The sequence below is a fragment of the Anser cygnoides genome, chromosome 2 (genome assembly GCF_040182565.1).
Source record: "Anser cygnoides isolate HZ-2024a breed goose chromosome 2, Taihu_goose_T2T_genome, whole genome shotgun sequence".
Classification (NCBI taxonomy): domain Eukaryota; kingdom Metazoa; phylum Chordata; class Aves; order Anseriformes; family Anatidae; genus Anser; species Anser cygnoides.
In genome coordinates this window covers 151,789,325-152,067,390 of record NC_089874.1, presented here as the reverse complement: position 1 = coordinate 152,067,390, position 278,066 = coordinate 151,789,325, and the positions used below count along the sequence as shown (strand labels likewise).

The window sequence follows — 278,066 nt, the reverse complement described above, 5'->3', positions numbered from 1 at the left end:
ACGATGTCCCCCACCAAACTGTGCTGTTCTAGCTCTATGTGGTCTTGGTCCACCCATTCTGCTTAGCGAGTTTTCTATGTCATGTTTGTTGAGTACAGGGAACTGCACTTCCATCTGGGACACTCAGAACTGCTGCAGAAAAATGCCATGAAGAATATTCCAACTTAATATATACATAGTGCTATAATAATAAAGAATAACAATAAAAGCCACCTTTTGTTCCTTCCTCCGATGACTAGGCACCAGCATCTTACTTGCTTCCATTGCATCTTCCCTCCCCTGACAGCGTTTAAGCCCTTTTGAACAGCAGCCCATGGAAGGGGATGGGTGGGCGGGTGGATTGTCTACTGAAATGGGTAAGTCGTTTATTGTGTAATAAATAATTCAGCACAGATCATAACATCTAGCTACACTTTTATTTTGAATCTGTCTTTAAAACTACACATCCTATATTTTATTAGTTCAATCAGCTGAAAAGAACGATACACAAGAGTAACGAGATCAAAGGCTGTGTATTATTTCCCTGTGTAAGGCTGTAATAGAGGCACAAAGAAAAACAATTTTTCCTCTTCAGTCTATCATATCATCTTATACCAAGGAGAATAAATGAAGGCTCCTCCCTGCTGCCGAGTAGAAACTTCACCAGGAAACTGATGAGCTGAGGATAAGGAAGAGCTGGCACATGGATTCCCTGTTGTAGGGAAGTGCTCTTGGTTTCAATCACGTTCCAGGGTCTGCTGTCAATCACCAGCAGGAGCTGGGATCCTGAATCCACCCCTGTTTTGGGCCAGTTAGTGCAGCTGAGTCAGATAAAGCTTGGACAGTCATGGGAACATAGATGTTATAATTGTTTCCTTGAGGAGCTCCTGTGACTCGGTTTTTATTATCTGTATTGTGTTGGTTAGGGTTGGAGTCAAGAAAACACTTGACCCTGAGCTTAAATTCACTTCTCTTCAGAAAGGCATTTTAGGGCTTTGTGCACTTAAGCATTTTCCTGGAGCATCGTGGTTTTCTGAGGTAATTTCTGTAGATAGCCCACTGGCATTACTGGAGAAAGATCCTGTTGGCTTTTGGAGGCTTGGATTCAGTTTTCTCTTCAGTAACATCAAGAGAGCTGAAAATAAAAGTCAGGGATCCTCTAACAGGCCTCACTGCGAGTGGGCAGCCCTGGAAGGCCCGAGGTGAGTTAGGCCACCTCTGTTGTTTTTGCTGCAGAGACTGAGGCCTTTTGAATGTTTCAGGGGACCGATACCAAAGAATCGATGGCAATTCAGGCAGTTGTGGAGGAGGTAAAAGCTTCTTTCTCTCTGCTCTCTGGCTAGGAAGGTGAGGGCAGAGGAATGATGACTTCGTGGAGGCCTGGAGGAAGAGGAGTGCTGCTGTGGTAGAGAGCCCAGCCAGGCAGCGTCGTTCCAGCACTGGATGGGAACACAGTGGGGAGGGAGAGGCTCTGCAAGACCAGGGCAATGCAGACCTGAAGTACCGCTGCTTCATCGAGAGCTTTAGTACTATCAGTAGAGCTTCACACCAGCTCCGGGTGTCACTTCTGCAGTCCTGGAACCTACCTAAGGGGTGGCAGTGCCAGCCATCAGCCTGTTTGCATCCACCCCTACAGCCATTTCTCAGAAACCACCTTTACAGGGGGTCCACAGAAGTCCTGCCCTACCTAGGAACCCAGCTTTTAAACACCCCTCGATGTACCACCCTGTCCTTTCTCTACAGCATCAAGTTGTGGGGTGAGTTACAGTCTGGCTGCCTGCGTGTCGCTGCTCCCGCCGAGAAACCCAGCGAGCAACACGCAGCCAGGACCAGCCATGGCAACAGGAGATGTACAGTGACCTACTTTTAACGCAGCTTATGTAGCCTTCCTTGCTGCTTTATGCTTGAATGGCAGTATTTGCAACAAAAGGTCAATTTATGGCAGCCTTTTATTGCAAGGCTCTTTCGCTATAGTCCAAAGTTATAGTGACAAAATGCTCCTCCAAGTACAATGAGGACTGTGAAAACCAGCCCCACTTTTTTATGTAATGCTTTACAGTTTATCTGTTTCAAACAGCCTTTGGTGCGAAGCTAATTTTTTTGTTGTTTGCTTGCTTATGAAAAGAGCTTTATTACTTGCATGAAGAGCAATAGATGAATGTCTGGATATGAATAGAAAGGCTTGGCCACGGGTGATTTAAGTACAACTGTAAAAAAATATTTCTGAAGCTCAGCACATGGAGGGAGAAGAGTCTGAACCACAGCAGTCCAGAAAAGTGAAAAGCGCACAGCAAAAATGAAACGGGAACCTGGTCCCTGCTACGGGAAGGCACCAAGTAAATCCGATGTGACCCGAGCACGCAGGGTCATAAACAAGCTGAGGCAAATGCGGGAGGAAGGACAGTGTGACAATAGCTAGCCCAGAGGGCTGAGACACACGGTTGAGTTCCTACATGTCAGCTGCACTGCAATCGCTGGCTGATTCATGCGCTTAGCCCACGGCAGCCGGGAGGTAAAACACATTACGCTCAGCCTCGGTGGAAGAGGGTTAGATGAATGTGCTTTCCTAGCTGTTGGCAAAGGGGAAGGAGCGCGTACGTGAACAGTTACCACAGCTCAGCTAACGTGCTGGTATCCCCCTCTTGTTGGAGCTTTCCCATTAGGAAACAACCCCGGCCCCTTTGTAACGAGGTCTAGCTGCTTACAAACAGGAGCCGTGCTGTGTTTAGGGGAACCTTTTCTTGCTGCCAGCCCAGGGAGAGCACACGGTGCAGCAGCACCTCAGGTGGCGTGCGGTTCCTCCGTAGGTTTGGTAGCTCCTTCACAGGTCTGAACCTCTGGCAGCTCCCTGCCACCGACAAACATTGCTCATGGGAAGATGTCCCGAGCCAGCACGGAGCCTCGATGAGCCGAAAGGATGGCTTGCCGTAAATCCTGGGCGATGGCAACCTGTGTCAAGCTGTCCTAGCAGCGTGCCAAGAACCGAGCCCCAGGATGGGCAGAGCCGTGTTTTTGTCCCTGCTCAGCTGTCTGCTAGATAGCAAGAGCAGCCTTGCCAAGGTTGTTCTACAGCTTCTACCGCTGCCAGTAATCTGGGTGATCTCCTATCTCTCCTTATTTCACTGTTTATAGCCATGACAGCCGAGCCCTAGACAATGTGTAATGGGTGAGTTATGCTAGAAGCTGTTGAGCCAATGCTGATTCTGGAGCAAGGGGATCGCTAGCCGAGTGCTAGAGCTCAAAGCAGCACGGGTAGGAATTAGCAGGGGCAAGTGATTTGAGAAATCTTGTCCCAGCTTCAGGTTACTCATTCGTTGCACTGTCTGCTGTTTGGGACTGATGGAGGATTTTGCCTGGAGGCTGTTGAGTGTTACTGATTATGAGGCAGCCACAATTTCAAGTGAAAGGCTTGTTAGTCATGTTTCCTTCTATCTCATGTATCATTGTGGCTAACAAACATCTCGCAGCTGTCTCCCAGGACGCTGGGAAGTTACATGCTCTCCAGTTTGAGCCTTCTGCCTCTCTGTGTGCTCCCTGTGCTTTCTCTGGGTTTGCTTTGGTTAGCGCTCTGGCTGAAATGACTCTCCGACAGCAGTTGGAAAAGATACTAAGAAATCATATTTTTCTTAGCTGGATTGACTTCTGGGCTTTGGCAGGACCAAGGAACTCTTCAGCCAGAATTGAAGCTGCTAATGTAATCAGTTACTCCACAAAGAACACCATTTTTTGCATGCAAACATATTTTCACAGTCCTTTCTGAGCCTTAATTACTGGGTGGTTCTAAAGATAAAGGTGATTAAAAAAATATCATCCGTCATAAACTGGCATCGCTGTTTGCATCAAGAAAGCAGGTCCACGTTTCTGTAACGTGAAATCTTAACTCAGGCCATCACTGTAGAACTGGCTAAGCTGATGTTTTGTTTTTAAATAAACATGGAGATAGTTTATTTTAAGAACCTGATCTGAAGCTGGGCTGAACATCTCACGAGTCCTTTCCTGGAAAGTGCTCAGTATATTTCAGAATCAGACCGGCTGAAAGAACGATGGGCTATGAAAACGGTGCCTGGATGTACGATTTTTCTCAGCTGCAGTCATTACCACATCCTGACTTAGGGTGCAATGTTTGCAGTCATCTTATCAAACAGCACTTGCTGCTATCAGGCTATCAGTGACACCAAGGCACGAGCGTTGAAACAGAGAGAGAAGTAAAGGGAAGGGAAAATCTCCGAGTGGTCAGCAGGGAAGACAAGCGATGCAGCCCCCCCCGCTGGGTGTCCTCTCCAGTGTGGCAGGCTCCTCCCGTTATCACTTTCCATAATAACTGCACGGTTTTCATTAGGAACTGCTCAAATTCCCCATGGAGAGCCCGTGCTTTATGCCAGCCTGCAGTGCTGTTGGGAGCACGCTGTGATCACAGCGGGTGTTTCATGCTGGCTGGCTGCTAAGCTGGGCGTATGTGTGGTTTTGGGCCCCCTAACAGAAAGCTACGCCCAAGGGGAAAGGAAGGGGGGAGGCATGCGTCTCACCCCAGTGGGGTTCGCTTCCCACGAGGAGCCACCGTAACGACAGCATCGGGGTTTGCAGGTTCAAGACCATGAGGGCAGCAGCATGAGAACAGCAGGGGAAAATTACTGCCCCAGCAGCTCTGGAAAACGCTCCTGCGGCAGCCTGGGAGAAAGGACGCGAAGCTGCAGGTGAAAGGCGGGCTACAGGACTGCAGCTAGAAGGTCCTCAGCCCTACGTGGGCTAAAGCATCTGTGGCACCGTGCCACGATGAGGACAGCCCATGGCCCAGAATGGGGCCCACAGCACTGAGGGTGCTGAGCAGGGCAGTCTGAAATGTGGAAAAGAAATCTGTCTTTGAAATCCCACCTTTCTCCTGGGCTTAGGTACCTACGGAAAGCCCAAATTAGGTGTGAGCCTGTACCCTGGGACGTTTTGGCTATGCCTTGGCTGCAGAGTACTGCTGATCACTTTATGGGCCTCCATACAGCCAAGCCAAGACCGGGCTGGGAAGAGGCAGAACACCCAGCCTGTGCACCCATGTCTCCATCCCATGGAAACCAGAGAGTGGGAGAGAGTGGAAGGCTGCTGCGCACCTCGGCGTCCCTTGGGCAGACAGTCAGGAAGTGGCGAGAGTGATCGCCCAGCCTGGGGATTTGCAGAGCACTCCCACACCTAACTGTAATCCTCCCCCAGGGGAGAGATTGCCAGCTCACTTCTTTTTTTTCTTTCTGAACACGACTGGAACAGATAATTCCTTCTATTTGTATAAAAGCCTATTAGTTCCAGCACCCAGAAGTCACAAGACCTGCGTTTCACACCCTCAACCCGATGCTTTCAAAGCCACTGCTTCCTTTTCCCCGTGAGCACCTTCACGGGTTGGCTGGGGTTCAGTGAGAGGAGGAAATGGTCCCCACTCACCTTGTCCCCAGTTGTAGCCGGGTTATGGTGTGAGCAGTGTAGGCTCTGCCTGTGCAAGAGAAGGCAAGCAAAAGAGGTCCTGCCTCTGTGGCACAATGTTTGGGCTCTTCTGGGGTGGGGAATGAGGAGTGCTGGTTGGTGCTTGCTCCGGGGACTTCTCTCGTCCTGCTTCACGGCATGAGATGTATAAACAGCACTAGGAGTCAGGAGCAGAGCTCTGGGCTTGCTCCTCCTGGGGGCAGTGCCAGCGGCTACTCGCTGGTGAGAGACTTCTTCAGTGGTCTTTCCTTGTACGCAGAAGGGTCTGGCTTCAGCAGAAAGGGTAGGGAAGGGTCCGCCTTGTCACCACCCCGTACTTAGGGTGCTCCCAAGGTTGGCAGCTGCAGACTTTCTGTTCAACTCTTCCCTCTCGATTTGTAACCTTTTGTAGACAAAGCCCAGGTTTTTGAGATGTGTCTATACACCGGCAAGAATAACACTGCCAAGCACCTTGCTATTATCTGGTTACTCTCATTAATTACTCAATTAAAACCGGTCATGATATGTTAATGACAAACCTTATCCTGATTTCTGAGGAGAACCGAAAATAAGGTTAGTTTTCGTAGCTCTGGTCTCATTAAAGCTTCATGCCATTCTCATTATAATGTGATTTTTGTGACTTAATCCATTATTTACCAAAGGGGAAATCTGAAGTGGACAGAATATATTTACAATGTGAAAAGGCTACTTGGATACTAATCTCTGAACCGATGTTTTCTCCCAAGGAATTGCTTTAGAGTCTGTCTCATAGCTACTTTTAAAATAATACTGTTCAGAATAGATGTCTAAGGGATGAGTAACTGGTTTGGGCTTTGCAAATGCAGACGTTAGATCACAGTGCCCCTCTGCCTCCTGGGGACGACAGCTTCCCTCTCACTTCCAAGCCACCAGATAATGTGCGCTGAGCAAAGCCAGCTTAGGTCAGAGAGCTGTTCGCATACACTGCTAATTGGCGAGCTCCTCAATTAGTGTTATAAGGGCTCTGACACCGGGTAATGTCTCAGCCCTGCGCCCCACTTGTGATCCAGCGGAGCTCTTCCTTTTATTATGTTTCATTTTAAACAGCAGTGTTTTCTCCCAGAAAGTTCTAACATTCATGAATCCAAGGCTTATTTTTCTGTCTCGTTCAGAACACGGGATCTTGACGAACACTGCTCTTCCTGATCTCCGTCGGTGGGTTTGGCTGTGACTCAGCGTGAGCCATGCAGAAGAGTCAGCGCGGCTCCCCGCGCTGTCTGGCCATTCGCAGAACTCCCTCACCACCGAGACGTCTTCGTGGTTTGAGACGTCTGACGGGACTGCCATCAAAAATGGAAAAATGGGGAAATTCCCATTCTGTTTTGACATCAGACGTCGGTTTAAAATGCCAAAGCATGGAGAACAAAAACCCCACAGAGGACAAAACCCCACAAAGATACAGGAACTGCTGTGCAGCTGTTGTCAAGGTAAATGCACACAACATGGAGCTGCGAAGCAGGGCGTTTGTAAGCTGACACTACGATTACACATACCTCAATTTTTCCTTCCAGAGGCAGGCTCAGAGGCTTTCAGTGAACATGCTTCTTCATAGCCATCGTATTCTTCTGCTACTTGGCATCTACAGTTAGATCTGTGGATGTTTGATATGCCCCGTGATGAATAGGCAGAGTTAAACATTCTCATTTTTGCAAAGAAAAAAAATAGTCCCTTGTTCTCTTGGAAGGTCACACATTTTCCAGTATCTCCACGCCTGAAAATCCAACCTGAGGCCTTTTGGGTCTGGTGTTTAGTGCCGCTGAAATTTGCAGCTCTGAATGGTGTTATGGAGCTGTAGCTATTCAGGGTTTGGGGAAGAGCAGATGCCTGGAGTTGAAACGTGGAGATTGAAGCACCCCTCTGAAACAGGAGAGAGCAGACTAAGTCATATCTGGTCTTTGCCTTTAAACCTGGCCATTCATGATGCCTTCCTTTCACTCAGTACCAGCATGGCTGGAGATTTTGCCATCTGCTCTCTTTCCTCCAAGGACAAGTCAACTTCATTTTAGGTCCCTTGCAAAAATTAACATCATAAAGAAAGCACTTTGCTGTACTGGTTTGCAGTCCATTATGAGGCCAAATGACCTACAACTCCATTTCCTTAACCAAATTTTCCATTGCCTTGGCAGTGATGTGTTTATAGCCTCTAAAAGGTATCCGAACCAAGAAATACATCAACTGTAGCTGTGGTGCCAGAAAGCCACCTCCGTGTGCTGAAACGCTGCTCTTTCTGGAGTCAGTATTGTAGGCTTTTTGGTGTGGGAATACTTGTAGCTGCACCTTGCTAAATCTCCAGTCCTTGCCTGTACATCAGGTTCATGCTGATTTAGCTTTCCGAAAGGGTGAATGTTGCAAGCCTCTGTGCCCTGGCCAGCTCCAGCAGGAGCGTTGATATTCCGCCCACCCAGCTTGCTCTCTGTCACTGCAGTAGAAGTTGCTCTTTGCAGGCTCTGCGAACGTGTTCCCTTTAGGACGAAAACATCCTCTGCGATCCGTGTGTCTCCTTACTCCGCAGCATTCGCTATCCACAGAGGCTGTTATTCCAGAGAAAGGTTCCTCCCTCCTCCAAGCAGCCCCGGGAGAAGATACATGTGCCGCGTATCCTAAAACTGCTTCTCTGGAGGAAGAAGAAGGACTTCTGTCCATCCATCAAGATCCTCCTCATGGAGTACCACCAGGAGCACTCCCTGCTTATGTGCTGAACGCCTGCATATCCTAGCCTGGCCCACACGCCTGCCAAAGGAAAGTTTTAGAGTCTAGCAGTATCTGGGACGGGATGTAGACCGGCAAGGTTATAATTGCACCCACATGGTTGAGGATGCCATGAAATGAAACACGGCAGCTACGAGACAGAAGAAAGCAAATGCTGATGTGTAGACTGCCCTTCATCACCTCCTTCCTCACCCAGAATATGATAGCAAGGTGATTTTGGGGAGTTTAGGTCTACTCACAGACAGAAGTTCTCCAGCAGCAGAAAACAGAGGTGGCTGCAAATACAGACTGAAGTAGGGGTAGATGAGGAACAATAGGGTGGCACAGTTATGGTCAGGCTGCGCGCTGGTATCAGGTGCAAGAAAAGGCAATTAAAAGTTAAAAGAAATGAAGCTAGATTTTTGTGTAGGGCCCGATCTGATGCCACTTTGATATTAAAGAAGGGGGAAAAAAAGTGATTTGTGGATTCAAACCAGGCTCCTTTTCCTTTAGACAACAATTTTCTCTGCACTGTGATGACTCACAGGCTGCAAACAAAGAGGAAAAGGAGAAGAAATAATCACCAGGGAAGGGTAGCACACAAACAAACAAAAAAACCCCGGAAGTGCTGCCGCTCCACAGGGCTGAAAGAATGAGTGTATATCCTGTGATGCACTTGGCTCTTTGACAGTGGTTTTCCTCCTGTGTTTCTGTTTCAGTAAAATTAGAGGTGTAAGGTTGGAGCTCGGGGGATATGAGTTCAGCTTCTGATTCTGCAAGGCTTCCTGTGAGGCATGGGACAACTTCTCTAATCTCTCTGGGTCTCACCTGTAAAGCAGTAATAACATTCTTTGTCTATTTAAATTACTAGTTCTTCCGATGGGTTTCTACTGGGCCCCAATGCATCATTAGACTCTCTAGCTGCCACTGCGCTATGAATAATAGTGTTTATTAATCATAATAAACACGTCAGCGCTGTCAGAGTGTGCACAGAGCAAGCAGAACAGTGTCTGACAAGCACATCCTGCCATGTAAAACAGATAGCACAAAACCCGGGGATGGCCCAACTCTTCCTGTAGGCAAAACTGGAGAAAAAGAGAAAAGGGAAGTTTTATCCTAAAAAACGGCACAGTAATATCTTGGGTGGTGTGTCCCTCTCTAACGTGCCAAGGTAGCTCCTGACGTTTACAGGCTGCAGTAGTGAGGGGGTCTCAGTAGTGTGAGTCCAGTCCAAGATAGATATAATAGCAATAGTGAAGCCTAACTTTAACGTAGAAACTGAAATTAGCTAAATTTACCAGTTAAGTCTTCCCCAAGTTGCTCTCCTCCATCACCCAGGTCACCATTTTGGTGAGGAGGTGACGAAGGGCAGAATGTAGGCCATTCAGTCTGAGGGTCTCAGTCACCAGTCCCTTCCCCTGTGCACTGGGAAGGGCTGGACCAGGTCCCGTTCATGGACCACCATACTGAGAGAAAGGTGGGAAGGCAGCCCACCTAGAGGAACGTCCTACTTTGAACCCTCATCGAGCTGGTCTTATGGCAAGGCACAACTCAAAGCCAGAGTGGTGTGCAAAATGGAGGTCACTCCAAAAGCCGCCTGTGGTATGATGCACGCTCGTCCGCATAAATTCATCACTGCGGCGCGGAGCAGGGAGGTCATTTCCAGATTTTGGACTGCTTATACTAATAGGAGACCAGGAGAAATCCTTTGAAGCTACTGGAGCTACCTGAGACTTCAACTGATGTAAATCAGGTCAGAACCTGCTTCTAGGTCCTCTGTTTGGATCTCATTGCTTGATCTATGCTGGAGATACCTGTCGAAGGGTTAATCATCCTCGTGTCCTGAAGAGACCTCACAGCACTTCCATTAATCAGAATTACCTGCTGGGAGGAATGGGACGGTGACCTATGGGGCTGAATTTGGAAAGAAATAACAGGGATATCCTGCATACTGAGAAAGGAGCTAATCAAACCAAAATCTTTTAGATACAGATGGTTTGCTGTGGAATCAGGAAACAGTTTCCCTCCTTGCTTGATTGCCTGCTGGTAATTGTAGCTGGCTGATTTACCCTTCTCCAGAGCATGGCTTGTCCTTCGCTTTGCTGTTACCCTGCAGTTTCAGCTCCATAGCCAGGAAGCTGCTGAGCCCTCACTGTCAGCTGCAGCGTGGCACCCGGTCCTGAGCAGGGCCAACGCCAGCCTCTGACCTTCTGTGACATCTCCTCGACTCCACGGCCCATGCCAGGAGTCATTGACCTGAAGTGGGGAAATTGCACTGATGCTCAGTTTTGTGTTAAAATCATACCATCATTTTTTAAGAATACTGGAAAGAGTTGGGCACTAAAAACCCCCTGAATAGACCCGATTCTCCCGTGTTCTTTCACAAATCCTAGCTTCAGAGATGTCCCGGTATGTGAACTCAGTCAACACGTCATGTGTGAACGGCTTTATAATTTTCTCATTGTGGCACTGCCAATACCTTTGTGCATTTCAATCACTCCCTGTTTGTTTCAAAACAAAACAAGCACTATTTGCAAAGTGTGTCTGCTGAAAGCAACTCTCTGAACTGTTCGCGTTGTGTGCATCACCTGTGCCAGGAAAATCTGCGCCATATCCACGTAAAAACCGCTTGTGCACCCTGCCTCCACAAATCGTCCATACTCAGCCCGTGGCCCAGCTCCTTCGTTGTGTCGGAGGATGGCGGAGATGCATTAACCGCCGTGTTCCCGTCGCTGCTGACAGACAACAGCAGCCACGATGAAAAAGAAGTGCAATTACCTAACACATGCCCTTTCGGTGAACAGACGCTGACATTTCAAGCCGTGGCCGAGCGGTGCCAGGCTCTCCGCGCACCTTCCTCATCTCCGGGCATGAGCACATCTGTCGGGGAAACGCTGCTCATCGCAGGCAGGGGAGCAGCGAGGTGGAAGAACAAAGACGTGCCCTAAGCCACCATTTCAGTTCCGTGGTGGAGACTGTAACTAATGTCAGGGGATTGCCAGCCCCTTGTTCCAGCCGTGAGGCAAATCCTGTTTTTGCAGTGACTCCGGTAGCAAGGCCGAGACCAAGCGACTGCAGCTTCCACTTCATCTTTACCAGCTCTGTGGCACTACAGCATGTCAGGGATCCCAGAGTGCGAACAGATTTTAATTTTAACCATTTTTTAAGCTGTGGATATTAAATAATAACCCTGTCCCTGCTATCACATGGCACACCTGACTGTTCTGCACCTTTTGCATTGCCTTTGATGTGGTAGCTGTGTCCCCCATGTCAGTACATCATCTGATACATTTTTTTGAGTTGCTGTAACACCAATACTAAAGAGTAAAAACGTCAGCTTCTGTTTTTATCAAGATGTAGAGCACAAATGGTTACCCTGCACTGCCTCGGGGAGACGTGGCCCTGCACAGGAACAAAGCCGTGGTGCCAGCCAAGCCACATCTGATGCTGAGATGTCACCCTTGATGTGCAGGTTTGGAGACGGTATCTCTGAAACCCAAATGCCAAAATGGTGGCACTTGCTCAAAAATCTGCCTCTGTTTTTTGCTAAATGTATGGAATACATTTATATGTACTTCTTGAAAATGTTTAGCAGTCCAAGTCCTTTACAATGGGGTTTAAAGCAGAAAACCAGGGTAGGGAGGGAAAAATTTAGGAAAAGAGGGGGAAAAAAACCACCCTGCCGACTGCACTGGCAGTTGTGTGTTGTTGTGGTATCGCCATAGAAGAGCCCTCTCCCTAAAACAGCCGTTTTGGGGATTAGTGTTGGAACAATGTCATCTGCTCGTGAGCCTCTCCAAGCTCGCGTGGCTGCCGTTTGGCTCCCACTCCCCCACAGTGAGGGCCTCCAAGAGCCACGCGGGTGGAGCGGGAGCATTAGCGCTGGCGCCTCCTTACAGACCACCTTCCCAGGGACAATTAATGCCCGACAGCACACGTGGCCTGCCTTTTACAACATGCACCCTCTTCTTTTCAGTTCTTCACCACGGCATGTAAGAAAAATATATCAAACATCCCTGCTATCCTTCTAAATATTGTAGAGGGAGGGTCTGTTCCTAAAGGCCTTCCAGAGCCCAGCTTCCCACCCAAACGAATAATAACCATGGCGCTGGGGTTGGCTCCCCTCCTCTTGGGCAGCAGAATGGAAGGAATAAATAAAATCTATTTTGGATAATCTGGCTGATTATAAGGAGCATTTCCCATTTCCTTGTTTTTTTGTTTGTTTGTTTGATTGATTGATTGTTTGTTTGTCTGGTTGGTTGGTTGGTTTGTTGTTTTGTTTGCTTGGTTTTGCTTCTGGGAGTCTTCTGTAGGTTTTGGCCCGGACTAAATAACAATTTTACTCCCAGCAGGAGGAATCAAAGGATCTTCCTTATGATGATGCTCTTGTGCAGTTGTCAATGGGAAGTTATGTGTTTTCATAAATCGCAGGCATATAAGGAGCGTGTGTGGTGTGCAGAGCTCCCACATATCCACATGAGAGTGGGTCAGTGCTAACCAAGACATTTGAAAGCAGAATTATTTGTATTATCTATTTTGCTTTGCTCTAATACTGAACATAAGTGGAGAAGAGAAGAGAAAAAGACACAAGTAAAAGAGAATGACAAGAATAATGAAACAAATATATGTTCCAGGAACAGAGAAATTATTTTGACACCAGCTTTCACATTTTTTTATTATCACCCCTTTGGGCAAAGTCATCCAAAAGGACAAACAGAAAATCATACCACAGACTAAGATACAGAACCTGCCTCTCTTAGCAGACTGGATGTGACAGATAAAATAAGACCTGAGGATCCAAGCGTGGTAGGAAATACAAAAGTTGCTTTAAAATGTTGCAGATTTACTAAGTGGGGAGATTGGTGAACCTGGTATTATTAAGGGGGTTGTTGCCTGACCCTACATTTTTCCTAATATTAATACAGGCAGATCAAACAGTCACATCCTGAATGTGGTAAGGACTGGCCAGGGACTGCTCCAGGACACACCAGAGCTCTTCCTGATGGGACCTGCTTTGCCATCTGGAGCATGCCCATGGATGCTGGAGAGCCCCCCCGCAGCCTGTGCAGAGGGGGCTCTCATGCTGGGAAAAGCCTCATGTGCTGCTTTGCCCCTCTCTCAGCCTTTCCTTAATAAGGTCCTATGTTAAGCTTGCCATGGAGAAGAAGCACATTCCCATTTCCTTCCACTCCTCTGTTTTTTAGTCACCCTTTCTGTTTTCCAGGATTTTATATATATATATATATATATATATATATATATATAATTTTTTTTTCTAAGTGTATCACTGTCACAGAAGATGTTTTACTTAACCTTGAAGTTGTAGTATATGAACACACATACAATTAAGAACCTTGGACCACTGAACTAACATTCCTCTGTCCTGTGGGGCTCCTTCCTATTCCCTTGAGACATGCTTTCTAACTGCTTTTAAAGATACAACCTTGGCCTATATGAACAAATGTTGATCTTATGTGTTATTGTGGAAGGAAGAAAATTTCAAGGACTTAAAGGCTCCATCACCTACAACATTTGAGAAAAATGTGCTCCAGGGGCTGTTGTGCTAGCTTGTGACTTGGAAGAGATGCTTCCACATCCTGTTCAGACTTCCCTCGTGACCTTCAGTGAGTTATTTAGGACCTGATCCTCCAGGCTCTTCAAACCTTCAAAGTCTGCAGCAAGGGATGGGTCTAACTTGCAGAAATAACAGCTGGCTGTGCAGCCTAGAATTTGGCAGGGTTTGGTTAATCCTGCTGAGAATAAGTAAGGTGAATTATGTAAGTAATAAGTAAGTAATAACTAAGCTGAAGATAGTTATGGTTATTTTAAACCAGAGATTTCCCTTGTATCTCTACAACCTCCTCCCCACATCCCAGCCTCCAACCGCCGAACAGGGCCGAGAGCATTTCGCCACCTTGCAGGAGCACCAAGGGGACATGTGCTCTGAAAAGGGGGGAGACCGTGAGGTGATTCATACAACTCAGCTCCAACCCAGCAGGGACACAATCCCTTCACATTTCGAAGGAAGGTATTGCAAAACCACAGATGGAGTTGGCATTTGTTTGGCATGAACAGTACTGGAGACCCGGCTCAGACACTGGGACATCGTTGTCAACACGGTGAAATCGTTGGAGTGGTCTCGGGCATGATAAGGGCCCAAAGTTAAGGAACGCTGTCTTAAACAAAGGCTCAGGAGCTGGCCTGGACCAGGCAACACTGTGTGTAGGAAGTTTGCAAACCTGGTTTGGAGGCTAAGAGAGTCTGAAAGCGGAGGCACAGCCAGACTACGCCAGCTGGCCTGGGGACCAGAGGACAGGCACTGGCAGGAGTTCACCAGCACAGGTGGAGCCCGAGGAGTCGCCAACAGGCCTGAGCCATCGGCCACTTGGCACCTGCAGCTGCTGTTCGTCAGCCACTCGGCCCTCTTCTGGGCCGTCCTTTTTTTATGCCCTAAAGAGCAGCTGGCACCTCCGCAGAGCCAGCAGGCCTCTGCTCCAGAGAGTCTGCGTCCAGGTGTAAAGGGGGTGGATCTGGGCCAAAGAGGGAGGATGAGACAAAGGAGGATAGCACAAGCTCCTTAACACTCTACATGTAAGCACATTTCAGGTGACGAAACAGCGGCGAGGCGTGTGCTCTGGACAAAGGCATGTAAATACAGCCCAGGATATACAACGGGGATGTATTTTTGAAGAATCCCAGTGACTCTATCTGCCAAGCCCATTACAAAGAGACTGTGTCCTGCACAGTCAGACTGAAGGAGGGGCAGAATAAGAGGGTTGGGTTTGAGCCCTGAGAAGTCCAACCAGCTCAAGCTCTTCACACGAGTAGTAGACAAACTTTGCGAAACCTGGCAAGGTTTAGACTTGCACTTCATGTCTACAGAGACATTTCTGGTCTCAGCCCTAAGACACACCTCATGATGCCCTGAAGAACTGTAATTCTAGCTCCTTACTTCCTCCCTTTACCCTCCTCACTATCCGAAATCACCATGCCCCCATTTCATCGCTATGTTTCTCCTGCACCCAGAAGGTACCTAAGACTGCAAGATGCGTTTAAACTCCCAGAGCTGAGGCCTAATATTTTAACTTGGTTTAAAACACACTAAAATAAAACAAAACAAAACAAAAAAACTATTTTTTTGGCCTTATTTTCTAGGGAGAATTACACTGAGGTGAGGGGAGCACATCTATACAATATAGGAGCCCTCAGCTCAGGTGCTGCCCAAGCATGGACAACGCTTCAAAATGAGACCTCTGGCCAGCAGGTAGGTGGTTGCTCGGGGAAAACAAGATGGACTGTGAGACATTTCTCAAGGACTACATAAAGGTTCAGTGAAAAAGGATGATTCATGGCAAGAAGAAACTTTACAGAGGAAATCAACCTTTCCACAAAAAGACGCTTGCTGGGAGAATGTTGGCTTGAAGTTTAAAAGAAAATACCCCGTGAAAAGTTGTTACGAATCTAGTGTTTGAAATATCTGGTCTTGCTGCTGTTCCGCCAGCTGTCAGGCTGTATCAGGTGAAGGCAGAGGGCTTTGCTTGGTTAAGTCAATGTGATCGTCCTTGTAATGCTGGCCTGACTCTACAGAAAGAAACTGCGAACAGGAGCACATCACAGCCGAGCTTTTGTGACAACCAGCAAAATGACACTTTTAGCTGAAGGACGGCAGGGAAACAGGAAAAAAAAAAATCTAATTTTGGGCATAAAAAAGCCATGGCAAGCTCATGTGGCTGCATTCTCAGCTTGATTCCTGTTCAGTTGTTGTCTTTTTTACTGAATCCTGACTTCTCCATGTGGAGACACAATCCAATAGAGATATTCTGTGTTTTGTTTTGTAAACTGAAGTGCATTTCCATGGGTAATGCACGAACTGTCCGACTTAGCCCTGATCTTTAAAAATTAACTACAGGTTTGCTGTTTTTCACCAGGACCAGAGGCAAACAACAAAACATAATTTGCACAAAATGTCTTCAGCTCTTCACTGTGGAGCAGGGCTAGGATGGAGCTCCTGAGCCCCACAGTTGGATGTTCACATTACATTAATACTGAAGAGAAATTAAGATATGGGAAAAAAATAAAAAATCATCATCATCATCATCATCTCTCTGCATCAGTGTATAACAGCATCATAATAATTTTATAGAGGAATGATAATGCTTAATGCTTCAGAATAAAGGGAGGAACTCAGGGTCTCCATTGAATGTCACCTTTGAGCACTGTGGTGCTGTATTTTTGATATAATTCGAATTTGTGAAGGTCTAATTCGCTCATGCTTCAGTCTCTGAAGTGAGGAGGTACATCACTGGGGTCACAGACAGAATAAGAGCAAGTCAGTGAATTTAAAAGAAAAATCACGTTAGTAGATCTGAACACGGTGTCAGCCTCAGCACCTCAAGGACAGCTCTCGCTGCTGCACAGGGCACTTGCACTCGGGCTGATTTGTACACAGCTGACAGAGGATTAGTGAATTCATAGCTGCAAACTGCTTCAAGATTTCTACGTGAGAGAAAAGCAGGTGTCAAACATTATTATTTACACTAAGTAATTGTGTAAAGAAAATCCCAGAATCACTTCATTGTTCTACATTTGCAAATGTATTCCCTTAATGATCCCTTTTCAGACCTTCAGAGCTATAAATAGGTCTGTAAGTTTAAGAGCTGGAAATAAGCCACCAGAACTGCGGCTGACTGTGGTGAGGAGGGGTTATTAATTTGGGGCTGGGGGAAGGGACTGGATTAAATCACAGTGGGGCAGGGAGGGCTGAAGCCAGGCAGCGAGTGGTTGGAAGGAGACGGCGGGCTGGCATCCACTGGGTATGTTGGTCAAAGCATGGAGGGTAGTGGGAAGAAAAGCGTCACAAAATCAGTAAGACCAATATGATGTCTGCCAATTTTTAAGCCCAGCTCAGGTTTTTCAAAATAAGCAGAGATAACTATAAAAGGGCTGTGCCTAGCTAGACAAAAATAGTTATAGGTTAAGTACACAGAGGAAAAGCACAAGCAAACAGACTTATGCTGTAGGAATTTCTTTATTCAAGTGGCAAGGGCCGGTGTTTCTTGAAGCAGATGTTGCACTGCCAGTTGTTGTCTTTACTATAAAAGGCCAGCAGTCAAGCTGCAGTGGCCCATGAGAAGTGAGTAGGTCTTACAGAAATCAGTAAGTCCATAGTAAAACCCACAGCACCTGCTGGAAGAGAGGCAGGTCACAGTTCTGGTTGTCTTCGTTCCTTTGGCTGCCATCAGCAGGCTCCGAGGGGTCAGGGACTGGTGCTGAGGTGAAATGGGACTGCTGGGCTAGGATCTCTTCTGCCCTGAAATCTGAAAATCTGAAAAGGCTCTACTTGCCTCGTGGGCTGTACAGACTCTAGGCACCAAACTCAGGACTTCATCTGCTTGAAGCAAGACATTATCTGGAAGTAATATAGAGGAGGCTTCAGGCTTTAGACCCCTTTACCCTATCTGACAGAACCTTTGGTGCTTTTCGAGGCCACAGGTCTGGTGCTACCCACTGAGAATCTAGCACAGACAAACCAGTCTTTGTCTGCTTACAGAGGAATGTTTATTTTCACCGTATAACTCACGGAACAAAGAACTGAGCACCTGTATCACTAAGGACATTCTTTACAAAAGTTTGCTAGCAAAAATAATTTTAAACATATGTAGTATCTAGGGTGGTCGCATTTTTCTGGACAAGAACTGTCCAAAAGGGACTTTAAAGCCATCCTCCTCCAGGATTGCTCACAAGAGTAGAATATTGAGGCCTACAAAATGGCCCAGACTCTGCATCCAGCCTGATGCCTGCTGAAGACATCAAAGTAGCTCTAGTGACTTCTGCACAACACTCTCTAGATTTATTATCCACCCCCTCTGTCTGTCTTTAACCAGCATTTCTAATGAAATCTCCTCTTCACAGCAGCCACCTGCCAGGATTCCCTGTCCATTTTGTCTGGACTCTTTCTTTAGGGGGATGACAGCCTACCAACACGAGTTTTTTTGCGTGTGCTAAGTGAGATGCAGGGACCCTGGCAGGCAGGTGGAGACTGTGGGGATTCGATGACGGCAGAGCTGTTGACTTGTACATGCTCAAGTGAGGTTTTTTCCTTTTTTTTTTTTTGTTTTTGTTTTTTTCTTTTTTTTTTTCAAATGCCATTTTTACAGACAGAACAAGAGAAGTGAAAGAGGTTTTTTTTTTCCATCTTCCTTTTTCTCTTCCTTTTTTAACAATGATCAGTTAATAAGACACTGCCCATGCTCTTAAGTTATTTTAATCTCAGTAGGTCAGAGTTGCTTTTTTAGTCTTTAAATACAGAGAACAGAGAAGTTACCTGCCCTTAAAGGCTCACGCGGTGAGCCCATGGTGGAAGTGGGAATGTCTCTGAGCATCTCTTCTTGGGCAGCCTGTCTTTTCCTGGTCCCACTTTTGTCCCAAGTGCAGTCTGAGATAGGGCTTGGGGGTGACAAAGAGTGCAGATATGGAAAACCTCACATTGTCACACCAAGTGTATAAAAGTAGACGGTATTGGGAAGACAACAGTCCCATCTTCTGCCAGGGACTTCCCAAAGCTTTGTACCCCTATTGCCAGAGTGATCTGCAGAGGGACAAAGACAGGAGCCAGACAAGTGGTGAGACGGGGACGAGGCAGGCAGTGCTTCGCTGGGGAAGGATCATGAGTACAAATCCAGCCCTGGTGCCTGGCTGCTGAGCTGATGGTGCTACATGGGCATACATGATAGACTGCCAGCGGAGGCAGATGTTGCACGAGGCGCGGCTGCCATTTCATCACGCTGACGCCAGGATGAACGTGGTTGCACGCATACGCTGACTTGCTCCTGCTCGGAGTCGCAGTGGGCGGCAGGTTTGTATCTGAAAACCATTTCTCACTGCTGAGTCACCCCTCGGTGCTGATGCACTCCCAGATCCCAGGCAGCTGTGAGGCAGGTGAAAGAAACGGCTCAGGAAGTGTTTCTGAATGTTAGAGTGAAAGTGAAGAAATCAGGCTGAATTCTCCCAGGAACAGGAAAAGAGGGAATGAGGATGAAGGTAAAGGCATTGGACTTCACAGATCTGGGTGGCTCATTCTTTAGATCTAATTTTTGAATCTTCTGTGCCTAGTCTTATTAGCTGAGAAGTTAGACCATCAGCTTCACATGCTCAGATGTTCAAGTACCTAGGAAAAACAGACCTGTGATGTCCAAATCATTCTGCACTTACATGGAAAGTCTGTTGTCAATAACCCTGAAGTTACACTTACCAAACAGAAAACGCTTGCGCTTTTTCAAACACCACAACGGCATTTTAGATTCAGGGCTTGGCTGCTGTTGGAAAGAGCATAGAGAGTGAAATTTAGTATAGAAGCTATTGGGTAATACATTCCTTAATGGCATTTTTAGAACATTCACATTGGCAATAAAATATAGAAAGAGTGAGAACACAGGACAGCCTTCACTGAAAATGGAAGAGAAAAAAAAAATCACAAGAGCTTTTCACTGATGTGGGCTGTGGCATCGCTCTATCTGCTGCTCAGAGCAGCCATTGTTTCCAAAATACACACAGCACAAATCCAGCAGAGCAAAACTTGAATAGCTAGTCATGGTCCCCTGGATTTAAATAGCTTGCCAACTCCCTATGGAAAGGGACACCAAAAAATAACTAAATCTGCATCACTGGAATATTCCAGTTGTCCCTCAAATCAACAAACTCTGCAGAAACGTTTGATTTTCAGTTGTTTCTCACTGAAACGATGAAGGTTTGGTCCCAGTGCCCAGAGATATGTGAAACTGTAGATCCAGCTCTCAGCATGATGAAGGTGGTATTTATTTGTCTTTACCCCTTGAGAGAGGGATGTGATTTATCACAAAAGAATGGCGAATTTCACAGGATGGTATCAGGCTCCATACGGTTTTGTTGTAAAGGTCAGCGTCAAGCAGGCAATGTTTTGCATGGTCCTGGGAATGTTTTAGGACGTATTTGAATATTATGCAAAGGTGAAATTCAGGCTCCACTGAAGTTAATTCCAAAATTCCTGTTGACTTCACTGGAGGCAAGTTTTTTCCCAAAGAATCCCTACATACATGCTTGTTCCCTGGAGCTTTGCTTTAACAGCAATGTTTTCCACAAGGGACTAGAAATAGAGAGAAAAAGAAAGGGAAATAAAGGTGTGTAGGAGAGAGAAGAATCAAAGCCTCCCTCACCCATCCCTTTCATGGGAGAAGCTCCTGATTATACCCTCAGGCTTCCACATCTGTGCTCTCTTCCCTATGCTCTCACAGCTCTCATCCCTTCAGTGCAAAGGAGTCCACAAGCAGCCCATTGCCTCAGCCTGGTTATTCTCCACCACTGGCACTTCTTACCCAGCGAGGTCAGCCAAGTGCCTCGACAGCATCCTGACTTCTTGCTTATATTTAGATTTAGTCTTAAAATGTGGACAAGATTGTCACATGGCTGATCCATTGCCTTGTGCCCAGAAGTGAGGTGAAGATGAAGGCTTGTTTTTGTGAGCAAGTTCTGCTTAAGGTCGTGCTTATAAATGTACTCCAGTGGGGCTTTACTTGAGGCAACCTACTGGACTGGGTTTACATGGCAAGGTTTGGTAGCTGGGGGCTGCAGGGGTGGCTTCTGTGAGCAGAGCCCAGAGGCTGCCGCATGTTAGATAAGAGCCAGTTTCAGCTGGTTCCAAAGGGACCTGCTGCTGGCCAGAGCCGAGCCAATAAGCGATGTTTGTGCCTCTGGGAGAGCAGATTTAAGAAGGGGACAAAAAACCCTGCTGTGGAACAGCAGAAAAAAACCTGCTGTGAAACAGCAGCTGGGAGAGAGAGGAGTGAGAACCATCCCTGCAGCCCCCAAGGTGAGTGCAGCAGGAGGGCAGGAGGTGCTCCAGGCACGCAGCAGCAGTTCCCCTGCGGCCTGTGGAGAGGCCCCTGGTGGAGCAGGCTGTCCCCCTGCAGCCCACGGGTCCCACACGGAGCAGATCTCCACGCTGCAGCCCGTGGAGGAGCCCCCGGTGGAGCAGGTGGATGTGGCCTGGAGGAGGCTGCGGCCCATGGAGAGCCCCCGCAGGAGCAGGCCCCGGGCCGGAGCTGCAGCCCGTGGAGAGGAGCCCACGCAGGAGCAGGGGGTCTGGGGGGAGCTGCCGCCCGTGGGGGACCCGTGCTGGAGCAGTTTGCTCCTGGGGGATGGACCCCGTGGGACGGAGCCGTGTGGGAGCAGTTGTTGAAGACCTGCTGCCTGTGGGCAGCCCCCGCAGGCTCAGTTCGGGCAGGACGGCATCCCGTGGGAGGGACCCACATGGAGCAGGGGCAGAGAGGGACCGTGAGGGAGCGGCGGAGACAAAGCCTCAGGGACTGACCACAGCCCCCATTCCCCGGGACGGATCTCTGAAGGCCACCTGGTCCAACCCCTGCTCAAGCAGGGACACCCAGAGCAGGGTGCCCAGGTCCTTGTCCAGGCAGCTTTTGAAAATCTGGAAGCAGGGAGACTCCACAGCCTCACTGGGCAACCTGTGCCAGCACTCCATCACCCGCACAGTAAAGGCTGCATTTTTCTCTTTCCCAAGACATTTTTGGTCATAAGCCATCATTAGGTAGCCTTGTTATCTACAGAATTAGCCAAGTGTGTCTCATTTGTCTTCAATGACAATCTACAGCCAGGCTGTCCACAGTGAAACCGTATGTGAAAGAAAAGCAATTTTCTTACATCAGTGAAAGATATTTGCTATTTCACTTAAATGTGAGTTGCAGTGCTTTGTGAGACTGTTGTGCCTGGAATTTCAGATGTTTTGTCAAGAAATCACTGCTTGGAGAAAAGCTGTTTCAGGGGGGAGGGAGAGCTGCATTCGTGAGACCTGCAAGGAGAGCCCCAGCTCGCAGCAAGCTGCAGCAGGTTGAGCAGTGCTGCCTGCCACAGCGACAAGATCCCATCAGTCAGCTGCTGGTGGCATCCTGCTTCTGGGACAGGCTGGAGCAATTGGGTTGTAATCCGATTGAATTTTGGCCCGAACACAGCCTGGGAGACTCACTGCTGAACCATTTCTCTTCGACAGCTGGCAGCAGCGCACGGATGGGGGGAATGCCTGCTGAGCTCTCAGGGCAGAGGTAGACGCAGGCTTTCACAGAGCTTGCCAGCGTGAGAGACACCTGCTCCTGCCTCCCAGCTCCCACCTGCAGATAAAAGCCTCAGCGTCTCTCGAGATGGAAATTTTCCTATCACTTGTGAAATGCAGGAGCCCTCAATTTCTGCCTGTGGAAAAAAAAACGTCCCTCTTTCTTCTTTTCTTCTCTACTTCAACCGTTGCAAAAAATAATTTGATAGCAGTCTGCTTTATTTGCAAGGATTAAGTTTTGCTGAGAGGGTCTTGCTTCAGATCAATGCATGGAAAATACACTAAATCAATCCAATCAATGCAGTGCCACCTCTATAAAATCTTCATTACCAGCCTCCAGGTACAATATGCTGTTATCACAATAGCCAATACTTCTCCCAGCAATAGAAGTGGGAGACTTGCTACTAGCTTCAATAGAGAGTGCGGCGAATCCTGAAGAAATAAGATAGCAACCTGGCAAACAAGGCTCTGCCATTACATAGACTGCAATGGTATAAATAACCACCTGTGTCTTCAAAAATTAATGCTCCAGAAGCTCTGTTTTATTGGGATACCAGTGAGACAAGCTGACATAGTGTTTCAAAGAGCTTATGCAGCAGCAGCCATGCATGTAATGTGCCCGCTGCGTATGGTCCGTGTGGGAGCAGGAGCACCAGCTTTCATCCGACAGACAGCGTGGCACAGATGCACTGCAAACCACCAGTCCTCCCTGGCACACTCGGCTTCTTGTCTGTGATGGAGGGATGGGACCAAGAAGGAAAGCAAGCCCACTGCGTGATCACAGTGGGAAAGAAACAACAAAATCTGGAAGCGTATTTCCTATTTTTTTGGTACCACTATCTCAGGCTGCATTGGCAATCAATGCATGATTAATGCAAGAACCCTTGTAAAATTACTTCATCCAGCTGCATTTAAGTCAATTCATAAATAGAAATGGGGGAATGGAACATATTTGTCGCACTAGCCCTGATAAATATTTTAGATGCACTGCTTGCCATCTTTGCATTTACTTTATTACTTGGAAAGCTCAGTACCTTTAAGAGCAAAGTTGCTGAAATCGACTGAAAGTTGAACTCTTGGCAGGTGACAGACAAACCATCTCATCGCCTTCTCTTATTACTTTATTTTTATTTCCACCGTTGCCTCTGCAGTACTCTGGGCAATAGAAAATAAAAGATCTACATTTTACAGTGAGCTACTCTAATTCATTAATTTAAATATAAAAGCTTAAATAAAGTAAACACTCCCTCAAAAACATCCCAGATATCGTCTGTGCTGTCAAATTATAAGCATCTGCTTGAAACACCCTCCAGCTTCCAGCCCCTAAGCTCTGACAGCATCACGCTGGCCTCCTGGGCAGCCCAGGAGATGGGCTTTGCAATGGGCACTGAAAGGTGGCGAGAGCAATTGCGTCCTCAGCTACAGGAGCCCTTGGTGGGAACGACAGAAACAAAAGATCCCACTTGCTTGTGCTGGAGCAAGTTCCAGCTCGGTTCGCTTCTGCTCACCTGAAATGCAGCCTCTTGGCATGGGAGGAGAAGCCTTCCCTCAGGGTATGGGGGCACCAAGCTTGTGGGACTTTGTGTCCTCTGTCAGCTGGCAATCTTACCAGAAGTTGGGCACTGGCTTCCAAGGCTGCCAGTCTTCTGCTGATCAAATCCAACCCTGTCCCTAAGCACAGAAGTGCTCTGGATTCTTTGGAGGGCTGGAATCCACCTTGTACACCCTTCATCCTCTGGGAGCTCTTCTCACAGCTTCACACATACATCTTCCCCGTAACTCACTCCTGAATAGGCAACTCCTATTCAGAGGTTGCCCTGGGGTTGAGGATTTGGCCCTGGCAAGACCGTGGATGTACAAGAAAGATCCCTTTTAGCCAGAGCTGAGTGGGGTTGGAAGAAGAAATGGCAGAGGCATGAGACGAGAACGGGGCTGACATCTCCCCAGACCATCCCATGTCACAGTCACTCCGTCAGCAGCAGCACAGCGGAGAACACTGCTATTTCATTACCTCGAGAAGAAAAGCATCAGCCAAAGAGCACAGGACAGGGCTGTCAGATCTCATCTCCTTCTTGCTTCCCCCTTCCTTAAGAAAATATGTCATCTGAATTCAGGGAATCCCACACTTTTCTCAAGACGCAGGCCTTTACCTTATTTTTCTTCGCTTCTAGGAAATCATTAGGCTCACTCAGCCTCGCTCGGCACCAAGCTGAAACCAAAGCTTCAGGGACGCCTCCAGCCCTGGTGCACCTCGTAGGGGCCCTCCCGGGCTGGGGTCACCTTCAGGCCTTGCTCAGGGACAAGGCTCGCACAAGGCCACAAGATTGTTTTCCTTATAGTTTTCCTTCAGTTTAGCTCTCATGTTTCAAAGAGAAAAGTACTGACACGGGCAGGCAAACTACAGACCCCTGTGGGACTGTCTTCTCCCACCCCAACTGGGGCAAACGAAGGAGAAAGAGAGATGTACGGTGATTTGTGGTGGCTGGATCTGGGCATCCTGGGCAGGCCGGTCGGCTTCAGCTGCGTCAGACAGGGGAGGAGTGGGTTGGAAAAGAGAAATCCCTTTTCTACAGTTACTCCTCTGTTTACCCACAGCTTGTAAATAGCCTTGTAATGAAGATAGGGACGGACTTCAGGGCCTTCGAACATTTTAGCCCAAATGATTCCACTCCCAGCCATGCGACCACACCGTGGAGGAGCAGAGGACGGAGCAGTGCCCGAGCGGAGCGCAGTGTGGGGAGCTTATCCAGCACAGGCAGCATGGCACCACGTTAAGCAGAGCGCTAGCAAGACTCTTTTTTATTTGTATTTTTTCATCACACTGAGGGGTGTTGTGTTTCCTGAAGGACTAACTCTGCCACAGGCAGCAGCAAAGTAGGGAGAGGTTTGCTTTTTGGGGTGCTCTTGGTGTGGCCCCCTTAGCCCCCCGCAGCAAGACACCAAGGATAAATGTTCCTCTTGGCTGGAAATCCCAGATGTACCTTTATGGAGAGTAATTTTTTAGAGGAAAAATTAGATTTGCCGGTCTAATTTGATGCTAGTGGAATTTTAGAGGCAATTAAGTATTTGTTTTGTTTTGTTTTGTTTTTAATTTGTATATAGTACATATCAGAGGCTACACAGACACGTTTCCTTTCCTGTGGCTTCTGCTGGGGATCGGGGCTTCCCCCTGCCCCATGCCTCCCCTTCCAGCTCATGCCCTTCCCTGCGTGGCGGGGACGTCGGGAGGTGCCCACCTCTCTTCTCCTGAGGACAGCACGTGTGTGGAAAGTGGTGGGACTTCTGCGATGAAGCAGCGTAATGAGAAAGCAGGGAAGGGGAGCAGGAAAGATCACTGGAGGAAAATGTTATTCAGATTAATGATAATTTGCCCCTCTCTTCTTTTTTTTTTTCTAATTTCCGAGGCAGGATATAGGGCAGAGCAGAGACCAGGGGCGATGGAGCCCCGTCAGCAGCCAGCGCCGCAGCAGAGCTGACAGTATCTAGGTCAGCGTGCAGCAGTTCCTCGCAGATGACGGACATCTGCGGAGCTGAAGGCCAGCATCGGCGGTGGATCCAAGAGCTCCTTTTGCAACTAAAGGGTGTAAAATCCATACACGCCCCCTGTCCAGCCAGCATCGGTGGGATGGGGTCCTGAATCTCAGCCACCGGGAGCTGAACTAAGGCCCGTCACTGATCCCTGTTCCACGGAGCGCAGGCTGAGAAATCAGCATTGCCATGGGATTCAGGTACAAAAGGTCAGAGGATGGGGATGTCATCCAGGGCGGCCCTAAAAACACATTTTTTAGAGGATCTGTCCTCTGAAAAATGACATTTTGCTTTCTCTCTTGCACAGGTGAACAATGTCAAATGTTAACCCAACTAATTTTCGTATTTTAAATGTGTGAAGTTTGGTTTGTTTCACTCAGGGCAAGCTCACGCACTCAAACATTCACCTGCTTTTTCCAAATACCCTAGTCAGCCTAATGAAAGGTATTCAACAATCCTACTGTCCTCAAAGCAACACAGCTTTGGAGACCAGCACACTGCCCACCGGGCGTGCACGGACCGTTTATCATGGTGGTGATCATGAACCTCCTCCCTCCTGCTGCTGTGCCTCAGCCCACTGGGACCGGAGCACGAAAGGATCAGCGCTTTCCCCGTATATCATCCCTGAGCATCTCTCTGTAAGAGTGGCACCTGTCTCTCAAGATTTGTGCTAAGCCCTGGATCTTCCCTAGAGTTCGATTCACCCAGCCGTGGCTTTCAAAGTCAATAAGAGCCCACGAGACCATCCTGTCTGGTAGCACAGGCCATCAGATTTCACACGGGCTCGCACTAACTCGTCTTTTGTTACAGCACGTCCTTCAAAAAGAAGACAGTCCACTCTGGATTTGACAGCCACAGAAGATGGAAGATCTGTTATTTCCCAGTACTGACAGATGTTCAGGAAGTCATTCATGAGGTTTATTCTTGCTTATTGAAAGCACCAGAGGAACCTTCCTGATGATCTTGACGCGTGGCAGAAGAATACATCTAATTTTTTGCTCGGGACCTAAACTGTTAAACCATGATGCCAGCCAGCTAACCAACCTGCCTTGCCAGTAAAAATGTACAGCAGATGAAGTGTCCTTGTAACTCAGGATTTTTGAGTAGGAATACCATGAAAAGGAGAGGGCCAAAAGCAATGTTCATGGTTCTAGAACAGCAAAGGTTGCTTTTGCATATGCTAGGAAAAGAGTGCTGTTATTAAGTATTTAGGCACAGGAACTGTCGTTTGTATTTGGGATGATAGCTACCGCATTATAGGTGTTAATCTAAAAATATTCACACTGTCTCACACGGGATTCTTTGTCTGAACTAGCCAGCCTAACAGAGATCACCTCTTTGTTTCTGTCGTAGCAGAACTTACCAGAACAGCATTTTTTACTACGAACATTTCTGCCTAACCCCTGCATGTTCTGATGCTGGGTAACTTCCTCTTCCTGCTGGCATTATGGGGCCGAGAACAAAAAGATCCGGAGTATAAGACACTTGGTTTAGCGAGCGCACGGTCTTGTGCTCTTTATGCACGGGCACATATAGAGGTGTGGGAGCTGACCAGACACTAGGACCTCACAGAGATCACAGAACCTTCTAGATTGGCAAAGACCTTCAAGATCATCACGTCCAACCGTCAACGTGACCTGCTGAGTCCCATCACTAGCCCATGTCCCTTGGTGCCACATCCACATTAAATACCTCCAGCTCTCAGCTCTGTCCGTGCCTCTTTCCCTTGGCCCACAGAAACGACCCCATGTCGCTGCTGCACTGTTAAGTACAGAGATGGGTGCACAAAGTCTGAGTGATGCGAACAGAGGCATTTTTGAAGAGTATATAGTGCATATTTAATGAAATAAACCCTTATCAGTGGCCCTGGTTAGAAGAAGACATGGCTTATGCATCAAAAAATACTCTTGCCGTTCTCAGCTCTGGTGTAGGAATATACTCGCTCAGGGCTGGCAGAAAGCAAGGTGGCAGGAAGGACCTCCTCGATCTCTGAGTGTTTTGTACCCCACCAAGACTGCACACGCACGTCTGCCTGCTGAGAAGACAAAAAAGGCAATTTTGTGGCCCAGACAAGGTTTACTCAGTGTCTGGTGGAGTGGGGAACATTGCACTCCACGTGGTAAAACTGGTACAAAATGTTTCTAATCAAAGACTTGGAAAGAAAATGAAGGGGAGAGAGAACGAAACCGTCATTACCAGTATTTCGACTGTTGAATCTGGACTATTCGTAGTAACACACCAAGTGTATCTCTCCTCTTGCAGTAACGCGTGACAGCTGACTACTTAACAATTAGGTTTTCCTTCTCCACCTCCTAAATTAAGGTCATAACCTTTTCTATTTACTTTTGGGATGTGGTAAATTAGAGCTTTGGCTTCATTACAAAAATTAATTAAAATAGTCACACAATGGTACCATTCATTGCTGCTCTCGTCCCTCCCCACAGTATGTCCTCATGTCAGCTCTCTTTGGTTTCAGTCCCGAATTCCAGTACGTGCTAGTCTGCCTGTATTATTTGGATAAGTAGGCTAGATTTTTCTTGTTGTCCATCGTCTTTGCTTCATTGGAAGAGCTCCACTTGTTTCTGATTCTTCTGTTTCCTATTCTGAAGAAACCATACACTAGCAGCTCTCAGCCTGATCTTATCTACCCCAAATGCCCATGGAGGCTGCAGCAGAGCTTGGACCCCCACGGAAACCTCCACCTCACGATTTGTCTTTACTGACATCCCCGGTGCCTGGCTCTGTAAAAGAGGATTAGTGTTTAAGTTGTTTGCATCAGAATTTCAAAAACTAAACAGAGCTAAAAAAAAAAAAAAAAAAAAGTCAGGCTATTCCACACTTTTGTGGGGCTGGAAGTCTGCCCACTGAAATACGTTTTATTTTTTTTTCAGAAGCATTTCTTTGTGAATGTAATGCTTGTTTTCAAAGCTGGATTTATGGACTGACAAAATAACATTCTCTTTTATAGGAGAAAGTGTTGCATAATGTTTCATATGACCGCGTCCCGAGGTGGTTCAGCACACTGGTTTCCGCGTGTACCGATAAACACGGATCTCAGAGCTTTCAGGAATAATGACCCACTAAAATGTGTTGCTTGTTGGGAAGTACAGAACTCAAATTATTTTTACATCCCACCTAAAGGCTAAAGCAAAGGGAGAGATGTCTCACAAAGGCTTGGACAAATGCACATGCAGGATACACCATGCAGCAGGCAACTTTGGTACTGCTGTGCAGTGGAAGTCAAATTGCTTTAAAGAAGGGCACATGAACTGTCTGCAAAAGTGACACCTATTGTAGGCTTGATTTCTTCATGCTCTTAAGCATGTACATAACTGCAACTATATATTTTTTTATTTTTTATTTTTTTTAATTTACTGCTTGTCTGCACAGGTGCACTGTGGAAATGTTATCCAAATTAATTTCAGGTGTGACCTTAAGATGACTCTGTTAAAGTGTGAAAGTGAGGCCACTTTTTATAGAGGACTGTGTCTGCACCAGAATCTGGCGGAAAGTAGTCAAGCCCATTTGAAAGAAAGTTCAGGACAACCCTTCTGTGCAGCATGTGGACAAGTCCTTACTTTACAGAGTTGAGGGAAGAGGACTGCTCGGGTACTTAAACGTTGGCTGTAGATGGGAAACAAGAAGGTATCTACAGGGGAATAAGCATGGGAATGGTTGTACAGGCTGCCCTTTCTCTGTGGCTACGTGAATCTTTCTTTGCAGGCTTAGTTTTCAGGCAAACGGAGTCGCTGCGTGACTTGTCACAGGGCTGCCTGAGCTCCGGTGACATGGGACAGCCCAGGAATGTGGCCACGGCTGAGTGGGGAGCACAGGAATGTGCAGTCAGTGCCACTGGCAACTGGCGCAGGACAACAGTGCTTGCACACCCTTGGCCACAGGAATCCCAGCCAGCTGTTCCTGAAGATTCATCATATCACAGATTCACGGAACAGCTGAGGCTGGCAGGGCCCTTTGGAGGCCATCTTGTCCCACCTCAGCTCAAGCAGGGACACCCAGAGCTGGTGCCCAGGGCCACGTCCAGGCGGCTTCTGAAGATCTCCAAAGATGCAGACCCCACAGCCTTGTGCTGGGGGCAACCTGTGCCAGTGCTCCATCACCCGCAGAGCACAGAAGTGCTTCTTCTTCTGTTCCACTTTATTGCCTCTTGTCCTGCAAGAGGTTTAAGAGAGATGACAGGACCTTTGCTTGGAAGGAGGTGGCAGGCCTAAGCACCTTTCCTGAATCCATCAGCCTGAGGTGGCAAACGTTAGCAAGAACATTTCAGCTTCCCAGTAGTAAAAAATAAAAATAACCCCTACCGGTCTGTAATGTCCATGAGAGCATGCGTGCCCCAGTTCTCATCTTTTGTGCCTTGTGAACAGAGATAGCTGTGGGATGGGCTTTTTTTTTCCTACTTGTTGGGGAGGAGGGAAGTGGAAGATTGATTTAATCCTTTAAAAATAAGCATCTCGTCCTCAATGTGCTCTGAATGACCGACATCCTGTGTTGTACTTCGAAAATGCATGGGCTTTTTTTCTGTGAAAAGCTTACAGCCAAAAATGAGACTGCACTGATATTTTGCTGCAGAGTTGTTGCCTGTAGGTAGGCTTTAGATGGAGCTGTTCTGTGGAAATCAATCTGGGTAAAGCAATAGCAGCTGCTATTTTGCCAGCAAGCAGAAACAATTGCAGAGGTACTCATACTACAGCAGCGCTACTTGGTAATTTAAAAACAATTTGGAACGTAAAAATAACCTGAATAAAGTTAGAGAAACAAAATGTTGTTATTTCTCATGTTCTGAGACCAAAGACTGTAAAAACCTGTTTCTGAAATAAAAGTGAGTTCTCCCTCGCCAGGTCCCCAACCACATGTAGGACCAGTGAAAAATTAACCTTCTTTGGAGATAATACAGATTTTTCAGTAGTGATGATGAGGTCTATTATTTAACGTTTGTAATGCCAGCAGGACAGCATGTTCCCATGGACTCCATTGGGTTTCTTCTGTTTCTTCCTCAGTTCCTTTTCTCATCTCTCTGGCTGTGTTGCCTGCCATCTTCCTCTTCCATCCAATTTAGGCACTGGGAAGTGATCTCACCTGCTTGTATGAATACAGCATGGTGGGACTTGGTGAGCACCTCAAGGACTGAAGGAAATTACACCAGGATCTCAGCCCCTTGGAAGCTCGTGGGCTCATTTTCCTGAATCAATAAAAAGGAAAACACCGTCATCCTTCCAAATAGAAATCATTATCAGAAAGCCTCCGACAGGGACAGAATACTTGTTCCATACAAAAAATATACATTTGTTTTCCAAGTTTATTAATGTATTTTAGGAAGGCTTGAGGATGAGGGATTCTGTGGAAAAATAATGGAGTATTATACTATTAATTTGCATCAATTTCTTATAGAGATAATTCAATTAAATAGTTCAGCCTTTAGCAACCTTTTTTTTTTTAATCATATCTCTTTTTGAACTGTCAGCCACTTGAAGGAACAGCCCTTGATTCTTTCTTGATTGTATGCTAAATGAGGCAATTTTTCCTTGGGGAATAACATTAGCTAAATTAGGAACGCTGTAATTTAAAGGTGATTAAGTACCTTTTGTGATTGTTGTTCTATGACTTCAATCTGATAACACTTAAGTGCATGTGTAATCTAGTTTTCTACAGGGCTGCTCACATTTAAGCATAAGCGTGCTTAAATCTTTACAAGATCAGGGCCTAAATGAGCACCATGGTTAAACGTTCTATGGCACATTGATGGGGTATCTGTTTGTCCTGACTGCAATGAAATTTCACACTTGTGCTTGGTGCAAAAACACTCAAAATGTTTAAAAATAAATAAATAAATTGGACTTTCATTTACAGATAGAGAAAGCAAGGCACAGGAAGGTGACTGGAGATGTTCTGCTCAGAAGGCAAGTCAACTGGGAGCTGGCTGAGGACTCCTCACCTTCTGGACTTGTGCCCTGCTTCTTTCCAGCTGGACCTCGTGTCTGGGCGCTTGGTGCAGAAGGAGCAGCAGGAACCGCCAGGCAAAGTGACCGAGCCATTGCTCAACCTACCCACTTATCTCTGGAGAAATACTTTCATTGCTAACCACCAGTCTTCTTGCGGTTTCAGGGGAAGAGGCTTCTTGTCAGCAGAGCACAGAATGTCCTGAAGGACGTCAGAGCATGAGGAACTCTTGTTCTGCTGACAAATTTTAGGGTTGACATCTGCAGGGGGTGGCCAAATAAGATGCACTCAGCCATCCCACTGGCAAGAAGTGGTGTTGGTTTTTGCCCATGCAACTGGAAACTGAATATTGTACAGTGTCATTACTTCAAAATAAAATGTTTCCCTGTAACAATGGCTCCCGAACACAGAAACAGCCTTTGACCATAATGAAGTTTTGCAAATAATGCTTGCAGGAAGTGATTTGCTATAAATCAATCAAGCAGATCCCAGAAATAACATGACAGATGGTAACCCGACAGTACTGCAACATCACTGCACTACTTACTTGCACTCTAAACAACCATTTGGGCTCAGGTCTCTCAAGAAAACTGCTGCCTCTCACTCTACAGCTGGCTGAAGCCGAATCGCCATCCCGTAGAAAATTCTATCATCAAAAGTCACTTAAAGGAAGAATAAAATCAAGAGTCTGAAATTTCCTTCAGTGCAAAAGGAAAAAAGAAGTTTCAGTCATCAAGAGCTTATTTTTTTTAATTTTAAATTGTGTGCTTTTGCTTTATTTTTCAGCTGTTATGCTACAAACAATGTAAAATATGAAATTAACACAATTGTTAAGTGATATGAACTGTGAAAAAATAAGAGAATAATAACCTTTGAAATAAAAAATGCTCAAATGGAGAAGTATAATTTTTCTATTTCTGATGCTCCAGTTTGATTTTTTTTGTCCTACAAATGTACAGTTTGTCAAAACCCCGATGTTTCCATTTTTCATGATCTAGTGCTTTCTGACAGACCACTCCACCTGCACACCAGGCAAGGTATCTCCAGGCTATGGGTATGTGACGGGGCACGTGTGAGTTGTAGCAGTTCAGCAAGGTGCTCATCATACCCAGTGCTTTCAAACTTGCAAGGTAAAAACCATTCTCTTATTTTGCGTGCCCAATGCTCTTGTTACAATTTATTGAGGTTTGAAATGCTTGCTTCATTTGTCTATTGCATACCTGCTTGCTGCTTCATCACTGAATGAAGATTTGTTGCCTAGTATGGAGCAGACAGCACTGATTTATTAACTAAAGCACAAATGCACTCCTTGAAAAACAACCTCTTCTTTGCAGAAGGTTTTTTTCCTCCATCCCGTCCCACACGCACCTTGCATTCTGCAACCTGCCAGCCTTTTACCCTGGAAATCCTTGCTCCCATGAAGGTTAGATGAGGTACTATTTGTGTTTCCTTGTCTGAACAAAGGAAAGCGGTTTGAAGTTCGCCTGCTGCCTTCTGTGTGTCCCTCTGTCCCAGGGCCCTGGGCAGCCATCCGTTGCTCTGTGTGAGACGAGCGGCAGCATTGCTACCACCGCTGCGGCCATTTCGTGTGGCCAGCTTCTAGAGAGGGCCTGGTACAGAGCCAGGGCATGAACAGCCCCGTCGGAGCTGCAGGGGTGCCTCCCACCCGTGTGAAGTGGAAAGAGAAGAGGGAAAATGGCTCTGCAGGCATGGCACCTGTCCGGCGTTTTTCATCGCTGCTAAATTAACACAGGGACTGTAATCCATCCTGTGCTTGTGCCTAAGCCCTGTCTGAAATGTGAAGCAAAACGTGATGGTGCGCAGCTCTAACTCTTCTCAGGCTGGAATTAAATAGATGATAAATAATAATAACAGAGAACAAGAGATAAATAACCTTAATATCATTTTAATTGTAATACTCAGATTTCAAAATTTCCACCTCAGTTACTGGCTGCACATGTACCTGCATGTGCCTGTATAGATGGAGACAGAAAAAAAAAAAAAAAACACCTCACTTTACGATATATTTTATATTTTCCTGCCTCTCCACCTGGCTCTCATTAAACGCTGTGGTAACACAGCCTGCCCTTCCGCTGGGGTCAGCAGCAAGGGGGGCCGTAGGCCTCAGCTCCCTGAAACCGGTGGGCACGCACTTAATTTTGGTGCCATGAAGAGTCTCACAGCCCTCGGTGTGTTTGTGGTACACCTCTGATGTTATCAGATTTAGCACACACATTTTATTTATTTTTTTCACGAGGTTTGCGTGACCTCAACTTCTCAACAAGGGGCAACGGCCACAAAATGGAGCACAGGAAGCTCCGCACCAACATGCGAAAGAACTTCTTCACGGTGAGGGTGACGGAGCACTGGGACAGGCTGCCCAGGGAGGTTGTGGGGTCTCCTTCTCTGGAGATATTCAAGGCCCGTCTGGACGCCTACCTGGGCAGCCTGCTCTAGGGAACCTGCTCTGGCAGGGGGGTTGGACCCGATGATCTCTCGAGGTCCCTTCCAGCCCCCTCGATTCTGTGATTCTGCGATTCTGTGATTCCATATGTGTGTGTGTATGAATGGAGAATTTTAACCTCCATGTTTTGCAAAGTTGAGGATTCGACACAGAGAATTTGAAAAGTAAAATTATTTTTAAAAGGCTATGTTTCATGCAGTCTGCACTAACACTCCTAAACAGCGTTGTGTTTGTGGGGCAGGATGAGCAAACAACAGGCCTGTGCTCAAAGCTGCTGGTGCTTGCACTAGGCCAGGGCTGTATTTCCAGCTGCTTGTATTTCTGCTGACCCATTCCACCTGCCATTTTCTAAACAGGTGGGCAGCGCTTTCAACATTTTTTCCCCCCAAACACCCCAAGTTTGGAAAAACTACAACAGATAGCAGAGGGAAAACCCTTCCCTCCTCTGAGCCAGAGCTTGGCGGCGGCGGGACGCGAACCCGCGACCTTCCGAGCCCGGGGGAGGCGCGGGGCCGAGCGGGCGGGGCGGGGACGGGCTGGGAGAGGACGAGGAGGAGGAGAAAGAAAAAAAAAAAAAAAAAAGGAGGAGGAGAAAAAAAAGGAGGAGGAGGAGGGAGCGGTGGGCTTGCTCCCGTAGCAGCCAGGCAGCGGCTCTGCTGCAGCCTGCTCCCTTCGTGCTGCCAGATCCCTCGCCCCGCGCCGTCTCCTCTCCCATTTTTTTCCCCCTCTCTCTCCAAATCTAATTTTTTTTTTCTCTCCCCCCTTTTTTTTTTTCTCTGCGTTTTTTCCTCCGGCCGGCGATGGATGGCGGCGCTGCCCGGCTGCGGGAGCTCGGCGCCGCCTGGGCTGGCGGCCCCCGGGTGCTGCTCGGCGGGGCTGGGAGCTGCGCTTAGGAGAGGGGCACCGCCGCTTCGGGGGGGTTTCGCCCTTTTTCCCCCTGTTTTAAATGCTTAGAGGCGTGGGCATTTAGCGCTTGAGTTTTTTTTTTTAATTTATTTCCCCCCTCTCGCCGCCCGCAGCTGCCCCCTGTATCTAGTGGGTGAGGTGGGAGAAGGGGGAGGCTCGCTGCTTTCCGCAGCCTGCTGGGGGGGGTCGCAGCGCTTCGTGCCTCCTCCCGTGTGCGCTCGGGCGAGGAAAATGGAGGCTGTGATCGAGAAGGAATGTAGCGCGCTCGGAGGGCTCTTCCAGACCATCATCAGCGACATGAAGGTGAGCGGCGGCGGGGAGGGCCGGGGGGCAGGTGCTGGGGACCCCCCCCACAGCCCGGGCACGGCGCCCAGGGAAGCTCACGGCAGCGGGGGGGGGGGGACCTGCATCGCACCCCCTGCTCTGGGGGCTTGGGGGGGGCTTTCGCAGGCCCCCCCCCCCCTCCTTGCTGGGGCGTGCAAGCTGTTAGCTTGCACCTTGGGCAGGTTTTTTCCAAGCCCATGAGATCGAAAAAACGACAATATGTATATTTTTCCCCCCATTTTTTCCTCCTCCGCCTTTTATTTTTCATTATCTTTGGGGGTGGCGGGCAGCGATGCGGAGGAGCCGCGCGGTGCCGTGGGGTGGGGTCGGGTCGGGTTTGGGGGACGCGAGGTAAAAACATCCCCGGCCCTGGGGGAGATGCTCAGAAGTTGACGTGCTCCCGGGTTAAAAATCAGCGACGGGGCGTTATTTTGGCACGGCGTGTGCTCACCGAGGGGGTACTTGGCGCTTCGTGTGCGTGCACGCCAAGGTCTCGAGTTCCCAGGTGCCTCCTCACCGCCGCCAGCCACCAGAAAGCTCTGCGCAGACCCACGCGAGCGGCTCCGAAAACACCCTTGGCATCTCCGCAGGGTTCGCTTCGGCCGAGCGGACGCCTCCCGCCCTTGGCTCGTGGGGACAAATAGCCCAAAAGCTCTCCTGCGTCGTGCCGCCCGTGCCCTCCCCGGAGCCCCGCGGCTCGCAGCGCCGGAGTACTGCAGAATACTGCAGTGTTCCCCCGGACAAGGGCAGCTTGTCTTCCTCCGGGCCCGCCCGCGAAGGACGCGGTGGCCTGGAGATGTGGAGGGCGATGGGGCGAGCGTGGCGGTTTGGGGGCAGCGGGGACCGCGTGCCTCCAACCCGGGTATTGGGGTGGGAGCAAGGGATCTGCCGCCAAGGAGCCGGGAGGGCTGCGGGAGAAGCGATGCTGGAAGGAGGACGGGAGCTGCTCCCACAGGGAGCCTGGGCGCAGGTGGACGGCTCCTGGCGTGGTTTCGGGGAGGAGATGCCGTTTGCCCGAGAAGTTATTTTTTTTGGCGGGGGGTTTCGCGCACGATTCCCTCCGAGCAGATCGTGGGAGGTGCTCGATGAGAAGCGTGGCTCGCCGAGAGCAGGCGGGTTGCGGGGAGGAGGGGGCGTGCGTGCGGGGATCTGTCAAGACAATGCTGCAGTCCTCGCGGCCGCGCTCCTCATGCTGTCAGCCCCCTTCTATTTTGAAGAACAATTCCACCTTAAAATAAACCAACAGCACCCGCCCAGGACAGGATACGATCCTAAACCCCAGGATCGTTTGCAGGGAACACGCAGGAGCTTTCCGTTCCCCACAAAGTGCAGTTTGGGGATCCAGCTCGAGGGTGTTCGTTCCTGGCTTCTTTCCACAAGTGTTACGTTTGGTTTCCCTTGCTCTTAAGCACATAGACCCTTGCTGTGTTGATTTATTTATATATTTTCTTACACACTGGTGCTTGCATGGGAATGCTGCTCCTCAGAAACATGTTGACATGAGCGTATGGAGATGGGCACAGGTGTGAATTTTTTATTTTAATCCTCCATAGCAGTGGAACCTGTTTTGTGAACCGGAGATTACTGCGGGGGGGAGGTTTGGGAAAAATCACACCGGATCCTTAGCAGCGTGGTGGATGTTACGGTTAAAAAAAATGTGCTTGTTATTTAACATGAGTGGAACAAATAATTTCTTACCTGGGCTTCAATTTAGTGCAGCTGATGAGACGCACGAGGGTTCTTTGTGATTTGTGCACAAAGGATTGTGACGATTTCTCGGGGGGGAAAAAAAAAAGTAGGTAATTTTGACAGCTAACCAGAACCTTTCAGCTAATCATACCTTCGGTAGTAGAGTGAAAATTAGCAATTGAAGTGCTGCTTCACGTAGTCAGGTCTGTGTGGGCAGGCTTCTGGCAGGATCTTTGAGACTTCGTGTGGGGGTCTGCCCACACACCCCCGTGCACTATCTGTGCCTGGCTCTCGTTGCAGGCGGAGATCAAGGCCCCAAACGCCCCGCAGTGCTGAGGGATCTGCTGCAGCATTCGCCTTTTTTAACTAAATAACTTGCAGGTTCTTTTTTATCATATTGCTCTGCCTTCAGCTTAGCTGTGAAGGCAGTAGGGTTAATCGCCGATACCCTGAAATTGCTCTGAAGTTTTGCCAGTGGCTGCAGATAGGTGCTGCAGCCAAGGTGATGAGGATACGGCCCATACAGACAGATTTTAGTCTTTGTGCGCTAATAGCGGACGAGCTCAGGTGTACCCGTGGTTAACTTTGAGCTCTCCTTGATGTCAACAAGGTTACAGAAACAGGAATCGCAATCCTGAGCGATGGGATTGCTTCTTTCTGGTTGCCTCAGTGCTGTGTTAACTTTGAAACTTAATGAGGGCGATATATGCAAACGTAACCGGTGTGTCACAGGTTTTGATAGCAGGATTATCTCTTGGTGGCTGAGGATGAGCCACCGTTGATGGCTTCTCCAGAAGCCCTGAATTTTTCTTCATCTTCTGCCAAAAATAGTTCGGTGATTAATACTCAACCAAAAAAGCTCCGAAATAAAAAACAGTGTAAAGCTGTGTGATTTAGAGAAACGAGGTTACCGAGTTAAACGTAAGTGGGATTTTTCCAATCCGTTCTTACACAGCATTTTAATGCACACATGCAACTCCAGTGACCTGATAAGGGAAGTCCGTATTTCATATTTTCCACGCAAAATGAGAGTCATGTTTGTTGAGTAGTGTGTAGGTGTACATGGTAACAGAGTTGGTTGTGGAAAGTCCACGTTGGGTTGTGCTTGGCCACCATGCTCTAGAACTGGGTTTTGATGCTCGGGGGTTTCAAGATCTGATTAAAGAACCGTGAAGCCTGAAAAGCCCAGCCCATCCTTCAGGTTTTGTCCATTGCCGCAGCCCTGATGCTTCCTATGATGGCACCGTTGAGCATGTGGCGCTTAGAATTTGTTATATTCTTATGCATAATCTCTTCCAAAGTGATAAAAGTTTATAAAAGAAAAAAAAATAAAGCGTGTGTGTCCCGTTGGAGGAGTACTTGTGTGTGCCGTATTCAAACGCCGTGCGGTTTCTCTTTGAACGCGGCGTACTTTCTGTGGCTCCCCGCGGGAAGGGAGCATTTGATCTGACCGGTTTGTAACTCGTTTCTGGCAGTCGAGAAATGAGGTGCCATAATACGCTGCTGATTTCAATATTTCTCGCGCTGCGAAGCAAAGCTCGGCAGATGATTTTTGGGAGGGCCTGTTGCGTGCGGGTTTCAAAAGATTTGATCTGCACATGAGAAGACAACTTCTCTTTAATGCCGCTGTTCCCTGTGAGTCCTAATTCTGTGTTCCTTTTAATCGCTCTCTGCTTGCTTGATGGAAAAAGGAGGACAAGAAAACCCATCTGAAAACACTGAAATTAAACCTGTGTAGCTCATCCCTTGCTTCACGTTGCTTGTTTTCGTTTGTTCTGTATTTGTCTCTTTTGCCAGCGCGTGTTTAGGTGAGGCAGGGGCTTGCTGTATGTGCGCAGCGCCCATCACCGTGGGGTAGGTGTAGGGGGAATGTGGGTAAAGAGCAGCTGGACCAACGCTGGTTGTCCGTGACTTCAGTTGTAGCGAGTGAGAGAATTTACAACGTTTTTATGGGTCCTGTGAGGCTTACCATTTGGTTTCAGTCATCTTCCCCACGTGCGGTGGATGTGCAGGTACGAGGGGGACTTTGACCTCTCGGTGAACAAAATCAGAAGGTTCCCAGAGGATGAGTGACATTTTAGAAGAAAAAAAAAAAAAAACACACATTTTTTTTCCAGGTGTGTGTGCCTCATTTGTGATCTCTTAACTGAAATCTCAATAAAATCAACATTTTGCTTTCGGTGGTAACTTCTGCTTTAATCCTATAAAGGAGGCGAATGCTTCCCTCCCTTGCTGCTGGTGGGGCTCCCTGGGATGAGAAGGCAGCGTGCCTTCGCCTTCAGCCGTGCACGGCTCCCAGCCTTGCTTTCCATCCGAGGAGAAAGGAGTGAGCATATGGGCATGAGAAATATTTATGTTTTTGCAGCCTCTTATCTCCCGTTAGGATGTGAGTGGTGAGAAGCAGCCTTTTAATCTCGCTTTTTTTTTGCGGAAGATGGAGCCGGGGGTGGTCACAGCAAGGATTAGGAGCCATTTGTTAAGTAAGGCACGATTTGCTTGTGAGGGATGGCCTTGTGCTAGTCACACCAGTAATACGAAGTGAGTCAAAATAAATAAATAAACGCTTCCTGGAGCAGATAGAAACGTCGAGGCTGTTCCTACGGCAAGTACAGCTGCAGGCCCTCAGTGTCCACGTTAATCCAAGGGACAGCCTGTGTGTAAAGGGGAATCCGGGCAGATCTGCTTTCCCCTGACGTGTAGCGATACGACAGCTCTTCTGCAGCTGTGCTTTATTTGAAGCCCGGGATCTCTGTGGAGATGAGGAATGTTCAGTTCAATGACTTTAAGGTCTAATTTCAGTCCAGCTGTTGAGGATGGTAACTCTTGTAAGGAGAAAAAGCTGAACGTACGACGTGCAGGTGGAGGCTGGGAGAGGAATGGACACTCCTGTCCTCCCTCTGCCGCGCGTGCTGGGTGGCACTGGCACGTACCGATCTATTCCAAACCCAGAAAATCGATGTTTATCCCCTTCCCCAAAAAGCGTGAAATGAGTTCCGTTCCACTCTACGCAGATTCTGCTTTTCTTCTGCATTTTCTTGTCCTTGAAGGTTGGTGCAAACCTTTAAGTATGCTTGCGCTTAGCCAGTCGCCCTGATTTCTCTCCCCGCTGCCTCCCAACAACCTGCTTGCCCAAACATTCGGTTTGCTTACGCTGGAATTCCTCGCCTTTCCGAAGCAGCTGCAGCATCTTTCTGTAAACATCTCTCCGGGGGAGGCAGCGGCGGCTGAATGCTGGTGCGGGAGAGCGCTCCTGCAAGCCCGCTTAGATCCTGGGGTCCGTGCAACGCAGCATAGCTGGGAACATACTTGCAAAGCATTTATTATTTTTAGGGACACATTCTTGATCCAGGCACGCCTGTATGAGCGCTAACAATTCACACGACCGCCGAGCATTTGCTATGTAAATGCGTCCGAGGCTGGCTCGTTCTGGGGCATACCGAGGGCGAGGATTTTTATTTAGTGCCTTTTAAAAGGACTGCTTTTGGATCTGGTGGCATGCTAAGGGCTGCATAATAGGGCTCGCCGTGTTGGAAGCGTGGAAGGAGTTGTGCAGCGCTGCATGAAACACAGTCAGCTGAACAAATGTTGGAGGACAAGAAGTCTGTGCAATGTCAGACTGAGTGCTGGTTAATGCCTAACCGAGGGTGATCGTCAGGAGACTTTGCTGCTTCTTTCCTCAGTTCTGAGTGTGCGGGATACATATTTTTTCCAAGATAAAGAAGTTGCTGCAGTTGATGGAGTATTCTTGTGTACCTGTAAGTAGGCTGACGGGCAGAATGCTGTTTTCAGCCTGTGAAAAACGCGTTTTGGGTTCATGGTCTGCCCAGAGACGGCGTGGCCTTAAAGCGCAGAAAGCACTTGATGGCAGAGAGCAGGATAGGAACAGCGGCTGCAGAGGTGTTTTGCTCTGCTTCAGAGGGCGCGAAGATGAGTGCAGAGGGGTTCGAGTTAGTGCCACAAAGAGGCTGCTATAGAAATGCGTTTGCCTCTTCAAGTGTTTGTTTTCCAGCTCAAAACGATGCCTGCCTTGGTGCTGCCCCATTGACTGGTATCTCTGCTGACCTTTACGGATGTTAATTGACTTCTTCCTGCTGGGCTGTGCGATAGCCTGAACGCCGAGGTGTTTGGAAGGGCTGGAGACAAAATGTCTGGTAGCCTCGTGGGTAAGACCGTAGCAGCTTTCATCTTCAAAGTGCTGGGGAAGCGTGTGACTTAGCTCCCAAGAATGGCTCCCATTTTACAGAAAGGCAAGTTACGGCTGCAGGTTCAGTCACTTCTACTCCTTTCCCCTAGGACAAGAAGGGATTGAGTACATGTGGATCACGGAGTTAATGAGGGGATGGTTTTTAAGCTGCCAGTGTAATACGTGTTGCTATATACACCCACACCCCACACAGCTTTCTTGTTGCTGCTTAAGACTTGTTGCTCTTCCCCTTGTGATAACCCAATGTTTTTTGGCGGCAGAGATGAGGTCTGCAAATGAACGATCAGCTAGCAACACAAGTGTGTTCAACTCCTCTTTTGTAACTGAAATTAGGGGGGATCTCTGTTTCTGATTGGAGCACCTTAAACACAGGGTGGTAGATCACGAAGAATTTGGCTGTCCGGCAAGGCTGTGCACGAGCTCTGTATTTTTCGCTCTTCCAGTCAACGAACGTAAGTGTTGTGTGGGTCACTTTAATTCTAGGATGCTGCCTGGTGTACGCACAGCAGTTAATAAATCACCTTGGATGTATTTAAAAGTACACCTGCAAGAGTGAACTTGCGAATGCTGATTTCGTCGGCGCGCACAATGCTATCGATAACCACGTAGCTGGAGAAATTTGGTTCATGGTATAAAAAGGTTCAGATTCTTTTGTTCCCATTTTTGTCTTCCACATAAACTGCTACCACACTTCTCACGCAAGGATAAGATTTTTTACCATATGCATTAGATGTGTGCTTTGTAGTTTCATGGAAGCCGTTTGCGTAGTGGCTTAAAACTTTGCGATAAGGTGCTTCTCATCAAAATCGTCTGTGATCAAACCGAAGTAACTTGGAGCTTGGAAGGGATTGTTTCTTTTCTCATGAGGGAAACGAAGAGCAAGGAGCTGGGGACGAGCATAGTGGCACTTCATGAACTTTAGCCCTACCTTGGCAGTAAAATACTAAAAACTGCTACCTGGCAGCCGCCTCTTCCCTGGTGTGGTACTTCTGTGGTCAATTCAGATGCGCGGTAGTATCTTGTTGCCAAAGTACTGGTGTTTCTTGGGTCCTGGAGATTGTTTTGAATGCCCGTGCGATGGAGATTGTGCAAAGATCAAGCGATGAACGCTCAAACGAGGGTGTCTCCTGCTTCTGCGGATGCCTTGGGAAGAAGTGATGAAACCTCAGTGGTGGTGGTGTTACCAGCACAGGGCTGTTGGCTCTGCTTCGAGACTGTCCTGTATAGGCATTAACTTGAATGAGTGCCTCTTGATATTTTAATTATCCTAGTTTTGATCCAGCTGAAATATTGTGGGTTTAGAAAATAGCTGCCGAGTATGCACAGTGGCCACTTAATGAGTCGGCAGATGAAAGGCGGTATTGATGAGTCTCCGAGGAGAAATCTGCTATTCAGGCTTGCAAACTTGTTTAGACCTGCAGGGAAGAACATGGAACTAAATGCTTCCTCTGGAAGACTGCTTAATGTCCTGCTTTTCTAATGCAACATGGGATAAAAGGTTCCCCAGAAGCTGTGGCTAAGTTGTTTTGTGTTTTTTTTTTTTTTTTTTCCCCCTCTTGTGAATAACTTCCTGTGTTTATAGAGAGGGAGAGACTGTATGCTTATGCATGATATATTTTCTCACAGCACGAGTATAACTTTTTTTGTTTGCTAATTACCCAGTCTAGCTTGGATTTAAACCATGATGTGTTTGAGTTGGAGTTGGGTTTCTTTGTCTGAAGTACTGTGAAACCGGGCTGCAGGTGGCATGGGTTTGACGTGGTCCTTATTGACGTGGCAAGGAGGCACACGATGCGTGTTGTAAGCCGGGATGCCGTGCAGCAATCCAGGCGAATGAATTTGCATGGGTCCTGGCTGTGCTACAAGCTGAAGTCACAACCATGAAGCAACTGGTGTCCACCACTGGAACCATTTAAATACGGGCTAGTGGGGTGCAGGCTTTGTTGTAATACAAATTAAAGATTTTAGAGCTCTAACAGCAGAATCATACCTGATTTGTGTTCCCTCCCCTTTTAAATGGGTAAATGGTTAGTGAGTTCTACTGAATACCTGCGTTCTCACTAAGAGGTGCTCAGGGAACTGGTCGTTCTTTAGGGTTCTTCAAATGGTTTTGAATCAGAAATCCAGAAAATCAGAAATCAGAAATCGCTGATGGTTCTGGGCTTTTTCCCAGTGGGGTGAATATCCTCTCCTGCGGTTTCCTGATTGGATTCATCTTGATTTTATCAAAATACTGTGCCATTGCCCATATCCTAGAGTAGCTTGTTCTCTGTGTCCCAATTCCCTGTTCAGACTGAAAAACAAACAGTCTTGAAAACTTGAGTGGTTCCGTGATGTGTAGAAGAAATATCTAGTAGGCTGGTTTTTTAATAGCATAAGAGATTTCTTCAGTAGTGTTTTGTTGCATAATTTGCAATGTTGTGATAATGTATATATCACCTTGTGAAAGCAAAGCTTGGCATGTGTATTTATACTGTGCACGCTGAGGGAAACTCATTTCCAGCCCCCCGCCTGTTCCCTAAACAAGTAGCAGAAATAATGGAAATGGGTATATAGATACAAGACTTTGATTTTAATTACCCCTGCTTTTAGTTCCTGGAGGGTAGTTGCAGGTTAAATGACATCTTAATCTGATCTTTGACATGCTTTTACTTTCACTTGCATTCTCTATAATCTCTCAAACCCTGTGTTTGTATCTGTATCCTCTTCCAGTCGGTAATTTGCATGTTCGGTTCTTTTGAAGGCTGTGAAGTTAACGTCTTAACGCTGTTGCTGACTTTTCATTCCTTTTCCAGCAAGTCAAGAGTCAAGAGCCCCATTTGCTGCTAGAGCTAAGCCTGAAGTTCCCCTGTGCGTGGCAGGGAGGAAACGCTCAGAAAGAGAGAAGAGACTTGGCAATCACGCAGCCCCTTTCCTTGACTTGTGGGAGCAATTTAGTTTTCATTGTGTGAAATCAGTACCGGGGCGTTGTTGGCTCAGTTCTACTTTCGAATTTGAGGTATATCTGAAATGAGGTAAATGAAACCAAAGTAATCATGGAAGAGGTGGTGTATACACCTCTGCATCTTCATCCGTATCTTCATAAAGAGTGAGATCTCTCCCACTAATAAAATTAATGATTCAATCTGTTGGAAGACTGATGCTATTCTGGGGAATGGATGGAAAAAGATGCAGCTTAGAAAGCTTCATGAGAGAGGTTCTTGATTTGCTTATTTTTCGACCTAAAAAGAGGAAAAGCCTACAAGCAGATGTATTTTTTTTTTTGCCCTCCGGATGGGGAACAGTCATTAGGAACTTCATGTAAGGTGATGTTCAGTCTCATCTCACCTGTGTCTTGCAAGAGCTTTTGTGGCGTAGGCAGTGTTATCCATGGGACAGGTTTGACGAAATGTGTGGGTTGTGCAAAGAAATGCATTAGTGTTGGGTAGTGCTTTGTAACTCTTGCAGTTGTGACTGGCCAAGCGCCCTTTTCCCCAGTTGACTACTGATTCTTTCGGAAGAGAGGAAGAGCTTCCAGTGCCAGATGCTAGCTGGGTGGGGAAATTGATTGTCAGCCACTGCATCTTCCCACATGCTGAGACATCTGTGGCCGGAACCCCTTTTTTTTCAGGCTGTCAATTGTTTTCCTGTCCCCTTCCCCTCCACTTCTTCCTGTTTTTTTCTGTTGAAGGCCCCCTGGAAAAATGATAGCCTCTACGTGCAGACCATACTTACTTATGCAGGCCATTTTTGTGTGTGTGTGTATAACATCTGTGACTTTGTGTGGTGTCTAGCACAATAGTGCCTTTTCACTCCTTGTACGTAGTGTAGTGCATACCACAGAAATGAAACATCCATGATAATCGTTCAGATTCTGAAATCTGATAAAACTACATATATTATATATATATTTAAGCTTTGTTGTTAAGCACCATTTACTTTGAAGATTGGGAGGACATGTGAAGTAGCAAAGTTACAATTTTGTTCCAGAGGTAGATGTGTGGCATTTGGATGTGTTACTAGGGTGTGAAGCTGGGTAGCAGTGCTGTGTATTTGGGACCCAGCTTCTCAGCTGGTCTTAGCTGAATGATTACACTGAGGTGGAGAAGTCCAGCTCCTGTAGCTAGCTAGAGTCGTGCTTTTTTTTTCCTTCCTATTGAAGTCTGCTGATAGTCATTCAGTGCCTTTCTGGAAGGCACACAGCTCTTGCTTTGATAACCTGTGAGATAAAACCAGGGCACTGCCCGCCAGGTCCCTTTCTCTCATACCTCTTTAGCTGGAACAGCTAAAATTAGATTCATAATTTGCTTTACTGTAGAGTAGCTCTCTGTCTTTTTCCCTGTGCCCTGAAAGTTTAGATGGGTTGTTGCTGTGAACAAGATACCGAACTGTTTCTGCTGCCTTTGTAGTCTGCACCGCAGCAAGAGCTGATAACATGGCTGAAAAGCCTTTCTGATAAATAAAAGCTGTTAAAAGAACACAGTCAAGGTTTTTTAAAAGATGAGGTGCGTCTTGTCTCCGGGATTCAGGGTGCACGGAAATAAATTATTAAAGGAAGTAAGTGTCTTTTCACTTAATGGGAAAAAAGCAGAAGAATTGTAACTCCTTAGTAGAAGGAGTGACAGAACAGTTTTTAACTGTCAAGACTGCTGGTACTCAAGTTGTAATCTTAAATACAACAATCTGGGTTCCTATTCTTGCCATTAGATGTAATCGATAGCAATTTCAGTAAAATTGGATCCTTTGCTGAAAGTCTATTCTTGATTTATTGAGAAATCTCTAAGCTTCTCTTTTGGATTCCTTCTCCTGCAGGATTTCTGCCCTGAAAGGAAGGGGGAAACTCCAAAGTGGCCTGCTAGTGACAGGATCATAAAATAATTTGGGTTGGAAGGGGCCTTTAAAGATAGATCATCTCTGCCCTTCCCTGGTGTGGTGTGTTGACCTTGGCCAGCTGCTGGATGTTCACCCACTCCTCCTCTTCTTCCACAGGACAGGATGCAACAGTAAGATGAAAATGCTCATGGGTTGAGTCTAAGAAAGAAATTGCCTACCAACTACCGTCATGGGCAAAACATACTCAACTTGGACGGTGACCTTTATCACCAACTAAAAAAGATTTAAATGGCGAGAAAGAAGAAAAATTAAAACACCTTCCACCCACCTACCCCAACAGCCCTTTCAGGAACACCTTGACCCCGCGGGGGCTCCCCACGGCCGCAGCTCCCTCAGGAAATGTCCCCCTGCTGCGGCGTGGGCCCTCCCCGGGCTGCAGGGTGGAGATCTGCTCCAGCGGGGGCTCTGCAGGGCTGCCGGGGAATCCCTGCTGCCTGTGGGCCTGGAGCCCCTCCTGCCCTCCTCCTCCTGGGGCCTGGGCCCTCTGCTGCTTCTCCCTCGGCCTGGGCCTCCTCCTCGGCCTGTGCCCGCTCTGCCCTTTCGGAAATCTGTTTTCCCCGATGTGCTGCCAGCTTGGTGCTGGGCTCAGCTCTGCCCTGTCATGGGGATGTTGAAGCCACCACAGAGGCCCTGCAGCCCCTGGCCAGCACCTGGGTACAGACACCCAGGGTTTTCCAGCACTTTCCTGCTGGTTTCTCTGTTCCAGGCATGATGCTCATGTCCATGGTCTGGCTTTTGGGTGAAATTTCAGTGAATGAAGGTGGTGCCAGCTCTCCTTCCCAGCCCAGTGGCAGGCAGGGAATGAGCAGCAAGCTAGCACACATGCATGGCCGAGGACCTGTCCCCAGGAGCCACAGCCACGTCTGCCCAGCCTTTAGTGGGTCTGTGTGTTCTTGTCCGGCACTTGCAGGTGCTTTCCTACTTCAGCCTGGTGCCTCTCAATACTAATTATGGTATTTGTCCCTGAGGGAAAGCTATTCAGTGTCCTAATTGTGGACTGGTGAAAGAGGTGACAGGCATGAGACACCATTTTGTTTTTCAGCCTGTAGGCAGAAAGGCGATGCCCTGTCTGTTTTCGGTGTAAATCAGCTGGAGCGTGGCTGGGCACTGGCATCAGGTGACTAATGGCTTGTAAACCAGCTCATTAAGCTGTAGGGTGTGATAATGGCATGTTTTGGCTTACCAGCGACAGCCTCAGTCGGTAGCTGAAGGTAGGGTGTGTGGTGGGACTGGGGGGCTTTCATGCCTTGGGAACAAGTGTTTTGTAGGAGAAATGTTGGATCTGAAGAAGAAATAATAATTAGGCACAAATGTACTCTGGGGGAAATAACCCCCAGATTAAGCCATTAACGATCTTCAAGGAGACCATTTAAACAAACCCGGATTGTAACAGATTCCTATTTTACTCTGTGAGGAGCTAAAGAGAGGATTTGTGACCCAGATGCCGCAGCTCTTCTGCGGGTTTCTCTGAGTGGGACTGAGAGGTGAAGGCAGCCCGCTGCTTGTACAGATAATGCAGAGACCTGACAGACTCTGACGTTTAGAGGGGTGAAAATTGATTTCCTTTAGTGGCTGTTTGAAATTGGAAATTGCAGAAGGAGCTATGGGAAATGCAGCATTTGAAAATACTTTATTATTACTCTTCCAAAAATGGCTTTACATTACAAAAGGATGTCTTAGACAAAGACAGTGAATTCTTCCTACTGTTCCTTTGTGTTTAAATTAAGTCAGTACTACAAGTTGAATTAAGTTTTATGGCTGTTCTGGTGTGTGGTTTCCACCACCGCTATATTTCTCCTGTTGACCACTTTGATGAAAGGAACAACAGTTATTCCAAATGTTAACTTGAAATGAGGACGTGAGAGAGGGGCTGCCTTGCTCGCGGTGGCATGTGAAGAGATCATGGAGAAGGAGCTGCTCCTGGGGTGCTGGGAACCTGCAGTGTTTTTCCCAGAAATAGGTTAACTCTTGTGCTACCTTCTTGGTTTGTCCCCCAAGCATTGCTCAGTGACCTCCTTGCTTCCCTGGTGCTGCAGGTGAGGTAAAACCCCTGTTAATAGGATCTGTGAAGTGGCAGGTGTCAAGCACGTCTGCTTCAGGTGTAGGGATTGAGGGGGTTTGGTTTCAGCAAGGATACGATGGCAGAAGTGCTTTTTGGAAAAGCTGACAGGGACAGCAGGATTTGTGTGCAAGGCTTGAGTTGTGTGTTACTGCGAGGGAGATGAACGTGCTGACTCACCTTCAAAAGAGAAAGGCAAACAGCAATTTCTGCTGGAACACAGATTAAATGAACTACTCATACTTTTTTTTTCTGTTCAAAATGACGTCAGGTGTTTTTGGACTAGTACAGGAGTGCCCAGGCGAAAAGATTACAGTGATGGAAATGTATATATATACATACATATTTAATCAAACCAATTTAGGAAACAATATATGGGGGTGGGTTGTTACAGCTTATATAAGTAGGCTTGGCTTAAAGAAAAAAAAACAGTTTTAAAGACAAAAATAAGTAGTCATGGAAATGCTTGGTAACTAGTTTGAGTTTGCTTGCTTTGTGGCCAGCCTGGTGAAGAAAACAACAACAAATGTATTCTTTTTGAGTTATGTTTTGAAGGCACCGTCTGCTTTGGTGTCCTCCATTTGTCGACATGCATTTTGCTCAAGAATCCAGTAAAGCCTTAGGCCTTGCTGTTAATTGTCGGGGCTTTCAAGGCTCCTGGCATACGCATGCATAACGCATGTACAGCATGCGGGCAAACTCTGAAATGCGGCTGCTGTGGGGAGAGATGCAGTTCAGGGTAGGGGATTTCAGTAAGACTAATAGGTTTAAGGAAATGGCTTTTTTTCTCCCTTATCCCTTCAAATAATCAGTGGGTTTCTTTCATTTTTAAATGTGACAATTTTTTCATGACAAAAAGCATTTTATATTCTAGGCCTTGCCACCCTGATAACGGGTCTCTTCTTTCGCCTTCTCCCTTTCCCGTTGGCTCCATGGTGTGTAGGTATAATGAGGTTTTATGACCACCTGGCTTACATTGCTCAAAGAGAACGAAGAAAGAAACAATGAACAATGCGACTTGTACTAAAGACTGTTCAGTAGTGGTTAGTACCCCAGTCAGCGGCCTTGTGTCAGGGTCTGTCTGCAGGTCCCTCTGCAGAGCTCAGCTGTGCAGTGACTGCGTGGGTGATACACACAACATCTGTGCAAAGACATTTTTGAAATATGATTAGTAGAGAAGATGAATTTGTGACCAACAGACCAAGGCCAGAGTGGAAAGGGAGCCTTTGGTTTTAACCCCAAGTCTAATTCAAGTCCCGCTGTGGTGCGTGAATGTCTGGGAGCTGCCTTGCCAGGGTGTACCAAGGAGCTTGAACCAGGTTGTCAGCTTTTGGGGAAGGGGTTGCCTTTGCCCCAAACAAGACAATACCGATGGTAGAGTGAGCAAAGGATTTTATTTTACTTAAAAAAACAGACTGGCTTAGCAGGGTGGATCGACTTTGCTACAAGCAACTGCACTTGCTTGCAACCTCTTCCAGTCAGAGCTGTGGTAATGTTAGCCTTGAGGAGCTGCCTTATCTGGGTTTTATTGTGTCGTTGCTCTGGTAACAGCAAGTCTTAAACCTTTATTAAAGGAAGCATGGATATTTTATTTTACTCTCTAGACTCCAATCAAAGGGAAATGTTGAGGTTTCTTTCTACCACCATTTTTGCTGTTAGCAGAAAATTTGCACTTGTTCTGCAGAGAGCAAGTTAACCTTGTTTTGGTCTAAAAAGGATGATATTTTACCATAAAAACTTACTTTAAAACAAACAGAAGCTTTGGGAAAACAGACATGAGAACTCATAAGAACACTTGGTGTTTATACTCTAAATGAATATGTGAACTCCTAACACAATTTCTGAAAGTGGGGGAGAAGTTCCCAGGAAACTGTGAATTTAATTCAAGAGGAATTAAACCTTCTTAAAAACTTTGCATATGCTCAGTGCCACGCTACTTTACCAGCGTCTGTTCAGAAATGAACTCCAAGGTCATTCGGGACCATTTCAGAAGGAAGTTATGCAGCTGTTGGGAAAGTTTTCATCTTAGACTACTCTGCCTTTTCTGTGACTGATTGCTGTATTACCATGAGACGATTTGAGGTGGTCTCTTGGGCAGCTCAGACCTTTGTTAAAAAAAAATAAAAGCCCTTATAATAAGAGAATGGGAACATGGCAATTGCATGAAGAATCCATATGTAGAAAAGAACAACTAGAATTCTGCCCTTGGTTTTGGGAGATTCTCTTTATGTGTTACTGCAGCATCCTAGCACCCCACTTCTAATAGGTTTTTGCTGTATCCCTCTGAAGTAAGGAGTTTCTTAGTTCTTTGGTTGAAATCCCTTTTCCTCTCCAGTGTTTTTGCTTGGGGAATCAGTAAAGCCTCCTCAGAAGACCTGTTTCATTTGGATTCAGAACCAGTTCAAGTCCCATATGTTGGGAATGGTGTTTAATAATGAGAGTCACCTTACTGGGAAAATATATTTTGGTGTTACTGAATTAGGATTTAATAAAGTCTTAGTTACGGCTTTACTTCTAATTTCATTTGAACATTAAAACTGCAGTATCAAAACCAGAATGCTCAAAATATTCATTATTGTGTCTTTTTTTTCTTGCAGGGAAGTTACCCGGTGTGGGAAGATTTTATAAATAAAGCTGGGAAATTGCAGTCTCAGCTTCGGTAAGTCTTGTGTTGCACAGTCAAGATCGCCTACAAGTGCTTGTGTGTGCATACGTTAAAATTAAATGCAGCTTCTGCCAGGATAATTTTCTAAGCATGTTCTAGTAAAATTGTGCATCTTTCATAGTCAACGCCCATGTATGTAATTGTCACACACTACTGCTGTTCTGATGTATTTCAGGTAAATACATACCTATCACCAATGGTACATAACAAACGTCAAACAAGATAAATTTCATAGCTTCTGATGGAAAATTAGATAATGTATTGTTTAGTGAACACGGAGATTTAGAATTAGACATACGTTGTCATTGTTATAAGCGTAGAATACAGCTGGTTTATATTAGAAGAAGGCCCAACAAGTTAGAGACTTCGGTAGTCTTAACAGCGCTTTCTTCTGCTTTAAAAACCAAGGGAATTCCTGTGCTGAACTGTTCATCAGTGGTTATTAAAACTTACTTTATTGGGGTATACTTTGCAAATGTCATTCTGGATTACCTTCAGCAGATTTCTCTTAATAAGTACCATATGTACTGCACTCAGACCAATTCTGTTATCTCCAGAACTCATTCACTTGTAAAGTCTGTTTCTGTTCATATGAATCCAAACTCCATTTCTTCCCAAACCACAATCTCCTCTGTGCTCCCCAGAGCATCAGCGTTTTCTCACAGCAGCTGTGGTAATAGATACGGTTATTGGCAGTGTATTTTGTGGTTCTGCATTGTGTTGTGAACCGTTTCTGAAGAAGCTGGTGTTTAGGCTCATCTAAATGGCTGGAATACACTGTTCTGCCATGCCATGTCTAAAATAAAACCCTTGCATGTGGTTTTTCCTTTTCCAGCAATCACATTGCAGTAAGGGAGAGTGGAAGAAGAGAAACAGAGAATGTTCCTAGCCGTTTGTACTCTTTAAATACAAGCCTTCAGAGAAGGCAGGAGAAATAGTTAGATTTCAATCCTGTGGCATTGCATTCAATGTAGTGCGTCCCTAGCTAAAGGAACATGCGAGCAGGCAGCTACAGGAACGTGCAAGCAGGCAGCTTGAGCCTGCTTTGAGGATTTGCTGTTCATTTCTAGCAGATGCGAGCCTTTTTCCTCTCGTTCATTTCTGTGCGCTCAGATAAAGGAGAGCAGATGTCATCTGAGCTGGAGCTAGGTCTTCATGGATCTGGTTACTGGAGAAATGGAACTTTGTTATTAGCAGTATAATTAATAATTAACAATATAGTACACGGATAACAGAATGACCTGCAAGTTTGGAAGGCTAAGGACACAAACACTGCTAAGGAAAATCCCAGAAAAGATTACCTTGTTCCAGGGCTAAATATTACTAGCTAGCTGGAAACCTGTCAGGTATTTCTGCCTTCCGTTTTATCTCCTGGGCATGTGAAGAGTCCTTATGCATTTGTTTAACGGCCTCTTATTTGGGATCAAATCTTTTGTGCTGTCAACAGGCCGTTTACCATGCTGCCAGTTATGTCCTTTTGTATTTTGAGCGTATCTGGAGTGAGACTTGCATAAAATCTTAAAATCTGCCCCAGTTATGGAGTTCTTTTTGGCTGAGGATCAGCTTTCTTGCAGGTCTCCTGTGTTGTGTGGTGTTCTTGTTGTTTTTGTGAGTAGCAAGGAGTTGTCGAAGTGAAGTGGACAGTCCTCCTTCAGGATTTTGGTTGGAGAGGCTGACTCTTAGAGTGAGGAGAAGAAATCAGAGTTATTGCTACAAAAGGTGGGCAGAAATAGCACCATGAGGTAGCTGGGGTAAGGGCACAGTCCTACTTTGCCTGTAGAGCGCTGGCCCAGTTTCATTTAAATTAGGTCGACCAGACTATAACCCATCAGAAACCTGGTCCTGACCTGAGGTGCCTGGTGCTCTAAAAACTTATGTAGAACAAACACACCTGGAAAACTGGAACTCACGTTTGCCATCGCCATCCACTTGAACAGGCAGGTGGTCTGTGTGTGCTTTCCAAATTGAGAGGGAGTTGGGGTTAGCTGAGAGGTCCCATCCCTCTCAGGAAGGGACTTGCACCCTGTCTGCTCTTCCAGGAGCGCTGGGTCAGGAAAAAAAACATCTTTTTGAAGGGGAGAAACCTCTACCCTGCCACTATCCCGTTTACCCAAGAACTCCAAAACAGGTTTCTAAGAGGTTGCTATTTTCTGTTTCAAGGGATGCTCGTGCTCCTCAAATGAGAAATTCAGGGAAGCATTTGGCCAGGATCCTAGATAAAAAGAAGGTCCTGCGTGCTCATTCTCAAAATATACATGTTCCCTGGAAATAACAGTGGTTGTAATTTGTACACTAATGGGTGCAGTATAATGTGTGTTAGATTTGTTTTTCATGTTTGACTGCTTAATATTAGTTCATCAGAGGAAATCAGCTAGAAGGGGGATGGCTGTGCTCTTTTGAAACAGCACCTGTCCTGTGCAATTCACAGCTCAGAATTAGCCTGGCTGCCTCCAAGTCCATAGTGCTAACACAAAGCAAGGAAGAGATTAAGCAAGGAAGGAGGGAAAAGGCTAAAATCACATATATAAAAGAGGATATTTTTTTTGTGGCCTCTACAAGTTCTCAGTGGTATTCTTTATAAGCCTAAATGTTTTTGGCAATAATTAAATAGGCAGCAATGAGACACTGCTAACGTTTTGTTATCTGTATGCATTTCAGGACTACAGTAGTAGCAGCTGCTGCCTTCTTGGATGCCTTTCAGAAAGTGGCTGACATGGCTACTAATACACGTGGTAAGCAGATGTGTCAATATTGAGCTTAACAGAATGCTGTGTGGTTTATACCATTTGTCGTAATAAAAAAAAAAAAGTCTAACTTGTTACATTGACAAGCAGATCTGTGAGACATCTGTTAGATGGACTTGCACTTTGAAAAAGCGACACGTGAAAAAGGAAGTCATCTTTTCTTTACCCAAAAAAATGCTGGAAACCTGTAATTTAAATGTGTCATCAATCATGTGAACACTTCTAATTACCATTTGAATTATACGTTGATGAATAATATTTTAGAAAGCAAGATTTACTGAAATCTGTATTCACTGACGCTTCTGTACCTTAAGTAAATGTAAAAGCTGTGAGGCTTGGTATTCAGCTGCCTTAAATAAGTGTAAGGTTTCAGACGATAGAGCTGATACCAGCTCATGCTGTGGCCTTTGGGGTCTGTGGACACTAATGACGGTAGCTTGTACTTGTATTTTTAAGGAAAGTCTTCGTTTGTCCTTATTCTTTACGTCCGACACTACTGGCCCTCATTAATTTTCCTGGACTGTGGGCTTCCCTGGGTAACACTGAAAGCTTGTTGGTTAGTAGGGAGGTCCAAAATAGTGCAGCCGGCAATCTTTCCAGGCTGCTGAGCTGGAAGGAAACAAAAGGCTGCTTCTCTGTGATGTTGGACGCCCAGTGACCAAGGCATCGCGTGCAGATGTCCATGCAGGGGAAGGGCATTCCCCATGGTTGCTGTGTCCCCTGGCTCCGTCACTGAAGAACGGTTCTGAAGCGAATATATTGCTGCTGAGTGAGTGGCTTTTGTTTACCTCTAACCTTAGAAGCTCTGTGATTTATTTTTTTTTTAAGTCCTAATACGTCCTTGGCGTTTGACCTGGATTGCAATAAAGCAGTATTGCTAATGTGAGGAGTGTGTGTGTTCGTCAGCAGCGTGCGAGCTCAGCCAAACTTCCGTTTCCCTCTGCCATCTCTGGCTAAGAGGAGCAGTAGCAGCTGCTGGAGCATGGATCAAACCACAGAATGACAACAGGGAACAATGTTTTTTTTTTTTTTTTCCTTTTTAAAGCTAATATTTATGTTCTGATAGGAAGCTCCTTGGTTGTGTGCATGCCTTCTGTAAGTTATGCACAACCTACTCATGTAAAACAGTCAACGCTTCAGAAAGTGGAATAAACTAAGGATGAGACCCAAGGCAGAACTTAAGCTGGATTTATGAAGTGTCTTCCTTTGAGCATGATCTCTTCTATTTCTTCTCCCTCCCGCGAAGGGAAAACAAAGTAAACCCTACCAAAATCCTTGAAACTTGTGTTGTCTTCTGGCTGTGCTGGCAGGCTTATAGCATTCCCATTCAGATACCAGGATGACTGAAGCTCCCCTGCTCTCCAACAAAAATGGCTTGTGTGGGTATTGAAGGGTATTTTGCACTTTCTGCTGTGTTACTTGGACTGTATCCAGCAAACATCATGTCTTGTCTCTTATCTCTTAGAACACATCCTTCACAAAAGGAGCTCTGTAAATCCATGCCTGCCAACTTTGTATAGCTCCTCTGTTCTGTCTTTCTGCCTTTCCTGACTGGAAGGATAGAAGGGAATTTTGTTTTTATTTTTAGAAAGTGATGTTCTGGGCAAGGAATCAAAATTCCAAGCCAGTGGTGGTTCTGATCTGCCTCCCAAACCAACTTCCACACGTGCCCATTTAGGAATTTACACATAAGTACTCTATTGCCTTGGAGCATCTCTGGAGTTACGTGTTGGTCCTTTAGAAAATAAGAATCCCTCTAGCTTGCTGTGGATGGGGATAAAATCCTGGTCTCGTTGAAGATGATGGTAAAATTCTGTACGGCTTACTGGGGCAAAATGTCCTTAAATTGTATTTTGCAGTTAGTATAAACAACTGTCTTCAGAAAACAAAACCAACCAGGCTGTTTTTCTTATCTCATGTGGGGATTTTAATGGGCTCCCAGTTTTCCTTTCAAGGAATTTTCTAATGTGGAACAATTTTTGGTTAAATTTTGCCTGTTACTTACCCAATTTGTAAAACAATATATTTGATTGTTTAATCAGAAGCCTGGCAATGCTTCACGCTCTTTAGAGGGTCCTTAGCGAACAGGTTACCCCAAGTCAGCAAAGCTGATCTTCAGGCTTTGAATTCCTGTGCATAGGTGCATCCTCTTCTTAAATCCATACACAAACGTTAAAGATAAGCTATGAGGTCAGGGGATATACAAGGCTCGGGTGGCGCTTCCCGTGACGAAGGTACCGAGGGTTGGTGCGTTTTGTATCTGAAGGATGAGCCAAATGCTTCTGTGGAGAACACGGAAAAATGTTGAAGTAGGTGTCCATTCCGAGGGACAGTGTTAGTGCCGTATGGGATGATGGGAGTGTAGTAAAGCTGCGTCCTGCATTCTTGTTGTAATTGCTTATCGTTTTACAGAAAGTGGTCTGCCGTTTTCAGACACACCGATGTAGCTGATGGAAGCACTCCACCAGTCAGCAGAAGCGCTCTCTGGCTACTCCTTAATCTATTTGCATCAGCATTAGCTTTGAAAGAAGAAAAAGTGTTTGTTTGGATATACGTTTCTACACAAACACAAGAAGAGATTTGCAGATACCAAGTATTCAAGTATGAGAGCTTATTTCCATCAGCCTCATTCCTTACTCCAGCTGATACCTTTCTCTGCCCCCGTGTATTACTGCTGTTCCCCAGTGCTGACTTTTCCATTTTAGTCCGTCTTTCTGTGTGGTTTACTTCCTTCTAATTCTGTGATGGAGCTCAAACACAGGGCATAATTGGAGCTCTGCCTACGGTAAAGCCTGCGCTTGGATGAGCCAACCGTACTTTGCTGTATTTTCCTCACGTTGTTGCTTTTGAGGTAGGAAAACTTCTGAATGTGAATTAGGTGGTGTTTTGTGCTGATCCCGCGAGCAGATGTGTTTCCTGGCTGGTTCCTTTCTGCGCTGTGCGCTGCTGCTTCCTTCTCTTTTGCCATCAGTCCATTCAGATATGTGCTAACCTGGACTTTAGTCTTTTTAGTCTTTAGTCAGCTCACTGTTTTTCATGTCAACCTGAAAAAGTAAATAAAACACGGTAAAGTAGTTCTGATGAAAAGCTTTTTCTTCCTCTGGACTGGGCTGATACATTCTCCTTTCTTCAAAAGAACAAGTATCTAAGCACATCAACTTATGATACATACTTATAAATATATATTAAAACAATGTTTGAAAGAAAAATTGCTTCATTTCTGGTACAAGATTTTTTTAAAAAGTATGTCACCTTTCTCTAATAATGCAGGCTACGTAGCAGTGTGTATTATTGTCTGCTGGTACCAAGGATTTTTAAAAATGAAATTACTTTAAATGTATTTCAACTTTTGAGTTCTAATAAGATATAGATATCTATTTAGCGCTTATTTTTCAGACTATGTCTGTTTGACAAGCAGCCTGGCAGAACTTGTTAGTGTGTAGTGGGGTCTGGTATTATTTCTCACTTGGGTTATTAAATTGAAGACTGTCAGAGAAAGATTTTAGTGTAGTTTATGAAAATTTGAAATATTTAAAGCCTGGACTTTGAAACTCACAAAAAATAAATACATACTTTGGTCTACCTTTAAACCCCAGTCAAGTTTGCTTTCGAGGAGGTATTCAGTTGTTGACACAACCTAAATATTTATTTTTTTTGTTTGCCACATGGGTTAGGCCTTTCAATAACTGACATTTCAAATGTTTTTATCTGCACCCATTCTGACTGAAGCATGAAAGATTTAAATCGGATTTCATTTAATAGCTGTTTACCTGATACATTACATATTAGAAATTGGTTCTTTTGGGAAAGCAAGGACTGCGCGTCCCAAATATCACATATAAACATGTTGTAAGTTGGTTATGAACAGTATGTAAAAGGATGCGTGTAAATTTATGTATGCTGGTATTTTTCTGCTTCTGCTCCATTCAAATGTGACTTGTAGATAAGCACTAGAATTGAAGAACTTGAAGAAGTAGGTGAAAAGAGTAACTATTGAAGAACTTGGAAAAGTAGGTGAGAAGAGTAACTATCCTCCTTGTGTTATGAGAGAGATTAATGTGAAGACATGCACACTTCTGTATCTACTTAATACACTGTCAGTGGCTTCCGTGGAAAAAAAAAAAACAACCGCCTTGCCTATCTGCATCTTCACAGGTGTAAATTAAAATTTATGGAAAGATGATCTAAAAGCTTTGATTTACCCTGAAGCTTAAAATTGATCTTCAAAGGGAGATTGTTAATGAGGCAGCTGATATCCACTCTTGTGGGCTTCCTGTTTTTCATTCATACTGGAGGGTTTTACATATACATAGGTGTGTTTGTGATATTAGCAGATTAGTTAAACCATTTTAAGATGCGTTTCAGCATATCACACAGCTTTCTGTGGCCCGTTGGATTCCACGCATTATAATGCTGTTTGAAGTTGCCCCATTTCAACTTGGCAAGTGCAACTAAAGGTATGTTTTTCCTGCCTTTGGTAATTTGGACATCTGTCGTGCTGGTTGGTGCTATTTATGTTTTCCATCTCTCACTTTACAGATGTCTGAGAGGACTTTAAGGCAATACAGAGCCAGTGGGAAGAGTTGCAGGAAATTCCAGATGAGATGCCTGGTGGGCAGAGAGGGTTTGAGTTTGGCGAGGGAAGAGCTATGGATGGCCAGCCAGCTGCGAAGGGACACGGAGCAGACCTGGAAGTGGAACTGTGCCTGAGCCTACATGGCACGTGGCGCTAACAGGGTAACAAAACCAGCACAGCCATTTTCCTGTTTTCCTTTTGAGGAACAGGATATATTAGTCTGGATGAAGTGCTGCGCTAAAGTGTCTCCTTTTTTTTCAGGCCCCATTAAACTTTATCAGCACTCAGAAATGTAAATACGGTTTTTACTCATAAAATTAAATCTGATTAATATCTGTGAGTGTTTGCCTCAGGTAGCTCTTGTGCTGAAGTGATCAGTAACTGCCTTCCACATTTAAGAAAACTGCTTAAAATAGGACCTTGGGTTCAGATTTGTGTTCTTGGGCAGACTCTGCACGTGTGTTGCCCCAGGTATTGTGCGAGCACACCTTCGGGCAGTCCTTGCTCTGGGTGTTTCATTGTCATCTTAGCCAGGATAAATGGCATTTATTGAAGTGTTTTTTCAAGGTGACAAGCTGCACAAATGCTGCAATGCTGGAATTAGCATCAGTATCTCCCAAATACGTGTGCTCAGGCCTTCTGAACTGCAGACCAGGAACAGTGTGACCCCAGGGATGAATTGTTAGTGCCATGGCAAAATGTTACAGACGGTACTGAAAAGGTGGCTTGCTTGCTTATTTATTTATTTTTCTGAAAAAAAAAAAAAATCAAGAAAAAGGGAGTCTAGGGAGGGGAAAGGTGCTTACCACCATCTATAGCTGTGGACGTAAAATGTGTATAGCATTTTGCAAAAATCTTCATACACTCTTGAATGTAAACTGGGGAACTGTGATGGTCTCTGCATAAATTCAGGGTGGAAAAAAAGCTGGACACCAGGGAAGGGGTTCTCACTGTTCAGTTCTTTTTGTTTTTCTTGACTCCTCTTTAACTTCAGATGCTCATGCTCAAAATAACGAAACCTTTGTTTCAGCTTCCTGTCAGTTAGGATAAGACTTTGTAATAAGCACTTACTCCTCCCGTGGAGTCTTTGAAGTAGAATAATACAGTCCAGGCTTTTTCTTGCAGATTTTCAAATATAAAATAATCAGGAAGAAAATTATCTAAATGAACCATTCAGTCTTCCATTATACTTTCATGAAGATGATGCATAACACAGGACCAATTCACAATCACCGCCAGATGATTTTGAAGCTGGATGCACACTTACACATCTGTTGCATTTTGAGAAATGAGACTTGTAAATGCTTATTTTGAGTGCTAAAACTGTAAAACATACACACACATATATATGTATGTATATATGTAACGGTGCAATTTTGTTGTTTCCTGTTTGTCTCTTGACAAGTAGCAAATGTCAGTCTATGGCTATCAAAAAATGTTCCACCCTGAGAAGTCTGCTGCTGACGTGAGCCCGTTTGGCTGGAGCAGTCAAAATGGGATGAACATCTTAAACACAAGAACAGTAGTTTGGTTGCTTTGCTTATTAATGAATTGATTTTTTTTTTTTAGAGGTTTAAAAGGGCTGTGGTGTAGGTAAAACATTACCATTGCTTTTTCTTTGGGTGAGAGTGTGCACTGCAGTGTAAAAGAGCTTTATTTATCTTTTTGGCTTTTTTTTTCCCACCCTTAAGATCAAGACAAAATCTAGCTCAGGGTTGCTGACAACATTTGTGCTGGTTTGATTCTCCTACCTAAGGAGAAATCTCCAGGGTGATGGATGAAAATAATCACTATAACTTCTGTAGTCTGGTACCCGTTGGCGCTGTGCATGGTATGATGTATAAGTAGAGTCTGTGTTTGCCCTACAACCCAATATTTTTTGAGCTTAAGGTGCTTTGCTAAGACACTAAAGTGTTAGGAAATGGCTAAAGCTGCCATGTAATTGAGGGTGCTGACAGCAGACAGAAAATTTGAATGCAAGAGGGAGGCTTCTGTGAAGGAGAAAAATAAAAGGTTTGGTGGGGGGAGGAGAGGTGCAAATAAACTTCTTTCCTTATTGCGGCTTCTCAGTACTTAAAGGGGGCTTATAAAAAAGACGGAGGGCAACTTTTTGAGTCAGAAATCTCTGTGAGCGTGGGGGAAGGAGGGTAAGTACAGAGTTCATTTTCCATACGCTCAGTGTAAGAGTTCTTCCTCTCCCCTTTCTTAAGCGGCTTTTGATAGGAGAGAAATCGGGCCCTGTTTTTCTGCAGTCTTGGGGTGGGTGGATGGATGGATGGATTGCTGCTCTCAAGGGCTGTCTCTCCCTCCATGACGGCGTGGCATCGTCAGGTAGAACTCCTACACCTCAGTAACTAAACGCTGGCTTTGTGACTGCAAAGAGCTTTCTCGTTCTTAGAAGTGAACTTTTAGTGTCGTAAGCATCCAGTTTGGGAAACAACGAGGATAGATCACAGAAAGAAACTGCTTTGGATAATTTATTAGTGTGCGAGAGGTAAAGATGCAAAAGCATCTTTTTGATAATGGGATGTGGAATTGAAAATGAAGGTTTTGATTGAGGTTTTGGTTGGTGGTTGGTTTTCCCAGCGTAGCACATGTTCCTGTGGTGGGAGATCCTCTTTCAAGCTAATTCAGTCAGCCTTTTGTTGTGATAAATTGCTAGTTGGCAGATAACAACGATTTTGTAGTAACCACAACAAGAGAGTTATTACAGCTTTCTATTTAATCTGTCACTAGTTGGATAGCAAAAGTAGCCGAAGATACATTTTCATGACCTTCTATTTAATACCTTATTTGTATTTATCTGCAGTAAGACAGAAAGGTGTGTGATGTGGTAAGAGAATTAAAAAAAATCAGTTCAGACTAAGCTAAGGTTCCTGTAAAGGGACCTGAGGGTTCCTTCTTGCCTTATGGAACTTGCCCATAACATCGAGTGGAGGCAGCAGAGCAGTTGCTGGGCTGCTTCTGCCTCATCCTTGTGCCTTACAGGTGTCTCAAAATGCAGGCTCAACAGTTGTCCTCTTGTTGGTCAACTTGGATGCAACTTCCAGGAAGAGATGATACGTTGGTGAAGGGTCGGGTTGGTGCTGTCAGCTGGCTTCATGCAAGATCACCAGACCTCTAGGGAAGCAGGTGTTGACCTGACCAGAGTTCAGGCAGTTACTTTGACCTCATCGCACCCTGGTCCGCAGGTCTCTTGAACCGCTCGCAGCGTTTCTTCACATCAGCAAGGCAGTTTGGGTGACGGTTGAAATGTGTGCTTTGACCTGGGATGCCTTCTCTGACTCCCTAAGTCTATTCCTACCCTTGCGGGACAGAAATTATGGTTGTGTTTAATGACAGAAGAGGTATGCAAAAAAAAAAAAAAGTGAAATTACAAGCTCCAGCAGCCTAATGTTGAATGGAGAGTCCAGAACAATGGAGCCCTGTGTAATCGTTAACAAAAGCACCAGTGGCATTTGCATTGTCTGACGGGTCTTTTTGCTCTCCCCAATGCCATCTGCCTCACAGAAGGATGCTCTTCCGCACGCTTTCAGAAGTGTCAGGACAGAAGATGGTGCATGTTTGCCCTGCGTGTGTCCGTCCATCCATGCTGCTGTTCCCACTAGCAGGTGATTTACTCGGTGATATGATTCATCTCGTGTTTGCATACCTGCTGCTTCCAGGGAAGCTTTACATGTTCGTGGTAATGCTGAGGTCTTGCTTAAAAATAGACCGGCTTCCTTCATTTTCTTGTCCTTCTGTTTGCTCCATGATTTGTCGGGTGTTGCCAGCACAAACGTTTGTCCCTGTTGCTGTGCAAGCTGTTCGCTCCTTCCCTCCTCCCCTACATGTTAGTTTTCTTCAGCGAAGCAGTGCCCTGGTCGCCTCTTCCCTGGCTGGGGTAGCAAAACGTGCACTGCCCAGGCTTGTGGGCTCACTTGGAGAGGTGGGGAAGAGTCCCGCTGGTTCTTGAATTTCACTGGAAAATCAGCATCTGCCCAGGACAAGAAGTGCATTGTTCTGCGCGTCCTCCTCTTCTACTCCCACACTTGACGAAGTCCAACCTGTAGAACTGCTTCTGAAAAGTTAAAATCATATAATTACCTTGCTGTTTCACTTCAGGGCTTAGAGCCCTCTTGTTGCCTTTGTGCTTTTTATAGTGGTTTTTCCTGCAAATTCGTGTGACCTGCCCTCCGCTCAGGCTGGTTTTTGGACAGGGTGGAGAAGGAAAGGAAGATAGGCAGTTTGTGACGGCTCTTGGGCTGTGACCTGACAGCATTTCCTGTGAAATGCTGGGACTTTTGTGTGTAAGCGTATATTTATACATGCTTAAATCCGCTGCTTTGGAGTTTGGGGTTTTATTGTTTTTACTAGGGCTCCTCGCATGTAAAAAGGAGTGTTTTCTCGTCTAATGAAGCCGTTGAAAAAAATGCTGCAGCCTTTGCGGCCGCCATCCGAAGGCAGGCTTTGTGGAAACCACTTCAAAACTAATAGCAGTGGCAATTGTGTGTGTGGGAGGGGAGGAGGGCGCCTCGGTCTGCGGCGTGGTGGTGTCACGGGGTAGAATAGGTCTGGCTTTGTACAATCAACCCCTGCAATTGTTGTGAAATCCTCCTCTCCTGCAGCATTTATTACTATGTAAAATTGAAATCGGCATGATTTCCTGCTGCGAGCGCCTGTGCCGAGGGATGGGTTACTATAGTAACTAATATCGAGGAGCTGGCTGAGGCTTCACTCCGGAGCTGCGTCTGAGCGTATTTCACAGTTCGATGCAATCCTGTGCGAGGATCTGATTGAGGACAAACAAGAAGGCAGAGGTGGCGGCTGCCGTCGCTGCAGTAGCAGCGTGTGCACCTTGAAATGGGTGTTGAGGTCCAAATGAGGTCCAAAAATATGCATTTTCCAAAATGTTGGAAGTGAGTTGTTGTTATTTTGTCTCCATTCACCAGCTTTCCCTCAGGAGACACCGAAGAACACGCCGATCAGCGTGTGTTGCTGTCCTGGCGTCACTTCAGCCCACCTCGGAGCAAAACATAAGTCTAGGGACTGGGTATGTTTCCTCCCAAGAGTAATAGCCCTTGGGGTGGCTGCTGTTCTGGTTTGAAGTGGAGCTGGTGCCTGTTCTGCTGAGCATGATAAATAGCATTGTTAATGAGGTTTCGTCTGGACAACCAGCTTCTGCTCTCACTTAGGCCCAGGCAAGCCTACTAAATGTGTTTGTTTTGCAAGGTTAAGCAGGGAAGGGGAAGTGGGGAGGGCTGGAGCTTTGTTGTAGGTTGTAGGCTTTCAGTGTGCCGGGCAATCTGGAAAGCCTCGTTTGCACAGTTTGCAAGCAGTCCGCAAAGGCGAAGTGGGATCAGGTGTATGACAATGAAATTTAATCTTCCATTAAGGGTCACTTTCAAAGTGAAACTCATTGGATGTGATGGAGGCGGAGAGGAAACGCAGAATAGCAGTGTCTGTCAAGAAGTCCTCTCAGTATAAAAACTGGACCTAGCCAGGTGGCGATGTTATTGCTGTCTTTCCTCTGTAGTTCCCTACAATTGTGTTGGGGCCAACTCGAACTGCCAAGTAAGTGTATTAGCATTGATGAAATAGCCTGAAGTGTGAAGATGTCTTTGCGAATGACTGAAAGTTTTGTACGGCTGCGATAGAAAAGGAGATGTGTATGAGCATAAAGACCCGTCCCTCTTCGCTCCCAAACCCTCTCCTCCAAAGAGCCAAGAATCCTCAAGGAGAGGGTGAACCTACATGTCTTGTGCACCTGTAGGCACCGACGTGTCCACACGCACGTCTGCACACACCTGGTTGAGGGATGACTGCCATTTGCTTGGGGTGGCCAAGCAAGAGGAGAGCCTTGACCTGGCCGCCCCAAGAACTGCCACTTAGATGTTTGGCATTTGGGGAAGCTGGAGGGAGGTGAGGAATGAGACTCTGGAGAAGAAGAAATGGGTGGAGGACAAAGAGGAGCTGGGTATATTGTGCTGGGAATATTTAGGTGAGATCAGGTACATATTCATTAAGAAAAGAGGTTTTATATTTCCAAAAAAAAAAAGCCTGTTCAAAGAGGTCATCTTTTATATTCACTGTTCTAAATTTTATTGTAAGCAAGACCATAGCAAAAAGTGCTACAGTGATTTAAAAAAAGAATAAATGTTACGGCATTATGCCAGTTGCATCAGGAGATTAAAATAACGATGTGTTTGAATAACTTGAATTTGGACCACGCTGAGATATGGCCGGATTAACAAATAGAGAAGTATTGGAAATGGTTATTCGAGAACATAATGGCAGATGTTGCTGAGAAGTAGTGTTCATCTGTGTACTTCTGTGGAAGTAAAAAAGCAAAACAAACAAATCCAGCAAAACAAAACAACCCTCCTCCTCTTGCAGGCAGGTACTAAGCAGAGTCCTGCAATGAGTCTTAGAATAAGATTTTGTTATACTTGCACAGTACAGTGATGCAAGTCTGGAACAATGAGCTTCTATAAATAAATTAAACCCAAAGTACATTTGCTAAGTACCGAAAGTGCACATTGTGATGGATTATCCATGTTCTTAATGCTTGTTCATTTTCTACTAGTTTGCAAACTTACTGAGTCCAACAGAGCACGTTTCCCTTTGATGCTGTTGTGAATGTGTGTTCATTTTAAATCTAGGTTATCTTGCAGCGAGAGTAGCAGCTCAGTGTGAGCGTTAGTCACTTTGGTTCAAAGGTAAAGAGTTCACATGTTGTTCTTCTCTAGCTACTGTACAGGCAGGAGCCGTGGTTATGGATGTAGTCAGGGGAATGTTCGAGCTATTAAGCTGAAATGTAGCTTGCTGCTGGGGAACTGAATGCTGTCATTGAACATGCACCGTGTTACAAAGCCCTTTCCAGACCGTGTGGTTCAAACGCACCTTATGCATTCAGGATGGATAATAAATTTAGACTAACAGATTTTAATCTTTCATTGTGAGCTTGAGGCTGGCCTTAGTAGGGAGTTACAACCTCCGTGTTTCTCAAGCTGCATTTTAAGGAGGGTTTTAACCATTCTCTCTGAAGTGGCTGTCTGTTTTCAGACTTTGTTCTTCGCAGTGTATATTCTTTGTCGGCAACCTTACTGATTTAATATGGCTCCCAAAATTAGGGGTGGGAGAAAAAGCTTGGTGTACGTTACCCAACTAGAGTGCATATGTAGTGAAGAAAGTAATTGAGATACTACTGTGAGGGTAACCATACACACAGTGTAAATGAGCCTGGAGTTCAGATGTGTTGTAAAACAAATGTATTTGCTAGAATAAAGCTTTCTTGTTAAGGCTTTGTATTAGGGTTGATAGGCACCCACAGAGAGGAGAAAAAAGCTAATGCTTTCAAAAATGGAAGCAACCACTCGTCTGCCTGTCATTTATATTGCTAAGGGTTTTTAGGACCAGAGTGGCAGGAAGTCTATCCTGTGCTCAGTAACAGTGTCAGTTAATGAAGGTTAAAGCATGGTAAGGTTAAAAAGCATTTCTATCCAGTATGCTTTCCAAAGCTCTGTGTCTCCAATTCCCTATTTTCAATGTTTAATCTATTGAAAATGGTCAGCATTTTGACCTCTCCAGATCTAAGCTTTTGAGGTCATGATTGTCATAGATAAAGTGACCTTTGTTTTTCAGTTAATGTTTGACTGCTGTTTACTTCAAATTAGTCCCAGTTTGGTTCTAAGTTATTTCCAGGAGTGATTTCTGTCAAAAAAGGAAGGTGGACTCAAAACTAATGCCCTCCAGGTCTGCAGAGAAACCAAACGATGTATGAATAGCTTTCTTATCTCTCCTCTCTCTCATTTTCTGAGAAAAGATCTCTTAGATGAAATGCATTCGGCATGTAAAAAGCTTCTTATGACCAATGGGAGTAAACATGAAACATTAATGATGCAGCTTGAAGTTGCATGGAAACAAACTGGGGCAAGTCAGTTCATTTTACCTTTGATTCATTGCTTCCAGCAGTTACAAAGAGAAAAGGTTGAATGGACTCAAGGCAAGTATGAGTCTCTTCCTTTAGCTGTTGCTTGTAATGATGTATTTTGCCCCCAAACAGCAGTTTCTGTAAGTAGGTGCACAGAATTTATAAATTCCAAGTATAACTCTTTTAAAGGAAACAATGTGATAATAACAATTTATATAATTGGAATGATTTATAGTTAAAGAGTTTTATTTAAAGGAAGAATAAAGTAAAGACTTCCAAGAATAGTTGTGCATTTTATAGGTTTGAACAACCCCTGGGATGGAGGTGTGAAGTGGCAGTCTGACCACAAGACTTGGATCTCAGACGCTTCTGGGTACATTTGTTCTGCTGACCTGCTTGTAGCACTGAAAATTTCTTCTGGTCTTGATATCTCTGAAGTTTGTGCAAGTTACTTAACCATAGAACGACAGAATAGGTTGAAAGGGACTTCTAACCATCATCTAGCCCACCCCTTCTGCCCTGGGCAGGGACACCTCCCACCAGCCCAGGTTGCCCAAAGCCCCATCCAGCCTGGCCTTGAGCACCTCCAGGGATGGGGCATCCACAGCTTCTCTGGGCAGCCTGTGCCAGGGCCTCACCACCCTCAGAGTGAGGAATTTCTTTCAAATACCTAATTTAAACCTACCCTCTTTTAGTTTAAGACAGTTTATCCCTTGTCCCATCACTACATGCCCTTCTAAAGAGTCCCTCCCCATCCCTCCTGTAGGCCCCCTTTAGGTACTGGCAGGCCGCTGTAAGGTCTGCCTGGAGCCTTCTCTTCTCCAGGCTGAACAACCCCAACTCCCTCAGCCTGTCTTCGTAGGAGAGGTGCTCCAGCCCCTTGATCATCTTCGTGGCCCTCCTCTGGACCCCTTCTAACAGGTCCACGTCCTTCTTGTGCTGGAGGCCCCAGAGCTGAATGCAGGGCTCCAGGTGGGGTCTGATGAGAGCAGAGCAGAGGAGAACCCCTTCCCTTGCCCTGCTGGCCACGCTGCTTTTGATGCAGCCCAGGGCACGGTCAGCTTTCTGGCCTGCAAGCGCACTTTGCTGGCTCACGTTGAGCTTCTTGTCAACCAACACCCCCAGGTCCTTTCCCACATCATCTGTTGGAGACCAAGCATGAGGTGCCACATAGCTCCTGCAGAGTGACTAAATTAAAAATGCTGGGTCTGGAATTCCTGCCATCTAATTTTCTTCAGTAATGCTGTTTAGGATCCCCTATTTGCTGATTTGCGTGCCCGCAACTCCTTAAACTTAGTTACTGGGGCTAAACAGGTGGGTTTCTGCTCACAGTATCTTGGGGGCACACAGTGCCATCAAATAGATTTTTACGTCCACTTTTTTTTCTTTCTCTTTTTTCCTTTTTCATAGGAAATATGGGGTAATTGTTGTTTTCCAGTGTTTTGTTAGTCTGCCGAGAGATCCCTGTCTGGTTCAGTGTGTTCTGCTTTGTAGAGGGCAGTACTTGTTTTTATTGGCAAGAGGCTTACCTGTGGTTTTTTGCTTTCAAATTCTGTGGGTTTCCGTGCGTTTTCCTTTCTTTCTGTGGCACTACACGTCTCCTGCAGCATTTTCAGCGTATTTGCATCGAGTTTGATGACTCAGCCATGTAACTGGAAGAATAGCCTGGTTTTGAGAAGAGGACTGGTAACAACAAGTGATGAACAAGGTGCAGTATTCTTGATTGACTGGATGGAGTTAGGCCTAGCTACAGTTGTATTACTTTCTTTCTTGGTCCCTAAAAACCCCAGGTGCTCTTCTTGTAACTCATACAGCCCTCTCAGTAGTGGTATAGGAGGGATTAAGGCAGACAAACTTGTTTCTGCCAGGTAAAGAAGGTGTCAGACTAGACAATCCTGAAAGCCTTGTTTTTAAAGCACCACTTCCCTGTCCACGTTGGTTCAGGTTTTAATTATGCGATATTAAGATTTCTTAAATGCAGCGTATTTAGACAAAGACCTTTCCAGGCAGCAATAAATGCTTCACTTGTAGTCATTTACCTCCTGTTTTGTTTTCTGGTTAACTTGTTTTAGATTTCAATCCTGTAGCTAGAGCTGCCACCCTTGTAAAGATATTCAAAGAAGCTCTACAGGAAATTTGCTTTGCGGGGAGAGTTGTCAGAGCCATCTCACTATTTTAAGCTATGACGTAAGGCATTTTAATATTCTTATAAGGCTTTTTTTAGCCCAAATTATGCTGGAGGAAGAGTAGGAGTAGAATTGCTTTGGCAGAAACGTGAGGAACTGCATCTCTAGGTTGGATGGATATGTTATCAATATAACTTATCAGTTAATTAAATCTGCTTGGGAAGGTTTCTGGGGGAGTGCTAAACAGTGATGGCCTGGTATGACTTAAATATCTGCAAGTCAGCTTAGCTGGACAGGTAGATCTTGGACAAAATGGTTTTTAAGTTTTCAAGTTCTTAAACTTAAGAAGTAGCCTCGTGGGATGTCACTGTTAACAGCCATCTAGTGCAAATTTAGATATTTTTTTTTTTGATAATATTAGAGTGAAATATGATTAGAGAGAAGTTATTCACCCCAGTTACCAGTGTAAGGGGCAAAGATAAGTCCTGCCCAGAGAAGGGAGCACGGTGCTTTGATAAATAAGGGTAACTGAATGAATGGTGGCAGGCAGGTGACTGCCAGTTCTGGGTTTGCATATGGAAAGCATCGGGCCAGGAAGTGCTCTGAGCTTTTTGTCTCCCTCCCTTTCAGCTGCTTTGCAAACTGAATGCCTCTGTGTCCTGCAGGCAGAGAGCAGCCCTTGTGGCTGCACCCCTCTTCCCTGGTCGCCTGCTTCCCCTCATTTTCTGTCTCCAGTATGTACGGCTGCAGCCCTGGGCTGCTGACCACAAAGTAAAACTTGGCTTGGATTTGAGTTTCATTTTGCACTGGCCGGTCTCAGTCTGTGGGAGAAACTGTACGAGGGTTTCAAAGCATCCAAGTGATTCATAGCTCATTTTCTTTTTAAGGAGCAGCAGGACCATTAGATCATCTAACCTGATTATCTGCAGAGGATGGGTCAGTGCTTACCTTACAGCCCGTGCTGGACACAGCGATGGTTGCAGCCCTACAGCAGAGAGAAGTGTGGAAACAGGCAGGCTCTGTGGAGCTGCAGATGGGCTGGAAAATGCCTTGGCTGCCTCTTTTTGCATTAAAAAATCATGTAAAAATATTTTAACCAAACTAGCACCCACAAGAAGACTTGCTTGGGTTGCCTTCCTTGAGTTGGGTCTTGGAGGAAACAGAGACATCGGGTTTGGTGGCGTCTATCTGTGGATTTTGTGTAAATTTTACAGACACGAGGGGAATGGATCCGGATCCTCTTGGCACATCCCAGAGCAGGCAGGAATGCGCACCTCCTGTAACGTGCGAGTTTCACGGTGCTTGTGGGAGCAGCTGTGCCAAGCCATGGCCTGGAATGAAACGCCACGGCCAGGAATAACTAACGTGGTGTTGAGGGAGCTGCTGGCTCTTTTTCCGCTGTGGGTTGGCTGCAGGAGTCCAAGGAAAAACCCAGTGAAGAGCTCTGTTGTCCTCGCGGGACTCGTAACGCCCCGTTTAGCACAGATTTCACGCGGCTCACGCTGGTGTTAGTAACCGTCAGGTTCTCCTCGGAGTTGTCAGCACTGCACGCTGTTTGTTCTTCTCGCTCGGCTGGGTTGAGACTTCAAAATAACCCCACACGCTGCCACAGCAGCGATCTTGAGCAACCTGCCTGAAGATGACCTCTTCCTACGGCACAAGCAGAGCTGCTTCGGTGGTAGTAAAAGGCTTATGCCTTGATTTACCGTGGGCTGATCTCGTGAACGCAATAGCTGGTGGTGGTGGGTCGTTTAATACCAGCGCGTTTTTACAGCTTTTGTCTGCGTTGTGATGAGAGGAGACAAAAAGCACAGCTGCAGCAGGGGTCATGGAAGTTGCAGGTGTGAGGTTGGCTGCCGGATGCCAAGTTGCCATCTGTGTTGATGCTCTGTGGTTTTTATTTATTTATTTATTTTTTATTTTGCAGTCCACTTGCCTAGAAATGAGAGCAAGATATAAAATAAGTGAGCAACCGAAGATAGCTTTCATCCAGTTTCTGCAGCTTCACTGTTTAACCAGAAGCGTGTGAAAGCGTTTGTATGAGCTGAGATGGCATCAGGCTTAAGAGGCTTGGACGGAGGTGGTGGTGTCCTGGCCGCTGTGTTCAACATTTCAGGCTCTTTTTCCTAGGTCTTAAACAAGTTCGTCTTCTGCAGTCTAGGAGGTGTGGAGAAATGGAAGAAAGAAGTTGCAGGTGTTATCTGCACAAGCCTGTACGAAGAAAAGAAAAGCAGCCACATTGTTTTTGCCTATCTGTGTTTTTAATACTAAATTTCGTGCCTGTGTTCTGACATTTTAAAGCTAACTAAATAGGGTCAGTAACCTTAAGCATTTAAAGGAGAAAAAAAAAAAAGTGTGGTGCTTGCTATAATTAAGTCAGTGATGTCCTGAATGTATTTTAAATTCCTAGCTCTAGAAAGCTGTTTAATATTTCTGCCTGGCATGCAGCGAGTGCCCTTGTTTACAGCATGCCTGGGAGCTGCGTGGATTCCCCAGCACTGCGTGCGGAGTGGTTTATAACACTCGTCGACATGTGCTGCTCTGACTGGAGGGGAGTGCTTGGAGCCGTGCGTCGGGTTGCCCAAATCGTAGCTTCCAGGAATGGTCGTGAGGACGGGCAGAAGGGGCTCTGGAGCGTGGGCGGCTGCAGCACGCCCTGGCCGAAGGGAAGCCCTTCGCTGGTGGCTGCGGTGATCCCGGCCTCTCCGAAATGTGGAGCTCGAAGCAGCTATTTGCTTCCTGAAATAACACGGGGAGGGAGTTGGAGCATGCTGTCTTTCCTCTCTTTTCCTCCTTATTTGCACTACAAGGAGGAGCTAGGCGCTGAGGGAACCGGTTCTCTTTTAGAGAGAGAGCCGTTTGCATAGGGCAAGTTACACTCGCTGCTGTCTGCTTTGAAACGTTTCCTTGTGGAAGCTGAGGCCGTAAGCAGCTGTGAGACCAGAAATATAGCATAATGCGTTCCGGACTGTGTTTATCGTTCTCATCTCGAGAGAAAATGTACTGATTACATCCAGCAGTTTTTTAATTGGAGAGGAATGAGATGCTGGTCTCTTTTCAGTTTGGAAAAGAAAATGTTTTAAAAAAAAAAAAAGAGAGTAATAATACTTAGCTGAAATTTCCATTTGCAGCTATACAATCTGGAGAAAAGCAATGAGCGCTTGACAATGTCAGCTGGGTGACATGGAGTTGATCAGCGTGTCTTTTCGTAACCGTGAATTTCATGTATCTATGGGATAGACTCAGTTTGGGCAAGTTTTTATTGATTCAAATTTAATTCTATCAACTACTGCTAGATGAGAAAAAGATTTCTCTTTTTATGAAGGGCGAGAGAGTTTCTGCTTAAGGAAAACCAGAAGAATAAAAAGATCATTTGGCAACAGATGTCCAGCAGCTTGTAACCAGCAATTGAGATTTGCACTCCAGACCTCTTCAATTGGACGTGTCCACTATGTCTGGAGAAAACAGCCTGAGGCCTTGCAGCTTTTCCAGTGTTTCTGTGCAGCTGCCAGACTGGTAGGGAACATTTTTATTAGGACTCTCGAAGCAATATCTTAGGGCTACTTTATTCTGCGGCACGTTTAATAATTTGGGGTAGTTATTCACTTCAGAGCCTGTCTTTCTGTGGTGAGCGCTGTATTTTTGGTGTTCAAGCAGCAACAACAAGTGCTCTGTCTCTGCGTTATCTCTGATTCCTGTGACCTATGCAGCGGGCTGTGGCCTTTGTGTGTGTGACAGCGTACGTGCGCGGAGGGTCACAGAGCTGCAGGTGGTGTGACCCACCTTCACCTGCTGCACAGGGACTAGAAACGAGTCCGAGGCTCCACTCAAAAGGTTTTTTGTAGCTCCTGCATGGATGGAAATAACTGCTGTGGTGCTGTGATGGATCTGCCAGGTTAATTACTGTGATAAGCGGGGGAAAAAAACTGGACCAGGACAATACGTGAAATGTGGAGGAGTGCAGTGTACCCCTTAGCCAGCTGGACCATCGTCTTTCTCCACGAGCAAGGTCTGAGGAGCCCAGTAGAAAGTACGGTCATCTTCAGAATATCTTCCTCCTGCAGAAATCACTTTTCTGCCATGCTGGCCTTCATTGGCAGCAAGTAGCAGGCATCCCAGAGGTCAGAGGTGCTTCTCTTACCTGCTGGTTGTTTGAAGAAGGGGTCGCACGCATCTACAGAGGCTTGTCTCAGGACTGAGGTTCATTGTTGTATTTTAAATGGGATGCACTGCAGACAGAATTAGTGCTAAATCCGTGCTTTGAGCGTTGTCAAAGCACCGACCTTGCCTTTTGTTGGCCAGCCAGAGGGACGGAGCGTAGCAGGAAGGTTGGAGGAGCTGGGTGCCATGTGCAGTCACCAGCACACATCCCGAGTAGCATCCCGTGGCGCAGTGATCCTGCGGGAGGAACGTCAGCCTCGGCAAACAGCGCTGGAAGAGGTGTGGTCTTCGGAGGTGAAAGATCTGGAAACACTTTTTAGATACCATTTAGAAACAAATTTAAGAGTTGCCTGCTGCAGTAGGCAGTCTGAGAGGGTAAGGTCATTTGGGAGTATCCTACTTCTTGTGAGAAGGTATGTGCAGGGAAGTTTGGGCTCTTGCTTCACAAACACCTTGCTTTGCCTATAAAATAAACATGTAAAGAGGTGCAGGGCTGTGCTTCATTCTTGCGTTATTCTCCAATCCTTTGTAAATATTCATATAAAGATGACTTTAAAGTGTTTTCTTGAATGAGCTCAAATGCTAAGTGTTATGAAAACAAGGTTAGGCTGAACTCTGTTCATAGCTGGATGAGGAGCTTGGAAGCTGAGTGATAACGCAGTCACAGGTCAGTAATCTGAAGGTTAATAGGTAAAAGTATTTGTAATGAACTTTCTGATTGGAAGACCCTTAAGGCGGTGCCTGCATGCTCAGCCCTATGTCGCTTTGCCTGCCCTGAGACAAGGATACCATCGTGAAAGATCTTTTTTTCATAGTACTATATGAGTAACAGCTTGTGAACACGTAGATCTTGTAATTCTTGAGCCAGTTATTTCTGTGGAGCGACTGAAATTGCAGGGTTTTAGTGCAGGAGCATGATTTCTGATTTTTTTTTTCCATGATTTATCTGTGAATCTTAGTTGCTTTTTAAAAGCAACAGTCTTTTATTCTGAGCAAGGTAATGCAAAGCACAGCTCTTGCAGTTTTGTGGTAGGTCTTGCTGGTACAGACATCTACAATAGCTGAGACGCGTTTCATTCAAATTTAAAAATAAAAAGGGGGAAACAAACAAAAAATGGTCCTGTTTATAAACCACCAGAGCAGGTTTATGGGATGGGCACTCTTGACTGAGGCTGCTTGTTCACTGCAAGAGCTTGGGTTGCGTGTTTAGCTTTTAATTCCTATGAATGGGGTTTTTCTTAGCTAACCTCATTTGAGTGCAAGTGGGAGACTGGGGGAGGAAAGAGAAATGGGAGGGAGTGTTCACATTTGTGGAGTCCACTTCTTTTTAAACTAAATGTTACGTGCTAATCGTGCCCCATAATACACACGGCGTTAATGTATAAGACACGTTTTTCTAGCTGCTGGAATTAAAACAGAGGTGACCTTCTGAGATGAGTAACAAGTCGCAGTCCTAAATGTAGCACGTTGTAATTAAGGAACCTCCCCTGCTAATTTGCTCCACCGGTAGTGCATTTAGAATATAGCCCTCCAATTTTGGCAATTCTGCTTGTAAATACGTGGTGCTGGCAGTTCTGTAGAGGACTCAGTGAATCAGGATGGCTTCTGGGGCAGCATCCTGGTGTTCAGGGACATCCCAATGCAAATTCCAGAATTCCTCACGCATTTTCATCTTCATGCTTGCATGTTTTATGTTCTCCAGCTGGTGCCAAATGTAACTTTTGTGTGCGCAAGGGGTGTAGAAGTGTGGTAGGTAAAAGAAAAATCGTAGGAAAGGGAAATGTGTTGGTTGGTTTGTAAAGTATTTTCCTATAAACATTATTGGCAGAAAGTGTTGCAAATTTAATGCAACATAAAAAGGAATTTTACTACACCCCCCTTCTTGGCACACTTGAAAGTTGTGTTATGGCTCAGCAAGTCGATTTTATGGACCTGCAAGTATCTGCACTCTTACAAAAGTTATTTGATTTTGGTTTAAATTTTTATCTTCTCTGCCTCCTGAAGGTAGGAAGCGTTGCTTAAAAGTGACAGCACTTGATTTAAAAATAATAAAATGGAAAAATATATATAAAACTGTTATCTTGTGCATGATATCTTAACATGCAGGCCAAAACAAGGGCTTGCTTCTAATTTAGACAGCATTTGTTTCTGCAGTTCAGAGCAGCTCAGAACAAGGACAAAATAAATGTTTTTCCAGCTATAGATTTTTGTTGTGGTTGGCTTCAGAATCTCTTCACACTCGAGGGTCAGACAAAATGTAAGTATTTCCAGAAGTAAATATTCTGCCCTGATGATAAGGCAGCAAAGCCTGTCAGTTCAATAGTTGCATTGCTGAAACTTTGGGTGCAAAAGTGATTTTTTTTTTTTATTTATTTCTTCTCATAGTCTTCCAACTCTATGAATTGATACAGCACATCTGTGCTACTTGAGAACAAACAAGGATGAAGTCAGTCCCCTAAATAGCTTGTAGGATGGAAATGCTGAAGACAGCCTTCTTTTCATCTCCTGTGGGTCCTCTTGTACGGGACTTTGGAATCTTGGCTTTGATTCTTCATGCGGAGTGCTCACAATATCCACATCTGGGCTATGAATGTAGCAGAGAACAGATCTGCTTTAGATCTTCGTGTCTAATAATAACTTTAAAAAACAAATGCTGCTAGCAGAAGAATGTTTGTGTGGTCTCTAATACAGACCAAGTTAAGACAAAAAGGAGAATCCTGTAGTGTCTAAATAGCCTTAAACTGGCACCAGATGCCAGATTTTTTTTTTAAGCAATTTTATCTCACTTGGCAAAGAATAACTTTATTTACCCCTTCCTATAAGACTTCCCTGGCACTGTTAAAAGTCCTACCTCCTCCTTTCTGATATCTGCATATTTTCCCAAATAATTTGCATCATATTCAGCGCGATCTCCCTTTGAAAAGGGGCATTTTGCAGAGCTTTATTTTTTCCATTGTTGCCTTTTTGTAGTAACATGTTGGATCCTTTTCTCTAGCATACATTTTAAATCATATTTTCTTGGTAGTGGAATGCTATCTATTTAAATAGCAGTGCTCGGTGTTTCTTAATAACTGGTAAAAGATGAATCTGTATTTAAATATCAATTAGAGTATACCTTTGTCTTGTAAAAATATCTGTAGTCCCCTAAATATCAGCACTTCAGGCACAGGAAAACCTCGTAACCTAAAATTTCGTGCAGTCAGAGGAAGAGAAGAATGATGGTCGAACACTTATTTTTAAATGTCATGGGGTTGTGCTTAATTGTGAAAGAGTAGCTAAAAATGAGAGGAGGAAGAGACACGGGCAGTATTTCCTTATTCTCCTAAGAGGAAGGAAGCAGCAGCATACAGCTGACCTGGGGACGCGTGCCAAGGGATGACATGAGCGTCTTGCATCCAAAATGAATGTACCTGCGGCCTTTACGGTGCCTGAGGGGTAGGGGAAGGCAGGGAGGAGGGCTTTAGGTCTTTCAGTGCCTGAAAAATATAGGAAGCAAGTTTCAAATAAATTTCCTGATGAAATGTGAATGAATTCAAGGTGGCAGCAATCTCATTGCAGGTGTCACCATGGAACATAAACTTCCTCCCCAGTACCTGAAAGAAGAAGAAAATTCAGGTTGGGGTTGGCATGTTTTACATTATTATCTTGATTTAATTAGAAGAGAGGAGACCTGGGAGTAGGCAGTGACTTAGTGTCTGAAGCGTTTGACTTCAGGCAGTCCCATCTGTACTGAAAATGGGCAAGTTCAACAACAAGGTCATGACTTCACATTCACTGCAGTTCATGTGGCTTCAAAAGCAGGTCTGTCTCAACTGGATTTTATGAGTTTTTAAAAAATGACCAAACTGGAGTAAAAGGTTTAAAAATCAAGAACAAAACTGCCCTTTCCTGGACGAAGCACCGTCACCAGAGGATGTGGAGCGCTGCACCCCAGTGATGGCCCTAATAAGTGACCCCTTGGGGGCAGCGCCTTGGCACCACACCCGTGTTTGCTGGTGCCGTTTTTAGAGATAAATGACAGCCCACGAAGAAGCCTTGATGTCAAATCTGACATCCTGTTTCTTCAGTTCTGGTGGAAATGCTGTAATTTAGTCTTTGTGGAAACAAAATGTACATCTGTAACTCTGTAATCAAGAGCGCAAAGTTGTTTTGACTTCCCCATCCCTGCGTTCACCCAACAGTAGATGCTGCAAACAATCAACATCTTCAACAGGGAGACGAAAAGGGAAGTCAAGAAGTTCATAAAACCTCGTGTGGGTGTGGAAGAAACGGGCTAACAGAGATTTGACTTTAATGGTAGCAGATTTCGTAAAGAATTAAGTGGGTTGTTTATTTTGCCTTACCCATTTAATTACAGGAGTGCATTGCAGTTCATATTTGCAGTGAAGTAACCTGTAACAGACATGTTTAGCTTACATTTTTCCAGAGACAAGTCCCTGCATAAATGTGTATTTGCTATATTTGTATACCCACATAGGTATAACAGGTGTCTGCTTTTAGCTTCAGCCACCAGTCGGACAACCAAGAATGGGTTTCTGAAGTCTCCGACACCTTTCACAGAATCACAGAATTGTAGGGGCTGGAAGGGACCTCCAGAGATCATCGAGTCCAACCCCCCTGCCAGAGCAGGTTCCCCAGAGCAGGCTGCCCAGGTAGGCGTCCAGACAGGCCTTGAATATCTCCAGAGAAGGAGACCCCACAACCTCCCTGGGCAGCCTGTCCCAGTGCTCCGTCACCCTCACCGTGAAGAAGTTCTTTCACATGTTGGTGCGGAACTTCCTGTGCTCTATTTTGTGGCCATTACCCCTTGTCCTGTTCCCACAAACCACTGAAAAGAGGTTGGGCAAATCCCTCTGTCTCCCACACTTCAGGTGTTTATACACATTGATGAGATCCCCTCTCAGTCTTCTCTTTTCAAGGCTGAACAAACCCAGGTCTCTTTGTTGTCAGACTGTATGCCAAAGAAACCAAATTGGGGGGCTTATTTTGGAGGCTTCCTAGGAGTGTAAAAGGAATATTCAGTCCTTTCACTTTGTTGTAAATTCAAGTTAATTTCTTAGTTCCTGTAGAACTGGGCCGCCTTTCCTTCTTCCACCATTTTTTTTCCCTCCAGTATTTTTCAGGATCTCAAACCCTTGATATATCAGGAGGATAAAAGGAAACTTTGGGGTTTGGGTAACTGATTTTTAAGTTGCTGCTCTTTATATAAACTTCCTCGCAACTAAAACAAAGCTGAGGTACCGCAGTAGCACAGCATCAAACAGGAGAGGGGGGATTATGGCGTGGATCAGCTTTCGCCGTCGTTATCCATTTTCACGCGTTGCTAACAGAAATGTTTTGACTTCTCTGCCAAGACGCAGATCAGTTTATGTTGCTCCAGCTGTCAGATTGAATTTTCCTTTTAAAATATTGCATCGTGAGGTTCTGGTCCATGGTCAGGAAAATTTTCTTCCAAAGTCTTCTGAGTCTTTCCCACAGAAACAAAATGGGAATGGAGCAGATACTGCATCAAGCAGCATCTGAATACATAATTAGTCACCCACGCCCCAAATAGAAAGCCCCTTGCAAGCTTACATTTTCTCATTAAAGTCTTAAGCCAAGCATGTGTCTAATAGCGGCATTAATTCTGGAATTTGGAACTGGTGTTGTGCTACCATAAAAAGGTACACTTGATAACCATTAATATAACTTGTAACTCTTCCAGTAATAGTGCACCAAGGAAAAAAAAAAAGACATTTTTCAGTTAACTAGTGAGAGGGGAAAGAAATATTTTCAGAAACTGATGCATTGGAAGAGGGGAAGGGGGTGCTAAATAGAGGGGGTCTCCTGTTTTACGGTTTAATTATTGAATATCCCTGTAGAAGTGTTTAATTCTGAGAGGGCATTTTATTTTCTTGCGACTCTTTTTCGAGAGGAAAATGAACTCCCAGGAGGGAAGCTGTTGAGAAATGGTTTAACAATGGAAAACACAGAGTGCATTAATCTGCATGGTGGTGCTTAAATGGCACGAAACGTGCTCTGGAAGATGTCCTGCAGCTATAGGTAACCTGCATTTAGTAGCAGAAAGCTGCATCCTGTTGATGCTGACCAACTGTAAGGAAATAGTGCTGGCTTCTAGGTAGGATAGGATTAAAATAGGCTGTGTGGCCTCCGTGAAAGCATCGCCCTTGACTTGCTTAACTTCATGAAGAGCCCGGAGAAAATCCTTGCCTATCTGCAAGAAGCTCAGCCTCGATTTCCCCCAAATGCATGTGTGTGCAATCAGAGGGCTGATAGCAGCCGTCCTCAGTCACACGTGTAACCTCCCGCGAGGCTGCTGGAGAGTTAAGCGGCTCCCAGCTCCTTTAAATACAGCACCACAGTGACGAGTAATAATTTAAAATATAAACCTATATTTTGGTTTAAATAAATTTAAGCTAACTTAAATGTAAATACTAAATTTCTGATATTTATACTAAAGCTCTGATATCTGGCCATCTTGTTGAATTCCTACAGACTAGCAGGGTTTGATTTATAAGGGTTAATTTATCTCAGTATTCTTTGTCGTGTTGTCTGGCTTACATTTAGAAGGTGGCTCTCTGCTCCTGAAGGGACAGTGAGCATGCCTGGTCTGTGCACTTAGAGCACTGAATTCCACTACCTTTGATTTACTTTCCAAAAAGTAAGAAGTTATGCTTAATTAAGAACGTGGCTTTGGGAAAAATAAATACCTGTAGAGTGCACGGTTAGAGAGGAACAGATTTGGCACCATTGGCTTTATTTAAAATGGGGGTTTGGTAAAATAATTCACGCTGGACACCTGCAGCTTCACTGCGACAGGGGAAAAAGGCATATGAGCCCGAATAGTTCTCATCTGATCAGTTTCTTGCGGATGTGTTTACACCCAAAATGGAGAAAGCACCCGAATAAGTAGCCCTGGTGTTTATTCCAGAACTGCGTGTTCTGTTTGGCTTGCTAACGCAGCACGTCGTGCAAAATACTAGCGGCGAGGGAGGGAGTGCACGTGTAAGTCAGGGATTTCTACAAAGCTCTCCTTGTTCTTTCCCAGCCAACACGCGTGCTGCGGGAGGACCCCACCTTATGCTGTAGCACGCGTGACTTTGTCTGTACATTTACAGCACCCAGACGTTAATTTGGGGACTGACAGTTTTGCACGGGTGTTGTTATGAACGATTCTCCCGGCCAGATTTAGCGAGTGAAAACATCTCCCCGCACCAACTTGAAGTGCTCCCTTGGGGCACCTGAGGAACACGAGCTCGATTGCCTTCTCCCTGGGGGTTCGCCATCCTGGCTCCTGCGCTCTGCTGCAGCGTCCCTGTGGCTTGTCAGCGGGGAGGATGCTCTGAGCAAAGCGGCGTTTGTTCGCTACGGCGGCGGCGTTGGGGTAACAGGAAAAATGGTCGCCCAAATCTGCCCGCTGCGCTTGTCGTTTTCTGTGGGAAGATGGGAACAGCAAGAGGGAGCTGCCTTAGTGGGGTGGAAATCTACGGTGTGGCTTCACCTGCTCATCCCTAGCCCTGCTTCGGCGTGACCCTTCCTGGGGCCGGGCTTCTCGGTGGCGGTGGGGATGCTGCTGGCTCGGTGAAGGGTGTAGCGAAGTCAGCATCTGCAGAGGCTCTGAAACGTGCTGTAAATTCTCTGTGTAAACATTTTGCTCTTGTTTTTGTTCTAGTCCTGGTTCTGTTGCCAAGTACTATTATCATCATCAGTCAAAGGAAACGAGGGGCCCAGGCTTCTACCAGAAATAGCATCCCTTGTCGATGTGCGATGGTTGGTTTTGTCGGTGCTCCTCACCGCTCCGGTTGTGTTTCTTGCTTTCCGATGGATGGGAGGCTGCATTTTTTTTGTGTTTGTGTTGGATCTAGTTTTGGGGAAAAGTAAGAGTTCGTTCCTGCTCTGTGCTCCAGAAAGCTGCTACTTGGTTATATGATCAGGGCTCGTATCAGAGGAGGGCATTCATGGGATTGCTGTCGATGGGGAAAGAGATACACTGGTCATTTAAATAATTGATCCGTGTCTTTCAGCGACTTATTTTCAGGCGTGTGGTGTGTCTGCATTAAGTCTCGCGTGGCTGCTGCGTGATGAGAGGGATGCATTCCTGGCGTTAGGTGCAGGAAGCAAATTTTGGAGACGGTAAGTGACCATCCCCAGATGTGCTGTGCCACGGCAGCAGCTCTGCCTGCCCTGCCCCGGCCCCGTGGCAAAGGGGAAGGTGGAGGAGGGCGGCTGCGTCGTCGACTGCTTTGGGAAACAGCCACAAACAAGCTTTTCTTTCAACAGGGCTGGAGGGATGTGAGGAGGATTAAAGTTTACCATTTAAAAAAAAACACACAACATTCTGCCCCCGTAAGGCTCTGTGCACTGCTCTATTTGTGTACCCGGTGGGTCGGTCTGTCTGACCCCAGTCTGAGAGGATTCCCCCAAAGTGCCTCCTTGTTTTTCTTCATGGTTGACGGCGAGGGCAGGCCGGGGCTGTGCTTTGTGCTTTGCTGCGAGGCTGCTAAGGTTTGTGGTCACCCTCGACTCCTCTCGAGGAGCCTGTTTCCAGAAGAGAGCTGCTTCCTTTGTGTGCCTCAGCTGTGAAATTAATGCTTCCACGGACACGTTAGTGTTGTGGACGGTGGTGGCAGGCAGGGGAAGGTCACAGCCAGCCTCCCGAGGGAGGGGGGTGCTGGTCAAAAACCCTAAATTCAGTTGCAGTGGGGTGTGTAGGTCTTGGCTGTGCTACGCGAGTGTGAGCTGGCACAGCCCGGTGCTCCGGGGCTCAGCACCTTTCACAGCCCCGCAGAGAGAGGTGGAGAAAGCATCACTTGTGTTCGAAGCCGACCGTCACCGAGCGCAGGAACCTGCTTCCATTTGTCAGCCTGAAACGGGACTGCCGAGCGCGGTGTTGCGTCGGTGCGTGCACAAGAGAAACGTGATGGAGTGACAGCTTTCAGCACCACGTGAACGCTTCGGTACGCCTTCTGATGGGCTTCCGCTGCCATCTGAGCTTTTCCTTGCCTTTGCCTTCCAAACAAAATCCTGGAAAGAACAAAGATACGAACCTTGAGGATGCTGCTGCCTTTTCCCAGCTCCCCAAAGCAGCAATGCTGCAGGCAGAGAGGTGGGTGCTGCCCTGGGGCCAGGTGCCTCCATGGGGAGAAGTTTCGGGTGGTGACAAAATTTAACCCTATGGATCCCATCGAGCATATGGCCAAACAGCTGTTGTCTAGTTGTGGCTTGCAGCAGCTGCCCCCAGCCCTCCCACAGCACCAGCTGCTGAGAGAGATGGGGAAAAAATGGGATTTTCACTGAACGCCCCTTTTCCCCCGCACCGCCTGCCCACAGGACACTGGCCGACCAGGAGGCTTTGTTGCAGGTTATTAAAAGAGCGCTGAAGTCTTGTGTGCCTGGGAAATGCACAGGCATTTCTGCAGAGCTGTTTTAAAGCTGAGGGACGAATGCAGCTGTTTTTCCTATTTAACCAACTTTTCTCCCAGTGGTGAAAGGATTTCATTTGCAGGGGAACATTCGCATTAGCGGAGGAGTTAGTTTTCATGCTGTGTTTCGTATCCATTTATCATCTTCCTATCTTAGATGTTTTGCACGCCCTTTCATTCCTGAAACCTTGTCTGGGATAGAAACTTACCATTTTTTTTCCTGTACTTCCTTTTAGCCCCCATCCATCCTAAATGTCGCGTTTTATTTCAACCAGATGGGAATTAAATCGCCGAATCCACCAGGGTGCCGTTTCCAGTGGCTCTGGGTATCGCCTACCCCGGTACTGAGGCTTCAGGGCTTGGTTTCCATATCTGCAGGGAGCGTCTTCCCAAAGTAAGGACGGAGCCAGTACTTGCCTTCTGCCAAACTGGTGAGAGGAAGCCTGGGTTTGGGTCAGTCACGGGAGCGTGACCCACCGTGGCAGGGCTTTGGTGCGGTGGCGCTTGGCACCAGGAGAGACTGAATTGTGCCACTGCTGCTCGGGATCTGTGAGCCTCCTCCTGACGCTCTGATTTGGTCATGGGACAAAAAACCAGCAGTAGAGCTGCTCCGGAGTTTTTCTTCCCTGCTATTTTAAACTAACCCAAATGAAAGAGTTTTGATCTTGCTGGATACACTGATTCCTTTGAGCTGGAAGAGCAGAGCTACGGCTCGACGTGAGCAGAGACTCGTGCTCTCAGCAGGGCCGTGGTCCTGTGACTGGTGCAAGTTCGGGATATTTTTAGTGCTCTTCCTTGGGTTGCTCGCGCCTGGTCCTCTCCGCGCTCGGTCGGCGCTGTGAAGGTCACACAAAGATATTAGGCAGTTGTAAAGAGTGCCGAGAGGGCCAGCTGGCCGGGATGGCACTCGACCAGCAGTGCTCCTGCTTTTGAGATAGAGGGGTCGGGGAAGGGCTGAGAAGCACTGGCATGCTGCTTTCAAGATATCAAACCCGGTTTTCTTCACACCTCCAAGCTAGGAATAGGTACGTGCCAGGAAACAAATCCAGACATGAGAAAGGCTAGAAAAGCAACAAGGCGGTCAGTTTGACTGAAAAGGATTAGGAAGCGATGCTTAATCTGCAACCCAATAGCCGGGATCTCTGATCTCACATAGTTCCCCTTCAGCAGGGGATGGCAGCGGCCAGGGAGAAGACGGGCTGTCGCTGAACACGGCAGCGAAGTGAAATGGCAGGAGGCTACGCCGGCTGCGCTCGTAGCTGGACTCCCCCGTAAGCAGGTTCCCCCAAGCATTTGTTTTTCTGCTTCTTAGCTTTCATCTGGCATTGTGGTTGTTGAAATAGCTCTTGTTGGAGGGGGAAAAGAATCCGTCCCGAGGACCGCTGCTGGCCTTACACAACGGTGCCGGTTAGGTGGCTCTGGGAGCTGAATTGTGTGATAACATCACGTGAAAAGCCCCTGAAAACTCACAGGGAGGACTGGGATCGAAGGGAAAGCATTCAGCTGAAGCCACCCAAGCCCGAGTGTCTTCCAGTGGCAGCTTTTGGGAAAAGTGGCGAGAAAAGTTGGGAAAAAAATAAATCAAACAACAGGCAGCCAAAATGGCCGTTTATTTTTGTTAGCTTTGCGTAACTGGGATGAAGAGAGATGCTCTTGGGAGCAAATAAGAACACAAACAACAAATTTATTTTTCTCTGCGTTTATTAGATACTGAATGAAATGTGCTGGGCTGCGTTCAGAGTAAATATTTATGAGAACCACGGGTGAATTGTCCCAATTTACCTTGCAAAGCAGAGCTGTCCTTGTTCCATCGTATCGCCTAGGGCTGCCTGATGCCAGCAGGCGTGCTTCAGAAGCTGGCCTCGGCACCAGCTATTCCCTCTATTTCCCCTCGTTCGTCCTTCGCTCTGTTTACCCGCATTCTTCGGAGGGTCGAGGGATGCTTTTCATTTTTGGGAACTTCTGGCCGTGCCGCCGAGTCTGTGGTTTCCTGAGCAATGTCTCCGGCAGCCAGAGCCCGCGGTGGTTGCGCAGAGTTTCTGAGCAGCTGCTCAGGGCAGAGCCGAGCTGACAGCACACGAGCCTTAAATCTCTTTCCATTGCATTAGCGGCGTTTCCCCCAGAGGCAGGACAGCTATCTGTCTAAGGGAATGACACATTTTCCAGCGCTGTCAGTCCTTAAATAACAAATAAGGAAATTAATAGAGAGCAGGTGAACGTTTCTTCAGAAGAAGGTTTAATGTAACTGGGCTGGTTGATGCATTGCCTCTGGCACAACCGCCTTTTCATAAAAATCTGACATCGTTTGTTCAGTTACCTCTCAGAATTATTTGCCGCTTTTCAGGTTTGTTAATTATAAATGGTGTTACACTCGGTCTGATACGGGCTGGAATTACAACGCTCAGATTGCCTGCCTGGGAAGAAAGCACCTTTCACTAGTAAACAGTGCAGCCTCCATCAATGTGCCAGTCTGTTGGCTGATGAATAGCTGAAGGAAAGACTTATTAGGATTGCTCTAGCTTCAGCTTCCAGTACAAATAGGTCTTTTTGAGGAGCGTGGCGCTTCCACAGGAGCCTTTCATCGACATACTTCAATAGGCTTTCTGCTCTGTAGTCACTACCTTAATCCAGCGATGCAGGCGTGAAACCACACTGCAGACTGGGAAGCTGCAGCGAGTGCTGAGTGGAGATCGATTTAGCTAAGCTGCTTTTGCTTGGCCCGGTGTGGAGTTTAAACCCACAACATTTGTGTGAAGCACCGTTTCTCCCAGTAAGGCTTTTCATCCCGAAAGCAAAAAGTCAGCAACGAGAGCCCAACACCTTTCCCCTGATGTAATGCACGTTTTGGAACAGCAGTGCGAAGGAGCTCTTAATACAGTGTGTTGCTAAAATGCCGTCAGCTGGATGGAAAAAGAGGATTAGAAAATTTGTGTCCAATAAATTGATCTCTGGGCAGAAGTAAGGGCTCTCAGTAAGGTGTCCTGTGAGATAACTGCTGGCTGCAGCTGAGGGTGAATGCAGATAAACCCTCTCTGCCGTAGCTTGCTGCAGGATAGATGGCTTATGAGGGCACAGAGGCAGCAGGGTGAGATGTAGGTTTGCAGGAGCTCATGCAGTTATCTTTTCTGAGAGAGTTTTTCAAAGCAGGCTTGAACATCCAGCAGGGAATTGCGACGTTTGCATCCTTTCCCCTCTGCTTGTTAAACCCCAAGACACAACCTCTGAAGAGCTCAGAGGAAAACCTCAAGGGAGAAGCCTTGATTATTTGAGATGCCCCTGTTGGAAAGGCTCAAGTGTGTTGAGTGGGTAGCTGTACCTCATGGAGAGCCTTTCGGCCTGCTGCTCTCTTTCCCCAAGAGTGCAAAGCCTATGTAAATACTTCAGGGTGAAATGGAGTCCTGTGCGTCCCGTGCAGCCCGACGTCCTTCCAGTGCTGTGCCTGCCCTCCGCCTTCAGTCTGCTTTCTCCAGGCTGTTGGTGGGGTGATGCCCTATTGCATGCCCGGTTTTAGAAAGTAAGTACCAGATACTTTTCCCTGTCTTGAAGTAGGTCAACCGTTAACCTAATTGATTAACTTGGTAGCCAGTCAATTAAATCGATTTGCTCGTGTAAGGGTGACATATTTACCCACTGTGTCGGTGGAAAACTCTGTGTAGTTTTGTGCAGAGAAATTGCAAAAAGCTTTGCTGGGCAGAACGGCCAGGGGAAAACCCGAAGTGATCAAGACCTAAAATACGGATGGCGTTGCAGAAAGCAGATGAACACTGAGCTATTTTTAAAACAAATGTACAGACAATTTGGCCTGAAATGTCAGGTTACTTGCTAAATAGGTGTCCTCATTGGAAGATGACAAGTCTAAGGTGTAACGAGGGAGTATTTTGGTGGAAAATAAACCTTGAAATGCCACTCAGTTTGTGAAAGGAATCGCTTTGAGAGGTCAGTTTCTTTGGGGAGTTAAGCAGCCGTGTGCTTTCGTACTGGAAGCCTGAAGTAGCTGTAACAGCTTCTTCATGGCCTTGAAGAGCGCGCAGAGTATTAGAGACCATCATTCAAAACCTGCCATGAATTATCCATGGAAAAGTGCCCTCAGATAGGAGCCCCTTGGTGGCTGGTTAGTGTAATTAATAGAAATATCTTGCCGCAGCTGTACGGTTTGGTTTAGCAACTCCTCAATTTGAGAATAGTCTTGGGACCGCCTGGGTTTCAATTATCTCCCCGGTGCTCGGGGTAGGGTTTTAACTCAACGTTAATCATGTTCCTCGAGGGAAACGCAGGCAACGAGCAACGGTTAGGGTCGTGCAGGCAGCATAACTCACCCCAAACGGCTGAACCCAGCGTAAATCCACCTTTATGGAGTTAAGTGCTGTGCTATTTGCTTGCTGTTTCAGACGGGACTTTCGAAGGCCTTTGGGGGATTCCAGAAATACAGACCATTACCGGGCTTATACTCGCAACGTTTACTTCGAAAAGTAGACGATATCTAGACTTCTTAAATTGTAGTGCCCTTTTAGCATCGAAGTTGGCTGCAGTCATGGTAGGCAGGCAAACTTTTGCTGTAAAAATGAGGGAATGAAGCAAGGCCTGGCGTTCAGCGTGGTGCTCTCTGTTCGGGCCTGGTCAGATGCAGCGTTGAGGAGCTGCCAGGTAACAGAGCCCTTGGGAACCACCTAAGGCACTGCTTTCCAGAACTGTATTGCTTTTGGAGAAAGACCAGGTAGGAGATGGGAGGGAATTTGAGGACAGAGCAACCAGAGCCCTTTCAACGAGCAGAAGCAGCAGTTTCAGGCAGACCCGTAGTCGTAGATCAATAACGGGCTTCACCTTGTGCGCTGCAGCATTCCCATCCCGACACCGCTCATTTGGTGGCTGGGCTGACGCTGCCCTGTCGCAGAGGGGAGCTTAGGAGGGTGAAAAAGGGGGTCCTGGCAGTTTGGAGTTAATACGAAGGACGCGTGGGCTTTTTTTCTGTCAACGCTTGTAACTTCCAAGCCTCCTCCCAGTTTTCTTGCACAATTTCACGACTGCAAATATTTCAGCTCTGGCTCCTGCAGCCACTTTTTGCTGTCTGGAAGATGTGCTGAGTGGTTTTGTGGCTGATTTTGCTTCAGGAAGTAGCATTTCGCATGGCCCTTCATGCTGAGGAGCTCCTCAGGGCTCAAAACATAGGGGATACGGGTAAGGCTCAGCTCTTATATGTTCCATATGTGAACAGCAAAGTGTACACCCGTCTGGGAGACATCCCTACACTGAAAATGCCTTTGCTCCCAGAACCTGCAGGAATACAGGCGGATATCGATATCTTTTAATAGATGGAGCAAAACAGCTTAATGCTGGCTTTATGGCCTTTTTTTCAGAGGGGAGATTGAGTTGGTCTTACCATGACCAGGCTTTCATGGGAAGCTTCCATTCGCAAAGCTGTTTCCCACCGTACTTTATCAGCTGGAGCCAGATCTTATTAAAACCCAAACAGAGTAGCCAGCTCTGACTATTAGCTTAATGGTTTAATACCAGCTTCTCTGTAAAGTAGAAGCAGCAGGTTATTTAAAACATGTAGGTCAGATTGGCCTGGTGTTTTCCAGTGAGATCACATAAGGACGGGATTAGCAAAACTCTCAAACACAGCAGGTACACCTGGCGTGGGGCATTTTTTTGGTTCCCCTTTGCTTTCGGAGGTCCAACTGCAAAGTATACAGTAAGCAGACTTTTAGTATTTACTTCCAAACGTGATATTAGCAGCACAGTGCTTCTGCTCCCTCTGAATTAGCAGTGGTATTTTTAATGTTAATATTCCATTGCAAGTCATTTGGCCACAAGTTTAAAATGAAAATGTTTTCGTGGAGAAATCCCATCTTCCTTTTTTTTTCTTTTTTTTTTGCAAGAGGGTTGCAGTATAAACAAAATGGCAAATGAATGTTAAAAAGCCAGCCCATCCCCAATTTTTTGTTTATCAAAGCTAGTAGCTGCAGAAAGTGAACAGTTTAAATACCCTGGGTTTTTAATTCATTATTTCTTCAAGAGTAGACAGTTTGAGGTGCTGGGTTGTTTTTGTTGTTCTAAGGACAGTTCACTCTGCAATACATCTCCTGCATTATGGAGAAAGTAGGCTTTGTTATGATTATAAGTGGATGTTTATGTACAGTTAGGGCTCTTTGCTGTAAAACCCAAAAAGCATCCTTAAATATTTAGGACAGCCTGCTTCCTGAGACAGCGAAAGCCTTAGCTGCGTTCCGTAGGAAGTGAGGGAAATGGCAATATTTACGTACAGAGAGGAGGCAGATGCCCATCCGCAGGAACCTCAGTGGTGCAGGAGGGTCCCATTAACAATCTATTGTAAACTTTGGTGTTCAAAGGGCAACAATAAACCTACCACTCAGCGCTGAAACTCAGAGTTTTTCTACAAATCTCTCTCCTTGCTTAGTTGCTGTTAATTGGGTTGGTAATTGGCGTGACAGCTTTTTGGGGGAGCAGGCAGGCCACTGCCTTCTGGAAGCAGCCTGGTGCGTTCGTGCCATTTAACTGGCTGCGTTCGGTGTTACGGTTCACAAAGAAAGGGTGGGGAAATGCAGATTTTTTGGTGGTTCTGTAGGGATGGTGACAGGTAACGGTGAATTTTATCAGTCCAAGCAAGTGACAGTTGTTACAGTCTGTGTAAGCAGGTTCGAAATGCATAATGCATTTAAAAACATAATTCTTCGGATTCACAGCAATAAAGGCTTTTCGGCGAGAGAGCGGTGATGGAAAACTGCAGCACCCTCGGAGGAAGGAAACAGATGGCAGGAAGAGCTTCCAGATACTTGACAGGCTGCAACAGACTTAAGGCAGGCAGTAACAAATGGGCACAAGGGATGGGGTTTTGCTCTAGCTCTCGTGGTTCAGTCTTGACAAAATGCCTGATGTGCTGTGCGTTGGTACCAAAGTTTCATGCCCTCTGTCCTTCGGTGGTCTTTATGGAGCCGCTTGTGGCCAGCAGAGTGCCCTGAAGAGGAGTGAAGGGTTGCTTACTATGAAAAAAGGGTTGCTTACTATGAAAAAACTATGAAGTTCCTACATCTGACTAATAGCAGGACTTGGTGTTGAGTAACAGCAAGCGAGAACTGAAAGTGAGTTTAATTCTTAGGTCCAGGTTATTCAAGGATGCGTGCCAAAAATGGCTGCACGAGGCTGGTTTAAAAAGAAGTAATGGTAATTAAAAATATGCATTTCTGCATGCCTATGAACAAATCATCGAGAGCAAGGGGATGAGTGCTGGGATTTCCTACCTCGGGCGCCTTGCTGGGACAGAAGCGGGCAGCGGTTGGTATTTTACACTGCTCAGACCGCTGCAAGCACTGGCGAGCGGCCTGTGCACAGTCAGCTCCCTTCTGCAAACACAGTGCCAAATTTCACATTATTGACTCTAACAGATAACAGACTAATGTACGCCGAGGAAATCTCATAGCTTCTGATAGGAGCAGCTACCTAGCTGAATTTCCGCGCAGCTGTTGGAACCTAAACAACTAAACAGAGCACCCCTTTGGGTGCTGTTCCTTCCCAGGGTCTGCCTGGAGCTGTGAGAGGTGCAGGAGGGCAGCTGGGCTGAAAGGCAAGGCTGAAACAAACCCTCAGGGCTTGACAAGAGCGCACAGCTCCGTAGTTATTTAGGTACTTGATCTCCCATTTCTTTAAGCCTCTGATACCCACAAAGGTTTCCTCTTAGGAGTTCACAAGATGTTTTATGGGGTGGTTTAGCCTTTATTTGCTGGGTGCTTTTCTTTTCCTCCGCTAAACCATCTCGTGGCCTGTCAGACCTTCCGTGTGAGTTCTCTCCCTACCACGAGGCAGAGCGTGGTGTTGCTGGAAGTCAGCTTTAGAAGGAGCTGCTTTATTCCCAGGCTGTTTGGAGCGTGGGCAGGGAGCTTTGCAAGCTGCCTACGTGACCGAGGGCAGCTAAGTAAGCAGGTACTTACCGTGAGCAAGCAGTTGAAGGAATGCGGACTGGGATAAATGACTTCGGGGTAATCTGTAGAACAGGAAAAGCAATCAAGTTGTAAAGTATCTGCCTGGGCTCAGGGGTCTGTGTGTTCCTGAGGTCCTGTTGTTTTCACCTATCTGTGTGTCTTTTGACTAATAACGGTGCTGTGCTGCCTGAAGTGGGTAGTTTCACATCCAGTACTTCACCGTTTGCAAGCAAAACTTGACAACTTGGGGCATTCAGGCTGAGGTGAAGCCAGTGTATGTATAAATGAGATGCTCTTCTTTGATTTCTGGAAGTTAATTACAGGAAATAAAATACAGCCAGAAGAGGTTTAAAGAAGCCGGAGTCCATTGTGTTCTGACTGTCCATGGGGAGCGTCTTTGAGACAACCTGGTCCTGGGTCACGCTTGGGCCTACGCTTGGGCCTACTTGGGCGCTACGGGTGGCGACGTGAATGTGGCAGCCCGACGAGCCTGAAGAAAGCCCTGAGAAACTGCTCCTCTTCTGCAAGGCCTCAATTTAAGGAGGAGGTTAGACGGCCGTGTCCTCGCTTGACTTGCTGATGTAATATTAGACTGGACGGTAGGAAGAACCCGATGGAGCAACCTTGATTACAGCCGTGATCTGCCGCGGAGATAAGCGGCCTCTGATGGAACAGGTCACGAGATAAGATTTGGTTATTTGTAACGCGCCTTGTTGCTTGCTGCGTCTTTTCCAGTGGCCTGATTTTCTGTTAGTCTGAAGTGGCTGCATCCAGAAACAAAATAACTTCACAAAACCGTGCTGGATTCAGGACCCTCTCGAAGCAGCTTTGTCACAGGGTGGGTTACTTGGGCCAGAGCTCGCTGTTCACATGCAGAGCTTTTGCATTTTGGCAGGGAGATGTGATGACAGTGCTCCGAGCCGGAGCTGCGTTCCTTATGCATGTTTTAATTTGAACTGCTCAGGTTAGGTAACTCAAAGGGCCCTGCGCAGGAGCGGGCTCCGTTCTGTCTGCTCTGCCTGCATAGGCAAATGGAGCCGCTTTTTAAGTGCGTGGCAGCAGTTCACATGAAGCCGAGGATGAGGGAATGTGTTTTGTTTGGAGGAGACACTGGCCCTTCTATTAATTTCTCGACAGCTCAAGTTTTGCTCCAGCGTCCATCCAAACAAGGGAAAAAGTAACCTGTCAGTGTGAAGCAGAGCGAGCGTATTGCAAGCTGCTATCTTGCGCACAGGCTTTTGCAAGAAGGAAAAGAAGTAGGGGTGCCATTAAATTTTCCTTCGTGGGCAACGAAGATCGCAAATAACATATTTAGTCACACCAGGATTACAGTTAATCCTATAGGTCACATCAAAGCGAGCCTCTCTCATTGAAGTTGCGCTCTCCAGCGCTTGCCTCGAAGGCTTGTCCACGCGCGGAGCCTGTAATCTGCCTGCGTGGTGGTTGCTGCGGAGAGCTGCCCCCAGGAGCTGCCAGTCTGCCCTGCGTGAAGCCATTAAACCCCCACCAGGAAAGATCTGGCGAGCACCTACCTGGTGGGTCACGGGAAAACAGGGAATAAAGGGACTGCGGCTCTTGGTCGTCCTCCCTGCCTTGCCTGGCGCTTCCCTGTACACCTGGAGGGGCAGAGATTTCGTTTTTCAGAGGTGGAGAACTGCTGCTTTGTGGTCCAGGCACAAAAACTGTTGCCGTTTATGCCAAAATGGAATTCCTGCCCGGTTTTGTTTTGTCTCCTTCGGTGTTTGTATTGGCTTGGCGTTTTCATATTTTGTATCTAATGTCGGTATTTGTTTCTGGGAAGAAACTTTTCCTTGCACTTTAATTTGTACAATTTGTTTGTTTAAACTTGTTGGCAACTTTAAAACTCGGCAGTCTGTTCCATATGCCGGTATCAGCGCTGCTATTAGTGAGACATACTTGAAAAAGTCAAACAGAGCGATCAGGCAGGGAGTGTTTTCTGTGAAATAGTTGGGAGTATTTTCATTTGCAATAATATTTGGGAATGGTTTTGATCTATTTGGTGGATAATTCTTAAAAAAACGTAGCTATTTTGGCTTGTACTGAGTCAAGGTTGTACAGTATTGAACCCAGGGAAAGCTTTTTTATTTGCAGCATGGTTTATAACCAAGATAACAGCATCAGTATGATAGGCGACGACTGAAAATTACCTGTTGGGCACAGCAAAAGCTGTGAAGAAAGATGGGTTCATACTGTGGATGACAGGAGGACTGGTTAGTTTATTAGAGGAGAAAAATCATGATGGGGTGTGTTGTGGATTCAGGAGATGAGCAACGACATCTGGCTTGGGGACGATCTCAGACTGGAGCTGTAACGGCACGGTGGTGTCTGTGAGGGTCAGAATAGTGCAAGCCTGGTGGAGGCGGCGAAGGAGTGCAAAAATGGGAGGGATGCGATGATTTTAGCGGCATTGGTAAAGCAGGGGAAGCAACACAAAGTGTGAACGAAGCAAGAGCACGCTTATCAAAAAAAGAAGATACTAGCGTTACCAAATAGCTGAGTTATGGATGGGAAAAGCCTCATCTCTGCTGTTTTTCAGAAGGAACCCACGAGACCTGAGCCCATGCTGAAAGTAGCAGTGTGGAGAAGGGGTTAAGCAGAGAGCAGGCCCCCACGGTCAGGCTCTCGGACCGTGTCTGCTGCCTTCGGGAAACGGGGCTAGAGCAGGCTCCGAGCCTGCCTTTTTTTGGCAGGGTTTCACCTAAAGTAATGCCTGAACATCATCAACAAAGGGAAGTGGTCCAAGATGTTTAAGACGGAACAGGTCTGTAAAGAAGAGCTCGTCTGAGTCATCCGTGTCAAGTTGCTTACTTTGTTCGTGCTTGGTAATACTGAAAAAAAAAAAACCAGTTTCCCGGATTGAGGATGCTGCGCTCCTGCTGATCACAAAGTTATTTCGGGGGGAGCTCCTTCCCCCAGGAGGAAGCTCTGAGCGGAGTGCACAGGGCTGAAAGACTGGGGATTGAGCCCTGTAAATGCCCTGTAAAAAAACGGAGTGGGAGAGACGAGGGGAAAGGTGGGAAAAGGCCAAACCACAAGAAACAAAGGAGCAGGCAATTAAAGGAGAGACATGGCAGGCTGCGCTGAAGGCAGCTCGCTGGCCAGAGAAGAAGGGATTGCATTGCTGAACGCTGTCCGGAGAAGATAGTTATTTCTGGCTCTGAGTTATGGCTCAGATTCATGTAATATTTAAAGAATAGATCTGTATTTTTCATGATGAGCAGCCTGAAAGCAAAGGCTGGAAATTTGCCATCTGTGGAGAAACTCCTTTGCTGTAGATACATGCTGTGAAAGCGAGTGGGGCTGAAGCGAAGTCCATTAGCAAATTCCTTTATTGACGGGAGTGCGAGGTGAATGCTCTGGACCAGACGCAATACCCAGTGAAATGTAAAAAAAAAAAAAAGTGCTTAACTGTTGAATTCCTTTTCAAAAATGTAATGAGCAGCATACGCTGGTTTCTCAGTGCCAAAGTCAGCTTTCAAATTACAAAAGGTGTTAGGGAAAGGCAGCGCAGCGTCTGCTCCAAAATCTAGGGTTAAGATACGAGACAAAGTTCATAGGATTGGCCAACCGTTGTAATGAGTTGGGATGTGCTAGGCAGTTGCCTAGTTGGCCTTTCTGTGGGTATGTCATTGTGCAGTCCCCCGTTTATCCGGGCTTGCTCCGTGACTCCGGGAGCAATCCCTGGTGCAGCTCGTCTGTCCAGCTGTAGCCCTGCTACATGCATTAACTTCTGCATCTGCTCAGGGAGCGTGCGGATTTTAAGAGGCTTTTGGAAAATAGTCCGCGTCCCTGTTACCTTATCTGATGTCTTACACACTTCAGGCTGAGAATTTCACGTAGAAATTTGTGTTTTCAGAGGCTTTTGGGAAATAGTCCGTGTCTCTGTTATCTCATCTGATGTCTTACACGCTTCAGACTGAGACTTTCACATAGAAATTCCTGGAACGAGATCTCCCTTGTGTGACTGGAAAGCTTTTGTGCCCCAAACTTCTGGGTGAGGCAGCTCAAATCTCAGAGGACTCTGAAAGGTGAGTGACGGGCAGCGGTACTGCTCTGGTTGTCCAGCCCAGCTTGCTTCTGCAAAATAGAAGCAAGTGAGAGAATTTGTAAAGCAAACTCTGAAATGTTCGCTTACGCTGTTGTGTGGGAAGAATACACGTTTCTAACTAGCTATTTGCCCAGGGAGGTGGTGGAGTCACCGTCCCTGGGGGTGTTCAAGGAAAGGTTGGACGTGGTGCTTGGGGACATGGTTCAGTGGGTGACATTGGTGGTAGGGGGGTGGTTGGACCAGAGGATCTTGAAGGTCTTTTCCAGCCTTAATGATTCTGTGATCCTATGAAAGGGACAGTGGTGGTGGCTGCACTGGGACTGCGCTATACAACGAAGACGATCACGTACCACGGCATCTCCATTCGGCAGAAGCAGCGGCAAAATGGCCTGCCTGCTGAACGAGGGAGGCTGCCGGCTTCTCCTGCAGGCGGCCCGCAGGCAGACGGCAGCTGGGTCAGGCCCTTGTGCAGCGGGGCTGAGAGCAGGCCCCGTGTCCCGCTGCGGCGGTGCGGGAGCGTGCGGGCAAGCTGAAGGGCTGCTCCTCGGGGCTGCAGCCGCTGCTCTGCGTGGGACCCCGTTACGGCTCGGGGTACTTTTGGCCCAGCTGCTGCGAATTTAGCAAGCACGGTCGGTTTTAGGCTTGGTTTTCATCTGACACGTAGGCAATGATTTAATTCTCCTTTTCTGGCATTTGTGTGTGCAGGAGGCAGTTTGCAGCCCGCCTTCACTGCTTCAAAATAAAAACCTGCGTGTTTTGAACTGCAGGGCGGGTGCCACCTGGGTCGCAGGTCGCTGAACTGTGACGGTTGCACGTCTTGAATGTTACCCCACGAAACGGCCCCTGAGGACTGGTCAGGGTGGCTGAGCATGCAGTAGGTTTGCAGTTAGAAAATCTGAGTGTAGCAGGTTTTTTAAAATGGTGGGGGTAGAATAACACCAAGTATTTATAGATGCAGTGGTACCTGCAAGGTGGATTCTGATTGATTTAAGGGCTGGAAGTGCCCCTAAGTCATTTATCCTTGAAGATCCCTTACTGCAAGGCATTACAAGTTACCCAGGAGAGCGTAGCACAGAGGGTGTGGAGCCTTCCGTTGGACGCTTCTGACTTTTTAGCCTTGCAAGTGCAAAGGCGATCGCTCATTTGAAGGCTCCACACAGCAGGTGAGTTTTTGTATGCTCTTAAACCTGTTTCCCCATGCCAGCTGTTGACTGTGAAGGTAACAGCGGAGCAATTTGCTCGTCTGTGGCCGGGCTGCACTGCCCGGAGGAGGCAGAGGGGAGCCCGCTCCCAGGTCTGTCCTCTGCCATTCCCCGCTGTAGCAGCAGAGCTGAGGGTCCTGCCCACAGCTGTGTTGTGTTTTGGTTTTTTTGTGGGCACACTTGTTAACTTCCTTACCCAGCCAGCTATCCGAAAGGAGGAGCTAATTAAAGAAAATAAATGGGATAGGTAGGGAGCGGGGGAAACCCTCGGTTTCTTTGTGGCACGAGAATCGACATTTTTCAGGTTGTTTGGGCCTTGTCAGAAAATGTTTTGTTCAGCCTTTGTTTTCTATTGAATCCTGTGTGCTTGGTTAGCTTCTTTTCAAATTAAAAAAAAAAAAATCAACCAAAAAGCCCCCTCCATACATGGATTGAAAGCTTTATCTGTTTATCTCCTCATTAAAAAGACTGTCTATGAAATGTGCTGACAGGGCTTTTACTCTCTTGCTTTCTATTCTCGCCACATTTTCCACTGAAAGCCTCCCCTCTTCTATTTCTGTCCCGCAGTAAATGGGACTTTCTGGTGGTAGAGGCTCCGGGCTTTGTTTCTGCCTCCCCGTGGACCGAGTCCGTGGCCCTGGGTAGGAAACCTCGAACGCGCAATTCGCAGCACCTGGGAGCTGGTTCGGCTGTAGGGCTAAGTAACCTGAAGGTGTGTTTGTACTGGTGTAGCTGAAATCGTACCGACACAAGCTGTAAAAATGGCCAGTGTTGTCCCAGCAGTGATACCGCGGGGTCTGGACCAGTGACCTCCAGCCTTTGCTGGTCCCCACAGTTGGCATCACTGCTCAGCTGTAGCTGCAGCCTTGCTCGAGCAGTTTGGGTGAGCTTGATGGTTTGTGAACTGCCACAAAAAAGATTAATATATATATATGTGTGTCTGTAATCAAAGCCTGAGCGTCTGGTTTTGCTTCTGTTTCTCTTCGGTTCGATCTAATAACTCCCTTATCTGCAAATAAAAACGCTGCGAGTCTCACTCGTGTGCAGCTGCGTGCCTCATTCTTCACCTTGACAAGAGAAACAAAAAGAAGAAAAAATGTTCACCGTAATAAACAGAAATGCAGAATCAGCGTGGGAGAGGCAGCAGTGCTCCCGTGCCAAGTCCCACAAAAGACGCAGCAGGCTGAGAGCGTGGATGCGGACGGGCAGAACAAGCTCTTGGTCTGGGTTTTTGCGCCGCTTTCCCCTGCTCAGCTCTTGCACAAAACACCCGTGCGGCAGCGTGAACTTGGCGACGCCCGCTATGGGGAGCAGACAGCTGCAGGCTCAATTAATTACCCTTTCCGATCTTTTTTTTTTTTTTCATTTTCTTTCTTTTCCGGAAGGTTGGAGTGACTTCCACATCCTCACGGGTGAGCGGCGTTTACGGCTTGTTGACTTGGATCGAAGCGGAGCGCGGGGTCGGGTCCCACCGTCAGTGGTTTCTGCACGTGGCAGCCTCACTCGGTGTCTCTCTGGTGGGCGAGCTGAGCTGCTGGCTGCTTCCCTGGAGCTTCCCCAGCAGCTCTGTCCCCCCATGCAGATGAAATTTGGGGTGCAGCTCCTGTGCTTGTCCTCGGGGAGAAGCGGTGGGAGCCTGCTGGTTCCTCTCAGCTCCTTGCTTTGGAAACCACTGCTCTCGAGAACGCCTTCGTCCGCACCTGTAAATCTGGATGTGGTTTTTGTAGTCAAGAGGGTTGGGTTTGTTTATTTGTTGTTAAATACGATTAAAGACCAGGCTGTGCTAGGCTGATTGACTAATCACTTTATTTCTCAGCTAATAGGTCAGATTTCGTGAGGAGCACCATTTCCCCTTCCCCAGCAGCAGAGCAGCGCGCTGCCAGGTGCGTGCCTGCTTTGCGGTCCCCTTTCTGAAGCTTCTGGCATGGCACGGAGGTGACCGCGGGATATTCTAATGAAGCCGGAGTTATTAAAAAAAAAAAAATCTATTAGATTTCAGGGATGTTTGGGCTTCACGCTTCAATAGTGCTAATTAGATATGTGACCCATTTTCATTCTGCTTCAGCTCCTGGGGATGGTGGAGCCTCATTACAAATACAAGGAGAGAGAATGCCCCTGTTCCCTACTCTAAATAGCTTCTTCAAAACATGCCCAGAGGGCTTTAGGGGGTTTTTGTGTGGACACTGATTATGTTTTCTTTTTCTTTAAACCGGGGAAGTGGTATGGGGGTGGTATTTCCCTCTCCAGAAATAAATAATTGAACGCTTTTTTTCTTTAATTTGGAAAACCTAATGGCAAATTAGGACCCTTTTGAATTTTAAGTTTGCCTTGTTTTTATTGACAGGGGAATAAGCTTGAATGCTTTCAAAGCCTAAAAAAAATGCTTTTAATATCACAGTAGCATCCCATTAATTGGTATTTTTAGCTAGCAGAGTCCTCGCAACCCATCTCCTCGTGAAATGAGCTGCGCATTCAGCTGGAGGCAGGCAAAAGGTAGCAACCAGGAGAGGCACTTGGTGAGAAATAGACTGCCAAAACGCAGATAGTGACACAAAGCTGAGCCCGGAGGGGCCCCAGAACCCATCCCAGCAGCAGTTTTCGGAAAGCTCCCAACTCCTGAGCTCTTTTCGCCAGGACTCCGTCGTTTCCCGAGAGCAAACAGCCGAGCGACAGCAAATTCCACCCGCGCTTCGGGGCGAACCCTGGCCGAGACCTGTGAATGAGCGTAAGCGTAGCAAAAATAATATAAATATAAATGAATAGAAGGTAACGGAGCGTTGCCAGGCAACTGTCAAAGGCACCTCGGTTCCTGCATCTCCGGAGTTTGCTGAAATGACCTCTTACATTTCGAGCATCTTGCCTGCCCGTGTACGAAATGGTTGCTCCGAACTTCGCGGGTGCGCCTCGTGGGCAGCAGTTCGGCTGGCAAGTGCTGTCGTGTTCGGCGGTACAGCACTGAGTCTGTAAAAAAAAAAATGAATAAAAAAAGCAAGGAGTGAGGGTAAAGACTACCTGGGTCCCACTCTGAGCAGCACAGCAGGCACTCAGGGCTGAATAAGTCAATGTCTGTGGTTTAGCTGTGTCAGTAGGATTAATGTGAAAGCAGGCAGAAAGGGGAACTTGCTGTCGCCGTCGTTTTTAGTGACTGCAGTAAATGGCAAGGTAAGGGGGGGTTTACCTCTGAATTTACTGCTCTGAGGACTGCTTTATAAACCTCTGCCTCGGAGCCTTGCTTTAAAATGAAGTCTCTACTAAAGCAGGCTGTGGCAGAGGAGTTTGGGGCAGGTCAGTGCGACCAGAGGATGGTTTTCTGGGCTCTCGCTGCGCTGCTCTGGCAGGTCCTTGGGTGCCGAGGAGCCCGGGGCTGCGCTCTCTGCAGCTCCTGCCTTCGTGTCGACGCAGTTAACCTTTCCCGTTGGCTGAGTGGGAGGGAAATAACCTTTTCAAAAGCTGTGTTTTATCAGGGTAAACACAACTTGTACATTGTAAACACGGGCAACATGACTGGATTTTAGGTAGGTTGCTTTATTGCTTGCATGGCTTTCCTATTCAGAGCACGTCAGGTGCTGCAGTGCGTCCCCACCACGAGGGAGCTGCGGTCTGAAAATCCACAGCGTGCAACAGGATGGAAAGGACTCCGGGTAGGAATTACTCGAGCTGGAATCCTTCAGTTATTTGAGCTGCCGTTTGGCTTAATTCGCTGTAAATATGCAGGACTGCACGCAGCGAGTAACGGTTTACACATTTATATAAGCCTTTGAAGATCAGAAACAAACTCGGCTGCATTTTGAAATAGGTTCAGCTGCGTGATGCCTGACTGCGAAGTATTCTTCAGAAGATTCCGGTGACATTTCTCATGGATGTTTGCTTTAGTCACGGATTATTCTGCAGATTTTTGACGAAAAATCCATTTGTGTGTTTTTCCCTCATCTTTACCGCTTGTTTTTCTTAATCCCGCTATTTTCATTGTTCTCTCACATATCTTAGTCTCAGATCTTCGAGCTGTTTTGGCTTACCGCGGAGTTTAAAAAGGGGAAAAAAGTAATTGAAAGTTAATTTTGAAGATTTCCCCTGCACAGAAGTGTTGAGTAAGCCTTAGCTACGGCCAGAGAAGAGCCTTCGGCCGCAGCCAGCAGCGTCCTGTGAGTGAGCTGATGTTGCGGGTACACGGTACGTACGTACCACTCTCTGCATCTGTTGGTACACCAACTGGTCCTTGTGAGGAGTGAAAAACTGCCTTGCCACTGGTGGTGTCACCGAAATTTTTAGGCACATATACACAGATGCAGTTACTCCCTGAGAATACACCTCGGGTTATCGCAGTGCAGCGGAAGGCGGCTTTCCCACTTGCTCGGAAAGGAATGCGGCTCCCAGCGGGCCCTAAATGCCGCTCTGTTTTTTTGCATTCCACTGAAGATAGCGACTGGGACTTTCTCTTGAGAAGAAAAACAGAAAACACCTGTCGCTGCGGCCGCAGGCTGAACGGCAGCTGGTGCCTGAGCAGCGTGCGTACGTCCGAGGGCTCCGGCATGCCTGCCTGCAGAGTGCTCAGGCTTGTAAAGTCCCGCTCTGGAATGGCTTTAAAATAAAGTTTGTCTTGAACAGTGACTGGTAGTTTTTGACATAACTAAATGGATTAGATACAAGGTGGGGGTGTTATCTAGGAAATTTCATAGAATCATAGGATCATAGAGTATCCTGAAGTGGAAGGGACCCATAAGGGTCGTCGGGTCCAACCGCTGGCTCCACACAGGTCTACCCAAAAATTCACATCATAAAGACCATTTCAAAGAAGCTGATGGTCAGATCCTGGAGATGTTATTCTTTGAGTCAGCTCACCAACTAAACATGTTTAAAGGTGTGGGTATAATTCACTGAGCCTCTCTTCTTTGGTGGGGCTGAGCTGTAAGGGCTTTAAGGAAAGGATTCGTACAAAATGGCAGGTATATGTGCAGGATTTGGCTCTAAATAAGATTATAGAAAGTCCAGGTATGTTACTGAACTCAGGCATAGACAAGCGCTAAAAGAGGTTAATTTGTATGTTTAGTGTTAAAATAATATTTCTGTCTAGATGAAACGAACCGTTTTCAAATCTTCTGGATTAGTCCAGACAGAGTAAACATCTTTAAAAAGCACATTCTCCTGAGAGCACTTTATTCTGCAGCCAGGCACACGAGGAGCTGGGTGCAGGGTTTGAAGCATCTTATCCAGATTTTGCTGCTCCGCTGGTTGAAAAAGAGCTGAGGGACCACGGTAAACACCTGAAGAAGCTGTTGGGGTGTATTAGCGAACGGTTGGTGTTGAAGGCTCGGTGTTGTTACAGAAGAACAATTGAAACACGGTGATCTGTACAAGATGCTTTGTTTCGCTGGCTGACTGGGTGCATTCTCTGGAGTGGGGATCATGATGTGCCAGTAATTGCAGTTAAATGAACATGGCTGGCTCTCAGGCAAATGAAACCTAATTTGTCACAGCTGTCAGAATGATCATGTCATGTTTGTTGCCTTCAGCAGCAGTTTTAGGTTGCAAAGCCTGTTATGTTCCCATCTTTTTCTTGTTAAATATTGTGCAGCATGTTTTCTGACCCTATTATTCACATTTTTTTTTTTAATTTTTAAAGGCAAACGCACCAATTCTGTCTCTTCTATCAGCTGGGGTTGAACTTCTGTGAACCTTAGTCATGCGGGCTGGAGTTGGTTAATTTGGTGCGCTTGGAGGACTTGAACCTAGCAGCAATTCGAGGGCTTGCAGGAGCAGTAGAGAGATTTGCTAGCAGATTCATCTGGTCAGGGGTTTGGAAATCATGCTTCAAATTAGCTTATAAAGAGCAGCCCTCCCAGGCTGAATCGAACGTGTAGTTACACTTTACAGCATCAGCTGCAGACAAAAGAAGCACAGCGGCTCTGAATTTTGCGTTTGTGCCAGCAGGAAATACAGCAGAATAATGCCAGTCTCCATTATTAGTACCTAAAAAACCAAACCACAGTGAGGTGTACGCCTCTTGAAATCCCCCTTAGTCATAATTTCAGTATTTATTTACTTTCCTTTGTAGATTAACAGATTGGGTCTAAATTGAATAGAGCTAGTCCTGTTCTGTAAAACAAACAAATGCTAATTTTTGGATGTCAAGCCTGAGGGAGCAGAGAGATTTCCTGCTCTGTTCTTCTTCTAAAAAAGGAAACACAGCTCAAAAAAAAAATAATCCCTGGATCCCTGAAACACCCGTAAGGCTGTCTGACTTCTCCAGCCCTCCGGGGCTCTGAATGGAGAGGTGGAGGGTCTGTGTCTGTTGTGCATCGCAGTGCAAGGCTGGAAAATGTCAGTGGTCTTCATGGAGGAGGAGGAAGAGTTCTGAGCTTTCAACACAGGTCTCTGGGAAGCGTCTTCTCCAGCTGCATCTCCTCCTTGCTCCATCACCTGCGAGCAAAACCCTCCTGCCCAGGCCTCCTGGTGCTGAGGTCAGGGTGTGCAGGTATCGACACTCATCACCGGCTCATCCCGGCGGTGCCTGCCCTGATGGGACATCTCTGGGGCCGTCCTTTCCCTTCTCCACCCTCGCTCATGCCCTTTGTGTCTCCCCAGTAATTTTCTGCTGAAAAAAACTTTCTGCCTGACCTCCGCTGGCCCCTTACCTCTGGTCCAGCACGGGACCCGTGGTCCCACGGGACTTTGCCTGCATTGCTGGGAGACCTTCGACCGGCTCTGGTGCTGCCTGTGCCCAGTTGTGTATGTGTCGCACTTGGAAATGTAGGGCTGGGATGTACTGGGGGAATTAAAAATGATGGAAGATGGAGCAGAGCTCTCTAAAACTACCTGAAAGGAGGCTGCAGCGAGGAAGGTGTTGGTCTCTTTGTTCAGGTTGCAGGTGATAGGATGTGAGGGAACAGTCTCAGTTTGCAGCAGGGGAGGTTTAGGTTGGACATTAGCAAGAATTTCTTTATGGAGAGGGTTGTCTAGCGTTGGAACGTGCTGCCCCGGGAAGTGGTGGAGTCCCCATCCCTGGAGGTGTTTAAGAGACGTGTTTGTGGCACTAAGGGACATGGCCTAGTGGCGGGACTCAGTGGGTCAGGTTGATGGTTGGAAGTCGTGATCCTGAAGGTCTCTTCCAACCTAGGTGATTCTGTTCTCTGTTTCTATACAACTGATCCCACCGAGCTGCCTTGTTAATGAAGTTCTTGGTGCGTATAGCTGCCAGAACATAAGGCAGAAGATGAACAGATTCTTCAAGGGGTTTGTTTCAATATATTTGATCTCCAGTTCCTCTTGTGTGATACGGACTGTCGTGCAAGCACCCCTTTCTTTCAAAGAAACTGCGACCCCTGATGCTCAGTGCTTTTAAAAAGAAGTTTTAATCTTCCATAATAGCTACATGACAGTTTAATAGTTGATAAAAGAAAAACAAAAAGTTACACATCTGCTTTTGTAGATTGTGGGGACATGACATTACAGATAAACATTATGAGCTTTAGCTTAATGATTTATTGAAGCTCATTTCTTCATTTTATTGCGGCTTTCAGTCTTTTACTATGCAGCTGTCTGGTTTCCCCAGAGAATGGAAGACTAGCTCAGAGATATAAATCTCTGTTAATGATTTTAAATAGCTATCTATCTATATATAATAGGAATCTTTTCTTTTTTTTTTTTTTTTCTTTTTTTGCCCTGGGCATTCAATCATGGGATTAGGAGAGGGTAATCAATAATCCTGGATGCACAGCACAGCCTCTCGCAGCGGTTAGTGCTCATAGTCTTGGGCTGTGCGGAGCTATTGCCAAGCCCCCTCAGCACCTTACAGCCTCTTGCTCTCTGCCCTGTCTTGCTGGTCAGCATCTGGAGGCTTCCAGCTGAAAAGGTCTCTTCAAGAGCCTTTGCATGCTGGAGGGGATGACTTTTTTTCCCTTAACACCCGTGTGAGCCAGTTGCCTTGGGCATCTTCTACCTCAGTGGCAGAGAAAAGTGAAGGCACAGCCGTGCCGCAGCTGGATGGGAGCACTGCTGTCCTTTGTCCTTTGGAAACAAATGTTGAATGGGGTTGGTGTGCCAAGGAGGACCTGTTGTGAAGTAAGAGAGCAGAGGCAAACGTACCCGGGACCATGCGGTGAATGTGACAGATCTCTGGGCGTTAGCCAGGATGCTCCTCACCTGCTGTAGTTTGTCTGAACCAGCTGTGGAAGGACCCTTTTCATCATGGAAAGAACCTAGAGACTTCAAAATAATGTTTCCTCCTCGTTTTTTCCCTAGTGAGACCAGATGTGTTCCCATGGCTGAGATCCAGGACCAGGAAATACAAGGTGTATTTGGATGGGAAGGGCAGTTGCGGCTTTGGTATCTGTCTTTTGCTTTGCACACGTTAAAACCTGGTCTGTGTAGCCATTGATCTATCAGGAAATCGGTGATTTAGGAGATGAACTGTGTCTGCAGGGTCCTTAGCTATACTTTGCAGCCCAGGCCTGGCCAATTGCTTGCTGACCCCATGTGCTCACCAGCTCAGAGACACTGTGGGACTTCTCCCTCTTTTTCCACCAGTGTAGCCAATTTTTGGATGAACACACCTGAACTGAGGAGGGCTGGAAGTAACACTTCATAGATGAACCCTGCACGGTACGTTTTAGCACTGAGCGAACTGTTGTCATCTGCTCGAAGGCAGGTGTGGATAGCAAATGGGGCACGGTTATGATTCATGGTGCTGTTGGTGCGACACCTAATAAATCTTCTTCCATCCACCTTGTACTTAGTTCACGTACTTGCTCTGGCTGCAGGGATTTATTCTTAGCTCTGCCTTTTTTTTTGGAATTGCTGAGCCTCCATTCAACGGGAGTGGTAGGGAGATGCTCCCAAGTTGGAGTTTTACTTCTTTTGGTATCTTGCACGACTCTTTTTGAACCACTGTGAGCTTCCTGGATTAATGCACGTTTGCTGTTTTCAGAAAGTCAGTAAATACTCATGACAAGAAGGCCATGTCTACCTTTAGGCATCTGTCCATAGCTTCCTACTTAGCCCTTCACAGGGATCTGCGTGTGTTTTGTTCTACAGTCAGGTCTAAGGAAGATGAGTACTTGAACTGTCTAGTTATATTAGGTAAATGAAGCTTTTTACTAGTTTTTACACTCTTCAGTATGCAGTTATTGTGTGTACTTTGGGACTTGAATTCACACACTTAACTCCTCGAATAGGAACGTATTCGAAATAGTTAGAGTATGTATTGATATGGACGCTACCAGTACTGCTTTCTGTCAACTGCCTGAAAGGAAGGTGTGGGGAGCTGGGGGTCGGCCTCTTCTCACAGGTAACTAGTGATAGGACCAGAGGGAATGGCCTCATGTTGTGCCAGGGGAGGTTCAGGTTGGAAATGAGGAGACATTTCTTCTCAGAAAGAGCAGTCAGGCACTGGGACGGGTTGCCCAGGGAGGTGGTGGAGTCACCGTCCCTGGGGGTGTTCAAGGAAAGGTTGGACGTGGTGCTTAGGGACATGGTTTAGTGGGTGGCATTGGTGGGGGGGGGTGGTTGGACCAGATGATCTTGGAGGTCTCTTCCAACCTTAATGATTCTGTGATTCTATGATTGTAACCTAAATGCCAATAATACGCTCTTACTGACCTGAAAAAAGAAGATGAAGAAAAAGATGAAGAAAAAGAAGTTCCTGGGGGAGGAGAGAAGCACAAATAAACCAGCCCTGCAGAACCTCATTTGACAAAGTCCCTATCCTTTTTGCACATGAGAGGGACATACTAGTTTTGGTGCCGTGGATCTGGAGGACCCAGAAGGAGCTGCAGTACCTGATGGTTCCTGGCCTTGCCTTGACATGAGTTTTGTTTGTAAGCAAGTCCGCTTAAACAAAATCCATGTCTCCATCAAATGATTTCTGCATTTTGGAGGATGGAGTGACATTGTTTCGGTGCTGACACAATCCTCCTGAGATGGAAACAGTGATGCTGAGCTGGAATTACCCACGTTGGCTTCTTCGTGAAGGAGTTTAGAGTGCGGTGGGGTTGAACCCAGCTGGTAGGACGGGATCTCTTCCATCTGCTCTGCTATGGGATGCAGCTCAGCTGCACGGTGATGAGCCCGATCAGGCTGGTGGCGCGTTCCTTGAGGTAGGCACTTGCTGATTCATGAGCAGAAAGGCGGGAGTGGGGAAATACTCGGCCTGCCAACACATCGTGCACTCGTGCAGCAACTGTGGCAACCCAGCAGTGCTGCCTGTCAGGGGTGCCCACTACCTGTCTTTTTGTATTTAAAAAAAGGGAGAAAAGCCCTGCAACGAGAAGGAGGATGTCTTGCAAAGCTGATTAAGGCTGCTCAGGCTGGTCTGGGGGAGTTGCTGGGTTTTCAGAGCTTTTTCTTTGTTTCATCCTTCCCTGCCTCTCTCCCCACGAGCTGCCCAGGAATTTGGACATCCCCCCGGCCCCTGACCTTATGTCGACACAGACCAAATTATTCTTCTCTGTTGCTCCTCCGTCTCCGTGCTAATTACTGCTCTGCAAATCTACCCTCTGGTCTGATTTCTAAATTCATCCAGGAGGCTGAGCAGCTCGGAGGATCTGCTGTAAACACGACTTATCCGGCAGGCAGTAAAGCCGCTCCCGAGCTCTCCGAGGAGAATTAAGCCTTCGTGAAAGAGGCTGTCTGTTGGGCAGCTGGTTTTATCAGTCTGCCTTGCAGATTAAAACATGCCCCGATGTCTTTTCTATCAAATCAGGAAGAAAAAGAAATGTTCTCGTTACCAGGTCCCTGGGTGCGTGTTAGTAGAGAACTAATTGACCAAGCATCAGTCAGTCACGCTCCTGGAAGGGCAGGACCCGCGTGCAGCGCTCACAGGAGCACGACCCGTGCCTTTTCTCCTGATGACAGTGGGTTTTAGCCTCCTGCCTACCAGGGGCAGGAGCTTGCTGCCGCGTTCAGAGCTGTGGCTGCCATGCCGGGAATGTGTCCGTGTCCCGTGAAGCGGGGTGCGCTGTGGGGCCTGCATTGCTTTAAAAAAGGAAAGGTTCGCAGCCCTGCTATCCCAGCTGCTAAACACATGCTTTAGCCTGACATTCCCCCTAAACCTCTACTTGAGGCAGCTGTGGGGTTTCCGTCTGGGCAGAAGTCCCCGGTTCAGGTTTGAAGGTGTTAATTTAACCGGCTGGCCCCAAATCGGTCGGTGTCTGTTGGGAAGTCTCGTGGGTAGGCCGTGCGCTTCCCGGCTCCACGGGTCACACGCGTTTGGGCGTCGGGGTGGCTTCTTGTGACTCGCCAGGCTCCTCTGGTGGGAGTGCTGAGGGGTTTGAGCACTGAAAGTGATTTTGGAAGAGTTAGAGCAGAAGGAAACCGAGGTGCTTACAGGCTGGGCCTTCGCTGTTATTGTGTGTACCGAAGTACAAGATTACAATGGCAGATAAAAGGCTCAGCTTAAGGCTTTCGTACAAAGAAATATGAGATTTTAGACTAAAGTGGAAGCCACATAGATTGTATCTTTCTTGCTTTCTAGTCCTGAGGTTGATACATAACTTCACTCGTTACCTGCTTTTAATTTTTGCCAGCTTATCTTCTTGCTACGTAAGATGAATTTCTTTCGTCTTGATTCACTTTATATTGCAATGCCAAGAGCATCCACAGCTTTGTTTTTTTTTAACCCCTATAAAACTAAACATCTTCTATTCTTACAGATGTCTTTGACATAAACCTTACTGCAGCAGTTGTTCCAGTACTGAAGCCTTTTTGCTCTACAGCATTGCCAAGCTCACATTAGGATTTCCCCGTGTCCCAGCAATGTTAGGTGCAGTAACCCCACTTCAGCACTCACATGAATAGCAACGCAACACCTAATGAAAATGCAGGTTTTACTGGGCTGAATGTGTTTGTGCTTATGAAGCCATGTGCATATGTGCTGGAGCTTACAATACCAACATTTTCCTTGAAAAACTCTGACTGATTCGTTGATAAGACTCTTGGTTAGTCTAATCCTGGATTAAAAAAACATCTCTTACTAAACATGGCCTTAAAAACACAACCAGGATAGTTATCAGATAAAAGTGACCCCTTCCATAATGCAGAATAGTTGGTTTAAGAAGTGGAAGGATATTTAATACAAGGTTTTGATCCACCTATCTGCTATAGAACAAAAATTTCTCATTGCTTTCTGTGAAATCTTGTCCTTTTTTTTTTTCTTTTCTTAATTGTTACGAGTATACAACCTGGATGGATGGATCCGGGCAGTGGAGGTTGAGCTTAGGATCTCTAGGATGTAAAGCCATGAGCAGATGGTGTCTGGGCTAAAACACTTATCAGTTAGCTCGAAGCCAGTAACAGATTCCTAAGCCTTAGAAAATGGGCAGTAGAGTGTGACCAGAGGGAAGTTTAAAGCTAAAATGTACAAAAATAAATTTGTAAGCTTAATCTGCATGCTCAGAGGCATGGGCTGAGAACAGGAGGTACTGTGGTGCATGGTTTGAGTCTCGGTAAGCATTTCTGGTGTTGGGTTGGAGCAAAGAACAGCGTTTGCCCTTCCTGTTGATTTATCTTCGTGTTTGGTAACCCTCTGTGCTGGGAGCAGAAATCGGGGGCTGCTTCCTCTGAACTCGGGTGCAGCTCGAGTGCCCGGTGCCTGCGCTTGAGTGTGGAGAACTCACGTGCCGAAGGAAAGTGAAAGAATTTTAGCGGTCCAGAGGTCATCAGCGTGTATGTATGCTCTGGGAGTTTGCTGTTGCCATTGCTGACTCAGCTATGGGGAGGAGGAAAGTATGCTTTTCCTTTTCAAGAATTGCTTATCAAGCTGTTGGGGGGAAGAAGGAATTACTCTGGAGGTGGGGGAAGAGCCCTGAGTCTCAAAAAAGCGGGTCACACTTGCAGATAATTTCCTGAATAACTTCTAAAACCTGTGTGTGGTGGAATGATGGTGAGGTTGTGCATTGCTTACTACACAGGCAGCTTTAATCAGCTGTTCCAACTCCATCCTGGCACTGTAAAGCCAGCGGAGGGGTGGTTGGGCAGAAGATGAAGGTAGGCAGCTGTTCACGCACCGCCACACTGAATCTGTTCCTGAAGATGTGAGACAAAGCTTTAAGAGTGTATCCAGCAGCTGCAATAGAAATGGAAGAACGCTGTGGCTGTTGTAGCTGGAGGGTAGCTGGAGAAAGTGAAATACAGGATCATAAAATGGACTGGGTTGGAAGGGACCTTAAAGACCACCCAGTTCCGACCCCCTGCCGCGGGCATGGACACCTCCCACCAGACCAGGCTGCCCAAAGCCCCATCCAGCCTGGCCTTGAGCACCTCCAGGGACGGGGCACCCACAGCTTCTCTGGGCAGACACCCACAACTTCTCAGGGTAGGTGTGCGTCTTGAGGTCAGGGGCTCAGCTCACTGAAAATACGCAAGTTGCATCCAGGCAAAAGCTCTGGATCTTCTCCCAGAGCTCTTGTTCACGGTGCCTCTTCTGGAAACACCAGCCCCATTCCTTGGAGGATCTGGGATTTGCCATGAGACCTCTCCTTCGATCCGGTGCTGACCTGGACTGACCCTGCTTAGCTTGCGAGGCAAAACAAAATTGCAGCTAGGGGACTATGGGCCTAGTAAGCAGATCCTGAACAAAACTGAAGGCTGTTAAAGTGTCTAATTGAATTATTGCACTACAGGGGCATAGTGACTCATAGTGAAGCTAATCACCTGCTGCTTTATCTTGACTGCAAAGAATAGATTGCTAGTTAAACATTTAAAGGTCACCGTCATAGAAATTGTAATAGTGTTGCCTTTTTTTCCTTCCCTCTGGGTGTTATGTCTGAAGGTAGTAGGGGAAATTGGGCAAGATGCTCTTTGAACATCCATATTCTGAAGGTGAGGCACAGCACACACATCCTTCAAACTCACGCTGTGCAGCTTGATGCATTCATTTATGAGAGAGACCGTGCTGGAAAATGTTACCTTGGCTTTGCACAAACGTCCTCGAAAACACCAACAGTTTGACGTTGGCCTTCTGCAGAGAATCAAATCTGAATCACAGGTGTTTGGGGAGTTCCAGGAGTGAAACTGGAGCTCAAGTCCAGTTTGTCCCAGTCCTTATCGTTCACTGGGCCAAGAGCATCTTCTGGGAAACAGGGTTCTGCTCTTGGGAAGTGAGAAGAGAGCAGACTGTTGGGTTTTTTTTCTAGAGTTAACTTGTCCATGAAGTTAAGCAGGGAAACCGTGTCACTTGGACGGGACCGTCCTTCCTGCCCCTGCGGTCACGGAGGCGATTGGCAAGAAGGTTTCATAGAGAGACGACTTGGCTCTTTGCCCGGCGGGTCCTCCCGTGCTCCCTGCTGTAGAAGGGCTGTCCAGGCTGACAGAGACGATGCTCTTTGCTTATCGAATGCTGGACTCTGCTTTAAATAGCTCTTCTTGATGATTCACACCGTTTATATCCCGTGAGATTCACCGCTCTGAGTCACTGGGACAGGTGGGGTCTGTCTTGGTGGCTCTCCGGGAGGAGGCTTCTGGTGGTTGCGGAGGAGAACTTGAAGGTAAAACAGCAGAAAACAATGCTGAAGCATCCAAACCTCCAGCTCGCTTAAACTTGCTATCAGCAGTAAATTATCACTCCGATTTAAATATAGATTTTGCAGGAAGTTTGTAATATTTTCCACATATGGATGTTTTATGGCAGGAAACGTATCCTGCTGTAAATGAGGTGGCCTATTTTAGAGACCGGCTTGAAGACTGCGTGTGTGACTTAAGCCTTCCAAAAGCTTTTCCTTTTGGAAGTGTTGGCTGCATTAAACTGATAGAACTGCTGGCGTGTTTCGAGCTTGACCATTTCCTTACCCTTGGAAGGGGTCGGTGATGATGACATGAGGGAGCACAGCGCAGGAACAGAGCGTTTCCTTACAGCTGCTGATCTCCTACCTTGCTGGCCAACAGGCACATAAATCTGAGCAGAGCTTTCTTCGGAGGAGAGGTGCAGGTTAGAGGCAGCTGTTTTGTGATTACAGGGGGAGAGCTGTGGTCTGGCATCCTGTGGGCTGCTGGGAGCTGCCCCGTGTTGATTTCCCTCCTTATATCCATCTTTGTGGTGGGGTGTTCTCATGTCTGGTGGTTCTTTGTGTTACTAGGATGGATCCTTGGATGCTTCAGGGACTTTTTCCAAGGCAACAGAACTGCCTCCGGGAGATGTGGATGCCACGTAGTGACAGAAGGAGACAAAACCCGTAAAGGAATAGGGTACGACAGCATCCTGCTGCAGATCCAGAGACCCACGGTTGTTTGCCTGGGTCTGCACTGTCACACCTGCTGCAAACACACCACGTCGCCTGGTCCCGAGAGCCGAAGGAAGCTGCCTGTGATCCTGGGCACGTCACCCACTTGCGCACTGCTGCCCGCAGAAAGCAGGCACCTCACCCAGGAGGGCCAGGTGGCTTGCCTGGATTTCCGATTGACCTTTTACTTTAAATTTAATTACTTTAAAACAGGCAAATCACACAGCACTTTAATTTTTGGCCTCTGCCTGGTTGGGAGAGCATCGGTGCAGGGCAGGGCGGCGAGGAAGGTAGGTGCTCACCTGTCAGCAGGACTCCCTGGAGGCTGCTGCCTGCAGGGACAGGCTGGAGGAAGGTAGTGCCCTATGGAAAAACAGCTTCTGCAAAAAAAGATCCCTTCACCTTTCTGCAAGCTCATGCCTTTTTCATACTAACTTTTTCTCCCCTTTGCGAAAGGCAGTCGAACTTCAAAGGAAGCCGTGCCGCACTGCCTGCTGCGTGCACATTAAGTTGAAAGCAGAAATCTTCTCACGTTTGGTTCTCAGTAGGAAAAACGTCCCTGGGGATCCTCGCTCTCCTCCTGCCCGTCGTAGCTGCTGACTTTACTTGCAGGAGCTGCCTGCAGTTAGGGGAAGGGGGGAGACGCTGGATAGGTAGTTGCTGATGCTGATTTGTACCTATTTTGTGGCTTCAGTCACCTTCTTAAGCGCTGTAAAATAGGTTTCATTTTGTTTTCCTAGCAGGTAACTTGCCATGCCTCTGCAGCTCAGTATGTTTCTTCATTATTTCATACCTACATTTTCCCCCGGCTCCCCTACATTGTAGCAGATCTGGCACAAAGCGTTGTTAGCAGGTACACGGGCACTGCTTGAGCATGGCTCCGTTTACATTAACGCTGCACAATTCGTCAGTCTCTGAAGGATTTTTAGCGCTTCCCATCTCCGCTGCTGCAGGATTTTGCCACATCTGGATAGTAAAATATTGCACGGCATAGAATATATCCCACGTGTATCGCTGTTTTATCGTGTGCTGCCAACCGAGGTGCCTTGTTCTTGCTTTATTGTAGTCTGTCCTGCGAGCCGTGCCTTTCACAGCCTTTTGATTCTTTTGGAAGCGGCCAGATTAACAAGACTAAATACTTTCTTTGGGCAGTTTTTTTTTTCTTTCTTTTTCCCTTCTTAACTCTAGAAATACTGCTTACATCAAGACCCAATTACACCGCCCTTCCTCTCGTACCAAAACCCAGATCTTTGTGGGCTATCTTTTTAATTGACTCATTTATTCTCCCTACTTTAAACAAACTGTTAACAAAATCTAGGCTAGAGCCTGTTTGCGAGCGGCTGTATCTGAAACGGGTTGCAGCTGGACAGATTAAACGCGGCAATTATTTTTTCGCTGAAGGCATGCCCTTGAGTTCGCTCGGGATGAGTGACAGCGCTGGTGCCTCCGAAGACAAATTCCGAGATAATCGGCGCCCGCGCGAGTGCTGCATTGCAGTTCTGGGGAGCTTACGTCACGGGCAGGCGCTCCGGCAGCTGAAATGCTCCTCGGGAGCCTGGGGAAAGCGTGGCTTTAGCACCGTGGAGCGACACATCTCATCACCTGCGGTTTCTGGGCCTCTTAACCCCGTGTCTCGTGCCCTTTGCCCAGTGCAGGCTTCATCGGCTGCTCGCAGTTTGTCTCAGGGCTGCGTGGAAAGCTGAAAGCGGCGACGTCGTTACAGGGTTTTGGTTTGGAGGGTTTTTGAATCCTCCTTTTTGTGTCTGTGTATATCTGGACTTGCACGTACCGTGCTGTGACTGGGGCTTTTCCGCCCTTCGAGCCTGCCAGCTTTAGTTAGCAGCTGGCCTCGCCTTACTCTTCCGTGGGTGGAGGAGGCGCGACCGGCCCCGGTGTCGGCACGGTGTGTGCCTGGCTCTGTTGGCAAGCAGTTCGCATCCATTTTTCCACAGATCAACTGGCTTGGCAACCTGCAGATGTTGAAAGCGTTGGGTACTGATGCTTGAAATAGAAATGGGCTCCGAAGAGGGTGTGGGGCGGGAGGAAATAAATCAGAGGCTGCTGTTGCATTGGAGGTCTGTTAAGACTGATGATACGTCACGCTCACCGGAGCATAACTTCAGAAGCTGACCATATTAAAAATGAGCACATTAAATAAAAAAAGACGGAAAATCTTGCTTGTATCATGTTATTAAGGCTCATTTTCACCTCTGACCTGCTGCGGTACCAAAGTTAGTTACTAGGCCAAGTGTTCCACTGGTGGCTGGTACAGAGCGAGTCTCTGGGATACAGGTTGTGCCTGGCCTGGAAATGATGTGAAAAACACGTGTGCATTTTTCTTTTCAAGTGCAATTTTGAATTTGCAGAGGTTTTGGCCTACACTGACTCTAGGATGGCCAGGAAAAGGACAGGCTCTGAGGAGCAAGAGCACGATCTCATCGTTCAACCCCTCCTCAAGAGCCGCCTGCACTTCACTCAGGGGCAAAATGATGTGAGGAACTTTCCCTCTTTCAAGGAGCTCCCCTTAAACAAAACCCATAAATTCTCGCTGCAGGCTTTAAATACAGGTATGTGGAGAGGTGTTGAAGAATTTAAGTGCAGGTGACCTGCTGGTGGGTGCATAGCGAGGACCTGCTTTGCTCTGTATTGCATCTGATGGCAGGGAGCGGCTGTACGGCCGTAGCTGGAGGCTCCACGCCATCGCCTTGAAAAACACGGCTCGGGAAGCTCTGCCTTAACGCATCGCCACCTGCCAGGGTAAGGCAGGCAGCTCAGTAACTGCCTCTCTCATTTCAGAGCCTTTCTCTTTTCTCTAGACCGTATTTTCCCCTTTTTCTCTAGACCGTATTTCTCGCTGCCTTCCAAGATTTCTGCCTTTCAGCCTGGGCCAGGGCTGAGCACGGTGGTGAGCAGCAGATGGATCTGAGTCAAGCTTATGCTTGGGGATTTGGGACCAGAGCCCAGGTCTCAAAGCTTCCAAACCCTGGGCACTCTCACAGCAGTTAGCGAAGGAAAATCTCGTAATCTCTCTAGCTTGAATTTTTCACAAGGCCTGTTTATTACAGTGGGCTCTAGAGAACACATGGCGAGCTGACTTTCTGTTGGGTGTTGCAAGGCTTTTCTCCCCCAGCGTGTCCAGCAAAGTGTCACAGACGTGGGATGTCTCAAACTAACCACGGGCAGATTTGTGTGTGTGTGTTTGCAATTTGTGAGCAAACCGTCCCTCGTGTTGACCATCGTCAGGAGAAGAGGTGGGTGAAGCGATGGAGGGAAGAGAAACCTTTTGTGTAACACCACCACTGAAATGTGGGAACGAAATGTGGGAATATAGGTTACACGGTGCTAAATCAAGGTGGTCTCCGGGGGCAGTAGTTAATAAATTCTGAGTAGGAGGTGACCCTTTCTGAGCACCTTCCTCTAAACTTTAATTTATATGCTCGTCCTGCGCATTACGGTGCTTAAAGCCCAGGTCAGAAATCCTCCATCCAGCTTTGGCAGTTCCTTTTGTCTCTAATAGACAAATTAATAGCAATAGATCACGGCCAACCGTGTGCTGTAGGTGAGGGTCGATGAGGTCTGCTTGGAAGAACAAGGGAGCATCCGAGCGTGCGAGGAGCTGTGAGGTTTAGATGGATTTCCTGCATTACCAGAAATGTCAAATGACCAGCTGCGTGGTTCTGTGCTCTCAGGCTCAAATCAGCTTAACCTTAAAGCACCGTGAATTCATTTTTTGAGAAACTGTGAGAAATACGGAGAAAGTAAGTGTGCATAGGTGCATTTGAAAACGTTCATGCTTGAGCTGGCTGCTTTTTGCAAGTGACCTTTAATTGGGTTTGTGCCATTTTGAAAATACCATCATGTCATTTTTTCCAAATTGGGGTGTGACAGTGCTGGTTTATGTGCTGAAGGTGCATGTTTGAATTCCTTTGGCATCAAAACTTTTACTTTGATGAGACAAATAAACGCTTTCCACGTGAACTTACGGTGTTACGTGGATCAGGCAGTGTCAGGGGAGTGCAGCCTCCCATCAGGCGCTTGGAAAAATGTGGTTTTGAACTGCTGCAACAGTGAACTCTGGACTTTAGGTAAGGAAAACAGTTTTGACAGTGGCACCAGGCAGCAACTGTAAGAGGAGCCCAGGTATCTCGTCCCATAGTGGTGCTCAGGGACAGACTGGACGAGCTCCCCAGGAACCTCCTCGAAGCTGGCCCCATCTTGAGCAGACCACGCGGCCTCCCGAGCTCCTTCCCAGCCTGAGCTGGTTTATGTTTCTGTGTTGGTTTTTTGTTTTCTTTTTGTTTTTAAGAGGTGCTTCAGGAAAGGACAGCTAACCAAACACTTTGCACCAGTATTTGAAAGGGAGCAGCTCGGACCCACGGGCTTTTCTCCGGCGGAATCCCCTCCTGCTCCTCTCCTAGCGGCTGCGGCATGGGGGGAGGCACAAAAGGTGCTTTGTGCTGCAGCGAGGCAAAGGCTAAAGAGATTGACAAGCAGCGCTGCAAAGCAACTTTTGTGGGCGCAGGACAGCTTCTGCTCCCCTTTCAAGGCTTAAATTTCAGGATTTGCAAAGGCTTGTTCTTAATTTGTCTTTGTTTTCCTTCTGTCTCTTGATTTCTAGTCTCTTCCCTTGTCTCAAACCTAGATTTCCTGAAGCTCCTTGCAGTTGTTCTTACCGAGGGAGGTTGGGTGATATTTTAAACCGTGCCCTCCTTGCACATGTGTTACAGACCTGGTGCGCATTGCATGTGCGTGCATTGTAGCAGGAACGTACGGCAAAATTATGTGCATCTGCTGTCCCAGCAGTCAGAGACCAGTTCACCGTAGTCCAGCGGGGCCTCTTCAGAAGAAGAAATCCAGTTGCTCTGTCCTTACAGAAAGAGATAAGCACGTGCCTGGCGTTTGCATGCCAGTCAGCAGTGCTGAGTGTCTTGCTGCACGCCCGAATGCCATGCTTGTGGTGCTGAACAACTTTGCAGCTTCATTTGATCTTTTCTACGAGATGCGCTTGTTTCTTTTAGTGAATCAAAGAACTCTCGGAGCTTTTCTCCTGCTGTACTCTCCGTGGTTTAAGCAGGCACGCTCCAGGTTCAGCGTGACAGCTCGGATTGTTTGGAAGGATTTGTGGGATAAGCAGGAGTTTGCCTGCAGAGCACAGGAATCTGTGCATGTGAAGCAGCCAAAGATCCAGGGAGCATGGTGCTGTGTTTGTTAGCTGTCTGACCTGAGCTGCGTGCAGCCTGGTTGGTATGTGGAGCTTGCATCACTGCAAGTAAAGGAGAAAATGTCAATACCTCTTCTAAACCCAAAAATTTAGACTTTGCTCTGTCTTTCTGAGTGTGCATTTATCGAGTGCGTGGCCAAAATTGCAGAGTTCTGGCCTCTCTGTTTGGAGATGACCGTCCTCATTTCACTTTCTGTAACAGGTGGAGTATTTCCACCCCCCCTTTTGTTCTTCTTTTAAAGCAAGTTCAGTGTTGTGTATCAAATTCCTTCATACTGTGGGCTTAAGCAGCCAGCTGGTGTCAGATCCGTGCGGTGATACTCTCCCTTGTTTTTGTGAAAACTCATTATATCAGCGTAAGGTTGATGAAGCTGAAGTTGGAAATAAGCAGGATGCTGCCAAAAAATAAAAGGGCATATCAGCGAGGACAAAACTAACTGTTTGGGAATTGACATGATGAACAGCACAACAACTGTCTTTAGATACAGCACTGGGCAAAACGAGGTTGGGGGGAATCTGGGTGATTGCAAACACCAGGGCCTTGGACTCGTGTCCTTTCATCATCCGCTATTCAGTGAAAGTGATGGGCAGGTTCTCCGTGTTTCTGCTGATTTGTCTCCTCAGTTTTTGAAGGGTGAGTCTGGAAAGACTGTGTAGTCTCCAGTCTTCCACCAGGCTGTGTCGAAATGAGTTTGGATAAATGCATTCGTGAATAAATCATGGGGGATGAAGTTGAGTCAGGAATATTTCAGTCCATATAGGAGACAATTTTTAAATGGCCTTTGGAACACACAGGGCAGCCACCTGGAGAAAGCACCAGAAGGTTTTGCTGCCTTTTGAAGCCCCCTTACATACCAGTTAATGTAGATATGGCTAGCACTGGGCGAGGGCAGGAGCCTGCCCCGTCAGGAGGGCATCCATCCCTGACGGGGACGGTAAGGCACTGTGCTTGCTTCCATGTGCCCTGGGCCTTCTGACAGGTTGGTGTCACCGTATCTCTGCATCTCTAGGTGAGACTTTACAGCCTTTCTCTAAATCTTCTTGAACTGATAATTTCTTAAGGAAGCGTTACACGATTTTGGCCTCCCTGCGTCCTTCCGTGATCCTCCCCTCCGTTCACCAAGTCGTGCTCTGCTGGAAGAAGTGACAGCAGTGTAAAAATAGCACTGCCTTGTTCTGCAGATCTGCTTGCTGTGGGGTTTCAGTTAGATCTGCTGACTTGGATTTAAAAATACTTTTTTTTTCTTCTGCTTTTTGCACCTGCTTGTCCCGGTCGCGCTTCATTTTGTGTTTTGGAGGCAGCAGCCATTTGGCCGTAGCTGAAATAAATCCTGGCTGGGCTGCCGTCGGCAGCACAGGTGGTTGGGAGACCTGAGCGAAGGAGCTTTTGACTTCTGGAGCCAGAGGTGTTTGCCGGGCTGACAGCTCAACTCAAAGGGAAGAAAGACGTCGGCTCCTCGTGGTCTCGGTGGAGGCTGCAGGTTCAGCAGCACAGCGCGCGTGATGTGAGCGCGCGGTGGAATTGCGCTTGGTGTTCCAGCCCATTTGCTGTAAGTGTATTATCCCTTCCCCTCATTGAATGTTGCTGCAGTCTAATCAGATTACATTGCAGTTCATAGCTTCGCCCAGACGAAATAAAGAGCTGTACTTCAGAAAAACACAGGGATTTTGAATTACTGCCTTCTTCACACGTCGCGCTGACATTAAATGTTCATTTAGAGTCGGATTCATGAAGGTACTGAGATCAATGGGTCTGGCTGTCTAAAAGGTTTGAACTGAGCCTTCATCTTCTGGCCATCTGGAGCACACAGTGAGCATCTTCTGGGTGCAGCGAGCCGAGCATCCCTGCCTCTTTTCCTCAGACCCAGCCCAGCCTGTGCCTCGGGTCCGGCTGCTGCCAGCAAGATGAGAACGAAACGGCACACGGGCTTGGCCTCGTGTTCTTCAGCAGCTTCAGGAATCCCCTTTTCATTATAAAGAGGCCTTTTTATTAGCACACACGGTTTTTTGGAGAGAGTTTGAGGTTGATGACTCACGTTGCCTGCCTCCCTGAAGCCGTTAGTGGGTGTAGCGTTTGGCATAACGCAGTTGGGTCTGCTCAGGGTAAGGCTGTCAGATGTACGTAGCTGTTCACAGGGTGACTTCAGAAATGAGATTGGCTGTACGTTAGAAAAGTAACGGGGAAAAGGTATGGACAATAATATCGGCCACAGCTTTGTTGGGAATACAGATGTTGACTAGACCCTCTAGTTTTCAATGTGGAAATTATTTGTATTCCAAAAAATAAATGTAAATAATAGTCCTTGGAAAACACAAGTGTGGTATTTGCTCTTCTAAGCAAATCTGTTTCTAATGATGCTGTATTTTTGTGGCATTAAAACCTGGCAGTGGAACTTTGCATTCAGAAAAACTAGCAACAAGCACCTGCAAGGAGAGAGGGATTTCCTGAAAGAAATCTCCAGATTTAGTAACAGAGGAGCCCTTCTGCATGGACCGTTCCTGCTCTCCAGTACGATGTCACAGTTCAGTGATGCATCTTGTATCTTGGAAGTTGGTGAATTGGTGACAGGCTCACTAATTTCTCCAAATTCAGATCGCTACATCCTGCAATAACTTGATGTAAAGCTCCCCAAAGCATTTCCAGCCTCTTGCATGTGTGGTAAGCCCTTTTTAAAAGCGGAGGGCAACACGTGAGCTTCTCTGCGTGCCTTGAAGGCTGACTGAACCCAAATTGCCCAAAGATGATAGCAGGGCTGGTCTGTGACCGTATTTAATGTGCCCGGGGGGCTGAGAAGAGCCTGTGCAGTGAACTCTGTGTGCACGGGTGCAGTGCTGGCCCTGCTTGTGTAATGGCAGCCCTCGCGTTAACTCCCATGGGGCTGGGCTTTGCCCTGTGTGCCCTGCTGGGAGAACAGCTGGGGCAGGCAGAAATGCTGCTGAGCAGAGGAATGAGCTAGACCAGAAGAAGCCATAAGAGCTTTTGTGCACATCCTTTAGTGTACTGACGGGAACGTGGTCAGGGGCTGTTCTCAGGACTTCCTAAAACTGGTGGTTGCCAGGGCAGGCTGTGTGCTAGGGATATTCCTTTTGCCTTCTGTGCTGCCTCAAGCTGCTTCTTCCTCCGTTAAAATCAATGCAAATGCAATTTCAGATCCTGCTAGTCTCACCTGTGAACAAATGCTAGTGTCTCTTCAAAAGAGAAAAACTACCTCATAGATTTTCTTCTCAGGATCATCTGGTCTACGTGGACTCCTAGCTAACGTGACAAGTTCATATCAGGCTTCTATAAATAGGTTTTCCAAGTGGCATACCCAAAAGAGCACTCTGCAGAAGCCTGCAAAACACTGCAAGCAGTCTTTTCCTTGCAGTGACAATGACAGAGCTGCGGTACATGACAATGGTCTGCCACAGCTTTTCACTTTTATTAAATTCAGTTACTCCTAAAAAAAAAATCGAGGTGACTTTGACCTTGACTCTACATTTGTAGATCCAGTCTTCTCTGAAATATGTCTGAATTGAAGCTTTTTTTTGAAATACTTCAGGAAATGATTTTTTTTTTAAGCTGGTTTTGAGCAGCAACCTTCAAGACTTTGCCAAGTGCTGCTCAGAAAGGCTTTTAGTTGTAGGAATAAAGGTGTCCTGTTTTCTTTTCCTGCATGGCAGATGCTGAACAGCATCACTCTGTTGTCTGCAGTTCTTGGTCCGTTTTTCCAACTTAAAAGCCTTACCTGGAAGCCACTGGCTCACTGAAACATGAAGTGCTACCGTAGCTCCCATTTTAGGTTTCTGTCCCGGTGACGCTGCTTACAACCCCTGTGCTGATCACTTTTAGGCAAAAGCCCTCCTTTTTTTCCCTGTCTGCTGTGACACCCTGGCACCGATCCCGTCATCCTTGGGTTTCATCGAGGCATCTGCATAAACAGTTGTGCAAGATCAAGGTCCATGCCCTCTGTAATCAGTGATGGAAACTGCTTGCTCTTCTAACAGCGTGAGTTTGTATAAGGGTTGAGTAATGACCATTAGCCTGAATGTCCTACTGTTAGTCTTCCTGTCATAGCCTCTGTGCTTGGAGGTGTATTTAATAATCTCGCCTCTGTTCAGCTCCTGCTTTAATCTTAATGGAAGCCTCTTCCGATAACTTTGAAATGGCAAAAGTATTACACCCGTTTTTCATCATCCTCTCCTTTTTGGAGGAGAGGGAAATGGCTGGCACATTTGGACTGTGCCCTGGAAGATAAAGATGAGCTGGTTAATAAGTTGGAGCCTTAAAGGCGCTTCCTGAAAGGCAGTCATCTTGTGAGCCTGCTGGGGTTGCTCAACAGTGAAGCAAGAGGAGGAAGATAAGAGGTCGATTGTAGGGAGTTGTTTGGCGTACACAGAGGCTGTGCAGTCGTACAGCTGCACATTTCATCAAATAGTCATTTCCTTGGTCTATGATCATTATTAAGTACAAACATAATGATTCTAATAAAACAATTGAGTCTCTTCGCTACAGTCTCTCCCTGTTGTCTCTCTGCAACGTTGAATGACAAGCACGCGTCAAAGAAAATCATTTATGCCTTTATAGTGGCCTCATTGTAGTGCCATGGTCCACAGGCTTTCGTTTAATTATCTTACATGAAGACGGTTTTTGGTCTTTCACAGGCTTAGGCAGGAGTAGGAAAAACAGGGAAAGTGAGAGCAAAAGCATGTTTGCCTTGCAGAGCTGCCTTTTACTTATGAGAAACGTCTGATGTTATCACCCACTTTCTGATCAAATTTGGCAGGAGCGTTTTGTTAAGTCACTTTCTCTGAGTGGGAAACCTGATGAATACGGCTCTGGTCTCCAGTTTCAAAGTATTACTTTACACCGTTCCCAAGCATTGTTTGCCTTAATGGATGAGTTATTGTAGATGTCAGAGAAGCAGATAATTCATAGCCTCATTTTATAAACGGAGAGCCCAAAGCACAGTAATTTAACTTGAATAGCTGCAGGGCAGTGAATAGAGCCCAGGTCACCCACCCATAATACTTCTGATTTGATGAAAAGTCTGCTAATCTGGCCTCTGTGTTTATCTTCAGGAAATTGTAACTACTGGAAAACGTCATGAATTTTTGCCAGGGACCTGCCTGTAAGCAGCGTGGAGACGGGCTGTACTTTTAGCCCACTCCTGATGCAGTGCTGTTCCAGGTGCTCTGTTGGCCACCGGGTCTGTGTTGATAGCACGAGTTATCTCTGCTTGGCTTGCTGCCTATTTCATGGCTCTATCCTTGAGTAAGTGGGCAATTGGTTGCTGCTGGACCCATTTTCTAAGATAAGCCATTAAGGAGTTTGGAGGCTGAGGCAGGTTTCTTACAGCTCTGGCAATAAACATCGTACTGGATTTTGAGAACTCTTTTGTCTTGTGCTTGAATACCAAGCTGCACATCCAATATCAGGATTCGTGCACACATTAATGCTGCTTGTAAGGTCAGTCGCTGTTTGTAGAGTGTGCGGGTTGGCAACCCTTTCATTCTGCAAGCTAACCACCACTGTAAATGCCGAGTGATAATTTATAGAAAGCATATGTTACTCGCGCTCACCAGGGCTGGCTGGCTGGAACTGGGTAAAAGCAAGTCCAAACCACCCTCCCTCATTATGTTTGGACATTTTCAAACTGCTGCAGTGGTACAAAATGGTTTCCTTCTGCCAATTATGTAGCCAGCTGATCCTGGCCCTCCGAAAACGGGAGCATTGGTGCCGTGTGGGTTGAGATAAACCCTGTGCGCTGCACGTGATCCTGCACGGGCAGCTGAACGCTTCGGAAATGGGCCCGGCACTCGTATATCATGGTGTGGCGAGAGGCCTGCAGTTCCCATTTTTTGCCTTCTCAGGAAGCATTTTAATTCTTTGCAGATAACAGGGTTGGGAACGGTGAGGTAAAGCTCTGTTTAACTGCGGTGCCGTCGGCGTGCTTCAGTACGTTGAAGCGGAGCGGTGTGTTTCAAGCGAGGGAGGTGGGCCTGCACTGCACTTCCTTCAGTCTAGGGCCTGATTTTTAACAGGGGACTGCTTGAAGCCCCCCAGAACGCAATGGTTAGTTATATCTGAGGAGGTGAGACTTTGAAAGGCTGCTGCTGCTGTTTGAGCATTCAGAAACCCTGCCAGAGGTGATCCGAAGGCTCTGGGCTGTCACAACTGTGGAGGTGCACAGGGACACCTGGACATGGTTCCTGCCTCTGCGGATCCAAAGAGCGCCTACATTGAAAAGCCCCTTGCCGAGGTTTCCATCTCCTACACTTAAATAGACTCCGGGAACATTGAACATCAGCTTTCAAATGGGAATTGGAAGCACACAGCGGCTCGATGCAGCCCCACTCCCTGGTGCTGCGGCTTTCAGGGCGCCTGCCCCCGCCGCGGCTGGCTTCACGGCGTGCCCATTAGCTGCCTGTCGCCGTGTGAGATGGCAGCAGGCTGCGAATGAGACGGCCCCGAGGAATAAAAACAAAGCTCGCTACTGTCTGCGTCGAACAGCATCGCAATTGTTGTGGCGAGAGCCTGCGTGAAAACTAAACGGTCCCATAGCAGGAGGAGCACAGAGGGTGGCTGGGAAGCCTCTACAGGGGACGTGCCTTCTCTGCGAGCCTTATTCTGAAAATTTGCGGGACTGCAGAAATCTCGTTTCCAGGATGGCCAAACACGGTTTGTTTTTTTCATAGAACCACTGAATTATTTAGGTTGGAAGGGACCTTAAAGCCCGGCTGGTTCCAACCCCCTGCCCTGGGCAGGGACACCTCCCACCAGCCCAGGCTGCCCAAAGCCCCATCCAGCCTGGCCTTGAGCACCTCCAGGGATGGGGCACCCACAGCTTCTCTGGGCAGCCTGTGCCAGGGCCTCACCACCCTCTGAGCGAAGAATTTCTTCCATATACCTAATCTAAATCTACCCTCTTCAAGTTTAAAACCATTCCCCCTTGTTCTGTCCCTCTCCGCCCGTGTTTTTTGTTCGTTAGCACACTTGATTGTAACCAATAGTGATTTTTGCAGAGGAACAGCAATCCTTTGTTTTCATAGCCATTTCTAGCAATCGTGTTCCCCAGGGCTGCTTTGGGGCAAGTTGAGCTCATAACGTAGGTGCCGTTCAGGAGGGATTTATGCTGTGCACGGCACGCCGAGCAGCACCCCCAGCAGCAAATGCTTGGTGAGAGCTGGTGCCTTGTGAGTTCAGATCACCTCGCTTATCCTCTTCAGTGCTGCCTGATTCCCTGTAAGCCTCCTCATGGGATGTTGAAAGCAGGTGGTGTTAAAACAGAGCCTTGCCACCCCCATCCCACTCCCCGTGCCCACTTCTGAGTGCTCAGTGACCCAGCTGGGTGCCGGCCCTGCCCTCCCGAACTTCCCAACAGCACAGCTCCTTCCCCCTCCCATGCCAGTTCCTAAATCCATTTTCTGCACCACCTTGTTTCCAAAACATAGGGACATTGAAGCTTTTCAAAGCTCTTCTTACCATTTTCCTTCGTTTTGTTAGAGTCGTTTTTATTCATGGAGTAAAATTCCCATCTTAAATTTCCATGCTCTTGTAAACGCTTATGGATAATATGAAGTTTTAAAAGCTGGGAAGAACCAATAACCCCCCTCTTCCCAATCAGAGGACTTTTTTCCCTTGAATAACCTTTTTCTTCCAGGCTCTGGTTGTTTTGTTGTTTCGTTAACAAGCAAATATAGAGACCTCATTCTGCAGAGCTGGATTGCTGACCTTGCCCGTCCATCTGTACTACTTGTTGAGTGGATATATTTATACGTTGGTTACTGGTGGTTCAGTTAAAATTCTGTTACTTTGCAGTTTCATATTAATAGTAACTGACCCTTGTTTCCTAGTGCCTAAAACACATGGTGCCTTATTTCCTATTTATTGTTCTAAAATGACTCTTCCTTGTTTCATACATCGTGCGTAGGAAAGCCGTGTTAAATAACCGTTGTCACTCTTTAAAATTGAAGGGTTTCAGCAAGTTTTTCAGCATGACTTTTGCTTGAACTTGATTGACCATTGCTCTACCGATGGCTCTGGAAGTTTCTGGTTCATTCTGCTCCATCTCTGCTGTCGTTCTGCCTAGTTAGCCTCCAAGCCACTTTTATTTCCCAGTGTCTCCAGAAGAAAGCCTGTCTTTCAGGACAGAGAGATGCTTTTCATTGGAGACATTAGCCTGTTCCTCCTGTTGCTTTCTCTCCATTTTTCCTCTCCCCATCTTCTGTGCTGCCTTTTGGGTTACCACAGTCCATGGCAGCTTGTGCTTTCAGGTGCAGCATCACTGGAAGAGACGGGTGTGGAGCCAGGCTGGGTCCTGATGCTTTCCTCAGCCTCCCGTACGCAGCGAGGCTGCAGCTCTTCCGTGTTCCCAAATAAGATTTCAAAAGCTCCTTATGAAAACACGAGTAACAGGGCAAGTGACAAAAGATTTTCTGTTTATCTTTTAGGACAATGGAAAATACCAAATAGCCACAATTTGTTCCAGTCAGTGTCTTTGTTCCAGAGCCATTTTGGGGGCACAAGATTTAATTCTGTAGGAATGCAGGAAAACGGTGACTTCTGCTTTCACACTTAAAAAAATAAATAAAATGATTAAAGTTATCAAGTTTCTCCACTAGAAAAAATATTTTTTACTTGTGCAGTACCAAGTTTAGCAAAAAAAAAAAAAAAAAGGCAAAACCTTAAGAAAGATATTTTCCTGTATGTTACAGCCTAGGGTTATTTTAGTAATCAAACGAGCCTTCAGAGTAGATGATGATACCTTAACTGTTCCAGAGAATATTACAATTTGGAAAAACTTTGTACAAATGTTCATGTTTGTACCCTGAGAGTAATAGATTTGGTTTGCAAATGGGAACTAAGCAATTATCAAAACTAATGCTAACCAAACCAAAATAACACTGAAATTTAATATGCTGATCAAAGTTGGCAGTGCTGAGGGAAATGGAGGGATGTGAGCTTTTAAAGGGGAAAATTATTGAGGAGGAAGACTCGATAAAAATAATTCTTGCTGTCATGCAGTTGTCAGAAACTGAGATGAGTGAGGGCACAGAGCAAATAGTGCCATCTTCTGGCAGTTTAATGAAAAATGTGTGTGATCTGGGATTGCAGGTGTGTGCGACACACTGGTGATGTGCATCCATGACAGACGAGGGAATACGCAGGATTGGTTACGTATTCTTTTGAGGCATTGGGTATAAAGGATCTAGATATGAGAAAATTGGATCAAATCACCTAGGTTTGTTTTCCAAAATGTGGAATATTGCTGACAACGCACTTGCTGCAGATGCCCACCTTGTTGCCAGCTTTGCTTCCCCTTGTCCTTTGACATCTCAAGCCCTTTGCGTTAAACCCTTCTGCCAAGGAGTAGGGCCTGATGGTACGAAAGGCTTCTGGGAAGAACTGCTTTAGTCGTGCTTAATTGTTCAGTTCTGGTCTCTGGATGAACAAGAATTAATCTCTTCCCAAGGTGGTAAATACCCGTGAGGTCTGAGCCCAGCTGATTTTATGGTTATCACAAATCTGTTTTTCAGTTGCTCTGGAAGACTCGGCACGTGCTTTCTGGCTGGCATGCCTGCATCTCCTTGGGGTCTCACCTTTCTCGTGTTTTGTTTTTCAGGGGGCACCAGAGAAATCGGGTCTGCTCTGACCAGGATGTGCATGAGGCACAGGAGTATAGAGTCCAAACTCCGACAGTTCTCAAGGTGAGTGGCTCTGTACCTGGCCCAGAGCTCGAGATTTGACTTTCCTTCGCTATCCTTTTTAGTGAGGAAAGCGTAAAGCTGTTCTCCAGCATGGGCTTTCCAGCTCATCTCTGACCCCATCGTTGAGAACAGCAGGTATTTTCTCCCCCAGCGCACTAGGTGTTGTGAAAGCCGGGAAAGGCAGGATGTCACTGCATGTTCTGGGAATTGGGCTTGTCACCTCAAGTCACTTTAAATGCTGCCAATTCCCACTTGCTCTGGGTGCCGAGCAGCCAGCTAGTGATGTGACTGACCTGTCTTTGTTTCAGGACTTCAAGCTTGGTCACTAAGTTTTAAAGCAGCAGCAAATGTGCTGCTTCCTCAGCTTACCCGAGAGGTCTCGCTGCCAAACTTTCAGCAAACAAATATGGAAGAGGCAAATTCCATCATCCCCTTTTTGCAGTTAAAGTTAGATGGTAGAGGTAATGGGAGAGGATTAACCCACGTGTAAGCTGGGCTATACATAAACAACCTACTTCTGTAGTAAGTAGCAGTTTGCACGTGTGCCTTTTTTAACCAAAGACTGAAGGATATATTTGACCTGGAGTGAACCAAAATTGATGCTTCACCATTTCCCTGGTGACTTGTGATGGCTTCTTCCCTTTTAAAATAAAGGTTTTTATGAAATTGACTGAAGAGAGAATTTCTGTCTCCAATTACCCGAGAGTTAGCTGCTTAAATAATCTGATCCCAATGCGATTAACTAGGGGAGCATTCCCAGTGCTGTGTCACCAGCTCCGCTGGTGAGAGGCGAGGCGCACTGGTGGGCAGGATGTTGTTTCCTTGTACAGCTGCTCCGTCTTCTTGTGCGTACCCGTGTGCTATTTAATTTTACAATCTTTGTGGCTGCGTGGAACTTTTTGGTCTCTGGGGTATCCGTTTGGACTGCTTTTTGTGTGACAGATGAGTAGGATCTAACTCTTTACATTGGCCCTGTTTCAGGTCATTCCTCTGGTTTGCGCACTGTTCCTCACTGTCCTGATCTTCTGCACAGTAATTCTGGTTTTCTTGTGTGTGGATTATTTTTATTTTGATCCAGTCCTTTCTTTTGCTTTCTCCAGCTTAAACGTTTTTATGTTCTGGTATTTACACTGTGACACTGGTAGCTGTCGCAGCAAAAAGTAAAAATACTCCAGTATTGACCTTGGCTCTCTATATAAGAACAGGGGCATCTGCAGGATTTGATTGCTCTTTGTGTTTTTTCAACAAAATTAGTGCTTTAATTGACTGTCTGATAAACCCACTTCAAGAACAGATGGAAGAGTGGAAGAAAGTGGCCAATCAACTGGATAAAGACCATGCAAAAGGTAGTTACAGAGGAAGAATTCTTTAATAGGAATAAGATTGTAATACTGTTTTTTCTTCCTCTTTTTGTGTTTGTTCTGGGAAACTGAATGATGTGCTTGAATATGTATAGCAACTTTTCTCTTCTAAAACACTCCCTCCCGAAGTGCCTAACAAATTTTAACCCTCGCATATACACTTTGAAGCTTTAGCTTGCGGGACCACAAAGGATGGGTTGTTTTTTTGGATTGGAAAGCAGTCCCTAGCTTTAACTCCGTTAGCCCACTCTAGCTGTGCATTCTCCAGTAGTGCTGAGGATTGGGGACGCCACATTGACAGAGCAAATCTGCAAAGCCCCAGGGTGTCGTTGAAAGCTAACTATAAGCTCATGTAATGTCTCAGGCATAGCGTCCTCCAGAGAATTCGTAGCCCTGTAAAACATTCGGCACCATGACTTTTTCTCTGCTGCTATCCAGAAATACGCACCTGGGGAATGGGAAAGCTGTGATGTTGGACGTGAGGTGCGCAGAGGCGATCGCACCAGAATTTTACCTGGGGGAAGAAGCGGGAGGCTGTGGAACCTCGCACAGCAGGAGCACGTTGGCAGATGCCTTCGGCTTTGCAAAACTTTTTCCAGGGGTTGACTTCCTTCTAGCACAGGTGCTGAAAACAGCAGGCTTAAAAATGGAGGGGTTTTGCTACACCTTAAAGAAGCAGCATCACCATGATTTATTATGGGAAGGGGAGAACTGGTGGGAAAAGGAGCATGCTTGGTCCCTGAAGGATTTGCTTCTTGCCCCACTGCTGCTGTGGTCAAATAGAAGCAGCCAAATCAGTAGCTCTTAAAGAAATCTCGAGCTTATGCTCCAGAGAGCATTAAGGAGTTAGTGAGTAGAAGGGAAGGATCACCTAGGATCCTGCAGGCAGGGGTGAGTCACCAAAGTGATATTTAGGATAAATAAAAGATATTTAGGGTTTAGGGGGTAGACCTGGGTGTTGGCGATGCAGTTGGCCCCTTTACAGTTCCTGTGCCTGCTTTTGTTTTTCCATCTATAGAAGAGTAGTAGCATTGGCCTCCTTTGTTAAAGTGTATGTGTATATGTACATGCGTACATACCTTTTATCTTTTTTTTTTTTTTAAGTATCAGTTTTCCCATCTGGTACCTTTACCTTTGGTGTACCTGGACTAGAGGTGGAATATTTTGTTCTGGGATTCTGATTCTCCCGGGGTTTGCAGCTCAGCTGAAAATGGGGACAGCTGCAGTGTGCTCCACTTCATGAGAAGGAGCTGGCAATGTGACCCTTCCTCATGCAAAGTTTCAGCACCCTCTCCCTCTGCCTGGCTCTCATGCTGGGTAGAGATCATGGGATATTCTCTGCCTTGCCATTTCGGGATACTTGTTTTTGAACGCAGATGTTTTGAGAAACCTGTCATCTCTGTTTTCCATTCCTGAGAGCGGTGGAGTGTCTGAAATGAAAAGCACTCTAATTTTGTACTGTGCTCTCAGTTGTTATTTCTGTAAAGGCTTTGTTTATTTGGGAAAGATTTGCTATGTGAATGTGCTCACACCCTAAAATGTTATATTAAGCTACGCGTATAGGCACTGCAAAATGCGAGTTCTGAGCCGCTTTGATTAATGGTAGCTATCCCCTTAAAATTTGTAGTCTAATATCTCTAAACATAGCCTTTTTCTGTGAAAAGCATCTGTTTTAACATCAAGTGTGCTGATACAGAGACTGTGTGTTTTTTTAGAATACAAAAAAGCCCGCCAAGAGATAAAAAAGAAATCGTCTGACACACTGAAGCTACAGAAGAAAGCAAAGAAAGGTAACTTGCTCCATACTTGTACTTTTAAAGCCTTCTCTGGTGTGCTCATTGACAAAGACTGAATAGCTGTAGGATTTTCTGTTGTAATAATTTGGTCCCTGTAATGTATTCCTGGTATATACTTGAACACCAGGGTACAATTACTACATGTCATTTAAATCATATTCTGGAGCTGATGTCTAATGTCCTTATACAAAAGCCTTAAAAGTGTTTGTACAAAGTCAATCAGGTTTTAAAATAGAGCGTTTACTGCTAACTTACTCCTGTTAAGAGCACTGACATTGTAACACGACTTGTGCGGATACCTGCAAAATCTTCGGGAATCTTTTGGAATAATATAAAAAAAGCCATTATGTAAATGTTCTGGAACTATTAACGTTTCTCACTGTTCTCCCTTTCCACCACCTTTTCTTTTTTTTTTTTTTTTCCTAGCTGCCTATAGTCTCCCAAACCTTACATTATTCCTCTGAGCGTGAGAAGGTGGTATGGGCTGTTGTCAGGGGGAGGGCGCTTGGCAACCACAGAAAACTAAAAGATGAGTAAGAGAAGAAAGGGAGTTCTCCACAAAGGCAATCTGTCTTTCTCAGCAGCTGAATCTCATGCTCCCACCGCTCTCCCACCACCATCTTGTCATGGGAGCTTCATCACCATGTCAGTGGAAACACACATCACATTGGTACCTGCAGCATTGCTGTCGTTGGGGGTTTTACTTAGCAAAGTGCAAACCCCACCAGGCTTCGTAGAAATGGTACGGAGCTTGTGCAGAAGCAGACTTTCTTGTTCCCCTTCCTGGCACCGGGCTCTTCCCAGCTGGGTGGGAAGCGTGCTTTGAACAGCTCTCAGCCTGCAGGTTGCAACTCGTGCTTACCCTCCCGCCTGAAAACTGTGAGCCCAGAGACGAGCAAAGCCAATGCTGGGGCGGGGAGCTTCTTGAGCTTTTTAAACTTTGTGAGTTTAGGTCTGTTCATGGATTTTCCAGAATAGATGAGCTGTCTCTAACTGTCCTTCCTAATAGGTGAGTCAATAATTATGCTAGCAGAGAGCCACATGGCTGGCAAAATACCCTTGAATTTTAGCTGGCTTGTTAGAGGGATGAGGGAGGGAGGGGAGAGATGGAAGCCAGGAAGCAAGAGCATACCTCAGTAGGCTCTCTGTGTGTCCGTGTGTTCATGGAGAAGCTTAATGTTTTAAATCAGAATGGTCATCTTTAGGGGGATGTGATAAGATTGTATTTTGGGGTGATGTGTAAACTTGTTTCTCGTTTTGTGTGATGAATTGTCTGATGTCAGACCAACAGCTTTAAAAAGTCTGCAATATTCCCTCTGTTTCTTTCCCTTTCTTCACCCCTTCCTGGTTTTATCACTTGTTGCCCCCATGTGATATGAGCAACCCTTCAACACATGGCAGGTGAGCCCTGAGGAAAGTTAGCCCGGGATCTGGGAAGAAGGAACCAGTTTTTGAACCTGTCTCTGTGAGAGACAGTAAGGACCAGTTCAGATCAGTATGTACCAGGACAGACCAGTAAGGATCAGTTCAGACCAGTACGGACGAACCAGTACAGCCCAGTAAGGACCAGAACCTAGCTCGATCCCCTTTTTAGCCTACTTCTGAGTAGAGTAAGTCTGTCTGCACTCTTGGAGGAGGAAACAGCATTTTCTGGGTTCCTGTCTTCCTCCCGAAATGTGTGCCATGTCTAGGGAAGAGGAGGTCAGCTCACAAGTGCCTTGTCCTCCTTCAGGATTAAACATTTTTGAGCAGGGAGTGAAACAGCCCTCATTTTGCTATCACTTTTATAGCAGCTCTGCTATGATTGAAGTATCTTTTTTCTTTTTTTAATGTCATTCTCTTGCTTAATTTCGCTATGCGATGAGATGCTTTTGGCGTTGTCAGTGAACCTGCCGTATTTCTGTGCCGTGTCCCTTGGAGTCACTGTCCCACGTGTGGTGTTTGGGTCCGGAGCACAAAGTGAGGCAGGGTTAGAGCTGGTCGCAGAGGGAAGCGGACGGAGAAGGTGGAAGCAACGAAGGCTCCCAAGTGGCCTCTGCAAGAACAAGGAGGAGCAGCGGTAGTCCTGGGGAGCTGAGGGTTGTACATGCCTGTTCTCACGGCCCCTGGGAGGAGAGAAGCAGCGAGGTGTAAAGGTTCGGGTGGGTGTGAGAACAAACACCCAAACCTGCCAGCCCCATGGGCGCCTGACACGGCTGGGCAGGAGGAAGAAGTTCTCCCAGCCTCCTGACAGGCTAATCTACAGCAGCTAAATTTTAAAAAAATAATAATTAAGTACCTTTTCCCCTCTTCGCCTTTTTGGTCCGTACCTTGAAGGAGTGCAGTATTGGTCTGAGTGCGGTGTCAGGTGTTGTTCTGCAGACCTCCGTGTGTCCCCCCTTGGCAGATCCGTTCAGCGTGCTGCGTTGTGGAGTCTGTTGTTCCTATTGACACCCAGGCAAAAACATAATCCAGAGGGGGTTTATTTATAGAATGATAAAGCTGTGGAAGTGAATTCATTCTAGGTCACAATTGAGGTTTCAGCTATGGGCAGGAAAGCTCTCAGGCTGAGGACACGACTGCAACTGCTTCCCTGCAGCTCAGACTCGCTTTTTTTTGTTCTGGCCTTCCCCAGGCAGGACCTGTCCCTTTCATTTTTTTGTAAAGTTACTGACTCACCTATGGGAACTCGAAAATAACAAATTAACTCCCTTCCTAGCACTTGTAAGAGTATTTTTGAATTAACCTCATGATCATCCGTGGGCAAGTGAGAAGTTTGCCGAATTCTGAATTTGCTTAAACACCGTGCATGCTGCTAAAAATGTCCTTCCAGCTTTCTCTGCTCTGACTGGGTGGGAAAGCGGTTCCCTTCTGCTCCGGGCAGCTTCAGATCTAGGAACTGAAATATAACCCCACACTTTTCCCATTCACATCCTGGCAGCAGCGTCCTCTCCCTGCCACACCAGGCTGTGGAGCCTGCCTCTCGTAGCTGACTGCTGCATGTTGTAGCAGCTCCGTGCTCCTCGCCTGCATCTCGAGGAGGTTTGGGAGAGAGGACGTGGCTTGTCCTGCGGGTTGGGCACCCCACCTTGGCTCTGGGGGGCTGAATGCCTTTGGGTTTGCCTGCTCTCTGCCTTGTGCATGTTCTGGTTCCATGCGACCAACTGGGAAGTTCAGGCCTGGTGTTTAAGATCATTTATTAGAAATTACGTTTGCAGAGTCGGTGTGTTCATTGCAATAAAGGTGTTTCCAGAGCTTGCAGCGAGGGGGGAAACACCAAGCTTCCCAAACAAAACAAAAAAAGGCGTGGGGGTCGTTTGGGGAAGTTTTGGTAAAACGACAAACCTGCGTGTAAATGAAGGGCTTGCATTTTGAAAGACCTCACAGGATTGATTTTCATTCTTTTTCTTGTCTTTGACTATAAGGAAAAATAAAAGCAGGTGCAGTCTAAACAGCCTCCTGGTGCAGCTCCCAGGTCCGCGCAGTGCCTGGGGGTGTCCTGGTGGCTGCATCCTTTCCTTTACACCCTGCTTCCCAGGGGGATGAGGCCGCAGGGCATGTTCCCCACCCAGCGTTGAAACTTAGCTCTTGTCCAAGCAAAGGGGGTCCACACAGCGTGTGGAACAGCAGGCGATTCTTAAATTGCCCTTTGTTTTCAGACAAACATTGGACAGCAGAAGTCAGCCCAGCTAACCTGAGTCAGCAGAACAATTATGTATATACGTGCAATAACTTCCACGTTTAGGTTTCTGCTGAGTCGAGGCCTCCTGAGTGGATCCATGGCTGCTGGAAGCCGCGGAGGCTGTATTGAGTTCAGAGCAGAGAGAGCAGCCGTGGCTCTGCATGTAACTAATTCGGGAGGTTAACAAAATGCACGATTTCTAGTTCCTTTTTCCTTATAAAAAAGTGTCCAGCTCAAATGATTAACTTAAAATATAACGGAATGCACGTGTGAAATCTGGAGTGCACGTGGGCTTTATTCTCTGTGTTTCTTTCACCTCGGACACTGATGATTACCTGGACAGGTTTCACTTCTGCCCCTGACTTCTCCGGTAGGTTTCGTTTTCAGGTTCTTCACGTGGCACTGGCCCACAAGCTTTGAGGAAAATGTTTAAATCCAAGAGGATTTGTGAAAAGGAGTTACGTGAAACGTTCTCAATAAAATACCAAGGTTAATATGGCATGTGTTAATGTAAAAACGGAGTTTTGTTTCTGAGTGATTTGTAGCAGTTTCGGCAGAGTGCCACCACCAGTCAGTACACTGTTAACCTCTTGCCCCATCAATGCTGAGTATCCAAACCACCAACCTGTACTTTTGAGTTATTTACCGGTTTTCAAAAGTACTCTTACCAGACTTTTAATGAGGTTGAGGGAGTAGATGATTATTAACTTAATGTAATACGGTCAAAAGTGCTTTCTCTTCTCCTTCCTCCCCATTAGCAAAGATGACATGTTGGCGGTTTTTACAGTCTTTGCAGCAGTTTTTGGGTAACACTCTGGTCTTTGAAACTGTAATACTGTTACCTGTTCTCGAGGATGATTGCACAAACCTCGTGACTCTTAACTAAAAACCATGAAGCTCTTCAGTGTAATTATAACTCAGGGACACCTCGGTTCTTAAAGCAAATGCTGACTTTCCCATTCGAGTACTTTGCACTCTTCTACACTTGGGCGTGCTCTGTCTGGGGGGGGAGGACCCCAGGCCAGCCCCTGTCCCCACCACGAGATGTCCTTATTTCTCCCAGCAAATCAACTGGGGCACGGTGACCGCAGTGAGCACCAGGAGAATGGCCAGGACTTGCTGTGGGGTCAGTATGACACTGCTCAGAAAGAGAGAAGCTAATCAGCAAATCATCCTTATCTGTTGTGGGGAAAAAAAAACACAACCCTGTGTGGATGAGGCTGTAGTGCCTGAGGGTTTTTTCTGTTTGTTCCCCCTCCTCTCCTCCATCTTATAATGCAAGCTCCACTTTATAAAAATTCAATGAAGACATGTTGGATATGTTGCAGAACCGTGACCAGAGATCTTTCTTTGACTATTTATTTTCATTCCTTGAGTTTTGAATGCCACATGACAGTTCCCCTCTTTTTGACAGCAAGCCAGGTTTATTGCAAAACTATATATATATATATATATATATAGTTTTTTAATTAAAATCATATCACGGTTAATCTTTTTGATGTTCTTCCACATTGCATCAGCAATTAGTTTTCCATTTAATGACCAATCTATTAATGTAATTGCTGCAGAGAACATCAAAAAGCGCTGTGGTTACGAATACAGCACCCGCCCGGAGTTTTGCAAGGTGCTGAGTTCCCTGTCCCGTGTGAGGGTTTGTGCCCTGTTCCACTCCATCGGCTCGACCAGCATCTGACACTTGTCCGTGTTGTGCCCTTTTGCTGAAACACCGGTTACCCTGTTCTCGCCTAAGAATCTGCAAGCTACACCAGGATCCTAAACTGATTTAAATCTCTTAAAATAAGACTGTGTGATAAATAACCGGGAGTTTAATTTACAACAGCTCATCCAGAAGCAAAGCTAATGCCTTTCTCTTTATCAGCAACGGAAGAGGTCAAAATAGCCTAGCTGAAACTGCTCACTCTCTTGTCTTGGAGCTGATGATAATGTCTGAACTCTAGGAGTGCTGGAATACCAGTTTGACTTTTTTTATTTTCCTTTCTGTGTCAATTTTGTGTCCTGCAATTTCTCATCATGCGCACCTGCCTGACAGCTGAGGCTCTGGGTAAGTCTGTGCCATGCTGTAACCCTGGTGGCTGGTTTATTGTAGCCCTTGCTGTGGCCTCTTTATGGTGTCTGGTCTCCACTAACTGCCTAGACTTTAATTTCTAATGAAACTAAAATATTGCCTAATCTTAATGACCAAACCTTCTTATGATTGGTGTCTTCTTTTGGCATTTAATTGGAACGCTGTAAAAGAAGAAAATCAGCACTGTAGATAAACCTCTGGTTTATTTTAGAAAGGGATTAACATGGACTGATAAATCATACCATAGTCGTGAGAGAAGTTAAATGGAAGAGACACGTCATCAAGGTGATGCTCAACTAATTGAATATCTTATTGTTAATATGACTTTTAAAGTCTAGAGCTTCAAGTCCTTACTGTTGTTTTTTTTCGTAAGCCTGTGATCCAAATCCCCTTTTATTCTGAAAATCGCATGCACCTTTCTTAACTGATAGATAAGAAATCACATAAAAATCCATGCTGGGGAAGGGGCGGAATCAGCATCCCAGTTGTTTCCTCTCCTGCTGCCTGATCATGTCTCGAATCCGTTTGAACTGGAGCCTTGTTTCAGCTGTTGCCTTGCAAATGTAAAGTGGTTGCCTTGAGATCCTCTTGCGAATGCAACGTGGGGTTTCTGGGTTTGGGAGATAAAATCACACCTCCACTTGCAGGCGTAGCGGTGTGGCTGTTTAGGAGAAGCCTGGATTGATTAGCTCAGGGCTCCTAACCGAGGTGCCTCTGCTGGGCTTCTGGAGCCTGGCACTGGCACCTGCTGCTTGCACCCTTCTTTGAAACCACACGTTGTGTTTTTCCTGGTTTGTAATGCAGCCTGCAAGTTTCCTTTGGTGACTTGGAGCTTTTCTTTTAAGGGACAGCTTAGAACTTGTGGACGTTAGGAGCTCATTGGGAACTCCAGCAACCTCCGGAAAGACTCAGGTTTGGTTGCTGAAGGGCTCTGGAGCTCACCGCAGCAGTGAGGTTTTCCACCTCTCTGTAACAGTTGCAGAATCCTAGATCTGTGTGAGTTTACGTGTGGCCTTTACAGTGCAGGGCTTGCAGGGGTTGTTCATCCTGGCAGGTGAAGCAGGTGGGCGCTTAGGATTTGGGAACGAATGACTGGGAGCCTGTTCTGGCAGAGGTGCACTCAGGGTTTTATGACAGCGTAAATTCTGTCACTCTTCAAAGCGACCATATTGGATATTCAAGTTCTGTGCAGACACCTGGAAGATGTTTGAGGGAGCAGTCTTTAAGTGAGAATGTGGAAAATGATAATTTCATCAATATTTGCTGCACTGCCTACTTCATCAATAGCAGCATTAACTTTAACACTCAGATTTGCACTGAGAGCATTTAGAAATGACTGTTCTCCTTTGCTGCTACTGACAGCTTTGCTAGTTTAAGTTGTCTTATAAAATATAGGCATGAAATTGAGTTGAAAATTAGATTTGCCTGTTTTTCTTCTCCCAAACATGTGTTACTAAAGTTCTTTTCAGACAAGGGTTATTCAAGAAGCTACATGAGGCTTTTAGCAGTGGTTCTCACAGACCACTAAAACTGAACTTTGAAAGCGCGTTGGCCCTTTACAGCTCTTGCACATCGTGTTAATGATGTGAAGCATCTGTCCTGAAGGTAACGTATTCAGACTGCCCTTGGGGTAGTGAATTTGTGTTAATAACGATGAGAAGCCGTTCAGCTCTGCAGTTCGGTAGCTGTTAATTGCTCGTGTCAAGCAGCAGGTCCCTGTGCTATCAGAGCATGGTGCTTTCCTTCCTGGCAGGGTGGGAGTCAGTCCACAACTTCTGGTCCTGCATTTCTGGTCCCCTCTGCAACACCAGAGCTCCAGTTCGAGAGGGTGGATCTGAATTTCTCCTCCCTTTTCAGGCTGTTGGCTCGTGCTTCCATGTGCAGCTGGGTGTGCTCTGCTGAGCAGTCCTGCCGTCACGCTCATTTCTAGCTGACTCCAGATCAGAGACCCGTGACTACATTTGACACTTCTGACCATTTCTAATGCTGTTTGCTTTTGGTGGGTCGTTCAAACCTGTTTCCAGCTGGTGCCTTCTTTCAGGTGCACCTTTCCAGCTGTGAATGATGAGCCTGTTCTGGAGCTGTTTTCTGGCATTATGCTAATTGTATTGGTTTGGAAATGGTTCCAAATGGGTAACCTAAAGCCCAGAGAACGTGGGCGGGAGAGAATAATGGATTGATGATGTTCATATGAAAGTGTGCTTCATGTCCACAGGCAAAAATAGTGCCATAGGTTGTCAGGGATACCGTAGTCATGACCTTCCTTCCCCTAATGCAAAGGGGGAAAAACTGCATTGCTCTCCAGCGGTCCGTGATCCCTTCTGGGATAGATCCAGACTAATGGAGACCCAAGGTAGGTGAGGAGCAGAGGGCTGCTGGCCCTCACATCCTTGGTGTCCTCCAGGTGTAGCAGGGCTGCCGAGGGGCTATGATCTAGGCTGCTTAGCAAAGAAAACTGGTTCAATTGGGCAGAGATCTCGTCCTTCAAATTCCCAAGCTGCCTGAGTGCTGTGGGAGGCAACTCATGATTGAGAGAGTAGAAAGAGTTATGCCTGATTTCAAAAGGCTTGCTAGATTGATGTCTGCATTAGGGAGCTTTCAAAGGATGTTAATAAAGCTTTCCTGCATCTAAAAAATGAGTTGCAAGGATACCTGAGGAAAGAACTATGTTCATGCCATGTAAACATCTGACTTCAGAGCCTCATCCAAATGATTCACCAAGCTTGTTTCCTGCTCTGAATTATACCCCAGACAGCTCGTGTTTTCACTGACTACGCAGGTGCCTAAGAGCCCTAGCATGAAAACAGGTCCCTGAAAGTAGCTGGGAGGAGATGGTACGTCTGCTGCCTTCCAGACTCACGTAAAGAAATACACCAGATACTTCGCAGTGTGATCATTAGCTTGATCGTTATCCTAATAACTGTGCTGAGTTCAGTGGGTTGCGCAGGCATAAATGAGGTTTATTTTTGTCCCATGTTTTGGGTGCTCTGTTGCTCTGGTCCAAGACGTGGTGCTCTGTGGGGTCCAAATAAATCACCAGAATTCACTATCATTGAACCTATTTTTTATGAGTGGAGTCCGGTTGCTTTCTCAGTGTCTTCTCACCAGTGCAGGTGAATGCATTTAAGGAGGATTTACTGCGTTGAGTGCTGGTGGAACAGCTCGATGCTTACAGCACTTCTCCAGAGCTGACCTGATGAGTGTGTCGGGTTAGCGAGCAACCAATACATCTTGCGTTTGATCCATCCACTCTAATGAACCATTATCTAGGTATAAACAAAGTGAGCTTATTTCACCTGTCATCATTTTTCGGGCATCTCTCAAAATAAGGTTCTGAGCAGTAATGCAAGTCTCAGTTTCATAAGGAACATGAAAGAACAACTCCAGAGAAGTATACGGTTTAATCACTGCATCTGATTGCAAAAAAAGAACATGAGAAAGGGCCTGAAATGTACACAACAGTCTTCAGACAGAAGGGCCCGGCTTGTTTCTGAAGGATGATGGATGAGAAGGCACAGGACCTTTGGAGACGTGTTCAGTTCTTCTCTGAATTGTTTCTGGCAGACGCTAATTTTGAGAGAGGAAGTAGGTAACTGCAGCTTCAGAGCCTTTTATTGTTAGTGACTTACTTCCAAAGAGGTTTTATGACCCCACTGCACCAGTCGGTCTGATCTAGAGGACCAGACGGGTGTTCATGCTGGCAGCCCAGTACCCGAGCGGCTGTGCCGGTGTTACACCGCATGTGGCTCTTCGAGGGTGCATCGCAGAGCTCTGTGCATGGGTATCTGCAGGTCCGTCTGGGCGATGGCTAGCTCTGTACAGAGGAGATTTGGATGTATCCAGTCCGTAATGCCTCTAAGCCAGCATAGTTCTTGTTGTTTCCATTCCTGCTCCCTTTCCTGCTGCTCTGCCCTCTGGTATTTGCGTCGGGGAGCTGACAACTTCACCTCACTCTAGAGTCTGAAGAAATACATATGATGATAAGGCAAGGGTGTTCCTCTGTAAGCCTGACCTTGAGTCATTTGCACTCCATACTAAACACACGAAGAGACTTTTTTTCTTCCCCGTGCTCATAGTTTTAAATCCTCCGTGCACAGAGGTGGTTGTCCATTAGAACTGATTTTGGGTAGCTGCAACTCACCCACCATTTTTAAATGCTATCTTCCTGGTATTTAGTGACAGCAGAATGGAAATGCACGTGGCATACTTAATGTGCTTGTGTTGTTTCTGGGAGATTTGAGACAAACTTACCCAACAGAGGTTCTTTACAATATTTAGGGGTGAAAGCTGCATTAAAAGATCTTACAAGTACAGCAGTATTGGCTCAGTAATACCATGGCTGAGCAGCAGATCTTCGTTACTAGAGGAATGACTTTTTCCATGATGCAGAGCAAGTAGTTGGTGCAGAGTAAGGCGCCTCACTGTCACAGACAGTTTTGGTGTCGTGAGTTGACCATAATAAACACAGTGAAGCTTTTTGATTGCAGAACATCAGATATTTTCTTCCATAGACAAATACAGATGGTACCAGACATTAACGCCTGTTTGAGATGTTGGTAGGTTTTTGCGTTTTGACTTTGGAGTGAAGAAAGGTGTTCTGTCAGTTGCTTGTGTAAAGTGCTTGAATCCGGTGGTCCAGTGGTCAGCAACACATCCCTAATGTCATCTCATATAGAAGATTCATTCACTCATTTAGTGACTCTGCAGAGTTGTCATTAGGACCTTGCTAAGCACAAAAGTAGGAAGGAAGAGGGACGTATCTTGGGTTGGTAATTTATACCCCCCCCTAGTAAGCTGTTGATTTTTCAAGGATGATCTGAGGGGTGTTTTCAGCTAACGCTTCGAGAAAGTCCTTACGTGAAATGCTGTCTTTGGCTTGTTGAATCCTTTGTATTCAGCTGGACTTCCATTCTATGCCAAAGGGAAAAAGATGCTCTGAAATGATTAATTCAATTGGGGAAAAATGCCTGCAACTCTGAATGAAGGGAAAATGCTGGTTGAGACTTGAATTGCAAAAGCACAATCTGGCAGCAGTGCTGACTGAAAATACGGTATTCCTCTGTGTAGATCCACGGTTATGACAAAACGTACTCTTGTTTGTTTCCTGCATACAGGACGGGGTGACATTCAGCCCCAGTTGGATAGCGCTTTACAAGATGTCAATGATAAGTACCTGCTGCTTGAAGAAACCGAGAAGCAAGCTGTCAGAAAAGCTCTGATCGAGGAGCGCGGGCGATTCTGTACTTTCATCTCGATGCTGCGGCCTGTAATAGTAAGAGCTCTCCATTTCAAGTCGGTGCTGTGCACAGATCGTAGAGGTGGCCAATAGCCCCTGCAAAGATTAGCTCGTTTTATCTTTGGAATGAATTTTTAGAGCCATAGAGACTAGCCGAAGTTCAACCTGCAGCTCTGCCTAGGAAGTGGTGAGAATTGGGCATTTTTTGTAGTCATTTATTAGAGTAATTCAGCATCTGAAGGCACTGGATACTTTAAAGAGGACTAATGGGGAAACAGTGGGCTTGATTTCCTCCTGCATATGGACTTAAGATATTGCTAATGCACATTTTTTTCCACTGCTTTTTTTTTCTTATCATCACATTTTAATATAAACCTTCCTTACTCCTACTCCAGCGCTAGGACTGATAAATTTTTCAAGACCTCCCCTGTGCATATAATGACATTATCTGACAGATTGCAGCCTGCTTTCATGCAGTTTGCTGGCAGCTCTTTTCCTCCTACATGACAGCTTTTTCAGTTCATTGAAAAGGTTTAAGTATATTTTCCTAATCTCAGGGCGTTTGAAGCCCAGCGATGAGTTGCTTGTGGCTTTCTGCAAGCGTGAGGCATTTCTGAAGGGCCTTCAGTGAGCTGGGAAAACGTTCCCAATGCTTGTTTACAAAGAGCATCAGTGTCAACAGAAAACCGTTTTTAGAGAAGTAGGAAAGTGATGCCAGAACAGGTGGAGGTGAATTGCAGAGTGAGGACCTGATCAAAACTGCCATGCTAGCAAAGGGATTACTGTGGTAATTTGTGGTGCTGGAATTGTCTGAATTAGCTGTTGATGTAGCCTGAGCCAGAGTGAATCACGGATGTATTAACGATCTATTCCTGTACAGTGCCTTTATCTCAAAGTCTCCAAAAGGTAGAAAAAGGTATGAGTTTAGCTCCTGCTTAGGTTTGAGTTAAAATCCTTAAGATACATTAGTGAGTATACATGGAAGAATTAAAATTATTCCAAGTGCCACAAGAATGGCAGTCTTTTTCTGGACAAAAAGAAGGCTCAGATTTATGTCATTGATGAGGAAGGGGATTTCTGGGCCTCAAAACTCACAGCAATCTTAAAAGTGTCGCAAAACTCTAAATGAGTATTTCCAAGCCTCTTTCATAAGTAGTGGTTGCTTAACAGACAAACAAAAAGCAGCTCTGTTGGGCATTGCTACGGTCATCAGGAAAAAGAAAAAGGTCATATATTGTGTTATGGATCTGATTTTTAAAACCAAGGCTGTGATTAGCCCTTTTCTTTTGTCTTTTCAGGAAGAAGAAATATCAATGCTGGGAGAAATAACCCATTTACAAACCATATCAGATGACCTGAAAAGTCTCACCATGGATCCACACAAATTGCCATCTTCAAGTGAACAGGTTAGCCTGGAAAATGTTTTGTTTTTTTTTAGCTTGTAACTTTTTTGTGTGTTGTGAGAAATATTGATGACTAGCATTTAGTGGCTTAATGTTACATTCTGTAGATGCTTCACTTCAGCAAGGTGTCATTTTAAACGTCAGAAATTAAAAAAAAAAACAGATTTTGAAGTACCAGGCAAGTGCTCCTAAGCTATTTGGTGAGACCAGTGTGAAGTGGTAACTGCAACACTTTGAAGTATATAAGTGAAAATGCCCAGCTTCTGTTGAGAGTATTTGAATGGGTGTCACCTCATCACCCTACGCTTAAACATCCCTGTCTGTATGTGGTTACAAGATTGCTGGGATTTGGTATCTTGATGGAGTCTAACATTTGAACACTTTTCCGTGCTATCCTTAAAATGCATAGGAAAATGTGTATCATCAAATGACTCCAGAAAGGACCTTTGACTTCAGCTGTTCCGTGTGAACTCAGTTTTCTTGTTATACCTTATAACCCTTATCGTTGACATAGAAGTATAAAGGAGGGAAGCTCTGCTGTGGGTAAATATTGGACCTTCAATATTTTTCTGTTGTGAGTTTTTAAATACTATAGCTACTGTAGTTTTTAAGAGAAAAAAAAACACACAACAACAACCTACAGTATGGATAAAATAAACCTCCAGTTTACTTTTTAAAGATTTTTCCATTCAAATATGAGCATTCCTTCTGTGATATCAGTCCTAGTGTTAAAGTATGGTAGTTTCAGGAAACTCGGAGATGGAGCTGCTTCTCCTCTTGTAATACGCACAGCCAATTGGTATTGAAAGTTTGCAGTGGAGACAAATGTTGTATGACAAGCAGATGGTTTCTGCTAACAGGAGAAAAAAAATTCCGTGTCCCTGATGCTATCGATTGTCTTTCATCAGGTAATTTTAGATTTGAAAGGTTCTGATTACAGCTGGTCTTATCAGACTCCTCCATCCTCTCCCAGTACCACCATGTCCAGAAAATCTAGTGTTTGCAGGTAAGTAGACTGGTAATGTTTAATTTTAACCTGTATGTGGGCAAAGGGAGTTCAGACTGTGATATGGATTTGTTTACATATTTAAATCTTAAATAACAACTCTTAAGGAACTCAATCCCCCATGGTCTTTATCCATGTGAGTGTGTGACTGGGAATACTAAAAAGGATGGGCATGACTGAACAACTTTTGAACTCAAGACAACTTGACGATGCTTTTGATTTAGTTCTCTTGAATCCATTTCAGATCAAAGAGCAGACTGTACTGATCTAAGCTCTGAGATTGTTCGTTCATAATTTCCTTTTCTGTTTTTCATATGATGACTTTCTAGATTATTCTAAGTAGCTGTTACTAATCAGTAAGTTAAACTGTTTGAAAAGGAAAAATCATCCTTGGCAATTACCCTATAAGTCTGGTAGATGGGAATGCTTTTTTGATACGAGTTTTTCTGACTGTTTAATGCTGTCTAATGCTGTCCTAAAATATGTTGAAACACTGGATTCTGTCTATGCTTTCTCTGTAAAAACTGTTTTCTCTCATAAAACAGTTTATTAGCATGTTGCCCCTGTACCTGGTGTCTACATTTACTCTTTCCTTTTACTGAAAAGGAAAATAACCTACTGTGTATTCTGCTCTAACACCTTCATAGTTGCTCTCAAATGATTTTTTAGTTTGCTTTATGAATAATGTACTACAGGTTCCCTGTGTATGAGCAAAGTTACCTCTAGCATGTCAGAGCAAGCAAACATGATGTTTTGTATCTACTTGCCTCTGCATGCAGATATATATAAAAAAAACAACTTCAGTACTTTTATATATATATGTGAAAATGTGCATATGTAGAGCAATGGGCACAGGCTTAAAGATGCAATATCCTGAAGCTGTAAAAGAAAATGGCTAAAAAAAATCGATCATCTGGTCCTGATCAACCTAATTTCATGTGGTAAAACCCGTATGGGCACCGTTGTGTATGGGTAAAAAAAGGCAGAGCTCCTCTTCCTCTGCTGCAAGCTGGCTTGTCCATCTTGTGTGTACATGAGATTTGTGAAGAAGAGGTGCTGTCCTAGGCCACGTACCTTTCAGAGCCATCCTGTTAGCTAGTCAGAGGACTCCTGCCAGTGAAAGTAGGAACCTGCCTTCAGACAGATGCATCCTACTAGTCCTGCTTAGCCACCTCAGCAGCAAATTTTAACAGCTCCCACATTGTGGCTGGCATGTCATTGCTCCATCGATACTGGACATCAATAATCGATCTCTTTGGTTGAAATATTTTTTTAATGCATATTAATTTGAAATTTTAATTTCCTGGTGGTCTTTCTTACTAACTAAAGCTACATAACCAGAGGTGGGACTTCACTAATATGTATCACCACATTTTTTTTTTTTTCCTGGTAGAAAGTGTTCATGTGAGCAAAACCTGTCCTAGGCACTTTGAAGCATGGGGTTTTGGTAGAGCTTTCAGAAATCTCACACGCTGGCCTGCTGATTGAACCACACTGCACGTCAAGATGCAGACTTTTAGATGAACCATGATGCCTTCAGACCTTCTGCTAGAGGTCCTGTTGAAAATTTGGTCCTTGGTGCAGTAGGAGAGAGCTGTCAGCAAACATTTTTTGCACGTGTTTTGTAAAGGCTAGAGAGGGCACGTAACAAATCCCTTCGTCCATAACCTAACGTGAACTGCGAGTGGTTAGAGAATATGATCATTTGAGTGAAATTCAAGGTAAAATGCCATTTTCTCTCTGGTCACAAGGGATACTGCAGCTGCTTACAGTTCTTTACTGATATATATGTGCATATATATATATATATATTTAAATTTATTTTGTCAACATTTTTTCTTTTCCGGTTTATGCTGCCTGTTGCTAGAGACATGTGGAATGTTAATTGTACTGTATATGGGTCTCTCCCCACCCTGCCCTTGTGTCTTTTCCTCTCCCCTTTCCTTTCTTTGTTCCTTTTGTCTCTCACAGCAGTCTGAACAGCGTTAACAGTAGTGATTCCCGGTCCAGTGGCTCGCACTCGCACTCACCTAGTTCACACTATCGCTATCGCAGCTCCAATCTGCCTCAGCAGGCACCCATGAGGCTGTCCAGTGTGTCCTCCCATGATTCTGGATTCATGTCCCAGGATGCTTTCCAGTCCAAATCGCCATCCCCTATGCCACCAGAAGCACCTAACCAGGTACGTGCAAGCATGAGAACAAAAACCTGAGCGTGAGCTGGACTCTCTAACTTGGCTCACCTTTCACAAAAGCCTGTGGTGTGATTTTGGGGTACCTTGGAGTCAGATTTAGTGCTGAGGGTAAGGTTTATCTCGCTGCACTTCATCCATCTAAAAGTTGGGCCTCTGGTTGGAGTGATCTGTGCTGCTTTTGCAGTTAGCACTGAAGAGAGGGATTAGTTGCTCTCAGGGACTTTGATTTTTGCTCTGGCCCTGGAGGGAACCTAGATGCCTAACTTTCAGATGGGTACAGAGGAGAAAAGAGTAAGAAATCCCACCCTGCTAGAAGGAGTGACTATTCACTTTACCCACTGCAGTTACCAGTTAATATACTACAGCGATTGCAAGTTGATAATATCAGATGGCTGTTTATTGTTTAATGGACAAAAATCACTGCCAGAACGGCCTTCTGACAGCCTTGGTATTGATACTGGTGGCTTTCATAACAGGGATACTGGGGTCCCACCAGATGGACCCCTACAAAAGGCCAGGAATGCTCAGAATGCCATTAACAACATCATATGAGATTGGTTTTGCCATTTTTGATGACATCCCTTTCTGTGGATAGGCTTGCTCTTCTTGACTTCCAGTTGAGCACCTTGCAGAAATAAGGTTTCTGCATCAAAACAAGAGGTGTTTTTAATTCTTTATGGAACTCTTAAGAAATATGAGCAGATTTTCCTTTAGTGTAATAAACGTAGTTGTACTCCTTTTCATGTAACGGGGAGTAGCTGGTCATGTAGCCAGTAATGAATTTAATCCCCACAGTCAGCAAGCAGCTGACAATTTCAGTATTAGCTGTCACCAACTGCCACCTGCACACTTAAGCTACTCTTAGACCACCTTGGACAGTGCACAGACCCTTACTGCCTGCAGAACACTTAGTAAGTAGCTCTCAGTGCAATTTTTAGGGTATCATTGAAAATAGCACTGGTTCATTTAAGTTTGGAGCATATTCTCGAGGGAAGCTCAGTATTTTTTTAAATCTGTTTACCTCTTTCATTTTAATAGAAATGCTTTGTTGTCAAACGAGTACATCTTCTACACTGTCCCCAGTCTGGACACATCAGCGTTATCTTTATAGATGACAACCTGAAGAACTTTTTGCACACTAATAAAATGAATGTTTTATTTAGATTGGCTATGGCTAACCTAAGTGAAAAAAATAAATGATCAATAATAAAGTAAACTGGAATAGTAACAAGGTAAGGATGCTGACTTTTAAGATACGTACATTGGTTATACATTCTAGCATCATCTTTGGTTTTCATAGTAACCACTGCACCTGCATAAAAGGGTGGTAATCTACGTGATGGTGCTATGTTTGCAGATGAGGATGTAACTTTGCAATTGCCCCTACCATGGAAAAAACCCAACACCTCTCTTTGCAAGTTCCCCTCTTAAACAGGGGAGAGAACTTAGGCCGGTGTCAGCTGGCAGAACATCCTGAAAGTCGGTGGAGTCACGCTGACCTACACCAGCTAAGTTCACATACTTTCACTTCATTTTAGAAACTATCCATAAAGTTGCAAACCGATCCAAGCATCACTTGGAGCTATTCATGAGCTGTAGAAGGCTGCAGCAGTGTGGCGTTGACTTGACAAGTGTAGTGTGTTGGTATAACAAATAGGTATGTGCTCTGTATGTCTCCAGTTCTGTATACCTTTGCGCAGAGGAAAAGGTAACAGATCATTGCCTGGCCGCTTCATCTTTGCTTAAGTGTCTCGCTTTGTATGTTCAGCACTAAGTAAAATATGTGTGTGTCGTGCTGACGGATAACCGTGATCGTGAGCTTACCGAGAAGCTGTTCAATTTACAGCGTTATTTCATGTTGTGTGTCTCTAACCGAACCGACCGACGGGTCTTCCTTTCGGCGTTGTGCTTTTGAGGCTGGGCGGTGGGAGGGAGGAGCAGTGGCTGCTGACTGTTTCTAAAACACTGATGTCATTGTTTGCAGCAGTGACACTGAGAAAGCAGAAAAGCAAGCTCCCGAATCAACAAAGGAAATTAAAAGCTATGTATCTTGTGCAGGTGGACACTTGGCTGATGTTTGCTGGCTACATGCTCTGGCATCTGCTAGCAGCAGTAGTTTTTAAGGCAGCAAAGCCGATTTTCTTTTAATAATGGATTTTAAAAGAAAGTGGAGAGGATCTGCATAAAATTCCCAAATTATGGGAATTACACTGTATGAGCAACGTGAAGTTTTTATGCTCTCGCCTGCATTTTCGACAATGAAGTGTCACTGAAAATTAAACCGATCTTATTCAAAATCACAGATGGGGGTAAAGTTTTGAAGAAGAAATAAGTAGAGATTTAAACAAGATACAGACTGTACCAGAGGAGAGATGACTGGCAAAATGAAGACTGCTTTTCGGACTATAGTTGATGAGTAGTCTTCACACTGCGTAGAAGACAGGAAAAAGAGCAATTATAAAACCAGGCTCTGCCCTTAGACTGGTTCAGTGTGACCTATTTTCTGCAGCATTACCGTTAAGATCACTGGGAGGAAAAGTGTTAGCCTCTAACAGGTAGCAGTACATTTGGAAAGTGCCCTGTAAAATATTTTAATCTTAATCAAGCAAGTGCAGTTGGGCGAAAAGCATCACAGATCTCTTCCTGGAGCTGAGTAGTTTCTCTAAATGCCTGGTTTGAGGTCAGCATTGCCCTTGGCATGTGCTGAAACCACGTAAAGCCCTGGGCAGCCCTGCTGCAGGGAGCACAGAGCAGGTCCTGGATGAACATCCGACGCGGTTGGTGCTGCTAACCCTACACGTAGCCCCGTGTAGTAGGCAAACTGGGGCCTGGGAGTATCTGCAATGAAGTGGTATGGTAATAGTAGTTACGTTTGTGTTAAGGGGATGACAGTAGGAGGATCCACTGGGCTTGGAATGAACACACGTGGTGATTTTCATAATGTGGGGAGTGGTCATGGAGTTGGGTTGTAGAGGCTGCTTAAGACTTGGTGGGGGTGAAAGCAAGGTGGGAGAAAGAAGCAGATAAAGAAGAGGGAAAAAAAAAACACAACTGTTCAGGTGTTGTCAAACAGCAGAGGACTAAGTCTTTCTTATTAGAATATTCTGGAAATCACTTCTCCTTAAACAATAAAGCAGAGGGAAACTAGATGTGAACTTACAGATTTGGAAGCTAAGGAGTCTGCTTTTGAGGAGATGGCATTGCTTGAAATAGCTTGATGTTAGAATAGGGGAAATACAGTCATAACTATTCAATTGTTCGTGTAAATTAAGAAATGCTTCTAAATTAAACCCTTTAAAAAAAAAAAAAGAAATGCATCTGTCAATTACCACGAGGTTCTTGTTTCTCCTAAACTTACTTTTCAAATTAAGTTTCCCAAGGGTTTGTCCCTGACTAGATGAGTAGAGACATGTTTCTGGAAGTGAGACAGATCGAGGAGGTGACCTTAAGTCTCTGTCGTGAGGCTTTTGAAAAGTAGCTGATGTGTCTTCTCCTGACTGCAGAGACGTTGGACCAAGCTCTTCCTTAGGATTTGATCTCCTGGGAAAATCTTGCCCAGAAAGCTCAGTCTAGTGTATGAAGAAGGGAAGGGGTTAAGAAAGCAATACTGTGTTTGAATGGAAAATGAGAATATAGCAAAGGATGCAGGTAATCCAAGATAACTGCAGTCCTTTTGTAGGTTAGTGGGACAGCAGATGGAAACTGTAATCATACTGTCCAGTAGCTCAAAATACAGTTAGTGGGGGGTTGTTGGTGGTGGTTTTTTTTGTTTTGTTTTTAATATATCCTTGTTGGAATTCATGCATAGCACACCAACAGCAGGACACTATCCAAGAACAAGCCATGGAACAATGTCCGAGAAACCAGATACCATGCTGCATACATATCATGTACATCTGACAAACTGGTTGTTATTGTGCAGAGAACATTTTTAGCTTCGTGCTGATATCGTTAACTTCAGGGTTTTTCTCAGAAGAGATGGTTGAGAGCTGAGCAGAACCACCATTATCACAACTGTGGAAAAAAATAACCTGCTGGGGTTAAAGTAGCTGAAATGAAAGAACTAATTTAAAAAAAAAACATTCAAATTAAGCAATCATTTTAAAAAGGAATCAACAAAAGTCATCTGGAAAAAAAAAAAAAAGTCAAATTTCTCACTCCAGGGGATGTGGAGTAGAAATTGCTCAGCGCTATGTTTGTCTGTGTGTGTGCTCCTGGGGGCACACGTTTCCAGGTGGGTGTGCATCTAGAACAAGCACTCAAACTTGAAGCCTTTTTGCCTGAGCAGTAGCTGTGCAGTTTCTGTTTTCAGCCACTCATGTACTTTCTGCTAAGAAATGAAGGGCGGTCTGTGCTTCCCACACCGTGCTCCTCCCAGCCATTCAAGACCGTTTGCAGTCCGATCCTTTTGTCTGCAGCCACTCTTGTCTTCTTTACACTTCTCCTTCAGGACCTCAGTATTCTTCTGTCGCCATCATTTTCTCACTGTCTTAATCCTTTTTTAGCAAGACCTGAGGCACCCTTCCCGTGTCATGTGAATTTCTCAAGACAAGGAGACCTGTTTCCCTACCACCACGTCTTATATTTCCTTCAACTACCACGATGTTTTCTGCAGGGTATCTTGGTTCGTCCTTTGCTTAACTTGGCCTTTCGAAAATGGCCATGCTGAGTTTGATGTGAGTCCTTCTTTCATCTTTCTTTCACGTTATAGTCACACTATTGCAAAAATAAATTTGCCATTTCTAGGCTTTTTCCCTATACATCACATAAATTGAACAAATCCTTGCATCTTCAGAAGTTGTATTTTTGGCCGTATTCTGTCTACTGGCTGCATGCAGCTCTATTGCTAATAAAACCTTAGTAAGCATAAAATTGTTTCTTGATAGATTCTTGACAGAAACTCTTGAAGCTTCTGGCTTGTAAACAAGAATAGTCTATTGAGTGTAAACTCCAAATTCTCAGTTGTCATCAGTGGGACATCTGGAGAAACTGAGGTGGCGTAACATGGTCCTTGGAACTCGGATCCTTCTTTGTCTGTCCTGTCATAGGCAGAGTACTCAGACCCAAGAGGGTCTTTCAGTGGTTCTTTTCGGTAATAAACATGAGGTTTCAGAAAGCATTTTCTGAAATTACATTCCTATCTTTATTTTTTCCTAACCCAAGTGTAACACTATTGGGAGTGTTCTCAAGGTGAGTGTTCTCAATCAGTTTCTTTTGCTGAGCAACCTAGAAGAGGCCAAACTTGGAGATTTATTGTAAAAAATGAATTTAAGAATAGAAAAAATAGGCTTATGTGCATTTAGTGCGCTGTTATTTATGTCTGATGGCCGTCACCTGCAGCTGATGTTTGTCAGTATTCATATTTTCAGAGATTTCTCCTGTAAAAGGAGTTGCTTTAAATCAAGAACGTGACAAGTTACATAAAGCATCAAGCCACTGCATCACTGTAACCCACAGATTATTTTTCATTTTTCTCCTTAAGAGCTACATATCATTTGTTGTAGCTTCTTCTGATCTTATGTTCCTCTCACCCTTTGAGATGAACTCGAGATGAACTCGAGATACTGCCCTCTGAGTACAAGCTTACAAGTACCCTAACCACATTTGCCAGGTCACATGCAGATCTGATCTGATGCCAGCCTAAGATGGGATGTGCATTATTTCTACAGAATAATCCACTGTATTTTTTGTCTTTTTTTCTTCTTCTCTGTTTTTTTTTTTTTTAACAGCCTTTGCAGAGTTTACAGGACTTATTTAAATTCGCAGTTTGCAAATAATTTCAGGATGCTGATCTTGTAATGGCTTCTCAACAGCCCCATAGTCTTCACCAAAATCCTTACAACAGAGGTGTCCCATCTTGGGAGATCAACATCTCCTTTTACGTAGGCAATTAGCTATACATTACTTACATGTAGTTCATAGTGAGCAGTGAGTAATTATGACTCCGCTATGTCTCTTACCCTGATATAATTTTATTGCAGCCTCACTCCAAGATCTCATCTAAGGTTAACTGGCGAAATTGTATTTTAGATGAGATTTCCCTCGATCTTCAAAATTTCATTCTTTGGAAACTGAGGCTTTGCTACACAAACTTCTGTACAAGAGGGCATTTCTGGAAATCCCAGGCATTGTCTCTATTGTCTTAAAATAAAATGACGGTGATATCCTTAGATAGACTTGCTTCACAGGTCTTGGACTACAAAAGGATGAATGATTCTTGCTAATATTGAATTTCCTGACAGTGAACAGAGCTCAGTACTGTCCTGATATCTTTGCTGTCAGTGTTCTTGACCATTTCAAAGCCCGTGGTTGGACCTGCCCCCTGCTGAGGGTGATGCTGCTGTCCATGGGGAGATGTACAGCAGCATTGCAGTTGGTAAAATGGTCCACGTGGTTATTCACCTTGGAGTCAGGCCTGTCTGTAGGTGAATTGGATGCTTCTGTAGGGGTCTTATGGCAGTGAATGTACATAAAGGCACGCACTGAGAAGCAGGAGAGAAGTTCCTTGTTAGGAGCTAGGTGGTTGAGCTGTTAGCTGGACGTTCGGTGTCCTGCATTTTCCTCCCCTCTCCATCCAAGTCCCTGGTATTTTCTGTCTCCACTGCTCAGAGGAGGTGGCTGGCAAGCACATGCCACCGTTTATGCCCACAGCAGAGTACATGCACCTTCGTAGTGACTGCTGGGCAGAAAGGTTTGAGTCTGTGCTTTGGGTGTATGCATACCCCCCGCAGAGGCACATGCATACAGCCTTTGGAAGCCTCCAGCTCTGGTAAGTAGCGCTTCTTTCTCTGTTCCGTAATATTTGAACTCAGATGAGCTGTTCACAAGTGCTGTTGCAGGTCAGAATACCCGAGAACTTGTGAATGTAAGTGACATTTGCTGCTCTGTGTTTTAAACCTAAACTTGATGGCTTTGAAATACCGATGATCTGCTTTTCTGTACGAATCAGTTGTCTTGGTGCATCGCATGCTTGGACCGTCGGTCCCCTCAGCTTCTTGCTCTGAGACAGCTAACAGAATTGAGGCGCTGGGATTGCGATGAGGAGCTGAGGTCGATGCCTCGCTTCCCTCATTCTCAAGCAGCGTGGCAAGTTCTCGCACTAAGCAATTGCCTTGTTTCGTTGTAGATTTCCTGAACGTTAGCAATGGTTTTGAGCGGTTTCTAATTGTTTTTAAAACCCTAACCCTCTGCTTCTCTCATCCTTCCCTTTCTCCTGTGTGTGTCTTTGTGTATGTGCTTTTTGTCTTTTTTTGTTTGTTCGTTTGTATTTTTTTTTCTTTTTGGTGGCTTGTGTATCCTTTCCCCGCGTTGCGGTGCTGTTTTACGCTGCAGAATTCGTCCAGCTCTGCCTCTTCAGAAGCCTCTGAAACCTGCCAGTCAGTGAGCGAGTGCAGTTCCCCCACCTCAGTCAGCTCAGGCTCCACCATGGGGGCTTGGGCCTCCACAGATAAGGTGAAAAACTTCATCTCAAAGACATACAAACCTCCTAGCGTGTTATCCAAACCCAGCAACTTTTGGACAAAAAAAAAAAATGTGCATGGGACACAGCCAGGATTCCTCCCGGGGAAGATGAGAACAGGAACTGTTGCACGCTCCCTTAAAAGTGAATCTGTTTGAATGAACCACGGTGACGCTTGCCTTCAAACTTGCTGCTAGGGGGAAGCTACAAATTGGCCATTTTACAGAGTAAATTTCTAAGAAATCTCAATTGTCCACCTTTTTGTACTCAAAGAGACCGTGGAATGGTGCCTAAACCCAGCTGGGTGCCTGACAAAGAGCATCACGGCCAGGTTTTACTGTTTGTGGCCTCTCTCTCTCCCGTTAGATAGCATGCATCACACCAAGCAATTGGAGTGTATTTTTGAACAAAATGAAAAGAAAAACAAAGCACCGTGCCAGAACATGGTTGGAATAAATTCTGGGGGATACACTGTGAACCGGGGGAGGCAGTGAGAGCAGTATCCATTCTCATCTGGTAAATCCTCGCTGTTGGGTTTTTTCTTTTTTTTTTTTTTCTTCCATATCATCACACAGCCAGAACATGTCATTTTCGAAGGCTATACGCTTTTCTTCTCTGTCCGGCTACATAGAATCAATGCCACCGATGCCAATGCCTCCAGTATTGGAAATGTTTTGTTTCTATGTCTGCAGACTAAATAAATTGCCAGGGCTTTTCACAGTGTGCCACTTTCATGGACAGAAGGCAAAGCCGCTGAGCCTGGAGACAATGACTGCTAGATTGATGTCTGAAATTTGTTATACCAAATAACAATTTTCAAGCAATCTCACTTCTGAACCAAGCGTTGTATCAATTTTCTGTTGTTTATTTGCAGCAAAGCTAAGATTTTCTTTATTTTAAGATACAGAAGTTTTCTCCCTAGAGCATCAGAGTCGCAGTGTATTTTCATATTCATTCTGTTTATATTAATTTCTCTGTTTTTGTTTGTTTATTTGTTTCGTTTCCAGTTGTCTAATGGGTTTTATCACTGTAGTTTATCAAGTGACCCATCCGTAGCTTCAGTTGGTGCAGGTCCTTTCCCTCATTTCCCGCCTGTCTCCCGCGCGTGGACTCGGGCTCCCTCAGCCCTCCTTCCAGACTACGTTCATTATTACACCATTGGGCCAGGCATGTTACCATCATCTAAGATCCCTAGCTGGAAGGTTTGTGTTCCTTTTGTTGTGGCAGTCCTCACCTCCTCATGCCAAGCGTGCGCACGGTGGTTGTTGCTGCTTTCAATCCGTGTAATTACGTGTTGATTTGCTCTGTTGAATATTGCTCTGACCGGGCACTGCATGGTGATAATCCAGCTAAAATCCAGTAGTGAAGATTTCTCAATGACCTCGTCTAATTCTGACGTTTCAGTAAAAGATATTAAAGCTGATAATACCTGGGTGAGAAGGAGTAGTTTAGTTCTGGAACAAAAGTGACATGGTGAAGGCACTCTGGGCTCTATTCAGCGAGAAGAGAGCTGGTTGAGCATCCTCAGAGCTCTCACTTGAGCGGGGAAGAGCAGGCTTGGCGTGCAGCTTGCCTAGAGAAATCACTCATCGAACAACGCCATGCTCTCACTGCAGCTGCTGTCCTTTGCTCCCACCCTGACCACAGGTGGGCATGCCCTTGTACATCCGGCTGGAGGGGTTTAAGAAGTTGCTTACTTCAGACTGAAAGTGCTACCACAGCTTGTTTTGGTGTCTCAGGTGAGACGGTAAGATGTTGCCAGCGTGCATCAACTTCTTTCAGTTGCTCCAGCTGGATCTGCAAGGGTCTTCCTCTGCACCAAAACGTCTCTGCTCTGCCAGGGCCGTGACTCTCACCCCTGCCAGGCAGTTCCCTGGGGAGGCTCTGCCCCTGGAGCCAAGGAGAAGGTCTCCTGTCTGGTACCCTGAAGCTGTTTTGCAGCTGATAGTCGCTGCACAGGTCTTAGGTGCCTGTGGAGGGTTACGTGATACTGCATATGCACTCTGGGACCTTCTCGTATATGTAAATCGAGGTACCTTGTTACAGACCCCTGCATCTCTCTCTCCAGTGATTGGAGACTGAGGCACAGGCACAGGGTGACCACAGTGATCTTGGGGCTCCAGGTCCGCTGGCTGTGGCTGTGCTAGAAGCACTTTGCCAATAGATTTTACAGCCGAGCACTTAGAGCAAAGACACAGCTGTTGAGGCGAAGCAGAGTTGCACAAGGGCTCATAAAATGAAATACCTGTGTCTGCACAGGGGCCTTCTGTCACTACAGCTGGCTTGTGCTTCCCGTGCCTTTGACTGAGACGTGTCAGTAAAAATCTAGAGAGTGGTCTTAGCCCGTCATTAATCGTTTGATCAGAAGGCTGTGGGGAGGCTGCTCAGTAGCCAGCTGCGGCCACTGCTGGCTATGTGGCCAGTTCTGCCCCGCAAGCTGCTGCTTCTGGTTTTAGTTTTAAAGCACACCTTGGGCTAGGGCTGGGCCCTTCAGCAGCTGGCACCTGGGGAGCTGCTGCTCAGCAGTGATGCCGCGTCCCAGCACGGGTCACTGCTGAGCCCTGCTCGCCGGGTACGGCGTGTGGGCTCTGGGCACTCTCGGGACTGTGCTTAATAGAGCCCTGAGTGAGGATGGTCCTCGTGGCCTGAGGAATTCCCGTTTCAAATATAGCACCAGTAACTCAGAGCGAAGTTAGCCATCCGTCAGGACAGATCGTGACTCTGAACTGAAATTCAGCTAGTAAGTAAACCAAGAGATCACCCAGAGTAATGTCTGATGTGTAAAAAATAAAATAAAAATCTGTTTAAGCCTAATTTTTCAGAACTATTATCCTGCGTAAGAACACACAATATTAGAACTTGTGTACAGCTAGCATTGCTGATTGGACATCTATGTATATTTTATACCATATGTTTATGTTGTGTGCCAGTGACTTTTGCATCTGAATTTCTGAAAATGTAGGCTTTAACACCGTGGAATCTTATTTAGAGGAAACTATAACGTTAAAATGTTAAATATCTTCACAGAAGAATATTCTATGAAGAATATAATTCTTCCATAATTCGTAGGTAGAATAGGAAGATTAGATTCCCTTTAATAAAGGAGATGGGTTTTATGAGTGAAGATTTTTAATACCCTCAAAATTAATTAATTTATGGCCTTACTCAGAAAGGCACGTCAAGTTTGATGTATAATCTATCACATTAAAATTGTCCTTTTGCACAGTTATACTTGTGTTTAAAGTACAATCACTAATGAAAGCTGTCCCTAACGAGCACGTTTCCTTAGGACTGGGCCAAGCCAGGCCCGTACGATCAGCCGATGGTGAACACTTTGCAGCGCCGCAAGGAGAAACGCGAGCCCGATCTGAACGGAGGAGCGCAGAGCGGACCGCCTGCGCCACCCGAGGAGGCCCAGAGACCTCGGAGCATGACGGTGTCGACTGCCACAAGGGTGAAGCTCTAATTTTAAACGTGCTATTTGGTGCAGGGGAAATGAACGGTGTGCTAGCTCCTGCCAGTATTCATTGACGTGCTTTGTCTTGGCATGTTTTTATCCAGCAAGTGGGACTGGTGTGGTGGTGATGTGGTCAGTGGAAGTTGCATGGGCATGAGAGAGTAAGACAATGGGCTATTTGTAGAGCATTTATGTTTGTAGAGCAGTGGCATCCCAAGAAGCACCTGTTTCTAAGCCCAAGTGAATGGTTGGACACTATCCTGTTGGATATATTGTATTGGTGACAAGCTCTGCTTGGGAGAAGGGACAGCTAAGAGCTGGTGAAGACCGACCAAGTAACGTGTCTCCTTTCTGTGCGTAACCAGCAGGGTGAGGAGATGGAGTCCTGCGAGGAGCTGGCGCTCGCTCTGACAAGAGGTCTGCAGCTTGACACCCAGAGGAGCAGCCGTGATTCCTTGCAGTGCTCCAGTGGTTACAGCACCCAGACAACAACTCCGTGCTGTTCAGAGGACACGATCCCGTCTCAAGGTACCCAGTACTGACCCGATGTGCTATCCGAGAGCTGTTCTCTTTCCGAGCCTTTTCAGCCTGGCCATCACGCGCTCACACCCCAGCACCAAGGAGCTGTATTCCAGCAGCCATCACTGGCTTGGCAGTCAGCAAAGGGGTGAACATTCCTCATGTGGGGGCAGGATGAGGGAGCTGGGCCTGGTCAGCCTGGAGAAGAGAAGGCTCAGGGGCAATCTGATCAGCGTGTATAAAATGTGAAGGGTGTCAAAAGTATGGGGCCAGACTCTTCTCACTGGTGCCCAGCAGTAGGATGAGAGGTAACAGGAACACACTGCAGCACAGGAAGTTCTGTCTGAACATGAGGAAAAACTTCTTCACCATGAGGGTGACAGAGCGCTGGAGCAGGTTGCCCAGAGCGTTTGAGGAGTCTCCTTCCCCAGAGATACTTACCAGACACGTTTGGATGCAGTCCTGAGTAATGTTTGCCAGGGGACCCTGCCTGAGTGGGGAGGCTGGACTTGATGATCTCCAGAGGTGCCTCCCAACCTCAGCCATTCTGTGATGGCTGTCGTGAAGTTTTGTCCAGCCTGGAATGCAGCCTGGATTAAATTAAATAGAAGCCTGGATTTCTGCACTGTGTGCACTCATGTTTCCTTGTTCATTACTAGAATGATTTTTAGCTTAAGTATGCTACCAAGATCCAGTTTTAAAGAAGGTGCTGGAACTAAATTTAATAAGTTAAGTAAAATGATGCTAGTATTGCATCATACACTTCTTCTGGTGGTAGTATCCTTTCCGAGCTATTGTCTTAGCAAAATTGCACTCTCGTGAGCTTTGCTTTCTAGTTCCATCTGTGCTCTGATTCTGTTCTGTTTCCTTTTGTGACCTTTTATTTCCTACACAAACAGAAATTGTTGTAGCTGGAAAAAAGAATTCGTTGGAGACCTTAACTTGGGCATACCTGGGAAGTTGCACCAAGGTATTGGGTTTTGTGCCATTTCAGACCCCGCAGGAAGGTGAGAGGGGCTGAGTTTGGTGCTGACAGTGCAGCAAGGACGTTGTTTGCGCAGCTGAGACCAGCTGTGCTGTGCAATCACAAGAGGCAGCAGGGCTCGCAGAAGGCCTAGCTTGGCTCAGCATTTACTTGGAAAGGAAGGAGCCTGATGCAATTATTGAAGCTTAGGCTGAGTTTTCAGAGCTGACAGCTGGGATTTATTTTGTTGGCAAAATAATCAAATTTGCTGCTGAAATCACTGGTACACCATCCTCTGAGCCCCACATTGCTTGTTATAAAGTACAGTTTTTAGTCACTGGCTGTTTGTATCTACAGTAAGTAAGTATTTGTACCTACAAGTGTTAACATATGACTTGTAGGATGCCAGTTTTAGTATCTTAATGTTGGCAACAAACACTGAGTCTTCGTTACTTAATTAGTTCTTTTTAGGGAAGGCACCGAATGTGTACCATGCTCATTCCCTTTCCTGAGAGACGTGAGCACGCTGCAGGTGTAGGGTTGGTCTGCTGTAGTGCCTGGCCTCAGCCACACAGCACGACAATCTTGGTCACCACGCTTCAGACTTCATTCCGCCTCGAGGTGAAACCTCTCCTAATTGCTACTGACCTCCAGGCCTTTTCGGTTGTATGTGCATTCACGTGCTTTAGCCTTAATGACGTGACTCGGCCGTCTTCTCCAGTTTGTTCCTAACCGTGTCGTTTGGCATCAGTTTCAGATTATGATTATTTCTCTGTGAGTGGTGACCAGGAGGCAGAACAACAAGAGTTTGACAAATCTTCCACCATCCCAAGAAACAGCGACATTAGTCAGTCGTATCGCAGAATGTTTCAGACCAAGCGTCCTGCTTCCACTGCAGGTCTGCCAACCACGCTCGGACCGGTCATAGTCACCCCCGGCGTCGCCACCATCCGACGGACGCCCTCCACCAAGCCTTCGGTCAGACGCGGTACCATAGGGGCAGGTCCGATTCCCATCAAGACGCCGGTGATTCCCGTCAAAACGCCCACGGTCCCCGATATCCCCGGGGGGCTGCCGGGCGCCCTCGCCGGGACCGAAGAATGCCCCGAGCAGAGCCTCGAGTCTCCAGCGGCGGGAGATGGCGGGCAAGGCGTCGCCAGCATGCCCTCGTCCTCGTGGAGCGGACAAGCGTCTGTCAACCCTCCGCCGTCGAGCCAGAAACTGAGCGCTGCCGACGAGCAGAGGCAAGCGGTTCCGGAGAGCGAGGGGGAAGAAAGCGACCGGGATGGCGTCGGCGCCCTGGCGCCCGCCGGCCAGCTGGAGCTCGATCCCGGGGACCTCAGCCCCGGGGACGCGCCGCAAGGTGAAGATATGCTGAACGCCATTCGGCGCGGCGTCAAACTGAAGAAGACGACCACGAATGATCGCTCAGCGCCTCGTATTTCCTAGGGGCGAAAAAGCTGCCAGAGTACTAGCCGCCGAGAAGGAACTGTGAGGAAACTAATTTGTCTCTATCCATTCCAATCTGTAATCAGTGAATTTTTTAAGATACTCGGTAAACAGACAGTCTGAAAGTACTCTAAAAGAGAAAACAAGGTGAAAGAGCGTAGTAAGGCATAATCTTCACTGGTGTTTTAATTTGTAAATATCAATGATTTTGGTTCTGCATTTTTTTGATCTAAGTTACACTTTTAATTTTTTCTGAAGGTGCCAAATCCCATTTACCTTTTTTATAACTCTTTGTAAAGTTTTAAATCATAGGAGAAAAAAAAAATGTCGAGTAGTTAACTTCAGCAAAGGGATTTAATGAAAATTTGGCTTTTTTGCAAGCTTTTGTAGAGCGCCTTGTAATAGTGAGGTTGAAAAAAAAAACCAACAAAACAATGGGACTTATTTTAAAGTTTAAGTCAAGCAGTAAGGAATAGATCCTCATTTAAGCGTTAAAAAAAAGCAAGTTTGAAAAGCAGGAATGAAAATTGACAATAAAAGCAATATATAATGCAAGGAAGAAACCTGCAGTTGGTAGAGTATTTGGGGGTAGTGGGGGGGAGGGAGATGCCATCAAAATAGCAGATGCTGTTGCACAAAAGTAGCCTAGTAGGAGTAATTACTAGTAGCTTCATGGTAAATGCATCAGAATAAGCCATATTGGATTGCAGTGTTTTGTTTCTGTAGGGTGTTTTAAAGACTGGGTTTTTTCCACATTTCTTTTTGACTGCACAGCAACAACTCTCAGTCACATGCATGCAGCCTTAACTGTGTAGGCTTGGTTCTTCCACCTTCACCTTCTGTTCCACTCATCCTTTCACGGAACACAAACGAGGACGACAGGCTTAAGGCAGTTATCAATGTGAAAACATTTTTAAAATGCAAGCAGGGAGTTCTTAGCTATTATCAAAATGCCTTTTTCTGACCGTGCCCAGCAGGCTGGGCACCTTGGAAAGCCCAAATATTTTGAGAAAACACTTACCAATTTGACAGGTGTAACCAGCTTGTGATCTAATAAACTGCGAATGTTTCTTTCCAATACAGGGGCTTGTTTTTCTTAACTTCTTTTAAATGGCAGTTGATTGGCTTTTTCTTAACTACCGAAAATAATGGGGCAGCGGGTGGGGGGTGGGGAGATTATACAGTTTTTTATTTGGTAATACTGGGGGTCTGACCACTCCCTTCTCTTTTTTTGTACTTTAAGTCATGTTTTTTGGAACGCTATTGATAGAATTATTAAGAGTTGGATTTTTTCCTTAAAGTAAAAGTAAGTTATTGCTGCAATACCCGTTTTCTAAAGCTGATAGAAATGTGCAGACCCCGGGGCGCCACCGGTGCTCTGATCGGACAGTCCGGCAGGATGCGGTCTGCCCACCCGCAGCAGACCCGTGCCTCTGGGATTGTTGAAAAATGCACCAAATAACACGTACAAGGGGCTAGTTTCCACCAAATACTCTGCAGATTTCTGTTGGCTTTGGACTTACCCACATAACCTCTTATGCTTTAATACATAACTGCATTGGATGTGAAACTTCTAGTAACTGTGTAGTCGCTGTGTTCTATATAACATTTTACACTGCTGTGGTTGCTGACCTTTTTTTTTTTGTTATGGCTTAAAAGCAAAAAAAAAAAAAAAAAAAAGAAAAAAGGCATGATTCTTAGAAACTATTAAACCTTCCTTTCTTTGAAAAACAAGCTCCTTATTACAGAATATACTAAACAGTAGTGCCTGTGGTGTAGCCCACCAATCTTGATACAGTAGCTGATGCATTGTGCAAATGAGGCTTTGAGATGGTTTTTGCATAAACAAAAACTGCTAGGAGATAATCTCAATAGTTAAAAGTGTTATTTAAACCTTTGAAATAAATGGATGTAACTGTACCGGAGTACAGCTTTTCACTTGTTTAGTTCTTAAACGTTAGTATAATCAGTAAAATTTAATATAAAATGTTGCCAAATTCAATGTAGAAAGAATGTGACAAAACACTTTGGATAGTTCTATTGTTTGTGTTTTTGCATATTGTAAAAGCAGTGTCACAGCTAAAAAATAAAATGTTTCTAATGGTAAATTATTGTGGTTTAGTTGCTAGTTTGTACTGAGAGTTGACCTCTCCCTGTGCAGTTTTTTGTTCTAAACTGGTATAAATAATTGCTGTAAGTGTGTCTCCCTTCTACATTGTAATGATTGCTTAAGCCTACGTTATAAATAAAGAACTGCTGGAAAATGTCTGCATTTCGGTTCTTAAAGACTTTCGGCTTCCAGAGCTTTGGATGTCAACGTTTCCTTCATCAGACCTCTAAGAACGCTTCCCCCTGAACTCTAACTGCATGTTACAGAAGCAAGAGGGCTTTAATAATAACTAAAATTGCATATAGTTTTGCTGATGTAGAGTGGAAGGGCAATAACAGAGCGAAGGTGCAGTGCTGACAAAGGAAATTCCAACTAAATAAAAACCGATTATATTTCTCTGCCCCGTGTTGTTACCTGGCCAGGAAGCACAGGTCACGCGACAGCTTTGTGCCTCTGCCCGCGGGCAGCCGGGCACCACCCAGCCGCTCGCTCACTCTCCCCAGGTGGGATGGGGGAGAGAATCAGAGAGGGAAAAGTGCGAGGACTCATGGGATGAGACAAAGACAGTTTACCAGGTAAAGCATAAGCCACACACAGGGAAAGCACAGCAAAGCAAGGAATGCCTTCGCCTGTCCCACCGGCAGGCAGGCGCCAGCCACCCCCAGGACAGCAGGGCTCACCACGTAGCGGTGCCTTGGGAAGACAAACGCCACTGCTCCCAGCACCCCCCTGCCTCCTCCTTTCCCCCAGCTGCCATTGCTGAGCATCCCCATGGTGTGGGATGTCCCTTTGGTCATTCGGGGCCAGCTGTCCTGGCTGTGTCCCCTCCAGCTCCTGGGGCACCCCCAGCCCCTCGCTGGCAGGGCAGCACGAGGAGCTGGAAGTCCTTGGCTCTGGGGGAGTGCTGCCCTGCAACAACTGAAACAGCGGTGTGCTGGCACCGCTATTTTCGTCACAGATCCCAAACACGGCATCATAGGGGCCTCTACAAAGAAAATTACCCCAGCCCAAACCATGACACTGCCTGAGGAGGAACGTTGCTGTCAACTCCACACATGCTTACAGCCAGAATTTATCAAGCACGGCACAAGTGCCAGCTCCCACACAGCTCTGAGTGGTTGAAGACTTTGTTGCTGTTGTTCAGCCTTCTCAGGAGCAAATGTAGAGAGGGAGGGCATTGTTCCCACATGCAGCTACCAGGCAGCGGCCTAATTTATTGCCTTGCCACTGTGACAGATTCATTTTTGTCCTCAGGTTTCCATTTGTCACGAAGACATTAAAGGAAAACTCGAGGTGCCTTGGCTGGAAATCCGTCCTGTTGTGAGAAGGCTTAGAGCTTCATCCCCCCGTCTCTTTACGGCTGTATCTCATGTACTGAGTGGCCAGGCTCAGTCATTTTAACGCACATCCCTGCCATTTCTACAGTGAGCATGAGTCGCTTGCATCTACATGCACAAAATGCTTGTTCTATTGTGTTGGGTTTTTTTTTTAATGCTGGCATATGGAGTAGCCGTCATGTTGGGGAACGGCTGTCAGACCTGCTTCGGTGTCTGTAAGAGGCAGGAGGGACTTCTTGCTCTGCTGCAGAGCTAACAACAACATAAAAGCAGCTGGTTGGCTGACTGGGAGGCAATGTGCAAAATCACACATAATTAAAAAAGTATCTGTTGTTTGTATCATTTCTGCAGAGTTCGTAGATGAGCAAAGCATAGGGATAAGATTTTGGGGGGTGGTAAGGTGCAGGAAGAGGGAACTGTTTTTTTTTTTTTTTGTCCAAATAATAGTCAAGACTCTGTGTCTGCTGACTGCTCTAACCCCACAGTGATGTTGAGCACCCGAGCACCAAAACTGCCCGCAGCCACCTACAGCTGCAGAGCTGAGGGCCGGGGGAGAGGCAGAGCAGGCTGAGGGGATTTGCCCTGTGATTTTATACTTCCCCGTGATTTTTGCCTGCATGTGTTTTTAGCCTTTCATAAAGCAAGCCAGCATTTGTAGTTTAGCTGAGTGCAATTCTGGTAGAGCAAGCCCCGTGCTAGAACCCTGCGATGCTCACTGTGCACAAACAACCCCCCGACACCTGAGCGGGACAAGAACCAGCTCCGTGCTGGAGGTGAGGGAGGCGCTGAACAGCAGTGCTGAAACGAGCACAGCTGCAGTGCCCACTCCCCGATTCTGTTAATGCCTTTGGACCAACAGAGGGCAGAGAACAGCTCCAGCTTCCTCTTCAGACAAACTTTTAGCGGTGGAATATACGAAGACAAGTTTTTGTTTGTCCTTTTAAACAAACCCAAGCACATTTTAGCTTTACACAACAAGTGTAGCTTTAAACAATTTAGCTTTAAACAATTTAGACATATTGAAGATGACTGTAAAATTTCTAAGTAGCCAAGTTAAAAACCTTTTTTTTTTAATATATATCCAATCTGAAGATGTTTAGTCCTTAAAACAGCTGAAATTAAGCTTATGTTTTTTCTCTTGGAACATGGGCTTTATGCAGATACTTTTTCAGTCCCAGTAGTCGGGTTTTCCAACTCTTGCTGTGAAAGCTGCAAAGTAAGTTGTAGAAAGTGTTCAACTTTCTAGAGCTCACTCTGGTGTTAGTATCCCATAAAGATTTCTTCACTGGCTGGTCCAGTGGTTTCTTCGCTTTAGGTACACAGCACAGATGTTAACAGTCATCTATTCTACGCCACACAAACTGGAAGTGCGTGCCTGCTGTAGTAGGAGACCAGAACGTCACAAAAATGCTTTCTGTTTCATTTTACTTGGCTTTATTTTGCATGACAGTAGCATATGTTCACTGGCATACCTACTGCCTACAGAGGATGGATCGCTTCAGTTCTCGCGTGCAGTAACGCTTTCACATGGGCATTTCACGGGGCCTTGTCACAAACTGCCACCACAGGGGTGGCAGATGCCCTTCCTTACGAGCAGGAGGCAAGGCTTCGGTTTTTGGACCATCACTTGGAGTTTCTTCTTCTAATTGCTTCATCTACAACATGACAAAAATATAATGCTTTAGTGCAGATAAACAGCAAAGCTGACCCCATTTCAGAAGGAGAGAGCTAGCAGTAATGCCTTCACTTGTCCTCACTATTCACTTACAAACTCGGTAATCACTGCAGGCTCATATTACCTAATTAAGGACTTTCTAAGAGGGGAAAGTGGTTTACAAGAGAATTTTGTACTTAAGAGGTCATCATTTCCTTATAATTCACGTCTGCCATTGCTAAATAAACTGCATTCTCTCGCTTCTTTGAAAAATCAGCAGTTAAATTACAGGTCCTAAAACACTCCCATACGAGTCAGTAGGAGACTTCTATTTTTGCATGCCCCCAACAGCCCTTTAGATGTCATCAATGGATGTTTCCTGAAGCAGTGTCAGTGCTGGCTGCCACGCTGTTAATTCTGATAGAAGTGACATGTTACATATAATCCAACTAGTTCTCTACAACCAAATCTAAAAATTATTTTGGGATAATCAACTTCTGCCAACTGAAGCTCAATATAAGTTGACCAGAAATTGGTCTGGATTCCCAAATGATGAAGTCTGTAGTAAGTAATTTTTAAAGGTGCATCCACAACACGTTCAGAAGAAGAGGAATTCTCTGGTCATTCATCTCTTCTCATCTCACTTCGGAGTTACCTTTAGTAAAACAGCTACAGCAGCCCTGCACTAACTGAAAGGATGGCTGCAGGTTCAGCAGCCACCAAACTCAGCCATTCAAATTCCCTTAATGGCCTTCAGGAAGCTGTAACTCAGATCTGTGCACACATTTTAAGTCAAGCCAGCATTTCACACTGAAAAGCGTTCTAACAAAGCAGAGCCTAAGACCACAGCAGGCATTCAGCATTCTCACTTAAAATATTTTCCAAGAGCACAGCTCAATGCCACACAAAATGCTTGCTAAAGAAGCTTCACCTGGCATCGAACAAGCACTGACCTCTTTCTCCCAGCTTTCCTGCTGCAGCTTCTTCCATTGCTCTCTCTTGGCAAAGTAGTCAGGATACATTGCCTTCTCAGAAGGATGCCAATAATCCAAGCACCATTCAGGAATCTGTTAAAAAACAGCAACAAAACAACACTTTTATTACGTATGTATATAAAAACATGTAAAGTCTCTATATAGTATACTAACACACGAAAGAACTAAACATGCTCATTAAACCCGTTATTAAAATGGATAAATAACCCATGAAATAAAGTACCACGTAAAACCAGCACGTAAGAATTATCTATTGTCAGTCACAGAGGGCAGAGCTTTTAATCTATTTCATGAATTCTCCTAAGTCATAGGAGAAAGTCATAGTGACTTGCTTAAATCATAGCATCTCAAAGACAGACCCCAGGTCACCTCCGTTTACTCTACAGCTCCTGAAATAATTCCATCTAGGGGAAAAGATGGATTTTCCTCCCCTCCTATCCCCAAAGGCGGCAGGTTAAAGATCCTTCTCTGCAACTACTAATTCATTTTGTTTGACAAAGAACTTAACAGCTCACTTCTGCTTGTCTACAGCTATTCCAAAAATTAGCGGCCTTTAGATCTTGATTATGGTTCAACCTCTGGAGGACTGGACCAGCTCTGGATGGATATCCTAATAAAAACTGAATTTCGAATTTTGCAGCAGCGTATTGCTTTGCTTAGCTTAGAGAAAAAGAGGCCAAGAGGTGACCTCGCTGCTCCCTGCGGCTCCCTGAGGAGGGGCAGTGGGGAGGGAGGTGCTGGTGATAGCAGGACACGTGGGAATGGCACAAAGCTGCGCCAGGGGGGCTTCAGACTGGACATCAGGAACAATTTCTGTACTCTGAGGGTGGTCAAACACTGGAACTGCCTAGAGAGGTGGCTTGTGCCCTGTGCCTGCCAGTGTTCAAGAGGCATCTGGATAATGCCCTCATTAATATGCTTTGACTTTTGGCTAGCCCAGAAGAGGTCAGGCAGTGGGACTAGGTGATCTCTGAAGGTCTCTTCCAACTAAACTATTTTATTGTACATCGCTGAATGTTAATATTTTAAAGATAAAAACACTGACAAAAAAAAATAAGGAAAATCTATGTCAAAATTAAGTTGCTCCAGTATCATCATTCATCCACTGACATTTGCAGTTTCCTGCTGTGATTCTCATCGCTGAGTAAAATTTTGGCTTGATAGAAAGAACAGACCGGCTATTAAATAACGATATACATATACCAAGCACCAGTAAAAAAAAAAAAAACATCAGACAGAGATTTAAAAAAGTTACATTTTGTAGCAGCTTCTACAATGGACAGTCCCTGATAAACCAAGAAGCCAAACCCTTGTGATAGCCACTTGTTTAAAGCACAGGCTTCGCATTTAAAACAGGGCAAAGGAAAGCACATAAATCCATTTATATTTCTGTATCAAAACTAATCACTGCTCAACTGACCTTTTTTCTGTCTGGATTCGTTTTCACCATTCTCTCTACTACTGCTGAGGCTCATGACCTTGGCACAAGCTTAAGTTCCCTTCTTCCATTCCCACTCGTGTTCTTTTTTCTGCCTCTAAATCTATGTCAGGTTCTTTCACATGGCTTCTTATCTGTAAGGAGCTGATCAGATCTAGTCTTCTGCATCAGCACTGTCTTCAGAATTTGGGAGAAAAAAGGTGCGTGTACTCTCTAGATCAGTACTGACTTCTCGTAATGTATGAAAAGAGACAATGCCAAAACAGTGAAAACGCTGCGTTTTTTTGTGAAGCCTGTTTCTTCACTCCTAACACATCGGGGGGAGGAGCCAAACTCCAGAATGTCTCACATTCTAAGAACAGTGCTGCTATTTTTAAGCATACAGCTCAACATAAAATGGTCCTCAAATACTTATTTGGCACTGCAGTGGATCAAGGGAAATGGTAATTTGTATCACTACTCAAAATGCTGGAAGAAGGAAGGCCAAGTGAAGGAAGCTCCCCAGCAGCCAGGCTGACATCAAGTTCCGACAAAACCAGAGACCAGGGCTGTGACCAGACGCCACCACACAGGGTGGTGCTGCTTCCTCCCCCTCCACTGTCACAGCTCTGCACCAACCCTGTCACTCCGCCTGTCTGACCCACCGCCGAGCAGCTTCCAGGTGCTTAAATCCCATCAAAACAAAGCCTCTGTCCTCTGACAGAGCAGCGAGCTCCATTTCAAATGACCACAGAAGCACAACTCCTAAGCAAGCAATAAGTTTTCCAGCACGGAGGTACCAGAGAAATACCGCTGAACCAAACTGCAGCCCTATTAAAGCCTACTTAAAACACTCACCTTCTTTTCAGTGCCAGAAGAGCGAGGTAAGCGCACTAACAACCACCCCAAGCACAGGACTGCACAACCCCACAGCCCCCTTACCTTGTAGCACTCGTATCTCTCGTAGGAGGTGCCCCCAGGTGAATCGGGGAAGATGTAGGGCTGCGGGTGCTGGTGTGCCCAGAACTCCTCCTGACCGGCCTTCAGCAGCTCTGTAGCTTTCACCATATCCTTCACATCCTTGTTCTTATCGAACCGCTCTCTCAGGAGGCAGGCAAGGTATCGGTACTTGTCTCTGCAGGCACACGACATATGCAGTGTGTAGATTTAAATAAAACATCACAGAGAACATGGCAACATCCTCTCTTACCCCTACACAAAGACAGGGCTCCTGAGGGCCTCCTGTCCCCACACCCAGTGTCTTTTCAGGCACTGACAAGAGGCTCAAGAGACATTTTGACATTCTCCTCACCCCTTCAGCCACGTTTAGAGGAAAGGGACGAGGATAAAATCCTCCCCCCCCAACCCCACGGGGCCCCGTCTCGGTGGGGAAAGCCGGCAGCGGGGGCTCAGCCCTCCCCCGCTCCCCGCACCTCGCTCCCTCCCGTCCTCACCGGTGGATGCACCAGGACTCCAGGTGCCTCAGGGACTTCTTGTAGAGCCGCAGCACCTTCTGCTGGTGCGTGAGGTACGCCGCCATTTCGCGCTGCCCTACCCCTCACCTTCATGCGCGGCGCCTCACGGGAACGTGGCGGCCGGCCCCGGGCGCAGGCGCCGAGCTCCGCCCGCCGCCATGAACCGAGCCAAGCTCATCGGTGAGGGGATGGGTGGCTTAGCGGGGTCCCTGTCCTTGTTCCCGTCCCTGTCTCCTCATGTCCGCCGAGCCCCGGGTCCCTCCGTGCTCCCCCCGGGGTCGGGGCTGAGGAACCCGCTCCCCGCGAGGGGCTGAGGGCGGCGGGCGCCGGCCGCTGTGGTGACATGGCCGGCGCTTCGTCGGGCTTGTCGCCCTGTTCAAGCCCTGTCTCAAGCCCTTTCCCCCCGCTCCCAGAGCCGAGGTGCAGGCAGGCTGCCCTTGAGGGGCGGTTAGAGCCGACGAGAAGGGTTTCGGGGTGATTCTGCCCTTTTTGGGGCTTCTCCGAGGGGCTGTTGTGCGCCCCTTGAGGTTCCTCCCCCCCCCCCCCCCCCCCAATTCAGTGGGTTCCAGCAAGCTCTTGTCTTGCTTTTCGCGTTGGTGTCTTAACTGTGGGCGTTAATAATCTTTAATTTTATCGAATTGGCTTGGATAAAAGCGTTCATAGGAGCACTGATTTAAAGGCTGTGTGCCGGTTGCTGCATTTTGCCTTCCCTCCTGCTGCTGAGGTGAATTGGCAGCTTCGTGGGGAAAGCCCAGGTGCTTGCAGAAAGCAGTGTCTCGGTATCTGCTTGTGGTGGTGAGGGCAGCTCTTCTGTACGCCTATAAAATAAGTCTGGAGTTCTCAGAATGAAATGTGGAATGATTCTAATATCTGTGTTTGGGGGTTGTTTGTTTGTTTTTACAGATATCGGTATTAACCTTACAGACCCTATGTTCAGAGGAATCTACAGAGGAACACAAAAGCATCAAGGTAAAGTTACTCTTTTTAAAAGGGAAACCTTGTGCTTGTCAGAAAGTAAGATTAGAATTTATTTTCTTCTTCAAAAAACAGATGTGTATTATTTATTAGGGCTTGAAGTAGAAAGTGTGACAAAATAATCATAGAGTGGGTTGGGTTGGAAGGGACGTTAAAGCCCACCCAGTTCCAACCCCCTGCCCTGGGCAGGGACACCTCAACCAGCCCAGGCTGCCCAAAGCCCCATCCAGCCTGGCCTTGAGCACCTCCAGGGATGGGGCATCCACAGCTTCTCTGGGCAGCCTGTGCCAGGGCCTCACCACCCTCAGAGTACAGAATTTCTTCCTTATATCTAATACAAATTTACCCTCTCTTAGTTTAAACCATTATCATTTGTCCTGTCACTGATTTATCCTAGATAAAGAGTACCTTTCCAGTTTTCCTATAGGTCCCCTTTAGGTACTGGGAGGTGAAGTTAGACTTTCTAAGCAAAATGCATTTATTTTTTTTCCTACTGAGTTGCTTCTATTAAGTTGTCATATAGGTGACTACTTTGGGAGCAAAATGGAATGCTGATGTATTTATATTCAGATAACATGGAAGAAGTTGATATAAGAGTTAGGAACAATAAACTATCAAAGTATTGCATTGCTGAATCGTAGTTATTAATTATAAGTGATGCTTTTTTCTTTCACATTCTACATATATATATATTTTCATATTTTATATATATATATAAATTAAAGAGCCTTCTAAAATATGTGAAAAATATTCATCGACTTTCTGGACTTAGACCAGATTTTCAGTTATTGCATTCTGTTATTCTTTTTTTAAAATGAGGTTCAAAGATTGTTCGTGATAGGAATTTTGACTGCATGAAAGTAATCTTTAGTTCAAAAGTAGTTAAATTATGCCATAAAAACCTTAAGTTCAATTAGTGATATTTCTGTAAACTTTTGCAGATGACCTTTTGGATGTGGTAGAGAGAGCAGTTAAAGTTGGCGTTAAAAAGGTAATTTCTTATAATTAGACAACTTCTTCAGTATTTTAAATTGCTTTTAAATATTTTGTTTTCATAGTGCTGCAGTATGAAAACAACTGTTTCTGGAAATTGCAATGGAAAATGCAGTAACTTTCTTCAGTGCCATAATGCAAAAATATTCTGTGCAGGTAGCATTGTCTTTAAGTTGCACAGATGCTCAGGACGTAAGTTCAGTAGTACTGTATGTGATCTGTATTTACAGTTTCCAACATACAGTTTCAACAGAACAATGATCTCCTCTAACCTACTGTAATCATTTTTTACAGAAGTTTCCGCATTAGTTATATTATAAGGCACAGCTCCCATCTTTTTGTATCCTGTGTGACTCTTACCGTACAGTTACTGATACAGGTCCAAACACAAAAAAAACTCTTGTGGACCTTTCTTGTGAAACTCTGGTGAACCTTCAGATATTTCGATATGTAAAAGGAATTGGTAACTGCCAAAAATATGGAAGTACCTGTACAATCTTACGGTTGATAAATCTGAATGTCTGCTAGTAAATATTGGCAAGGTTGTAACTGTTAGCTTGAGATCAGTGTTCTCAGCAATGGACCACACTCCTTTAGTTATAATACTCCAGCCTGCCTGTATGTGCATCTCTAAACTCAATAAGTTATCAAAGCAAAATTATGAATTAAAATAGAATGCGTCACGTGCTGCCGTGAACTGTTCTGCTGTACTGATAGGCTGGTGCATTAGAAATAAAGAAATAAACCCTCCTCTAGAAGAGGAACAGCCATCTTGATGGTTTGCTGAAAGGCTCTTGTCTGAAAGAGTGGGAAACAAACCAAGAGATGAAAAAAGAAAACACTACTGATGGGGAAGGTACCACAGTGCAGCGAATACAGACTCATAGTCACTTTTACTGTGTTTGTATGTGCTGCATAAGCATTATTTAATCCTTATACCACCCTCTGAGAGTAGGTGACAGTTTTTGTCATCAAAAATAAATTGTATGCATAACTTTTCAAGGTGCACGGTGGATTCAGAAATAGGATTCAGGAGTTCCTTGTCCACCTTCAGGAGGGTGGTCGGGCCCTGGGACAGGCTCCCCAAGGAATTGGTCATGGTACTGAGCCTGCTGGAGTTCAGGAAGCGTTTGGACAGTGCCCTCAGACATACAGTTTTGATTTGTAGGTTAATTAAAGCTCCTGTGTGGAGTCAGTAGCTGGACTTGATGATCCTTACGGGTCCTTTCCAACTCAGGATGTTGTCTTCTGTTCTGTTCTTTCCAGTCTTGCTAGGCTGGCTATGTTGCTGGTCTTCACAGTGATAGAAATCAATTCCAACCCAGGTTGTTTTCACTTGTCTAGAAACTTAATCTCCTTATTTGAAAATATGCATATTTGTCCACATAGCTGGTGATCTATGATTTTTTTTGTGTGTGAAGTTAATGTCAGCTTTATTTATTTTTCTGGTGGCAGTGCTGGGACGTGTCTAGTCTGTAACGGAGCACACTGCAGAGCTGCCTGACTTGGTGTTGACTAAATCTGATACATAGCATGTGAGGGATAAGTAAAATTTCTGGAGTTCATTGTCTTAGAACTTAGCATTGCTGCAAATAGAAGTATTTTACTCATTTAATGGTTTGAAATCATTAGTATAAAAGATACTTGATTTAAAAAAAAAAAAAATCAATTTTTGCTACCTAGGCTATTTTCTAGCTCCTGAGAAGTATTCAGATTTGTTACTACGAAACTTTGTTATATATGCATTAGTAATTTTCTCATGTTTTCTTTCTAGATTCTTAGTTCTGAGTGTTTTCTCAAACGTGTTTGGTGTTCAAAGCAGAACGTACTGACAGTACTTTTCTCTCAAGTTTTTGATCACAGGTGGAAGTCTACAAGATAGTAAAGATGCATTGCAGCTGGCACAGACCAATGGTATGTTCACTTTAAACTTCTGTTGTCAATCAAAAATAGTCTTCTCAGAATTAACAGTTTAAAAGGAACAGCCCCTGGAGGTGTTTACAGAATCTCGGATTAAAATAAAGAAAAGCGTGTTTCAGAGTGGGATAGATGCATTGCGCGTGGCTTTATGTTGCTATTTATGTCCCTGGGTGATGGAAGCAATTGGTCATTCCTCTAATTTCTGTTTATAGATAATTTGATGTTTAGAAAAAGCAAACTACACATGTTTCTGGAAGCAGAAAGCTTTTGCCAAGGCCCTCTTCCAGAAATAAGCTGAAATGCGTATATAATGCGGAATGTGAGTTTCTTGGTGATTTTTCTTTTTAGTGTAATTTACCAATCTATCATGACCAGCTGAACAGCAGAGGTACTTTCCTCTTTATGGTTCTCATGATTTTCCCTCTTTTTCTGCTGAAAGGACTATGTCCTTCCTTTCCTTCCTTAGGCAAATATCATTCCACTGATTACTTAAAGATGTATTTGAACTGTAAAACACACATTAAAGTACTGTTTACAGAAAAAAATCATAAAGTAATTTAGGTTGGAATGAACCTGAGGAGGTAACCTGCTCCAGCTGAATCCACCTCCTCACCTCCATCAAAGCAGGACCAACTTCAACACTAGCTCGGGGCCTTTATACATGTGTGTGTATATATGTATGTACATATTTTCCTCCTATGCTCTTGCATTCTTTGTAAAGGCACTAAACAGATCTTTTAGTGTTGGCACTGAGGTAGTCTGGATTGGATTTCTAGATAAATCAGGCTAGGTGTTGTTGGCAAAATTCTGTACCAGCTAATGTGGAGGTGTGAGGGGAAATCACATACCACCTGCAGTTCTTGCAGCTGAGGGTAACGTGATTCCTAGGTGATCTCAAGAGGTAGGTGCCTTCGAACCTCGACAGTTCTGTGATTTGTCGAGGGCTGCTCCGCCAGAATAGTTCACCTCAGTACTGCAACTGAATGATGGGCAGTAAAGAGAAGCCTCCAGCCCCAAATAGAGATACTGTCTGGCATCGTTAAAGCACGAAGAGTCAATGTAATAAAATCGCAATGATAAAGACGTTCAGAAGGAATTTCCTTCTAAAGTTAGGAACAATAAGGAAAAAAAGTCCAGATACTGGCTATACTTTACATAAACTCATTTTTTTTTTCTTATTTTCCTTAAAACCTTCTAATCCTGTCTTGCTTTAGATATGTTTTACAGTACAGCTGGCTGCCATCCCACACGCTGCGGAGAATTCGAGCAGAGTAGCCCTGACCAGTATTTATCTGAACTAAAAAGTCTGATTGAAAAAAATAAGACAAAGGTAATAGCAGTTGGAGAATGTGGCCTAGGTAAGTGTTACCTTAGTATTTTGATATTATTTTTTCCTAGATATATGAAAAAAATCGTAGCACCGTAACTCACTGGGGGTTTTGTTCTTTCCAATTGTAGATTTTGATAGATTAGAATTTTGCCCGAAGGACACCCAACTCAAGTAAGAAACTTTTGATGACTCTTAAGTTGACTTGTACCAATTTTCTGTCCTTTATTCTCCTGCGTAGCATTTTGTCAGGTATAGATCTGCAATTTGCAGTTTGTTTGTTTATTTTCTAACAAAAATGTGACTTTAAAGGAGGATGCCTGCATTGAAGAAGTGCTGCGCTCTACGTTTTGCTGTCTGTCTGGTGTTGACTTACACATCCTTTTCTGTAAAATCTATCAGCTTTTGTTGGTTTCTGGGTATGGCAGATATTCGTTCTTGCTAATACTGAGGGACTCTTGGAGACTCGTAGGGAGAATAATATAATTGCAGTGCGTGAAAGAAGAATTAGGTTGTTGGAGTGGAAGGTGTGGGCGAGGGAACAGAGCTGTCAAAAAGGATAAGTCAGCAGCGGAGAAAAGGAAGCTTTTACTAAGGGCAGCGTTTGCTGAGATGGCCGAGAGCTGATGAAAAAATTAACCTGAGGAGTTGGGAGAGATCTGTATTTTGAAGTAATCAGTGCAGCAGAGATACTGAGTGGAAGAAGCACCTGAAATCAGCTCACTTTTTTTTTTTTTTTAGTGAAAACCTCTGTCTACAGAGAGAACTGTGGACAGAGATAAGTGTAGGAAGAGGCAGGTGATTCATCCCTCATTTGAATTTATGAATTATGTTGCATATTACTGCAATGAGTAGACGTAGTCACTGGGGGGCAGTGGTTAGGTGTGGTTTTTCTAATTGCCACGTGTTCTCAGTGGGTAGAGTTAATCAGTTCTTTGTAATACTACAGTCATACAGTAAAATATTCACCAAACTGAACAGATTTTTCTTTTCCTGGTAGCATTCAGTGTACAGCAGCTTCGCTGGTATATACTGTGAAGAAGCGCTCCACACTTTGGAGCATAACCTGTTAACTTTCTGTGGCAAGCTAAGATACTGGAGGAATATCATATTTTAGGATCCTTGATGCTCTTGAAAGAAAATTTAAGGAAAAAAAATATGTGATTGTCCTTAGCTAATGAACTGTAGCCGACAACCTGTAGTGAAAAACTTCTAATTGGATGGACTGAAATTGGGTTGCAAGGCAAGAAGTGACAGGGTGGAACAGAAATCACTCCTAAAGTGGTAGGTGAATCCTTTCTCATTAAGGTTGATAATGATGGAAAATCTTTATCTGAGCTGTTTCAGTGAATCGAATGAAACACATGAATCTACTTTCAAGGAGCTTTTTTGAGAGCCCTTGCTGGAAATTGCAGTTGGAAGGAGGTGACTGATGAAAAAGACCAAAGCAAGAAGTGCAAGGGAGCAAAGAACTACTGAAAGCCTCAAGGACAGATGCCTGCAAATGTTGTTTGCAGACTCCTCATCTTCTAAACAGGCTGCTTTCCGTGCTGTTCACCTCCGTGTGTTTGTGAAGTGTGGTCGGGGTGTTTGAGGTTGTTTTGTTTTCGTTTTTGTTCAGTCGGTATTGAGTTGGATACAGTCGTGACCTTTAGCAGACCGGAGAGCAAGTTCTTCAAATTAATATTCCGTGTATGCTTGATAAATGAACAGAAAAGGAAGGCAAAGTGCGAAACGCAGCACACCTGCTGGTGGGCAGCACACCAGCTGTCAGCTGCTCTGTCCTTCAGGTGTTGGAGCAGCCGCTAGGATAGCTGTCAAGAGTTCCCCTGTGGAAGAGAAGTGTGACAGTTTCCCAGTAGATAGTATCTGAGCATGACCTCTAGTTTATTTAGCGTTTAGTCGTGATTTTTTAGTTAGTTACCCTGTGTTTCCTTCTGAATAACTTCCGCCTGTAAAAATGGAAATGATTGTTTCATCCCGTTTCTGGGATTGAAAAGCTAATGAAGATGAAATTCCTTTGTTGAAGCACCACTGGGAACTTTTTGTCTGAATCTTTTGCCGTTTTCATAACCTGTCCAGTAGTAAGTGGTGATTTGAATGGTAGGTGAAGATGGTGCCTTCGTGTTATGCAGAAGATCTCATTATAAATGGACTGATGAGTACAGAGAAGTTTCCCTTCTGTGCTACTGTGATGGGTTTACAGGGCTCAGTGGCAGGGAAAGCAGCAGCTGCAGCTCTGTTAGTGCCTTGGTTCCAAACCTGAAAATACCATGGCATTTGATCTTTGTGGTCAAAACTAAATCTGCAAACAAACACACAGGAATGTTTTCAGACTTCCTTATTGAGAAGAAACAGCTAGCACTGAATGACTCTCAACCGAAAGAAGGTGGCTGCACCTAAGTACTGAACCTAGTAAGGCTTGGGTGCCTGCTCATTTATATTGTTGCATTCTAATCACTGTATCTCTGATTTCTTTACACTTTTCCAGATTTTCTTCCTTATGTTTCTTTTTCTTTCCTTTTTCTTCTCTGGGAATTTCCCCATCAACCTCCCCTGCTGCTAGATACAGAAGAAGCTTACATCACCTTCCCGTTTGTAGGGGCACTTAACTTTGAGAAGGGTACTGGTCTTGAAGGTACAAAATTAGATTGCAGTTGGCCCGTGGGTTACTCATGGGGGTTATTTGCAGCTCAGTCTCTAAACCTCATTTTCATATGAAATGAGTCTTCTAAAGAATGAAAATCAACCAATTGTAGCTATTAACTGCAAGAGTAATCATGAGTTGCGATTAAACTTATATTTAGTCAATCTAAACTAAGCACTGTATCTAAGACTAAAGAGAAAATTCTAAGTAGGGGTAATACCTTCTGAATTTTCATGTCAGTTTTTAGTGTTAAGTCCATTTTTCTTCCGCCTGCTTTATCTCAGAGATCCACGCTGATGCACAAGGAAGTTAACTTTTATCAGAGAAACAGCAACCTGCAGTGTACAGAAAAGTGCGAATTGCACAAATCAAAATGACAGGCTGTGCTATCCTTTTGTTTGTGCCTACTTCTTATTTATATGTTATAAAGGTGTAAAACTAATGGTTTGCTGCCATTTTCTCCTGTTCCATACGTGAGTCATATGCAGCGGTATGCAGACATGAGTTTGCCTTTGTGTCTGACACCTAATGGTGGCAATGCCCCAGTGCCCTAGGCTGCGTTTCGCCTAAAGAAGCCCCACATGCGCATACAGACCCCGACTGCTGGACAGGCAGTGTTGTCCTTCCGTCCTGCCCAAGTAATGTCATTTTTCATATTACGTACGGCTACTGAGTCAGGTCTGCACTGGTGGCCCTCTACCATGCATAAGTTCCTCTAACGTGTTTCCTGAGCGCTTGCAATTTGCATGCCTGGGTGCAGCGTGACAGACAAAAAGAAATGGTAAAGGATAATTAATGCTCTGGGGTCAGAACTAGCTGAAATGGCAAGTGGCAGGATTAGGTCAGTGCTAACTAGTTTCCTTTAGAAACTGGCTCCCTATTTACCTCCTCTCTGCCCGCATTTTTATGTCTCTCCATAGGATGGCTGCCTCGCTGTTACTGCTCCTTCAAAGGGAAAACTAGAATAGAAGGTAGGAGAAGGATAAAAATGAGGGAAAAGGAAGGGATGCAGGCACACAAAAGGGAGGAGAAGTGGGAAGAGTGACGGTAATGAGCGGAACAGGGCAGAAGTAAGATGCCTAATATTGGTACTCGTTCCACCCCAAGAAAAGCAGGACTGCCCTTCATGCAAGAGCGAACAAAAACTCTGAACTGTTACTTCTCAGGACAGCCAGCTCTGATGCCTGGTTTTGGCCATTTGAAGCTACAGAAGTTTTCACAATGCTCCCTCGCTCACCCATACAGCTTTTATGAATGCTTCTTGAAATAGCGGTCTGCATGCGGTACGCTCTCTTCCATTCCTGAAATTTCAAAACCTTGTGGAGAGAACAGTCAGTTTCTGTTTCATTAAAAATAACTAAATAAAACCAACCTCCACCAAGACCCGCTCTGCACAAGCTTTGCGTCCTTTGCGTATATATGTATGCATTCTTCCAGCATTGATGCTCCTGACCACTTCTTATGCACCTTCAGGAGCAGGTCACTACTGTAGGAATGAATATGTAATGAGAGAGAGTTTCTTTTAAACTTGAGTTCTTAAACTGTGCAATTGATAACTTGTGCATGGCAAATCTATTAATTCAGTCTTCACCTCTGGAGGACAAAAACGTACAAGCACTGAAAAAAAACCTGTTCTGCTATATTTAGCCTTAGACTGAGTTTCTGTTTAAAAGTGATTTTTATTTTACAGATATTTTGAAAAACAATTTGACCTGTCAGAACAGACAGGACTGCCCATGTTTCTTCACTGTAGAAACTCACACGCTGAATTTTTAGGTGGGTTTTGTTTGAGAGTTTCAAGCAGTAATAAATTCTGAATATGAAAGATCTGGAAACCTGAATCTTTCACCTTTGTTGCAGAGTTCTCTTATGTTTTTTTTATTTATTTCCTTTCATAGACATAATGAGAAGAAACAGAGATAGATTTGTTGGAGGGGTGGTAAGTTTGGACGTCAGAGCGGCTTTCATTTTTACCTGCATGTGTGTGTGCTTGGGGCTGGAGGATGTGTGTGAATACAGTTGTGGGACTTGTTGTTTGTCATGGAACCTGGGTGAGCCTCCAGTTACGTGCTTTCAGCTATTACAAATTCATATCAGCAATCCCGTCCCGTTTTTTTTGTATTTCTAAATTATTTCAGTATTTTTATTTTCATTGCTTATTCAACAGTTGTTTTTAGGGAGGGTGCTGCAAGGTAAGAGGATAGGCTGAGAAAAAGCTCTGCAGCTGACATGAACAGTTTTTCTTGGCCTGTCAGAAGGACAGTTTAAGCACCTTATAATTGACGTTGGCCTCTTTCCAATTCTGCAGTGTCCGTAACTGGAGTGCCTTCAGACCACAGATAATTTGGGTGTATGTTCCCAGTGGAAGCCGTAACCTCAAACATTTGCTTCTGACATCAGACATCATTTTCAAATTACATCCAGATGTAACTTTTCGTTGCTTTCTGTCTTTAGATATTCAAATTGTGTATTTTAATTCAAAAGCATAGCAGAAGAAACTTTGGATGAGATGATTAAGAAAGTCCAGCAACCCTCTTTCAGCTTTGCACTATGCCAGGGTCTTTCCAAAAGCAATAAAAGCTTGGATTATTCTGTCCCGCAAACATCAGACCACACCTCTTACAATAACATCGCAGTCCCCAAGTTTCCCCGTTGTCACCACAAAAACCTTCCCCAGCTCAGTGCTTTTCACGTTACGCTCTTACATCATGCTGTACAGCCTCTCCTTCCTTCCTCTCTTCTGCGAAGCTGGGAGCGAGTAGAGAAGCGAGGAACAGGCACCCTCTGCCGCGGGTCGTTCCCCTCACAGGGTGGGGAAGCAGGCAGTGTCATTGCTCCCCTTGGGGACAGAGAGCTGCAGTTTCCAGATGGGTTATGGTTTGCACCTTGTGGCCTGTTATTTGCATCTCTAGTTGCTGGGTGACCATATGGCATAGACTGCTTGCTGTGGACTGAGGTCTGTGAAGAACGTAAAACTGGCCCTTACCCTCCCTGACAGAGTCCTGGAGGGAATACAGAGGCCAGAACGTAAAAATTCAGCACACGCAGGATTGCTTCCTGGATAGTGTCCCACCTTCCGGCTGTCAGCCACAGGAAGCTCCTGGGCCAAACGCGGGATCACTGAATGGGCCTTTTCTGCATACATTTATCACTAATAAAATGTGGTGACCAGTTTTACAGCAGCGTGAGCTCTGCCGAAATTCAGAATCAGGTGAACCGTGTCCCACCTTTGTTTGAATTCATGAGTAATGCACTCCATCCACGGGTATTCATGACACAGATAGATACCAATATGTACTTGTAAATGACTGGAGATTTAGGTGAAGTCTGTATATTTCTATTACATGCATGCACGTATATTTATGTCTTCTAGGTTCATTCTTTTGATGGCACAAAGGAAGAAGCAGCAGCTGTAATAGATTTGGATCTTTACATTGGAATAAATGGCTGGTGAGTTATTTACAGGAAATAAAGCTATTTTAAAATGTCAGCTGCGGTGAACTCACTACTTTCTTTTAAACAATGAGGTCAAGTTTTCAAAGCTCAGTAGGCCCTTAATCGGCTGACAGATTTAGAATTGTACTCGTTAATCTTTTAGCTACGAAAAGTTCCTAACTCACAGCTCCAAAAGTTAATTGAGCCTTGGGTCCTTTCTGCTACCCTCCAATCAATCCTTGCTTATAAATAAATAAGGATTGAATGTGGAAGCAGGCTTTCTGTGAGGCACCTTTAAAATAAAATAGCATAGTTTTAAGTTGCTATGTTAAATCCAGGAGTAAAGCAAATGCAACCTGATCAGCCTTATATACCAGTCTCACAGTCTGAACCTCAGCAGTCATCTGGTCAAAAGTCAGCCGGCTTGACTTCAAATTGCATGGGTTGCTGAGGGCTGGGCAAGGGAGGCAGCACGGGTGGGGGTTCTGCTTACATACCACGTCGAGCCAGCTTCACTGTGTAGCTCCAAATCTGCTGTTCTCTGCAAGGTTTGAAGTTACCAGGAGCACTTGTAAAAATAAAACATTTTTTTATTAGTTATTTAGGAGGCTGCTTTTGCTGCAGAACACCAAGCGAAGTAATTACTTTTAAACACTTGTTTTTTTGTTTGTAACCAAACTCTGATTTTCTAGTTCTTTGAAAACAGAAGCCAACTTGGAAACCCTGAAATCAATTCCTAGTGAACGATTAATGATAGAGACTGGTAAGATCTTATGTCTTGGTCAGCTGTTAGTGACTTAAGTGCTCTTAGGCAATGTGTTTGCATAGCAATGATAAGGCAGGATCAAGAATTAAGGAGTCAGGAGTAGAAAAAGGACTGCCTGGTGCTCTACTTTAGAAGACAGGCTCCTTCTCAGCCTTCCACTAGAGGTAATAAGCTGCCTTACCAGCTTCTGACATTACAGGGGAAGATGAAAAGGACAAATTAACAAGCCCACATTTCCAGTTGCATTGAGATACTAAAATCCTGCTCGAGTGGTGGAAATGTACCATATGCAGGGCGACAGCTAAGGTATCTTCCCAGTGGTAACAGTAACGGCAACTGGAAACAACAGCTCTTTAAATGGAAGGAGGTGGGAGAAGGCTCAAATTCCCCTCCTGGGCTAATGAGCAGTGATTTTAATTTACTGACCCGGTGTGGGGTTTTTTCTTGCACGTACATTTTACATATGAGTAACTGTCCATTAAAAAAGCAGTATTTATTTTAATTTCTCAATCTGAGAGAAGGAAAAAAAAAAAGGCAAACTACCTAAATCCTTGAATTTATTTGCACATAAAGCACAAACCTGTTAAAAAACACAGGAAATTTCTGTGGAACAGATGCAGTGTGTCTAGCCATCTTTGTTACGCCAGTGGAAATTAGTGGTATATATTATTGTTGCTGATACTTCAAAAAGTAAAATTCTATGATAATGGTATGAAAATACGAAGATTGGTAAGATGTTAAATTGCCCAAATCTCTTAAATTCCATTTTGAACTGGAAGTCATTGCTAGAAAGAATTTGCTAGAGCTTTTGTCTGTGGACATAGTTGATGAAACTATCTCATGGTATTCTCAAGTGATTGCATGCTCCTAATTCTGTTTTTCAAATGAAACTAGATGCGCCTTGGTGTGGAGTGAAAAATACCCATGCTGGATCAAAATACGTAAAAACTACATTTCCTACCAAAAAGAAATGGGAAATAGGGCACTGCTTGAAAGACAGAAACGAGCCCTGCCATATAATGTAAGTGTACTGCTGTAGTAGTATGAAAAATACTTCAAATCTCACAGGGGGAAAAAAAGCAACAGTTCACTGGAGATGTAGTAAGTAGAAAGAAGTATGAATTTATTGAAACTTATGCAAGGTAGCGCTTAATTGGCTCTGAAAAAAAAAATTAAAAGGTCTTAATTTTCCCATTTTGGCAATTCTGGATGTAAAAAGCTCCCTGAAAACAAAATCAGTACTGTTTCTGGTTTTTCCCTCAATACGTTAGAGAATGGGTTAAACCCTGTAGAGTAACCTGACTTGAATAAATTTCGCTCAGCTGCAGTTATTTGTAAAACTGATAGAGCCTAGAGCTGTGCAGTCCTCTGAGGGCTGTGCTCTGAAGGGGGACGGCACCAAGATATGGCGTGGACAGAAACGACACGTTCATACAGCTTCTCCCAGGTCCCTGGGAGACCAGCCGTGGTGTGCCTGTGATATGAACTGCTATAACATGGATTTGGCTGGGATCCTTTCTGTATTCTACTACTGTGCTGTAAAAAAAACAGTCTCATGAAATACTGATCCTGTGAAGTTTAGTTACGAGTAACGGGTTGACATACAGATCAGAGAAGGAAAATTCTAAGGGCCACAGGACACAGAATTTAGACGTACAGAAACTTGGTTTTCTGCCACCTCTTTGTAATGCGTCCTCCCAGAGGTGGGAAAAGCAAGGAAACGTGCCCTTGTTTTAGTGAAAATGTGTAGTTATCTCCTGTTAAATAGCTTTGGCAGATGAAATGCCTGAAGTTTTACGACTGTTAGCACAATCTGGCTGGTGAGTCACGGCAGGCTTCTCTGTCATCTTCTCATTATCAGCTCCTGGAAAAGGAGCTCAGGAAGGTTTCTTGTGGCGTAGCACCTGAATGACTTCAGTGCAGCAAGTAAAGTTCACGGCTGTACTTACGCAGCTGCAAAGCCTGTTTGCGTGATCAAAAGATCTTTCTTTGCAGGGAAGCCTGTATGTATTTCTCTGAAAAGTTGTGTAAATGACCTGTTTGGAACTGGATTTTGAAATAGTTCTCAGGATGCTACGAAAGAATCTAGGAATTCGGCAGTGTCTAAGCAAGAGGTTATGTGACAACTGAGGGCAGTGCCGCGTTTTTGAGAGACCTGAAGAAACTTCAGAGAAAAAATTGATCGTGCTAAAGCTTACACAGTGACTCTACGAGTGTTCAAATGTATTTCTGTGCAGTTACGTTGCTCTGTAATACTCTTTGAAATTAATTTTATTTTGAAAACAAACACAATGCTAGCAGAGAAAAGCTGTTTCACTATTTAGGCTTTCTGAGGTCAGTCCATGACTGTGGAGTAGGGAAGAGATCAACTGCAAACAATCTTGTTTAGCTTAACCTTATTTCAAACCAACTGTCCTTTTAAAATTAATTATAACCTTTACTAGATGCAGATTAGTAACCTGAGAACCCCTTAAACCTTAGGAAGCGCAGTATTTTGTGACTTCTCAAGCAGCATGATCTGTTGTGAGAGGAAAGGTAGCGTGAGGCCACAAACTATATTTAATAATTAGGGTATATATGCTGTTTAATATAGCTCAGTTGGCAGGAGGGTTTTTCCACTTGTCTTTTTTTGGTGGTGGTGGATGGGGGCGGGGGGGCAGCTTTCAATTTTGCTGGTGATTTTATTTATATATATATATACACATATATATAAATAACTGCACTACCCCCCCCTTGGAAGCTATTTTTATTGAAATTCTAGCCACCAGAGGCTTTTTTTTTTTTTTCTCCTGAAGTTTTCATACACACAATGTCACAATAACTTGTAGGATGCTACAATAATAGCATCCTACTGCATCCCTGTGGGGATCGATACCTGTAAGCCCTACCAAAACTCTTCAGGGCTGAAATTTTTTGGTACTTGGCAATTATTTCTGTGTAGGTTTGATCTCACCCCATCTTCTCTTGAACATTTCCTTAAACCAAGAAGCTGTGTGGCTGTAAAGCACACGGGTGGGCACGAAACAGGCTAGTTCTTCATTGAGGAAAATACCGGCATCCCAGGAATAGTTAGGAGCAACTTTTTCTACTCTGCCTTCCTCAAAAAGAAGTTTAACTATTGTATAAGTTGAGGCAAAAATCCAGAACCCAAACACCATCGAACTTGAGGTCCTTCATCTATATTACAAAGAAGCTTGCTTGCTTTCCTGCTGCTAGGGGAAAAAAAATATGGTGTAAAGCCTGTTAGGAATTGTACAGAATATACATTTTTTTTCTGTACACACAAGTGATAGGCAATCAAGAAAATAAGTACAGAGACAAGGTTGTGGCTTGTTTTTGTCTCACTGAGTGTTACTACTACTCAGTCAATTTCTTTTGCCACTTTTTCCTGGGTTGTATCAAGGCCATGGGCCTTTTACAGTGCTCATTTAACATCGACTACTACTAGTACCTGCGTGTATTCCTCACAATCTAGAGAAAGGGGAGGTTGAAATGACCTCTTTTGGCAGCTGTACTCGCAGGTAAGTTTACAGCTGGAATTTAAGCTTTGCCATAAACCAGTTTGTTTATAGTGCAGCTTTAACCTTGAAAGGAGGTTAATGACGTCCAGTCTGAGGAATCAAGACCGCTGATAAAGACATGCACAAAGTGACACTTTCTTTGAAACAGAAAGCTGTTTAATAACCTCTGAACAAGAGTCAAAAGACCAAAGATGAATCTGTACCAGTGAGCAACCCGTGTTCAGGGAATGGACGTCAGTGACTTACTTAAAAGTGAAGCTGTTCGCAGATTTGAGCATCTTACCCTGTTGCTCTCAAAGGAGGTTTTTATTCCAGGTGAATCTTAGTTATTTATGTACATACAGATGCGACAGTCTGACACATATTCAGTACTGAGTTTCAGAGTCTCTAATACCAATCTTTCTTTTTTAGTCAAATTCTGGAAATAATGGCAGCGGTAAGAGAAGAAGACCCGCTCGAGTTGGCGAATACGCTATATAACAACACTATTAAAGTCTTCTTTCCAAATATATAAAGTTCTTCTTCTTAACACTCGCTCAGCATAACTTAAGACTGATCATATCTGCAAATTCTTATCAATGGAAGCCAGTATGTAGTGCTTTTTTTGTACAAGATTAAAGCTGATTTTGAAAAAGGTGGTCTGCATTGGTACAGTTTCTCAGCCCTATTTCCTTTTCATCAAGATTCAGGATCAATTTTTAAGATAGTCTAAGCTAGCAGCTCTTGTTAATACGTGTATGCATGGCAAAATGAATACCAGGCTGCTGAGTTCACATGTAGAATACCTCAAGTTACTACTGGTAATTCAGAAGTGCTTAACAAATCAAGTGCATGCTTTACTACTTTACCCCAAAGCTTAACAGTTTCATGTTTTTGTTCCGCATACACAAATGCTGTAGCATTAAGTCTACCAGCCTATTTTTTTATTTTTATTTTTTAAATACAACTCACTAGTTTTTAAGCAATAAAGCTCTGCTAATACTGAATTTGTAAGTAAAGCTACTTTGGTTCAGGCTTTTCATTTCTGATTTGAGCTGTCGAACAGTCTGCTTTCGCCACTATTTTTCCTTTACATCCAGAACTCATTGATCAGGGATTACTGGTATACAGTCTTTGGCACAGCATTCTCACTACACCAATTAAAGAGTGTTTTTCCAACCATCTTAAAAACATGAAAACATTTTATTCCATGTACAATAATGTACATAATTTAAGGTGGTCATGAAAGAGACCAGCAAGTTAGAGGTATATTTACAGTAGCACACACCACAGTAAACAACCACCATTCACAGACTCAACATCAAGATACTGCTGTTGTGCTTAGGTATAACAACTACAAAGTGATACTTTTAATCTGTTGAAGTCAATTTAAACAAATACCTCACAGCTTAGGAAAGGACTTCTCAATCACCCAGAGTTAGAGTTAGCATTAAGAGTCTCATTCAAGTGCTGTTCCACACAGTCATCGTCGTCGTCATCGTCACTCTCTGAACTGTCATTATCTTCATTTAATTCATTTTCAGCATCAGCAGCTTCTTCCGCAGCTTCTACAGGACCTTCATTGGGTGCCACAAATCCACTGTTGTTAGAGACATTGGCGTTTTCCTTATCCTCAATATACACCTTCTGATGGCACATGGGGCATGTGTCCTGAATGTACAGCCACTTCCGAAGACAAAGTGCGTGAAAGTAATGGTTGCAGGGAGTAATGCGAGCAGAGGTGGTGAACTCGTGGTAGCAGATTGCACATACGTCGTCTATCTCACGTAGCCGGCTCCCTTTTACCTCTGGAAGGGAGTTGATTTTCTTAACAGCAGTCCTGCGGTTTATAAAAGTCTTCCAGCCGTTCTTTGCTTGTAAGTAGATGTTGAAGTACGCGTGCAGACACATCATGCAAGCGCGGATCTTACTTCCCGACTCAAAGATCATCGTGTAAGCTCCGTTCCCAAACATCATCACTCCAAATATAAACTCAATAATATTGCCCGTTGAACGAACATAATAGACATAATCATCAAGTTTCTCCCACAGCACATTATAGTAGCCATCAATCATAAACAATATATAAACAGTGATAGAAACGATTACTTTTAGGCAAAGCTCTACGCAGAACGCCGTAACCGCGAAAAGCCACGTGTTCAGTGCATAGTGGTGCCAGAGGACGTAGCTGAGCAGAACTGGCAGGACGAAAAGGCAAGCTGAAACAAACAGCACGGGGAAGTGTCTGCGGAACGACGACACGTGGGAGGCACTGAGAGACATCAGCACGGGGTCTGTCATTCCGTGGATGAAATGCAGGACTGCGGTCAGCAAAAGGCACATGTTTCGACTCAAGCGAACCAGTCTCTCCTCTGGTTTCAGGCCGCTCAAGCCAGTCTGCAGGGCCAAAATGAAAAACAAAACAGGTGCTACAAAACCAAGCCTTTTGTCATCTTCATCGGTTGACCCGATGAAGGCCAAGATGCCGAGTCCCAAATAATGCGCTATGGAGGAGATGACGGCACTCATGCCTAACACAGTTAAGGTAGAATCACACCCACTAATTATCAGGCTGCAAATCAGTTCCCAGCAATTATCCCACGATATCAAGAATTTGTCTTCTGTGTTGGTTTCAGCCATCTTTACAACGTACGTCAGCACCACAGCCTGTGCCGTAAGTCTCGTCAGCCAGAAGACCCGCAGTACAGCCGGGAAGCGAATCCTCTTCCACGTATCCTCCATCAGTAGCTGTAATCCATAAATGCGGTACATGTGCCTCACCAGCAGGTAAACATACCGCACAGAGTAATAGAACCATTTAATTTTTGTAACTAGAATGGCCGTGGTGTTCAGTGTCAGCACGAGGCCTGAAATAAAAACCAGCATCTGTCGGACACTCAAAGGTAGTTCCACAACCAAGCCGATTACAGGAATCAGTATGTCCAGGATGATGAGCTGAGAGTATATGGACTGCACGTTCAGCAACGTAACGTATCCGATTCCAAAGGTCAGCTGGAGGATGGAAAGCGCCATCCATAGCGAGGGTCCTTTGTGAGGGAAGAACTGAATTCCGAAAGCTGCTGTGTAGTAGGCACTGTAGAAGTTTATGTGCAAAGAAGCGTAGTAATTCACCAACACTGAAGTTGCAGCCAGCAGAAACGCCGAGGCGATCATGTAGAACTTGAAAAGTGCTCGCTGTTGTAACACCAGAACAACACTGGATACAAAGACACCTGAAAACAGATGGAAATCATTTAGTTCTCAGCAGAAAGTGAACGACAGATTTCGCGTATTAGCTTCAGAGAAATGTTTACTTCCATTACTGCTTTCCATGTAGGTGCCCATGACTTCACGCTACCCATGGTGCTACTGTCAGAGCGGTACAAGAGAACCACTTCATCTGCACTTAATACGTCTGCGCACTGCGGCCGCAACGCAAACCACTGGAGGCATACGTCACCTCTATTACTAGGTCTGTCTGCAGCTTCAGACCGAGCACAGGGACAGCTTCCAAGTCCTCAAAGATCCTTCCCAATCAGCCTTGAAATCTAAGGGCAGCTAAGCTCTAAAAGCAGACAGTTACCAGCTACGGCACCAGCTTTGTATGTAAATTCAGTGATCTTGACTCATTTATCCCCATATTACGTCCCCCCCACTTCACCTGAACAAGGCGCTCAGCCACAGATGCCCGCGCCAGTCTAAGTGCTGACGATGCTCTGCAAAACCGCTCAGCCCAACTCTCCCCGAGGACGGCAGGACGCTGCCAGGGAACGAGGGAGGCGGGCCACCGAGAGGTTAGCGGCTTTCGGACATCGCTGCCACGGCTTGGAAGTCAGCCCCACAGAACGAGGTGCTCTGAAAAGCCAAGCTTTTGTCAAGTCCCCCATCCCTCCGCCTATAATCGAAATGAACAGTAATTTTTTTTTTTTTTGGAGTTGATGTTAAGAAAAACTGCACGCAGCTCACAGCATTAACTAACTCTACAGAAAGTTACTTATGAAATTGGAATGTACCTTTCTAACGTACATTATTACTACTTGTGTTCTAATGCATGGAGGCTTTTTTTGTTGTTTTGCTGTGTAACTGCATGGATTTTAAGGCTTCCTATTTAATAACTTTATGACTGCTATCAGTGACAGCAATTTGAGCGTGCGGGGAAACTGTCACGATGCACAACACTGAAGACTGGGGAAAGGAAAGCAGGTTTGCTTCAGGCGATCTGAAGTTCAACAGACCTCACTGCTGGGGTAGCAGGCAGTTTTTCTTAGGTTTAGCTTACTGATATAAAGCCACTGTGGCAGTACAGAGGGCATAAGGCTGTTAAAATATTTTAATTGAACCCCACGGCCTTTTAGATTTATTTTTTTTTTTTAAACCACAGTTGTTAAAACACTGGAAAATTGCTGCAGCTTCCTGGGCAGGGGGGCACTCTTCCAATTCTCCTCCATGTGTTTTCATTTCTGATAAGGTATCCCGAAACACAAGTTTCATGGAAAAGACCTCCCAGTGCATCACATTTCTGTAGGCAGTTCCAAACTGTGCCCATGGTTTCTTCGGCGGTACCACTGCGAACTTGTGTCTTATTTATTACAGATCAGATTCGGATCTTGAAATTCCTGTTTGCTAACCCTTCCCTCATACCAACCGCGAGCACATCGTGCCCGTGACAGGGAGCCTGTATCCTCCTATGAGAAACCGTATCACGGTGTCTGCAGTACCTTCGTACCGCATTTATGCCCTTGCAGCCCGCTCCTCCTGTAGCACAACTCATGACCTCCACCAACACGCCAGCCACAGGCAGGGGCCTTCCCGTAGCCCTCCTGCAGTACATCCTTGAACACATTTTTCTTCAGGAAGCACACCGCCTGTTTCAGGTGCCTCACCAGCCGCCTGTCTGTAACTGCTCTCCTCTCCAAACTCCACTTTTGCTCTCCACAGCTTGTATTTCATCAGAAGCCGCTTTCCATCCCTGTTATAAAGAGCATTACTTGGGATTTCAGTAGCTTTTTACTGAAGGATAGGATCAGCCTCTTCTGAAAAAGGTATTTTGGATTGTTTCAAATCCTCCAGAATCAACTCTTTAAACAAAGAAATATGCTAAGCCTTGGTATTTCGATCACGGGAATAAGAAATATTGCTAAGAAGCAGTACTTGGTTCCGCCAGTGGTGCTGCCAGCTGCTCTTGTCCAAAAAAAGATGAGCGACTGAATAAAAAGGGAGAATGTGAATATGAAACGACACCAAAAGGTAGACTATCCCGCCCAAAAAAGTTACTAATGCAGCTTAACAGTACTCCTTGCGAGCAGCACTGGCTTATGTAAAAACATGCGCCTTAACTAATCATTAACCTTGGGAAGGTGATGGAGGAGAAACTTGGTCAGTGTGCAGGAAACGCCTCGTGCTCAGTTCTCCCAGGAAAAGCTGAAACTCATTGCACACAACATTTCCATGAAATCAGCTTGAAAATTTCATTGCCTTTCCGTGCATTCGATAATAAACGCCTACGGGAAAGCCGACAGTGCCGACAAGTTCGTATCCTTTCTTTGAGCCACAGAAAAGACTCAAACAACTCTAACAACGTTGTCAGGTGTCGAATTCTGATCCCTGAAGCCAAGGGGACTTTCATACTAACAAGGCTTCTCTGAACCTAACAAGGTTTCTCTGAATCATGCCCATTAATTAAATCCATTTTTCTTCCTTGCGGTACTTAGATACCACAGGTCCCCTTAAAAACACTGACCTTCCACATGCCAGGCACATCCCTGAAACCCTGCTGCAGTGAGTCAGGAGAGGGAAAAGCTACACCCACAGGTTCCTCTGAAGAGGGCCTGGCAAAAAAAAACAAAACATTTCCCTGTCGCCACGTGCAGGAGAGCCAGCCCCACAGGGACCTCCAGCACTGGCAGGGGAGGTGAGCACGGTGCTCCCTGCTTACAGGGCACAGTGCGTCCCGGTGCCAAGACGTCCTGCTGCCCCTCTCCCGTGCCTAAGTGCTGCTGTTCCTCCTCGGTAAGGTCTGTCTCATGCTCCCCCAGGTGCTGCTGCTTTACTTCCGAGCACCGGTACTGCCCCTAGCCGTGCCACCCCGCCACCAGCTACCTGTCTAGTACGGCCTCCAAGCACGGCATTTACTTTTAAAATCATTTCTTGCACTACCACGAATCCCTCTCTATTTTCTCCTCGCGCTCCTGCAGTTTGTCAATACCTTTGCAGCAGCACACTACCTCAAACGCCACTTCCAGCCAGACGCAGGGCTCAATTACCCGTGCACGTCAGTACTTTAATCACGCGGGACTGCCAAATTGTTTTTCCCTTAGCCCCAGCCATCTCTCTACAGCCCGCATCTCTCTACGGACTCCAGTATTATTGTAACCCTCCCTGAAACCCGTGCCCTCCCTGGGGACAGACTGCTTTCTGAAGGAATCCTTTTCGGGCTCCTGTAACGGAAACGCGTACGAACATCGGGCTGGAGACAGAGCGAGGTGAACAGAGACAAGCTGCACCAAGGCTTCAGAACGCGGCCCCACAGCGCGTGTAACCCACGGCACGGGTACGGACAGTAAGCGGTGGAGGAACCGAGCGGAGGATTCCTGCAACGAAACGCTTTTAAAACCATTCAGAACTCCACTTAGCCTTTGTGAAGTAAACTGTACTCCCGGAGTTATTTCCGAGCTGTTCACAGCACTCCTGAAAACTACCAAATCTCTCCAGAGGTGAAGTCTTTGCACCCAGAGGGGGGGTTGTGCATTCACCCTATCCTAAGCAGTACTGTGCTATGAGAAAAGCTTAGATCAGTCTTCCAATGCCAGCAAATAGTAACTAAAAGGGGCGACTTCCCCTGTATTTAAATACAGAAGGACCCAAGACAAATATTTCAGCTTACCCTAACAACAAAACCCCAACCCTGTAATCCTTAAATTCAGAGGAAGATTAAAAAAAATAGACGTGTAAGCACTCCATTGCCTGAACAACATGGAAGGTCTTTAACATCGTCTTTAAGTGGTTACATTTTTAATTTTTGGAAAGCCAAGAACCACAGACCACTTGTCTCAAAGTACAAGATCAGTCTCTTACATAAACTGTTCCCAAAGCTCTCGCACAGGAGTCAGGGGCGGGATCACCCACTCCTTCCCCAAAACCCTTCCAGAAAAGCGATGATATAAACACAGTCCTGAAGAGCTCCTTCATAATTCAATCCCATTACCACACTCTTAAGAGAGATCATCCGACAACATATCCACCATCCTCATTTACATTGGATTAAGTTCAAGGCACTTCCTACAGCATCTCGATCATACAGTGAAGGGCTCCTCAAGTTGTTTTGGTGAGGCGCAGCAGTGCCATTTTCCCTTAAAAAGGAACCTTTTCTCAACGAGAAGCACTCTTAGCAGTTACAGAAGGGCGGAACAAAAGGTCCAGAAGATGGGCAACAGGGAAGGAGAACCCCTCCTGCCCGTCCCAAAGCCCTCAGGACCAGCAGCAAGGCAGGGCAGGACGTCCCAGGACTTGCCGCTGGCCACAGCAGCTTCCCCAGGTGCTGCAGGGAAGCAGCCCGATCACAGCACCTGCTTTGTGTTTCTCATTTCCTTTGCTCTCCTCTTACCTGCTGTCCTGCAACCGATGACCCCTTTTGCCCTCCTCTCTTCAACTGGTGCAGTACTGTCACCACAACACTTCTCGCTGTTTATCTTTCCTTTTAACCTCTCCCGAGTTTCCTCCCCTAACAGGTGTACCACCCGTGTCCTTGGTCATATTTTTTTTTCCCTAACACAAACATCAAAACCACACAAAGTCAACACGTAGCAGGCCTGCAAAACCTCCAGCTGTACTTCGGAGTCTCCTTCCTGTCACAGGATTCCCAGCTCCAACGTAATTCGGTGTCACCCATACAGCCGTGGGCAGAACGAAGCGCCAACCTCACGCAGGGCACCCAGAGAACCTCCCTTAGCATTACACGCCATACTGAAAACAGTATCGCATAGGTGTAACAGCCACTTAACCTTCATCTCAGAAAAGAAATAACTTAATAGTGAACTATCCGAAGTTTCACGAGACCTCTCGAGCACTTTTTGTTGTTGTTTGGGAACCGGCTATCAGGTACTTCTGAACCGTGGTTCCTAAAACGCGGGATTGAGCGGGGTATTTCAGTTGGGCAGGCCGCTGCCGAGGCGCGCTGTCAGAATCCCCAGGCCCTCCCCGCGGGCTGCCGAAACCTCCAGGCCACGCCGACCGCCACCCGGCAGCGGCCCCACGACGCCTCCTCGTACCCCACCCCAGCACCCCAAACACCCCCAGCACCCCCCTAACAGCATTTGCGGGTTTGGGAGGCTCCTAGGGGTCGGCTCGCTCTGGGGAAGGAGGAGGAGGAGGAGGAGGAAGAAGCGCAGGGAGCCCCTCAGTGCCCGCCAGCTGGGGACACCCACCAGCAGACAGGGGAGCGGGGTGGAAGCAGGGCTGGAAGCCACCAGGAGGGGCAAGGGAGGAAGACAGATCCTGGAGGACAGCAGGAGGGGCAGGGAGGAAAATACATCCTTGGGGACACAGCAGAAGGAAGGCAGATCCCGGACGACACCAGGGAGGCGCTCCGGCCCGCGGGAGGGAAGGGGAAGGAGGCGATTCCCCCGCAGCAACGCCTCAGGAGGGGCGAGAGCCCGGGGCCGCAGCAAGGAGCCAGCCAGACGGGGACAGGGGGCAGGGGAGAGGCGACAAAAGGGACAGGGGTGGCAGGCAGGGCGGCAGCGTGCGGCTGTAAACAAGGCCGGCGGCAGCCGGGGGGTGGGGGGGGGAGGCCGGGGCCCGGCGGGTGGAGGGAGGCAGCGGGGGCTGGGGGCGTCCCCCCCCCCGGGTCCCCTCCGTCCCCCTCGTTGCCCGGCCCGGCGACAGGGCGGCGGGGTGCGGGGGGCAGCCCCTGGAGGCAGGGGAGGTGTCCGTCTCACCCAGCAGCCGCAGCAGCACGGCCAGGAGCGCGGCGCACACGGAGCCCCCCGGCAGCGGGGCCGAGTTGAAGATGGCGTCGATGAGGAACAAGCTGGGCACCCGCAGCGCGACCTCCAGCCCGGCACGCAGCCGCGGGCCCAGCCGCAGCCAAGCGAGCTGCGGAGGGCCCGGGGCCGCCATATCCCCCACTCCCCTCCAAAAAAAAAAAAAATTAAATTAAAAAAAAAAAAAAAAAAAGCGGAGAGAAGGCTGCGAGGGAACGAGGCCGGCGGGGTCGCTACCACCACGCTGCCGCCGCCGCCGCCCCCGGCCTGGCCCGGCCCCCCGCCGCGCCGCCGCCGCATCCATGTTCCCTCTGCGCTCCCTCAGCGTTACCGGCCCCGGCCGGGCCTCGGGGAGGGGCCGCGGGGCCGTCACAGGGCGCCGCTCCGCCCCCGCCGCCGCCGCCGCCGCCTCCGCCTCGGGCGCCGCTGCCGGCCCCCGGCCCCCGGCCCGCTGAGGGAGCGGCCCCCGCCGCCCCCCGCTGCTCCCCTGCGGCCATGGGGGGAGCCCAGCCCCTGCCCCTGCCCCTGAGGTAACGCCGGGTGTGGGCTGCCGGGCCCCCGGAGGCTTCGCCTTCCCCTCTCGCTGCGCTGACAGTTTGTTAAAAATCAATAAAATAATAAAAAGAGCCGCGTGGGCTCACATCAGACGTGAGTAAGGATGTGTTCCTTAAAGCCTGAAAGCACTACGCCGTGACAAATACAAATAAAAGCGCTTATTTCATATTATATTTTTATTATACGCAGGCCTGGCTTGTCCCACAACACCGCTGAGGGATGGGGGTCCCAGTATGACCCCGGGGGTCCCATCATGGCCCCGGGGGTCCCATCACGGCCCCCCCAGGTCCCCACTGCCACCCCGGGCCTGCCCTGGCACCCCTGGGCCGCCTTCGCCACCGTAAGCGCTTCCTGGCTTCTCAGTGAGTCACGCAGCGTGGCGGGGCGATGATCTTTTAATTAGGGACGGGTTAGGCAGAATTTCCTGTTGTTGGTTTGTCTTTTTTTTTTTTTTTTTTTTTTCATGTGTGATGCGAAAGACCTGCCTTCCTGGATGCGTGACCGTAGGTCTAGATCATATGGAAAAGAGAAAAAATTAAAAAGGTTTTCCTCTGAAATCACGTTTCCTTCCTCTCACATCTTCACAGGTGCCCCACGCGTTCGGACTACCTGACTCGTGGAAATGTCAAGCTGCCTTGGCGTGGAGAAACAAACAAAAAATGCAAATATGTAATCAACGTTAGTCCACCCGAAACAGGGGCATTTTCCAGCGCACTGCCCGTGCCAATTAAAAGCAGTTCGCAGGCCCCGCTGAGGTCACCCTCCGTGCCTTTTGGCCTCTGCCACGCGGTGACATCTGCAAACGCCTGCCTCTGGCTTCACCTGTCACAGCTCGGCCCTGCCACACGCCTGCCCAGCTCACGGCTTAAGCCCTTTCTATTATTTTCAAAGGATGTTGGACCGGGCCCAAGAGAGTTGCATATGAACTTTCCTAAGCCATGCCCTGCACTAGCAAAACCAGAAAAGTTGCCAGATTGCTAAAGGATTGCGTTACAAAACCCGTGTACATGGGCAAAGTGCATTTTTTAATCACATGGTGGAAGGCATAACTCTGACCCAGTAACCGCCCTCGTGCCAAATAATAGTTAGAGGTTAGGGTTTAAAATGTGAAAATTGTTTATTTTACTCACATTTGCAGATGGCCGGATCAAAGTGATTCAGACTTTCCTGAGTCTTTACCCCAGCTGCTAAACGAACTGCTACTGAGCGGCTAACTGTAAATAAAAGTATTTCATTTGTAATGAAAAACAATGTAAATCAAACAGATCTGTGTACTTGATAATTCTCAATAATTCATACAAAAATATTTCTTTATATGAGGTGGAATTTCAAGAAATCAACAGCTTAAAACACCGTTTATGGAAACAGAGTTCCATGCCTTCTTGAGGCCCTTCCAATTTCATTTAATGTCCTCATAAGTCAAGATCTTAAATCTATTTTTGCAATACAGGATCAGAGGCAATGTTATAGCACATATTTACATTGCTTTAAGGACATATCAATTAAATGGAATCCATTAAATGGATTTTCAGGTTTAAATATGTACGTTTACAGTCATATTTTACGGGTGTTATTTAGGCATGTAAGTACTATCATGGATATGTGTAAATTATTTGTACGTGACAGTTCCAGAAATCATAGTGTTACCAAAGTGTATCAGGTCAAATTCGTCAATTTTTACACATATGTTTCAGAAAACTTCTTCCAGTGTTTAAGACTCCTACTGTTAATCTTAGTTAAATTATATGTATATATATATATATATATATATATTGATTATGGTACACGTGGTATGTATGAAGATGACACCTACTGGATACTTGTAATTTTACAGTTTGCACTGCTGAAACTTTCAAATATGGAATAATACACCAAATTCAACATTGTGACACAGCCATAACTACTGAATTCTCTTCAGCTGCATATACAAATTCAGGAAAATTTGTCATATTATTTCTAGGGTTAAGTCTCAACTTCTTTTTAAATGCAAATTTGGGGGGTAAATCCTCTTCTATATAAATTCATATTAATAACTTCTAGACACACTTTTATGGGTTGGGGTCTTCTGCAATTTCTTGTCCATAAGTTAACATACCAATTAAGCATAAAATTCCTTTATTTGTCTATATGGATTAATTGTCAGGGGCACATAATCCTGAAGTCCAAGGTGAAGCTTGTTCCATGTGTCAGTGTATACCTGACTTGGTGAAAGTGTCAAGCCTACATGCCTACGCCCCATGTCAGGGCAGCACAAAAGAACATGCCCTAGGGATATGATTGGTAATACATAAGACCTTAACACTAGCAAACACTTTCTGAATAAGTTAATACACCTCCTATATCAGGCAACAAGTCAGAAAGTCCTTGATCAATTTATTTCAATGACAACTACATGACATTGGAATTTCTCAATGTTCTATACAAGCATATAGTAAAAGGTTGGGGTTTTATTCTGTCATTTGAAAATTAATTTTGATTTTATTTTTTTTTTTTTTGTGACAGAGTGGTCAAAACTGATATAATTTTTCAAAAGCTCTTCAAAAATTTCAGGCTGAGATTTTTAGAATAAGAGGAACTGTACGGACAACAGTCACCAACTGCAGCCTCGCTGCAGTTTTAATACCGTGGGCTGAGATAACTGTGCATGGAACAATTTTTAGTGCCCTACGAAATGCTAGAACAGCGTACTTTTTCAACCAGTCTGCCGAGGCTGTGGTTAGGGTCTGTGCCCATTTAAGATGGCCACATTTTGCCAACCATTGTTTGGCAAAACTCCTTTTGCTTGAGTGATCTCATGAGCCCTTCAAACCAAAGACTTTGCTGGATTAAAAGCAATGTTTACTCCAGATATTACAAAATCACATGGTCTTGCAAAAATCACTTTTTTTAAAGGAAAAAGAATAAAAATACAAGGAAGCTTCAGAGTACCATTTTGGTTTCTAACTACAAGATCCTGGAAACTGTAAAAACAGCATCTTTGCCTTGAAGTACTTTATATAAATTTAGCCTGATACAATAGATTTTGTAAGAATTAAAACAGTTGGCTGGTAAGAAAAACAGTTCAAAACGTGCCTGTCAGAAATGAGAAGTTTTAGTTTGCAATGAATATAACAATCCATTAGCTATTTCAAATTTAATTTCTCCTTCCCAAATATCTTTTGAAATGAATTATATGGTTTGATTTTATATTTCTTATAGAAGAATAAAGCTCTCTACAGCTTATCTTTCCTTTTGTCGTAAGAATTAAAATCAGCAAGGGTGTATACAGCGTGGACTGAAACAAAAAACAAGGATCACGAAAGGAACTTGAGTGGATAACTATGTTTTCTTGTCCCAGGATGATATTCTAGCATGAGCAACTAATGTGCCTGCCCCTTTTAAAAAAAGCCAAGCATTTTTTTAATAAAGCCAAGTACGTTTTATTAACATAAGCATTGGTGAATTCTGCAGGTGGGCGACCCCCAGCCGTGCCTGGATGAAGCTGCTCTGCGCCTCCTGCAGAGGACAGCTTATATCATCAGTTCTGCCTGCGTGAATGCCGTGTATGGCTGCCTAAGTACGTGTGCTACTAATGACAACAAATTACCAGCTAATTCGGAGAGATACTGGGACTTTCCTAACCCTGCACTTGTTCTGCCGTTCAGTACAGACTTGTGTACGTGGTACTTTTGGCGTGGTGCTTGTGAAATGTTTGAACACTAACGTAATTATGGTTTAATTTAGAAGATTTACACTCCCATGACTGTTTATGAACATTATTATTAAAGGCACTGGTGTCTTACCCAAGAATAGTTTCTATCTGTGCTGCTCACCGCCGTGTGCCAGCCGCTCGCTGCCCTGTCTCGTTTCCTATCCGTGACCAGCACACTTCGCCAGGCGACAGGAAAAGCAGGAGATGTGGAATCCAAAGCCTGCAGCCGCCTTCCCGGTGTCCGTCTGGCTACGGGAGAGATGCAGTGCCTGCCTCCAGCCTCCTTCCTCGCCGTGGGCATCACTGCCTGCTTGCAAGCCAGCTCTGCCCAGCTCCCGCAGGGAGGTACCGCGCTCAGGGCGTCGCTTACCTTTGCCCTTTTTGGCTCCGGTTCTCGGTGTGGGGCCTTTAGGAAGGGCACTGCTTAAGACAGCTCCTCCCTGATCTTTCACCTCCCCTAGTTTTGGTTTGTTTTCCAAGCACTACATGGAAAAAGTGTTTTGTTTTATTTTTTTTTTTTTCCCATAACTCTCCCCCTTCCCTCCTCGACATTGTGGCTTCTGCTGCTGAGGTTTGCCTTTTCCAGAGCTGCTAACTGTGTATTGCAGGCCCGATTTAAAGAGTTAACAAAGCAAGCAAAAAGAATGAATGGGTATTGTTCAATTTTTCTGTTACCACCAAGTATCCCTTTTTCTGTCGTGATGATGCTTCATTTTTTTGAGTGCATCTGACTAGACAGGCAGTACTGTGTGCTTGCTGGTTGGGTATCACACCTTTTCTTAACACTTTCCCCTAAACCTGTCCTCCCTCCTCCCCGGTCCTGTTATTAATCCATGGCAGAAAGAACAACATGCTTTGCTACAAATTACATATTCAGTGAAAATAGCTCTAGAATGTTAAAGTAGTAAGATATATTTAGAGTATCTCAGAGCAGGTACTGGAAATTTGTCCTAGGAATTGGTGTTCAATATGTTTATGGTTTTTAAGATTTGTTTCTTTTCTGTGTATGTTCTGGGCTATTACTTCTTGATAGCTCAACATCCATTTGTTCACAGAAAAACGCATCTTTCCTAAAACAGGTAGGAAGCTGGAAGAGCCTGATGGCCAGTGCAGCTGTATTTTTTCAAAAGAAAAAAAAGTTCAGAAACAGTTTGCCTGACTGAGAGAGAGAAATAGAAATGACCCTGATATTTTGTGTGGAGCACGTGTAAGAGCAAATGCTGCTATAATAGTAGCTTCTCTGACCTCAGCCATGTTTTGTGTTATACAGTCGTAAATGTAATACATAAAATGCAGATATAATGTTAACTTTTAACCTCATTAATGAAAATTTTCCTTCTGAAAACGCAAATTAAATTGTAGCTATACACATAGAAACTTGCTCTATACATTGTTTTTCATAGCTAACAAAAATAATTAGACATTACACTTTTTTTTTTTTCCTACTTAAAAGGTGATGCATGCAGTGGGTGTTACATACACACAGCTGAAAGGCAAGATCTGGGTATTCTAATTAAATGTACACAAAACAAGGCCTTGTAGAATTGATTCTCTCAGATATTCATCAACATCTGGGATGTACTTGTAGGACCCCCAAATTACAGAGTGAAATAGCAAATGTCAAGACAGGTTCCTTCAACCTTGGGGCTGGCATTCATTTTACTGTTCATACTACTTGTTTTGTGAAAGAGAAAAGTGGAGAAAATCAGAATTATACTGAACACCAGATGTACCACAGCAGAAAATGCAATCTTCTTGAAAAATCCTCACTTTTAGAGAAAATCCCAGCTATGGGAACATTAATCTTTCTGCCATAAATGGCTGAGGCTCATCTGCCAGGGCTTTCCTCCACTTCTCAACAAGACTATATTGAATGTTACCGAGCAGCCTTGAGGTTCACACTCTGATTGCCACTCTCCCTGAACCCCATGACCAGAACAAAGCCTTAGCAGAAAAAAATTATAGTGAAAATGCTCTCTTTTCTGAAGTCATAGCAACCCTGCCCATAGTTCCCCTGCCCTTTGCACGCACAGTGCCAAGCAGGAGCCATTTGCTAATCTGTGGTCTACTAAATTTAGCTAGTTCCTGATAACTGAAAACGGTTGACGGAACTGTACGGCTGGTCAACAGTGAGACCATGTCAAGTTAGCACCAGTTAGCTAATATAAAAGTAGTTAAAAACGATTGAAAGCTGCTCCATATCGAAACAGGTTTTTTGATTAATGAAGCGCACTGGAAAGAATCATTTCCTGTCTTCAGATAAAATGATGCATCTCAAGATGATTTCAGCCTTCAGAAGAGCTAATCTGGGAGATATTTGTTTACAGGCCATTCATGAGAGACAAATGTGGAGAGAATCAGAGTTGTTTCGGAAACTAGACCTGCCATGGCAGAAAACATGGCCTTGGAAGCTTCTCCCTGGCAGAGGAAATCCTAACACGGCTCCCATGGAGCTATGAGTCTTCAGCAACGTGTTTGTAAAACATTGCCTCTGGTCAGCAAAAAGAGTTCTGGATGTTAGCCATGCGTGAGGCTGGGCTAGAGGGATTAGTGTAATTTGGACTGCATGTAGCTACCATCTTGGTGAGGCGGTGGGAAGAAGAGTAGCACGGTTTTGTCTCACATCAGTAGAGCCCAAGTGATTTGTAGTATCATGGGACAGAGCTATGACCTGTCTAGCCTCTCCTCTCCCAGGGAAATCCAGACCTTCGTATAACTGATCACAAACTTGATGGGTTTGATGCAGACTAATATTCAGCAGATTTTGGCCGGACATTAAGCACTGAGCTGCAGCGCTGAAGCTGAATGAGCAGTCAGCCTCACTTCCTCTGCTGATAACAGAGAGAAATACGTTCATTCAAAGGCGTTTCAGCTCTTCGGCTTTATCATTTCATCTCTTTGGTTTTGTCACCATCTAGAGATGCCTTGGGTGGGATTCCTCTGAGCTGACTGCCATCAAAAAGTCTACTTGACGTCAGCTATGAAGACTTCCTGAGCAGCCAGTTGAAGAGAGACAGGCACTCTTAGACACTTATCTTTAGATAGGTGAAGTCCTTCTCCTGAGATGCCGCAGAGGACAACCTCTCGCTGCCTATCCAGGGAGCTTGGATGGTTCCCAACCCTTCATTTGGCTTGAGCTGGGTGAGAGAAGGGTGCCACGAAGGGCTGAGTAGCAGTCTCTGTCAGTGATGTGAGACACGGCTCAGTAAAGTCTGGGAGGGTGCCGAAACTAGCCTGACTGATTTTTTTTACATGCTTACGTAGGTGGTTTCAGTTCTCACACTATCCCTCCTAACCACAAGTGATACAGAGCACAGAATTTCTCTTTTGTTAAGCAGTTCTATATTTCAAAACCGAGGCACTGAAAATATAAAAAATCTGAGCTATTCAAGTATTTCTTTTTAAGATTTAATATTATTTGCATTGATATGTATAATACAGATAATGTAATATATACAATATGCATGTAAGATGTGGATTATTTGCATATACTACCAAGATTTACTGTGTACATTTGATACTGAAAAGAACATCCAAATCAGTGTCCTCTTTTGAAAATGTCATAGCCTATTCTCCTTTTTCTCTCAAGTTTATTAATGTAGTGTTGTTTTGTGAAATGTTTTGATATTGATATGGTTTCATTTTCCAACAGGATGGCTTTAACCTAGGAAAAAAGAATCAGCATTCTGCCCTTTTGGGTTAGTCAAGATTTTAACTAAAAGGAGTATTCATGAGCATGCGATCCAGAGCCTGCATAACAGGCTGTGAAACTTCAAGCAGTTCTTGTACCTAAAATAACTAATATTCTTGAGAAAGAGATTCAGCTTAATTTTGAAAATCATCCTAAGGAGCAAAGAAGTGTTTTCAGAACTTAACGCTTGACTTCTAAACAAGGTTTTACTCCTAGTTAGCAAATTTCTTGAAGCTTTGTCAGGCTATATCAAACTCTAGCATTGGCTTTGATTAGAGCCACGTCAAATATTTGCATTGGAATCTGATACCACACGAGCTCTGCTTAGTCCCACGTTCCACTGCAACTTTTGTGCTTAATAAACGTTCGTGAAAGCCATCATTCCAATATTGGTTTCCTATAACATTCACTGAAACTTGCCATTTAAATGTAAAGACAGCTTAATAATGACCGTTTCAGCAGAATGTCTCCTTTAGATTTGGAATAGACGAAACCCTCGGGATATTTGCAGGTATAAAAGCAAAAGGTCGTGCAAATCCTTTTGAGCCGAGAGAGCTTTTGCACAGCTTGAAAGCTAAATCACGCTGTGATAGATAGGGAAACGTCACTTCTCAGAGCAAAATTTAATTTCGACCTGCTCACTTGGTTGATTGCTTTAGATGGAAAAGCCCGTCCAGTACAAACACCTCAAAGTGCGTTTCCAGCCCCTAGACTCGTGGTGGCTTGGCCAGAAGATGGCAGGCGTGTTTTGTGGGAGGAACGAAAGAGTGCCAGACAGGCAGGTGATCTGGACTGAGCGATCAAATAATTCACGGGCAAGATTTGAAACGTTAACATTAATTTAATTATCCATGTAAGGGTTAAACTGTAAGATAACAAAGGATATCAGGATTTGTAATAATTTACAGCTGCATACACACAGGGGAAGGCAAGCCCCTCTGACCCCGATAGCATCGCCTGTGTGGGACGTGCTCCCAACACGGTGCCAGTTTTGCACATGTGCTGCCCCACAGTTATTGTCTGGCTTTGTAATAGCCAGACAATTTCTTAAAAAATATGGAAGAATCCCACACAGTTAGGTTACAAATATTACCAAACATCTCCCAGTTCTGTGCTTTCTGACCCAGCGTACACTCTCACAAACTAGCAGATGTCTTTTCTTACCTTATGAAATTATACTGGATTATAATCTGTCATTATTTTTCTTTTTTCCTTTGCTCTGTTACTATTTCCTTCCTTTGTAACTTCAGCCTGTGTAGGTGCAGGGATAAGCATGCAATGAGTTTAGATACTACTTCACAGTTTGACTCTTTCCCCTCTCAGCTACCAAAGAGTGGCAATTTCTGAATCCTTTCTAGAACTGCAAACAGTCCTTTTATTTCCTTAGAAGTGGAATAATTCTGCCTATCATTCTAGCTGGTGGCAACTGGATAAATCTCTTCATCAGCCTACCTTTGAGTTGGCTAGAACGGCAAATTTAGGAAAGCAAATTACATGCTTCCCAGTAGGGGTGAAATGCTCAGTTTTTGCAAAGCCCCTAGCTATTCACCCATCTGGCATTCCCCAGTGTGGAAATACCCTGTGTTCGTAGAGAAAACAAAGTCAAAGAAATACACGTAGTGCTTAGAGCAAAATGCCACGATGCTCATAACATCTCTTCACTAACGAGAGATTATTTCACGGTTCAGTTCCAGGACTGCAAGAAGTGTAACTTTCTAGACAAAGGAGCTTTACTGTAATTTGAGATACTCCACTTCACCAGAGAACTGAACTGTTGGCAGTGATTTTCATTCATAGGCTTTAACTGATCTTTCAGATATCCTGGCCACAGGTCACTGGTTCCCCTAAAGGAAAGGACAGAGGTCTTAAAGGTAATTTAGTTTTGTAATGGAAACGAGCATAGGGAGCAAAGGACAGGATCTGAAGACGTGGTAATATTACACAGACATTTGTCAAAGGTTTTAGGGCCAGACATGTTATATTGCTGTAATCAAGCTGAAATGTCGTAAAAGTGTGTATAACTGAAGCCAGGTCATTGCTCACCAGGATAGAAGGAACTTTCTGTGCAAATGGAGGTGGTACCAATAATACTGGTGCAGCAATGTGAGAAGTTGCTACTAGTGAGGAATCTGAGAGTCTTAAATTAAGAATTTGGTTAATTGTGGATTGTGGATGTGAATTTTCAACAAGAGATTCAAAGGCTCAAAATATTTCCCCTTGCCGATTTTGTTTTTTTTGTTTTTAGGGGTGCGGGTGGTGGTGGTGGTGGTATTGTGCGCCTCAAACTACATTTTGGGTATGACCTTCACACGCTAAGCGCCAGTAGTGGCTGTATGCCTGTATGCGCTGGCACAGCAGTGTGCTATTTACGTATTGCTAACACTTGAACTGGAATCACCGGACCCAATCACCCAGGGGCTGCGTTCACGTACAGACCAGGCAGCGAACCAACCCCTTGTAGAAAGTCTTCTGTCATTGCTAGGGTTGGGCTGAAGCACTGATCCTGCCCAAAACCTCCAGTCCATTCAGTCACTTTGCTTACAGTGGAGAGAAAGAGCAGGAAAAGATTTGGGGGAAAAAGGAGTGTTACAAACAAAATAGAATGTGCCGCAAAGAGGGGAAAGGGTTTTCTCCATGCGTTTTCATTACTAGTCAGACTTTTATTGACCTGATCTCCACATGCATATTGCAAGCATCTACGATTGTCATGAGGAAGGAATGAAACAGAAGCTTTAGATTTTTCAGTACTTGGAAATATATGCAGAAATGATACAGAAATGATAGATTTCTTCTGTTTGTTTGAAAATGCAGTTTCGAATTTACCTGCAAAGTATGGTATTTATTATACATGAGGCTGAGGAAACAAAGCATAACCCCCTCATTTGCAGTACTTCATGTTACAGAGATGATGCATGTCTTTTAGTTGAAAGCATTGTAACCTTAAAACCAAAAAGTATCCATACCAGCTGATTATTTTTTTTGGGGGGGGGGGGGGGGGGGGGGGCGGGGGGTAAAAGTCCATTGCCGTTCACATTTTCTGCATTACCTTTGAGGGTAGGACAGAAAGAAGATGACATAACACACAATAAACTATTATTCAATTAGGTATTACAGAAAGGTTTCAAGCAACAAAGGCAGCTCAGCACCAAGAGGAATTTTCCAGTGAGCTGTGGAAATTCTGCCGTTGATGGTTTTTATAACAGCAGGGTGGAGAAATAGCTAAAAGGGATGCTCTTGATGCTTTTTTTTTTTTTTTTTTAACCTTGGAATAGCAAGAGTATGGTGGGTATTAATTTCAAATAACTTAGCATATTGATATTACTGATACTAGCAGATGGTGGTGAATTGAATCAAAATTACTATGCGCTCTTATTTTATTAATTTGCATCAGTGTATTGACTGAACATTCATAATATCTGTACAGAAAATGAAGTCAGTGCTTCTAGCATTTGTATTGTGCTGCTACGATGTATTATGTTAAGCTACACAGCATTGTTTCATGGTGAACCGAATGGAAAAGGGATCCTGCTGGAAAAAATTCTGGAAGGAGAAAAATTTTCCCTTTTCCAAGCTGGACAGTTCCTCAGTCTAGCTCAGCATTTCCACACAAACCGAATGCCAGTATTGCTTTTGAAGAAATGTTCCTGGAATTGCAGCCTCAGATTATTCTGCATCAGTTTTCCCCAGATACAAAGAGTCTGCAGATATCAGCTACAGAAAACATATTTGTCTGGCATGACAATTCTTATAAAAGGATCTTTATTTGCACTGTCAGTGAAAAAATATGCCTCTTTCTCCTTTTTGAGCCAAACTCTTGCTCCCTAGCCAGAGTCTGATTAAACAAGACTCGCTCCCTGCTGCTGAGTGCTCTGTGAAGCCTTTTCAAAATTGCAGCGGACGATTCCAGGAGCAATTCTGGCTCCTGAATGCCCCCTCCTGCTGCTCCGGCCAGGGTCAGTGATGCTGCTGAGTGAGCCATGCTCTCTGCAGTCAGCCATCCCTGAAATCTTTCCGGATAGGGGATGATGTGCAGTGCTTGCACTGGCTTTAGCAGGATTTGGATTAGGTCATCCGAGTGCAGTTTCCTGATCAGTTTGAACTGACTGACATCTGTGCTGCTGGTGAAACTGCTGAGGAAGAGGATGGGCTCATGCATCGAGCCCTGGTTACACTGCTTTTTCGTCATCTATATCTCAGAAGCTTACACATATGACAAAGATTGTTACTGTAGGTGCTAACAGCCTCAATAAATTTTCCATTATCTTTATTCGTTCCTGGCAACACGTATAAGATGTGAGCTGAAAACATAAAATAGTAAAATAGGATTTTATGGAGTTTATTTATTAAAAAAAAAAAAAAAGTAATAATCTCCATCATCATTAAAAGCTAAAGCATTTCCACAAAAAATAACCCAAAGCAATATTTTTTTGGAGTCAGAACAGGACTTTTTAACAACAACAACAAAAAAGAAAATTAAAAAAAAAAAAAAAAGTAATCCCTTTTGGTTCAGCTCTTCACAGGAAAAAATAGTGCTTTATGGACTGACTGGCTCATACTCTTACACATACATGCTGTCGGTGATTGTGGGAGGAGAGGACGAAAGCCATGGGAAGAGCCTGGACACATTCAACCTTACAGTTATGTGTCTGCCTATCAGGGATGGAGTGGCCCATCTCTTCATTATTCTCTTTGATGCAGATTTTGTAGCTCTTTGTTTGATTTTTTTTTTTTCCCCAGAAGCCTGTTTAAAAATAGCAACTGTCGTGCTTGGAATGTTTTTCTTCTTGTGTTAGAAGCTAACATCTGTAAGGATTACAGATGGCCCACAGAAAAATGATTGATAGGAATGTCTATGTGAACTCTGCATACTCCAAAAACCAAATTGATCTCTAGAAAGTACAAAATAATTGTAGCCATTGCCCAAAGTCTGTTATACTGGGACCACCTATACTGTTGGTATACTTATACTTATTAGGGTTCCTGCCAAGTTATGTTGCAAAATTTAATCAATATTCCACTTCTGTCAAGACTTTTGTTTCAGCAACTGATATAATATGCTCAGTTTTCACTTCTTCCTCTTTCAGATTTTGTATATTAGAATAACATCTAGATGTTTATTATTTTTTTTAATGGAATTACTTTTGACCGTACGGCCAGATTATCAGCTGATCGTATCATTGAGTCCAGTGGAATTAAAGAAACTGATTTAAACTAGCTGACTCCATGACAAATGGAGAAGGTTTTTATAGTCTTTACATTATTTCTGCTTAATGACACAAAATCAAGCAGAACTGTCTAAATCTTTTCTAAGTGTTTTCCTTCAGCTCTCAAGAGAAAATTATAAGTACAACTGTCATTTAACTTGCTTTCTTCTGCTGTAGCAGCGAGCATTTCATTAATAGCAGTCATTTGAGTCAAAGTCCTGTTTTAGTGATACTGTAAAACACACTACAAGGTCTATAGCAATGAGCGTTCAGCTCATTTCAGATGGGAGCTACTTGTGGGTGAGTCCACCTCACTCAGTGGAAGTTTAGCCATTGACTGAACTGCTGGTTGGGATTTGCAGCTCTTGTATTTGAAGAGACGTCCAAGAGGAGTTTTTGTGTCTGACTACATGGGCTTAAACATGATGGTGACAGGTACCCAGCATTACTTTCCTAAGTAAGACACAAATAGTTGTTTAAGAGAAGCTGATTTTCTTACCTGTGGGAGTTCTGAGCCTTCAGTGCTTGTGCTGACGGAGACGTTTTATCTTTCGAGAGCTTCCTTAGGTTTCTGGTTAATCCCCGGCTACAAGCCCTCCTTCTCCTGTTGTGCTCTTCTGTCTGCCATCCGTCACTGATATCCATCCTGGTCATCATTCCAGTCACTATCAACTCTCAGCAGCTTTTTTTAAAGGAAGGAATCAAAAACATATGTGTATTGTATCTTTGTGAAATAAAAGATTTGAAAGCATTTTCTTTCACAGCTGCCATATTGCACTGTCCTCTTCTTTCTCCGTTATACTTAATATAATTACACATTTAAAATATATATTGCACCTAGCGCACCTTTCTGTAAAATCCAAGATGCACATTGTGAGCTATCTGACAGCTACAACAGTCAGTGGAACAGGGAAATTGCAGGTCATATAAACCTGGCCTGGATAAAAGTGTTAACCAATAACATACAGAGAATGTTCCTGGGTTGGACTTGGGGGATTAACCAGCATGAGCTGATTATGCTAATTTTCTTCATCTCTTAATATCGTTGGATTGCTTTGTTGAAGTTGAAAGAAAAACTCCCAGTGATTTATGCGGAGAGACATTTCACCCTTCATTTCCCAGGAAGACATCTGCTTTATATGGTAAGGATCTGCACATGATAAATGTGAATTTGTTCTCTTTTCAGCCAAACATTTCCATCTGCATGGAAGAATTCAGAAGACAACAGTAAATGTTGTGTAACATGGAGTTGTTTTTGCCTCTTACCAACCATTACTACAAACTTCAATACACTAACCATTACTTTCTAGCACCAAATACCTGGCAGCTTTTCACTAATATGTTGGAGAAGGAAATCGAGTCATTTTCTTGCATTGCCTCTCCACAATTTCTTATTCAGGCTGTTTTCAAACCCATCTAGTTTTCACATTATTTAAGCAATTAGCAATATGAAACCTCTTGTTCTCACTTTCCTCTCCCTGAAAAGTAATATTCCAGCAGATAAGTCCATTAAGCTCCTGTTCTGGGACACATTATCACCTCTGCTGCCATATACGCAGAGAATTGGTTGAAGCAAGGACCAATTTGCTGTTTCCTAAATGTCCCCTGCTTCCATGCGTGCTTAGACATCATTAGAAATGATAAATAAGGTAATAAAATAAGCTGAACTGTAAGCAGGAAGAGAAGGAAAAACTCTTTCCTTAGCTATTAGCTTTTATTTTTATTTTATTTTATTTTTTTTTTACCATCCTCTTTAATATTTGCTTATGTGAAACAGGAAGATTAGCTTACGCAAGCAGTTTTAATAAGAGGTGGGAACCAGCAGCTTTTTAGGACTCATTTATCTCATTGTGGTCTATTGTAAGTGATTTGTGGGTCTCTCCTCATCACTTTAAGAAGACGCATTCCCATAGCTGAGTGCAAAGTATAAAATCTTGATCTCTTGAAGGAACGAGAATTTTGCAAGTGCATTCACTGGGGCAGGATTTTGTGCTGAAGCCTCTTTCCATTCCTAGCACTCGTTTTGCCTGGTGGAGCCAGTTCCAAGCTGGCATGTATTTCTTGGCAAGGTGGCTCTCCTGGCCCAGGATGAGAGGGTTGCAGCTGCAGCTTTGATACCTCCTGGTGGGACGTGTTTTCCATACCGCTTGATGGACGTGAGCCTTCGGAGTCCTCCTCCCCTTCTCCAGGCCCGCGTTACGGCTGCACGCAGCGCTGAGTAAGGCCTCTCACCCAGTGTCGTTAATCCAGGTGTTGCAAACATGGCGATGGGTTATTGGCATATGAGAAAGCCGGACTCTTACTGAAGCTTTACTTGCTGTTAAAATAAAACAAAGGCAGAGGAACAAGTGCAGTGGCTCCCAAGGGGCTGGGCTTGGAGGCTGCCAATTGATGTCGCCAGCTGCTAATGGCTGCATGGCATAGGCACCGTGCTCGGCAGCGGCTCGGGCTTTGCTGGCTGGGGACACAAAACGTCTGAGGGATGTGTCATTGGCTGCGTCTGGTCTGTCAGAGTGCTCCTGAAGTGACCTGTCCTCGTCGGTCACCTCACAGAAGTTTCTGCGTCACTTTAGTCCTCCCCAGCCTCTTTTTTCTCTCAGCGCCTGAATTCTTGGACTGGGGCCTGAAAGGCGTCAGGCTACAATCCTCCCGCTCCTGGTTCTCCGCTGCCCACCTACGAACCGAGCAGAAACGGTTGTAAGCAACAGCGTCAGCCCCCTGAGATGAGTGAATGGAGCAGGTTTGTCTTTCTCCAACATAACTTATCTGCCTTTATCTCACTATGGATAACAGTATTTCAGAGTATTGTGTGGCAGCTTCACCTAACCACAGGCATCGTCATCTGTAATGTAACATGTTTAAGTTCCTATGTTGCTTTTCCAGAAATAAGTAGAAAAACACTTCAAGTAGAGGGAATGAGTTAGTATAAAATCCCACAATTTCAGATTGCTCTTAGACCATTTGAGTTGCTAACGCTATGTTACTGACTTCGACAGTGGAACTCCATGACAGGGAATAGAAGAGAGTTGGGGTGAACTAACCTAGCGGATGATATTTCTGTCAGAAAACAACCAGAACCACATCCCACCAATTTAGAATCTGTAAAACTGAATATCCACAGCAAAGGCTGAGAAAACTGCTTTTTGTTTTTTTTTTTTTTTCCCCACAAGGATGTCCTAAAAACATGGTGGAACTAAGATAAAATGTAGCAGTCTCATTTTGACATATAACCAAAATTCTTCTTTAGGGTTTGAATTTTGTTGAGGTGCTAATGAATCTTTCTGTAACATCAAAAACCAAACTGAACAACTGGATTTTAATGAAGTATTTCTGATTCTGGTAATAGTCCAGGAAAAAAAAAAAAAAAAGGCAGTGTCAGTCCAACATTCAAATAGATTCCAGGACAAGGAAATTTAGAGAACAGCAGGTTTGCATCCATCACATGGTCCAACAACAAGCTTCTGAGTTTCACAATAACTGATCAAATCTACGTAAAGGTATACTATTCCTTTCAGCATACGGTGCACAATAAAACAATTATCTCAAAATTCAGAGCGTTTGAAGACAGTTAATGGTAAAGATGCCATGAACCTTCACAGGAAAAATACTGACAGTAGGTTTCACTCCCCCTCACCATCTTCACTCCTCCAGAACTAGCAAAAATAACACGGAATGTCAAGCACAACATCAAAATAATTCAAGGGTGGTTTACTGTTCCTAAAATATTTCTAGCCACATAAAACATCAATTTGTATGGCCTGCACATGCGTCTGGCTGACCATGCATGCAAGTCAAAATGCATTTCTAACTCCAGCTGTTTCTCTTGATACTGCAGGCCTGAAGTCTGAGCGGAGTGGGTCATCAGAGGAAGGCCATGCTGTGCTGGTGGAGTTTCGTCTTTAAGATTCCATAACAAGATCTGAATTGTGTGAAGGAAAAGAAACAAAAGAATTGGGATAGTGTAGGTAGGAAGCAAGGAAACAGAAAGCTAATGGGGCATCCCGCAGGGCTGTGAAGCTAAGAATAATAAATATGATTTTAATGAAGATGATTGTGAAAACAAAGTGCTCCAAAAAAAAGGAAAAGCAAATGCCACCCAGTTTAGAAAATGTGGGTGGTAGGAAGAAGGGTGACACCATTAGTCACAGATGAAAGAAGAGAAAGGACAGGTATGTGAAGAAAGAAGCTGAGTTCAGTCACTATTGTGCTGTCCCTATGAAGTTGCACAAAGCCAGACAGTGACAGAATCTTACTGCATGTCAAGGAGAGAAAATTGACTTTGTTCATGGGCTTCAGAGTTTTCGAAAAAAGAGTTTCTGTATCATTTACACACACTCCTTTATAAAGTAATGTAGCAGGAACAGATGAAATTGGAATAAGATAAAAGAAAAGTGAATATCAGGAAATATATTAATTATATCATATTATATTAATTATATCATACCATATATCATATTATATTATATTATGAATGAAAGAGTTGAAGACACTGAATGGAAGAGCTCAGCTGAAAAGAGCTAAATATTTGTGTGGACAAGGATATGAATATGGAAAATGGATACAAACCTTTATGCTTCAGGACGTAAGGAAACTATTAATAATGCACAGTAAAGAAGACATTTATCCTTTTTGTGTTGCTGCGTGGTTTCTTCCTCATTGTTGACAATCAGACACTGGACTAGATAATGAAGAACCTAGCTGCTATAGCCTAACTTGGTATGATAGTTCTCTTGGGATCTAGAAATGAGTTTTTAAATTATTGTAATTGATTTTGTATTTAAATGACTTATTTTTGCAAGTTTATGAAGTAATGCAAACTTTCAAGTTTGCTAATTCAAATGATTGCGTGAAGACCTAGAAGTTTTGGTGGTCAGATGTAGCTTTAATATACAATTAAAGAAGACCACAGAGACTGGTCAGTTTGGAAATTGAATTCTACAGACATTTCATTGTATCTGAGCTCGTGATTCCTTTAGCTGTAGTGAAATGCCAATACCAGTGTGCAGAAGCAGTTGCTCCCTGTAAAATAATATAGATTTCTCCAATATCTGTGGAGGAAATGATCTTCGGAGCTTTGTGGTCAACAAATCACCATCACAGGACTACACAAATATAACCCAGTGGAAAATCTCCATTAAGAGTTAAGAGCTTATGTTCTTTCTCTTCAGAGTCTCCCTATTTTTTATCATAGGCACAACAAATGAAGATAAGGGAGAGATTTTTAAAGTAAATGGAGAAAAGAAGAAATTAATTTCCAAATTTTCTGCCAGGAAAAGGTCTGTCTGTAAATATTACTGTATGGCATGCTGTACCCATTTATTTGTGTTGTCTGTAAATTACTTTCTTTGGAGATTGCTGGCGGCTTTTACCATTGTGACTTTCCTGTATTCAAGAGCACTTTAGAGAAGCTGCTCCTCCTTTGCCTGTATCTGCCCCGTGTTCATAAGGGATTGATTTTGTGCATTCCACAAAGCAAACCGTAACAATCCTGAAAATGAATGAAATGATTAACGTCACCCTTTCTCCCAGAGCTCTCCTGTTTTTCTCTAGCTAGGCTCTGGGTGTGACAGCTCCCCTTAATCGCCTCAGGAAGGAGCTGTGCTTTAACCTTGCCACAGTTTGGAAGAAATCCGCACAGGGTATAGCTGGATTGCTGCCTGGAGATGGGCTTTAGATCTAAATTTGCTACAGGATTCTGTGTAACCTGCTGAGAGGGAGTATTTCAGCAGAGAGGTAGATTTCATATGGCTAACGAGACCATGTCTGGCATGCACAGAGAAATTCCGCATGGCTGGAACAAATTCTGCCCTCTCTAAGGATGGTAGAGAAGACTTTATGCTGATTAATCATTTTTTTAGGAAGTATTTTAATTGGTAGATGTACAAATGGATAAAAGGAGATGTGTGTAGTGCAACAATATTTGGTATTAACATAAATATTTTATATTGATAAAGGGTTTCATGAGTGCTTAAATGAATGGGAATACCTTAAAATCTACCCGAATCATGATACAGTATGTTTGTTCTTATCACTTCTATTTGTTACTATACTACAGAGAGGTGGTGGCCTCTAGTGGACTCAGTATAGGCTGTGGCAAAGCTGAGATTTTGGGGCAGATGTAATTGCTACCAACAGTTTGTAAAAGCTTAGTACTTACTAGGGAGACGCTTTCTCAATTTTAAGCTTGGTTGGAGCTATTGTGTAGGCAAAGCTCTAAGCGGCTAGGACTTTTTTTAGATTTTTTATTTAAATCCATTTTTAGAAGGCTTTAAAGCCAATTTGGGCTGCTTGGAACATGATGTACAGGGACACTTCAATGGCTTTAAAAGCAGGACTAGCTGAAATATTTTCAAACCTGGCCGTTTCGGTAGTTTTTCCAAGTCAGGTGTGTCTAACATTTCTTCTGACCCCATATGCTCAGGCATGGAATGGGACATGAGACTTGGCATCCCCTTGGCAGGGCTGTCCCTCTGCCCGGTAGACCCGCGTCTGGGGAGTGTGCGTGCCCTTCAGATCACACCACAAGGTAAGCCTAATATTAATCATGGTGCAAATCTACAGCTATGGGGTTTGGCTTCTGAAAGGGCCAAATAAAGTGGAAGGACCTCCCTACCTTAATTATTGGTTCTCTGATGTTTATCTACAGCTTTGAAGTATACAGTGTATATAGTAATATACATAATACACATAATAAATATTATCAGAAGAGCAAGGGGAAAATTCACTTGGGAATCTTTGGTCGCTACATATTCTTATCACCAATATTTCATATGGCTTCCATATCAGGGTTGTGCATGGGACAGTCAATGCCAGGCTTCTCTGGCACACAGCTCGCTGAGTCAGGGCCTTATTCCCTCACCAAATTCACAGCAGCAATAGCAATCATAATTCTGCAGCTATTTTGAACCATTAAGACAAATAAAAAATTAGTGCCTGTAATTTAATTCTTACAGATGATTATGTATTACATCCTCATGAGTACGTATATTCTCCCATACTCCTACACACAAAATTTTGCTTATCTGGTATCAGTTCTATACTTTATGTGTAATTGGATCCTTATAGAATATCTTTCTACATACTGAGCCAAGTTTTTTCACTCGTTTTATGATTCTAAAGGAATCCTACACAAGGTGTAATTTGTCTTTAGATGTTAAATCTGCTTTTGAGAAATTCCTTTCTGATGATTCGCTGGGAATGGTTACGGAAAACAGGAAGTTTCAGGCAGATCTGCCAAAACAAGAGAGAACGTGCCCAGAGGTGAAGTGCATACGCAAGTAGAAACCAAAACGAGTTCTGTAGCATATTTTATACATAATTTTGTATTTTATATGGGAATGTGCAAATTTCTAGATGATCCTGCCTGATGGTGTTACACAGAGTTCTCTTAAAAGCTCATGGAGATTTGATTTTTTCTCAATTACATTCTTAGATCTTACATTTCCTTGTACAGTAAGATGCTTTCATTGCACAATAGCAGAGTAATAGAGCTTTTAAAGGGTGCAGATTCCATTTCTGTACATTTTATAGATATTTTATATTTTCAGGGTGGCTTAAGAGGGCCTTATCATAATTAAAAAATAACCCTTTGATCTTGATTTTGCCACTTGTCACAATATGTGTGGTACTAAGTTTATCTCAGTAATTAAGTCTTAAATCTGTATTTAAGATCAAATGTACTCTGAAAACCACTGAGATGGAAAGTTTAGCTAGATAGCTTGGAAATTTGTCAAAGTTTGGTTAAACCACTTCTAGGAACACAAATTTATGCATGTGATTATAAATAATATTTACAAACACATTGTAAAGTCACAATCATCACAAGTACTACCAGGTTACTCTGCCTTAGACCTTCAGATTAGAGTACATAAAGCCCTAGCTTTTTGGTATCTCAGTTGCCATCTGATCTTGGGGTGTGCAGAGGTTCCCCCTAATATCATTTGAAGCTGATGAGGATTGTAACACTAAACAAACCCGAAAGCTGTGCGCAAGCAGTTTCAAGGTCTTCCTACTACCATATAGTAAAAATCCAATTTGTCCAAACACTAATAGTTTTAATACAATTCTCATGATACAGTGATACAGTACAGTGGGATTTTTGAGATCTGAAGTCAGAAGTTTACACTATGGTCTTTTTTTTGTCTTTTTATATAAGTTTTTAGTTACCATGATTATAATAAAAGCCTTGAAAATATTAATAGAATGTACGTTGCAAGCCCCAGTGCTAATTCTCTGAAGCTATTCCCAGTTTATACAGGTGTTAATGAACTGCTTGTCTCGTATTTTATCCCCAATATCCTTTGTGTGTGTGTATAGATCTCTTTGGCTAGACATACTTTTGGTAATGAAATTACCCAGTCATGGAAGCAACAATTTCCTCTACTGTGGAAAACCAAAGGCAATTTCATGTCTGGAGTCCAAGATTCTCCAGTTACGAAACTCTTCACATACATTTTGTGGGGTCTGATGTACACTACTGAATTTAAATCCTGGTTTTATGGCATATATGCCACATGTTAAACAACGAAGTATCAGCGATCAAGTTCATTGATATCTGTGCTTGTGGAGGTTGTTTCTTTTGTTTGTTTGTTCATTTGTTTTCGTTTCTTTCTTTCTTTTTTAAGGGAGAATGGTAAGTTTATAGAACTGCAAAAATAAAGAGGTGATATAAGCAATGAACACGAGTGAATACACTTGTGGGCTTTTCTCATACATATTGAAGAGTTTGTTCTTTCTATTTATACAGTCATAAAACTAGCTTGCATATGGAAGAGGCAGAAATCTGGAAAAATTGTGTTGTGATGACTGATATTACCACTGCTATGTTACTAATCATAACTGTTTTGCTTATAGCAATATCAAGAGCAAAACTGCTCACGATTCCACTTGCTACTGGCATTGCAATTTCCAGTTTGGAAGCTGGTTCTTTGGAGAATACCATATCCCTTATAAGTCTACAGGTGAACATTTGCCTTATGTCCTGAGCATCACGTCTGCATTATCACCCATTTTTGTCAAGCAAAAAGTACTTTCAGACACGCTATAGGAACAATTTTGTAAGCCACTTAAAAATAATATTTCTTAGTAGAAATTAAACAGAAAAGAACGATGCTTTGTATCAACAAATAGCTCCTATGGTTATAATTAGCAACTCCAAAGAAAGTGGTTGTATCTCTCTCAGTTACAATCCACACACAAAGGCCTATCAACTTTTTTTTTTTTTTTTCTGACCAAAATATTTAGTTTTGAAAAATCAGGTATTCTTCAGATAACAACTTGAACTGTCAAAACAAGTTTCCATTCTGTATTAATTTAGAAGCGAAGAGTGTAAAAGAACAGGATAAATATTGATGAAGTTAGCCTGGATTGTGGGTTTTATCTTCTGCTGCATGCCTGGCACAGGATGTAGCATCCCTCATTCTGCAAAAATCACTAGAGCAGCTGAAATCCCACGTGCTGAGCCTGTGTCCTGCTGTCCTGCATGTTTATTTCCTGCTGGAGAGGAAGCACGCTGCTGACCAGGTTTAAAATCCTATCCAGGAACTGCAGTAGAAAAAGCAGAGTAAATAAAAGTAAAGTAGATTCTGAGGAAAAGCTAGCGGATCGGTGTTTTAAAGGTGTTTTTGACTAAGCCTCATCTGCTAAAGCTTACGCATCTGGAAGTTAAGCATCTAAGTCAGAGTTAGTCACCCACAGGTCCCTTTACAGTCAGCGCTGATGACCAGGCATGGTTAGAGGGTGGTTAAGCACATCACCAGGCCTCTAAGGTAAGCCAGGGGAATTGTCCTCCAGTCGTCTGCATCCCTTGATGCCTACGTTAGGATCCCAGATACCTACACTGTAGATGCCATTGCAGATACCTAAAAAGTTCAATATCTAAACCGTTCTCTCTTTATAGTCCATGCAAATCTGAAGTTTAGGCAAACAAATCCTGCCCTTTATAGACAGTAAAACACAGAAAGAGAGCTGCAGCCCAGCCTGCCTAAGGTTGCTGACAGAAAATCCGCAAGGGTAGCATGGAGTCAGAACTGTAAACGCTGATGTTGCTGATCCAGTTAACGCATGTTTCACGTGAACTTCCAAGAGGCAGCAGAAAGCTGAAATGCAAGAAAGAGATGACCTGGCATGTTCGGCACTGAAAGAGAGCATTGAGATCTGGGCAGTGCTGAAACACAGTAATAAAGCAAAATCAATAGCTTCTTGGAAAAGACAGTTGTAAAGAAATCAGGTAGGACAGATTCCATCCGTTCTTGCTATGGGCGAGCAGTTTTAAATGTTGAGGACTTGGGACTTTTATTTTTTTTTTTTTTTTTTTTTACATAAGATATTTATCTCTTCTAAGTGTTTAAGCATATAAGAAGAAAGTGGACTAAAAAGAAAAACAACCAAACAACCAAACAAAAAAACACTACCACAAAAAAGAAAAAAAAAAAGGAAAAAAAAAAAAGAAAAAAAATGAACTACCAGTTCATTTTCCAGTTTAGGCAATACTATAAACTGAAAGGTCACAGAGCACTACGTTGTGTGATAAATGCATCATAGCTCCACTGAACCTACTTACCTTCAGGCACCTAAATGTTTGGCTCAAATCCTCTGTTTGTTTATCAGATACAAACATCTACGTAACTCATAAATCCTCATAAAGGCAATTTATTCCCCTCCCTCCCCCCATCTATTTCTTCTTTTAACAGAAAAATCTTCTTGAAAAGAATTCTTGCACAGCAGGTCAATAAATCAACAAACATGTTTTCAGATGATGTAGCACCGTCAGGATAACGCATGCTTTGTCTGCATGCGCATTCTGTAGATCTATTCAATCCATGTCTGAAAAGAAATTAATTCACAGAGTCTCTGCTGTAGACTGAGAGCAAAAAGAAAAACAAGAATACAAATAGTGGCCTAGAGCATTAGAAATAAATAGACTCAAGGCTGACCTGCCAATATTTAGCTACCCTGAACAGTGGCACTCTCTGTCTGAGAGAACACGGATTACTTTTATTCAGTGCTATTCTTCCACAAGTTATCAAGGTGCTGAAAAATTCAAGAGTTATAAGCATATAAGCAGTTTAAAAACACATTGAAATCCTTGGATTTCAACACTGACAAATGGATGAGTGGCAGCAAGCTTTCTCTCTTATTAAAGGGGATTATTTGCTTGTGTGTCCACACTAAGTACTTCTGAAGAAATAGCATAGGATGTCAGAGACCAGAAAGCACTGGATTTGACATTGTTCATGCAGCCTCTTGTCCCTCTAGTCCACAAACATCAATTCTTTGACAGAGACCAGTATTTAACCTTTGCATGAATTTAAGAAATTCCACAACAGGCAGGTATAGAGTAACCTGCTGTCCATATAAATTTGGCTTGTGACTAAAGCTTGGCTTCAATCTTGACACACAGTGGTAATTCTCTTTTCCAAATTTTTCCCCGTTTAATTTTGATAACCATTCTGCTAAGTTTCATACATTGCTTTGACTTACTCTTTAGTTCAGTGCCTTTCCTTGAAGAGCTTGCAGAGGACAGATTTCACACCCTGCATATTGTTTTACGGCAACACTCTCAACAACGGTGCAGAGAAAAAATAAAGGGTGAGGGTGAACCTGGAGAGAACACAGGGAATGGGGCCAAGATTTTCTGCCCAAAATCTCATATGTGGTGACAAGGAATATTGCCAGTTTTCTGCCTGTGTTGACGAGTTTAGGAGGAGAATTCCATCTGCCAGCTGCTTGTCCAGGTCTCCTGTACAAGGCTGCTGTATCTGAATTTTGGGAATGAAACCAGGTTCTTTTTTCTGCTTATTTAGAAAGTACATTATCACGTAAAATATGACAACATAGTGAATACTAACTTTGACAGAATACATTCTAGTATTACAAAATGAGTGCAATAGCCTTACCTTTCTTGTGAAAGCTGGATATTAGCTTCATTGGATTATTTTGGATTTAGTGCCAAGGCAAGACTTCACATCTGGCTCCTGGTTTGCTTACACAACAGGTACAGCAAGAGTAATCTCAAGGATTGCTAACAATGAGCCCTAAGTAACAGTGAAATAGTGCATCCATACAGCTACTTCTGACCAGTAAGACTGATTTTATTTAGATACAAAATGCAGTTGTCCAGGAATGAGCTCAGGCTGTGATAGTGGTCCAGCCATTGCAGAGCAGTGACTTTTGCTCTCTACGGATTCCGACTGCATCTGCATTTGTTTTCTGGAGGTGAAGGAGTTTCTCTTTAAAAACAATCTCTGGATGTACCCTTTCATAGTCCAATTTGATGGTAGGGTGAATACAATATTATAAACAGCCTGCTGAAGTTATTATTTCATCTGCACAGAAGTCAGACTTGCATGCAGAACAAACATATTCAAATTCTTTTCCGTGAGTGGCCAGCTTAAAAATAAAGTGCTCTCTACCTTCTAACTCATATACTTGGGAAGTTAATTTGCTTTTCTTACTGTTAAGGGAAATAAGTCTTAAGACTTTCATTTATTTTCTAACTCCATTCACCTGTATGGAAATTCAGTAGTTAATTAAAAACAAACCCACCATAGCTTAAAATCATGTTAAGAACACCATTTGGTGTGACAGGGGATTCAGCATTTGACAGGCACGTGCACACTTGGGAGATAACTATATGACTGAATCTCTGTAGCTATTATCAACTGTCTGTAGCCTTTTCTTTTTCTCGATGAATGAAATATTAGCATAAAGCATCACCAGGATCTTACAAACCATCTGTTTCTGTTCTTCCTCCCTTTCTACCTTTCTGTTATCGTACATCTCTTTATTTTAAATAGATTTGTACAGCCTCTATAAAAATTTCAATGAAATAACCGGAGCATTTTGTACACGGTACAACTTTTGAAGATCTCCCTGGAACAGTGCAAGTATTCTGAATTTTAAATCGATAGTAATTAAAAATACATTGCCACTCTCTAATGAATTAATCCAGCATTTAAATCTGCACAGCAGCTATTCATCAGGGAAGTTCTAAATGTGGATTCTAATCTAGCCTGGTTCTTGATTTTTTTTTTTTTAATTTTTATTTGAAGGGACATATGCATGTGATCCTGCTGAGAAAGGAGTTCATATTCACTGATTAAGAGGGCTCTGACACTGCCAGACTATGAGGATACAAATTACTTTACAGTAATTTTTTTTTTTTCCTGGTGGCTCACACCTGCTTACTTCCTTTTTGAAAACTACGCACGTGATAGAATAAGTTATTTGGTTGTCATCGTAGTCTGTATTCACAGAACTTAAAATATCGTGACTTTAAAAATAGAACTTTTAAAATGAGTTGAGGCTATGAAATTTTACAGTTATAGAGAGTCATGCTACTGTGGTATATAATAATATTTCCCTCAGAAAGGGATCTGGGGGCTTTTGATTGATGGCAAGTTGAAGATGAGCCAGCAGCGTGCCCTGACAGCCCCAAGGGCCAACCCTACCCTGGGTGCATCAGGAACAGCACTGCCAGCTGCTCTGCTCCATGCTGGTGCAGCCTCACTTGAAGTACTGTGCTGAGTTTTGGATGCCACAATATAAGAAGGACATAAAGCTGTTGGAGAGTGTCCAAAGGAGGGCATCAAAGACCGTGAAGGGTCTAGAGGGCAAGATGTATGAGGAGCAGCTGAGGTCCCTTGGTTTGCTCAGCCCAGAGCAGAGCAGGCCGAGGGGAGGCCTCATGGCGGCCTGCAGCTCCCTCACGAGGGGAGCGGAGGGGCAGGCGCTGAGCTCTGCTCTCTGGGGACAGCGACAGGACCCGAGGGAACGGCATGGAGCTGGGACAGGGGAGGGTCAGGCTGGGGGTTGGGGAAAGGTTCTGCACCCAGAGGTGGTCGGGCACGCAGCCTGCCCCAATTCAAGAAGCATTTGGACAACACTCAGCAACAGTCTGGTTTTTTGGGTGGTCCCATGTGGAGGCAGGGGTTGGACTCCATGATCCATGTGGGTCCCTTCCAACTGGAGATATTGTGCGATTCTATGATTTGCTTTTTATAATGAGGCAGCTTCAAACTGCTAACGTGAGTAAATGGAGATTGAAAACCTCGTATTGAGAACCTCAATATAAGGGATTTCACCTGCCAGTGTCACTGAGGGACATCATGGGATGATGAAGTCACAAGATGCTTTCCTGACAAACAACAAGAAATGGGGGAAGGAATTTCAAATACATACCCATCCCTATGAGAAGAAAATTATTTCTCTATCATCTCCACTATGATTCCAGTGGTGAAATACAGGAAAGAGGAGTTAGAGGAAAGGAAAGGAATTAAAGGAAGGGAGAAAGGAATAAGGAACGGAATCTTTTTCTGAAGGTTTACTGGAGAGAAAGGTGGGGATTATACTGTTCAACTTCTTAAAGGACCTAAGGAAGGGTACCAGTTTCTACAGGAATATAGCTGTGATAGGCATTGAGCAGACTTTTTTTTTTTTTTTAATTTTAGACCTGGGCATTATATATGTTTAGTCTTTCTTTTGCTCGGCATTCTCTGCAATTGCTGCCATGACACTCAACTATCAATTTCATGTAGTGAAGCAAGGAAAAGTCAGCTCAGTTCCTCAAAGGAAAACACACCATGACATGGGAGTTCATGGCATGCAAGAGTTAGCACTGTTAGCCTGAAGTGAAGTGGTATCTGACGAGGGACGGACTGCTGCTGAAATCTTGGAGAAGGCATTTGGATGTGGACTTGTATATAAAGTAGGCACTTCCAAACTACATATATACTCTCCAGAGGCCCAAAGCTAAACCAAACACATGTTGAAGAGAAGGAAGGGCTGAGCACACAATTTGCATGTTAGAGCAGAAAAAAGTTGCTAAGGGATAAGCTTCAGTTCTTGGAGAGAGAAGAAAGGGTCAAATGTAAGAGCGGAAGGACTTCAGCAGGGCTGGCAAGAATGGCTTCAACTGGAAAAAGAGGGGACCAGCAAGGAGCAGCAGTGGATAGGTGAAAGCCTCCAAAGAGTAGCCATAGGACCATTTAAAGTAAAATACTAGAAAAAGTCAGGTTGAGTATGTTTTATTGGGATAATTTGAGGGAAGAACTCATAGAGTAGAAAGTGAGCAAGTAAGAGAGAAAAAGCAACTGATGAAGAATGAGGAAAGCCAAGGAAGACAGAGAAATATGTGATATAAAATTGCCTGAAAACCTCTGGAGAGTGGTAACAAAGCTGTTGTTCATCACTCCTTTCACTGAATGTGTAAATGGGCTGAACAACAGCTTGGACTGCCCTTCTAGTAGTATTTAACTCTTATCTTCTATCATTAATTAGCTTGGTTCAATAGAGGTAAATGGGATCAAGGTGCAACATGGTTAATGCTGACGGAAATGTTTCCTATAGCATATGGGTATGGCTGCTTCAGTCACAGCAAAAAATTATCATGACAGGGTGGTGATAGATCTCCTCATCCATTTTCCCCTATAAAGCAGTGAATGTCTCCAAGGTCCTAATCCAGCTGCTTAGTAGCGCTTTGAGAGCTTTATCTTTTCTCCACGCTTCAGAGGAAATATAATGGTGTGATATCCTTTGCATGATACACTACCTCAGTGCTTAGGAGCAGGATGAAGGTGCTGGGCAAAGGTGGTTTACAGCATCTGTTTGTTCAGCTGACTTCAGAGCTGTGCAGGAACGGCTCGGTCCTCACAACATGTCAGGAAAAAGCCTCAGAGTCACTGTAGTTCACACTACGTTTTTTTATATACCCCCAAAAGAATGCCATAAACCTAAAATCATGTTCAAGTGCCTCCTGATGATAGTCTCAGTTTTACAATGATGCAGGAGACCCCCTGTACAGTGGTCATTCCCAAAGATCTTTTGAGACTATCTAATCCTTTTTCTGAAAAATAAATATTAAAAAACAGCTAAGTGGGTCCAAATGTGAGCTCTATATACTACTTTTCTTTAACACCCCCTACTCTCTCTTGGTGTATTCCTCTTCTTTCATAGTTCTCCCGATACATTTTAATGCAGTTCACTAACTGAAACAATTCAGCACTGTCACCTTACCCAGTATGTTAACAAAATCCTTGTTATGAGGAGAGCTCAAAGGTGCACAGATCTTTTCTCTTTTTCAAGTGGAACACGAATATTGGAGGAATAGGGCAGTTTTCCAAAGTGTTTAGTGTGAAAAACTCCAGGATTCATTTTAATAAGTGCTGTGCATCCATATATTATAAATCTCAGAGGGATTACTGTAAGTAACTACTGTCAGCAATTCTAAGTTAAAAGAAGTGCTAAAAGCTCATGTAAGCTGACCGCTCAATTATTATATAAAGCTAACATTTTGTAAGCAGTCTGATTCTGCCTAGTCTCAGCTTCAAGACATGTTATACATCAATATTGATAAACATCAATTGATATATAATTGTATTGTGTTGAAAATTTTATTTTTTGAAGTTACTTAAAGACTATGTTTATGTTAACCCCCAAACTTCCAGCTGATAAACTGAGTAAATTGATCTTTGGCATCTCTGCATTTTACCAACCCTTTGTTGATTCTCACAATGTTTTTTTGAGCTATGTTCAATTTATCTTGGACTGAGGACACTGTAGCTGCATACAGTATTCTACAAGCATTTACCCCAAAAGACAGAAAAAGTGTTACTTCTCATCTTGCATTTGATAACCTCATGTTTATATATCCAAGAAAACATACTATCCATTTCAGGTATAGCGTTACATATGGAACTTACATTCAGTGACTGTCCACGATCCTCAGCTGTGTTTAAACATGGCTAGCACTTTTCTGCTCATTCTGCAGCAGTACTTTTCTAGCTTTTAGGATTAAACATTGCAATGTTTTTCATGTCATATTGTAAACTATTTCCTCCTACTTCTCTCATTTGGTGTGTAAACCACCTTTATTAGTTTGGTCATTCATATGATAAGTCACGTTAGGAGAAATTAACCTACCAGCAAGAAAACAATAAAGTGAAACTTCTACATTTTCAGATCACTGTGAGAAACAGGCACTCTAGCAGGTTCAAAAGCTCTGCTGGAGTGTCTGGAACTAATGAAAGTTACTCTACACCACCTGCTGAATCAAGTTAAATAGACTGTCTGATTAATTAAAGTGTCAGCCTAACCAATGGCTTCAATTTCAGTTTTTCACAAAATGAAAGGTTCCAACAAAGAAATAGAGAAAAAAACTATTAGGTTATCTAGTTCATTCCATGTCATTGCAGAACAGTTCCTCTGATGATATTTTTATTCCAGTTTGTTCGATGCAGCTTTAAAGGCTTGGAGAGGCATAAGCCACAGCTTCTGCCTGCATATGAATTTACAGTCTGCTAAACCCTGATCCCTATCTTTGCATATGAATAATGATTTTATTTTTCATAATAGTACTGTAATATGTCCACTTAAACAATGTCCTTGCCACCTCCCTGTACGGTCGGTCTTACTCCACTGCAAATTCCTAAAGGCTGTGTTGTAAAACTGCAATTTGTTGTCACTGGTTTCAGATTCATTTCATTCAGAGCTCTACACTAGCACACAATTCCGTCTTCCTTCTTTGCTCTCTGTAGTATGATGCATCAAGCTGTATGAACATAATATCAGATATAAAAAATATATCATAAACAGAAATATGTCAAATTGAAGTATAGGTTTGGCATCTGGGAAGTTGGATTTTTTTCCTTATTTTTCGGATGACAATTTTTCAGATTTTTGACAATCCCATTTCGTGTCCTGCATTTTTGCATGAAAGCATCCTTTTTTATTGAAAAAGCTGTTTGATTAAGGACCTTTTTACCAGCATCTCTGAACACTTCTATGAACTCTGTTGCTATAGTTCTCTAGAACTCAAAAATGTTACCAAATTGCCTCTGAAAATTAGAAGATATAATTTTTTCAACAAAACCTCTGGGAAGTCAAATAGAGTTCTAAGGATTATCAGGGGCTTAGTGGCTCTGGGTGACGAGCAAGCATTGGAAGAGTTACAGAAAAATGAGTTACAGAACTGGAAAAAAATTGTGTTAGAGACAGGACCTGTTAGCTCTATGGCAAAAATGCATTCAGCTGGAAACAGTAGCCAACATCCACCTATCTCCAATGTTTATCTAATGGGATGAAAATTATAGCATCATATAACAGGCCTTTATGACCTGTTGTCTGTATTTCTGCTCTCACTTTCTTCTCCCTCTCTACAGGACACATACTTTATGTCAATGTCCATAATATTGAACACACCATACGTTAAATGCCTCTGTTTATTATGAGATCTTTGCCTTTGTACCACACGTTAGCTTTGCAGTGGTGGAATAGGAGGGAAAACTTCACTTTTGTTAAGAGTTTTAACCTCTCCATGTGGAGTGGCAGCCCCCAGATGGCCAAAAAAAAAACACCTGGACTGCTACCTGCCTCCAGAAGCGTGTTAGCTCAGTATTAAAAGAACTAGACACGGCCATAAGCTTCAAGTGGGTGCCTTCAGATGTCACTTACCTTGGTATTAAATCAGCTAGGCATATGAGCAATAAGCGAGCCCCTTGTGGCTGTGGTTATTTAGGTTCTTTGCAGTCTAATTATCAAATCTAATACCTGAAACACAGTGCTTTGAACAAACAGCACCTGAATTAACCCCTAGCATGGGGCACGCACTGAGCACTCACAACCCAGTTTTAAAAAACCCTCAGTTCCTGAGGGTTCAGTTCCTCAGTTGTAAACTGTGTTTGTCCTAAATGTGTATCTAAAAATAAAAAAAAAAATATTTTAAAAAATCATCCTGCCTGCTTCAACTGCAAATACTATACTCAACTACTCAAGTGCGCTGAAGCAGAAGCCGATGTCGCAACGCCGCAATACTTTAGGGCAAGGGCCTGGAGACCGGCAAAGCAAACCCTGCTGCTATTCTCACCGGCTTGGCATGAGGCTGGAGGCCAGCGTGTGGGCAGGGAAAATGTGTTGTTGCTGCAAGTAAATCCCAGTGGTGAAGTGGTACCTTAGTAACAGGTACAGTAATAAGATTGGGGGGTGTGTGGGGGGTGTACAGTATTAAGACTTGGGGCGGGGAGGGAGCTTTGTGAGGGGACTCTTCCACGTTGTTTCACGTTATAACCGAGTTTCTTCCCGCAGCGCAGCCTCCTCTGAGGCAACCCCTCCCGGCCAGCCGCCTTGGGGCTAATCTCCCCCTCACAGCCGCCTCGCCCCGCGGCCGCCGCCCTTCGCCGCGGCTCCCCTCAGGACGGAGCCGTGCCCGCCCTGAGGGGGCGACCGAGGCCGCGCTGCCGCCCGGCGCCGCCCTGCGCCTGCGTGGCGCTGCCTCCTTCCCTCCCTTCCCTCCCTCCCTTCCCTCCCTCCATGGGGCCATGGGCGGCTGAGGCGGAGCGGAGCAGCGGCACCGCCCGGGCGTCTCGGGCGCCTTCTTCCCCTGCCCCATGTCGGCGCGGCTCGGCCGGGCGGCGCTGCTGCTGCTGGGGCGGCCGGGGGGCCCCGCTGCCTCCGTGCCCTCCTCGTCGTCCTGCCTGGGCTCGCTGCGGGCCCCGCCGCGTTGCTGCTGCCGCCGCCTGGGCAGCCTGAGCGGCGGCACCGAGGGGCTGCTCCTGCCCGGGGGGGCTCCGCCGCCGCCGCCCGGCCGGGCTCTGGGCACCCACCCGAAGAAGGAGCCGATGGAGGCGTTGAACACGGCGCAGGGAGCCCGCGACTTCATCTACAGCCTGCACTCCACCGAGCGGAGCTGCCTGCTGCGGGAGCTGCACCGCTTCGAGTCCATCGCCATCGCCCAAGGTGAGCGGTGCCGGTCCCGGCGTGTCCCCCCGCGGGGTGCTGGTGGCTCCGTGGGGGTGGCGAGGAGGAAACCGGGGGGCGAGGCGTCGAGAAAGCTGCGAGCGTGACCCACAGCTCCACATGGCCGCCCCACGCGAGTTTAGTTTCCAGAACCATCCGCCCCGCCTTTGCCTTCACAACTTCTGCCCCGTGGGGTTCGCCGTGTGCTGGCCGTCCCGTGAGGAGTTTCCGAAAGGGTGTGGGCGGCCGGGTTTCGGGACGGGAGTAGGAAAGTGTGTCACGTACAAAATGCCCCCGACGCTGGTACAGCGGTAAACGGGTTTCAGATCTCCAAAGAGATCCTGGGCTGCTGCTGCTCCGGGAGCTCGTTCAGGAGTTGTGCTGCCCTGCACAGAGGGCTGCCGGTGGGAGGATGCCTGCCAAGGATTGCTTGGCAGTAATCCACCCTTCCACGGGCAGGTATACGTGTGCTGGGAAGGTTTATAGGTGTGTCTTTGAGTGCAACGCCAGCTAAAATAATCCGCACTGATTTTTCCGTGATCCGACTGCTCTTTCCAACTTGGCACTTCCCCATACACAAATCAAAAACGTGACAAAATCAAATCCCGTTGATTGCAGCCTCGGTGCTTCTGATGCTCAGCGGTAATTTTATGGTACCTATTGCGGCTGAGATGACAGCAGGCACTTCAGAGCTCAGCGTGCATTTGATCTAGGCCTCTGTGACTTTGATAGTAGCGTGCCCTTGGAAAGGGCATTTCTGTGGCTCGTAGCTGCTCTGTACATGTCTTGAGGAAATCTTAGAGTGGGCAGAAAACAGTTCCAAGGGGCAGCCGAAGGAGTGCTGCTTTCACGAAGAAGCAGAACCTTTTCAGGTACCTCTTCAGTGCTGTCTGTAGTACACCTGCACGCAAACAGAGCAAGAGCAGTTCATGTAAATAGCTTGTTTTAGGAGCAGTGCTACTGTTTTGCAGAGCACAAATTGGTTATATTTGTTTCCCAGTCAGAAAGCATGCTTTAAGCTGTCAATTGACCCTAACTTTTGAATACTAACAACTAACACTCTTCCTAAGGATCCTTGTCAGCATCTGAAAGGTTCTTGCTATAGGTTTTTGCACAAGTTTCTATCCCAACAGTTACTGCTCAGGTGAAAGTAGGTTGCTCACAGAGCTGCTGTATCACCAGAGGATCGTGTTGGGGATATCAAAACCTTTAAAATGTATTTCAGTATGTCTCAAGGTTTGTACGGAGATAATTCAACAGATGGTCCTATTTAATATCTGGTTGCTCAGCTGCTGTTAGCTATAGTATGAGAGTCCTTTTCTATAAAGTACTGTGACTATCTGATAATTTAGGATCTGAAAGACTGAGTAACAAAAACATTACGTTTAGAGACATAACTGCATGTGACTTATAAGTAAACCGCGGATATATGTTGGTAGTGGAAATTGTCGTTCACTTGTGCCAGAAATTGTAACCGTTCATCTCACTGGGAGGAGAGTTTCAGCAAAACCTCAAGTCTGGGCTTTGTAGCCCCACAGGTGAAGGTTGCCAAAGTGCAGTGATGCCATCAGACCTCAGTCTGGGGAGTCAGATTTTTGATCTGCCCAGCAGCTGGTGGTAACTTGATTTTTAGGAAACTAACTTCTTCCTTTAGCCAGCTCCATTCAGATTTGTTTTACCTGACTACAGCATATGAGCTGTCAGCTTTTCTCCCTAAGAAGTGATCTTTCTACACGTTGTTGACAAAAAAAACATAACCAAGAAGAGCTTCTAGAAAGTCTTTTGAATAAAAATTAGCCAAAAAAATACCTTAAACCTATACTGTGTACCTCTTGTGTGTTCCATGATAGAGAACTAAAATCACATGAATGGGAGAGGTAACGTGGCACAGAAATCATTCAGTGCAGATGCAGGTGCTGTGCTTTTTTTAGAGGTGCCCACCAAAGCACTGGATTCTTTTTCGGTGTGCAGGCGTTTGAGCTGTCATGGGCTAGGGAAGGAGGGGAGGGCAGGGTCGATATTGACAGAATTCAGCTTTTATGGGATGAAGGGAAGCAAATGTAGAGCCAGGCACTTCAGGATCATCAGGTGTGCTCACAACACCAGGCAGTGACAGAAGCACACGAAGTGAGTAGAAGGACTGCACTGGAAAGAAAATGACACGATTTCTGGGCTAGGTGATGATACTCTGTGCTTCATGTGCTTTATTATGATTAGATAATGCTTTGTATGTTTGCCCTTGCCTGCTGTTAAATTGGTGACTGTGCAGGAATGATTTAACGAGGTGCACGGGCTGTGATTGTGAGTAGCAAAGGGGAGGGATTTGTGCCCTGCTTTCCTAGTGCTTTCTCCAATCTACTAATGTCACTTCTGTTTTTTACAATTGATCAGTTCAGTGTAGCTAAAATGATTTGGGGAATGTTGTGTTTCTGCTCTTATCTTTTCATCCTGTGGCAGCATGCTGTAGCTCCAGGTAGTCGATGCTTTAGATCGGATTGCTAGTTTGATTTCCAATGAGGTGTGATCCGAATGCAGCCTTCAAATTTGCTTGCCTGCCTGCTAAGCAAGTTCCTCTGTCCTATTTCAGTCTGGAAAATCAGTCCTTCCTCAGTTGTGAAATGCATATGCAGTTTTGTCACTCCGTGCACTTAAGTTTGTTTTGTGCCTGTGATCTTTTCATACTTCTATATGGAAAGGGAGGTCTTAGTCCATACCCTTCTTAACGTGGTCCTTCCTGGGCTAAGTTTTGACCTTCTTCCTTCACTGCCTCTTCTGTGCCCTAACAGACCCCATAACAGCTCGGGGAAGCTGTCAGCAATATGGGGAGACGTGGGCACACCAAGAACCAAATGGGGCCTGTTCCTCAGTCCATTCGCAGGCCTACCACCGGGAGGATGCAGTCCCATCAACTAATTGCCCTAGCGCGAAATATGACAGGACACACTATCTGTGGCCTCCCCTAATGGCAGAGGCTAGAGGGAAACCCAGCCGCTGCCGTGGCTGCTCCGCCGAAGAACGGTCCTCAGGTAGGTGAGCCGTAGCCATCCACCTTTGAGTTAGGTGAGTCTCGAGTGTTTCGATGCTTTAACGCCTCGGTTTGCCCTGTAGTCGCGTAGCCTGTAGGTGGGAGAGGTCTGAGACGGGGGCTTGGAACGGTTCCTGCCGCCACGCGTGTCTTCTGCTTCCAGGTGCTGAGCGCTAGCAGTGGGTTTAAACGGTTCAGCCTCCAGAAAGCAGCTGAAAACTTGCTGTATTAACAAACACCGAAATGATTCTGTTTGTTTAATGTTTGTCTTCGGTCAGAAGGCTGCGTTGCTCGCTGATCTGTGAGCTCACGTTAAAGGATGGCTATCGAAGCTGGGCTTACCCGGCAGCCTGACTTCAAATACTAGGAAGCTTTTGCATAGGAGAACCGGGGCGGGAGAATATGAAACTGAATCTTGATGGAACTGTTTTTAAAAAGATATTCTGAGAAGCGTCCTGATTTAGACTATAATCTATATTTTGTTAACTGTCTTAGTCAAAACATCACTAAATTGCTCTTCCTGAGGACTGCTACAAGACCTTCCCACCTGGATTTAGTTTTCTGTTTTCATTAAAGTCTTTTTTTTTCTTCCCTTCCTTTTTTTCTTGGAAAGGTGAATAGGTTCTTGCATTTTCCCAAGAAGAGTTTCAGAACAGTGTTTTTTTTTTTTTTTTAAATTTCAGCTTGTGTTTCTTGTAAGCACGTCAGCCGCAGCAGATGGAGATGATGGATGTGGACTTGAATACAAATATTTTGTGTTCTTCTTTTTCATAGTTACAGAAACACAGAAGTAGCAAATTAGCCGGTTCCTTTAAACTGCAGTAGTGCCACTCTCCTGTTTGTGGAAGTGGTGCTCCGTGATCAAGGCTTTGTTTTCTTGGCAACAGAGCGAGCCCTCCTTCCCTTTGCTCCTTTCTTACATAGAGAGATGGAAGTATAAAAATCGTACTGGCAATGTGGAGGGTGACTTCACGCTTCTAACCTGTTGTACCAAAAGTGAGGGATTTTAGAAGGAAGGAGAGGGGCTTACGTTCAGGTTTTCTGCGTTTAGTTTCCAGTGTATATTCGAAAATGATTCCTGGAAGCACTTAGAAGCAGTGCAGCAAGCCCAGTAAGCGGGAGGAAAATGACCGAAGGGTTTGACTTGCGTAGGTAAGAAATAACTACGCAGCAGACATGCTAAGGGTACTGCTGTTCTTAGAGCTGTGCTGGTTTAAAATATTCTTGAGCCAAAACGTAACACTTTTCTACTAATAATACTAACACAACCGCTCTCTAGTGCCTCTCAGGTCGTGGAAGTGAGGAGTTCGGTTATTTTTTTCACCTTTGTTGCAGAGATGGGAAAACAGTTCCTGTTAGAATTATGCATGCACATGGATCACAATTCCTTGAAAACACCAAGTTGCATTTTATTTTTTAAATATTAGGGTTTTGTGATGTGATTACAAAATAAAAGGCCTTCTGAAATGTAGGAACTTGGAGGATTTCTGGTTGCTGAGGCTGTGTATGAACTGGAACACGTGAAAAAACTTAGTGCCAGTGTATTCTTGACAGCTGTTTTTGTTGGTTTAATGTCAGGTCTGCAGAATGCAGTCTCTAGCTAGATTCTCTCTGCAGGCACCAGTATGCGATGCCCTATGTGACTTAATAAATAATCTGTCCAAACCAGTGTATTCTGGTAGAAAAATGTTCATAATTCCAAGTTTCTGTGTTGTGTGTGAAGAAGTTAGCACTGCGGGTGAAGGGTGCCACCGCTGTGTTCAGTCGGCCTGGCAGCTGGAGCAAGAGCTGCTAGAGGTGACTGCCAACTTTTAGCCAGTGTTGTGTGAAATCTTACTTCGGTGTCACAAGAAGCATCTCTGTTTTGTGATCTGGTGTGAAATCTATGAACTCCCTGGTTCCCTGGAGTAGCACAGGGAATATTAGAGCCTCGATGCCACTGCTTCCACAGTTCAGGGGGAAAAGTTAATTTGGAAGGCTGCAAATGCCATCAGGGACAAATGGATTTCACTAAAGTTCTTGGTCACTTCAAACGTGACCTAGTGTGAAAAACAATTCCTTTTATTGTATGAGTCAGATGCTTTGTGCTAATATAAAGGCATCTGCCTGATGGTTTAGAAACCACCCAGATCTTAGTACCTCTTTTCGGTACAGTGTAAGCTGTGTTAACAAAGCACGATTTGATCCTTCTGGCTTTGCTTGTCTTGTCTAAAAAGTGATTTTTTCCAATGAAAAGTTAAGAGAACTCACCAGTTTGAGTGGGGGGAAAGAGGGAACAGTCTTGCTAGTGTGCTTTGGCACCCTATGGGGACAGTTCTCTGTCCACAACAGGCCAGATGTGTGCGGGTACGCCCTGAGCTGCATGTGGAGATGGGTCATCCACCTCTGTCTTGCTGTGACCTAGGTCGCTCAATCGTTTCTTAACTTTGCTGTTTGATTGCTATTCTAGGAAGAGGTCTCCTGGCAGACTGCTGGTAAGCATGCAGTTTGCAAGCTGAAGTGCTCTAGCAGGCTGATAAAATGAGAAACTCTTACTGGCTTGCTTGTGTGCGTACACAGAGGCTACTGCTAATCTCCGCGCCGAGTCAAAAATACTCAGTGGTGAATGATGTGGTTCAGATGGAAACATACACCACTTCTCTTTTTGCTTCCCAAATGCTTTTTTTTCCCTAATCCATCAAGCCTTTTCATGAACACAGAGTGCAGGAGGAGTGCTGAAGAGGCTGCTCATCGTGTTCTTTAACATCTGTGTGCTGTATTTCCATACAGTGGTCATCTATGCAATACAAAGTATTTTGTCACCTGTGATGATAACTATTAGAAAAGGCCACTCACCCCAGATGTTAGGTAATGCTAATACTGAATCCGTTGGCTTGAAATTGATGCCATTTTGCCAGCAAAAAGAGAACAGTGAGGCAGTTCTGAGTTGAACCTTTTCTGTAGTTGCTGTGATGCTAGTTTCCTTGAGATTTAGTGAGGAGAGGGAGAAATTGGAAGCTATATTTTGTCCTGTAGGTGCTGTGGACTTCCACATATAGAATATTCAATGCAGAAATCCACCGTGGCTTTTCCAGGCCTTGCTGCTGAAGGACAGAGCGCTGCCTGCTGCTCTGCTTGGGTTGCTGGGGTTCACCAGGCGCTCCCCTTGGTGTCACAGCTGGGGTAGGTGTCATTGGTGAAGTGAACCCTCCAGCTGCTCTGTCAGCTAACAAAGATGGGAGTTCCAGCCCCTTTTTGTCTCCAGATTGGATTCTCATTTATTATGAAATGTTATTTTTTTCTTTAGATTTCTTTCACTCACAGACCTGTCTCCAAGAATGTGGATGCCCATTATCAGAAAAAGCAAAGTGCTTGGGAAGATGTGTGCGCTGCTTGATTACCTTAAATAAGGGATTTCATGCTTTTGAAATCTAATCGAGATGTATTCAGCAAGAAACCTTTCAAGAATGAAAGTATAGTTATAAAAACAAACAAAAACAACCAAACCACACAACTGAATGCCAAAACTCCGAAGTAAAAAATGCATGAACAAAATCTCATCTCCAAAATATACTCGTGGGTGGTAGAAAATCTATTTCCATTGTTCATTTTAGCACTGCTGTGTTGTATTTGTCAATCTAACGTTTCCTTAAGCATTATTACAATTGAGTGCTTATGATTTGTTTGGATTTTTTTTCCCTCAAGTAACGGTAAAGCTGTAAACGTAAGTAGCTCAGGAGAGTCAGACTTTTCATCATGCTGTCATCTCAGTAACCAAATAGTATCTTATGGAAATTGCCTACTATATAGATTTTTTTTCACAACATTTTAACTTAGAAAAAGTTTAGTGATTCTCTTTTTCTATTTTAAACTCTGTTTGTGAGGGTTATTCTACTCACGCTGACATAGGTAATACCTTGGGACTGGGCTGTACATATATTACTTAAGTATTGAAGGGACTGAGGTTTAATGCCATAAAAAAGGAAGCTGGTACTTGGTCACCCATGGTAAAACTATCCTAAAGTTGCTCTCTCAAACTGTCATTCGTCACTGTAACTGTCTGCCTCTAAGCCATGTTCAGCAAGGTATTGCTTGCTGAAATTCGTGCTGGTTTTGCCCTTGTGATTTGGTTTGCTTTCCTATTCTGAAATTGTAGTGACCCTAGAACCCACTCTGGGTTCTGTGCTTAAATGCAGAAATTTAGCCATATGTTTTTGCAGAGGAAAGTCAGCAAGCATTCAAGATGAAGTGGAACGAGTGTAAGGCCTAGAGAAACCCGGTCTCCTTACTGCGCGTGTAGGTTCTCTCCTTGCTGGCAGGTGCTCCAGTGTCGGTTGGAACGCTTTCAGTAATGACTTACCACCCTCTTGCTTTTGCAAACTTTTAGCATCCAGATACCCTAAACCACTGGTACCACTTGAGAAGCCCGCGAAGGAGGTAGTATCGCCAGAGACGACCAGTACTCTTGGTACAGTAAAAAACCAAACCTAAAAGTGTGTTGCTGAGACGTGGCATTGCATAAGGCCAGCGAGCTGCTTGTTTGACAGACGTTCTGCGTGCTTGTTGTGATGCAGTTGGCATGTGTTGCTGCAAGAAATCAAAGTGCTCGGTTTTGGGTTTATTCACATTACTATAAACTTGTGACTTCAGGCTTTATAATATAAATTGATATCATGACTTCAGTCTCAGAATGACGCGGTCCCCATGGGGACTTTAGGGACTTGGTCTTAATGTGAACGAAGAAATGTTTCAGGTCCTGGTCTTGTGGAAAGTCTCCTGAGCGCCATAATTTCTAGGTAGACAAGTCTCCATAATTTCTAGATCATAATGGAGTGGAAATTTCAGGCTGAAACTTCATTCAGTTGGAGGAACTTGATGTTATGCACCTTATGCCTTTCCGTGGCAAAGTGCCACGCATTAAATTCTGTGGTCCAAACATAATGCGGAAATAGTATTACCGTTAAAAATGTAATTATTCAATTAACTGCCTTTACCCTTCCTTGTAATTAATGCTTTAGGAAAGGTAAAGTAAAAGATTACCCTAATTAAAACTAGTTTTCCAATATTTGCATGTGTTTAGGCATGTAATACAGCAGAATAACTATCATGCACAGGCGTTTTTTTAAGGTGGTCAATTAAAAACAAACAGAAGTCAGGCTCCGAGCCATTGCTGTGGCTCAAAATAATACGTTTTGTAGTTATCGGTAGACAGGTTTTCCTTCTGTGCTTTCCTGCTGTGAGGGGTGCTTTTGATTTAGGAGAGATCACTTAAAATGCAACTTTTACTTACGGTGCAGCTCGTACCCTTCAGAGCAGTAGATGAGATGCACTTTGATCTCCATGTAACAGGCATGAATGAACTGGATCGTGTGTGTTCTGCGAACACAGGGGCACTGATTTAGTGTATAATTGGTATTAAAGAATGACATCAGTTTCTTACAGGAAGAATTTAAAAGTTTCTTGAATTATTTAAAGCTTACCCGTGTGACTGAAAGCTCTTTCTTATAAAAAGGCAAAGCAAATGGAAAAAATGAGCTAAGTATATCATGCAAACGGTAATTAAGGAAGCTGCCTTGGATCTCTCTGCAGTTTTTTTTTTTTTTTTGCTGGTAAAGAAATGGTTCAGATTGAGGAAAGGTAGACATGTGAGTTGTCTTGTGTTACCCCTCATTCATTTTCTTTCTTTCTCCTTGAATTGGCACAGTGTTATTTCAGAAACCAGAAAGCAGATGTTCTTGTTGCCATGTTACTGCTGTGTATGAGAACTTCCTCTAACATCTAGCCTGCCTTTTGGAATTTTTGGGATGTGACTAACCCGTGCCTGAAACAAACTCTTGCTTCCTCTGAAACACGGTGAGCTGGTTAAGGCAAAGCTGACAGAATGCATTTTTTAACCCTGTAGAGTGCAGATTTCATTCAAAACTATGGGATATGAAATCAGTGTTTTTCTGGAGTGTCCAGTTACTAGGGGATTGTATGTTAGTAGCTAATATATCTTCCCTTGCAGCCATAGCAGACCCTGATATATAGTCTTAATTGCACTTTATATATATATATATGTGATATTTAGTCATTATTGCACTTACACTGTTGACCTCAAAAACCTTGTTTGCTGGATCATTTGCCAGCTCCCGTTTATATGTGATGGGCTCTCGTGTTCATTCCTTTTTGGGTACTCTTTGCATTTTTGTATTTAATCCTGAAAAACGACCGTGCTTTAGCTCTTGGCAAATTCCATCTTGTCACTTTTTCAGCCTACTCATTTCTCTCTGACTTGTAAAAAGAGCAAATAGGAGCACTGGAGGGCTACAGTGTTCTGTGTTTGGTGATGGGGCATACCCTGTGGCAACTCTCTCGTCGCCTTAAAGCAGTCGTAAGGAGCAGGGGGGCCTGTTTTCTTCCCTCCTACTGCCCGTACCCATGGAGAAAAACTTTCCTCAACCCGCTTACTGAATACTTGGTAGCTTTTTGGGTCTTGGTGCACGTGCTGTAATCTGCTGCTTTCCTGCGTACATGCCAGGTAGGAGAGGAGGCATTTCCAGACTTAAATCCTGCCGTACCATGTGGCAGCAAGCACAGCTGAAGGCTCCTGCTTGACCTGGGGGAAGGACATGGTCTTGAAAAATCTTTTTTGTTTCAAAAATGTAAGAAATCTGAAAGGCTTCTACAGCGAGGCCAGCTTGAATTGAGAGGAGCCGGAGCCGTGGGTGTCAGCAGTGGCCCAGATTTTGGTCCCAAAGCTCGCTTTTGGGAGGTGGCCTGGGACCTGTCAGCTGGACACCAGCAAGGCTTTCAGGCACCTCGAGGCAAGGCTGGGGGAAGGCGCAGGAAATACTGAGTGGTTCTCATCCGTGCCACAGACAGAGAGGTCTGTCACTTTCTTGCTGCCGTCCTGTGTGTAGATTTGTGTTGCTGCAGAGCTCTGCCAGTTTCTTCACATCCAGGTGCTTTGTGTGAGCCGACAGATAACTGTTGCGTTTCAACCTGCTGCAGTTTTACCTGTAAATACAATCACTTTCTGATTACTTGTACTGGGAAGATAACTTCTGGTCCTTTGCAGCTTTTGGCTGATCCATCCCTTCCTTAGCGCTGGCCAGTTCGGTGTAACTGAACTGCTACGCGACAGTCGTGTCGCATTCAGAGTGTAAGCCATCAGTCTCCCTTAATATATGGTCCCATCCTTCACGGCAATCTGAATGGGGAGAAATTGGGTTTTGCTGGCTTTATTGGGTTTCATGGAAGACTCTAGAGAAAGGTGTATGGAACAAATTGATTCCTTTAGCCAGCTGCTCTTGTAAATACAGTTAGCTTCTATTTTCAGATGGCAATGTTTTTATTTCATTAAGTCCTGGCAATGGGTTGTTTTTTTTATAAAGCACAAGTAAAGATATGGTGTCACAGATGTGAAACAAACTGTTTTGTTCAGGATCAAGGGAAGTAAGAATTACTAGCCAAGTAAAGATTTTTGCCAGCCAACTTGCCTAGTAAAGATTTTTGCCAGTGACATTTTCTCCCAACCCCCCAATTTTCCTATTATTAGAGTATTTTATGGAGTAAAGGAAACAAAGCAAAGGGAATAGGTAGCTGCAAAAGTGCCAGCGGTTTTACAAGTACTCAGTCTGGTCCACCTTTTCTTCTTGAAAATGTCACAGGCTTCTTGTGATTATCTGACCTCTCCCTAAACGGGATGAGCAGAACAAAGATGTGTTTGTGGTCCTGGTGCAGCATAAACAGCAGTGTCAACAGCGGCTGGTTCAGGTGGGAAGCGGATGTTACAGCCGCAGTTTATTAGATCTGATTTACTGGAAAGCAAAAATCTTTGGCTTGTTAATGTACTTGCATGGAGTGGATGGTAGGAACGGATCACGTTGGTCTTACCTCCAGGTGCTGCTTGTTACAGTCTTTGCAGCTGGAGACACATACAGCTGAGTTTTTTGTGACTTCTGATCTTTTGTAGAAGCTCAGTTAAAAAACAAACTAACAAAAAAAAACCACCCACAAGCAAATATATATGAATTATATATAGATCTATAGATCTACTATACTATATACTAAATATATGTATCTATATTATATGTAGATAATAGATCTACTGTCAACCTAATCCAGGTTGTTGCAAAGGGAGTGCCCCAGTCCCCCCCACCGACCCCACAGCCTCTGGGTGTGCAGTCCCAAGAGGGAATTTAGGAACGGGAGGAAAAATATCCAGTTGCCTTCTACAGCAGCAGTGTGAATTTAGATCCCTTCAAGGTACGATTCTGCATTTGACCTCAGCATTAATCTTTTCTCCTGGGAAGCACCATAAGGACTTTCTGCCTCAGGCTGGAGTTTCTTCTCTCCTGTCCCCGTGGGAGCCCTGTGTCGCTAACAGCACGTATGGTGACTTGCACTAGTGAGCAGTCTTCCAGGTTTCTTTCTTGGTTTTACCAAATATTTGCAATTATATTTGGGAGCTTTGTTGACCTCAACATTTCTCTGACCCCTTCTGAATAGGTAGGGCGCTGCTTTTCGCCTTCTGGCTGTCTCTTCAGGATTATTCCTCCTGGGATCTCCGGCTGCCTGCATGTAGCGCATCGCTTAGCTTCAGTGCTGCCAAAGGCATCCTCAGCCTCAATCCGTCCCCTTCCTCCCTGCTGGAGCGGAGGCTGTGCAAGGTCTGTGAATTTTGGAACAGCTGGTGAGAATGAGAGGAGGGAAGGATGCCAGAGGCACACTGAGGTCAGGCCCCATCATATGGCACAAAACAAGTAGTAGGAGCACCAGTTTAATCCAAGTCTCCAGTAAGTATTGGCATTACTGGTGTGGCACCAGTGCAGGCAATTCCCTATCGCTGTAGCAGAGGCTACTTTCTACTGCCAAGGGGAAAAATGTTAAATAGATCAGGTTCTGTATTTCCTCCTTACCTTTTGTTAGAAAACAAACCAAGCTTGTTCTGTGTGCAGGAAGCCTTGAGGATTCAGCTGTGGTTTTGCATTTAGAATTCACTAGTTCTCCAGCTGATTGTTGTGGCTGGAGGATGCAACTTCAGTGCTTACAGGAGTTTGCTGCTTTCTCACAGTTGAAATTGTTGTAAAGGAAAGGTCAAAAAAAAAACTAACAGTGAAAAAGGGAAAATGGGCAATGCTGAAATATGTTAAATGGCAGAACCCACTCTTTTATAAATTGTCATCGGTTAGATCCAAGGGAAGATTAAATGGCATTGGGATTAAATAAATGGCTCAGACGGGTAGTTCTTTGTAAGGCAGAACTCCCAGAGCAGCCTCAGAGGGAGTGTGTGCACAGCTGTGCTTTCACTTGGGCTGAGGCTTGAGTTAGCTCTGCAGTTGAAAGCTGCATAGGTGCACTGAAACTGTGCCAGATAATCCTCTGGAAGGAAGGCTCATGCCTGCCAAAGCCTGCAGAAACACTGGGCAGGAGAAAAAAAATATCCTTTTTTCTTCTTTTTTTTCCTTTTTCCTCCTCCAGAATAAAGTCAATTGCTTGAAACAATTAACTCAGCACTGTCTGCTTAGAGACTACTGGCTTTACTCTTCCTTTGTTGTTCTCCCTCCTTATTTATATGACTTTATTTATAAAATCAGCAATCTTAACAATGTCAGGTCACTTTCATGAACAGAGTAAAATATTTTTTTTAGTAGGACTTAACATTCGCATGCAGGAGAAATTACTGAATAACGGAGCTGCATAACAACCCAGCAGATACTCTGTACTCTTATACATAAAAGCCAAAAGAAAACGCTTTGAGGTAAAGTTCCATGTAAAATAGGTTTAGTTTTCACACTATATCGTATAGCATTCGCTTCTCCAGCAGTTTGTCAGAGACAGCTGGTATTGTGGCTTGGTTTTAACTATGGAAGGAGTCAGGTGTTAGTCTGACCGGTTTCACAAATGCAGCAAGAAGGCTTTGCTAAATTACTTGGGGAAGGGAAGAAGAAAAGCACCCAAGTGCTGAAAGTAAGGTTTGTCCTGGTACCTTTAGCATTAAGTAAAGAGTTAAGAACAGCTTAATTGCTACTGCGTTCTCTGCTCCTTGGGCATTTAATACAGAGCGGAAGAAGTTACCTGAGGGTCATTTACAGCTGGAACTTAAATTAGCAACAGCTTCTTACAGTGTTCTTTATTGCTGATAGGTATCAATGGTTTCTTAAGTACTTCTAGGGAGCTTATACTTTTGTTTTTATTGCCGCAGTGAGAAACTATCAGCAGCAAAATGATGCTTGCTGTGAGCCTGGAACTAAGAGAACACCACTCAGTTTATCTGTCTGCTCGACTGCGCTCATTCTGTGTAGCTGCCATCCTTCTGAGACAGATGAAAAGCATTAAACTCTGCGCATTTAAAATTATTTCAGGGAAAATCTTATTTCTGCAGTCTTCCTTGAATCCAAGGTCATCCTCAGGCAGGGGGTGAGACTTCCCATTTCAGAGCAGGCTGATACCCAGCGGTACATGATTTACCACTGGTTTGTCTTGAGTTTTCTGTAACGTTCCTGGTACAATTCTCTTAAAGGAGGAAAAAATAATCCCACTCACCCTGTCACACTTAGTCTCTCCTCCTTGTGGTACCGCACCGCCTGTGCGTGGTGTTGGCTGGGGTGGTGCTGCCTGACTGAGTGCAGGTGCTGGTGCTGCGGGCGTCATGGGAAGCGCTGATCTTGCCGGCCTTGAACTTGCCCTACCAGTGGGCATCGCTGTGCCTCTCTCTCGATATTAACCAAGGAGCTTTTTCTCATTTGAAGACCCCTGGCTGCTGCAGAAGGCGGAAGCCTGCACTCCCTGCCTGGGAATGACAGTAACAACAGCAGGGGCCTTAGAAAAAGTGAGCGAGCGTAGCACGGAGCTGGAGCCCCTGTTACAGGCTGTTGGGGCCGCTCTCCCCCAGCACGACCACATCACCCTAGTGCTGCATGGGCTGCTGCCAGTGTTCGATGGCCTGCCTTTGTCTGAGAGCCAGCGATGCTCTCTGCTCTTCGTAAACTACCTTTTTTCTTCCTTTCCTGGGAAAAGAAGTGTGGCTTTGAGCAGCTGGGGGAAGGGCATAAGGAAAAAGAGGGGTGGGAAGAAATCAGCTCATCTCTTTAAACTCATCTCTCAGTTCAGATTTCGTTTAAAGAACAGGACCTGGGGGGAACATCATTAAATAAAGGATCTCACGACTGTGCGTATACCTCCCTAGATATTTCCTGAGCGCTCGCATGCGTCACATCAGTGATGCCAGCACTTCTCTATTACAAAGTGATGAAAGCCTGTACTAGATCAGATCTCTTTGGTTGCGCGTAGAGCTCTGATAAGTCCTGTTAACAAATCTTTTGTGGTGTCCCACAGAACTGTTTTGCTTATCCTCTTAAGTGAAAGTGCTACAGAGGCCATCCTAGAAGCGATTCTCACACCACGATAATACATAGATCCTGCGATCTGATTTCCAGTTCAGTGCTGTTGTGGAGCTGCTGCTCTGCTCAGCTGAGAACCGCTGAAGCGATGGATAGATGCATAACCTCAAACCAGGGAGGCACAGGAAAAGACGGAGCTGGCGGAGAAGCCAACACCTCCCCTTAATGAAAAGCAGCTAGAAGGAAATATTTGGATTAGATTAATTCCACTATAATGTTAGCCTAAAGTATTTACCTGGTCTTTTTCCGCAGCTACTGGGAAAGGTGTTAATAATCCCAGGGGAGGATTTGTTCATCCAAAGGTAGACGAATTTGCTGTACCATTGAGCAATGTCCCTCCATAAGCCTCTGGGAACTCATTTCACTCCCTGAGCTTTGAAACAGGATGAAGAGAGAAAAACCAACCTCCATCTGGGATGATGGGCATTATGGTTCTACAAATTTGTTTGCTTTTTTTTCATGGCAGGGAATTGTGATTTTGTGGATGGCTCACTTCAGTCAGGGATTGCTACAAAAATGTATTTCCTGGCAGCGCTCTGGTATCTTCTCTTTTTTAAAATCTTTGTTAAATAATATTTCACATGTACTTCTGCGGTGCACAGATCAGAATACCATGTTGTTGTTCGTATTTACTCTCAGATAGTATCTCTAATGTTTCTGACATTTCTGTATAAACATTTCAGCTGTTTTTCTTACCATTTTTCCATTTCTCTGTGAAGGTGACAGCTCAAACCCTGTATTTCTATATTTACCCTGCATCTCTATTACAAACTGCAAGTCCTTCCTAGCTTGTCATATTTTAGTTGATTAGCCCCCTTGAATCTTGAGGAAAGCGTCTTATTTCACGTATTTTGCAATTGCTGTTTGAGACATTGTGAAGCATTGCAAATTATGTTTTGGCAATTTATGTTTTGAGTGGAAATGAAAGGCTGAACTTTGAGTTGACAAGGCACTGATAGAGGCTTGGATTAGATCAGGGATAATTGTCATGACGAGGAAGGCAATGATTTGGATTTCTGGACCTAGACAAGCAGCTAGGAGGAAAATTACCCCTTGCCATTTTATGCTTTGTCTTAGAGTTGTCAGGGTTTCCACCTTAGGTCTGCGTTTTGTTTAGCATCTTTAAAGTGATGTGGTGTATTACACTTCTGGGAGAGCTAATAGGATGAGTGTGTTGTATACTCCCCATATTTGCCTGTGAACATACAGTAAGCACTGAAGATAAAAACGGAAATGAAGTTCTGTGATACTTAACCAATACTATCCTGTATCTGATGAGAAATCATGTCCATTTCTGTTGCTAAATATGTCTGTTCTGAGGAGTAACTACTGACCACAGCACGTCTGCAAGGTTTGCTCAACGCGTGGTCCACTAGATAGAGCGGTGGTTTCAAATAAAGATGAGTTCCTTCCTCTGCTTCGAGGTTTTTCAGGGAGGAAAACGGACGGTGATCTCGGTGTAACTCTGCAGCATTAGGGTGTAAATCAGTCTCCAACGCCCATAGTGCCTGCCGTATTTGTATTTAGGCAGAACGTTTTGGACATGGTTATCTTTTTGCAGGTAATAGAGAAAAAATATTCTACCTTGTCCTCTGTCTATTCATCTCTTATTCATGCTTTGCTAAGCTTTCTCTTCTCGTGTGCATGTGACTGAGCTGGCTAACAGTGGAGCGTATATTTAGCACTGCACCAGTCAGCATCCTTTCATGTCTTGACTGGTGAAGTAACAGGAAATCATTTGTGAGTTATAACAAATGATGGAGATATTTTTCTTTACTGCCAACTTTTGGATTGTTCTTTTCCCATCTGGAATATTATGGGAACCCAGTTGAAAATCAGTGAAAATGGTTTTTCAGTTTTGTTCTGACTTAAGTACTGAGGTGTTTTTTTTTGTTTTGCAGCTTTCATAAACCTTGAGGAAAAGCTGAGAAGGAATAGAGGAGGGGGATGGGCATGTGTCTTAAGAGTTCATTCATGGACTTACTTCATACATTGGTCAGAATTTACTTTTAAGGATCCACCTCTCTGGATGCTGAACAAAGCAGTCAGTAATGCACATCTCATTTTCATGCTCCAGTCCAGAATTTTTGTCTCGATTCTCTTACGAATGTCACCTATAAAGGAGTATTTCTCTTTAAGAGGCACAAAAACTACAGTGATTTTTGGTTCTGTGGAAGTGAGCCCTTGCTGTCCTCATGATGCATATTTGCATGATGTGCTGAAATGACCTAGACAGGCAGTTTGGAGGAAACTGATGTTCCAGGTTGAATTTGAGGCAAAACCCTCCCTAATTTGCAGATGAGACACTAACCATCCTCTACGGTGAGGTCATTATGGAGCTAGATGATTAATATCTTTCATGTTCTTTCCTCATGCCACCTTGATATTCATTGTTAAATTATTAATCTTAGAAACTTGGTCACTATTTAAGCTATAAATCACTTCTCATATTTGTCTTTAGATTTAACGAAGCTCAGCTGTAGCACATAGCTTCCTTCATAGAGTGGCCCTAGCTACCGTGCCTGTTACCACTGTCACTTGTTTCCTGCTCTTGGGTGACAGTAACAGGTTTAGCTGTAAAACTTTATAGCAGTGTTAGCTGCAATTTGAAGAAAAGGTAATAATACGTGCCTTTAGGCTTGCTAGTCCCCTTGTATTCTAGTTCTTGAATTGATCATTCAAAAACTGGTGATAACTGTTTTTAGTAACCATCTGAAAAATACGCCCCCCCTTAAGCAGGTTGGGTTTTTTGTCAGCAAAGAATAATAATCTTATGACTAAATTGCAAGTACTGTCTTGGTTTAAATTGACTACAGTTGGCAGAGTTGATTTAGCCCATTGGATTTGGGCCACGTTGTGGATAATGGTGTTATTTATGTCGCCAGTTTTGTATTCCTATTTTTGATTCTGTTTAAAAATAAAAAGTTTTTAGCAAAAAGTGATACTTGTGAATTCAAAAAGGATTAAGAACAGATTTAAGAGGCAGCTTTTTTTTTCTGTTCACCAGGCTCCATAATTCAGGGCTAGTGACCTGTATTGCACTTGAACATTGGTTTATAACTTAATTTAGGGTAATGAATGTCAGTTTGGAAACAGTAGTATTCCTTATTCTGCCATTTCATTTTATTCCTTCTGTGATAAGATGAATACTGGCATCTTACTTAGCATGGTGCTATAGGATGAGCATGGTGGCCATAGGTGAATGGCTGTCCTGAAATGCAATACTGGAATACTTTTTTTTTTTTCCCCCCTTTTCAGTCATGTATATTCTGAACTGTTGAATTCTTACTGAATTCAGTTCTTGGAAGCGGGTTTTGCAGTTATGATTCCTTTTTTCCCCTCTGGTAAAACAAGTGAAGGGCATGTTCCTTTGCTGTGCTCTCTGAAGACTTTTTTCCTTTTTTTGCTGAGCCTTGAAAACAACTTCTGACAGATAAATTGTGAAATGGATTTTGGAGTAGGGTACCTAAAGGGTTTTTAATTGTTTTAAGGCAGTTAATTGTTTTTTTTGTGAGATGTGTTCACCTGGTGCCTTCATGTCTTGCAGAGTTTCAAAGCATGTTGATGTGGTGGTATTGGAAGTGATTTTGTGTTTTAAAAAAAAAAAAAATCGAAACAAAAACTTGATTTGTGCTTTCATGCACAGTGGTTATTAATTCTTTTGGCATTAAATTTCTTTCTTTTTTCTTTCCTCCCTCCAATCTGCTAGCTTTAAACTAGGCCTTGGGCCTAGGGCTGTGAGGAATCGGGCCGCTCCGGCCTGCTGCTCTGGCGGCTGCGCTGGCGGCATTCACTGAAGCCATCAGTGAACTCTTCTTCACGCGCCATGGCTGGGTTTGGTGCTCCATGGGAAAAACTTTTTTCCTTGAGCCTGGTCCTGAGCAACCTGGTCTGATTTGGCCCTGTGGTGGGCACGGCTGGGGCTGGATGCTCTCTTCAGGTTGAAGATATCTGAGACATCTGTGTCCTGGCTCCTGTTTTTATTTCAACATAAATAAAGGGAGCTACACTTCAGGCACGCTTCCAGATGAATTTTAATACTTTTTAAACTAGAAGAAAGCTCTTAGGGTGATGGCAAGAAGACAGTCTGCTACACAGGAGCTCCCTGTGGCCAGCCTCTGAGGTGGTGCCACCATGCTGTCCTTAGGGCCCTCTCTTTTAACACTTGACTGCAGTGGTGCTGTTAAAGGAGCTGGTCCCCTTATGTGCCCTGCTTCCTGAAAGGGGTATTTAACAGGAAACCTACACTATCCAAACAGGTTACGTCAATGAAGTAGTGATTTCCACTTATATTCAATCCCTTGCCGATTCCCCCTAACTTGTGCTGGCTCATCTCTCCTCTTCCCCCAAAGCAGTGTCCCCCAGCCTCCCTCCTGTTAAAAGCATCCCAAGGCCCTCCTTGATTTATGTTCTGAAGGAGGAGAGTTATGTCACTTCTAGTTAATATGAGTGCTGAAATTCCCAGTATTTATGGATTTAAAGATTGGTTTTTTTGACTTTTTTTTTTCTCCTGCCAAACACTTGTCCTCAATTCCTCCTTTTGGTAACATTTCTAAAATCAATTATGCTCAGTGTTATAGCTTTTTAATAGCTTTCTTAATACACTAATTAGAGTGTAATTATGTAGACTGTTGTGTGCTGTTGATCAGTTCTAGTTAAATCCACAAGACTAATGCTCTGAAATGTAGTTTTGTTTGACAAACCAAATAGTCTTCTGTATCAGTACCTCAGACATTTCACTTGGGCGTTATCTAAACTAACTGGCTTATCATAACCACGTTTTAAAATCAGGGCAGACTATGAAAAGGTGTCATCTTTTCCTCAGAGCTAAAAGGAGTGCTTTCTGGGAGTTTGTATGCTGTTACGGATCTTTACTGCTACATCCTACGACTAGCCTTAGTGTAGGCAGCACTTCAGTGGGGGTGGTTTTCATGTAATGGCTTCCCATGAGAGCAGGAAGCTGTGGAGGGCAGCACTCCAACCTCCTGTGGTTGGATTCAGGATTTGGGGATTTTGTTGTCTCCCTGGCATCCAGCAGGATGGAACGAGGAAGCTAGGAAAGCTGCATCACAAATGCGATGGTCTTGGCTTCAGTTGCCTGGCCACTGCTAGGGAGTCCAGAGCTCTGGGGAGCAGTACCTCGGTAAATCTCTTTGGTTCAGGGTGGCTCTGATGTTCCCAGAAGTTGTAAGAATTGCTTTTCTCTGGTCTTGGAGAAAAGCTGCTGGAATGACAGTAGTGGTGTGTGCAGACAGCTCGCTCTTTCTGCATACTTGTAAATGCTTCTCTTACCCTGTGAGGATGGAGGGAGACCATATGCAGGCAGGTACAGGTGCTTGTGCTGGGAAAATGGTTCCAAGCCCCAGCCCATCCTTCCTGAATACAAGCTGAAAATTTTAGCGTGGCTTCTTGTGGCTGGGGGGGCACCTGAGATGCCTGCAGCTATGTAAATGTCGTTCTTGCAGGGCTCGCCTCTGGGGCCCATAGGCTGTTCCTTAGCTCTGCTTCACCCTGAGGTTCTAGGCTGTGAATCCCATCATGTTTTTTAGGGGAGAAAAAAAAAAAAAAAAACCCTATGTATTTCTGTAGCACCCAGGCTGTGCTCCTTTTACTTGCCTGGAGAGTACAAGTGGGCCGTGTCTGTGGAGCTTGGAGAGTTCGTTGGGCAGTGGGAAGAAACAGCTCTTCAGCAGACTTCGAAAGTCTTAGTAGTCTTAAGACTTTAAATTATTTGAATTCTTTTGGTTGGCTATTGGTGTTTTGGCGTTAACATTTTATTTATATTTTTTGAGGTTAATTTAAGTGGATATATTAGCTTTTCCTTGACAGTAGCTTTGAGTATAGCAGCTCCCTTGGATGCAGGGATACATGCTGCAACCTGCACAGCTCAGGCATGGTGAAGATGATGCCCAAATGCTTTACAGCCTGGGTTTGCAATGCTAGCTACTGTGGCTGGCCCAAGTATGCTTGGGGTAATGATGTAGGCTCCTCTTGTATTTCACCATTTTACCGGTCTCTGATGTCATAGTATTTTTTCTTTTATTCTCATACCAGATGTTAAAATATGCCTGCTGTGGGAACAGAAGTGGTAGTGTTTTTTTGCAGGCTGGAAGAAAGAAGCTTGTCTGCTGCATGCTTAGAGTACCCCTAAAAACAAATACTAAAATACAGTTCTCTTAGATGTCCTGTTTTTTTCTAATTTTATGGTGTTTTTTCTAATTTTCTTGTTTAATCGTGTTAATAAAGATGGCTATTGGGCTGTTCTAATGTGTGCTGTTGGTTTGCATTATCAGTTATAAATACTAGCTTAATCTAGTAAAATCAATTGAAGAGATTTTGTGGCTTTTAATATCATAGGATCTTTTTAAAAAGAAAAATACAGATATGTGAAGCATTTTTACTTTAAATTTTAAATCTATGAAATACCTACTTTTTGCCTGCTAGTAACTTGGTAAATGCTTTTTAATGTAATAAACTGAATTTGTGATGAACTAGCTAACTTTCTCATTTCATTTTGACTTCTCTAGAGAAGTTGGAGGTTGCGCCGCCATCTCCAGGACAACTGAAACATGGTAAAATAAGAACGTTTGCTGAATGTAGTTCGGTACTGTGAAGTCTTTGTGTTCGAGTTGCTTCATCTTTCTCCTACAAGCATTGGTCTGTCCTCATCCCTGTACTGTGGAGTAGTGGAAAACCAAAGCAAGCACCTAAAGTCACCGTGCCTTCTTTATTTCGTAACACCTCAGCTGGTGAGAGAATGTGTGCCATTTAGTGAAAGTAGGACAGAAAGCCCAAACAAGGGAGCACTGTTCAAAGCCAGCAGCAAGCATTGTTCATCTCAGCCAAGCTGCGTTGGTGACGTAGTACTTTGCAGATTTTTTTTTCCTCTTTTAGCTTAAAACTAATGATTTTCTTCAAGTCACATGTATTTTAAATAGACTCTAAAGTGGGGTAAAATTGTAAAGAAATTGGAAATAGATTTGGTGGTCTTTATAGAACCATGATTTTTCACATTCCACCTTATCTTACAAGGCAGGGCATTTTTATGGTTTCAAGCTCTGTCAGTGAGCAAGTGCATTTATTAGAGTATTCTCCTACTCTAGGTATTTATACTCGTATTATTTTTTTTTTTCCATTGATCACTGGACTTCTGTTTAATACATGGCTTCTAAAATTCTATCAATGTCAGTAAGAATAAGAGTCCCATATGTAGCTCTACAGTTTAGGTACCAAAAACTTTCAAAATATGCGTACCTTTTTGCCTTTTTTTTTTTTTTTTTTGCTATTTAGCTTTTTGGGGTTTTTGTCCTGCTATTTAAAAAAAAAAAAAAATTCACAGAATCACAAGTTCACACATTGTGTGCTTTTAGTCTTTCATCTCTTCATTTAAGAAGGTATGTATGTTCTTAAAGTCAGTACATAAGTCCAAACTTGTTATAATACCTAAGCATGAAACACCTTGTCACATTTGGTTTTTGTGATAATGGATTCATGGTGTTTTTAGAGGTAAACCCAAAAAAGAGTCCTGCTGGTTTCTTTTCACCTGACTGTGAAGTTCATGCACTCTTCTTGCTTCTCTGTTCACATGTTTGCACCTCTGAAAGTTCGTAAAATGTGATTATTGATCCTATCTGAAATGGGGGAAAAATAATTAGCTATTTTCAATGTTAGCAAAAAAATAAAAGTGAAAAGAACTTATTTTCTAAGCTGTATTTTTAGTTTAGTAGTCAGTCCTTGGTGCTGTATTTAGTTTTAGGATGCTAGCACCTTGAGACTCAGCTGGAGGCCACGCTGTGCAAATTCAATCCCAACTCCACAGGAAGCTTATAAAATAAGACCTGAGAGAGAAAACGGAATGGGACAAAAAGGAGCAGTAGCACTGTGCTTGTTAAAAATTATTTAGACCAGGGTGTTCCAAGATCCTGCAGTAGCAAATAGTTTAAAGTAGGATTTACTTGGAGTTTCGGGAAGGAAGAAGAAAAAAATGCATCAAACAAAAGATGGAACCTGATTTCTTAAAATTTTGAGGAGCAGCTTCAAGCCTAACTTGTCTTCAGCATGGTGCCCAAACAAAATGCTGATACAGAAGTTTGGGCTGAATAGTGAGATAATGAGCACTGCACGACACACTAGTGAAAGCTACCATTGTAAACTTGGCTGAAGGAGTTTTGATTAGAATTGGCTAGCGCTAGGCAATACTCCTAAAATAGGATTTTTTAGGAATGATTGAAGAAGATGGACCTCTTGCACTGGGATAGAGAGGGAATTGTAGAGAAAGTGAGGGCTTTAATTCAAGTGAGAGAATAATGCAAGGAGAGTTTGCAATAATGCAAGTGAGACAGTTTGGCAGCCTTCAGCGATACTGCAATGTCAACTGGAAGGATTGTAAATAATATCAAAGTTCGTGCAGTGTTAAATATTTCTCTTATGCACTAGTAGATGTATGTGGCTTTCATCCAAATGTGTACAAGTATTTGAAAAGAGTAAGCCCGTTCACCTGGTTCTTCACAAGCCATTAATAAGACTTACGTAGCAAAGGGCTTAGCAAACCTGCCGGAACTAAAAACAGGGCACTAAAAGTAGTAATAGGAAGGGGGTTTTCTGTATGTTAACTTTGCTTCTCTTAAAGGTAGAAGTAAATTCACATTTCGGTTGTTTGTGTGAACTAGTAAACTCTTATAAATATTATCTTTTTGTTACTTATTTCTTTTAGTGTTCTTCCACAATGCATTGCCTTTTGTAGGGTTTGGATTTTTGGATAACGCAATTATGATTGCTGCGGTAAGTTCATTATTTGATTCCTTGATCAAGCTGATACAATTCATATTATTTATGTACTAAATGACTAAATGAGCTTCAGGAAGACTCCTCTCCCTCTGTATCAACTCACTAATTTCTCTGGTAACGTTTTCATTAGTTTCCATGTTATGAGCAGTTGATGCGGTTCTGTATTAACTAATTATAATGCAACACTGAATAGGTCTTGAGAATTCTTTACTAACGTGTCCCTTTATTCTCAGCGATGCAAGCGCTGTTAGTGCTGATGCTGCTTTGTACTCATGTGGCATGGCATTGCTCAGTAACAAACTTTAAATATTTTCCTGTTCATTTGGAAGATGAAATGGGCTGGTGGAACAGGAAGATGAATCGAGACCAAAGATACTGTTTCTTGGGTAGTATTGTCGTTGACAATGTAGTCCTAATCATGGGATAATTCAGGTGGGAAGGGACCTCAGGAGCCACTAGGTCAATAGTTTTGCTCCTGTTGGGGACTTTCTCAAGGTTTTTAGTCTAACATCCTGCTCAAAGCACGGTCAGCAGAAAGGTCAGACCAGTTCATGGTTGTATCTGGTGGCATCTTGAAGACCTCCAATGGCAGAGACTGCACAACCTCTCTGGGCAGCCTTTTCCAATGCCTGACTGTCCTCGTAGGGAGAAACGTTTTCCTGTCCTGCGCATCATTCTGTCTCTAAATTGGGGAGACCAAATGGACCACTTGGTGGATAAAGAGTTGGCTGGGTGGTCACACTCAGTTGCGGTCAACGGCTTGATGCCCAGGTGGAGACTGCTGATGAGTGGTGTTCCTCAGGGGTTGGTATTGGGACCAGCACTATTTAACATCTTTGTCAGTGACATGGACAGTGGGATCAAGGGCACCCTCAGCAAGTTTGCCGACGACACCAAGCTGAGTGGTATGATCGACATGTTGGAGGGAAGGGATGCCATCCAGAGACATGGATGGGCTCAAGAGGTAGATCTGTACGAACCTTGTGAAGCTCAATGAGGCCAAGTGCAAAGTCCTGCATCTGGGCTGGGGCAATCCCAAGCACAAATGCAGATGACAAGAGAGCAGCCGTGTGGAGAAGGACTTGGTGGTGTTGATGGGTGAAAAACTGAACGTAAGCTGGCAACCCAGAAAGCCAACTGTATCCAGGCTGCATCAAAAGAAGTGTGATCAGCAGGTCAAGGAAGGTGGATTCATCAGCTCTACTTTATACAATTGAGACCCCACCTGCAGCACTGGGTCCCCCAGCACAAGAAGGACCTGTTGGAGTGAGTCCAGAGGAGGCTACAAGAATGATCAAAGGACTGGAGCACCTCTCCTACAAAGACAGACTGGGAGAGCTGGAGTTCTTCAGCCTGGAGAAGAGAAGGTTCCAGGGAGACCTCACAGCGGCCTTCCAGTACCTAAAGGGGGCCTACAGGAAAGCTGGGGAGGGACTCTGTCAGGGAGCATAGGAATAGGAGAAGGGGAAATGGTTTTCAACTTAAAGAGGGTAGGTTTAGGTTAGCTATTGGGGAGAAATTCTTGACCATGAGGGTGGTGAGGCACTGGAACAGGTTGCCCAGAGAAGCTGCGGATGCCCCATCCCTGGAGGTGTTCAAGGCTGCATGGGGCTTTGGGCAGCCTGGTCTGTCCCTGCCCATGGCAGGAGGTTGGAATTAAATGATACTTAAGGTGTCTTCCAACTCAAAAAGTTCTGTGATTCTGTATCCAACTGGATGATCTCTTGTTCTGATTTATGCTGCTTTTCTCTCATCTTCCCTTCATGCATTGCTGTTCCATCTGCAATTCAGTGTGATTTTGTGTTTCTTCAAGTGAAGATATAAGGAGCTATGATACTACATTTTATCTGTTTGCTCACTGTTTCTGGAAGTTTGCTTTCAGAGCTGTGCATTACATTAAGAATTATGCTTGGGAAAATGGTATGCAGAGGGATTACTGTTCTGTCCATTAGGTGGCCATTATGAGATAATATAAAATATTAAAGTAATATCTGAAGTAGATCCTTGTCCTAGGAGGAGATGCATATGCTGGGAATGTAAGAGCTGTGCAGATCTAATAGAAGTAATGTCAGTTTATCCTTTGAGTTTTAACATAAACAAGTAGTGAACAATACCTTGCCAGCTGAATTAGTATCATCTGTTTTAAATCCATAGCCATCAAATAATGAGGAAACTCTTATTTTTCAGGGAACCCAAATAGAATTGTCAATTGGAGTTATCCTAGGAATTTCAACCATGGCAGGCAAGTAATAAGGAAATGTAGTATGCATAGACTCATGTGACACATTCCTGTATTTTAGGCTGAAAATAGGCCACGGAGCTTGAAATGGCTCTCCTTCGGTCTTGCGGCAGCCTTTCATAATAAGTAAGCAAGGATGTGTTCCATTTGCAGAAATGGGATTTCAGTTCAAATAAGTTTTGAAATGCTTCTGTGTTTTTTGTTCGTTTTGTTTTAATCTAAAAGTTCAAATCCTGGGTAACTTAAAAACGGGTATTTGCATTTCTGTAATGAAAATGCTTTTAATTCCCCAGGACCTGATATTTATATATGTATTTAAAAGCTGCTGTTTGCTTGCAGCTCTATGTGCAGATCGGTGTTTGATTTTCCTTTACGGTGTTGTCCGGTGTTCTTGGTGGTTTCCCTGCCTCCATGCGACGCCGTGCAAAGGCGCATAAAGAGCCCTGCTCCAGCACTGAGCCAGCACTCGTAATCTCTGCTTGACTGCCTCAGTGCCTCTGCAATGTGAGAGAAAAAAACTGCTCACGAGCACACCAACTGCAGGTGTAGCTTTGCTTGTAGAGGAAAATTTGTAGAGCAGAACAAGTGAATCTTTTGGAAACTTGCAGCCCTCCGTTGCAATGCAAGACAGGCACAAGCAAGTTAATGTCAGTAAGACCTGCAGTGAAATCATGTATTTTAAGCCTGTAACTTTTAAGTAATACATATTAAATCCCATGTAGTATTTATTCCTAAACTGACACAAGTGTGTAGAAAGCATGCCTGCTTTTGAAACGTTTAACAAAGCTGCATATACAAGTAGCATCTCCTATTTCCAGTGCTTCTGTGCCTCTTTGGGCACTGCAAGGCCTTTTTGGCGTCCAGTGTTAGCTGGATGAAACTCAGCTGTGTGTGGTCATTGTTTACTCTGATCTGAAAAGTTGTTACACTGATTTCCAGGTCGTCATCTTGCATTTGTGAAGCTGTCCTCATACACATGGAGAAAACATGTTGTAATTCCTGCTATTGTCTGTCCAGCTGCTGTTATTCGAAGTTGTAATAAGGCCAGAAGATGAGCTCTAAATAAAAAAAAACAATGATTCTAGTCTTCTATGTGACATATACTGATAAGGGCGGGGTCCACAGCAGGGGGTGGTGGAGGTGCTTTTTTTTGTATGTGTTATTAAAATAACACTTTCCCCTTCTCTTCCCTGTTTCCATTTCCAGCTGCTGCTCTGGGAAACCTTGTTTCAGATTTAGCTGGACTGGGGTATGTCCAAATTTGTTTTAAGAATTTATTTTTTGCTCCTTTGAAACCACTGTTGGTGCTAGTGAACTAAAACACAAATGCTCAACTTATTTTTTTTTTCTCAGCTCTTGAATTATCCTTCAGTAAACCGTATGACTAGTAGTGTATTCTGTCCTTGAGGAGAAGTGGAGATAATTGGTTGTTATTGTTGAGCTTAAAACTGCAGCGCCATAGTTTTGAAACAGAGAATAACTATTTTGCTGTTTAAAATATTACATATTTAAGCGGTAAAATTGGAATTGGTATTTAACAAGATTCAATGTGTTTTGTAGGTACTGCTTGCTTATAAGGAAGTATTCGAATTTTTTGTCACAAAATGAGTGTATTGAAATTATGTGAGCCATGTACATTAATGAGACACTGCGTAGAACATAACCTGAAGGCTTGGCTCTAAAGTCACTGAGCTGAAGCTCAAGATATGTTAAATGTCTTTGAACAAAAGTGAGAACATTCACATAAAAGAAACTGAATTTAGCTATTTCTATTCCAACACCTTTTCAAGATAAGCACGTAATGGTGAATACAGCTTTCCCCAGGCTCTGGAAGCTTGGAAGGCATATTGCAGGAGGGTTCATCTTATTCTTGTATCGTGCAGTCCTGGGTGCTTCTGCAGTTCCTGTAAGCACTTTGTCTCAGTCATTGTCAGATCAAGTGATGAACTATGGGGCCTTCCCTCTGACCCTCTATGGCTACTGCTGCGAGCAATTTGGAAAAATGTTTTTTGGGGGGGAAATTGTATGTTGTTGTGTTATAGACTATGCCTCATCAGGTACTGGTATGCCTAGATCTGAACACATTTCCTTCTCAGATGTAAAGTTATATCTGTGGAAAGAAGGAAATAGCTACACATCTAGGTGTACCTATCTCTTGCAATTAAGTCAGTATTGATGTTTGAGCTATTATGTCAGATATAGACAGATAAATCTGACTTCTTTTTAAAGGCAATTTCTGAGTAGTTTCTAAAAATAAAACCTGTCCAGTGTCTTTTTCCTCTATTATTCCTTTTTTTTTCCCTGCAAGTAACAAAGCTGATTACTGAATATTGTGAAACGCTTTCTCTGATAAATTTTACTTATAAGCTGTTGTAAAATACAGTAACATTAAGGTCAGTCATGTCTTGCCACAAAGTTCTTCTGGAAGGATTGCATGTTAAATCAGAGAAAATTAGTTGATTTACATTGCAAAAGTGACTTCTATGACTGTTAGAATTCTGAATGCTTTTCCATGTTTACCTTTCGATGGCTTTATCAGTATGCTGAAGGAAAAGCTATTCCTTGCAAGTTCAGTGCTTGAAATAGTTCAAAATCCTCACTAGAAGACACCTTTCAGATCCAAGACAATTTGTTTTTGTTTTCTTTCAGTCTTGCAGGTTATGTAGAAGCTTTAGCATCACGACTGGGTCTGTCAATCCCTGATCTGACACCAAAACAAGCCGATATGTGGCAAACGCGTCTTAGTGCACACTTGGTAAGTATCCTGCAGGCAGTGTTTGGGGGGAGCCTTTCTATTTGGACTAATAGGTGATAGATCACAGAATCATTAAAGTTGGAAGAGCCCTCCAAGATCATCTGGTCCAACCATCCCCCTACCACCAATGTCACCCGCTGAACCATGTCCCTAAGCACCACGTCCAGCCTTTCCTTGAACACCCCCAGGGACGGTGACTCCACCACCTCCCTGGGCAATCCGTCCCAGTGCCTGACTGCTCTTTCTGAGAAGAAATGTCTCCTCATTTCCAACCTGAACCTCCCCTGGCACAACTTGAGGCCATTCCCTCTAGTCCTGTTGCTAGTTACCTGTGAGAAGAGGCCGACCCCCAGCTCCCCACAGCTTCCTTTCAGGCAGTTGCAGAGAGCAATGAGGTCTCCCCGAGCCTCTTCTTCTCCAGACTGAACATCCCTAGTTCCCTCAGCCGCTCCTCATAGGCATTTTGCCACTTTCTTTTAAATATTTAATAACCACCAATGTTCCGAACACTTCCTAGAAAGTTTGGTTCTAAGCCCTTGTCAGGGAGCATCAGGAGACTGGATTGTTTCAGCTTTGGGTGTTCTTTTGTATGCGACAAGCCAGGAGTAACTGGTAGCATGGATAATCTCTGCAGTGACTTCATGTATGCTGTGCAGATACCTTGTTTGGACTCTGGCTACTGTGCTAAGATAGTTTATTTGAAAGTTATGGCCCATAACATTACCCTTAGTTTTACTCCTTATACATTCCTTGTCAATCACTTTTTAGTTGTGTACCTCTACTGTATGTATTAGTTTCTAATAGTCCGTAATTAATTTAGTTATGAAATTAACTTTTATCAGAGTAAACCTTAGCTTTTGAATACTATTCACTGCCTGGGCTTACACTGCTTCTACAGTTACGGGACACTCACTTTTCAGGTGCATTTTCAGGGTGTTTACTTCATGAACATCCAAACATTTGAAGTAGTCCCACCTCAGTGATGACAGCATTAGTTCATTTTGATTGAAGAAATGGATTGTAAGAAACTGAGTGAAGAAACAGATAATTCTTTCATCTTGGCAGATTGAAGGGATGAGAAATAACACTTTCTCAAAAGTTAGGGAAAAAATCTGCTTTTAGCAGTGATAGATCAAAGCATCAAGCAAGGGAAGAAATGAAACATTGTCAGTGGGCTGCCCTCTAGTCTGTCCAATGTACGAGGTTTCTCAGGGGAAGCTGATGAGTCTGTGGGACAAGTCTGTCATGCCATGGCAGTTAATTCACAGCACTTTTCTGTGAAAAGACTTCTGAGTGTCTTATTCTATATGCTAGCATTTTTTCCTTTCTTTTGATTATTTACCTGCTGTGAGAGGTTTCTCGATGCTATTCATTTACTGCTGGTGATACGCCTTTGGATGTTGCCTGTCTTATTTCTTTCCTTTCCTGTTGACTTTTACATCTAGGTCAATTTGGGAAATCTTTTCAAATCTGTTTATTTTTTGTCTTCACCTCGTGCCTTTGCAAACTGTTAATGTTAGCAGGGAATTCCTCACTCCTGACCTTAATGATAATTCATATTACCAGATTCAAGCAGATGCTTTTTTACAGTTACACCTTAACTGTTTGTCCTTCCCTGTCTTCCTGGCCATCATACTAGTCCTCTGAATCTTGGTCTCCTTCCTTGTTTACCATGTGTGCATCTCTTCATGAGTCATTCCTCTCTTTTATTCAGAATTGTCTCATCACAGCACAGGATTTCTAACCTTGTTGCTTACACATACCTGTCTCTCTCATAGACTGTTTCTAGTCTGCATGCTAAGGAAAATATGGCTCCCAACCAAAAGCTGGAACAAATTGTCTGTTTTCCTGGTTGTGTTGGTGCTACACACAAGTAACAACTGATCAGTGAGAAACTTAATTTTTTTCCCCCTTTCTCTAGGGTAAAGCTATTGGAGTGACCATTGGCTGCATTTTAGGAATGTTTCCTTTGTTGTTCTTTGGCGATGAGGAAGAAAAACTGGAAGAAAAAAATTAACCTTTTTACAAGACATATACAAATGTAAACTAATGTACCTCAATTATTCAATTATGCTGTCAATATTTAGGAATTAACAGACAGTAAAAATGTATAGACTTGGGAACAAAACCTTCAGCATGTCATTTTATGGAAACACTAATTTATTGTGGCTTTGTCGTGTTCAGTACTTCTTTTTATAAGATACCATTTAGCTTTTTATTTAATGTAAATTTTTGAAGTGTTTTCACTTACAGCAAATGGTGTTTACCACTTCCCCTTTTTGACCTTACTCTTGAATGGATTATTACTCTAATAATCCACCATGGATGACATTATCACTCTTGAGTTGCATACTGGTTGCTTAACAGTTGTAATTGCATGACAAAAATTTCATTGCTGTTCATCAGGTCCTTCAATGCAGATTATTAAGATCAGTGATGAGTGATTTGAAATCCCTCGCTTTGCAAGACAATTGGTTGCCCCCTCACCAGCTATCGTTTTGCACTGCCTCTAGATCAGACATTTCAGTGATCTATGTCAGTCCAGTTTGCGTTTCTTTACAATTCCATTTCTCTGAATTGTCTCCTGAGATGATCATTTTAATGCCTTGACAAGGTAAGTGTTTCTCACATAGTATCCTTACCAAGTGCGTTTTAGAGGTGGATTAACACCCTTCTGTACCTCCATATTCATGTCTTTTTTTCTCCTTTGTAAGCAATATTTTGAGAATTCAGTTGAGATCTCCTTAAACTTATCTTCCTGAGCTTTCAGTGTAGTATTAAAGAATTCACACTTCCTATTTCAAAACCACAACTTTTTTTTTTATTCTGTTTAAAATAAAGTGTGAATACCTAATGGGGTAGATGAGGCTGGGGAGCCCTTCAAGGTATGAATGAGTACTGGCACTGCAAGTTTGTGATGGGTGGCTCAACTGAAACAATAATAATAATAATATGTACTGTTAGTCTGGATTAGAGGACCTGATTTGCAGATTATAACTTTGTATTTAAGATTAAACCTTTGCTTTTTTTTTTGCTGTGAGACAGTTCTTTAAAAAAGAAAAAGAGACTTGAGGCCTTCTTCCTTTTCTGCCTTTTATTTTTGCAGTCTTATCTGGTGTATTATAGATCTGACAGTGCAGTCACATGTAACTGTGCTTTTTTATATGGTCATGAATAAATAAATTATGATTACAACTATCAAATACTCATATTTCGGGATCCAACTTGACAGGAACATAATGAATGCTAAACTGATAACTGTTGATTGCAAAGGAGGGGTTTTCTTATCTGTTTGAATACCATTTGGAAAAGACACTAAAAAGAAGCACAGCCAGGGTACTTTGAAAGCTTTGTCACTGGAATTGTTAGCACTTCTGAAACCTAGAAATAAATGGTTTAAAAGAAAAATTAAATCCCATGATTTTTATTTGCTATGGAAAGTCTTACTGTAACATACATATGTTTTATGGAACTCATTGCTTACCTCTTGGCTGTAAATCAGTTTCCATTTTTTTAGAAGCCCCTTAAACAGCAGTACTGAAACTTTGATACCAACCTTTAATGAAAGTGACAGTGTTTTATATCCGTTTGTGAAAAGCAGACTGAAAATTTGGAGTGAGTAGATCTAGTAGCATATACTGTCCTTTATATATTAAACCATGAGAATCCTAACCGAACTGTAAAATTGAAAGAAATCTTAGCTAGGCATGAACAGAACATGGTTTTGCTTCCATTTTCAAGGTGGGAAGCTTTTCTTAAAAAAAGGCAAGAAAGCTCCTGCTAGAAAAATAATACATTTCTCCAGTAGATTGTTGCTGGTTTACTGTATGTCAGTAATCAGTGGGGTTTTTTGTTGGTGGTTTGTTTTTGTTTTGTTTTGGTCTTGCCTTAAACTCTGACTTTTCTTCCTCTGCGCTTCTGTTTCTGGTACGTTTCTAGACAAAACTATGTATTTCCTACTTTTTTCATTGAAGTACACATTAAAACAATTTTGCATAGTTTTTTTGTATTTTTTTCAATAATTCCAGCACTGTTCCCCATTGCAATAATTCATTGGAATCTTTCAGCAGTGGCCAAACCTCTGTTCTTTGCAATGATGCAAACTGGAGCACTTTTCTCATGACTTTTTGGAACTCATAGGAATAATCAGAAGGCTGTGTCAGCTGTTGTAATAGCAATCTTTTTGTAATGACAATAGGAAAGACCATGTACTATTGTTAAATAGCTTGTGCATGTAAATTGATTATATTTTGTTGCTGTATGTCAAACTACTGTACTGTAACCAGTGCTTTTAACAAAAATTAATGAACTAGGGTATCTTCAGAGAAATTCATCAGGTCTTCTTAATATCTCTTTAGCTGACCACAAAAATGTGGAGGGCAAGCGACACATGGTAAGAAATCTTGGGTTTTTCAGGCAGTTATCTGATGTTTTAATCAAGAAGGTGACGGTTTGGGTATTTGATAAATGTGAAGAAATAACTCTTTGTTTGAGAAGACCAGTGGCTCTGCTGGAGGCTGGGAGAAAGTGCTTGATGGGGCCAAGGTGCCACCCAGAATACAGTAAGGGTAGTTTGCTTTGCCTGTGGGATCTGCTTTTTTGTGGATTGCTTCATGTGGAGTGGAAGATTTGTGCCTGATCCATACAGTGTCCCTTGACAAGAAGGGTGTGGTTTTTTTTTCTGGTGTATGTGGTTGAAAGTAGTCCCTGATGCTCTGATCACAATCTTGAAAATATGTAATTGAAAAGACAGAGCACTATTAAAATTGTCCTCTTTGTTTTCTGTGGTTGTCTTCTCCCTCCTCAATAAAAGGAAAAAAAAAACGCTACCAGGCTTATTGAGCGGCTTCAGTATTACTCCATTTTTTATTCCATCAAGTTTGTCCCATGTTAACAGGAATTTTTCTTAAGAGCTGGTAGACCTGAAATGGTGTTTATTTTAAAATGCTGGTTTTTAGTGTAGCTTAAAACGTAAATGTATTTTTGACTGTATGTTATCCCTAGGGACAAAGAACATGCATCTGGTAATATGGTTACCCAAATCTACTCGCTGATATTTTCTCATTCATGTACTTTTACATAAATTATTTGAATTCAGAAAATGTATTTTGTATTGTCTTTAAATTGTCAAAATTTCTGTAAAGTTTTGTACTACAGCAAAGCTGTTCTGTGTTTGTTTATTCACTAGACCAGTTGCTGGAGGGGCAATGTTAATAATATCCTGTGGGTATTTGGTCTCAGTTAACAAAACAGGAATTTATTATTTCAGTTACAAATGAGAGTTGCTTTGTCACTTACAGAGGGGACGACCACCGTGGAGTAGTTCAATCTGTCTCTTCGTGTTCGGAAGAGAAGAATTTAAGCGATTAAAATGTTTGCATGGCAAACTAGCAGTGTTTGTGGTTAATAGTAGTCAAAAGTCCACTTGCACGTGAATTTCTGTAATAACTGGGTTTTGTATGCGAACGAAGCCTCTTTGAACTCTCCTGAACTTTGGAACTCTTCGCTGCTTGGTCGGTCCTTTTGGTGGGTGTCTGCGCATGAACAAGTGCTGTGAGTAAAAACACGTCGGTGTTGGAATGATGGGTTCAACGCATTTCGACAACTAGTATGGGTTGGCTCTTGTTTTATACCCTATTCTCTTTGCATCGTACAGTAAGAATCTTCATAAGGGTTGTTTAGTGTCTGTCACATGTCTAGCCAAAATACTTCTGATGTGTTTTTTTTTTTCATGGTCTAGTGATAAGCTGACAACGGCTGTTTTTAAGCTGCGGGCTGTTTCTGATACTACAAAGCACTGAGGAATTATCATCCTGCTCTGAGAGTCTCATGGCTCAGGAATATTTTAATCTAAAATATTAAGAGAATAGCCAGAGCTAATCTAGGTTGCAGTTAATACTCCCGTAACACAAATTCAAACTCCTGTTCGAAAATCTGTCTTTAATGCTTGTCAAGGCTCTCAACCCATGTCTCCATGTTCAGGACCCTTGTCATCTGAAGTGTTGCTTCAAAATAGTACTGGGGGGAGTGGGGAGGGGGGAGGGTTTAGAGTAAGCTTAGACTTGAAAGCAGAGATAAATGCAGAAGGATTTGCTTTCTTTTGGAAGACAACCGACCCTGTTTAAAACAAACCCCACCTTCTCGACTTCCTCCCCCCCAAGTGGGTGCTGTCACAAGGATCTGAGCAGGGCTGGCATTGCATCTAAGGCGTGTAATTTGGAATACTTACCTGGGGTAGAAGCAGGGATTGTGGGGTGCTGATGTAGGGTGTCTCCCGTGAGTAGATGATGCCAAGGTAGGTTGCTTGCAATGAAGAGAACTGGCAGGGAACATTTATGGCTTAAGTCTTCACCTTAGCAGTCACTAGGTTTCTAAGCAACTGGCTTAAATAATGCTGCGACTATGAATACTGCTCCGCAGTCTCATGAGTTGCTCCTTCTGTCTGTGGACACAGTGGTCAATAAAAGTCTCCTGCAGTGACGTGATGTTCCTGTGTACGTGACTTGTACCAAGTCGTACGTGCGTAGGTAATGCCTAAGATGCTGACAAGTGCAGCAATGCCAGGTGATTCCCCTGTCTGGGGTATCTTTATGCAGTAAAATGCTTTACAGTAAAAGAAGTAGGTGCAGTGGACTAAAGGTTTGGCCCAGCTGCGGTTTGTAAACCTTTGTTCCTGAGCTGTCTAGGTGGTGTGAAGATGAGTCCCAAGGGGAGTCCCAAGGACCTTCACGATGACATTGCTGTCCATACCCTGCTTATTTCTGTGTCACTGAGCGTGGTAGTTGGTAACACTGCTTAATGATTACTGATGTAAAGGTTCTAGTTGTTTGGTGTCAACTTCAGTAAATGGCCAGAACAGAGCTTTTTTTTTTTTTTTTTTTAGGATGTCATCTTGGTTTCCTGAAACTTTCCAGTGGCAGATTTGGGAGTGGGATGAGTAACAAATGCTATTGTATTTCCATATTATTGCTATTATCAAAAAGCTGTACTGATACAGGGAAAAAAAAAAATGATGAGGTTGCTTTCTATCTGGCCTTTTCCCTGCAATAATCATGAAGAATTTGGAAGATGAAATAAGTGTTTCAGTCTGTTAAATGTGTTTGTATTCTCGTACGGAATGAACATGTTGAAAGTCCTGACCTTTACTGTTGTTGCAGAACAAGATTATAGTCTACCCCTTTGTAAGTTACAAGAATAAAAGCATTCCTTATTTGACTGTTCTGGGCAAATCCTGAAATAATTCTGGCATCTGGAAAATGTAGTGTCCCCCTTTTCTACCCTCACCCTGATTTTTCTCCTAAGTATCACATAGAATGTAGTCCTGTGGATAACTTGTCCAAACATAGAGGCAGCTTTCAACTCATGTTGGACTCTTAATGTCTGTTCAGCAATAACTCCTTTTTGTAGACTGTCTTCCCTGGATGAATCTGGCTGTAGTGGTAGACCTCTCCAGATGGAGTCTGGTACTGCTCACTGACTCTGATTCCATCAAGAATAAAAAAAATATGTAAATTGTCTTGTGTTGCTTTGGTCTAAAATGACGTGTCAGTATTTGTATTCGAACTACTCTTCCCTACTACAGCATGTGTCTTCAGTGATGTTCTGCCCATTCAGGAATGGATGGGGATGAGACTACTGAGTTTCTAATACTAGCAGGAGTTTTTGCTTGCAGAAGTTTCTGAATTGTCATATTTGTCAATAATTTATTAGCCTGGAATGATTCTGAATTTTTACTGTGGCAGAGCTCCTGGAATGGAGAAGGGCTTCCAAAAAAATGTAAGTATCAGTGATGGCTCAGCTACCATGGGCTTTAATTAATATCAGGCTTTTAGCTACTTTGAGAGAGACGTTCACGCGCTATTAGGTGGCATCTTTCCTTGATACTAAGTGCACGGCATTTTCTCCATAACTCTTTTCTCTCATATGGTAAGATATCTCTATCAGTAACGTTTTAGAAGTCTGCCCTTTCTGGCCAAAATGAGTGTCTGTGTATTAAGAGAAACCTGTGCACGTGTGGCTGCAATAACACCTTACAGTTGGCGCAGCTCAGCGTCCCTGAGCTCATGGCTAGATACACATAGACTTCTCCTTGTGCTCTCCCAGTCTTGTGTAGTTAAAGTCCTCGAGATGATTCAGCAGCTGTAGCTGCATTGAAAGATTAGGAACATCTTTTCTGACCTTGTCCTTGAAGTCAAGTGGAATTTTGTAACTGAAAGTCGTATTTACCTTCTAGTTGTTAGTGTACGTATGAGGAGAATCAATAGGCAAATCTTAGAAAGAAATTTAATGACAAGTGCACAGATCTTGAGCTGCCTGATAATTATTTTCTACAAGTGAAACCTAAATCAAACGCTAGCGCCTATTCCCAATGCTAACCATTGAAAGATGCATGAAGAACAGAAATTGCTGTTGTGTCTCTTCTTGCTGTGTTGCAACAATCATATCTCCAGCGTTTTCCCCCTCCCAGATTCTTGACGTTTTGTGTCTTAGAGTGGTTGGTAATGGTGCTTAAAATGAATGGGATTCCTCGATTCAAAGCTGGAGACTGTTCATCTGGAAACTTGGTCTGCCTTTTGTCAACAGCGCTGCCTACAGTCTCAAGAACGTTCTCAAGATCTGCTCGTGTTCCAGCCCTGAAATGGCTCTACCTGAAGATTTAACTTTAAAGTGAATTTAAAGCTGGTTAGTCTTAGGTGAATGTCTGTCCTTAAGAAGTGAAAAAGCTGTTCGTGTTCAAAGGGAGGTTTTAAAATAAAAGACTTATTACTAATTTCTCTGAAGGTGCGTGTGGCATCTTTCTTCATCTCTCTTCATCCCAGGAAGCGAAGGAACAACACTACATAGTTTCATGTTTGAGGAGAAAGGCAGATAGACTGAGCATCTCCCATAACTGTCAGTTGGGTTGAAGGCATTTCATAGCTCCCTGTTTCAGGCTCCTTTACCTGGGACTTTGTGACTGTTAAAGACAGTTACTGCTGCAGGAGAGGCTGGGATCATTACTGTGGGCGTGTGCAGAGACGTAAGTTACTGTGAAATATACCTCTTTGAAATTATTTGGGATTTTAAACCTGATGCGTCTTCTTTCCATTCTGTTTTCTTGATGCTGTGCTTATCGGTGTGTCTCATTTACATCTCTGATTATGAAAACAGCCTTATGTTTTTGCCTAGAGGATGTAAGCCCTTCTAAAACATTATTGTAAAATAATGGGATAAAGAGATTCTTTTCCAGGGGGCTGTGAAGCGTGTTGAATGGGACCACCCAGCGTATCCTAAGAGTAAGATTTGCTGCAGTAGAGCTACAGCTGCTGCTCCCCATGGGAAGACGCTGCTACTGAGCAGAGCGGTGGTGCAGTAACGTGGAGTGTGATCTTGTCTCCTCACAGCGTTGCTGCTTGGATTTGGCAGTGTGATGTGTTTGCACAGTGGTGCTACCCCCTCTTTTCGCTGACGATGGCTCATCTGCTACATCCTCGTAGGGACGAAGGGCAAGTGGAGGAGAATGGGACTCTGTCGGGTCATTTTCCCTATGTGGGATCATGTAGAGGATCTATTAAAAAGAAAAAACATCAGTTTACATGCGTGCTACTTCCCTGCTGTTACCTGTGCCTCGGAGAGCTTTTAACCTGCTGGGAGAATGGAAGAAAGAGCTGATGAAGCTTTCCTCCCCTAGTGCGGCTTTTCTGTATGTCTCAGCTATTGAGCTGCCACTAATCCATGCACAGAGGTAACACTCAAAGGAGAAATGATAGTAAATGAAATGAAATGCTCCCTTCTGGGCACAGGAGGCCTTGCATAGGAAGAGGAGAATGATTACAGGTTGTTTATCTTCGCAGCACAACTGCCTAGTTATCAAAGGCCACATCAAAAACTGGTTAGATCTCAGAAAGGAAAACGGCACCTTTTTGTGAAGTTCCAGCATAGGCTTTGATGCAGCTCTGCAAGTGCCTTTGTCTCTGCCTCCTGCCTGGTTTCCCCTGAGCAGTTGTCAGCCCCACTTCTTGGAGTAGCACCATAGGGTGTTCTCCTTCCACCTGTTTTTCCCCATGAAAGCACCAAAATGTCTCAGGTATTGCAGGACTGGGAGAGGCTGTGACTGGAGCTCTTGCCTGGGGGTTAATGTAATAAGTGGTGATGCTGTTAACGAGAGGCAATTAAATCCTGACTTGTGGTCCTCTCCATTTGCCTTGTAAAGGCAGCCAGAAAGTGGGATAGGAAATCTCTGGGGGAAGGAGTTATTTTGTTGGATCCCATTAGTTTATGCCAAGGGTTGTTATACTGGCAGGCAGAGGAGCAGGGCAATTGCCCCCTTACGTATTAAAAAGAGAAGCCTTTGGACCAAAAATAGTATGCTCATTTTAATCCCTACTATATTCCAGTATTCTCTAAGCCATGGTGACTATTTGGAGTGTGGTGTAGTTTCAGGATCAGCTTTTTCTCAAAGTTTGTAAAAGTTGATTGATCTCCCTGGCCTGCTCGCACTGCTTTTGATCACTGAAGTTGTTAATTGTGAGTTAGATTGTACATGAAGTTGGGTTTGTTTCAAAGTGAAATAACCAGCTCACTGCATGAAAACTTTAATTGCAATTGGAGTGGCTTGGTATCAAGGGGAATGACAGGGAGACGAATGACTTCTTTTGAAACTTTCCAGCAGGGAAGAGCTCCTCCGTTCTGGCTGATTGTGTTCTGTGACACTCTACGTGGGCAGCAAATTACGAGGTTTTGTTTTCATTTCAGCTGCCGTGACAGGTGACGCAAGCGCCACGTGTCGCACAACAGCGGGGCTCTCCGTTGCAGATGACTTTGCCTGAAAAATGCAACATGTTGAAGTATTTCCTTGGTCTGTGTGAGCTGTGGCTGACAAGGGTCTTAGGAGCATATTTGTAACTCAGATGTTAAATGCTGGCAGCTTGATGCTGCTGGAAGTTGGGATAAGGCAGGCCAAGGAAAGGCCAGCGGTGTCAGCTTGCAAGTAGCAAGCAGAGTTACTGGTAAAATCATTAAAAATCATGGCCTTTGGAAAAATGCCGATTTGTGTGAGTATTCTGCAAGCTGCCCCCTCTCAGTGCTGGGTTCAGTGTGGGGCACCACGTTTAGTGAACCATGGAAGAATAGAATTGGAAGGGAAGCGAAATCAGAGGGGAAGTGAACTTTTCCTTCAAGAGCTTAGAGAAATACAACTTATTAATTTCATTAAAATAGCTGAAAAATGTGACAGCAGCACTAATTCCCTCTAAACCAGTATCTTCCATTCTGGCAGTCCCACTGATCATTACAAAACTAGAAGATTCCTGAGCCCCGTCTGATGAAAACCACTTTGGTGTAGGTCCTGTGCTGACGTGACTCTGATTTAAACTGAGTCGCAGTAAACAGAAATGATCAATTTTGCATGTATTTTTTTCTTAATCCTTTTATTTTCCAGTTTAGGAGATGAGGATGCTTCCCGTATGTGATGGCTGAGCAAGAGTTGGTGTTTCTGCTTTGTGCTTGTCATTATAAATGGGTGCTATAAAAGACTTTTTTTTTTTTTATAAAAGACTTTTCCAGTCAGGATGGAAGGTGCAGTGGTGTAGCTACTTGTTTGCTGTGCAGGTACCATGCTGGCTTCATAGTTGTTTTGCTTGCTTCTTCCTCTCTGGACTAAACACACAGCCTTCTGTAGCTTTCTGTTACGGCCCTGATTTTATGCGTGGCTTGGTGATGCGGCCCCAAATGTTGCGGGAGAAACTTTTTCATCTAATACGCTGCCAAAATAATCTGGACTGCATCACCAATTCATGCAAATCAGGTTAAAAATGTTTTGACAAAAGCCCTTTAAACACATCTCCAATGCATTCTGTGACTCACACATGCTTGTGATCTGGTCTAGTTGAGTAATGAATCCTTGTTTCAGTTCCTGTAGTGTTTTTTTTCGTTTTTTTTTTTTTTTTTTTTTAAAGAAGGATTTAGGAACTCATCTCTGAAGCAGCTGTTTCAGGCACTAGTCGGGGACTGATGCCCACGTGCAGCCCACAAACCAGTGTGTGCCCACAGAGGATGCACCGCTGCCATCGCCTGCCCTGAGCAGCTCTGAGGCGCTCAGGTGAAGGTGACAGCGAAGTCCTGTGGCCAGCAGAGTCCCTCGTGGGGCAGCTCCCGTGCTTTGCGCCTGTGAAAGCGTAGACCAGAGGGCAAGTGCAAAGGCTGTGAGCCTCAGAGTCACTCAGCGCATCTCCCTGAGAACAGAGAGACAGTGCCAAGAGTGCTGTATTTTTAGACCACTTCTCAGCTTGAAGTTTCTCAATGGATAGCGTCTTCCCTGTCAATAAAATGTATAAATTTAAGTGCTACTGAAAATGCCTCAGACTGAAGTGTCTGACTTACGTTGAAATCAGGTGGAGGTCCTCGCTGAAAACTCTGCTTGCAAGCAAGGGGCTGCTCATCTGCTCTGAGATACCTGAGCCCAGCTGGACAGCTGAGCCAATTCTCAGCTGTGACTGGGGAACCGGTTTCCTAAGAGTGGTACCTGCCAGAAAATGGGTATAACTTCTACTGTCACACCAAAAGGTGCGGGCAAACTGAATTAGTGCGTGTGCTGCCACGAAGCACCCGTTTAAGAAAGGACAGGACGAGTGACAGGCCCTTGTCTGCTGACGTGCCACGGTTTGTACCCGCTGTTTTTGTCTGCCACCACCTCTGACTCAGTACGCATTGTGGGCTTTGCATATTTTATCTCACATCCTCATCTAATCTCATTCTGGGTAAACTGCTGGTACCTTCCGTTTGGTAACGAGGTGATCGCTCTTATTGCTCCGGATTTTAAGAGAATGCAGAGCGAGCAGTGGTGGCACAGGGGGTTAGGTTAAAATGCAGGAGAGCTTCTGTATTTTCTCAGCGTGCTACTCTATTTGCATGGATGCTGTAGAGATGTATAAACGTTAGGAAAAAAAAATCCCAGCAACTCCTAGCTGTTGGTGCTTCTGTCTGTGGATGACTTTTGACTACCTCTGGCAGTCAGGTGTCCCGGATGTTGTAGGTGTTTTTGTAGTTTTTTTGCAAATGGTAATCTTCAGCTTTTATATATACTGCTTTCAATAGCTTTTTTTTTTTTCCCCTAACCTTCATTTTTAACTGTTCTTCAGTTCCCTGCTTAAAGTGAATGCTCTGCTGTGTCATACTAAACAATTCCTTCCCATGTTTGGTATGTGCGTAGTGAAAAATATAAATATATTACAAAGAAATCCCTTCTTTTACCAACTCTTAGTTGCTATTGAAACACCTCTCTTCTGTCAGTTTTACCAGTCCCCTAGTCCCAGGCAATGCTGTCCTCTCTGCAAGTAAATAAGCTCCATTTACCTGTGCTTGTAGCCCCAGTGTTGAGTATTTCAAGGATTGCCACAAGATAGCTGTAATGAGTAGGAAATTTTTCTGCTTTTACTTTTCCTTTCTTCTGATATTGCCGTCTGCAGTGAAACTTGCTCAGCCGTCCTTATTGCACAAAGGAAATGTTCATTTTCTCTCACCCCTGAGTTTCCAACCCTACTGGCTTCGAACACTAACCGGTTGTTTCCAATTTTGGCTACATGTGCAATTAGATTTCAGCTTGTATAAAAAAGGGTGCATTTCCTCCTAACCTTTTTGAATCCTTCTTACAGTATCCTGTTACTAGCAAAGTGTTAGCAGCAGTTGAGGGAAAAGGATTTATTTCTTAACACAAATATTTTGCTTTCTGTCTTCAAAGTGCCAGCTATGTCAAAATGGCATTATTCTTGGCACATGAAAGAAGGAATTACCGACCACCCGTGTAAAGAACACCATCAATATTTTTAGTGTTTTCTCCACAATCTTTTTTTTTCTCTCTCTCTTCCAGCATTATTTGCATCATTTTCAAAAACTCTTGAACGTTCGAACCACGAGAGGAAACATTCTGGTTCTGCTGATCGTAAGAAACAGTGAATCAGTTTCTAGAAGCTGGCAGCTTTGCCACTTACTAACGTTGCTGCAGGAACCCATAGCAGCATGTCAGCTTGTTATCCTGCTTGGAGGGTAGGATCTGTCTCACTCAGCTGTGGCTGTCTGGAAGTTACACCTCTGAGCCACACAGGGGGAGAGAAGGCTTCAGAGGATGCTTGTCCCTGCTTCCAAAGAGGAAGTTTAACTGGCTAACTAAATTATGAGCTAGCAAAGACCACTGTACAGCTGAGTCACTGCCGTCACCCAGCCCAGTGAAATGGGAATTAGCAGATCTGTTGAATGACTCTTTGGGCTGTCCCACTTTCATCCCCCTGACTCCTTTGACTCTTGGCCACGTGGTGATTTTGATGCATGGCTTGCAGGGTCTGGGAGATCACTGGCACTGATTGCAGCAGTCAGTAAAAAGAAGAAGAATAGTGGTGGATGGGACAATTCGTTTTAACGCGACTCTGCTCCAGACTTGGAGCAAACACGAAGTTTTTATAAAGTCTTTCACCTTCAGGACTAGATGCTAATAAATTGAAAATAAAGGCATTATTTCTGGCTGTGGTGCAGAGTGGCAGGCTCACATTTCTGTTGGCAGGTAGCAGAAAAGCTGCTGTCCTTCACTGGAGGAAGAGGGAGGCTGCAGTGTTCTCTGCCTGAAAGAAATACGGTGTGTCATCCCTGCTGGAGATTTGCCTTGATGTCTTAAATCAAGTGACTTTTGGAAAAGCACCTCAGACTCTTTGCAAAGCTGCTTTTACAGTGTCTAGTTCCCTGTACAGCTTGGGAAAGCGGGCCAGAACCAATACGGTAATGGTGTATCAGGTCTTCTAGGCAGATGGATGCAGATGTACAGAGATAGAGAGCACCTAACCAGCGAGGTGGTGCATTTCTGTCCTCCGCAATGCTACAAGGCGTAGTATTTGTCAATTCACTTGGGATTTTAACAGGTAAGTGTGTATGTAAAGCACTGAGGGTCAGGTCCAGCTGCTGTGCCAAGGTCTGTTGAGGCCAGGATCACCGAGGTGTGTGAAGTTACTGGTCACTGTCTCCTTGCAGCAGTTTTTTGGATGGAGGGCTCACGTTATGCGAGGAGCAGAATCAACACAGAGTAAAGTATGAGGTTCCTTTAACCTAGCAGATGAGGCCTTTTTGTGGGCACGTGATCATTTGGAGTAAATGATAATAAAGGCTCCTTCTTATGACATGGAAAAGCTGGCTTATCTGTCAGAAACGTGCCAATTTCTGGCATGATATTGAAATTATGAGAAGTTTCCGTCCCTGCTGTCTCATAGCATGTCCTCTGCCCACCCAGTTCCCTCACTCACCCTCTCATGGCTGCAGACCCCTTGCTAACCTGCTGGCTCACCCAGTAGACATGGGTGAAGAAGCCTGCTGGAGAAACTCGCTCTGTCTGGGAGCTGTTGGCAGATGGCAGCACTGATGGCAAAGGGCTGGTACCAGCCAAGGCTGGCACTAGAACAGGTTTGGGTTCACACTGGCGACAGAGAGCTGTGATGCTTTTAAAAATCAGTTTGGCACTGGAAATAAAAATAATTGCCATCACAGCAACGCGCTAAGGCCGGCTACACATACTGAGCGCTCAGTGCCAAGGAGGAGAGGACTACAAATTTTCCAAAGCTCACATCTGGCAAAAATAGAAAGGGTAACAGAGCCAGTGGAGAAGGGAAAGCAGGATGAGAATTAGGCACTGAAAGGTGTGGTGGTTGAAATGGGATGTGAACTTTTTTGAACCCAAGGTGTATGTATGTGCCAGATGCATGCTGCTGTGGAGCTTCACTTACAGTGAAGCGTCTGGATGGGTCAAACAGGGAAGTGTGGAGATAAGTGTTTGGGTGTTCAAATCTGGGCCAATGGGGGAAAAAAAAGGTGATAAATCAGCAGGATGGAGGTCAGGGAAAAGAAGAAAGACTAAGAATTAACTTCTAAGAAATGGAGAGAAAGAAATAATGAATAAAAGATGCTTCAAAATCTTATCAACTGAACCAGATGTATTAAAAAAAATGTGGGGGTGTGTGGTCCTTTCTGGACAGGCAGCAGCAGTGCAGGGATGCACCTTGCCAATACTCTGTCTTCTGATGGTGGGTGTTGCTGTGAAAAGCAGAGATGCTGTAGTTGAAGAGCTTGAGGGACTGTATTTCAGTGCTTTGACTGATTTACTTGAGAAGTTGGGATTCTGTGTGTATTTCTTATGACTTCAGGATCTCAGGTTGTTGGGTTTTTTTTGCAAATGTTGTATAACTTGGCAGATAGATGCACTTGTTTGCATTTCAAAATGGAAGTTGAATAAACTGTAGTTGAATAAACTGTAATCTGCTATAGCTCCACAGCAGATAGAAGTCAACCAGTTTCCCTTTCACCTGGCTTCCAACAGAGCCATTTTCATTAAGATGGGTATTTCAGAATGCTTTTAATTTTCATCATTAATCAACATAGATGATGGGTATAAGTCAAGAGGTGACAAGCTTAAGTCAGAATAAGAATGGCTGTGGTATATTCCTTTCACAGAAGAGCGCATTTATCTTGATGACATCTCTGTTGAGCTCCAGCTAATGTGCTTTTCCAGGGGAGGCATGGGGAAGAATAACTACTTCATAATACAAACCTCATCCTTGTGTTGTATTAGTTCTTTTTAAGCAAAGCGTTGAATATGCATTGCTTTAGATGAGCATATAAACTGGGTTGCAATTCAAGGATCATTAACTGAACTTTAAAATAACACAACTTATCCTGTGGTACACTTGTGCCATTTCTTAATAGCTTTGTTTGAATTTGGGTTGCTTCCCACAGAGGGATTGTGGGCTCACGGGACGAGTGGGGGCAGTGGATGTTTGTCTTGCCCTTAGCGAGTGGCCAGTGGGGTGGGCTGAGAACTGTCTGAGGGGCCGGGCCCAGCGGGTTGTGATCAGCAGCACAACGTCCAGCTGGAGGCCAGTCGCTTCTGGTGGATGCTGGGGCTCAGGGCTGGGTCCAGCACTATTAAACGTCTTCCTTAATGACCAGGGTGCTCTGTCAGTGAGTTTGCAGAAGTGGGAGGAGTGGCCGATACACCAAAGGGCCGTGCTGCCATCCGGAGGGCCCTGGACAGGCCGGAGAAATGGGCTGACAGGAACCTGGTGGAGTTCAGGAAAGGGAAATGCCAAGTGCTGTCCCTGGGCAGAAATAGCCCCAGGCACCACAACAAGCTGGAGCCAACCTCAGAGAAGGCCCTGAGGCTCCTGCTGAGCACCAGGTCGACCAGGAGCCAGCAACGTGTCCTTGTGGCCGAGGTGGCCAACAGCCTCCTGGGCTGCACTAGGCAGTGTTGCCAGCAGGTTGAGGGAGGTGATCCTGCCCCTCTGCTTAGTCCTGGTGCGGACACAGGCACGTGGGTGCCACGTTCCCTTGCACAAGAGAGACGTGGACCTACCGGAGAGAATGCAGCAAGGGGCCACGTCTGTCTTATGAGTGTCTGTCATGTGAGAAGAGGCTGAGACAGCTCGGATTATTCAGAGTCTGGAGAAGAGAAGGCTCAAGGAGATCTTATCCATGTGTGAGTACTTGACCAAGGGAGGAGTAAATAAGGCAGAGTCAGACTCCTCAGCGGTGCCCAGTGACAGGACAATCCTCTCACAGGATTCTCAGTTCTTCTCAATAGAGAAAGGATATATATATTTTTTTGTGAACTCCCTGCGGGAATTACACTGGGAGAGTTCTGGTGGTTGAAACCTGGTTTGGAAAAAGGGCCTTTGAATTTCCTACTGGGAATAAGCTCCTGAAAATAGCATACCCTGTGCACTGCAATTATCTATGCGTGACATGCCACAAACGGGGGTGTTTCCTAGAAGAGCCTGTGTGCTTCTCTGCCTCAGCAGTAAACAGTACCAGGATCTTCGTTACTTTTAGGTGCATCTCTGACTTACTGCTTATTTCTGTTTCTCTTCTGTTCTCACGTATGTCCCCGAAGGAGCCGACTTCCCAGGTCGGCTGGCTCTGGGCAGGCTGTGGGTGCGACAGCTGCGGGGTCTGCCTGCCAGCGAGCTGATCCCTGGGGAACGGGCACGGGGAGTGCACGTGAGGAACGCAGCCCGGTCCTTCTGCAACTCCCAGGGCTTGGCGTGGAATTCCTCTTCTCCGCTGGGCCAAGTCTGTCTCCTCGAAGCCACTTATTCCTGCCCTCTGGGTCACTCTCCTTCTGCAAGCAGTCATTTTTTAGTCAACACTGGAGAAAATTGATCACTTGAAGAGATTAACGTGGCAGATGTTGAGGGTTCTGTCTGGTCTGGAGGTGACAGCAGTGGGAGTGGGCATTTCTTGTTGTCTGGAGGGGAGAGGGAAGAAGACGGAAGGATTTTATTCTAAACTATCTTCAGTATTAATTTACAGTTTAAAGAGTGACTAGGGAGGAGATTTAATGTGCAGTATATGGAAAAGGACTGATTGTGAGGTAGGTTTAAAAGATGTTAGCAATGGGAGCTTATAAAATACCATCTGCTAAATAGTAATGTTGAGTCCCAGGCATTCCACCGATGCAATTAATGTGTGAGTGGGCTGTGGGACTGCAGCTGGAGAAGAGAATCTTCTTCTATAAATATATTTATCATCGTAAATCAAAAAACAGAGGGGAGACTTTTTAATGAAAACTGCTGCATATCATCAGCTTTATGCAAATCTAGTTAAAAATCATGTCCTGTGCACAAGGAGATTTAAAGGCTGCTGGAGTAAAACTATTGGGAAACATAAAGGCTGTTATTTAATTGCAAACCAACCCTAATTTTCCCTAGTAATTCTGTTTTTCATTCCTTTGCTGCTTTAGGCTGTCCGTGTAATGTGAGGGAGGCCATCAGACAAACTGTGGTACCCAGAGCCATAGAGGGACCTTGGGGGATGCACGAGTGATACAAACACTTGATTTCAGCTGTCTGCATTGGGCTCCCTGATCTCAGGTTTCTTTCACGGTCAAGATATGTGGGCCCTCTCTGGAAGTAACCTGAATTCTCCATACCAGAGCCCGAGTCCAAGCAGAGATGCTGCAGTAAACCTGAATCTTGGGAGTGTTAAAGATCATGCGTCTGCTGTAGGGTTTTCCAGGTGAGCTGATCTTTGCACATGGGAATGTAGGGTTGGACTCCTCCATCAGGAAAGAAATCCTGTTGCCTCTTCACAGATGAGGAGGAGATAGAGTTGTTGTTATGTTTTGTTTTAAAAAAAAGATTTCCTTGCTGATTTTCTCAGCGCTCATGGCAGAGGCATTTCCCTGCCCAGCAGCTCCAGGAATGGGTGACAAGGAGACGCTCCCAACGGGGCAGAAAATGGTTGAGGAAGGGCTAATTTCCCCACATCCCCTCTCACCAGACTGATGCTGAGCCCCGTGGCATTGTCTCGGCTCTCAGAGGAAGTTCAGGCTGATGCAAAGCCAGCGAGAGCTGTCAGTGCTGTCCTTGGGCTGGGCACTGGGGGAGGCCTTTGGGACTGCTGAGAGCAAAGGGGCAGAGTCAGCCTCCAAAATACGGGAGAAGAAAGGGAGGATGACGAGACAGCCAGCAATTCCTGTGGATAAGAGTTTTCTCGTGTGGGAGGCTCACTTGTCCTGTGTCAGGTTTGGATCCTCAGAGGCACTTAGCTGCCTCAGGAACCTGGGTACTTCTGGGTATCTGGGATGACCCAAATTCAAACGAAAACCGAAGATTTCCAAACATTTTGAAACTCAGAGGAGCGGCAGCTCAATGTTTTGCAAAACTGATCACTGATGCTTGCCAGTCTGACCCTACCAGTGAAAGGGTGCTTCATGTTCCAACTTGCACTAAACCATTACAAGGGCTTGGCAGCATCCCGAACCCTGGAAGTTAAGGACTCACACAGAAAGTGTCTCAGTGGGACAGAGACTTCCCTCATCTCTAACAAAGGCTTTTGTGTGTGTCCTTAAAGGCTCCCTGGGGCCATCTGCTTCAACAGGAGACTCCTTCAGCAGCCATGGCAAGAGCTGAGGTTTGCTGGGTGCAGGGTCACACCTCTCTTACAGGAGCCGGACTGCTGGAGAAAGCCCCTTCCAGGAGCGTTTGTGGATGCCTTGGAGTCTGAATACTTAAAATTCAGTATGAAATGAGGCCGGTCTTGTTAAACACTGGGAAATTGTTACTGACAAGTGTTTGTGACAATTTGTAAACAAACGAGATCTTACAGAGTAAGGGCTGTGTCTGAATTTTCAAAAGTAAATATAAATATTGGGCTTAAAGAGAATTAAAATTTTATTGCGGTCTGTTCTTCAGGCTGTTGGTGACTACGGTTTCACAAGGGTTTTCCCAGCTGGGGCAATCATCTGCTGTGTCTTTGTACAGGGGATTTTAGGATTGTCATCGAACTTGTCCCCAGCAGTGATCAGACTGAGAAAACAGAGGGACCAGAGATGAGCAGAGGTCAGTGTGCGACAGAGGAGGATCAGCCCCCTGGAACATCATGGAGAGGATTAGGGTGCTCAAACCCATCACCAGAAGTGAGAGCTCATGAGAGCAGCAGCATTCACATTCAGCACAGCAAAACCAGGAGCAGGAGCCACATGTTGAGACCCTCTGGTTCTAGTAAGGACAGTGATAGAAAGAAAAAATATTTAGATGCCTGATAAAATTGAGAACAGTGACACTTATTCCTGTTTGAGAATGAAAACAGGCATCCAGCAACCCCACAGCCATGGCAGGGGTGCGTGCCCATCTGTCAGTGGCTTTAAAGCTGGGAGAAGGAGAAAGATCCAGGTGAAGGGAGACTTTCAGGGATTGTTTTAGAGGCCTTTGGCAGAGAGAATGTCTCTGGTGCAATGTAAGACCGAACACAGACGTGTTGCTCAGTTTAACCTGGCAGAGATGCCCGTGCTGTTTGTTGCCTTTTAGGCAAGTTGGATTTGAGAACAAATCTGATTTGGAGCCAGAGTGAGGAATTTGTGGTCTGGTGAGCTGTAAAATTTTATTCATGATTTTTGTAATCTCTGGAAGGGCTGCTGTAAAATCTTGGGTATCACTTTGGCACTTCTGGTATAAAACTGAATAAATCGATGGCAAACAGTAAGGCAAAATAAAAATACACAAACCTTTAGTTATATCTTTGCACAAGAAGAGAGGAGAGCTGTCTCCTGGGTCCCACTAGCAGGTTCTTCTGGAAGACAACACTGCCTGCCCCAGGGCTGTTTTGCAGCCGAGCCCTCGGGACAGGCCCAACAAACACCACAGTGCTCCTGAAAATACACTGTGGGGAGTCTCTTCCATGGTTTTGAGACCAATGGGCTGGTTTCATTGGTGTGATCCAGGTGTTTCTGCCTTGTGCCCTGCAAGACAGTCATCTGACACACGTGAACCATTGGAACCAAATGGTAGTCATCACTTACATGTGGGCACTGGTTATGGCTTTGTATTTTGCAGCAGTTCCTAGGTATCTGTAACTATTAACCAGAATTAGCCCAATCTGCAGGTGCAATAGTTTCCCGGTGAAGAGTGCAGTTTCATCAAAATGGAAACGTTTACCTGATACCTGCTGATTTTTATGGCTATCTAACTGCAAAACCTCTCTTCTTCCGTTTAAGTGCCAAATGTTTCATTTAGACTTACCTCCACAAAGAGATTATTGTAATCCCTTCGGTGTAATACCTTTCAGTGCAATATCCCAACTTGGAATGGGAAAGATGCACGTGAAATGTGCCAAGTATGAGCACAAGGCAAAGTGCTAGCAATGTTTGATCTGCTAAATGTGCATTTCTTACAGAAAAGTTAAAATGCTGAGGTTTCTTGTCAGGTATACCACTAGTAATGTTTGTGCTGATTAATAATACATTTTTAGGATAATTTATTATAAACACAGTGTACCTCGGCTGTGATGATATTTGATCTTAAGATATGACATATCTAGGAACTTTATTATTAAGGGTACAGAGGAGCTGTGAGATTATAGAGCCTGATCTCACAGACTCCTGGGATTTCATTCTATTACTTTCCTCTAAGTCCGGCACTTCAGCTGACAGTTGACGCATTGCTTGGGCGTTGGAGGTCGAATTGGTTGAGGCAGGCTGTAAAGAGATATGAGCCCTGGGTGGGTGACGGTGAGAGGGGCTCCAGGCTGAGGGCAGTGATGCATTTTGAAGGCTGGTGCTTTTCCAAGGCGCAGAGGAGGAATGTGACACACCAGGGAGCTGCACATCCCTCCACTTTCCCCTCTCACAACACACAGGTGCACAAGTGCTGTTGCTGGTGGTTGCCTTCTGGCCGTAGCTGCTCGCCAGGACCTTGCAGTGTGTCTCTGGTGCGCTGGAAGGGCTGATGCGCCAAAGGGGCGATGCTCGGCGATCAGCCTCGAGCAATTAGCTCGGAAGACGTGCCGCTGTTTTGTAAAGAAGCCAGGCTCTGGATGGTTTCAGGATGTGGATTTACTTATTAAAATAAATCATTTACTGGCAGGCAAGGTAATGCCCTTTCCGGGCACTGCCCCGGCATGGACCGTGGGGCTGCTGCTCAGCGGGAAGCTGAGGAAGCTGAGCTCACTGGGCCCTTTCATGGGAGGCACTGAAGTGTTATCATTCCCTTCAGTGACTGCATGAGAACCTCTGTCACAAAGAGGTGGCCCCACCACAGCGCAGAAAGGGAGGAATCCGGCCCAGTCTGTGTCCTGGGCAGGAAATATCTTCATATTCCCTGCTGGGTCCTTTCCCAGCTGTGTGCATTTCCATGTAAGCTCCTTTTTGCTCTTACAATTTTATACATCTTGACTTTGCAATTTCTCTCTTCCATCCCTCTCCAAGATTCGGTTCTTTTGAGCTGCATGAAGGGGAAGGAGGATTGACTTGTGGAGGGAGTGGACACCCTCATGGCTGAGGCAGCCAAATGCTTTGTTTGATCCGTTCGTAACAGGCTGAGGAGTGGAGTGAGTGATGGCACTGAACTTCTGGGGCAGAAAAAATCAGCCCAAATTCCAGAATGATCTTATAGGGCCAAAAAAACAGATGACATTCAATATGCATAAATTTACAGGGCTATACATCATGAAAAACAATCCTAATTTTGTATATATTCACGTATTTCATAATGGTCCTGAGCTGACCATTACCACTCAACAGCAACATGTCTGGGCTGTGATAGCTTCTGTTGTGAAGACATTGGCTCAGTTGCTCAACAGTGATTAAAAACAAATGAACAAACAAAACAAATTGGGATGTCTAGGAATTATTAGGAAGGGAATGGAGCAGCAAATTTTGTGATTCAGAAGCCAAAAGGATGGCAGTTGCTTGACCACAGAACCACAGAATGGCTCCGGTTGGAAGGGACCTTTAAAGATCACCCAGTTCTTTAAAGATCACCCAGTTCCAGTGCCCTGCCATCACGCACTCAGTATCAAGCACTGTCTCCATTTCAAATGTGGTTAATAGTAGTTGGTAGGTTCAGAAGTCTCTAGGGAGATTGATTAAAAAAAAAAAAGGTGATCAGAGAGAATCTTGTTTTTCTTCTCTTTCGGGCAATCAAGCTAACAACCAACCCCGCGTTTGGAAAACTGTAATCAAATGGGTCATGTGTGGGAGTCTTTAAACAACAGCGTGCAGGGTATGTCTAAATGGGAGCATCCACGGAGCAATTTCATACCCCCAAGCCATTAGACTCCTGTCTGCGGGCATCACTGCTAGTGCTGTGTGTGGCAGGAAATTCACAACGATGCGATGTAAGTTTTTTGCTGGCACGAGTTCAAGGCTGAGCACATTATACACAGGAAGCAAAGATAATGCTGAATTATTCAGGGCTTGCTGAACAAGTGTTGAAAACCCAATTCCACCAAGTCGCCGCATTAACTTAAATTTGTATTTTTTCCTATACCACAGTCTCCTAAGCCAGGGAGCTGTTGCAGCTGTTTCTCTACAGGTTTGTTAGGGGAAAACAATATTTAATTCATAAATATTTGTATATAAAGAGGCATCGGTGGCTTTTCTTGATAAATGATTGCATGAATGTGTATTGCAGCTGGTTTCCCCATTCCCAGCAGCTCGGGGGGGTGCCTGGCTGTCATGGGGCAGGAGCGGATGACAGCAGGACTACCCAGCTCTGGCTGCAGTGTGCGTTTGTGGAGGGGAAAAAGTCTCAGTTCTCTCCTCCTGAGAAGGCTGAGACACCAAAACCATCTCAGAAACCCTGCTCCCTCCTCATTCTTGGCATCCTGGGCAAAGAGCACGTCTTGGTCTGATGGGTGCTGCGAATGGAGCCGACGTGGGTGCTGGTGCGGAGCGGTGCTGGCAGCAGAGGACCTGCAAAGAGGTGCTGGCAGCAGAGGACTTGCAGAGCAGCGGCTGCTTGCAGGGAAGATGTTCAGGTCTGTGTGCGTGCAGGCAGGCTGCGAGCAGGAGTCGGTGCCTGTGGTTCATGCATCGCTCGCTGCCCATCATCAGGAGACTGGGAGTTGCTGCCAGTGGCGAGAGCTGGGCTGGAAGTTGAATTTATCCAGCAGTAAGAAGCTCTTGTTTCTAGAGATTGTACTATAAATCTGATATTTGATAAAGACTGCAAATGACTTACCCTGCAATTGAGATTTGTGGAATTTTAAAGAGAAACTCGGTGCCTTGGGGGAAAAGAGAGATTTTGTGTGTTATTTTTAGGGTTACTGAATTTTTGAAGCTTGCCTTAAGGAGTGATCTTCATTTGGCATAAATATTGAGCAATTAACGTAAAACGTATAGTGGCTTCTGGCAGGAGAGCATCCAACTTCATAGGTAATTTCCTAAAATGTATTTCAACAGGGTTTTTGTGTTTCTCCCTGTGTAGTTGTAAGGATTTTCTTATAAAGGGAGAAGATAATTGGCTCGTTATGCACACGGCATTTAGTGAAAGACAAAATGAATCATGAAAACAGGTTAAAATGTCTGTCTGCTTTCTCAGAAGTCTTGGCGTGTTTTCCAACTGCAACAATACACAACTTCAGGCCCGGCTTGTTGCTCTTTGAGCTGGTGGATGATTTAAAAAATGCCCCAGTCTTCAGTGGTGTTCGTGTGCAAGCTGTTGGTTGATCTTAGGAGTGGAGCTAGTGGGAAGGGTGCAGGTGAGGTGGTCACAGATAAGTGCTATCTTCAAGGCAAACCACTGCTGGGTGGGAACAAGGTAAAACACTGCACGTTAATAATTCATTTGAACGGGGAAAAAAATGCCCTATAGTTGCTTATTCTTTTTCTCCTTGTGATACAGCGATATCCACTAAGGCCCTCTAGATGTACAGGTTGCCCATCCCAGGGTGAAGCCTGCCCTGAAGTTAATGGTTTGCATCCAGGGCTCACTGCAGCAAAACTCTGATTATCTTTGGTTGGTTTGGGATTTCATCTGAGACCTTTTCAGACCTACACTGTCAGGTTCCTGGTCGGTAAGGAGCATTGCGCAGGAAAACTCCTGCACTTGCAGAAGCCCTGAGATTTCTGTGGCGCATGCAGTGTAGCTGAGACCAGCACTGGTAATGGGCCTTTCTCACTCTGAGAAGGTGCTGTGGTTATATAGCATATATTATATACTGTGCTATACTTCTAAAATGGATTTCAAATGTCTCTGCCAATGTCCATCATTCCAGACCTGTTGGCATGTTGCTCAGCTCTGAGACGTCCACGTGAAGTGGAAATCTCATCGCTCAGCTTTTCAATAGCTTCTTGCCCCACAGGACCTCGTTCATTTCAGGAAGACTTTTTCAAAAAAGCAGTTATTTTATTTTGTTTCTAATGCAGGTGAGTCTAAATGCCCTTTAATGCATTGATTCAAAACCTCATTTGTGATTTTAAGTAAATG

The 278,066-nt window shown here is 44.8% G+C and overlaps 5 protein-coding genes across 30 annotated transcripts; 3 read left to right on the top strand and 2 right to left on the bottom strand.

Annotated features, from left to right (window-relative positions):
- Positions 1-34,787: 34,787 nt before the first annotated feature.
- On the top strand, positions 34,788-160,036 carry MTSS1 (MTSS I-BAR domain containing 1). 19 transcript variants are annotated; one of them, XM_066990728.1, is made up of 16 exons: positions 34,788-35,402; positions 50,845-50,906; positions 53,571-53,644; positions 96,447-96,473; positions 125,097-125,181; positions 126,436-126,527; positions 128,258-128,332; positions 139,200-139,357; positions 140,620-140,727; positions 141,633-141,730; positions 143,702-143,912; positions 151,257-151,376; positions 152,391-152,585; positions 154,673-154,837; positions 155,206-155,368; positions 157,222-160,036. In XM_066990728.1, exons 1-16 carry the CDS (start codon positions 35,331-35,333, stop codon positions 157,770-157,772), a joined length of 2,256 nt encoding a protein of 751 aa, XP_066846829.1. In that variant the 5' UTR covers positions 34,788-35,330; the 3' UTR covers positions 157,773-160,036. The 19 variants fall into 19 exon arrangements, with proteins under 19 accessions (XP_066846829.1, XP_066846827.1, XP_066846825.1 ...); XM_066990726.1 differs by having other exon boundaries at positions 34,789-35,402; positions 143,786-143,912; positions 157,075-160,036; XM_066990724.1 differs by having other exon boundaries at positions 34,789-35,402; positions 143,705-143,912; positions 157,075-160,036.
- Positions 160,037-162,627: 2,591 nt separating this feature from the next.
- On the bottom strand, positions 162,628-166,879 carry NDUFB9 (NADH:ubiquinone oxidoreductase subunit B9). Its single transcript, XM_048049348.2, has 4 exons — positions 166,740-166,879; positions 166,228-166,420; positions 163,827-163,940; positions 162,628-162,874 (listed from the first exon to the last, which is right to left on the bottom strand). The coding sequence occupies exons 1-4, from the start codon at positions 166,823-166,825 to the stop codon at positions 162,743-162,745; spliced, it is 525 nt and encodes a 174-aa protein (XP_047905305.1). The 5' UTR covers positions 166,826-166,879; the 3' UTR covers positions 162,628-162,742.
- Positions 166,815-182,980, top strand: TATDN1 (TatD DNase domain containing 1). 6 transcript variants are annotated; one of them, XM_048049319.2, is made up of 12 exons: positions 166,815-166,940; positions 167,664-167,729; positions 168,677-168,726; positions 170,579-170,642; positions 171,863-172,006; positions 172,107-172,149; positions 176,313-176,398; positions 176,521-176,561; positions 177,996-178,072; positions 178,750-178,820; positions 179,718-179,844; positions 182,756-182,980. In XM_048049319.2, the coding sequence occupies exons 1-12, from the start codon at positions 166,919-166,921 to the stop codon at positions 182,856-182,858; spliced, it is 894 nt and encodes a 297-aa protein (XP_047905276.2). In that variant the 5' UTR covers positions 166,815-166,918; the 3' UTR covers positions 182,859-182,980. The 6 variants fall into 6 exon arrangements, with proteins under 6 accessions (XP_047905276.2, XP_047905269.2, XP_013040461.2 ...); XM_048049312.2 differs by having other exon boundaries at positions 182,493-182,980; XM_013185007.3 differs by lacking the exon at positions 166,815-166,940 and adding an exon at positions 167,295-167,515.
- Positions 182,981-183,505: 525 nt separating this feature from the next.
- RNF139 (ring finger protein 139) lies at positions 183,506-191,643 on the bottom strand. Its single transcript, XM_066990732.1, has 2 exons — positions 191,260-191,643; positions 183,506-185,556 (listed from the first exon to the last, which is right to left on the bottom strand). Exons 1-2 carry the CDS (start codon positions 191,438-191,440, stop codon positions 183,752-183,754), a joined length of 1,986 nt encoding a protein of 661 aa, XP_066846833.1. The 5' UTR covers positions 191,441-191,643; the 3' UTR covers positions 183,506-183,751.
- Positions 191,644-223,716: 32,073 nt separating this feature from the next.
- TMEM65 (transmembrane protein 65) lies at positions 223,717-256,346 on the top strand. 3 transcript variants are annotated; one of them, XM_048049529.2, is made up of 8 exons: positions 223,717-224,176; positions 226,963-227,202; positions 245,095-245,139; positions 247,281-247,348; positions 249,542-249,596; positions 250,800-250,842; positions 252,243-252,348; positions 254,270-256,346. In XM_048049529.2, exons 1-8 carry the CDS (start codon positions 223,828-223,830, stop codon positions 254,363-254,365), a joined length of 1,002 nt encoding a protein of 333 aa, XP_047905486.1. In that variant the 5' UTR covers positions 223,717-223,827; the 3' UTR covers positions 254,366-256,346. The 3 variants fall into 3 exon arrangements, with proteins under 3 accessions (XP_047905486.1, XP_066846823.1, XP_013040491.2); XM_066990722.1 differs by lacking the exon at positions 226,963-227,202 and adding an exon at positions 231,568-231,648 and having other exon boundaries at positions 223,722-224,176; XM_013185037.3 differs by lacking the exon at positions 226,963-227,202 and having other exon boundaries at positions 223,724-224,176.
- The last annotated feature ends 21,720 nt before the right edge of the window (positions 256,347-278,066 follow it).

Coding starts and splice junctions, on each gene's coding strand:
- NDUFB9 (XM_048049348.2), bottom strand. CDS start 166,825: ATGGCGGCGTACCTCACGCACCAGCAGAAGGTGCTGCGGCTCTACAAG. Junction 166,421..166,739: donor GAGTCCTGGTGCATCCACCG/GTGAGGACGGGA, acceptor GTGTGCCTGCAG/AGACAAGTACCGATACCTTG. Junction 162,875..163,826: donor AGGAAAGCTGGGAGAAAGAG/GTCAGTGCTTGT, acceptor GTCATGTTGTAG/ATGAAGCAATTAGAAGAAGA.
- MTSS1 (XM_048050421.2), top strand. CDS start 35,331: ATGGAGGCTGTGATCGAGAAGGAATGTAGCGCGCTCGGAGGGCTCTTC. Junction 125,182..126,435: donor AAACTCCGACAGTTCTCAAG/GTGAGTGGCTCT, acceptor CAACAAAATTAG/TGCTTTAATTGACTGTCTGA. Junction 154,838..155,205: donor CGGTGTCGACTGCCACAAGG/GTGAAGCTCTAA, acceptor GTGCGTAACCAG/CAGGGTGAGGAGATGGAGTC.
- TATDN1 (XM_048049319.2), top strand. CDS start 166,919: ATGAACCGAGCCAAGCTCATCG. Junction 168,727..170,578: donor TTAAAGTTGGCGTTAAAAAG/GTAATTTCTTAT, acceptor TTTTCTCTCAAG/TTTTTGATCACAGGTGGAAG. Junction 179,845..182,755: donor AACGAGCCCTGCCATATAAT/GTAAGTGTACTG, acceptor TTTCTTTTTTAG/TCAAATTCTGGAAATAATGG.
- TMEM65 (XM_048049529.2), top strand. CDS start 223,828: ATGTCGGCGCGGCTCGGCCGGGCGGCGCTGCTGCTGCTGGGGCGGCCG. Junction 245,140..247,280: donor TCCAGGACAACTGAAACATG/GTAAAATAAGAA, acceptor TATTTCTTTTAG/TGTTCTTCCACAATGCATTG. Junction 247,349..249,541: donor ACGCAATTATGATTGCTGCG/GTAAGTTCATTA, acceptor CTTATTTTTCAG/GGAACCCAAATAGAATTGTC.
- RNF139 (XM_066990732.1), bottom strand. CDS start 191,440: ATGGCGGCCCCGGGCCCTCCGCAGCTCGCTTGGCTGCGGCTGGGCCCG. Junction 185,557..191,259: donor CGTGCTGCTGCGGCTGCTGG/GTGAGACGGACA, acceptor ATCTGTTTTCAG/GTGTCTTTGTATCCAGTGTT.